The sequence below is a fragment of the Odocoileus virginianus genome, chromosome 1, assembly GCF_023699985.2.
Source record: "Odocoileus virginianus isolate 20LAN1187 ecotype Illinois chromosome 1, Ovbor_1.2, whole genome shotgun sequence".
NCBI lineage: Eukaryota > Metazoa > Chordata > Mammalia > Artiodactyla > Cervidae > Odocoileus > Odocoileus virginianus.
This window is the reverse complement of record NC_069674.1, coordinates 28,873,305-29,161,662: the sequence shown is the minus strand read 5'-3', so window position 1 is coordinate 29,161,662 and position 288,358 is coordinate 28,873,305.

The following is a 288,358-nucleotide window of genomic DNA, read 5'->3' as shown; positions in this document are numbered from 1 at the left end:
ACCTTTTGCAACCTCATGGACTGCCAGGCTCCTCTGTCCAAGAGATTTTCCAGGCAAGAATACTGAAGTGGGTAGCCACTTCCTTCTCCAGGCGATCTTCCCTACCCAGGGATCAAACCCAGGTTCTGTGCATTGCAGGCAGATTCTTTACCATCTGAACCACCAGGGAAGCTCCATAACTCAAGAGTGGTTGTCTAATTTAGTATTACCATTGATAAAACACAAATTAAGTGAACGTTTTGATTGTAACATTATAATCAGCAATTTTGCTGAAATGAGAGTAATAATTAATCTTGTGGAAAATATTATTTATAGCTTCCATATATCTTTATTTTATTAGTCATCCAAAATCTGCCTATCAGCAGAACACCTAGATATGTACAATGATAAATTTATTTATCTATGGTATTTTGCAATTTGGTATCTTGACTTATCCCTTTTAAATATTTAGTCATGTGGTAGGTAAGTAGCCACTGTACTCTTATGCCATGTACTACAGACATTGATGGTAGGTCTATTTCTGGGACCTGCTTTTACTTTTTTTCTGGTTGAAATTTCTGTCATTATTTCTGTGAGATCTCTATTGTATCCTTTTAACAATACCCCATTGACTTGAGCTAATTTGAGGGGATTTCACTTCTTTGCACTAAAGAATCTTACCTAAGCCAATCACAGAGGCAAATATCATTTGCTATGTAGAAGAGAAATAAATGGATTCTCATTTGAATTAAAATCATGTAAACCATAGTTTACCAAATTCTGATTTTCTATATTCTGAACCTTTTAGAAATCAGGACTTTGAAAAAAAGACCAATAATACTGCCAAGCATATTTTTGTTTCTCTGAATATTTAGGTGGATTTTGAGTGTACTGTAGGAGTGAAGCAGGCACAAAAAATAAAAATTTTACATTGAGTTCCATCTTTTTAAAAATATTAAAAAAATTGTTTTCTTTGTTTTTTTGGTCATACTGGGTCTTCGTTGCTGCTTCTGGGCTTTCTCTGGCTGCAGCAAGCAGGCGCTACTCTCTGTTGCAGTGCTCAGGCTTCTTATAGCAGTGGGCTCTCTCGTTGCAGATCACAGGCTCCAGGCACATGGGCTGCAGTAGTTTTGTCACATGGGGTCAGCAGTTACAGCTCATGGGCCCCAGAGCTTGGGCTCAGTAGTTGTGATGCTCAGGCTTAGCGGCTCCACAGGATGTGGAATCTTCCTGAACTAGGGATGGGATCAGTGTCTCCTATATTGGCTGGCAGATTCTTATCCACCGTGCACCAGGGAAGTTCAAGCTCAATCTTTTTAATAGATGAAAACACAGTTAGATTGATGCCTTAAGTATATTAAGAACCAAAGTGATGTTAATGGTATATGACTAGGACTTCAGACAGAAAACTGAACATTAGGAGAAAAGAACTTCATGTAAAATATTAATATTAGCCAAAAAAGGAGCCTCATCTCTGTTGTATGTGTGTGTGTGTATGTGTGTATGCACTAATTTCTTGGTGAAAATTCAAGAGAAATATTTCCTCTATTTATTTGCTTGGTTAAAATCAGATTATTCACTGTTTGGAAAATGTTCTCTGATTTAGAGCCAGAGAATTCTTAAACATGAAAAGATCTTTATATAATTCTCCACCCTCTCCTCCTATGGATGAGAAAACTGAGGCCTAATTTGCTATATTGATTTGATCATAAATAGCAGCTAAAAATACCCATGTGTTTGAATTACTAGTCCAGTATTCTTTCCTTTAAAGAATATTCTTTCTGTAGTTTCTTTAAATAAAAGAAAATCTAAGAAGGAAGTGATTATAATACAGAGGAAAGAGATTTAATGATCAATTTTAGAATCTATTCCTGACCTTGTTATTCATGAGGGCATTACTTTGAGATAAAGAGGAAATTTAAACAAAGATCTCCTGCACTAAATTCAGATATAAGCATGTTTTGATTCCACCTAATTCTATGCATTTATTCAGATATGACACAGATTTTCAGATCTCATTTGGTGCCTAAATGTGTGGAGAGTTGATCTTGATATGAAAAGGAGACAGAATTGTTGAAGTTCCATAAAGTTTCCTTTTTTTGTGGAGTTACTATTTCAACCTCTTTTTTCCCTTCCTTCCTCCTTAATCATTTTCCTGAACTGTTTTATTACTTTCTTCTCTCCAAGGTGAATTGTTGCACTTAAATGCTTTGGAAGCTATCCACCTGTATGGCTTCAGAGTATTTTATTTTTTTTAATACTTTCTACTTGTCTCTCTCTAGAAAGGTCTTTCCCATCACGATTTAAATGTGCTTAAGTTTCTCCTATTATTAAATGCAAGCAAGTGACCAACCTCTCTGATCCCCCCAAAAGGATATTGTCATCCATTTATCTTCATTCTCTCCTTCTCTCCAGGGCCAAGATATTTTAAAGATAAATGCCTAGAGCTCCCGTTGTGGTTCAGTGGTAAAGAATTCACTTGCTGATGCAGGGAATATGGGTTTGATTCCTGATTTGGGAAGATCCACATGCCACAGAGCAACTAAAACTAGTGCATCACAACTATTAAGCCTGTGTTCTAAAGCCAAGGAGCCACAATGACTGTAGCCCGTGTGCCTAGAAACTGTGGTCCGCAACAAGAGAAGCCACCACAATGAGAAGACTATACACCACAACTAGAGAGGAGCCCCCGCTAGCCTCAACTAGAGAAAAGCCCACGCAGCAACGAAGACCCAGCACAGACAAAAATAAATAAAACAATAAACTTTCTAAAAATGATAGAGGCTGTGTCTCTGTCTCCACCTGCTCAATGCATTTCATCTCAGCTTGACCCTCCCTTACTCATCTAACTCCAAGTCCTTGTCACAAATTCTGGCACAGAAATTGCTTCCTACTGTTACCACTGACTGCCTGCTTGCTAATATTTTTAAGTCTTTATCTTGCTTGTTCTATAGAACCACAGAATGTCCCACGTGGAAAAAATAATCTACATCACCTTCTCCAGCTGCCCCTCCCATTCCCCAGCCATGATGGACGTGAAAACTGAAGATGTGAAAACTCAAGGCATTCACTTTCCCAAGTACTTTCACCACTGTTTCCATAGTCAGGGGAAAGAAAGGAAATGTCATGTCACCGAAAGAATCTTCACTGTTCATCTGACCATCTCTCTACCAGGATGTTTTGCTGTGCTTAGCGGCAGTCATTTCCGACTCTTTGTGACCCCATGGACTGAAGACCACCAGGCTCCTCTGTCCAAGTCAATGCAAATCTGTGATGCTGAAAGTGAAATGGTTTCAATAAGAGGTCAGAGTAAAAATGACTTGTGTTTTGCATGTCTAATGAGTCTCCTTTGAGAACTTCATGATAGCCAGTCTTTTTAAAAAGCATCAGTAACTCTAGAATTTATTTTACAAAGGAGAATGAATATTAAGAGCCATGAAAATTTTGACAAGGGTACAGTCCTACTTTTACTACTAGTGACTTTTTGAAATGCACTAGCTGATACATCTACATGAGTGAATTTTAATTGTTACACAGGGAAGAAGTAAAAGTTATATCTTGTTGCAAATGTGATCTATCAAGCAGCTGGATAGGTTTCTGCTAGAAGAGGAAGAAGCTGTCTTCTCTGCTTCCTTCCTCCCTCATACAGAAGTGAGATGTTATGTTCAACCTTTTACTCTGGCCAGCCTGGATCTTTTCCTGTTCAAACTCGGGTACTTTTAAGTTTCACATCCATCTGCAGCTCCTCAGCTTCGAGAATTAGGTCAGCATTTAAATATAGAGCAACTCATTATTTAAAAACTTGAGAAGCTTTGGATCCATGTCAAGCCTCATCTCCATGAAGCATTCTGCCTAATTCTTACTAACACTATCTGAATATTATTACTACGTGAAATGTCCTTAGTGCTTATACACTCAGTTTGTGCCAGACCTCAGATGTCTGCCCATAGGTTGCCTAGGAGCAATTCTCTAGTTTTGTTTTTTTTTCTTTTCAGGTATGTTTCTTTGCCCATTCAGCTGGTCATTTGCATGAAGAATTTGGAGTCCATCCAACTAGGTGAATGAAAACTGGCAATTTACTTAGCTTACCTATCCTAAATCTTAATGGGGCTTTCCTGGTGGCTTAGTGGTAAAGAATCCGTCTGCCAATGCAGGAGACACGGGTTCAATCCCTGGGTCTGGAGGAGCCCCTGGAGTAGGGAATGGCAACCCACTCCAGTATTCTTGCCTGAGAAATCTCATGCACAGAGGAGCTTGATGAGCTACAGCCCATGGGGTCACAAAAGAGTTGGACACCTCTTAGCGACTAAATAGCAACAAACTACAAATCTTTATGTCCTCAGCTCTCCAGTGGGAATAGTATTTAGGTTTACAGGGTTGCCATGAGGATTGTATGTTCCCAGCATGCTTGGCACGTGGCAGGCGTCTAGCACAGATTAGTTTCCTTTCTATCATCCTCGTTTCCTCTCTTCCCTCCCTTTCTTTGTCATAGAACCAATAGCCAAGTCACTTTTGGTAGATTTTTTATACACTCTCATTAAATGAATGGGTACTACTACGACAGATTAGGGTAAAGGCTTATTTTGCAAAGGTAATATTGAAAATTGTGTGTGACTTGGGATGAGTGATTCTATTCTATATATCTAATATGTAGCTCAGCTGGCTAGATATATTTAGCAACTTTTTCAGAGAATGCAATGAATTGTTAATCCAAATTAGAGGGTGATAGCTGGGGCCCTGTTGAGAGAACAGCTCAGCTCCGCCACATTATAGGCATACGATCACTTGGTTGGGGCAATGACTTTTTGTACACATGCCAAATGAAACTGTACAATGTCCATTGACTTTCTGTCCTTTTGTTTTTCTGTTATTGAATGAATTTGCTGCTCTTGTGTGCGTGTGTGTGTTTTGTCCCAACTTATGTCCAGTAAACATTACTAAGAAAATGAACAAGATGAAGGAACAAGTGTGTCTTGTTAGATGGATTCATTGAGTGTTAAAGCTGAAACCCTTTCACACAAGGTTCACAGCCTTTTCATGAAGGCCCAGTTTTGCCTCAACTCATGTCTGTGTGTGCATGTGTTTAGAGAATATGAAATACCACCAAGGTGAATATATGAATATGTGCAATCTCAGGAAGACTCTAGCTATTCTCGCATACAATAAATACATGCCATCCAGCTGCCACAAGGCTGCTTTCCCACATATCTGGCTTGAGATTCCTGGTTCTAAAATCCTCAGTAGATTAATATTAATAAGTAACATATTTCTGGGGCTGCCTGACCTCAAGACATGGTTAGTGATCTAATTTCTGGATGAAAGATTAAAAAGCTGTATTAATCAGATGTGCCCTATGTGGGGCACTGATAATTTGTTGATGAAAATCAATGTTATTTTCTCAAAAATATTTTTCTATTTAGTAAAGCAGATCATAGGATCTAAATCATAAGAATATACATTTTGGTCACTGAAATCAATTCAATTATTTTCAGACTAAATGGAAAAATAAATAAATAAAAGGAGTCTCTAAAGGTTTTTTAGGATTTTCTCAAGTTGAACTTCATGCCAGTTGCTTGCCACAGGGCTCCATGATCACAGGCTGGGGATTCATCTATGACAGCCAGCACTGAAGTCATATGCATGCGGGAACTTAATTTTTCTTTCTGAACACACTGACCTGGTTAATGGATCACACTTGGTGTGACCCCTCTGAACTCCTTGGGAGATAGGTAAAGGACTGGTGATTGTATTTCTGCTTTGTAAATAAGACCATCTATACCAATGGATTCCACAGAGATGACAGACATAGAGAACAGATGTATGGATACATCAAGAGGAAAGTGGATATAAAATGAATTGGGAGATTGGGATTGACATATATACACTATTGATGCTATACATAAAATAGACAACTAACAAGAATCTTGGAGAGGGAAATGGCAACCGACTTCAGTATTCTTGCCTGGAGAATCCCATGGACAGAGGAACCTGGCAGGCTACAGTCCATAGGGTCGCACAGAGTCAGACACGACTGAAGTGACTTAGCACTCACAATGGGAACCTACTGTATACAGCACTGGGAACTCAACTCTGTGCTCTGTGGTGACCTAAATGGGAAGGAAATCCAAAAAAAGGTGGGATATATATGTCTTTATAACTCATTCATGAGGCTGTACAACAGAAACCAACACATTGTAAAGTAACTATACTCTAATGAAAATTTAAAGAAAAATAAAAGGATTAAAGAGCTTCAGTGAGGAAGGAGTGAGCAGGACCACAGCAGGGGAAAGCTTAGATAAGGGTCTGGGAGAGAAAGAAAGGACAAACAAGACTGATTTTGCTCAGGCACAGTTATACTAGGGCCGGGTCCCTTTGTCAGAGGAGTTCCAGCTGCTGGGAACTGGCATATAGGGCTGGACTAGAAGAATGGGAGAGGAACTTATCTGAGAGGCAGGAATTATGGCTTAATCCGGGCTCTGCCTTAACCAGCTGTGTGATTTCAAATAAGCCACTATTTTGGATAAGGCCTCCATTTCCTCAGTTATAAAATAATAGAGTCAGATCACTTAAACCATCTGTTCTACTATGTATCCTATGATTCTAAGATTAGCTAGTTCTGATATCATATTCTCTATGTAATGAGGACATTTCTCAAAATCCCTAGGTAGAGCTGAGGAAACAACAGTGGGTACACTGCTGTCTTCTGGAGATTAATCAAATTCACTTTCAACTTCTGATTTTGTTATTTCCAAATTGACTTGTACCTCTGTATTAGCTTGACTTGCATATACCTCTTCACTGATGGGGAGTGATCTGAGGACATTAAACATGATTTATAATTTTTTTTTTCAGAAACATACTACATAACTTTAAAACCTCTATGATAATTAGAAAACACATATCCATAGTACTATTAACAAATATAAATTCTATGTAAACCCAATATTCTTGTTTAAAAAAAGAACTTTGTTAAGCCATTTTTACCATGTATGATACTTTCCTTTAGCCTTACTTTACAACTCTCGTTTTCACAAGAAGTATTGATAGAATGATCAGTGGAACAATATATTTTTCTTATTGTTTGGTTATTAAGTTGTTTATTCTGTTTGGTTTTATTAAATAAATATTACTGATGTAAAGAACTTATATGCAATTCCATGGCTATTCATATGATATGATCCCACATTAAAAATTATCCCTGAATTGAAAAGGAAAAATCAGAAAAAAAAACGCTAAATATTACCTTAGAGTTGAAATAAGTCATTAATGTGTGAAATTGAATCAAAAGAGATCTGATAGACATAGAATTCTACATGAAGTGAACATATGGGCGATGCTAGAGGAAAATGCTGCAGTTTCCCAGACTAGAAGAAGCACCAGCAGCTGGTTATGCTACTGGCACAGATGGAAAGACATGACATATTTTTCTAATAGATTAAAATATTCAAAGACATAGAAAAGTTTAGTACAGTAGGAAACTTTATAACCTCATTATCTAAACCTGATTAGAAATTCTTACAGAGCTTTGATAGGGAAAATGCAGAAGGAACTATTTATAAGGAGTTATAGAATCATTTAACCAAGTTTCTTGGTTCTATATAAGATATTTCCTTTGACTATATTCCTGAATAGAGGGGATGTATGAGGATTGTAACTTAAATTGAGTTCTGCCAAGGGAGTGTGAGTGAGAGTAGGGCAGAGTTTTTAGGAGTTCAGTCCTCTTTTCTCTGTGGAATTAAGAAAAAGAAATGGCAAGTGACCTGAAATTCAATGAGGCAATGTGACCACTTCAGTGAAAAAGTTCATCTGACTCACAATGGAAAATAACTGAAATGGGGTTTTTATCTGAAACAAGCAACATTTATAGCCACCCAAGATATTTTATTCTGGCCTGGAAAATTCCATGGACAGAAGAACCAGATGGGCTACAGTCCATGGGGTCGCAAAGAATCAGATACCACTGAGAGACTGACACTAACTAATTAAGATACTTTAAAGGAGCAAAAACTATTCTCAATAGTTCTAAGAAAACAAGATATAGTCAGAAAAATCATAATAATTCTTTGCCTGCTCCCTAAGAACGTGGCCAGGAAGGACTGTTGGAAAGTGTGGAGGGGAAGAAGTGCTAAGGTACTGCTCCTTTCCTGATCCAGAATTTTGCAGCCTTCTCCTTTGGAGAAGGACAGGGAGCCAGTTAGTCCAGCTGACATCCATTTTTAGAGGTAAAAATGTTACAATTATTTTGATATACTTCTAGTTTAGACTCTCCCCAGGTCAGAGATTAGAGTTTTAGATGTCAAAAGTAGAAAGATGATACAGATGAAGCTATTTGCATGGGCAGAAATAGACACACAGACAAAGAAAACAGACTTGTGGACACAGAGGGGAAGGAGACGTTGGGAAATATTGAGACAGTAGTATGGAGAATATACACTACCTTGTGTAGAACAGCTAGCGAGTGGGCAGTTGCTGTATATAGCACAGGGAGCTCATTTCGGTGCTCCGGGATGACTTAGAGGGGTGGGATGGGGGTGTGTGGGGGAGGTTCTGGGGGGGGGATATACATATCCATATATATAGGGTTGACTCATGTTTTGGTACAGCAGAACGAGCATAACATTGTAAAGCAATTATATTCCAATAAAAATAATCCAAGTCTATTTAATACAATAAAGTCATACGCAAAACCAATTTTAAAGTATCTTTTTAGTGTAACTTAAATGCTACCTTTGATAAGTACAAGCGCTGGGATGCAAAGCAGGTAGCGTGGCTCCAAAAGCCATACTCATTACACTGCTTACCTTTACCTGACCATCCTTTAAATATCAGTATTGCCTAGGGTTCTCTGCTGGATCCTATTTTATTCTCCCTCTCCACACGTTTTCTGGGCCATGCAGCCCAGTGCTTCACTAACCACACGCTGACTACCTTCAAATGTATCTCATGAGCCTTAAACACCCCAGACACGTACTTGACAGCGCGTCATGGATGTCCAACAGGCAACTCGAAATTAGCACTTAATAAAATAAACCCATTTAACCCTTCCAAACTCTTAGCTAAAATGTGAAGTTCTTTGCGGGAACTCTGCTTATCGATATTTTACTTCTCCTTGTTCCATACCTTTCTTTCCAAGTCATATTTCTCCAATTCTCAGACTTTTAAATTTAGTTTTTACTTTTCTATTGTTTGTATGTTTTGGAAGCTACCTTAAGTCCAGTTGTTGCTGTTTATGAGTCGCTAAGTCATGTCTCTTTCTCTATCCCATGGACTGTAGCCTACCAGGCTCCTCTGTCCATGGGATTTCCCAGGTAAGAATACTGGAGTGGATTGCCATCTCCTTCTCCAGGGGATCTTCCACACCCAGGGATTGAACTCACGTCTCCTGCATTGGCTGGCGGATTCCTTACCACTGAGCCACTGGGGAAGCCCTCTTAAGTCTATTAATATTACCAAACACCAATAAATGAATGAACTAATAAAAAAAAAATTACTCCACGTGGCAGTGGGTGACGGCATGCCCATGAGTTGGCATGATCTGTCCAGGAGATGGCGCTCACAGTATATTTTTTGCTTTAAGGCTTTTATGTTGAGAAAAATCTCACAATTTCCTTATACAGATAATTAATTCAAAGTAATATTATATTTCATGTCTTATGTCTTGTCATCTTTATATAGTCCTCTGGGCTGACAAGACTTTATGTAATGATTTTGTGTTCTTATTTTACAGGTGAAGGTAGAGCTTGGGATGAAATTGTTAGAAGGAACAAAATGAAGAAGGAAATACCTTGACACTTGATTCTAAAATTCCAATAAACAGAAAGTCATAATCTTAGTATTATAGGGTGGGAAACATACAAGATGGAAAGTATTAGTAGAAGAGAAGATGAGAGATTTGGGGAGAGAGAACCAATAGCCACACATACATCTAGGGTTATCTGAAATCATAAGGAGGAAAAACTTTATTTCAAAGGCAATTACACAGTGGAGTCCTGGCACTCCACATGTAAGATGTGTGATCATGGGTAAGGTCTCTCTCTCTGGTCTTTAGATTACTTTTCTAAGGAAAGAAATTGAGCTAGATAATATCTATGAATACTGCAGTTCTAAAATTCTGTGGTTGCCAAACAAAACTAGAGTAAGGGGGGGAAATAATTGCAAGTTCAACTGGGGAAAGATATAGGCTACGAGAGCTTTCATAGCCTTATGAAAAATTAACCTACTGGTCCTTGCGTAGAACTAGTTTTGAAACCAAGCAGGACCCTGTGGTCCTTGTCTCCCACATCCTCAGCTTAGCTTTTGTCTGTAGAAAAACTTTAGCTAAATAATAAGTTTAATAAGAGAAGTGAGAAAATGCAGAAACAAAGGAAAACAGTCCAAGGAGACCAGATAATAATAGTTTAGTCATGAGCAAAGTCAAGGACCTTTATTTCCTCCTCATGGGCTATAGATAATATTCTGAGGCATATCCTTTAAGTTATCTTGTGTACGAAACCTCCACCAGGTGGGAGTTAACTACATGATGGCCAGACAGTCATGACATAAGCCTCCGCAGTTCTGAGAACTGAACTCAAGGAAATGGGAACACACCCACCCTGGAACTGAAGATTAACTGTGCTTAATACAATCAAGATGACCCTGAGCAAACTGCCACATGACCAATTTCAGAGTTGACTGTGCTGTTTCTGTTAATACACGTAGCTTCCTCCCTTTACCTATAAAAACTCTTGCCCACTGGTTGTTAATAGGGTAAGTTGGCCTTTGGATAAGAGTCCAACCCCCTCCCCCAGTTGTTGGCATTGAAAATAACGCAAGCTTTCCTTCCCATCAACTTGCCTCTTTATTGGCTTTTGAGCTGCAAGCAGTTGTAGCCTACATCAGGTTACAGTTTGTTGATGGATAGTAGCTCTGGGTCACTATCTTCAACCATGGTTGTGTACTAGGCTCACTGGGGAGTATTTTAAATTATGGCAATGGCTGGGGCCCATCCACTCAGACCAACTAAACAGAGTCTCTGAAGGTGGGACACAGCTCTCAGTATTTGATAAGAGTGCTCCAGGCAATTCTGTTGCACAGACAAGATTAAGAATCACTGATTTAGATCACCAAAAAGACTATTAAAATTAAAAACCTTTAATGAGGATAAACAATGTTCTTAATACTGATGAAAGGTGTAGGCATAATTTTGGAGGGGAAAAAGATGCAAATGGAAAAATGAGAACATAAAAGAAGAGGGCAGAATATATGAGGCAGAAATCTGGGGAAAAATACAGGAGAATAGAGGGTCAAGTGGCGGGAATATGGGCAAACTCAAGTTGTCTTGCTTTTGGAAAATTTAATCTAATTTTAAATGAAAAAATTGTTTAGAAAATTGTTTAGAAAAAAAAAACAACAACATTTTCCTTTGCCTTCCATTCTAAGCCTTCCATGCTGTTATTATTTTCAGGAAGGAAATTAAAGGGGAAAATGTTAGGAGCAAGAAATAACACAACCTATATCATGTTATCTGGAATCTCTTCTCTCTCTTTTCTAGATGGAAAAGACTAAGTGTAAGGCATTTCTATGCAGACAAGAGTGTTCTGATATCCTCGTGTCTCTTTGTTATTGAACTTTTTGTTGAATTAGATTGCATGTGACTTTTATGGTTATCTACCTGATTTTACTGTTTTGTTGCAAATAAATCTGTGAGTTTTTTGAGTAATAGAATAACTCTTATATGCCTTTCTATCAGATTACTTGGCTTAATTCTGGGTGGAGACAAACTATTTGCTGCTTGGTTCATTGGACTTGGAAGCATTAAAAAAAAAAAGAAGAGTCATGCTATGCATGTGCTTCTTTCTCCTAAACATACAGAATCCCTATTCCTGGAGAATCTCACACTCTAGAAACTTCTTACCTGAATGAGAGTGCAGAGGAAAATATACTGATCTCTCAGACAAAGCAAGATAAAATAAAAATCAAATTTATGTTATACACATGTTCATACACACATACCCACACAAGAAGTTTTGTATATAATTTCAGGGACTCATTATAGTCTTGAAACTCATCCATGGATTTCTTTTGGGCCCTGGATCTCATCAGGATACATTCATGAGGGAACTGGACTGAACTTGTGAATAAGAACTGTTGCTGCCTTTGAATTGTTAAATGAATATACACCTAAATGGCTTCGTATGTATGAATGAATTTCTCTTGAAAGACACAGAAGTTGACTTGGACAATTAAGAAAAAAAAAATTCCCTGTTCTCAGGCAGGATTAGTCAACATCATAAAGTTGTCAGTTCTCCCTAAGTTAATTTAAAATTTTAATGCAACTCAATAAAAATACCAGTAAACATTTTTAATGGAGACAAACTGATTAAAATTTCATATAAAAATTTAAGAATAGCCAGAAAAACACTGAAAAGGTAAAACTGTGAGATGAGCTAACCTTACTAGATATCAAAACACACCATGAAGTCACTATAATTAAATCAGTGTGATACTGGCTCATGAATAGGCAAACAGGCTAGAGCAATAGAACAGGGGGAAAAAAATCCAAAAATAGACACAGCACATATGGAAATTTGGTATAATATAAAAGAGTATTTCAAATCACTATAGGAAAAATGAACTTTATAGTAAGTGGTGCTGAGACAACTGGGTAACAATTTTGAGAAAAAATAAAATTAGATACCTATCTCGTACTATACACAAGAATAAACTCCTATAATAATATGAACAGATTATACATAAGAATAAATGGGGGAGGGATGAAGTGGGAGGTTGAGGTTAGCAGATGCAAGCTTTTATATATAGAATGGATAAACAAGGTCCTACTGTATAGTACAGAGACCTATATTCAGTATCCTGTGATAAAGCATAATAGAAAAGAATACATTAAAAAGAATATGTGTGTATATATATATGTGTATATATATATAGCTGAATGCCTTTGCCATACAGAGGTAATTAACACAACAATGTAAATCAACTATACTTCAATAAAAAAGAATAAAAGAATAAAATGGAACAGAGATATAAATGCAAAAACAAAACAAAAAAACCATACAAGTAATAGAGGAAAACATAGGTAGGTTCCTCTTTAACTTCATTGCAGGGAAAGGCTGTAAACTATATTCAAAATTTGGAGACAATAAGTAAATTGATAGATTTGACTACATAAAAATAAAGTTATTTCCATGCAAAGAAAACCACTAACAAATCAAAAGATAGTGGAGGGTTTTGCAAGTAAGGAACTTGGAAGTTGCCACTTTGTCCTAAGAGTAGAAAGCTAAACAGACTGAAAAATCAACAACTCTTTGAATCAACAACAAAAATCAACAACTCCTTAGATGTGAGGACACAAGGCAAAGCGCTGCTTCTAAAATTGGAGAGACAGTCTGAGGGTACAAGGACTTGCTGCTTCCTGAACAGAGGCTCACGAGAGAGATTTGATTTCTTTAATAAGGCCTGTCCTCAAGGGAGACTAGTTAACCAGAGCCTACTGCAGTGCTGTTGTTGTGTTGTGCTCAGTTGTTCAGCCACGTCTGGCTCTCTGTGGCCCCATGGACTGTAACCCACTAGGCTCCGTTGTCCATGGAATTTTGCAGGCAAGAATACTGGAGTGGGGTGCCATTTCCTACTCCAGGCGATAGAACCAGGGATCAAACCTGCATCTCTTGTGTCTCCTGCATTGGCAGGCAGATTCTTTCCCACTCGTGCCAGTGTGGTGTTATCAGAGTTGACAAGTGGATGATTGGAGAGCATCACTGACTCAATGGACATGAGTTTGATCAAACCCCAGGAGAGAGTGAAAGACAGGGAAGTTTGGCGAGCTGCCGTCCACGGGGTTGCAAGCAGTCGGACGTGACTGAGCCACTGAACAATAGCATACTCTGGTTGTCTGCTCCCACCTAAGGTAGGAGAAAGAAATCCTGAGAAACACTTATGAAGTTCACAGTCCAGAGGCACAGGCTTACAGAAAGACTGAGACCGAATGATAGGATGCCTCTCCTACCTGCACTCTTTACCATCTCATTCCTAGAAACTTATTTATGGCAGTTGTTTTTATCTGGTGTATCATGTTCATCTTCAAAAAAAATGACAAAGCATACCAAAAGGCAAAAAAATACAATTTGGAGTGACAGAGCAAGCATCAGAACCAGTCTTGGCAGGCATGTTGGAATTATTAGATGGAGAATTAAAACAACTATGACTAATAGGCTAAGGATTCCAGTGAATAAAGTAGACAGCATATAAGAAAAGATGGGCAATGTAAGCAGAGAAATAGAAATCTTAAGAAAGAACCAAAACAAGGGCTAAAATGTGAAAGAGATTTTTTAAAAATGTCTATGACAAGCTTATTAGTAGATTGGGCATGATTGAGTAAAGACTATCTGAACTTGAAGCTAACTCCACAGGAAAAAGTGAAAAAAAAAGTGAAAGTTGCTCAGCCATGTGTGACTCTTTGTGACCCCATACACTATACAGTCCATAGAATTCTCCAGGGCAGAATACTGGAGTGTATACCTTTTCCCTTCTCCAGGGGATCTTCCCAACTCAGGGATCGAACACAGGTCTCCAGCAATGCAGGCAGATTCTTTACTAGCTGTGGGACAACCACCCAAAATGCAATGTTCATGTAATGGGAATACAAGCAAGAAAAGACAGAAAAAGTAACAGAAAAAAAAAAAGAAACAAAATGAGAATTTCTCCGTATTAATGTCAGACATCAAACCAAAGATCCAGGAGCAGGAGGTTCAGAAAACACCAATCAAGATAAATGCAAAAAAACTACAGCTAGGGGCTTCCACAGTGGCTCAGTGGAAAAGAATTCACCTGCCAATACAGGAATCAAGATTGCTGGGAGAAATATCAATAACCTCAGATATGTAGATAACACCACCCTTATGGCAGAAAGCGAAGAAGAACTAAAGAGACTCTTGTTGAAAGTGAAAGAGGAGAGTGAAAAAGTTGGCTTAAAACTCAGCATTCAGAAGACTAAGATCATGGCATCTGGTCCCATCACTTCATGGCAAATAGATGGGGAAACAATAGAAATAGTGAGAGACTTTATTTTTCTGGGCTCCAAAATCACTGCAGATGGTGACTGCAGCCATGAAATTAAAAGATGCTTGCTCCTTTCAAGAAAAGTTACGACCAACCTAGACAGCTTATTAAGAAACAGAGATACTCCTTTGCCAACAAAGGTCCATCTAGTCAAGGCTATGGTTTTCTCAGTAGTCATGTATGGATGTGAGAGTTGGACTATAAAGAAAGCTGAGAGCCAAAGAACTGATGCTTTTGAACTGTGGTGTTGGAGAAGACTCTTGAGAGTCTCTTGGACTGCAAGGAGATCCAACCAGTCCATCCTAAAGGAGATCAGTCCTGGGTGTTCATTGGAAGGACTGATGTTGAAGCTGAAACTCCATTACTTTGGCCACCTCATGCAAAGAGTTGACTCATTGAAAAAGCCCCTGATGCTGGGAAAGATTGAAGGAAGGAGGAGAAGGGGATGGCAGAGGATGAGATGGTTGGATGGCATCACCGACTCGATGGACATGAGTTTGAGTAAACTCTGGGAGTTGGTGATGGACAGGGAAGCCTGGTGTGCTGCAGTCCATGGGGTCGCAAAGAGTCTGACAGGACTGAGTGACTGAACTGAACTGACTGAACTGAGTTCAATCCTTAATTTGGGAAGATCCCATTTGCCTTGGAGCAGCTAAGCCCATGTGCCACAACTACTGAGCCTGTGCTCTAGAGCCTGGGAATTGCAACTCTGAGTCCAAGTGCTGCAACTACTGAAGCCTGAACATCGTAGAGCCCATGCTCCGCAACAAGAGAAGTCACCGCAATGAGAAGCCTGAATACCGCAAAGAAGAATAGCCCCTGCTCGCTGCAACTAGAGAAATGCCTACGCAGCAAAGAAGACTCAACACAGGCAATATATATATATATATATATATAATCTGCATCTCTATATCTGCATCTGTATATGTATATATACATATACTATATATATATATAACTTTTTTAAAAGTACCACTAGGTTATCACATTCAAACTAGAGAAAATCAAATATAAAAAAAAATCTTTAGAGAAGTCAGAGGGAAAAACACCTTCTGTATAGAGAAACAAAGATAAGAGTAGTATCTGACTTCTTAGAATCTATGCACACAAGAAGAGGTTACAGTGAAATATTAGAGTATTTGTAGAAAAAAATTCACCAACATAAAATTCTTACATTGCAAAATTATCCTTCAAGAGTGAAGAAAAAGTAAAGACTTCTTGGACAAACAAAAATTGTGGGGGGTGGTTGTTGCTAATAAATATGCCTTGAAAGAAATTGTAAAAAAAAAAACCAAAAACTTAATAACTATAATTTTTGTTAAAAAGAAAAGAAGAAGATCTTTAAAGAGAAATAAAATGAAATAGGTAAAACATTTGGATCTATGTAAAGAAAAGAAGAATATCAAAGAAGGATAAATGAGGGTAAAGTATAAACTTTTATTTTTTTTATTCTTATTGATCCATCAAGTAAAAGTTTATTCAAAATAATAATAGCAATGCTGTATTCAATTGTGTACACACACTATATATATATATATATATATATATATATATATATATATATACACACACACACATATATATCTACTTATGTATATACATATATATCCACTTATGTGGGCTTCCCAGGTAGCCCAAGTGGTAAAGATCCTTCCTGCCAATTAAGGAGACATAAGAGATGCACGTTCCATCCCTGGGTCAGGGAGATAATCTAGGAAGAAATGTCAACCTACTTCAGTATTCTTGCTGGGAAGTCCCATGGGCAGAGTAGCTGGTAAGCTCCAGCCCAAGGGCTTGCAGAGTTGGATGCAACTGAAGAAACAAGAGCAATGTATTCACATATAAAAGTGAGACAAATGACAACAGTGATACAAGGGATGAAAGAGAAAAATTAGGATTACTTAATTGTTTAAGGCATTCACATTGCCCATGAAGTGGCATAATGTTATTCAAAGTGGACTTTGATTAATCATAAATGTATAACGTAAACTCTAGGAAAACTACTAAAGTAAAAAATAAAATATAACTGATATGAAAAAAAAGATGGGAAAATTGAATGATATAAAAGCTCAGTTAAACCACAAAAGGCAGAAAAAGAAGAAAAGACAAAAATGGGAGCAAAGAACAAGAGCAACAAACAGAATGGTAACAGATATAGTAGATGTTAATCTAACTATATCAATAATAACTTTAAACATTGTGGTCTGGATGCACCAATTAAAAGAGATTGTGGGAGGAAATAAAAAACAAGACCAACTATATGCTGTCTACAAGAAACTCACTTTAAATACAGTGACACCCACAGATTAAAAGTAAATGGAGAAAAGCATACTACTGATTTCAATCAAGGATGCTTGAGTGAAGAATCAAGAACGCTTCAAAAATGCCTACATAAGATGTTGCGTGCTATGAGTGTGTGCCTGCTCAGTCATATCTGGCTCTTTGCGGCCCCATGGACTGTAACTCACAAAGCTGCTCTGTCCATAATTTTCCAGGGAAGAATACTGGAGTGGGTTGCCATTTTCTACTTCAGGGAATCTTCCCAACCCTGGGACAGGACCTACATCTCTTAAGTATCCTGCATTGGCAGACAGATTCTTTACTAACTGTGCCACCTGGGAAGCCCCACATAAAAAGTTAACCTGAGAAACTGGATGAAATGCATATTGTAGATGTAGTATTTTTGCAACTATTTTTTGATAAGTATAAGATTATTTCAAATTGAAAAATTAGAAGTTAAAAATAATTAATAAAATATCAATTAAATGTGCTGTGTGACAAGAAAAATCTTCTTTTTTAAAATTTGCTAAATTGTGCTAAAATTTAAGAAGCTTCAATTTAAAAATATTCTCAATTCTAAATGATATAGAAAGTATAACACTGAAGTTTCAAGTACTTATCTTCAAATAAAAAACTAAAAAAGTGAATTTTTGAAACACATTCAGTTAACAAGTTAAGAACGTAAGATATATATGCGCTCAGAAAAAAAGTGACAGGCTCGGTAAATTTTGGGAAAAAAGGTTTTCATCTTCTAAAAGTATCCAGGTAAAGATCAGTGAGTTATATGATAGAACAATTGATTCTAAAGTGAGGGTTTTCTTTAAGACAGAACATAATGTTTTATAAAACATTTAAATTATGGTTTGAACAATTCTACTTAGGTTGTTTCCAAGACTGTTTTCAATTGAATATAGTTGTTCAAATGGTTCCAATACAAAAGAAAAATAAATTGCAGTTAAAATAAGCCAATTTAGCACTGACAAATATTGTTTTCAACCTTAGACAATTGTCAAAGTTGTTGATTTTAATAGTAGATTGCCAAATTGATGCAATTACTTGGTCACTATGAACCGATTAAAAAAAAGAAAACATAGGTACATTTGCTGAGAGAACATCTTTTAAAAAACCTATCAAACACAGGATTTTCATTTCCATTTGCCATGATATTTGGAAGCCATAATATGCAGCTATGTGGGAATTTTTTGGATTATCAGATATAAAGTTGCTCTGAATGGCTTTGCCTATAACTAGAATTTATAACCTCTGTCTTAACTTCTATAACACAGATTTCTTTGCAGATATAGTGCACTATAACTGATAACCAACTGTACCTTCTTTCTTCAGCTTCTTCCTGTAATTACAATTGACCTTGCGACAATGTGGGTTTGAATTGTGTGGGTCCACTTATAAACAGATATTTTTCAGTAAATATAGTACCTGTAAATAAATTTCTCACATTACCTTTTTATTTTGATGTCTAATGTTAATAATACATATAACATCTAGTGTTTTTGTATCATATAAGACAATATTGATATAGGTACAGACAGACAATTCATCTTGAAAACAGATGGCATCAACTTATGGCATTGAGCATGCAGGTTCAGTCACTCATCATTTCATGGCAAACAGATGGGGAAATGGAACCAGTGACAGCCTTTATTTTCTTGTGCTCCAAAATCACTGTGGACAGTGACTATAGCCATGAAATTAAGACAATTGCTCATTGGAAGAAAAACTATGATAAATCTAGACAGCATATTAAAAACCAGAGACATTACTTTGCCAACAAAGGTCCATATAGTCCAAATTATGGTTTTTCTAGTAGTCATGTACGAATGTGAGAGTTGGACCATAAAGAAGGCTGAGTGCCAAAAAGTTGGTGCTTTCAAATTGCGGTTCTGGAGAAGACTCTTGAGAGTCCTTTGTACTGCAAGGAATCAAACAAGTCAATCCCAAGGGAAATCAACTCTGAATAGTCATTGGAAGGACTGATGCTGAAGCTGAAGCTCCAATTCTTTGGCCACCTAATACAAAGAGCTGACTCATTAAAAGAAGACTCTGATCCTGGGAGATATTGAAATCAGGAGGCGAAGGGGGCAACAGAGGATGAGATGGTTGGATGGCATCACCAACTCAATGGACATGGGTTTGAGCAAACTCTGGGAGTTGGTGAAGGACAGGGAAGCGTGGCCCGCTGCAGTTCATGGGGTCGCAAAAAGTTGGACATGACTTAGTGACTGAACAACAACATTCCATTGTGAGCCTCTTCACTTGGACAGCCTCTAATTATATAACCAATTTAAAGGGAGAGCCTCACTACTGCTCTATCAGTCCACACAAAGCCACAGGCTCTAGAAAAGCTAAGGAATTGCAAGGCAGAAGGTAGAAGATCCCAGGTTCCAAATGTGAAATATCCCCAGCTGAACCTTTTGAGGTAGGTAGAGGTGATATAAGGTCAGTTACCAGCCACTTCAGACCTTTATTTCAAAACTGAGAACTGATGTCTCACTTAATGTTGTCTCTAGGTCAGCAAATCTATAATCCTGGGATTGTAAGGGCTGATGAAGGAGCCAGAAGCTAAGAGCCAAAATAGAGGTTCATTCATTCTGGCCTAAGAAACTGCAACCGAGATATTCACAGTATTAAAAAAAAAAAAAAAAAAAACCATTCAGTTCAGTTCAGTTCAGTCGCTCAGTCGTGTCTGACACTTTGCGACATTAGATGCTGTTAAAAATGGTGAGGAAGACTATTCAAAACTATTGCAGGGACTTCCCTGGTGGTCCAGTGGTTAAGACTTCATGCTTCCACTGCAGAAAGCATGAGTTAGATCCCTGATCTGGGAACTAAGATTCCACATGCCTCACAGTATAGCCAAAAACAAACAAATGAACAAACGACAATCCCCCACCCCAGGGTGGGGGAAACATGTTACAAATAGGGGTCAATTGAATCAACTCCCCTGAAACAAAAGGCAGGAGAGTTTTTAAGCTCTGGGGAAGGCAGAAGCTCTGGAGGATGTTAGGGAGATTGGTCACTGGGATTAGGACATTTTGAGAAGGAATTGATGTTTTAATTACATTTACCCAATTCTGAAGAGTCTGACCCAGAAGACTTCTCAATAGAAGGGGAGGTGCAAAATCATGTCAGGTTTGTGGATCACTTCTAAAATGATACCTATTATAGCCTCTTTCTTTCGAGTCCTCATCCCTGCCTCTCATTTATTTGTTTTTCAGGTTGAATCTCACCTCTTTGTTCTTTCAGCATCTTACTTGCTTTGGAAGTCATCCAGCATCTCTCCTTTCCCTTAGTCAATTCTGTTGAAAAGAGAAGGAGACACAATGAGAAGTTATTGTCTAGTAAGAATATAAATGCAGTGAAGACATAATTTAAAAATAAAGATAAAATATCACAATGCTAAGAACTCAAATTTCTGAGAAGTAAGATTGAGACTGGTGGCTTACAATCTAACATTACATACTAGAGCAAGAAAATGAAAAGCACTGTACACGTGTTAAAATAGCAAGAAAGATTTTATTCAAGACTATTGCAATAGGGGAGAGAGATTAAACTCAATTCTAAATACAATAATAATTACAATTCAGAAAGTATAGTCATTGGGTAAGCTGAAGAAGCTGGTGGAAAGTAACTTTATTAGGTGTCAAGGGTGAGAGAGGAGAGGAGCTTGACTAGATATCAACGGTGGGGATTCTTTATAAATTGGTTTAGTGGGATCCTTTGCTAAATCTGAGCTTAGCAGATCATCACTGGAGTCTGGGAAAGACTCAGAGGAGCCTGGCTAAATTTTGGTTAAAGAGAGATTCATTGTTAATGTACTAGTAAATTAAATTGCTGAAAACATTCAAGTTTAGAATGGGAAAATAAATACATAAAATGGTTGTTGAGGTTATTTTGGATAGAAATATAGAAATTTGGTTAATTTGTACATTCTGGTTTATGATGACAAGCTTTAGAAAACACTTGGACTTCATTTCCCAGTGGTCTTGTCCTGATTAAATTATTCATATTCACATGAAACTCTAGTGTATAAGTTCTGATATGCAGGAGGAAGGTAAAGAGAAATAATGTGGAAATGTTTCAAGATTTTTTATTGCATAACTTAATATTTATTTCTTTTAGGTAAGTACAACCCCATTATATGGATTTTGTCAATTTCTTCCACACTTTCCACCCTTCCTCCTTCTCACTGACCTCAATCCTTTTCTTTTTATGCTGTCTTCATTTCTAAAGTAGAGAAAAAAGGAAAGTTATTCTTTTTATATCTAGAGTCCTATTTTCAATTTATTTTATTTTTTCACATAATTTTTAAGTTCTTAAAATGTTAAGCTAGTTACTTTGCTTCCTTAAAATGTGCTATAGCAAGAGATAAACATACCCAACTATTTTAGGACATGAAACTTTAAATTATCTGTGAAAGCCAGATGAGTTCTGGAGACATTGGTATGCAAGAGCATTGTACTAGAGACTATTTAGTTTCCAAAGGTCCTTCACAGCATCCAGTCTTGAAACAACAAACATCCTTTGCTCTTGAAACTGGTTCAGAACAGAATAGAAAGAACAAGGCCTGCTGGTTGAAGCTTTGGAGGTAAGCCGACCATTTGCTTAACAAAGCAATGCCTCGCTCCACCTCACCAAGGCGCTTTCATCTGAAAACTGGGTTTAAAACCAAGTAGAAACAGGCTCTCTCCAGTGGGATTCATCTCTTCCTAGTTACAGAACAGCATAAAGAATAGTTTCTTTTATGTTTTCCTGCTATTCACATTTTTAAACAGATCCAAAACTAGACGTATGCTTAAATAATGATAGCTGGTACACATTTCCTTTTCTCCAATTGGGGATTCAGATTCTTATTTTCCCAGAGCAAGGTGAAATTGCTTTTCAACTCAGTGCACTAAAAGCTGATGCACAAGAATATGAAAGGAACAGTCCTTAATAATGAGGAAGATAATTGGAAACATACAATCTCTGCTGCCCCTTTTGAATGCCCTTTTTATTATTATTTTCTTAGCCTTTAAAATCCACAGGTTTCTTTTCTGAGGGCTGGAGGTAGGGAGGAGAGCTCTTTAGCTGTACAGATAGTGCTAAAATCATATAATTTAATTTAACATGCCTTTCAGAAAGCTATTTGTTTCCCATATTCACATTTCTGTGTAATTAATGAGAACTTTGCATCGATTTGTGTCTGTGCCTACTGGAGGTTTAAATACAGGGTTCATCACCACCATAGGCAACATTTCATCTCTGTTGCCTTTTAAGAATGGTCAATCTCTTCTGAAATGGAAGTGAAGAATACCAACTAAGACCAAAACTGCTCACAGGCAAGTGCTGTTTGTGCCTGCAAATGACCGTAACTATAACATTTGTTATTGATCTGACTCACCCTTTCAACAATTCCTGGATGCTACAAACACAAATGCATACTCTTGGTGTTCAGAAGTGGGTCAACTCTTCTTTCCTTAGCCACCTAAGTCCATGGGGAAGATGCTTTTGGATAAGAACCTAAGCATTGAATCACTAATATTTTAGGCTAGCTCCTGCCAGAACACTTTTAAAGACCATACAATTAAAATTTCCTTGAAATATAAGAGCACCTGGAAATGCTATTCTTCAATCTTTGAAAAGCTTCTTCTTAAAAGACAGTTGTTGAAGGAGTAGAGGACCAACATTGCAGATGATCATTCACTTCTTCCTGATGACAACCTATTAGAAATAAAATTCTGAAGATCAGTTCCTAAGCAGAAGACAACCAAAAATAAAGGAGTGAAAATGATGGACTGATTGACAGGTAGGTAGAAATCTAAATATTCAGTAATAAGCATTTTATTAAATGCTGTACAAGATAGTTGCTAAGGAAAAGGCACATTTTCTATCTTTGAAGAGCTCTTGCATTCTAGTCACTAGAACAGAACAGAGGAAGTAAAAGCATAGCCTCATTTGTTACTGTCAAACAACAAAAATGCAGCTAAAGTGCTAAAAAGAATTGGATGCCCTTTATTCAAGGAAAGCAATCCATGGATTGGGCGGGAGTACAGTTCCCCCACATGCAGAAAAGTATTCTTCCCGAGGGATTTTAGGCAAAATAGAGTTTTATAGAGAGTTAAAAGGGGCAATGCAAATGGAAATACAAATATAAAGAACAGACTTTTCGACCCAGTGGGGGAGGGAGAAGGTGGGGTGATTTGAGACAGTAATATTGAAACATATACATCATCATATGTAAAATAGATAGCCAATGGGAATTTGCTATATGACACAGGGAATCCAAAACCAGTGTTCTGTGACAAACTAGAGGGGTGGGATGGGGAATGAGGTGGGAAGGAGGTTTGAGAGGAAGGGGACACATGTATACTTACGGCTGATTCATGTTGAGGCATGGCAGAAACTATCACAATGTTGTAGAGTAATTATCCTCCAATTAAAAATAAAATAAAAATTTAAAAAGCCTAAGATAAAAAAGAGGCAATGAAGAAACAGGGCACAATGGTCAGGAGGTCAGGGGTTTTCTTCAAAGCTTAAGGGGTCCTGTTTTCTAGTGTAAGCTGAGTTAGGGAGCTGGAGGGTAGGGGTTGGTGTGGTTGGGTTTCATTGGCAGTGAGGTGCTTCCCATAAACCCAGGCTGAATTAAGTTTCAGTTTGTGACATGGGCCAGGCCACTGGGGTGTCTTCCATTTTATGGGTTCCAGTATATATTAATCACCTGGATCACAATCATTTCTCAGAAACGGGTGAGCAATAAACTAGAATCATTCAATCTCTCTCCCTCCGTCTCAACATCTAGCTCCCTGCTCATCCCGGTCTTTACAGCATGTCTCACATTTATAAGGATTTAGATGACCCAGAAACACTTGAAGACACAGAGATGGAGCCTTTTTTTAAAATAAATAAACCCAATAAGACCATGATAAAACTATTTTTTTCTAAGAAGGAAGAGCAAATATGCACATTTTATTTGACAAGTCCGTTTTTATGATGAGTCTGAACATGGCACTACTTTTTTTGAGGTTCTATCTTTTGTTCGGAGCATAGTCTTCAATTTCTTCATTTTGCATGACTCTGTTGGTGTCTGTGCTTTAGATTAACAGCCCCCTTCCCAGTCCTGAAGGAAGGAACTACTGTAGGAGATGACCTCTTCCTTGAACCCTGCCCTGGCTTTTAGTTATCTCTCAAACCTTTGTGATTGTCCAAGCAGCCCGTTTTATTTGTAGTGGTGCCTAGTAATTGAAGGTTTTCCAAGACATGGATGTCCCAAATTGAGGAATCTAGGCAGCATGGAGATTCAGGCAGACTGGAAGTCAGACCCCCCACCCACCACCCCCAGGCAGCAACTTTGGAAATACGCAAATATACACAGTCTTGTGGGGCCACCAGTTCAAACCCCAGAGCCAGAGATTCAGAGGTATCCCCTGGGTCTCTCCTGCAAAAACCAGGAAACCAGAGACCGGGCTTCTGTCTGGGAGAAGCCACAAGCTGCAGCAAGGCGGGGGGGGGTGGCAAAAAAATGGCCGCATGCAGTTTCCATCCCAGGGAGAATGTGGGCCGCCAAATGTTTTCCAGGTCATTCAGCTTGCCCATCAGGCTGAGGTGCCAAGACCAGTCAGTGAGCGTCTCCCACAAAGTACCCTTGACACTGGACTTGCTGCTTCCTCCCTGGACCCTGCAGTGGGTGAGTCCAAGCGCCCAAGCCCTTTCAGAATGTTTTCTCAGGTCTTTATAACCTGGTGGGTCTCGTGGCCGTTAACTCTGCTGGTTTTTAAAGCTAGATGTTTGGGGAGCTCATCTCTCAGGGACAGATCTTAGAATTTGGAGGTACCTGATGTGGAGTTCAAGTCCTTTAAGGAGACGTTCTGGGTTTCGCGTTCCCGCCCCAGTGTGGAGTATCTGGTGAGACGGTGGCCAGCTCTTCTGCCCACTTCCACGGGCTTCTCTCCTCTGCCAGATGTGTGGGAGTGACTTAGACAGTTTTTAGGTTTTTTTCAGGAGAATATGGTCCATATGCAGCTGTCAATATGATGAGTCTGTGAGAGGATTCATCATATTCATGATACTTGTATGTCACCATCTTGAACTGGGAACCCTGCTATTGATTTTTTGAGTGCTGAAAATGATAAATAATGACACATTCAAAACTATTTACAGTGAGCATGGGGTGAGGAAATTGGGTGAATAGTTTCATGATTTTCTATCAGATGTTTCATGTCCAAGAAATCTGTTATACCTAGAAGAGGTCTGAACTAATCATTTTAAAATACAGACCCCAAACAAAACAAAACAGAAACCCTGTTAATTCAAGCATGCACTGAATAGATTCCAGTTATTAAAGAAACCAAACCCAAGAAGTATCTTAGTTTTTGTATAAGGCTTTTCCATTAATAAGCATCATTAATGATAAATATTCTCAGAGTATACTGTTTGTTCAATCAATAAATCCTGAAGCTATTTGATTTTTTATTGCAAAATTATATATTTTCTTTGTGGATACTATAAACACAAATGTTTTTAGATAATTTTTAATTTTAATAATTATATGTGTATATGTGCTTGTGTGTTAAGTCACTTCAGTCGTGTCTGACTATTTGCGACCTCATGGACTGTATCCTGCCAGGCTACACTGTCCATGCGATTCTCCAGGCAGGAACACTGGAGTGGGCTGGCATGCCCTCATCCAGGGCATCTTCCCCACCCAGGTACCCTGTGTCTCATGCCTCCTGAATTGGCAGGCAGGTTCTTTACCACTAGCACCACTTGGGAAACCCCCATTTGTGTATATATGTGTGTGTAAATATTAACAGTATTACTTTAATTTTTTCTCCTTCATTTTATATCTTTTTCCTCACTACAGTTTGAAAACAAATGAGAAAAATATCCTTGTCTCATTTATTATGTTAGAAAGAATGCTATTAACATTTGCATTAAGTATGATATTTAAGTATGATATTTGCCACTTTTTTGGGGGGGGATGGGGGACGGTATTTTTTAAACAAGGAAATTCTCTTTTATTCTTAATTGCTATGAATTTCTTTTTTCATGGATTGATGTTGAATTTAATAAAATATTTTTCCTTCATTTACTGGAATGAACAAATGATTTTTCTTCTTCATCTTATGTGTTGAAAAGCTAGTGTCACTATAGAAAGTGAAAGTGAAAAGTGATCTAAAGTCGCTCAGTTGTGTCCGACTCTTTGTGACCCCATGAACTATACAGTCTGTGGAATTCTCCAGGTCAGAATACTGGAGTGGGTTGCCGTGCCCTCCTCCAAGGGATCTTCCCGACCCAGGGATTGAACTCGTGTCTCCTACGTTGGCAGGCGAATTCTTTACTGCTGAGCCACCAGGGAAGCCCCATGCAGAAACTATAAGCCCAACTTAAAAAAAAAAGTCAAAGGAAATCCCAATGGATGCTACTGAATTCCAAATGAGTTATATGAAATAGCACTGCGTTATTGCTAATGTTCAGAGATATTTCTTGGTACATTTTGGGGACTTTGATTTCATTATAAAAGTTCATGCACAGAGTTAAAAACTATTAGGATGGAAAGCCTTAAAGTAAAAGCAATAAGTTATCTCGTTTCATACACCCCCACACTCCCAATTTCCTCTCACCAGAAAGTCAACTTCTGTATTTTCTTGTATATCTTTAAAATGAAATGTCTTTTATTTACTGCATCATTTCCCATCTAGCCTTTTATTTTTCCGTTACAAAACCACCCCCCAATTCCATTACTCATTGAATCTACACATTCTGAGGTAATCAGACTAGAAATCACTTTTGGAACTCAACAGGGAAATATATTTTATTTATCAGAGAAAATATGTTCTTTTAGGAAAAGAATTGGAATTAACAAGACACTCTCTGAAGCGCTAAGTCATGTGACCATTATAATTTTAATAATAATGGTCAATGATGGTGTGTGAATGTGCATTTTGTAAGTATATCACTGTCATTTCACCACAAAATTATTCAATGTTAGTAACTCTAGCGGCTAAAAGATTTTGTAGACAGTGTTTCATCTTCAGTATCAAGTAATTTTTATGTTTTGTCTTCATATAAAAGGTATGAATGATATCTTTCCTTTGAGACGTATAGAACAAGATGTAAGATTTTTTTGAAAGCTAAATGTATCCTTGGATACATCTGCTGGAAGATTATAGGAGAGAAACGTGAGCTAGGCTAATGCATTTGAAGCTTGCTGTAAAGTACAATATACTTTAAAGTAAGGCTATTTTGGATTTCTTCCAAGCCATTTGTTTCTAAAGAACCATAAGAACCTTATTAAGAAGGGGTTATTCTGGGCGATGTTTTAACGTCCTTTTAAGTTTCTCAGACTACTTGTCCACACAATTTTCTCTTTCTCCTAGAGAATATTTTATACAGTCTTTCAGGAACTCTCATAATATTTCTCCCTCCCATGACTCCAAGGCATTATTATTCATTTACATCTTAAATCACTGTGTTAGGATCCCATCTCTAATTCTGAGTAGACAGATATGTTTTGCCTTAATTAAAGGAATATGCATCATTCTTAAATGGACTGGGAATTTCTGAGCCTCTTAAAGCTCACTCTGTTGGCTGAGAAGAAGGATGGTCTTTAATTTAGTACGATATTATTTTAAAGACCATGTCACAGATAACATTTTAGTGAGGTTCCTGACTAACTTACAGGAGGTTCCCCCAATTTTTGATTATAGTCAAGTAATTTGGTAAAGAATCCCAAAGAAAAATACTTAAATTTTTTAATGACAGGATAGACTTTGATTTTAAAGCTTCTCTCAATCCCTACTCTTTCTGTGGTTGACTGCTTAACTTTCTACTTTGATAAGATGACGTCTCCTCTGCCGTGATTTGAAACTCAGGTAGGTAAATGTGCTGTATTAGTGACTTGGTGATAAAGCTACATCAAAAAAAAAAAAAAAAAAAAAAGGCAAAGCATTAAATCAACTATATTTCAATAAGAAAAATAAATTACAAAAATTGCAAAACACAGCACTGTGATGGCTTTCAATCTGGACAGCCTCATCTGGTCTGTTTGCAATTATTTCAGAGTGTGAAATAATTTAAAATTTAATTCACAAATGAAGCAATGGAAGATACTATTGTGAAATTAGAGACACGATGAAAGGGTGTTCCTCCAAGGAGAGTGGTCACAGATGTCATGTATCTATTTTGGCCTTGAGATAATGGTAGGTATTTCTTCACAATCTGGAATTCCCGTAGTGACATTTGTGATTCTGTCAAGAATTCCTTAATGTACTTGAACTACCTGGTGAGCTGACTTAAGGGAATTTATTTTCTTATCTATATACCTAATGATCTTTTAATATGTACCTTTATGACTGTCTTTTATGAGAATACAAATTGCTATTTCATAACTTACTATTGTATGCAATCACTCAACTGACTGGAGAAGGAAATAGCAACCTGCTCCAGTATTCTTCTCTAGAAATTTCCATGGACAGAGGATCCTGGCAGGCTACAGTCTATGGGGTCACTGAGCACGCACATGCACATACAACTGAGTGTCAGAAAGGAATTAAAAGAAGGGCTGATGACCTAAAAAGGGAGTTAGCTGAGTAACCCCACTAACTTTCAACATTTTATTGAAGATAACATTCCAGTATTAAAGCATGCTTCAGTCAATGTTAATAGTTTTCCATATGAGAGAAGCTTACTACTCAATCCCATCTGTTTATCTGGTAAAGAGTACACTGTGATTTTTAACACAAGTAGTCTGGACTATACAATTTGTTTTTAAGTAATAAAAATGCCATTGAGAAATGTGTTTATATATTGGCCCTTTTTTTTACATCCCTTTAAGAAGCTTCCTTTATTTTTAGAATAATAACCAGTCATTTGTGAAACCAAATTCATTGCAGTTAAAGACAATTTCAGTGAGTTTTCCCATCCCCCAAATCTTTTCTTGTATATGGAGGTAATACAAGTGGTTAAAATAACCACTTACAAGGAAAAAAAGTAAAGAAGAAAGAAACTTCCAATGCAAAAATCTATAGTAGACATTTTATTTTTTTTTCAGTTTGCTTGCATGCTCAGTCACTTCACTTGTGTCAGACTCATTGTGACCCCACGGGCTGTAGCCTGCCAGGCTCCTCTGTCCATGGAATTTCTTCCGGCAAAAATACTAGAGTGGATTGCCATCTCCTCCTCCAGGGGATCTTCCTGACCCAGGGATCAATCCCAGGTCTCCTACATTGCAAGAGGATTTTTTATCATCTTAGCCACCAGAGAAGCCCTTTTTTTCATTTAGAATATAGTCAATGTTACCCACAAAATAACATTGCCATTTCCTTCTCCACAACTTGGCTTTAAACTGTAGCTAATCAATAATTTCCTTTCTTTTCTCCTGTACTTTCTCTTCCTAAGTCTCTCCCCTAAGCACTTCCAGGTTGGTGCTGCACATTTTGAATCAATTTTTTGCTCAATAATATGCCTCAGTTTATTTTTTAAACCCTGTTTTATGTCAAGAAGGATTTGATGGGGATGATTAAGAGTACAGAGGCCTTTATAAGATTCAATTTCAGTAAGTGCAGCTTGTCTTCACAGGAGTTGGAAAGAAAAAATAAGTTTCTTTCTGTCTCTGTCTCTTTCTCTCTCTTTGTCTCTGTCCCTGCTTATCTCTGTTACTGTGTTTCTATCTCTTATACATACATGTCCTTCATCTTGGATGTACATTGGCTTCATTCATTCTTTCTTTCTTTCTTTTTTTTTTTACAGATTGGCTATTTACGCATAATTTGCAAGTTCATCTGATCTTTTTGTTCAAGCTTTCATCCTGGTTCATGAAATCTCTGTGTCCCTACTTTTAGTTTTCAAGGAGAGAGACTGATTTTGGCCTTGCATCTGAAATCTGCATTGAGTCCAGGGTCCAAGAAAAAATGTTTTCATGGAAAAAAATCTATAGTGAAAACACAGTCTGAATTCTGGCACAGATGTGAACAGCTGTGTGTCCTTAAACATGCCATCCATCTCTCTGGGTTGCAGTTTGGAGATCAGGCATGGAGAAAGGCAGCACAATTAGGCATAAAAGCCTCAGCCAGGCAGGACAAGATGTAGGACCAGGCAGGGACAGACAAGATGGTGATTCTCTGTCTGGGTCCTTGCTTTGAACTTTGGAGCTTCATTTTTATAATTTTGGCATTAGTCACATTCTGAGACTATACCAGACATAGAAGGGAAATAATTTTACTTTCTCTCTGTGCACTCCCTCCCCACCCCTTGCCCTTTCCTATTTCACTCAATTTATTTCCTCTTTCTCTTTCCTTCATCTGCCCTTTAACAACAAACAAGAGTCTGAGGAGTGCCAAAGATAGATTCTGGTGTGTAGACTGTAAGGACAGGCTGAAGGGCAGAAGGAGGGTTAGGAGGGCCACTCAGCCTGGAAGTCTGAGTCACTTGTTCATTTCTTTGGTAACTATTATTAGACTTGAGGAAATAAGCAAATGTGTTTTGATCAACTCTGCTTTATTACTGCTGTGAATGATATATATAACTGCCTAATTAATGAACTACACAAATGGAGGTGTCAGAAAGAACTGATTTAAATCATTAGTCAAAATAAACAGAAAAATAAGCATCTCCTACTTATTTGAGAAATACGGTAATCCAAATTGGGACTTACCCAATGACTCAGTGGGTAAAGATTCTGCCTCTAGTGAAGTAGACGCAAGATCCCTGGGTTGAAAAGATCCCCTGGAGAAGGAAATGGCACCCCACTCCAGTATTCTTGCCTGGAAAATTCCATGGACAGAGGAGCCTGGTGGGCTTCAGTCTGTAGGGTCACAAAGAGTCAGCTTGTCAACTTCGAATGCAGTTGACAATATGGTTTATTTTGACTGAGTGCTGTTGGTCAGTTATAAAAATTCAAATCATAAAGAATTAACTAAAGATTATCTGCAGGTTGAAGGACTAAACCATCCATTTGTTCATATGTTCTCTGATACTCTTATTAAAAAAGTCTTCCCTCTTTCTTTTATAGTCACACTCTATGCTATTGGCCTGGGCTAGAATCAGACTCAAAAGTTCAAGCTTTGTGGGTAGAAGTGACTCCAAAAGAAGAACTTACTGGAGGGTCAGGGAATAACAGACACATCTACTTTTATGTCTTTGCTCTTAAATGTCCAAGTCCATGAATTTAAGACCCTTTAACCCTATGGCCTGTGTCTACCTTCTCAGAACTCTATCTCCACTTGTGTTCAACTCTTTCAAAATGCCCTTTCTGTTGTCTTGCTTTCTGTCCATGTTTACACGTCCAATCTGGGTGTAAAGAGAAATTAAAGAGGAAGGATTGCTTTAGGAGGTATGGAGTCCTTTTCAGCATCTCTCCCTGACACAGACAAGGCTGAATGAACCCAATAAAATTCTCTTTGCTTAAGCGCCAGAGTTCTCGACTTGGTTTTCTCTCCTTTTTATAGATTCTCTAGGTCTGTGTCATACCTGATTCTGTTTCTCTATCCAGTTTTTTCAGTTGGATCCTCCATGGCTCCAGCTGCGCTGTCACCAGCTTTCCTCTTAATACCTTCTAGCAATTTCTGAATTCCCCATCTGCTGCTTGATAGCCATGTACCTGGCTCACTCTCCAGGTGTATTCTCTTCTGGGGCCCTTGACTAGGTATGATGAGTGTGGGCCTGAGGCTGATAGAGGCTTTCTTTAAAAACAAACAAACAAACAAAAAACTACACATTCCTTTTATTTTTAAAAGTTCTTCAAATTTATTATTCTTCTTTTAAAGGTATGTGTGCTTGTGCGTGTTCATGATTCTTTGTGAACTCATGGACTGTTGCCCACCGGGCTTCTCTGTCCATGGAATTTTCCAAACAAGAATTACTAGAGTGGGTTGCCATTTCCTTTTCCATTATTTTTATGTTTTTTAATTTGTGCTTTGCCTTTTACTTGCCCATTAGCTAGTGTTCAATTTGTTTTTAACAGAAATGGCTTGTGATCCAATTTTGTCTGATTTTGGTTTTCATTTTTGAATACACAGGCTAACAGCTGCCTATGCAACAGAAAAAAATATGTGTTAAATGTCTTAAACATTCTGAAAATGTTTCTTCTAGAAAGTGTCCCTGTGGAATGACATCACATAAAAACCTGATTTGATTTCTCACCAGAGTAAAACATCAGTGGTGTCTTTCCCAGACTCATAGCTAGACAATTTATTACTCAGTAATGATATAAAGAGCCTCATGTACTACATTTTTGTTACATATTCTTATGGTATGCTAATATGGGTCAATGTCCTCTGTGTTCCATGCTGTGTTGACTTCTATGATAAGGAGATGGCCATATTTTATTCTATCAAGTGTTTACAAGACATTAATATTTACATGTTAGCACTATGCCACATGAATCTATATTCAGTGATAGTATTCAAAACGTAGGAGACAATAATGATTTTTTTGAGTATTTCATTTTTAAAATGGTATATCTTAATTAATAGATGGTACCATATGCTGCTTTGTAAGCAGAAATCAGAGAAAACTGGGTCATGCATCATTTTTGCTACTGCATTCATTCATGTAGGATGTGAAATCAGATTTAGTGGCTCATATTTATTCATTTACTTAAAAAGAACCTTGTGATCTTGCCAAAAAAAAAAAAAAAAAAAAAAAAAGCCACACTGAAACAAGTCTTTTCCTGGCAGGGGCGGGATTACAGTAAATAAAGCTTATTATGCTGTCCCGTCTGCCCATGGCAAATAATTCATAACACTGACTCTTCAGTAGTTACAATGATTTGGACTTTCTTATGGTCAGAATGCAAATTGTTCATTTGTAGCATTAGAAAGTGATATATGTAAAGTCACTTAGGACTTTTGGTAGGTGTTAACTTGAATTCATTCTGTGTTTAGATTATTTATTTAAATTATCTTTAAATAAGGACAGTGCAAATAAGTGTTTCAACTGACTGTAACACTATGGCCTACAAAGAGCAATGCAAGTGTGATTAGTCTAACTTTGAAAAAAGTGAATCTACCTGTATTAAGCTAATACTTTCTAATGGGTAGGAATAAACAACTTTATTTCAATAATTTACCACTTCATTTCAGTAATCAAAATAATATTCCAAATGGTCAAGAAAGATATTTACTGTGAATTCCTTACTGCTTCAATACACTAGAGGAGACCAAAGAAGGATTAGGAAACTCTGTATTTGTGCTTCATATTCCTTACATGTGAAAAGGAGTTGGACTAGTAGATGATCCTGAAGACCTTGCCAGATGTTACACCTAGTCAAGGGTTTGCAAAGACCTTAAGGGCATCTAAAGTAAGCTTCCATTCCTCCATCTGAGGCCTACTCAGAACTTGAGCAAAAGAAATCTAGCTTTGAAAGTGTTAGTTCAAAAAAATATTGCTTTTTGTTTTTCCTTTGGTTGGCTGGATGAAGCACAAGCTGGAATCAACGTTTCCGGGAGAAGTATCCATAATCTGAGATATGCAGATGACACCACCCTATGGCAGAAAGAGAAGAAAAACTAGACAGCCTCTTGATAAAACTGACAGAGAAGAGTGAAAAACCTGGCTTAAAACTCAACAATCAGAAAACTAAGACCATGGCATCTGATCCTGTCACTTCATGCCAAATACATGGGGAAATAGTGGAAACAGTGGCTGACTTTATTTTCTTGGACTCCAAAATCACTGCAGATGCTGACTGCAGCCATGAAATTAAAAGACACTTGCTCCTTGGAAGAAAAGCTATGACCAACCTAGAGAGCATATTAAAAAGCAGAGACATTACTTTGCCAACAAAGGTCCATCTAGTCAAAGCTATGGTTTTTCCAGCAGTCATGTATGGATATGAGAGTTGGACTATAAAGAAAACTGAGTGCTGAAGAAATGATACTTTTGAACTGTGGTGTTGGAGAAGACTCTTGAGAGTCCCTTGGACTGCAAGGAGATCCAGCCAGTCCATCCTGAAGGAAATCAGTCCTGAATATTCTTTGGAAGGACTGATACTGACTCTGAAACTGCAGTACTTTGGCTACCTAATACAAAGAGCTGACTCAGTGGAAAAGACCCTGATGCTGGGAAAGATTGAAGGCAGGAGGAGAAAGGGATGACAGAGGATGAGATGGTTGGACAGCATCACCAACTCAATGAACATGAGTTTGAATAAGCTCTGGGAGTTGGTGATGGACAGGTAGGCCTGGCGTGCTTTAGTCCATGGGGTTGCAAAGAGTTGGACACGACTGAGAGACTGAACTGAACTTCCTTGGCCATTTGATGTGATGAACTTTGACTTATAGCAAAGTAAGCTTATTTCTCACTAGTGCACTTTGTGGATACATCTACTTCAATTAGTGTTTCAGTACAGCAGCAGGAGTAGTTTCATCCAAATTATTAAATACATGAAGACAGCTTCCTAAGGGGGCTTCCGTCTACTTTGTCTATTTGTCCTAGAGGAATTAAGCATGTACATCATGTATTGGGGCTTTGCTGGTTGCTCAGATGGTAAAGAAGCTTCCTGCAATCAGGACACCCAGGTTCAATTATTGGGTCATGAAGATCCCCTGAAGAAGGGAATATCTACCCATTCCAGTATTCTTGCCTGGAGAATCCCATGGACAGAGGAGCCTGGTGGACTACAGTCCACAGGGTTGCAAAGAATCAGACATGACTGAACGACTAACATGTATTAACTAACATATTGAGTAACTAAAATTATTGAGTAACTAAATAACTAACATGTATTGACAATCATGTATTAAGTGACACCAGGGAAAATGAGTCAATAAACTGCCAGTCATAGAATCCAGACCATCAGTTTCACATTCAAAATACTGAAATATATTTAAAACTCTTTGACTTAAACCTTTAAAAATAATTTAAAAAGTATTGCCTAAACAAAACAGAGTTTTATTTTTAAACTAGACAAGGTATGGATTTCATATTTTGGGGGGCACAGAAAAAATAAAACCATTCTCTTCCCTGGCTTTTCTAAGTCTTCTTTAAGGCCAGACTTCTCATTCAATATTGTAGGTGCCCTTAGATTGCTGCCACTGAAAAGTACTAAATGACTACAAAGCACTTTGTGAATATGGATGCTCTCCAAAGGCTAAATGAAAATCTATAGCAGAAAACAATAATAAAAACCATACTCTGAGTGGTAGACACAGTGTTTTAATAATTTAATATGGTTGTAACACAGAAGCAAACATATTACTTCTCTAATTTATTGATGGCCATGTAATAGTTGCAATAGAAATGGATGATTTATGAATTCATGAATTATTCTTCAGCTAGTCTTTATTCTTGAAACTAAGTGTTTAAGTCTTGCTTTAGGCTTTCATTCTTGGTGCTATGTAAAAAGAACTTTTCTCTCAGGCCTGAAAATGTAAGCAGACTGTATTTGTATAATCCAAACACTTTTTTCATTATTAATTTCTATAACCGGCCTGTGATGAAAGTATAGCTTGCTAGTTCAATACACAATGAAATGTGCATAGTTTGTCATTTGGGTTAGAGAGCTATATGTTAATGAAAGGGAATTGCTATCAGATTCCACTTCAACCAATTGTATCTTTCTTGGAAATAATGTTTTTCTACATTTGTTTTATAGGATTGCTTTATAGAGTGATCATATCCAGTACACAGTGACTGTATATTGATTTAAAGTCATTTACTCACATGGCGTGTGTAAGTCATGGATCCTGTGATGTCCATTTAGCAGATATTTACTTGGCTGTCCTAATTGTTTCTAAATGAAATCTGAGCTGCTTGTTTGAACTCTGAGGCATAGCTCACGCCCTATGGGTGAGAGAAAACTCTTTCATTTGCTTCTGTCTTAGATGCACTGGAATTCTCTTGACATTCTATTTTAATCCCATCTTTTCTAAATCCACTGAGGGTTTATTAAAACCTGGACTCAGATTTGCTTACTGGATCATTGTGCTCCTTGATGGAATGGAATCAAGTTTCAAGGGACTCTTCCTAGACACATGATTGGAAACTGTTAGAAAATGATTACTAAAGTGTAGGTGTAGGCTAGTAGGCCCCCACTAAGTTAACACTAATCTTTCTGAGTAAAACAACTTTAATAATAAATAGAAAAATGACCTTCCTGGAAAATAATAAATATATAAATGACTCTGCTAGAAATAAAATCCTGGCTGACTACTTAATTTACTAAGTCACCTTGTAAAAATTATTTAACATGATGCCTGTACTTTTGGGCCCTAACTGAACAAATATATACAACAGTGGTATGTCCTTCATAAAGCTGTCTGAGGAACAATTAAGATTATCCTTGAAAAGAATTTAGCAGGGCACCAGGCTCATAGACACCCTTCAATATTGACTAGCAATAGCAAACATGTAGTTCTAAGTACAGTTCCTAGCATGGAGTGGGTTTTTGATAACTGTGTAAATGAGGCACTGAAAAGGTACAAGATTGGGCTGTAATCATAAAGAAAAGCTATTTTTGTCTCCAACTGCCTGTTTACAACGTACTCACCAATAAGAGATTTTCTCTGTCATGGATAAACACTGAGCAAATCCATGACCTTTATGTTTATTCTTAGCAAAGATACAAAAATGTAAGCACAAAATTATGGTTACTTTAAAACACTAGATACTCCCTCAAGTCACAAATCTAGAATTCTGTCTAAGATTTGCACTAATATTTCACTCTTCCATCAGAGTTCCTATTTCACTCCCTTTCTGCTTTTTGTGTAATCTACAGTTGCTTGACCAGATGCCTTAGGTGGGAAGGGGCTGGGAGATATCAAGCATTCTTTTTATTCATCTTCCCCCGCTTGTTGTGTTAGAGAATACCAGGGACAAATAAGGGGAAGGATGGGAGAAGAGAGGACGGACAGTCATGTACTTGCTTGACTGATGACTAAATCTGTCATGAATGAGCTTCCTCTCTGACTCTAGGAGATGTTTAGACCTGGTTCTTTTTTTAGTGGCCTTCCATTTGGAGGGTCACTGCTCCCTCAGCCAGTCTCTGGGGGCATATTCTGTGTGTCTTCTCCCTGTTGGAATCCCTGTCACTCCCCATCTCCAAGTTGTCATCTTAGAAGAGTTTGAAATGGCTCCAGGGACACTTTTTTCTCTCTTTGAGCCCACATCTAGTCCACAGGAAAAATCATTCATTTTTGGCCCCCACCATTGGTAGGAGTATAATTACGTCTCAAGCCCTCTTCTCTTCCTTTTCCTCTTCTGGTCCACACACCAGGTGTATTCTAGGCATCACAGACTCTCCCAATTTGGAGGCAACAGATTCCAAGCTTTCCAAGTGGTTCAGGGGAAGCCTCCCATCTTTAGGCTGAAGGGAAGGAGGAAGCACTGGTTCTTGCTTTGTTTTCTTACCTCTCATAGTGCAGTCTGTTGCTTCCTTGAAGAAGGGTGGAGACCCACTCAGGGGAGCTGCTTTCTTACAATCTCTTTCAACACTTTTATATTTTTAAAACAGATAAGGAAGGATTAAAGAAAAAGTGGGGGTAGTTTTATGTGATTTAACCTAAGAATTTCTGCTAGTGGTAGAATGACTCTATTATTATAGAAATAATAACAATGATAATAAATTACATTTATTGAATATTTATTAGTGCCAGATATTGTGTAAATGCTATTTTATTTGATCCATTAAAAAGAAAATCCTACTGGAAAGTGGGTCTTAATTTCTAATTTAAAAAAAAGATATTGAAACATGGGGCACTTTAGTTACATGTTCATGGTCACCTAGCTAGCTAAGGGCCTAGCATTTTAATTCAGAGGGACATGCTTAACCACACTACAAACTGCTTTTTCATTACTGTTATGTGAATCAGTGATTATTTTAGTTTCACTTTCCATTATCTTCTAGGATTTTACACAGTTCCTGACAGAAAATAGGCTTCAAATTTGTATCAGATGAGTGGGGAAAAAAAGACAAAAGTCTAAAGATACTGTAAAACAGATTATAGTCTCTTTTTTATAGGCAGAGGTTTTCTTCCATAATTGAGTCAACATATGAATTTGGGTGGGAAACACAAATCAGTCCATTATACGTGGTCTTAACTGTCACAATCTCATGATGTGGGTTGACAACTTCTCTTTAAGGTATCCTCCCAGATTTGTGTTGTCAACTAATTTGAGAAAATGGTGGTGGCAGTTTTCAGTGCAGGATTATTACCACAAACTCAGATTATCTGGGAAAAAGACAAGTTTAGAATTGTTCGGCTTCATTTTACAAACATTTTGTTTTTTGAGGTGATGCTCGTGGTAAAGAGCCCACCTGTCAGTGCAAGAGACAAATGAGAATTTGAAATGGCTCCCTTCCGTGGTGGCTCAGACAGTAAGGAGTCTGTCTGCAGTGCGGGAGACCGGGGTTCAATCCCTGGGTCAGGAAGATTCCCTGGAGAAAGACGTGGCAATGCACTCCAGTGTTCTTGTCTGACGGACTGTAGTCCGTAGGGTCGCAAAGATTTGGACAGGATGGAAGCAACTTAGCACAAAGAACTCCTTTTAACTTTCCTGTGACGAACAAAACTCCTGTAAGTAATGAGATCAGTCTTTACATATTCTAGTCCTCTAGAACAGATCATTCCCCAGGCACCTGAATGAGTAGCACTTTGTAGCCAGCTCATCAATGAAGGAAGCTCACCTCGGCACTGAGAAAGGAGGCTCATTAGTCTGTGACTCTGCAGATTCTTTGTTCACTTAAAGATAGATCAGTGTCTTAGCCCTTTTTTGGTTCTGCTAAAGCTTAGCAGAGTTCTTCTAAAACTTCTAAAACTCTGCAGAGTTCTTTGCAAAACTCTTCTTTGATTTCTAAGTTTTTAGAATTTTCCTGGCAGGGCTTGCTAACGCTGCTCTTAACAGCATTCTTCTCAAAAATCAGTTTTGAAATTTTCCGTGATAAATGCTTTACACAGTTGGTCATTGTAAACATCCTATGTTTTCTGTTTAATTCTTCTCTAGGTTTCAGCAAATCCACATTTTTACTTCCAAAAATGTTAGCACTTATAGGATTTACACTTGTTAAAGAGAGATGATGCTTTTGAGAGTCCAGGCTCTATAGCCAGACTTCCTGGTTTGAAATATGGCTCTCCAGTTTATAATCAGCATGTCTTGAAAAAGTTATTTAACTGCTCTGTTTTAGCTTCTTCATCTTTAAATTGGGATTAAAAAAGGATGCTGTTAAGATTCAAGAAAATGATTTACTTAAAAGGACTTAAAATACTACTTGATATAGAGAAACACCCCATGAAATTAGTTATCATTAGTCTTCTTATTTTTTTACTTTTATTTTATAGTTGTGGATGTCCCTGGGCAGTTTAAAAACTCAATATTGCCTCTTCCGATTATATGGAATCAGCTATCAGGGGAGCTCATGGCCAGGTTTGAGTAAGACCCAACTTGTGAAAGGCCGCACAGACTGGCCTCCCGATCTGCCCTTTGTCTAGTCCTTCCGAATTGGAACCATGACTTAGTAATGCAGGATCAGCTTTCAAATCCCTGCCTGCCAAACCCACTCCTCTGACCACTAGTTGGTAGTAGAGATTCTAGACTCATGGATATAGATTTCTCTTCGTGTTTGTGAACATAGGGTTCTTTGTATAGCACTGGGAAGCTATTAATTTAGTTAATTAAGGTACCTAGTATCCTTAGGTAATTTTGCCACAGTTCATCTACCAACAGGAGATCCATTAGTCTCCTCCTGCCCAGGCATCTTGTCCTTGAGGTGCTCAAAGTCATCCTGAGGATCTTCCCTGGGCTGGTCTCCTCAAAATGCATCATAAATTATAGCAGAATGACGTGTTTTGACATGATAAACCAAAAGAAGGAAAAATCAGGGGTTTGGTAAAGTAAGTCAGTATGCCTAGGAGATGCAGGCATCAGAGCTGGAGCTTTGGGAAGCACCTTACTTAAGTCTCAGACTTCAGGATATATTAAGATGATCTGATCCATTGGACAAATTGCTCAACTCTGCTAAACTTGAGTTTCTTGATCTGTGAAATGTCAATTATATTTCCTACTTTATAGGTTCATTGCTGCAAATATTTATTAAGTATCTATCAATTGTATATATTTTTTTCATCTATTACTTCTGTCTCTCTATTATGCCACTCTCTTGGGCTTCCCTGGTAGCTCAGATGATAAAGAATCTGCCTGCAATGTAGGAGACCCGGGTTCAATCCCTGGGTCAGGAAAATTCTCTGGAGAAAGGAATGGTAACCCACTCCAGTATTCTTGTTTGGGAAATCCCACGGACAGAGAGGAGCCTGGAGGGCTACAGTCCACGGGGTCGCATAGAGTCGAACATGACTGATCGACTAACACCTTCATCATGTATCTAGATATAGCTTCATCTGGGGTCATTCACTGTATAGCCTGTAAAAAAGAAAGAATCAAACAAGCAAAAAAAAAAAAAAAAGCATCTGTCTACTCAAAGCATCTAGGCTAACCTGTCTCTGCTCTCTCTTCACTTGTATTAGTCAGTAGCATCAGACATTGGTACGGAGGCACAAAATACTATGTATAAGATAAGTAAGCTACAAGTTATTTTTAATTTCTGTAAATGTCAACAACTATTATAGTCTTTTTTGCTAATAATGGTATTAGAAGTCATACTTCTCTGTTTTTGTTGACTCTCATGATAGTTTATTTCCTTGCATGTTGATAAATTTTGAAGGTGAGTACATATTTGGTTGATCTTTACATACAGAAAATCTATTTGACTGGATTGAGGATACTTACATACTGATGGTATTTGTATTGGCTTTTGCTAAAGCCAGGGGACACTTTTCCAAACCCTGAACCATCACTGGTTCAGTTACAGAACTTTAGATGTAGCATTTTCAAAACTAGTCAAACCTGTGTCAGCAATTGCCTTCAGGGCAACTCCACTCTTTGCATGTTCTTAATGCTCACCCCATTGGTTTCAGTTCATAGGTTGTTTATGGTTGTTTGTTTGACACTCAGGTGGTTTCCCTTACTTTTTATGAAAAATGGAAATCATGTTTTCTCCAGAATCCAGCTGTTTTATACTAAGAGGTTTTACAAAAGGACTCCTCCATATTACTAATACTTGAAAAAGTAACTTTGTGATTAAAAAATATTGGATCATATATCTTTGATCTGTCTTTAATATATGCAATTGGAAAGTTATGTTTTATTATAATGATCCAGTTTTCCATCCTTCTCCTCCTCTGTATGCTATTACTAACATTTCGCACTTCTTCCTATATTAGCATGTGCCATTTATAAATGTGTTATATACATGGATTCTGGAGAGTTACTGTGCATATTTTTGTTGTAGTTTCCTGACCAGTAGCTTGTATTGTACATATATATTCATTTGTAACACACTTGTAGGTGATTATCATAGCAGTAATGACTTTTGAAATGTATTATAAACTGACGGACATGTTTAATAAAACATTGTGGGTTCTATCAGTGAAACTGCTTTCTACATAAAGGCTTATTATATATATGTGTTTTTTAAATCCTGAAAATGCTCTAGAGTTCCAAGAATTATGGATGATATCTGATTTATATCTGACTAATTGAGACATCTTTGTGACTTCATGCACTGTACAGTCCGTGGGATTCTCCAGAGCAGAAAACTGGAGGAATCCAGAAAACAGGCCAGAATCCTTTCTCCAGGGGATCTTCCCAACACAGGGATTGAACCCAGGTCTCCAGCACTGCAGGTGGATTCTTTACCATCTGAGCCACGAGGGAAGCCCTTCAGAAACCTAATAAATGTCAAAGTTGGGTTTTGACACACATGGTATCAGATTTGTGAGAATATTTAAGGCCATTTTTGGAGTTCAGTTTGGTGCCAAGTAGAAATGCATAGAACATTATTTTGGGCATATTTTTTCTGTGTCATGTTAAGTTTACTAGGTGGCATTTGCCCGTTCTACATCATACTTGAGGGAAGACTTTTAATCTTTTATAGAAATATTTTGAAAAACTGTTTTAAATTTAACTTGTTAGGTTCATTGGAATTTGCTGGACAGATGTGTACTGTTGCTAGATGCAGTCTCCCAGGTGTTTTTTTTTTTTTTTTAAATCTCTGCTCGTTGTTTTTCTCCCTCTTCCTTTCCCACCTTCCCAGGCTTGGCCCACTGACTTCTCTTCCCACAGATTCAACCCACGTCCAGTTCCCAGGCCAATCCCAACTTGAGGCACTGATATTGAATGTCCTCCTTCAGATGATTTGGGACACAGTGCTCAACGCTGATCCCTGGGTCATCATTGTTTCCACCTTGGCTACTGCATGGTGTCCCGATGATGAAAGCTCAGAGCCTATTTTTTTTTATACAAGTAGCAGCCTGGGCTTCTTTTCTTGGATCCTGCAGGATTGCTGGTACGCCCTGATGGGCTCCTTTGTTGGCAAAGGCTTTAATTTCACCATCTAAGAAATTTGAAAACATGCATTTCTGTTAATGTGTTTATCTCATAGTTTCTGAATCATGGTTCACTAATAAGAGAGGCTTCCTAGAATACCTCCAAGGACTGGTCCCTACTTCTTGGAGACAGATTTCTCTAATGCTAGTACTACCTGATTTTCTGAGCATTGCTCAACACTATTCCTATTGCTAATCTCCCATTTCCTGCCCAGTGTACCTATGTTATTTATCTTGGCTCCATCATGCCAACTCTTTACTGGACATTTACTGAGCAAACTCTTTACTGTTTTTGCTGAACACCTTAGGCACTAGATCTTTGCAATTTTATTGAGTGAACCAATTACCAGGCTCTAGTCCTTCCCTCTCAGAGAAGGCAATGGCATCCCACTCTAGTACTCTTGCCTGGAAAATCCCGTGGACGGAGGAGCCTGGTAGGCTGCAGTCCATGGGGTCGCTAAGAGTCAGACACAACTGAGCGACTTCACTTTCACTTTTCACTTTCACGCATTGGAGAAGGAAATGGCAACCCACCCCAGTGTTCTTGCCTGGAGAATCCCAGGGATGGGAGCCTGGTGGGCTGCCGTCTGTCGGGTCGCACAGAGGCAGACACGACTGAAGCGATTTAGCAGCAGCAGCAGCAGCAGCACCAGTCCTTCCCTTTAACCACTTTATTTTTTTTCTCTACATCTTGGAAGAATATATTCTATAACTTAACTCTGGGCCTCCCTAGAGAAATTACAAGTTCAAAACTTGTAGAACATGAATTTCTTAAAATTCAGATCTAAAAAATTACAATTTTTACTTATCCTAGTGTAATATATTATATATATATATATGTAATATATTATTCCTGTTTGATATATTAAGTCATTTGACTCCTTTCTTTTTGAAAAAAAATCATAATTTGTTATATAAAAGGGAATTCAGAAATCATTTTGTAGAGTACTTTCAATTTACAGATAAGGAAATGTAGGCTTGACATGTTAAAGTTATTTGCTCAAGATTAAATTAGAGAAAAGCTATATTTCTTTATATCTTACTTAAGTAAGTTTAGAAAAACTGAACTCTATATACTTTAGACTTTATTTGCCAAAGAGTAGCAGCCTCTTTATTTTATTTTATTTTTATTTTTTTAGCCTCTTTATTTTAATGATAATTGATATCTGAAGGATTGCAATAGACTTTAAATTTCACAGAGTAGAGTGTTGAGTTAAATCAATGCTGTAACCAAGCTTTAGCAAAATTTTCAACTTCATAGAATTAACTGTTTCAAAAACCAAGAGACTCCATCAGCTTTTTAGACTCACATACTAGCAGTGACTAAGGCAATGTCAGTAGGGGGCAGCCAGCTACTAAAATTTAGAAACATGCCTCTTCTTGGCTTTTCTATTCTTATTAAAGTTTCCAAACCAGATTTTATAAAATACTTAGGTGTCTGACCCAGTGGTGATAATTTTTGATTAAAATAAGAATTTATTCTATTTCTATGTCAACTATTCCAGTGCTCACTGGAGTACTGAAAATCAGTTCTGACACCAACCAGAGTTAGTGTCAGACTACAGGTTTATTAAGGGGTAGGGTACCCGACAAGGCCACCTACACCTCAGATGCAAGCCACAAGTTCAGGGGGTTCCTCAGATCACTCACTCTTCTGATTGTCTGGGTCTAAAAGTGAGGGTTCCCATCTCACTCTTTGGTAACTCACTAGAATAACTCACAGAACTCAGGGAAGTGCTATAACTCTGATTAGTTTTTTTTTTTTTTTTTTTACAAGATTTTCTCTTTACCAGTCATTTTAATAATGGTCTATTTTGTTTTTATGTTTTATCTTCTTTGGCTGCTCTGTGTAGCTTGTGGGATGTTAGTTCCTTGAGCAGGGATTGAACCTGGGGCCACAGCAGTGAAAGTGCCAAGTCCTAACCACTGGGACACCAGGGAATTCCCTTGATTACAATTTTGTTACAAAGGATACAAATCAGGAGGACCAGTCAAATGGGGAGATGTGTAAGGCAAGTTCTTGGAGATGATGTAGATCTTCTGTAGTCTTTCTTATGGAATCAGGGCATATTTTTCTGGCAATCACTGTGTTCACCATCCAGAAAGCTCTACTGAACTTTGGGGTCCAGAGCTTTTTGGGAGATCAGGTTGACCTCACATGGCTCTCAGCTCCAACCCTTTAATAGGACCTTTCATAGGTCTGAGACCAGCTCCCATTCTGAAGCTCTCTAGAGAGAGCAGCAATTCATCTCATAGCATAACAAAGCTACTTCTAAAACTAGAGCTATCACAAGGATTTAGAGTCTCCCTTTCAGGAACCAGGAACAATAGTAACTCAAATTCTTTATTTTACAACAGAATCATATTACATAAATACACTCAATTTTGCCAAAGAATATTAGAGTTTAAGAGTAATCTCCCAATTACCATAATCTTTATCTGTTGCTGTTTGTTCCTAAAGTACTAAAGAATCATATATCAGTGATACATTATAGATTTTTCTTTTTTTCTTGAAAGATTGTACAGAGAGAAAAACTCAGGAAAAATGTTTTGCTATTAGAAAGTGTAGGGACACTTCATTCCTGCTTAAATATTTTCAAAGTCTGTAACTTAAAAACTAACGTCTAGGTTTATATTCAGCTCATAATGGACAATGGGGAAGAGTGAACAAATTTTAGATAAACCAACAGAGAATACAGGAAGAAAACTGCTGAATGAATGAGTAAGGTGGTGGTCTTAATTAGGCAAAGGGAAACCAGATTTGTGTCAACTGCCTCTGTCCATAGCTAGCTGTATTATCTTGAAGATCTGGATGCTGTCAACCTCTCTCTTCCATATTAAATATGTAGAAATTATATGCAATTATTTTAGTTATAGTTAAAACACATTTCATCATTTAAAAATATCTTTTATAAGAAATGATCAAGTCCACGGTATTGAAATAAGACTAAAGCCATTATTTGGACCTCCTAGGTAGCACTAGTGGTAAAGATATCACATATCAATGCAGGAGACGTAAACAAATGTGGGTTCCATCCTTGGGTTGGGAAGATCTCCTGGAGGAGGGCATGGCAATGCAATCCAGTGTTCTTGCCTGGAGAATCTCCATGGACAGAGGAGCCTGGCAGGCTACAATCCATAGGGTCACAAGAGTTGGACATGACTGAAGAGACTGAGTATGCGAAGCCATTGCTACACAGGGTGCTGTTACCTACAGCTGGCAGTGGGCTCCCAGATTTCAGTGCTTCTGGGAAAAGAGGGCTGAGTGTATCTTATGGGGATTGGAGACGAATTTCCACATCCATAAATGAAAGCTGTAAAACCTTTCTGTTGTCAAGTTTGCATCCGGATACAATAGTTGCGTGGATTGTGACAGGGAGAAAGCAAAGAATCCTGAATGATAGGAAGCTAGACAATTATTGGAATATTAGCTTCAGTTCTGAAAATGTGAAATCCTTGAAGACATATAACATATGCTACTGATTTGTGAAACCCTAGGAGCTGAGTTGAGGCTACTTAAATAGTGATTAAGAAGACAGGAGAAATGAGAGAGAGAAAGAAAAATAAATCTATGAAAAATAAACATACCAACAAAATTTACAAGAAGAAATCCAGTCCAAGATATGAATTGTCCCTCACTGCAAACAAACACATGAACCTGAAAACAATAACAAACAAAACTACAATCATAAAAATAGAGATGTCATTCAATTATCTAGAATGTACTTTAAATAACTATGTTTAGAAACCTTGAAGCAATATTTATAAAAGAAAAAGCAGGAGCTCTAAAACAAAGACTGGTTCTTGTGAACCATGAGCCAATTAGATTCTTTGTAAGGAAAGAAAAAATATTTAAAATGGGAACTGTAATAAAGATTATACTTGTGTCAATTGAAGAGAAAAATTTTAATAGAGAATTTTGAAGATTACCTAAAATATCACTTAAAAAGATAAATAAAAAATATAAAATGAAGTTTAAAGAAATAGAACATAAATATAGATGCTCTAGCAGAATCTAATAGAGGCCAACAATTTACAAAACTGAAGAATAATACAAATTCTTATACTGAAAGAGTACCTTCAGTATCATGTATAACAAATAAAAGATGAGATGACTCAGACTGGGTAGATTGGATTTGTGTTATTTTTTTTAAACATTGACATATTATTTTTGTTTTTATTTTTATACAGCATTTAAAAGTTATACTCTTTTTTACAGTTATTACAAAATATTGGTGCTATTCCCTGTGTTTTACAAGATTGGATTTGTCTTATTAAGATTTCAAAATTCTATACCCAACTAGGGCTTCCCTCATAGCTCAGTTGGCAAAGAATCTGCCTGCAATGCAGCAGACCCTGGTTTGACTTGCGTTGGGACGATCCTTTGGGGAAGGGAAAGGCTACCCACTCCAGTATTCTGGCCTGGAGAATTCCATAGGCTGAGTTGGACACTACTGAGCGACTTTCACTTTCACTCATACCCAACTAAACTGTTGTAAACAAAACAATCATGAAAGAAACATATTTTTGGACATTTAAACACTAAAATATATGATTTTTGCCACAAAATGTCACTGAGATTTCTCTAAAGGCTATATTTTAGCAAGAGGAAAAAATAAACCCAGAAGGAAAAAGTGTGATGCAGGAAAAAATGTTCAGCAAAAATTTATATTGGAAAATAAAAATAAGTGATGTCTGTAAACATAAACTCTTTGGCATATTTTAAAATAAAAAACTAACATTCAAAATAATAATCAGATGACAATATGTATGGGATAGCTCATGCCTCCTATGTCTTATCTGAGGGAAGGACAGAAAGACTAATTAACTTTTAGACTTTTTTTAATACAATCACTGTGTGTGTGTGTGTGTGTGTGTGTGTGTGTGTGTGCTCCGTCATGTCCAACTCTTTGTGACCCCATGGACTGTAGCCCACCAGGCTCCTCTGTCCATGGGATTTTCCAGGCAAGGATACTGGAGAGGGTTGCCATTGCCTCCTCAAGGGGATCTTCCTGACCCAGGGATCAAACCTGTGTCTCTTGCATCTCCTGTGTTGGTAGGTGGATTCTTTACCACCACACCACCTGGGAAGGCCTGGACAATCACAGTACTTGACAGATACTTGGTACTCAATAAATAGCTGTTGATGGCATGGAAGAAGGAATGTAAGTGAGACTTCAGTAAGTCAGTCTTTGGGGGCCTCAAGTCCCTTAGTAGATACATTACGAAATGTAGAACAATTGAACTCTACAGCATTTCCGGGGAGGGGGGGAAAGCCATATACTAAATACATTTTATGAATTCTGTCTCCTGGCATAGTTATTAAATGATTTCAGCACAATAGCAATTCAAAGAGAATTTTGTTTAATTAGACATTCTGAAATAGGTAATATTTTCAGTAGAACTATTTAAATTTTGTTAAGTCTACATTAAAGACCATGTAAGAGGTATACACTATATGTTTTATCAGCTCATAATGTCTTATGACTTGAAAGAAAAAGGTAGTAAAAAAAAACAGCAGAAAAATATTGAGTTGGCATTTCATAGAATGAACTTATTTTACTTAGTAGACTTTGGAATACTGTTGGTTAATGATGGTGGTATCAAGGAGAATAGAACAGGGAGTGCTTATAATTGCATTATTCAGATTCATGGTAGATTGAATAAATGATGGAGGACATGAAAACTGCTTCCTTCTTTTCTCTTTTGAAGTTCATCTGTTTCTCAGCTTAATGAGAGTATCTTCTAAACATTTGGGTTCCAGGATGTCAAAAGTCAGAATTTAAGAAAGGAAGACAAGATTTAAAGAGTGAAAGTGATGGATAGCAAGATGAGGAGTATCGAAGGACATTTATAAAAAAAAAAAGAGCATGAACGTGTTTATATCAAAAATAAGGAAAGAGTTTGGAAGTTGATTCTTATTGAAAAAAATGCAGAAGAGATGCTTCTACCATGGAATGAGGGTGGCATGAGAGGGCAACATGTAAAGAGAAAGACAGAGACTTAACAGTGGGAATATTTTGGTTCATATATTTATGCCATTAAGAATCTGGCTACACATAAATGAACTGTTACATATGCATGAGGATGAAGTATGGTATATATTAAAATATGAAGAGTTGGGACCAGAAAACACCTATTGTATCATAGAAAAAGTCTTTTTTTTTCTGCCCATCTTAGATAATCCAGCTGGGACCTTGTAAATCAGTCTAGCGAAAAAGACTGTTGAGAGAAAAAGAAACAGAAGTTTATTAACATGTGCATTGCACATATACATGGGAGCACCCAATGATGAGTAACCCAAAAAGGTGCTTAGAATTTAGGCTAGATACTTGGACTAAATAAATGAAAGGGATTGGGGGTTTCAGAGAAGGGATGGCAAGTTATGGAAAGGTCATCAGGAAAACTATGATCCCACAATCCCTCCTGGACATATATCCAGGAAAAAAAAATGTCCAAAAGGATGCATGCACCCCAGTGTTCATTGCAGCACTGTTTACAATAGCTAAGACATGAAAACAACCTAAATGTCCGTTGACAGAGGAATGGATAAAGAAGATGTGGTAGATATGTACAATAGAATATTGTTGTTGTTAGTTAGTCACTAAGTCATGTCAGTCTCTTTGCCAACCCATGGGCTGTAGCCCACCAGCTCCTCTGTCCATGGGGTTTCCTAGGCAAGAATACTGGAGTGGATAGCCATTTCCTTCTCCAGGGGCTCTTCCTGGCCCAAGGATTGAACTGATGTCTCCAACGTTGCAGGTGGATTCTTTACCACTGAGCCACCAAGGAAGGCCATTGGAATATTACTTAGCCATTAAAGAGTGTGAAATAATGTCATTTGCAGTATCATGGATGGACCTAGAGATTGTTATATTGAGTAAAGTAAGTCAGATAGAGAAAGGAAAATATTGTGTGATATCCCTTGTATGTGGAATCTAAAAAAAAAATGGTACAAATGAACTTATTTACAAAATAGAAATAGACACACAGGCCTAGAGAATGAACTTCTGGTTACCAGGGGGTGACAGTGGGGGGACAGGATTATTAGGGAGTTTTGGATGGACATGTACATTCTGCTATATATAAAATGGATGACCAACAAGGACCTACTGTATAGCATAGGGAATTCTTTGCAATGTTCTGTGGCAGCTTGGATTCGAAGTATGTTTGGGGGAGAATGGATACATGTATATGTATGGCTGAGTCACTTTACTGTCCACCTAAGACTATCACAACATTGTTAATCAGTTATACTCCAATATAAGTGAAAAGTTTTTTTTTTTCTCTTAAATATGGTAAATGAGATTGTTTAGTAAGGTTTTTTATGCAGATATAACTACTAGTTCTTGGTCTTTAGCTCAAAATAATCCATATGCCAAAGAGGCATATGTCAGGGTAGTGTATTCTGGTACTCTTAACTATCTACCTTTGATTGAAAATGTTTATTACATTTTCAAATTTTATTACAGATTTCCTGAAGATTTACCACTACCCACATTTTTTATATATATTTTTTGTTGCCTTAGACAAAAGAAGGCAATTTCTAAAACCTGAAAACAAACTGAAACAAAATTAGGGATCTTTATCACTTAACATTTGCATGGTAGTCTGCTTTTATAAAATTAAAATTTTAGGCCCATGACATTATTGGTTTTGAGTGCTATAAATTATTACTTTAAAAATTCTCCTTCAAGTACCAAATTATTAATCTACCTTTTAGTTTAATTGCCAAATTACCTTTTGGCAATTCAATGTTACATTAATAATTTGATTCTTAGATTATGCTGAACCTCAATTTGATAATTAAGCTAATATGTTGAATCTATTAGAATATTAGTTGTTTTCTAAAAGAAGTATTAACTGGTAGGAGTTTGGTACATTCTGTGGCTTGAAAGAAGTCTAATTTAAATTGACAAACTTTCTTGTCTTCTAGTTCGTAGCATTTTACATTTAGAATAAAACAGAATTAAGATTTGAAAGTTGAGTATCTAATTCCCAGAACTATACATCTTTCAGTGTCAGGTAGTGAAGAAGTTGATTATATGAGCCATTTGTTTTTTTCTTATGTCATAATATGTTCTTGCTACATTAATATCTTCAACATATTTACCTGAAACTTTATTTAAGTTGAGAAAAGTAGAGATTGTTATTTATGTTGATTTGTAACCTGAAAAACCCCAGGTCTGAGGTATAGATTATTTCCATTTGGCAAAGCATTCTTGTTTAGTTGAGGGGGCTCAGATGGTAAAGAATCTGCCTGCAATGCAGGAGACCCCGGTTTGATCCCTGGGTCAGGAGGATCCCCTGGAGAACGAAATGGCTACCCACTCCAGCATTCTTACCTGGAGAATTCTATGGAGAGAAGTGATTGGCAGACTACAGTCCGTGGAGTCACAAAGAGTCAGACATGACTGAGCAACTAACATTTTAACTTTGAGGTGGTTAAAGGACACAACTAGTCTGTGGAATCAGAATACTACTTAGATGGTATCTAGCAAATGTGTGGATAATCTTTTATTAAAATTCTTAGCATATAAATTCTACTTCAATGAAAACTAAAAATCTAGACAAATTAATAATGAGTTTCAGTGCTACGTAATCAAATGGACCACATTTCCATTATGTGAATTGGTTGCCAGACTCTCAGGGCTCTGAACAGAAACCCTCTGATATTCATATCCTGTTCCACTGAAAACTATCAAGACAACATTGTTCAACTCGTGTTGAGCTGTGGCATGAATTCTCAGATTGGGCATTGGCTGTGGCTTTCTTTGTGGTGCTTCTAGGTTTGAGGTGCTGATATCCTCATTGCTGTCAGCAATGGGAGAGTAGAAGCCCTCTGCTTTGTAGGTGCTCCTGTTTTATACAGCAGTCTGCTCTCTCTTTCTAATTAAGATGCCATCACCCAGGGCAATTTGAGATCAGGGAATTGTGTTCCTGTGAACTGTCTTGTGCAAAGATTGCAGTGTAAATAAAAGAGAAACAGTCTTTCATTACTTGCTTCAAGTGCAACAACTCTGTGGAATAAAACAGACAGTATTTGCCTTTGCCAAGGCACAGAGCAGCCTTTGCTCTGAAAATACATGGCACTGAGCTTGTGTCTTTGTTTTCAGATGCCAGGAAATCACATATAGAACAAATTATATGTAATATAGTATGTATTGTAAGCCCCAAATAATTAAAGCTCACTGGAAAATTCCTAAATTGTAGCAGACCTTAATGCTGTAGCATGAAAGACTTAAAGTAACACTTACATTGTGAGATAAGAAAATTAAAACAAATTTTAAGGATACTAATTTGGAGTGGGATGTGTAGGATAAATAAGGAAGTACAGCAACTTGAGTCAGGAAAGTAAGCTAGGAAATTGGAAGATTTTTTATTGTGGAGTGATGCCTATGGTTATAATATTCTAGGTTGAGAAAAGGATTTATTGGTAATCTGATAAGGCCCTCTAATATTTCAGTGACTTAGGACTGATAGTGAGAAAAAGAATTCTTTTCTGAAAAAGTTATTAGCTTTCTCCCAGGTTAGAAAAAAAAATGGAATAAAAAAGAAATTATGGATGAAGAGGCCACACGGGTTGAGTCTCAGTTCTTGCTGTATCTTGCCCATATTTGACAGATTTTAACCATGAATCACCATAAAGTTAGCAAAACTTAAAATTCAGGATTAAGTTCTGAATTAACTTAATTCAGAACTAAGTTGTCCCCAGACCATTTCAAGAGGACTCTTTGCAATGGGCTTCCCTCGTGGCTCAGGCGGTAAAGTGTCCGCCTGCACTGTGGGAGACCTGGGTTCAATCCCTGGGTCGGGAAGATCCCCTGGAAGAGGGCATGGCTTCCCACTACAGTATTTTGGCCTGGAGAATTCCATAGACTGTATTGTCCATGGAATTGCCAAGGGTCGGACACTGACTGAGCGGCTTTCACACATATTTGCCATGTAGTCACATATTTCATAAAATTTACAAAAGCAAAATATTTTTAAATTTAATTTTTTTGTTATAATACAGTGTAGTTGATTTACAATGTTGTGCTAGTTTCAGGGGTACAGCAGAGTGATTCAATTACACACATACATATATCCATTCTTTTTCAGATTATCTTCCCATGTAGGTTATTATAGAGTATTAAGTTTTTTGTCCTTGTTGATTATCTATTTTGTATATAGTAATGTGTATATGTTAATCCCAAACTACTAATTTATCCCTCCCCTGACCTTATGCCTTTGGTAATCATAACTTTGTTTTTGAAGTTTGTGAGTCTCTTTCTGTTTTGTAAATAAGTTTATTTGTATCATTTTTCCTTAGATTCCAATACAAGTGATATCATATGGTATTTATGTTTTTCTGTCTGACTTACTTTATTTTGGATGATAATCTCCAGGTCCACACACATTACTGCAAATGGCAATATTTCACTCTTTTATGGCTGAGTAACATTCCATTGTATATATGTGCCACATCTTCTTTATTCTTTCCGTTGATGATGAACATTTAGGTTGCTTCCATGTCTTGGCTATTGTAAATAGTGCTACAATGAACATTGAGGTCCATGTATTTTTTCTTATTATGGTTTTCCCTGGATATCTGCTCAAGAGTGGAATTACAAAAGCAAAATATTTGATCACAGTCAATACCAGTGTCTGTGTTAGGGATTCTTAACTCAGTTGTGCTTCCTTTTATATGGGTGGCACTAGAGAGGCCATGGGCATTTTTGACATCTGCCTAAGGAAAAGTTAGTGAAAGTGCAATCACTCAGTCAGGTCTGACTCTTTGCCCACCTCATGAACTATATAAAGAAAGTTGAACACCGAAGAATTGATGCTTTGGAACTGTGGTATTGGAGAAGACTCTTGAGAGTCCCTTGGACTGCAAGGAGATCCAACCAGTCCATCCTAAAGGAGATCAGTCCTGGGTGTTCATTGGCAGGACTGGTGCTAAAGCTGAAACTCCAATACTTTGGCCACCTGATGCGAAGAGCTGACTCATTTGAAAAGACCCTGATGCTGGGAAAGATTGAAGGCGGGAGGAGAAGGGGACGACAGAGGATGAGACTGTTGGATGGCATCACCGACTCGATGGACATGAGTTTGAGTAAACTCTGGGAGTTGGTGATGGACAGGGAGGCCTGACGTGCTGCAATTCATGGAGTTGCAAAGAGTCGGACACGACTGAGCGACTGAACTGAACTGAACTGAACTATACAGTCCATGGAATTCTCCAGGCCAGAATATTAGTCGGTAGCCTTTCCCTTCTCCAGGAGATCTTCTCAACCCAGGGATCGGACCCAGGTCTCCCACATTACAGGTGGATTCTTTACCAGCTGAGCCACAGGGGAAGCCCAAGAATACTGGAGTGGTACCCTAACCCTTCTTCAGCAGATCTTCCTGAGCCAGGAATCGAACTGGGGTCTCCTGCTTTGCAGGCAGATTCTTTACCAACTGAGCTATGAGGGAAGCCCAAAGGAAAAGTTAAGATGTTGATATATTGAAGTTTGGATTTAAAGGGATTGTATTTATGTAGTTGTATTTATGTATTGTATTAATGTAGTTGCAGTCACATTGTGCATCAGTGTTTTTTAGCTGCCAAGGTTAAGGAATGATCTCAAAGAATTCTTCTATACCCAACTGAGTCAATGGACACAATGTCATCAGTGAATGAGTACTGGTTGTGAGTGTTGTTAATTCACAGTACTTAAAAGTAGTCGCAGCAGAACAAAACTTGATATTCCCCCCAAGCACTACAGCTCATATAAGCTTTAAAATTTTATATTTCATATATGAATGAAACTTGATAGAAGATTTTCCAAATCTGACAACAATCTTAAAAATTTACATGACACGAGTTGTGAAGCTAATCAATAATAAATAAATTTCCATCAGCCATGCTAGAGGAAAAACTAAATTACCTTCCTATTCTCCCTATAGAAAATGATCTTACAAAATTGATGTCTATAAAGTGATAATCAAAGAGTAATTATCCACAAATATAACCTTGAAATAAAGTATATTATTTAATAATTTAATTATATTAATTTTCTAGATTTTTGACATTTATATTGCCTGTCCACTTTTCAATATTTGTAATTTTTATGATATCTTTTCTCCAATATGTGTACATTCATTCTAAAACCCAATTTTGTATTGAATTCCTTAAAAAAATGTATCTACAAATTGCATATGGTTAAGGTCATACAAAACATGAATTTCTCTCCATTAATCAAGTGCTTAAGAAGCTATATAAAGACAGTTTAAAAAAATGGGGGGAGTCAAGAAATACAGGACACTTCATCACTTTTGAATACTGTTCTTAGATAAGGGCATCCATGGTTAAACATGTTCAAGATCATATATTGGGATTTAGGAAGAAAATATTTCAGTTTCTGTATATAATTTTTTTTAAAGCTATGGTTTTTTTTTTGCATAGGCTTAATGTTATAATTTTTGGCAGTCATTGTTTTTTTTTTTTCCATTTATTTTTATTAGTTGGAGGCTAATTACTTTACAACATTGCAGTGGTTTTTGTCATACATTGAAATGAATTAGCCATGGATTTACATGTATTCCCCATCCCGGTCCCCTCCTCCCACCTCCCTCTCCACCCGATTCTCTGGGTCTTCCCAGTGCACTAGGCCCGAGCACTTGTCTCATGCATCCAACCTGGGCTGGTGATCTGTTTCACCCTAGATAATATACATGTTTCGATGCTCTTCTCTTGAAACATCCCACCCTCGCCTTCTCCCACAGAGTCCACAAGTCTGTTCTATACATCTGAGTCTCTTTTTCTGTTTTGCATATAGGGTTATCATTACCATCTTTCTAAATTCCATATATATATGTGTTAGTATACTGTAATGGTCTTTATCTTTCTGGCTTACTTCGCTCTGTATAATGGGCTCCAGTTTCATCCATCTCATTAGAACTGATTCAAATGAATTCTTTTTAATGGCTGAGTAATATTCCATGGTGTATATGTACCACAGCTTCCTCATCCATTTGTCTGCTGATGGGCATCTGGGTTGCTTCCATGTCCTGGCTATTATAAACAGTGCTGCGATGAACATTGGGGTGCACGTGTCTCTTTCAGATCTGGTTTCCTCAGTGTGTATGCCCAGAAGTGGGATTGCTGGGTCATATGGCAGTTCTATTTCCAGCTTTTTAAGAAATCTCCACACTGTTTTCCATAGTGGCTGTACTAGTTTGCATTCCCACCAACAGTGTAAGAGGATTCCCTTTTCTCCACACCCTCTCCAGCATTTATTGCTTGTAGACTTTTGGATAGCAGCCATCCTGACTGGCGTGTAATGGTACCTCATTGTGGTTTTGATTTGCATTTCTCTGATAATAAGTGATGTTGAGCATCTTTTCATGTGTTTTTTTGCCATCTGTGGCAGTCATTGTTTAATCTGTTTTTAATTTCTTCTTCCAGTTTCCTATTAATGGAATTTTATCAGAGTTTTAACAGGGCAACACAATGACCATAGTTAATATGGAAAAAGGGTCTTATTATAGGGATTACACCCAATACATTTGTTGAAGCTAGTGAAGAAGTCAAAGGAGAGTGGTTACCTATCCTTTGGTAACTACCAGTGGGGTTAAGTCAGAAGGGCTAATAGGGAGAAAAGATGGAAATCAGGTAGAGAAGAGTTAGGGAAAATGGCAACTGGGAGAACCAACTTGAATCTATGAAATCAAACTGGAACCCATATCTGCTTTTCAATGCCTTTGACCTTGGCTATGTGTTTGATTTAAAAAGGCTGGTGATCTTCACCAAGGAGTTGCACAGATTCTTGTCTCAAGGGTCAAGGTCACAGGACATTCCATGGGAACTGAGGTAGATGTGGGTCTGACAGGTGCCCCAAGCCTACAAGGTGAGCCAAAAGATCAGCTCCACCATGTGTAAGCTGTAATGGTAACTGACTGAACTGGTCACCTGTATCGACTTCAGAATATAATGACTACTGCTTCCCTTTAGGCTTCGTAATTCAGGCAAATTTGTCTGGTGGCCAAATCCTAATATACAACTATCTAGGGAACGGAATTTGGGGAAGTGACTTTCTAGCTTATGAAAATTGGTATGTTTCTTCATTGACTGGGGATTGTTGAGTATGTTTTCATGATTGTTGAACATTCAGATATACTCCAAAGGAATTAGAATATTTTTATTTTCATTTTCTTTACCTTTTTTGCACCTAAGAATAATGGATCAATTAACACCCTTAACATACGTCCTTATATAATGATAATTTTATTTCTATAGAATAGAGTCCTATAAATAATCTGGTCCAAATAGTAGGCATATTTTTAATTTTGATAGATGTTAAAAGATGCTTTTCCAGAAAAGTCTGTATAACTTAACATTTCCAACTACAGTTTTTTTTTTTTAGTATATTGATTCTCCCTGCCAACAAGAGAAATGACACTTTTTAAAATTTATAATAATCCAATGAGTGGATGTGTTATTTCATTTTAAATTTGAAATTCATCCTTTCCTAGATATTTTGAATAAATGTTCATAATTGATGGCCATTCAGATATGCCCTTTTGTTAACTGTTGATCCATTATTTTGCTCACTTTTCTATTTTTTGGAGGGGGAGTTCTTTCTGTCAATTTGTGCCATGTTATTTTATTATTTTGTTGGGACTTATAATTACAAGGTTGTTTGTAAAAAAATAATATAAGATCTGCTATGTGATGTTATCTCTCTTCAGAGAATATGTATGTTTTCTTCTTTCAGGTATCCAGTGGCTGTAACAATGCAGAACCATGTCAGTTCTATTTCAAGAATGGTATTGATTCAGATCTCAGCTGCAGTCTATGCAGGAGACCAACGATTTCTGATTTACACTTAATCCTAGGGTGCAGCCTTTTGGCCCCTTCCTTTTATTCTTTTAAATGATTTTAAATCTAATTTTGATATTTATCTCTTAAAGAAGCCCTTCAAAAGATACATTTCAGTCTGTTATCCTCTCTGACATTTCTCTTGGAATCTGCAAGGAAAAAACCGCCTCCAAACTTCCAGGCTCACCTTCCTGAACCTCTGCATAATGCTTCACTATTTTAACTATTCAAGTCCTTTAAAGAGATTTTTAAAAATACATGATAATGAACTTTTCTACTCAGAGGTCAGGCCAAAGTACTCAATTCATCATTACCAGAACCTGATATCTGAATCTGAAATTGTAATGGCACTCATGCTTAGAGTGAAAGTATTATTGGTAGCATTGGGGTTTCTGAGTGAGTCCTCAATAAATGGCATACCTGTCCTCCATTTGAGATTAATGACAACTTAAGAAATAAGAAAAAGAATCAAAGCAGTGTCCAAGAGAACTCCTTTCTTAATAACAGAGTTTAAGTTGCAGAAATAGTTCAGCATGGCAATCAGCTTGGCCTGTTTACTGAAACCAGATCCAGGCAGATGTACCTGAGCCGTTACGGGCCATGTTATACAAGGCAGGCACCTTGTGTAGCTCTTTTGACCACACAGCTGAACAGAGAATGATCTTAGCTGTCTACATGCAGGCCTGCCTTCTGCTCAGGTGTCTATCGCCTGCTGAAGAGTGAGCAAAGGAGTGACAGAGAGGTGATGGTACTTAGGGAAAATCCCTTGTCATGGATCCCAGAGACAGAGAAAAGAAAAAGTAATTGCAGCAATTTAAGTTTATTAATTGAGAAAGACCATCAAGAAGGCTAAAATTTCATGCTTATATATGGCTTAGCATCAAGACTTTTTGCTTTTGAAGGGTAAATATTAAATAATGAATACACCAGTGGTTGGTACTTGGGTTTTTTAAATTGTATGACTTTGGACAAACCACTTAACTTCCAGCCAATGTTTCTTCATTAGTACAAAGGAGATCATAACCTCTTTTTAGCTAATGTTTTTTGTTTTAATGCTCAAATGAGATGATATGTTTAAAATACTGTACACCATAAGGAAATTCTGTTAGCCTATTTCTTGTGTGTGTGTGTGTGTGTGTGTGTGTGTTTGCTATTTGCAACACTTTCCGAGCACAGCCTCCTGGGCACTTCTCCTTATTAGGATGTTTGTTTGTCTGCCCTCTGCCCTCCTGTCAGTCCCCAAGGGGGCCCCTTCTTCTTTCCTTAGTGGAGCTCCATCGTCATTTCCATGCAGCCCAGGCTTCACACTTTTATTGCCTAGCTTTGTACTTTTTTCCCCCGAGCACAAATGAATGGCAGGTGTTACAGATCTTTTCTAACTTAATATTATGTTTGTGGTGAAAATCACTTTTCCATTTGAAAATTTCTCCCAAACCCTGAAGGTTACTTCCTCTTATCAAAATATATTCCTTAGTTCTCTGACATGCTAGCTCATTAAACTGCATCTCAGCTCTGGGGGCTCTGATGGAGAAAAATCTACTGGCTGTTATTTTCTCTATTATTTGTCTCAGGTTTTAACCAAAATATAAGCAGGGAAGTGTCTGAATAGATAATTATAGTAATATGATATGATACAATGTAATGTAATGTAATATATGACATGATACAAATAATTTTGTGATAACCCCTACCCCAACCAAACCCCAAATTTCCTCTTCATGCTTCTATAAATGTCATATAGAACTTCAAAATGAGATTATTGCTGTGTTAAATGTAGTAGAGGTTTCATTTTTTCCCCTAGGAAATTATCTTGCTGTTACAGTCTAAGACTTTTAGTAGAAAGTTTTTTGTATGCTAGCTCTCTTTGCTTATAAATTATGGAGAGAAGAAATTAAAAATGCAACTATGAAAGTGAAAGTCACTTAGTCATGTCTGAGTCTTTGCGAGTTCATAGTCCATACAGTCCATGGAATTCTCCAGGCCAGAATACTGGTGTGGGGACCCTTTCCCTTCTCCAGGAGATCTTCCCAACCCAGGGATCGAACCCAGGTCTCCCTCCTTGCAGGTGGATTCTTTACCAGCTGAGCCATCAGTGAAGCCCAAGAATACTGGAGTGGGTAGCCTATCCCTTCTCCAGTGAATCTTCCCAACCCAGGAACTGAACCGGGATCTCTGGCATAGGACTTCCCTGTAGCTCAAATGGTAAAGAATCTGCCTGCAATGCAGGAGACCAGGGATTCTGGGTCGGGAAGATCCTCTGGAGAAGGGACTGGCAATCCACTCCAGTATTCTTGCCTGGGGAATTCCACGGACAGAGAAGCCTGGCGGGCTACAGTTCACGGTGTAGCAAAGAATCAGACACGACTGAGCGACTCACATACACACACACATACTCCTGCATTGCAGGCAGATTCTTTACCAACTGATATCGTGGAAGCCCAATGCTAGTAAAATGCAAGTATATCTTTTATCAATAAAAATTCCATTCTTTAAAGTTAAAATGCTTTCTTATAAAACCTTAATGCTAAGTTCAGTTCCATTATTCACCTGAGCTCATGAGATATTTTACAGAGCTGGCTTATGAAATGGATGTGCAAAATATTTGAGATTTCCTTTAAGTGTACTAATTATCATCTAAAGATCATCTCATTTTTAGAAAGCTCTGCTCATCAAAACCATCTTCTGGCCTTTCCTAGTTTTACATCCTCTTTCTTCCACTGCTGCCTGAGGTTTCAGGCCATTTTTTTTTTTTTTTTTTTTTACTGTGGAGATGTCTTCTGCCTCATCCTGGGATCTACCACTAGCATCTCTATCCACTCAGGAGCTGGGAATGCTTTCCTCTCACTAGTTGGAGTGCAGGGTACATTAGTTTCCCAGAATTCTTTGTCACTTAACAAAAGGAACTCCGACCTTGGGTTTTAGAAACATTCTCCATTTATAATTACCCTTCTGAAATGGATGAAATCTTTGTTTGAAATCTTTAAATTAAGATTTCCCAGGGTTTTCCTCTGCTGGCCAGCATTCATTTTCTCTGCTGAATATAAAAAATGTACTCTTAATTTTTATCCTTTGAACCATTTGTCTCTGTTAGACTGCGGCTGCATGGTACTGAAGTATCTTGGTTTTCTACAGGATAAATGATGTGCCAGTTTAGTTAAAAAACAAAAAACAACCAATACCTATACCTTCTGAGGTGTGCCATCAGGGAACATCAGTTTAATTTCTATATTTGTTTCTTGTTAGCATGGGGATGAATTTTTCACTTTTATGTTTGTGTTGCATGAGCAAGATCTGCACTCATGTCTGTGGTCATTCACTTGATAGCTAATACTTGATATGTCATGTGTGACTGTCCTATCATAGAAGAATAAAAGTGATAGAGAATTAAGTCGTAGAGAAGAGTCCCCATGTTAGCACCTGTTTTGTTACTCTAAAGAAAATATCTGAGAATGCTTTATAATTAGGGTCATCTTTCCCTGGGATTGATAAACCCTGTCCAGTAATGATCTCAATTTCCATATAGTCCTTTCAGTGGCTCTCAGGACTTCTAGATTTAAAGCTGGATAGTCTGGTGGGTTGTAGTCCATGGGGTCACAAAGAGTCAGACACGACTGAGTGACTGAGTACCATGCATTAGCATCCTGTCATAAGACATTATTTTCTGTATGCTGTTCTCCACATTTCTTAAGTGTTAATTCTCTTTGAGAACATTAGACTATAAGCACTGTTAAATGCCAGACCTCCTATGGAAATCATTGACGTTTAAGGCTAACTATTTCATTAATGTACAAGTTTGACATTTTATTTAGCAGCAAGAAATACGAGTGTCTCCAGAGCTCCAGGAAACAATAAGCCAAAGACAGAAAACAACCATAGGTCACTCTCATGTCTTCATTGTAATATGGGAAAGACTGAACATTTATCAGCCTGAAAATTTCATTTTCACAGTAAGTTAAAAAAAAAAAAAAGCCTGCTCACAACTAGTAAGATACTAGTCAGGAATATGCTGTAATTTTATTTTTAGACATGTGATCTGGCTCAGTTGTGATGGTGAAGAATAGAAGAAAAATAAATTCAGTAAGCATCAAGGTTGGGAAATTATAGAAGAAGGTAAATCAATGGCTTACTTCTTCATCTTGGCCAGAAGTGGAAGTCCCTCGAGTTTATCTTTTAAGCCTTTCTTTGTACAGTTTGCTTACTTTTACAAGAAAATATTTTCTTGCAAATTTCAATTATGTCCTACATCAGCCCTCCTTTGTAAGTGAATCCTCTGGTAACTGCCCTGACTAAATCAATAGTTTGAAAGACTCTTCTTGCTGTCCTTCCCTTTATTTCATCTTTTTTTTCTCCTTTCTCAGGAGAGAAAACATAACACACACATGCCACACATACACACACACAAAACTTATTTTAATTTGAGTTATGGCTACAGATCTTTAAAACTGAGAACAGGGATATATCTTACTTCATGTCTCCTTGTCCAAAATAGCTAAGAGGAGCTGTCTAATTGAACTTTCTGTGATGATGGAAATGTTCTGAATCAAGGTAGACTGTTGAACACTTGAAATGTGCCTAGGGCAACCAACAAGACTGAAATTTTTATTTTATTTAGTTTTGATTAATTTAAATTTAAATTTAGATAGCTACTTGTGGCTACTGTTTTGGTTGTTGTGGGTATAAAGCTTGTTTTTGTCAGAGGTGGGCTTCCCTTGTGGCTCAGCTGGTAAAGAATCCGCCTGCAATGCGGGAGACCTGGGTTTGATCCCTGGGTTGGGAAGATGCCCTGGAGAAGGGAAAGGCTACCCACACCAGTATTCTGGCCTGGAGAATTCCATGGACTGTGCAGTCCACGGGGTTGCAGCATGACTGAGCGACTTTCACACTTGTCAGAGGTAAATACTTTGTTAGAATATTGTAGTTCATGTCTCTCTTGTCCACCAATTTTTTTCCTAAGAAATTTATTCTATTGATAGGTTGAATTGCCATGGTATAGTGTTCAAAATATGAACTCCTCTATTTACTTCCAACTGCTAATACTACTTACTAACTATATACGCAATAAAATTTAGCTTCTTTGAATTTCAATTTTCTGAACAAGTGAAGCTAATGATACCTCATATTGGTTGGTATAAAGTTTATGTTAGAATGCATGGTACATAGTATTGCTCATTAGACAATTTTTTCTCTTCTTTTTTTCTCTTATATATCTCTTTTTAAAAAATAAGAATATTTCTGAAAGTGATGCTTAGTAAACTACCCACACTTTGGTATTATTATATTTAAAAAATACCTTTCCTCTGGTTTTATTTTTGCATAGGGAAAATAGTCTCAAGGAAGAAGAGAAGCAATAATTAGAGGAAATAGGATATGCTAAAGATAAGATTCATCAACTTGTAATGTCAGCAGAGTAAGACAGCAAAGAGAAAACCCAAAATAGTTCAGCCTTAACAAGATAGTGTCCTTTTTACTCTCAGGTTATACGGGCACCCCGTGGTTACTAAAAGTCAACAAAATTTCTCGCAACCTGTTGTTCCCTGAGAACTCTCCACTCGTAGCAGTCTTTAACCACCAAGCTTCACATTGAGCTCAGCGGGGCTGGATTAGTGAATTGGTGAAGCACCTTGCTGCCAGGAGCCCGAGATAACATTCAGATCAGCCATGATGACAACAACACAGTATATTTAGCTTGTCTTTAAAAACTAACACCACAGGCATGCTGGAGACTTAATTCCACTGGTCTCTATTGCTTTTCCCCTTTTCACTTCATCTGGAGTGGAATGTGGCTGAGAGCCCTACAATAACAAGAAGCTTCTCTATTTGCAAAATGAACACCATGTAAGACTGCTTCTCGAAGTGTAAGACCATAATCCACGTGTTCTGTTGGCAGTCATCAGTGTTTGTCACATGCACACCCTGGGCTACATGTGTGCAAAGTGCTGGGAGGATCTGGGGGCCTGATGTCAGGTGGCAGAGAAGCAGGTGTTAATGCGTCCTTTGCTCTGTTCTTCCGTGCTCTGGGAGTGACCCTGGAAAGGTTACACCATGTCTCTTAGCTTTAGATTACACAGCAGTCCCCAAGCTTTTTGGTGCTAGGGAGCAGTTTCGTGGAAGACAGTTTTTCTTGGAAGACATGGATGGATTGGGGAGGGCATGGGTGGAGAATGGTTTTGGAATTGTTCAAGCACATTTTATTTATTGTGCACTTTATTCCTATTAGTATTACATCAACTCCACCTCAGATCATAAGGCATTAGATCCAGGAGGTTGGGGACCCCTGACGCATTAGATTAAAAAAAAAAGAAAAAAAAATCCTAACACAGAAATTATACTACCGTTCAGGGCAGTTGTGTTGATAAATGAAATCCAAAAAGCAAACCTTTGTGATTTATGCAGTTCTTATTTTCTAGAACTATAGCACTCATTTAAGCTGAATTCCCAGATTTTATCCAACTTAATTATTTTAAAAATTTAGTTTTAAGCCATTTAAAAACTTTAAAGAAAATTGGCACTTTCTAAAATAGGTTGTGTACCCATTTTCACACTTTGGAAACCAAAAGTATGTTAGCTTGTACAGTTAGGCTAACTAGTTTTGGGGCATATCCAGAGAAAAAGAAGGCTTTTCTCTCCCTGCCAACACTGAATTATAAGACTATAGCTGTATTACAAGGCTTAAAAAGTCAAGCCTCCCTAGTTGCTGAGCTAAATTGCATTAGCAAGTACCCAGTAGAGTACATCCACACTGAACTTATTAAAATGTCAGACAGAGCTTAAAGGTCCCTGCTTCCCACCAGCTGATGTCCATCTTCATCTGATGCTGCTACACTGTGGATGGCAAGCAATGTGTGGAAACTCACACCAAGTCATTTGGAGTTTGTGAAGATACAGTGATGTTTATTTGTATGTGAAGATCAACTTTTATACCAAAAAAAAGAGCCAAATTCCTCAATGTATTTTATACAGTGAAATCATATAAAATATTTCTGTTATCCCTGCAAAGTTACAGGATCATGCTGAAATACAGCATAGCATATAAATAAAGCTCTCCATGTCTTTCCAAGATAAAATTCAGGGAATTAAATGGAAACCTGACAATAAAAATTTACTTTTAAAAAATACTTGTTTATTTTTTTGGCTGTACTAGGTCTTTGTTGAGCACTGGCTTTCTCTAGTTGTGGCAATCGAGAGGCTACTCCTCTCTAGTTGGGGCGTGCGAGCTTCTCATTGCTGTGGTTTCTCCTGTTGCAGAATATGGGATCTAGAGTACATGGGCTTAAAGAGTTGTGGCACGTGGGCTCTAGAGCACAAGCTCTGTAGTTGTGGTTCACAGACTTAGTTGCCACATGGCATGGGAAACTTCCTGGACCAGGGATTGAACTCATGTCCCTTACATTGGCAGGTGGATTCTTAACCACTGGACCACCAGGGAAGCTCTGAAATGTACTTTTAATCATTATTTTAAGTGATCATTCGGTAGGTGAGAAAACCGAACACATCATTGAGGAAAATCTCATGAAAGCATGTTAGTGATATTGCAGTAAGTATGCTATGTAAGATTTTATAGAACAACAATGACTATTGTCTCTTACCTAAGCACTGTTATGGCTTTTGATTATATTTGGTTTAAAAAATCCTAGTATATCTATCTATTCACTTGAAGGCAGAAATTATATACTTTTTTTTAAATAGTTCTAGTGACACTAAATCAAAAGTTTTAGATTGCTCCACTTGGCTTGATTTTTGTACCATATATTTTGGGGATGAATACAAGGAGGACTTGCTACTTTTAAAGCAAGTGACATATGCATTATAGGAGAAGAAGCACTTATTATCCTATAGAAGATAGAGGCACTTCTATCAAGTGCTTAAGGTCAATTTTTAATACAATGTCAAATAAAGTGACATGTAGTGACTTCTGTGCTAATAGAATAATTATAAGAGCAGAAAACTCTGCAGGTGAGATAGCTCCTATCATACAATATCCAAAATGTGGCAAAGAAATCCTTGTAAAGAAGAACTGTATTTTGCTCAAGAAGTAAGTTCTAAAGCTAGCATCTACAGCAAATGTCACAGATAGTATTACCTGTTAAGTTCCCTTAAAATTCTCATAAATGTATCATACTGCAGCATGCCAGGCTCCTTGGAATTCTCCAGGCAAGAATACTAGAATGGGTTGCCATGCCCTCCTCCAGGGGATCTTCCCGACCCAGAGATTGAACCCACATTTCTTGTGTCTTCTGCATTGGCAGGTGGGTTCTTTACCACTGGTGCCACCCTGTACTTACCTGTCACTTCAGTTCAGTCGCTCAGTCATGTCTGACTCTTTGTGACCCCATGGACTGTAGCATGCCAGGCCTCCCTGTCCATCACTAACTCCCAGAGTTCACGTAAACTCATGCCCATTGAGTCGGTGATGCCATCCAACCATCTCATCCTCTGTCGTCCCCTTCTCCTCCTGCCTTCAATCTTTCGTAGCATCAGGGTCTTTTCAAATGAGTCAGTTCTTCGCATCAGGTGGCCAAAGAATTGCAGTTTCAGCTTCAGCATCAGTCCTTCCAATGAACATTCAGGGTTGATATCCTTTAGGATGAACTGGTTGGATCTCCTTGCAGTCCAAGGGACTCTCAAGAGTCTTCTTCAACACCACAGTTCAAAAGCATCAATTCTTCTGTGTTCAGCTTTCTTTGTAATCCAACTCTCACATCCATACATGACTACTGGAAAAACCATAGCTTTGACTAGATGGACCTTTGTTGGCAAAGTAATGTCTCTGCTTTTTAATATGCTATCTAGGTTGGTCATAGCTTTTCTTCCAAGGAGCAACCGTCTTTTAATTTCATGGCTGCAGTCACCATCTGCAGTGATTTTGGAGCCCCCCAAAATAAAGTCTGCCACTGTTTTCATTGTTTCTGCATCCATTTGTCATAAAGTGATAGGACCAGATACCATGATCTTAGTTTTCTGAATGTTGAGTTTTAAGCCAACTTTTCCACTCTCCTCTTTCACTTTCATCAAGAGGCTCTTTAGTTCTTCTTCGCTTTTTGCTATAAGGGTGGTGTCATCTGTATGTCTGAGGTTGTTGATATTTCTCCCAGCGATCTTGATTCCAGCTTGTGCTTCATGCAGCCCACCATTTATCACGATGTACTCTGCATATAAGTTAAATAAGCAGGGTGACAATATAAAGACTTGACGTACTCGTTTCCCGATTTGGAACCAGTCTGTTGCTCCATATCCAGTTGTAACTGTTGCTCACTGACCTTCATACAGATTTTTTTAGGAGGCAGGTCAGGTGGTCTGGTGATCCCATCGCTTGAAGAATTTTCTACAGTTTGTGGTGACCACACAGTCAAAGGCTTTGGCATAGTCAATAAAGCAGAATTAGATGTTTTTCTGGAACTCTGTTGCTTTTTCAATGATCCAGCGAATGTTGGCAATTTGATCTCTGGTTCCTCTGCCTTTTCTAAATCTAACTTGTACATCTGGAAGTTCACAGTTCAGGTACTGTTGTTGAAGCCTATCTTGGAGAATTTTGAGCAATTACTTTGCTAGTTTGTGAGACAAGGGCAATTGTGCGGTAGTTTGAGCATTCTTTGCCATTGCCTTTCTTTGGGATTGAAATGAAAACTGACCTTTCCCAGTCCTGTGGCCACTGCTGAGTTTTCCAAATTTGCTGGCATATAGTATGTGTGCATGCTAAGTCATTTCAGTCGTGTCCAACTCTCTGCAACCCTATGGACCATGGCCTGCCAGGCTCCTCTGTCCATGGGATTCTCCAGGCAAGAATACTGGATAATTGAGAGTGAATTCTGATTTATATACCAAGCTTCCAAATCCCAATACACACTAACAAATTTGTTTGGATGAAGATTAAATAACCAGAGGAGCTATAGCTAGGTTTCAAAGTCAGCTCAGGATATGTCATGTGCTCAGGAAGTGTCAGTTGTGTGTGCTTCTTATACATCCTCCAGGTATTAAGCAGGTACCAACATCTCTGAAAACATCACTGGTTAATTTTCATACAGAATGTCAATTTTATGAAGGTGTTCTTTATGTTCTTTTATTGTAAACTTTTCAAAATTATTTGTAAGTGTGTGGGTACATAATGGATTCCAGAATTTTACTCTTTTATGTCCAAGTTCACTTCCACAGTATTGGTATAAATAGTTCACAGTATATATAACTGATAAATAAAATATATTAGTTAACTGTTTTTATTTTTATTTTTTTCAGTTTATTTATTTTTCATATATTTTTATTAGTTGGAGGATAATTACTTTACAATATTGTAGTGGTTTTTGCCATACATTGACATGAATCAGCCATGGATTTACATGTGTTCCCCATCCCGATCCCACCTCCTGCCTCCCTTCCCATCCGATCCCTCTGGGTCTAGTTAACTGTTTTTAAAAATTACAATAGGCTTGTGTTGGCTTTGCACCTTGCTGCCATTTTTAACCTACTGAAAAGATTTGTGGAGATAGGAATGTAGCTGTACTCTGGGGATAAACTTTCAGGGATAAAATAAAAGATTAAGTTTGGACATGAAAAATAAAGTAAATAATGATTCATTGATTGCTTTGAAAGTTTGACAGAAATGAACACTGAAGAATCTTTTAATTTTAATTAATTTTAATTTTTAACAAAATGTTACGGAAAAACCATTTTTAACTTTTAATACAATTTTTGGAGATTACTTTCCAGTTGCAGTTACCAAATACTCATCTTATTCCCCGTGTTGTACGCTACATCCTTGAGCCTGTATTACATCCAGTAGTTTGTCTCCCCTTCCTTCACCAGTATATTGTCCACACCTGCCCCCTACTGGTAACCACGAATTTGCTCTCTATATATGTGAGTCTGCTTATTTTTCTTATATTCACTAATTTATGTATCTTTTACATTCCACATGAAGTGATAATCATACAGTATTTGTCTTTCTTTGACTTTCTCTGCTTAGCATAAGCAGCTGTACTCTGGGGATAAAATCTCAGGGATAAAATAAAACTTTTTATCCATTATTTGTTTTTGTTTTTTTTCTACTTGAAGCTCTCAAATGGCTTTCTTTTATTTATTTATTTATTTATTTATTTTTTATAGGCTAATTACTTTACATCATTACAGTAGTTTTTGTCATACATTGAAATGAATCAGCCATGGATTTACATGTATTCCCCATCCCAGTCCCCCCTCCCACCATTATTTGTTTTTAACATTATTATAGCATAATGCCCTCCAAATCCACCCCTGTTGCGGCAAGTGGGAAAATTTCATTCTTTTTTTGTTTTGAGAGTTTATTCTAATTTACTCTAGAACTGGTCATTCCTGGAGCTGCCTGCCTTCAACTCTGGTTTCTCTGAGAAGGGGAGGAGTCAGGCAGACATAAATAATGGTGATGACATTCTATGGTTGGTTAAGAATGAAACTGAAAACAGATAGAGATCAACCTAGAGGTATTGTTGGAATGAGATTACTTTAAGACTTAATGACACAGATTCTCAGCTTGAGGAGAGACTTGGATGTTATCTAAGCCAAGACGAAGAGTGTGTGTCCTTTGAGAGATACTACCTAGATTGCTTTTTTCAGTCACCATATTCCAACTCTATGAGAAGGGAGAGGGCTGGTGTAGTTGAGTCCTGTTCAAAGATATTAACTTAGTTATGTTATTATGCTATGTAGTGGTAAAAGAAAGAGAGTAAATATCCTTTGCAAAAACTCTTTTTTTCTTCTTTGGAATATTTCCCCCTGTATTTATTTTTCTTTGGCACTGAGTTAGTTGTAAGGACAGCTATAAATATGAATTTGTGATTTTTTGAAATTTGGATGGAGATATAAGAAGTAACTTAGTATATAAATCTTTTTGCTCTATAGGGTTTAAATCTGCCCTTTAATAGTGTTCTATTTCCTCCTCTGATAAATGAATAAAAATACCTAACGCCTATTCTGCTAATTTTAGTCATCTTGACTGAGGTCAGCAGGTAAAATGAGGGGCTCTGTGTTCTGTATGTAACATTCTGACTGTGCAAGGATTTAGAGATGTAGAATTTTGAGAAGAAGGGAAGCCCAATCTGGGGAAAAAAAAAAAAGAGACTTTTTTGTTTGGAAATGATACTGATTCTAATCATCTTTGCTTTAATTCTCATGAGGGTAGAAATCTGTGAAGACCTACATGTGAGTTACTATTCTTTTAAGTTTTTGCCTTGAAGGCACATGAATCCATTTGTTAAAATTTATCCTGGAAGTAGGTTATCATGAAAAGACTTCAGTTACTTGTATATTGTCCCTCTGTGGTCTTTTCTTCCCAAACTTTTTTTTTTAAGATTTAATGTGACTTGGCTAAGAATCAGAGAGAACCAGATGCATGTCCTCAGGTAACATTCCCTGCTCGGAAGTGGCCACAATCAGGGCACTGTGTCCAGCAGGGACCTCAGATTCTGGTCTGCAAGCATCCTCACAGAGGCGCTGAATCGTCCTGGAAAGCCAGGGAGGCGCTTTGTGCCAGCAGCTTCCCTGAACTGTCTTTGAAACTGACCTTATTAAATTTCTGCTGGGGTAATTTGCTCTGGGGATCTCCTGAGTTACTTGAATGGATAAAAACAGGCTGTCAATCTTTGACCCGACTCTAGTTACTAGGACAGGGTTCATGAGGGGTTAGCAGGGCCTCTGCTTCAGGCTGAGAGAAAGCTCATGCAGGTTTATATGAAGCAAAAGTTCTTTCCTGCCTGAGCTACAGAGTCCTCACTTGCCCCCTCCTGTTATCTCCTGTTCCCATCTGGAAATACACAAGTTACAGTAACATACATAAGAACTACTACATAATTTTTTGACTTTGCACCGGATATGTTGTGTTGGAGACCTGGTTGGACAAAACTCCTTTCCAAAACTTAATGTGTGTGTGTGGGCTTCCTCCTTTGATTTTAACTGCAACATCCAGCTATGCATGAGCTTCGCTAGTGGCTCAGACTGTAAAGAATCTGTTTACAGTGCAGGAGACCTGGGTTTGATCCCTGGGTTGGGAAGATCCCCTGGGGAAGGGAATGGCTACCCACTCCCATGTTCTTGCCTGGAGCATTCTATGGATAGAGGAGCCTGGCAGGCTACAGTCCATGGAGTCACGAAGAGTTGTACAGGACTGAGCGACTTTCACTACTACTTCACTATTCAACTGTTCATATAGAATATTTCTGAACCTCAGTCACTGGTGGCATTATTCTGGCTATTCTCCCAGGATATTCTTCTTACCCTGTGCATGTCCATGGCTGTAATGGACACTACTTGATGGAGGCAGGTACTCTCTGGATTCTCACACAGAATCTTCAATTAAAGTTAACCAGGAAAAGAACTGATAAAAAGAAAGACAAAGATAAAGTTAAAGATAATGAAAGACACAGATAAAACAAGATCCTGAGTAAGAATAAAATGATACAACAATGTGTGAGGACACAGTCCTTGGAATGACCTTCCCATCAGGGTCAGGTGAGGGCCACTGGGTAGATATTATGGTGGTATGGTGGACGTACATGTTGATATCCTCTAAAGGCCAGACTTCCCTACTGAGCTCCCTGGAAGGGACACCTAGAAGAAAGACCTGGGGACACCTGGAACCTGGAAGTGGTAAGGACTCTTGGAAGCAAGACCAGGTGGAGAGGCCAAGGTCACTCCCATCTTTGAGAACATATACCACTGAAGCAAGGACTTGCAGGAGTTGCCCCAGAGTCACACTAAGATCAGTGTCTCTTCCTGTCCTGTTTTGCTTGCTGGTGGGTGTATAGTGTTAGGGGCTTAGTTGTCTGATTCTTTGTTACCCCATAGACTGTAGCCCGCCAGGCTCCTCTGGAATTCTCCAGACAAGAACACTGAAGTGTGTTGCAGTGTCCTTCTCCATGGGATCTTCCTGACCCAGGGATCGAACCCAGGTCTCCTGCATTGCAGACAGATTCTTTACTATCTGAACCTCCAGGGAAGCAAGTGGGATTTAAATGAGGTGAAAAGAAATTTGGAGAGCTATCCTCCTGCCCCAAATCCTAATGAACATTTCTTGAATTCGAGGAGAAAGGGGTAAGAGGAAAGGAAAAGAGAAGAGGAAAAGCAGGAAAGGACAAAGAATAAATAGAGTGGCACAAGTGAGGGTATGGAGGATGGTTCTAGAAGGTCTCCCAGGAGAGGATGCAGAGGACGGAAAGTACCACTTAACTCTGCCATTTGTCAGTTTTGTACTTGGGGAAGCAGTGTCATAAAAAGCAATCCAGTTAACAGGATAAGAGGGGATTTATTCTATGCCAGACACCATGTTTCATGCTGTGAGAAATAAGAAAATGAGAGAATGGTCCCTCCTTCTCAAGGTACTGAAGTATGGCCAGGAAGATGACACATTCACAAGAAACAATCATTTACATCCCACTGATGAAAGTGAAAGAGGAGAGTGAAAAACTTGCTTAAAGCTCCACATTCAGAAAACTAAGATCATGGCATCCGGTCCCATCACTTCATGGGAAATAGATGGGGAAACAGTGGAAACAGTGGATGACTTTATTTTCTTGGGCTCCAAAATCACTGCAGATGGTGATTGCAGCCATGAAATTAAAAGATGCTTACTCCTTGGAAGGAAAGTGATGACCAATCTAGACAGCATATTAAAAAGCAGAGACATTACTTTATCAACAAAGGTCCATCTAGTCAAGGCTATGGTTTTTCCAGTGGTCATGTATGGATGTGAGAGTTGGACTGTGAGGAAAACTGAGTGCTGAAGAATTGATGCTTTTGAACTGTGGTGTTGGAGAAGACTCTTGAGAGTCCCTTGGACTGCAAGGAGATCCAACCAGTCCATCCTAAAGGAGATCAGTCCTGGGTGTTCATTGGAAGGACTGATGCTGAAGCTGAAACTCCAGTACTTTGGCCACCTCATGCGAAGAGTTGATTCATTGGAAAAGACCTTGATGCTGGGAGGGATTGGAAGCAGGAGGAGAAGAGGACGACAGAGGATGAGATGGCTGGATGGCATCACTGACTTGATGAACGTGGGTTTGAGTGGACTGCGGGAGTTTGTGATGGACAGGGAGGCCTGGTGTGCTGCGATTCATGGGGTCACAAAGAGTCAGACACTACTGAGCCACTGAAGTGAACTGAACTGAAGTAAGATCTAATTAAAGATGGAAGCGAATAGCAGCCTGGGAGCAGAGGATGAAGCAATGAATGCTGTGTATGGAAAAGCCTCATGGAGCAGGTGTGGGTATAAAGAACAACCAAGCAGACAAAGCAGACGCAGAAGGGAGCAACTTTCAGACCGAGGAGAGAGCTTAACAGAAGAGGCATGGAGCTGGGTAGGGCTGCCTCTGTTTGGAGAAAGGTGAACTTTCTCCTGACCCTGGAGCGAAGGGTGAACAGTAGATATAGTAAGTCTGCAGGGGAAGGTGAGGCCTGGTTTCACAGATCCTGTAATATCAGGTTAGGGAGGTTTGACTTTGTTATGTTTGGAATGTGGATACACTGTGGTTAATCAAGAAGAGATTGACAAGGTCACAGTTGTCCTGAAGGAAGATGAATCTACAGGTGTTATGCAAGATCCACTAGAGAAAGCTGAGTCTGGAAACAAGGAATGTCAGCAAGCAATCTCCCAGGCATCTCTTGCATTTATGCATATCTTGCAAGCAGAAGTACAGATTGTTTTTGTTCTGAACTTTCTTTTCAAGGATGTTTTTTCATAGTGAACCGCCTTGGAAGATAGACGTAGTGTCTTCTTAGCAAAAACTAGGCAGACCTTCTTGTCCCTTAATAAAAACTTCATTTTCCCAATATCTATGCAGAAATTGATCTAGGTCCATCCTCAGTGCCCTGTAGAAATTGGAAGTAAAGGGAACTGATATATCGCTTGCTATGTTGTGCTTAACAAAATATTTGTCTCTGACCCAAAAGTCCACTGCCTTCAGCTATAGCCCATGAAACCAGGGTGGGCTAGCTTGTTGCTTTAAGTAGTGTAAAAATCTCAAATCCATCCTAATTTTTAATGAAGGATATACCTTTAAGAAACTATTTAAGGACTTCCTTGGTGGTCTAGTGGTTATGAATCTGTCTGCCACAAGTCTGTTCTCTGTTTCTCCATTGCTGCCTTGCAAATAAATTCATCAGTATCATTCTTCTAGATTCCATATGTATGTGTTAGTATATGATATTTATCTTTCAGGGAGAGGGGAGGAGAGGGTGAGATGTATGGAGAGAGTAACATGGAATCTTACATTATCATATGTAAAATAGACAGCCAATAGGAATTTGCTGTATGTCTCAGGGAGCTCAAACAGGGGCTCTGTGTCAACCTAGAGGGGTGAGAGGGGGAGAGGGGGAGGGAGATGGGAGGGAGGTTCAAGAGGATGGGGATATGTGTACACCTATGGCTGATTCATGTTGATATTTGACAGAAAACAAAAAAAATCTGTAAAGCAATTATTCTTCAGTTAAAAAATAAATAAAATTTAAAAAAATGAATCAAATATCATGAAAAAAAAAAAAAGAACTGACTGCCAATGCAAAGGATACGAGTTCAATCCCAGGTCCAGGAAGATTCCACATGCTACAAGGCAACTAAACTCGTGTGCCACAGCTGCTAAGCCAGTGCTCTAGAGCCTGTGAATTGCAAGTACTGAGCCCATGAGCTTCAACTGCTGGAGCGCGAGTGCCCTAGGCCCCATGCTCTGCAACAAGAGAAGCCACCACAATGAGAAACCCATGCCCCGCAACTAGAGTAGCCCCCACAGCAGCTAGAGAAAGCCTTTGTGCAGCAACGAAGACCCAGGACAGCCAAGAATTTTTAAAAAGCTACTACAGTAATGCTAATAGTAAAATCTAGGGCAGGTATATAATTTTATTTATTTCTGTATCCAGATATTTGACATCTGGGTTTCCCTGGTGGCTCAGTGGTAAAGAATCAGTTTCTGCCAAATGCAAGAGACATGGGTTTGATCCCTGGGTTGGGAAGAGCCCCCTGGAGAAGGAAATGGCAATCTACTCCTCCAGTATTCTCGTCTGGGAAATCCCCTGGATAGAAGAGCTTGGTGGGCTACAGTCCATGGGGTCACAAAAAGAGTCAGATGTGACTTAGTGACTAAACAACTTGACATCTACATAGACCAAACAGTATAGAAAATACTGTTTCTTTATTGCAAAGGTAATTAGGGCAAAAGAACACCCTGATCCAACTCCATGAATGAGCATCAACTATTTCTCATCTTTTTCCTGAGTCTCATTCACTAGAGTCTCAGAGGGAAAGTATGGCTCCAGGAGAGAGCAGGTGGGTATCAGGCATTCCTATCATGTATAGAATACTAGCTCTTTCAATATGTCTAGGTAAAACCAAAATAGCTGTGTCAAAGTGGCTTATTAAAACTATTCAGAGGTTTAGCCAGTAGCCTGGCACATAGTAATCAGTAAATATTTAGAGCCTGTGAAAGAAGAAGTGAAATAAGGTAATTGAGATTCCAAAACGGAACTGGTTGGGAAATTCTTGTCTTTTATCACCTACCTCAATTCCAAAGGTAGAATTGTGCTCAAAATTATTTAATCCATTGTCTGTGTACAATATGAACAATACCAGATAGATATTTTTAGGAGTGGTTCTGCCACGTAATATTTTTGTGACCTTTAACCTCAGCACTCTTACCATGAAGTGAGAGAGTTGAACTTGATTCTCTTTAGAGTCTCTGCCAGTATTGGATTCCAGAAGTATAGTTCATGGAGCTGAGATATACTGTTATCTCCACCTTCTTTCTACCTTGAAAAAATAGCCAGAAAAGTTATTTCAATAGGAAAAAGGAAAGGTGAACAATTTGAGTATGTGAGTATGTCAAATAACTCCTTAGTTTTTTTTTTTTTTTCTTTCTGGCCCTATTCTTCACTTTTGAAGCAAAACTTAAATGAAAAGGTAGCAATTCTTTGACTTATAAATTCATAGTCTTTAATCTCTTCCAAAGATGACAAAGAATGGGGTTTGGATAAGAATTCTTTCACATGGTCATAAAGGTGCTGATATTCTCACCAAAATATAGAAGCGCAATTTCAGTACTGAGACTTCAGCTGGCATCATGATTTGCAACTGGTAATTAGCTTTCATTGTTTGCTAGAAGTGTGAAGAAGCAGATAGGAAAAATTCTTCACCATTGGAAGAAATGGCCTATTAATTGTGATTGCATGAAAACAAAAACACCTCATGGTGCTGTTTCTCCTGCCAAGTGTAAAGATGGACATATGGCTGGGTGAACTCAATTGGTTGGACCATTGCGTTAACGAGGCCAAGGTCACAGGTTGAAGTCCAATATGTACCAGCCAGCTCTGCTCCCTTCTGCCCTGCCAAGCATCTTACCAACAGAAACTTTACTGGTAGTCAGACCCTATTGATGTTATGTCAGTTAAAACTTCATACTCAAAAAATAGTGAAAAGAAGGTCACCAAATCCACTCTGTTCTGTCTACTTTGAATTCATGATTTCCTTAAATCAAAAATATGAAACATACTAATACAGTTTCATTTAAAAAATATTCATTGCATTATTTTATGCTTTTAAACCATAAGCTTTAATATGCTTGTAACCAGGGGACTTGTCCAGCAGTCCTGTGGTTAGGGCTCCATGCTTCCAACACAGGGGGCTTAAGTTCAGTTCCTAGTCTGGGAACTAAGATCCTACGTGCTGTGAGAGGTGGACAAAAATAAAGAAATAAAAATTTTTAAAAAATGCTTATAATCAACAGTTTGCCCTGGGGGTATGATATAACACCTGTTTTGGAAAAGCTTATTGCCTTGAGTGTCTCCAGTGTCTGCGCGGCGCTGGAGCGGGTGAGAGGAGATACCCCATGTCTAAGGTCAGTAGTGGCAGCCGGAGTAGATGCCCCATGTCTAAGGCAAGGAGCAGTGGCTGCGCTTTACTGGAGCAGCTGTGAAGAGGTACTCCACATCCAAGGTGAGAGAAACCCCAATAAGACGGTGGGCGCTGAGAGAGGGCATCAGAGCACAGACAGACTGAAACCACAATCACAGAAAACTAACCAATCTAATCACATGGACCACAGCCTTGTCTAAGGGAGGCCTTAGTCTAGCTGTAGGCCTCTAGGGAGGCCTGGCGTGCTGCAGTCCATGGGGTCACAAAGAGTTGGACATGACTGAGCGACTGAACCAAACTGAACTGATTGTCCTGAGTGAAAAGAGAAATTCATGAAACATTTAACAAAAATAAAATAAACTAGAAATAATAGAGAACAGTGTGTGACTAAGACCCTGGAGCAAGAGTTAACATGCACGTTTCCTTGAAATAATTTTACAGAAACTATATTCATATATATGTTTGGTATCAGTGACAATTTTTAGAACTTCCTTTTCATCAGCTAATGTTGATCAAAACATCTTTGCTTCCAACTAAACTGTAATTAGCCTAAAAGTGAATCTGTGTATGACTCTGTTCCCAGAAATGTTATCCGGACTATGAGTACCCAGTCTAAGGCCACACCCCTTGAACGTGCCTAGTCTCATCTGAGTGTTGTTATTGTTGCTCAGTTGCTAAGTTGTATCTGACTTTTGTGACCCCATGGACTGCAGAATGCCAGTTCCTCTGTCCTCCACTATCTCCTGGAGTTTGTGCTAATTCCTGTCCATTCAGTCAGGGATGACATCCAACCATCTCATTCTCTGCCCGATTATATAACATTGGGACCTTAGGACAGGCTCGTTTCCTCTATGTGTGTATTTTTTAATCTTCCCATGCAATTACTTATCCAATTTCTTTATAATTTATCTCTCAAAAGCTAGTTTTCAATGATATTCTTGAAACTGTAAAATAATATCCTCAGGATAATATTATCTTTTCTTTCTTTCTACCATTTTCTTTCTTATTTCTACCTTTCTCTTTGACTAATAATAATATCCTTTTATCTCCTTTTAAAAAATTATTCTTTATATTTAACTGAGCTAACCTGACTTCTATAAAATTTTCACCAACTCTTTTACTTCTCCACACACATCTGGATTCTGTTTTCCTGATTTATGCCAAAGAATGTTCTAAGATCTAACTCAGACTTGTGCACTTATCCTTTGCTTAACAACTTTAATTTTTTCCAGAAAATTCTGCTCTTAAGTGAAAAGTTGTTAAATTATAAAAAAAAGACCCTTTAGAGAAAGATCATAATTAATTTCATCTCAACATGAGCTATCCAAACAATTCACAGATAGAAACATTTGGCAACAAAATGACAAAAGCACGCTTATATAAGCAAACAGTTTGCAAGTTACAAAATGTAGATTGCATATAAAATGAAATGTACTGAAAATTTATTGTGTGTACCAAATAAGACAGAGAAGCCATGATGGCAAGTTTTGGAGATGAATGAATATAAGCTAATCATCATTTGAACGTAGATTTTTTTCCCTGCAGTGTTTTCTTCATCAGTTTTTCAAACACAATGAGGCTTATGGTTATCTTGCCATGAACTGCACTGAGAAGCAAAGCTTGTAACTTAGAAAAATCAGTTCTAGGGCAACATAAAGACTTAACCTCAAGAGTGCTTTGAAGTCTGTGGAAAATATGCACATGCACATTTTCTATGAAAAGTCATAGAAAATTCATACTTGTCATCCCACTCACTTGACTTACACACACAAAGAAAAATGCTTTGAGTTCTTCTAAATGTGGCACATAATTCAGGTTTATTTCATGGATAATCTCTGAGTACTGACTTTTATGTTGAGTAAACATGTGTGTGTTAACCTGAAACTACAATTTTAAACTATTACTTAGTGGAGTTAAGTAATACAGAGCATATTTTGGGGGGCATGTTTCTGGATGAAAAAAATAATATTGTAAAGAAAACAAAGGAATCCTCTGAAAAATGATACAGCTTTGAGTTGTCATTATGAAAACTTACTGATGAGTAATTGTGTGGAATGAATCTTTATCCCTGGTCTCAGAGCCCATCTTTGGACACCCAGCAGGGTGAGGGTTCCTTCCCTTCACTGTCCTCTGTGTAGACTTTTCCATCCCTTCAACATTGCTTTTAATGATCTCTTTGTGTATTTCTACTACTGTATAATAAGATCTTTGTGTCTCTAACATTTAACCCTATCCCTGGCCTATAGTTCTCAAATAGATCAATGAATATATATGTCTCCAAATTCCCTTTAACCACTTGCCTCCAGATGCAGGTTACTTCTGGAAGTAGTATCTGTGTTACCTACTCAGTCACTTACTTACTGGAATTAGTTGTCTGTCTTCAATTTGTTGTTTAGTCACTGAGTCATGTCCAACTTTTTGCAACCCCATGGACTGTAGCCTGCCAGACTTCACTGTCCAAGGGGTTTCCCAGGCAAGAATCCTGGAGTGGGTTGCTATTTCCTTCTCCAGGGGATCTGCCTGACCCAGGGGTCAAACCCACGTCTTCTGCATTGGCAGGCAGATTCCTTTCCATCGAACCACCAGATAAACCCTTTCTGTGACGTGTCTTCAGCTACTTGAAATCAATAGAGCATTTCACATCTGGAAGAACATTTCCTCTATCAAAATTATATCTGATAATTTGAGTGGAAAATTACTATAGTGATCAAAAATTCACCTTTTTTTCCTTTGAATTTGCCTCAGTGTTGCTTGGAATAAAATACTGGATTTCTCATTTAGTGATCTGAGACTGTTTACTCTGGGCACCAGATGGTTGCCTCTTCCACTTGAAAATGAAAACATCTGACAGACTCTGTCAGGGCGTGTGTCAGCAATGCCGCTCATGGGGAAAGTCTTCCAAATGACATACTTGTCTTGGAAGGTGTTTATCTGGAGCATGTGTTATGTCTTCAGATGCCTCAAGTTCACACATTAAAGACATTAGTTCAGCAGTAAATTGTGGCAGGTCTATAGGCTCAATGCTTGGAAGAGATCCTGCTTTGGGAAAATGAACATTTTCACTCTTCTTTTTCTTGTTCAAATTCTAAAATATATTTATAAACTGAAAGGGGAAAAGAAATTCATATTTTCTTTTGGAAAAACTATCCACCTTGCACTGATTTTTGGTCAGCCAACCAAATTTTCTTGGAGACTAACATCTGCTAAGAAATTGTGCCTGGAAGAGCATCCAGATTACCTTCTGTCAGGCACTGCCCCACACTCAGTAGCAAACAACCCTCAAAACATCATTTCATAAAAAGCAACAAAATAGGGTCGTTTGTAGAGATGTGGGTAGACCTAGAGACTGTCATACAGAGTGCAGTAAATCAGAATGAGAAAATAAAAATACTGTATATTAACACACATATGTGGGATTTAGAAAAATAGTTCAGATGAACCTATTTTCAGGCCAGAAATAGAGACGCAGATGGAGGGAACAAGAGATCAAACATGTGGACACAGGGAAGGGTGGGATGAATTGGGGGATTAGGATTGACATATTAAATAGATAGCTAGTGGGAAGCTGCTCTATAATATAAAGAGCTTAGCCAAGTGCTCTGGAATGACCTACAGGGGTGGGATGGGGGTGTAGGAGGGAGGTGCAAGTGGGAAGGAATACATGTATACATATGGCTGATTCACTTTTTTGCACAGCAGAGACTAGCACAACATTGCTAAGCAATTATGCATGTGTGGTCAGTTGCTCAGTCCTGTCTGACTCTTTGCAACCCTGTGGACTGTAGCCCGCCAGGCTCCTCTGTCCATGGGGTTTTCCAGGCATGAATACTGGAGTGTGTTGCCATGTCCTCCTGCAGGGGATCTTCCCGACTCAGGGATCGAACCTATGTCTCTTATGTCTCCTGCACTGGCAGGTGGGTTCTTTACCAGTAGCACCACCTAGGGAGCCCCAGAGCAATGATACTCTGATTTTTTAAAAAAAGATAACAAACAAACAAAAAAATCAGGTTGTACTGTGACAATTGTAAATGTGTAGCCTACATGCATCACAACTGAGTGCCCAACAATATTTTAGTGCTAAAAATATGTGTGCTCAGTTGTTTAGTATTGTCCAACTGTTTGCGACCCCATGGACTGTAGCCCACCAGGCTTCTTTGTCCATGGAGTTTTCCCAGCAAGAATAGTGGAGTGGGTTGCCATTCCCTTCTTCAGGGGATCTTCCTGACCCAGGGATCAAACCCACATCTCTTGATTCTCCTCCATTGGCAGGCAGATTCTTTACCACTGCACCACCTGGGAAGTCTCAATAATGAAAATATGTTTTAATTGTCACCCCTCCTTTCCACCCCGTGGACAGCTAACAGCCATTAGGATGACAAGTTATAGAGACTGTGATCCTGGAACAATTTATCTCTTTACAATACTGATAACACAATCTTGGCCTCATTAACACTGTGTCCATCTCTCAGGAAAATTATGATTTGATAGATTATCATTTCCCGATGGCTCAGGGAGTAAAGAATCCGCCTGCAATGCAGAAGACACATGAGAAGCAGGTTTGATCCATGGGTCAGGAAGATTCCCCGGAGAAGGAAATGGCAACCCACTCCAGTATTCTTGCCTGGAAAATTCAGAGGACAGAGGAGCCTGGTGGGCTGCGATCCATCGGATTGCGAAGAGTCAGACAAGAGGGAGCAAAGAAGCATGGATTATCGTTTCACTGTGTAACTTCAAGAAGATAAAGAAAGAGGAGAAGGAGGAAGAGGTGGAAGACAAGAGGAAGGATTTCCAGTAGATAAAGTGATTTGTTGTAACTACTGTAGTAATTATGAAAAGTAGTGAAGGGTCAAGAAACAGTCCAGTTTTAAAGAAACACAATCACAGTATGACTTAGTATGACTTAATTGTTGCTTTGACAAAACTGAGGTAAAGATAAAGAAGAGGAAATTGTGTAATATTGCAAGGCCATTTGTCACCGCTATAGATTATACCCTCAGTAACTTTTTAGAATGAAACTTACACCAAAGCAGTTCTGAAATTGTAAGCTTGACAAGGCTTCTTTCACTTTTGAATTGCTCATCTCTCTTAGAATTCTGTCCTTGAGGTGAAGAAGAGTATATCTATGATTCTGTATCATTAGTGAACCGTCTGTCAGCACTGTATAAATAATTAATTATTATTAAAACTATCATCACTGTCTCCTCTTTGTCTCTTGCCCCTGAACTTGGCCAGCACTTCTCTGATAAACTGCAGGGAACCGGTTTATTATTTGGCTGCTGTGATGAATAGGACATGCCAAGTATGGGACACAGAAAAATTCCAATAATAATAATTGGGCAAAATAACTTCTGTGTCACATCAAAACAGGATTATTTGCAACTTAACTATTTTTCACTGACTTGAAAAGCATAATTAGAATATTGTGAGTTTTAGTCTTTACGAAGAAGCAGGAATTAATATTTCGAGCTTTAATCAATCAGCAGATATTTGTTGAGTTTTTCCTACTTGTGAAGTGCCTCAACAACTCATTCAAAAGGAGTACCCTCTCTCACTTTCTGGGTCTGGAACTAATCTCATGTCAAAGAATGGTTTCCTCCCTTCTGTAAAGTCTCCTGTACTAACTGTGATAATTATTTCATCTTTATATTTGATAAAAATGAAAAAAATCTGGCACTTCTAGCTATAAAACAATTCTATTATATTAATATTTTCCTTCTATTGTATCCAAATAATTCTCAAAATATATAATTATTTGATGAAAAAATAATTAAATATAAATGTATATATCAGTCAGTCAGTCATCTCAGTCACTCAGTTGTGTCCGACTCTTTGCTACCCCATGGTCTGCTATCCCATGCCAGGCTTCCCTGTCCATCACCAACTCCTGGAGTTTACTCAAGCTCATGTTCATTGAGTTGGTGATGCCATCCAACCATCTCATCCTCTGTCATCTCCTTCTCCTCCTTCTTTAATCTTTCCCAGCATCAGGGTCTTTTCAAATGAGTCAGCTCTTCGCATCAGGTGGCCAAAGTACTGGAGTTTCAGCTTCAACATCAGTTCTTCCAATGAATATTCAAGACTGATTTCCTTTAGGATTGACTGGTTGGATCTCCTAGCAGTCCAAGGGACTCTCAAGAGTCTTCTCCAACACCACAGTTCAAAAGCATCCATTCTTCAGCACTCAGCTTTCTTTGTAGTCTGACTCTCACATCCATACATGACTACTGGAAAAACCATAGCCTTGACTAGATGGAACTTTCTTGACAAAGTAATGTCTCTGCTTTTTAATACGCTGTCTAGGTTGGTCATAACTTTCTTTCCAAGGAGTAAGGGTCTTTTAATTTCATGGCTGAAGTAACCATCTGCAGTGATTCTGGAGCCCCCCAAAAATAAAGTTTGCCACTGTTTCCACTGTCTCCCCATCTATTTGCCAAGATGAGATGGGACCAGATGCCATGATCTTAGTTTTCTGAATGTTGAGCTTTAAGCCAACTTTTTCACTCTCCTCTTTCACTTTCATCAAGAGGCTCTTTAGTTCTTCTTCACTTTCTGCCATAAGGGTGGTGTCATCTGCATATCTGAGGTTATTGATATTTATCTTGGCAAACCTGATTCCAGCTTGTGCTTCATCCAGCCCAGTGTTTCTCATGATGTACTCTGCATATAAGTTAAATAAGCAGGGTGACAATATACAGCCTTAACGCACTCATTTTCCTATTTGGAATCGGTCTGTTGTTCCATGTCCAGTTGTAACTGTTCCTTCCTGACCTGAATACAGATTTCTCAGGAGGCAGGTCAGGTGGTCTGTTATTCCCATTTCTTGAAGAATTTTCCACAATTTGTGGTGATCCACACAGTCAAAGGCTTTAACATATTCAATAAAGCAAAAATAGATGTTTTTCTGGAACTCTTTTACTTTTTCGATGATCCAGCGGATGTTGGCAATTTGATCTCTGGTTCCTCTGCCTTTTCTAAATCCAGCTTGAACATCTGGAAGTTCATGGTTCACGTATTGTTGAAGCCTGGCTTGTATAACTTTGAGCATTACTTTACTAGCATGTGTCCGTTCAGTTCAGTTCCGTTGCTCAGTTGTGTCCGACTCTTTGTGACCCCATGAATTGCAGCACGCCAGGCCTCCCTGCTCATCACCAACTCCCAGAGTTTACTCAAACTCATGCCCATCAAGTCGGTGATGCCATCCAGCCATCTCATCCTCTGTCGTCCCCTTCTCCTGCTGCCTCCAATCCCTCCCAGCATCAGGGTCTTTTCCAATGAGTCAACTCTTCACATGAGGTAGCCAAAGTATTGGAGTTTCAGCTTCAGCATCAGTCCTTCCAGTGAATACCCAGGACTGATCTCCTTTAGGATGGACTGGTTGGATCTCCTTGCGGTCCAAGGGACTCTCAAGAGTCTTCTCCAACACGATAGTTCAAAAGCATCAATTTTTCGGCGCTCAGCTTTCCTCACAGTCCAACTCTCACATCCATACATGACCACTGGGAAAACCATAACCTTGACCAGATGGACCTTTGTTGGCAAAGTAATGTCTCTGCTTTTTAATATGCTCTCTGGGTTGGTCATCACTTTCCTTGCAAGGAGTAAGGGTCTTTTAATTTCATGGCTGCAATCACCATCTGCAGTGATTTTGGAGCCCCCCCAAAAGAAAGTCTGACACTGTTTCCACTGTCTCCCCATCTATTTTCTATGAAGTGATGGGACCAGATGCCATGTGAGAGGAGTGCAATTGTGCAGTACTTTGAACATCTTTGGCGTTGCCTTTCTTAGGGATTGGAATGAAAATGGACCTTTTCCAGTTCTGTGGCCACTGCTGAGTTTTCCAAATTTGCTGGCATATTGAGTGCAGCACTTTCACAGCATCATTGTTTAGAATTTTATATAGCTCAACTGGAACTCCATCACATCCACTAGCTTTTATTCATAGTGATGCTTCTTAAGGCCCACTTGACTTCACATTCCAGGATGTCTGGCTCTAGGTGAGTGATCACACCATCGTGATCATCTGGGTCATGAAGATCTTTTTTGTAAAATTCTTCTGTGTATTCCTGCCACCTCTTCTTAATATCTTCTGCTTCTGTTAGGTCCTTGCCATTTCTGTCCTTTGTTGAGCCAATCTTTCATGAAATGTTCCCTTGGTATCTCTAATTTTCTTGAAGATATTTCTAGTCTTTCCCATTGTATTGGTTTCCTCTATTTCTTTGCATTGATCACTGAGGAAGGCTTTCTTATCTCTCTTTGCTATTCTTTGGAACTCTGCATTCAAATGGGTGTATCTTTCCTTTTCTCCTTTGCTTTTGGCTTCTCTTCTTTTCACTGCAATTTGTAAAGCCTCCTCAGGGAGTCAATTTGATTTTTTGCCTTTCTTTTTCTTGGGAATGGTCTTGATCCCTGACTCCTGTACAATGTCATGAACCTCCATCCATAGTTCATCAGGCACTCTGTCTTTCAGATCTGGTCACTTAAATCTATCTCTCACTTCCACTGTATAATCATTAGGGATTTGATTGATGTCCTACCTGAGTGGTCTAGTGGTTTTCCCTACTTTCTTCAATTTAAGTCTGAATTTGGCAATAAGGAGTTCATGATCTGAGCCACAGTCAGCTCCCGGTCTTATTTTTGCTGACTGTATAGAGCTTCTCCTTCTTGGCTGCAAAGAATAAAATCAATCTGATTTCGGTGTTGACCATCTGGTGATGTCCATGTGTAGAGTCTTCTCTTGTGTTTTTTGGAAGAGGTGTTTGGTATGACTGTTGCGTTCTCTTGGCAAAACTCTATTAGCCTTTGCCCTGCTTCATTCTGTACTCCAAGGCCAGATTTGCCTGTTAATCCAGGTGTTTCTTGACTTCCTACTTTTGCATTCTATTCCCCTATAATGAAAAGGATATCTTTTTTTGGGTGTTAGGTCTAGAAGGTCTTGTAGTTCTTCATTGAACTGTTCAACTTCAGCTTCTTCAGCATTACTGGTCAGGGCATAGACTTGAATTACTGTGGTATTGAATGGTTCGCCTTGGAAATGAACAGAGATCATTCACACACACACATACATACACACACACACACACATTCTGACAGTTACTTTAAGTGTGATGGAGAATAGGCAATGGATTTTTATTAACCATTATTTCATATTCATGTTTAAAATCTTTTTTCTTAAAAAGTACATATATACATGTATATGTAGACACATATACATGTATGTATATACATATACATGTATGTACATACATATACATGTATGTACATATACATGTATGTACATACATATGTGTGTATACATATACATGTATGTACATATACACATACAAATATATGTGTTATATATATAATTACAATATCTAATGAAATGAAAAACACTTGAAAATAGTGAAAATGAGTAGAAAATTTGCCAGCAATGATGAAACACTGAAAGGTTCTTATCTTAAACCTCAAGAGATGGTCATGGGAACAGAGTCCACATATTCAGGGGAGCATCCTAGCTCCACTTCCATTACCATCTGTTAGAAGCACTGTGGGTGAGTTGACGGCATTCTGAAAATTCTCATGAATAGTGCAAAATTTGAAGAAAAGTGACAGTGGTGATTTTTCTCATTGGTTTCCCATTTCAGATGAGGGAGGGCAGAAATAGCTTGTGGGGAGATGGGGATGAAGCAATCAGGTCTAAAGATCTCTCACAAAAACTCTATAGTTATTTGGGGGGAAGATTTGAGCTTCAAGAGTACCCTGGACATTTCACGCATGCTGGAGAGGAGAGATGGGCTTCCCAGGTGGTGCTAGTGATAAAGAACCCACCTGCCAAAGCAGGAAATATAAGAGATGAGGATTCAATCCTGGGTTGGGAAGATCCGCTAGAGGAGGTTATGGCGACCCACTCCAGCATTCATGCCTGGAGAATCCCATGGGCAGAGGAGCCTGGTGGTCTGTGGTCCAGAGTCAAACACGCCTGAAGAGACTTGGCATGCAGACAGAGGGGAGAGATGCAAGTTCTATTAACAAAAGATTCACAAAGCTTCAGAACTGCCTTTTCTTCCTCCACATCCCTACTCTCGGTTCGTGGAACTTTAGAATACAATACTTCAGGGGTGTTACAGCCTCGGGGGCTATCAGAGAGAATCTATCTATATATCAGAGCACACAGGAATTTTGAGAAAGAATTCTATATTAAGTCTGGCCAAGATGAAAACAAATGGTTTGTTAATTGTGGAGATAAATGATAGCACAGAAGCACATTCTATATGCAAAAGAAAAGCGTAGAACTTTCTAAATGAAAGGCGACATGAAGAATGTATTTTTATTTGTTTTTACTTTTTTTTTCAGTTTTATTGATATAATTGACATATACCATTTTATAAGTATAAGGGTTGGGCTTCACTGGTGACTCAGTGATAATGAACTTCTCTGCCAAAGCAGGAGACATGGTTTCGATCCCTGGATCAGGAAGATCCCGGAGAAGGAAATGGCAACCCACTCGAGTATTCTTGTCTGAAAAATCTCATGGACAGAGGAGTCTGGTGGGCTACAGTCCATGGGTTTGTAAAAAGAGTCAGACAAGACTTCACGACTGAACAACAACAAAATACAAGGCGTGCAGCATGATAAGTTGACACTACATATTATTAAATGATTACAACAATAAATTGACTTATGATCTCATCCCCTCCCAGAATTATCTTTTTCTCTTTTGTGTGTGTGATAAGACATTTAAGGGGGGGTCGGGATGGGGAACACATGTAAATCCATGTCTGATTCCTGTCAATATATGACAAAACCCACTACAATATTGTAAAGTAATTAGCCTCCAACTAATAAAAAAAAAAAAAAAGACATTTGAGAGCTACTCTGTTAGCAAATTTCCAGTATACAGTACAGTACTGTTAACAATAGTCACCATGCTATAGATTAGAGTCAGAATTTATTCATTTTATACTTGGAAGTTTTTGTTTTTGTTCTAAAAAAAACTTCATAGCACCATAAATTATTTTAATGCAACATAAATTTTATGATCAATTTAAATATAATAAATCTTAAGATCAGAGATTAGATGATAAAACAACTCCTGGGGGTAAAAGGGAGATGGTAGAGTCAAGGAAACACCCTGAGACCCGGAACTGTGCCAGTGTAGAACTCACAATTAGACCCAGGACACAGGGCACCTGGCAGATCGCTGCTCTCCACACTGTGTGCTTCCCAGCTGGCTGTCCTTGTGCTGTGTCCCCAGGGGCCAACCAGAATAAGCTACGTGCATCAAAGTGACGCCTTGTTCTGAGGATTCCAGTTGTGTGAAGCCACTGGAAAGCAACAGCACAGACTGGAGGAAAGGTAGAAGGAGGTTTGAGGATGTCACTCCTGGACGACTCCTTACAGGACCAGGGTGGGCTAGTTGCCTCCTTGTTCCAAACCATAGACCCTCTCCAAAGTGAATATTCTCTCTCTCTCTGAGTTTCTCTAACCATTTTCCTCTCCCAATTTCAGGCCCAGGGTAGGTAATTGTTCTCCCCACCTCCACCACCCTATTACCAAGTTCCCTATTACAGCATTATCCCTTGTGGTTTTCTTACAATCTGCCCCTGCATTTATGAACTGTTTCTTTATTATTAGACTCTTCTCACATTACCTAATTGGATAGTTCCATTTCCTGACTGGTAATACTGACACAGAACAAAACTTAAGACAAAATAAATGAAAGATAATGATATTAATGTAATAGAGATACTAATAGATTAAAATGTAATATTATTAAGAAATTACTATGAGCCAGGTGCTTTTAATGTGCCTTACATATTTCTTCACCAGATATCAACACAACAAAGGGAGTTATTTTTGTCATCCTTTGTCTGCATTTCTCAGAGGAAGAGGTCTGAAGATCACTTGGCGAAGTCAAACAAGAAGGAAGTCGAGAAGCTAGAATTTTAATGTAGTAATTCTGAATGTCTTCACTCTCCACTGCATTCTGTTACCTTCTATGAAAAATGTGGAGGACAGAGACAGTCTAATGAAGGCTAAATGGCATCTCAGAAGTTAAGAATCTAGTGGATGAGGCAGAAAAATGATTAGTCAAAAATATAGCAAAGCAATGTTCTTTAAAATTAAAAGATGAAATTGCAGCCTGTTCTAGAAAAATGTACTCAGACCTACAGATGCCAAAACTATTAAGCCTTAAGCATAAAAATACTCTTCCTTATAGATTTTTTTCCTCTTAGAGTGCCTTTTAGGAAATAACATCTCCTGTAGTAAAACAGAAAGCATTTATGTAACATTCAGGATTCTTTCAGTTTGATTTTGCTTTCTTTGTGCTTTTCTTCCCCTACTATTCGCTTCAGCATTAAAATAGTTGCTTTTAATTACCAATCTGTATTTATATTATGATCACAGTTTTATAACATTATTTCTATCTTTCTCTGTTTTCTACATATATATGTGTAGGAAAATTATGATTATCCAATGTTAATGGAGATTATTACTGAGTGGTAGATTTGAATAATTCACTTTTTTCCCTATAAAGAGCATATATCATTTTTATAAGAATAATGACATTATCCTTTCTAACATGAAAAATATACATGATTTTTGCATTTAAAAATAATTTTAACTACAAAGAACATTTATTCTTTGCTATATATATAAAGTACGATATAGCAAGAAGGTAAAGAAATGGGATATATATATATGTATACACACACACACACACACACACACACACACACACTATTCTTGGTATCTTAGAGCAATTAAAGCAAGTATCTTTATGTTCCTGAAATATTAATTTTTCAATCTTTGTAGCTCTAATCAACTGAGTTTCACTTAATTTTCTCTTTCAAGTCTGAGTGTCTCGTAGCAGTTAAAGTGTTCTCATGAGTTCAAATTCTCAATGATAATATGCTTGATGTAAAATTGTTAAGTATTGATCTAACTTTATCCTGCTTCCAGAACATTTTTTGGATGTGATGAAAAGCAAAATGTCCTTACTTTTTCTAGATAGATAGATAGATAGATAGATATTTTCTTTGTTAAGCTAAATTCTTTTTTTTTTTTAAAGAAATAGCAAGTTCTTTATTGGTGATGACTTGGTACTTGTAAAATAGATAAGTGATAATACTTTCTCCCCTGTCAAATCACTTAGACTTGTTGTGAATTGGGCTTGGATTCACTTTTTAAAATACAAATACCTGGCCCACCCCAGAGATTCTGATTCAATTGGTCTAGGTATATCCTGAGCATAAGAATTTTTTTTAAAGAACTGTGCATTTTCTGTATAGCATATCTCATTTTAAAAAATTAGCTAAATTCTTAAAAAGAAAAAATCTAGGATATTAGTAAGATGAATTCCATTTCATTATTTTTCGGTAATACATTTATTTTTTGGCTTGTGTTAGAAAATTATACATTAACCCAGTGACTTGTTATGAATCTATTAAAAATAACAAAGAATAATTTTTTAAATATTATAATTCTACTGAGCATCAAAGCTAATCTTGTGCTCGATGGAAAAAAAAATGTAGGATGGAAATTACTGCTTTGTCTTCATATGCTTAACTTGATGCTCATTTATTTATGAGCTTGTATGTATGTTTGTGATAAAGATTTTAGGTTAAAATACTAAAAATCATTTATTAAAAAACTTGAATGAGTAAAGTCAATTCTATATTCTTGCTTTTCATAAGAGACTATTGAGATTGCAGTTCAGCCAACAAGTCATTCATTTAACAGATGTTTATCGAGCCCTTCCTCCTCAGACAGTGCACCTGGGTGCAGCCTTGATGAATAGGAGAATGCCCCTGTTGCATGGAGCTTACATTTCAGCGGGAGAGAAAGCCAACCAATTAATTGTGTTGTTTGAGGTAGCTGGAAGCACAAATTATTGATGTTGTTTAAATGCAACCAAAGATTATGTGGCAATCTAGGGAAAAGCAGATTTAAAATCAAACACCACCACCACTACTTTTTGGGGGGATGATGTCATGTGTTAAAGTGTTTTCTTTTATGAGCTATTTCTTTGAAAGGTCCAGTTACAGTTGTATTAAAGATGGTGTCATTACAGGGACTTTCATATTTATTTACAAAACAGAAGCACTCACAGACATAGAAAACAAACTCACGACTACCAAAGAGCAAGGGGATGTGTTAGCCATTCATTCATGTCCAACTCTTTGCGAGCCCATGACTGTAGGGGTCCTCTGTCTGTGAAGATTCTCCAGGCAAGAATAGTGGAGTAGGTAGCCTTTCCCTTCTCCAGGGGGTCTTCCCAACCCAGGGATCAAACCTGGGTCTCCTGCATTGTGGGTGGATTCTTTGCCATCTGAGCCACTGGGGAAGCCACCAGAGAAGGGAGTATTAGGAGCTTGGGATCAGCAGATACAAACTGCTGGGTATAAAAGATATAAACAACAAAGTCTAACTGTATGGTACAGAGAACTATATCCAATATCCTGTAATAAACCATAATGGTAAAGAATATGAAAAAGAGTATATATGTGTACACACACACATATATATATATACATATCTGAATCACTTTGTTGTACACCAGAAATAAACACAACACTGTAAATCAACTATACTTCAAAAACAAATAAACCAGAACAAACAACCACAATAATTAGTTCTTAAACCATTCCAGCCCTAGAAATTTGGATGTCTCTTTTGGAGCAACTGAAGATTCTAACTTGATGATCACTTAAACTTGTGATTATTTAAGGACAAAAATGTATTAAGAAAGGAAAGCTTTCTATTAGCCATAACAGAAAGTTCCCTTTTATTTTCCATAGATAGTGTCAGGAAAGGTTGTTAGATTTAGACATGGGCAAAGAGACTCCTGGGTATCCTTTCTGAGGACTGCTGGATATCATCAGTGGATGTCTGGGGAAATATCTGATTCTTCAGGGATATGCCCTTCTGACTGTCTTTCTCCTCAGTAGAGTGATTCATAGCTCTGTAGGGATAAAGTGGCAACCCACTCCAGTATTATTGCCTGGAAAATTCCCTGGACAGGGAGCCTAGCAGTCTACAGTCGGTGAGGTTGCAAAGAGTAGGACACTCCTAAGCACACACACAGGAGTAAAATATTAAGTTGTCGGAAACTGAGAGTAATGCAAATTATCCTTGTCAAGGGTGATTTATACTCTTAGAAAAGATGACTCAAAGCTTTACATTTGATTACTCTATGGGATATTAAACTGCTTTGCATTTATTAGGAAATGTATTTCAGTGTTTCCAGTTGCCTGTACTATACACATATGTCTGATCTTCAAATTCTCTTTAAACAGGTTCCAATATCTTACTCATTTCCTCACTAATTAATGAATTAAATAAAATCTTTGACATATGCTCATTTTATATTTGTATCAGAGTCATGATGTACCATTTGAAAATTGTACTTAAGCAGTATGAGTGCTGACCTAAACAATCTGAATTTGGGGAACATTAGTTTATCTTTGTTTTTAATAAGAAACAAAACATGAAAGCCTATTTCAGAAAAGTTTGTTTTAATGTACTAAATATAAAATTTACCTTGATTTAAAGGATTTTTTCTTGTGTATTTACATTTAAATTTGTTTAAATCACTCAATTTTTTTTCTCTATTTGAAAGACAAATCAGTAAAATATTTTATCAATGATATGGAGCACATAGAAAAAAATAGAAATTATCAAGAGACCCTTGATAATATGAAATGTACCTTCTTTATGATTCCACCTAAAGTTGACATAACTGAATAAAAGTGTGGAAGCTGAAATCAAATTTACAGTTCCTTATCATTGTTATGCAATTTTAAAAGCACTTTCGACTTACTATTGTATTTATCACCTTGACAGCATCAGAGGCAGATGGATAATGTATCAAATTCTGTATGTTAAAAAGCACCAAGAGGTTAAATGACTTTTAATCCGATAATGGAACAATGAAGAGCTAGCAATATGATGAACAGGTCTCAGGTCTTCTGTTACATGATTGAGTTGTGCTCATCTCTTTTTACTATAATATATGGTGAAATTATGGATGAAATATCACTCGCCACCTTTTTTGATTTTGCTCAATGAGTGCCCGTTGCTTGGCTTAAGTTGGTGAGAGGATTCTTTTTCACTAAATAATGCAAGAGTTCCCAGTGACACAGAAAAGAACAAGGAGCTTTTGTTTCACCAGCAAAGCTTATGCAGAATTTGGTTATTTTGTAATTTAAACAAATTGCTAAATAGCAGCTTTGGTTTTAATGTGTTTCTCTCTTTGTGCACTTGAAAGCTTTTGGGATCATGTTCAATTTCTAATGTTTTTGAAGAGTGAAATAAAAAGCAGGGAGTTCCCAAAAGTTTAGAGAAGAGATTTTTTTTTTTTTTTTAATTCCACAAATCCTTGAGATTTTAGGGTGGAGAAAAGTAAAGGTTAATAATAAACTCCAATAGTTTTTTTTCCTTTTGATAATTTCAGCAAATTTCCGAGAAAAGGACATTTATTATTTTATCAATTCAGTATATTTTCTAAATACTTCTGTGCCAACCATTTTGTTAAGTGCTGATGGCAGGAAGTACAACATAGAATAAGATTTATTTCTTGAATGTAAGGGAATTCGAGAAAGGAAAACAGAACAAAGAGCAAACAAGAAAGAGGAGACAGTAGCTTGAAAAGTGCTGCAGCTGGGATATGTACAGAGCATACTAGGCTTCCCTGGTGGCTCAGTGATAAAGAACTCGCCTGCCAGTGCAGGAGATGCAGGTTCAGTCCCTGAGTTGGGAAGATCCCCTGAAGGAGGGCATGGCAACGCATTCCAATATTCTTGCCTGGAGAATTCCATGGACAGAGGAAGCTGGCAAGTTACAGTCCATAGGGTTGCAAAAAGTCAGATATGATTTAGTGACTAAAAAACAACAGCAGCAATAAAAATAGAGCATATCAGAGCACAAAAGCAAAGAAACAATTCAGGTCCTGCTAGCCAGAATATGGTTTTTTCCATCATCATGTATGGGTCTGAGAGTTGGACTATAAAGAAGGTTGAGCACCAAAGAATTGATGCTTTGGAACTGTAGTGTTGGAGAAGATTCTTGAGAGTCCCTTGGACTGCAAGGGTCAAATCAGTCAATCCTAAAGGAAATCAATCCTGTATATTCATTGGAAGGACTGATGCTGAAGTTCCAATACTTTAGCATTGAAGTATTGGATGTGAAGAATCGACTCATTAGAAAAGACCCTGATGCTGGGAAAGATTGAAGGCGGGAGGAGAAGGGGATGACAGAGGATTAGATGTCTGGATGGCATCACGAACTCAATGGACATGAGCTTGAGCAAGCTCCAGGAGATGGTGAAGGACAGGGAAGCCTGGTGTGCTGCAGTCCACAGGGTCGCAAACAGTCCGACACCACTGAGAAACTGAACAAAAAGAGGCAAGGGATTTTAATCCTTGAACCCAACATATCCAAATCCAGAACCCAACATGTCCAAACCTGAACTTACTAAATCCCCCTAAAATCACTTCCTCCTCCTATATTTCTTTTTCCTTTTCTTTTCCTGCCTCCCAAGGTCAGTGAAGGATTTTTCGTTGGTGTCCTGGTCAATGGTTGAAACTTAGAGGAGAAAGCAAGGTTGGAAATATAGATATGACAGTTGTCACTGTATCTTTGTCTCTCTAAAAAATGTCTATGTGCATGCTTAGTTGCTCAGTCGTGTCCGACTCTTTGTGACCCCCATGGACTGTAGCCCACCAGGCTCCTCCATCCACGGAATTCTTCAGGTAAGAATGCTGGAATGGATAGACATTCCCTTCTCTAGAGGATCTTCCTAACCCAGGGGTGAACCCGGAGCTCCTGGATTTCAGGCAGATTCTCTTACCATCTGCGCTACCTGGGAAGCCATAGGTCCATGGACCATGTCACATATTCCTGGAAACGTCTCATTTGTAGAAATGTAATCCAAACAGGAACTCCAATTTGTACTTGTGTCCTTTATCCTCTCTTTTATTTAACCAGAAAAATTCATTTGTTGCAAGCCTTGATCACTTTAAACCTTGAGCAATTAATAAACCACTTCAAAATAATTAGTTTTTAAGCAAAATTGAGGATTAACCTTTTTAGGTAACATTCTCATTTTCAATTAAGGATACAAACTTTTAATACTTTTTAGTTTTTAGAATTTTTTCCGACTCAAGTAGTGTCTCCAGATCTCTCATAATGTTTTTCATTGGTGATACAAATGAAAATTATATCACCTGAGACACCAATTGACTGACAGAGTAGTCAGAATTGTCAGGGACTGAACAATCACATGTCCACTTTTATTGCATTGTACATTATACTTCTAGTCACCAAACTGAGTGATACAGTCTATTAATTAGATCAAGTTAAGTAAGAATTTGATAATCTGTAATGAAAAAAAATTCAAGGAAGAAAAATAATCACCAAAAAAGGAAAAAGATATTGGGACTCTATTTCTCCTAAGCACTTGTGTTGGAAAAAGAATGAGAAGTTATCTGTACAAGAAAGGAAGAGAAATTAAATGACCTCTGCATATATTCTTAACACATCTGCTGCTAAGTGAAGAAGAGGGTGTCAGTGGTGTTCCTTTCTTTTGGTTAAGATCAGTTTGTATACTGGTAATCCTAGGTGGATAAGAAGCATAGGACAAGACCTTGAAAATATCAGGATTTTATCCTGAAAATGTCATTTTCTCTGTAGGAGGTATTCTTTGGGAAACCCAGAGAGATTCATATTTCTCCCAGATAGCAATGAGGCTTCCTATAAATTTCTGCCTTTTAATTTGTCTTGTTCTGTATGATAACCACTACTTAGCTTCTGGAAATTGGAAAAAAGATTGCTCAGTTAATAAATAAAAGTAATATTTTTTCCTGCTCTATTCAGTTGAGTATCTTTTCTGGCAGCTTGCTGGAATAAAAAATAATCATCCTGTCAATATATGGTCTGTGATCTTAAATCAGGGCCAAAGCAAGATAGAACAAGTGGAATGTTAATTTATATTTTATTTTATGAAACTCTGTGACCCACATCCTTGTGTATGAGATATGCTAAATATATATTTTCAGAAGATGAAATGTGTACAGGGACTCTTCTCACTGTGCCTTCAGAGGCTAAAAAATACCCTTCCTGATGTGATTAAGTAAAGTCCATTAAAACATTCCACACATGGTTTTCTCTGAAATTAAAATTCCATAAAAAGAGATTCTGTGGTTTAATCTCTCACTGGTAGGAAAACTGACTAAATTGATTTCATTTTATATGAAATTTCTCTCAGGGTGGCAAATACATGATGGAAGTGAGGCCATAGGATCTTTAATCTTAACAGATGATTTTCAACTTTTTGATTAGTTTTGATACAATCACTGATAAGTACTTGATTAACTCATCTCCCTTTATACATTCAAACAAAGTCCTCACCAAGCTAAGAAACTTGGAACTATTTTTAGGAATCAAAGTCTCCAGAATTTTCTTGTGCTCCTTCCTTCCAGCTCTGTGGTCTTTCCAAATTAAAAAAATACCTAAAAATGGCATGCAATTCAAGTTAAATATGGCTGATTTCTAGTCATCCATTAATAAGTATTGTTCATCTTACCACCTAAATATTGAAAGTATGATTAAAGACCAGGAGTGATAAATTTTGCAGAAAGTTGATTTTCATCTTCTAGTACCCATAAAGTGGGGGAGGGAAACACAAAAATTACATGAAGTACAATAACTATAACATTAATAGCCCAGATGTTCTGGGAAAGCACATCTACATTAAGAACAGAGATAAATTTTTTCATGAGGGATAAAAGGAACCATACTAAATGATAACTTCATTAACACTTTAGAGTAAATAAAATAATGACCTGCATAGAGCTTTCTTATCAGATCCTATGATGTGGCATCATTCAAAACTGCATTGAGTAAAAGCTTTTTGCTGTTTGGAAGGACAGGATAGACGATGCTGTAGGGGTAATCTCTGGCACTATGATCTTTCAAGGGTGGATGTTGGCCTGTGGGAGAGTCAGGCTCAAGGGTCCTATTTCTCTTAATGATGTTTCTGATAAGACCTGAGCCAGAGAAGCTCTAAGATCACACCCCCTAATTAATGAATATCCTGCGTTCAGTGACTCAGTGTTGCCAGTTAAGGGAAAGCTATAAGATTTCACAGTCTTTTGGATTTTTTCTCCATGGGGTAAGCCTTCCTAGAAAGCTGCACCCTTCTGTGTAGGCTCACGCTGAGAGTTACTTATCTACACCACCAAAATACTTCTTAAGAGATTATTTTGGATATATTCCAATAATGTATTTTCTTGTTTTGTTTTTCTAACTTTTTATTTTTATGTTGGAGTACAGTCGATTAACAAAGTTGTTAGTTTCAAGTATACAGCAAAGTGATTCAGTTATACTAATACATGTATCTATTTTTTTTTTTTCAAATTCTTTTCCCATTTAGGTTGTTACATAATATTGAGCAGAGTTCCCTGTGCTATGCAGTAGGTCTTTGTTGGTTATCCACTTTAAATAGAGCATTGTATACATATCAATCCCAAATTCCCAAACTATTCCTTTCCCTGCAACCTCTCCCCTGGTAACCATAATGTAATAATGTATTTTCAGTGACGTGCTCATGGTTTCACATTTTTTATGCTACAATCTAGCTATAATTATTTTAGCTTGGAATATTTTTAAATGCATATAATTTAGTGGACATATTAATTATGATTTTCTGTTTAGCAAAAATATTCTTAGCATATTTGATGCTGAAGTATCCTTTAATTTCCTAGATAAATAGGTTATGATATATAAATTTCTGCAGTTTCTAAATGTAGTTTATTTTAGACTTATTAGTCATAGAACAAATACTTAAAAATGAAGATAGCAGTTGGGAAGGAATCCTACAGAATTTTTTTCCTGAAAATTTATCTTTTTAATTTTTCTTTTTAAATTTAGTATTGAAATCACTCATATTCTTGGTAGATAACCATATGAGTAAAAGCAAAATATTTTTATTTTATTTATATCAACCATAGGAAATCACTTATATTTTTGTCTGCTCCCTTCTAGGCATTTTGTATATATTTAATTTATACTTCACAGCTTATTTCTGTTTACAGAATCAAATGCTGGGAAGAAGAAAAAAAATGTGTCAACTAGTTTTTTGTGTTGTAGATTTTCCATGATTGTTAAAAATACAGCATATTTTAATAGAAACATACAGTACTTGTAATTTTCCAGGTCCCAGGGTAGACCATTTATTGGAGAAGCTTTAGCTTTTCAATTTTTCAAGGAGAGAACAGCATATTTTGAATATGCTAATGTGTTTACAATTATGAGAGATTAATCCACTTTGAAAACATAAACTATACTCTTTGTTTGCATAGACTGGAGATACCTGTAGAAATAATTGTAAACAAGTTAGCAGTGTTGAGGACCCTTATTCACTGGTCTTTGAATAATTCTGGGGTCGGAAATATTTCCCATGTATAAACAGATGGGTATTTCTCCCAATTTTACCTGAATAATGATTGAATTTTTATATTCCAGGAATTTTAAATTATGGATACAAAAGGCATTCATTGTGTAAGATGATGTGTATAAAATATGTATGGCTGCCTTCACTTCCTAAGTCCCATAGGTTCTTAAGTTCTATCATGAGTAAGAGGAAAGGAAATAAGAAAATTATGAGCCCCACTGGAAATGACTTGACTCTTTCATATACCTCTGAGATGTTTTTGGCTATGTCAAGATAGCAGCCCTATGGAAGGAAGATATTTTGCTGAATCATAATACCTTCAGTTCAGTTCAGTCGCTCGGTCATGTCCAACTCTTTGCGACCCCTTGGAATGCTGCACACCAGGCCATAATACCTTAGTATCAGGAAAATTGGATTCATGCAGAATCAGCAAACCTATGTTTCATAAATTTTTCCATAATGAAGCTGTGATGAAAGTCTTTGCTACAAAGAACTCAGATACCACATGTACTTTTGTCTCTCTTAATGTTTCATCAACAACTTTCTAAAACAAAAAAAAAGCACAAAACTTGCGATTGACTCAAATCTTAATTTGCTGAAGGAAATTTGAAATTCCGTGTTGCCTGATGCTTCCTGAATTAAGAACCATTTAAACATCAAATTCTGAGGACTTCGAATTTGTTTCATGAAATGGGCACTTAGAATCACTGAATGTGGCTGGTAAATGCATTAAGACATGTATTTTCCTTTCCAGTTGTTTATAATTCCTCAGGAGAGACATGTGTATAAGAAGTTTGAAAGAAAAAAAAGTGTTAGTCACTCAGTAGTGTCTGGCTTTTTGTGACCCCATGGACTGTAGCTCACCAGCCTCCTCTGTCCATGGAATTCTCCAGGCAAGAATACTAGAGTGGGTTGCCATTTCCTTCTCCAGGGGATCTTCCCAACTCAGGGATCAAACCCAGGTCTCCTGCACTGCAGGCAGACTCTATTGACAGGCCACCAGGGCAGACCTTGTAAGAAGTGTATGTAATAGTAATGAAAGAAAGTAAGGTGGGAGATGCCGATAATGGTCAGTTATAAGAAATAATCACCTTGGGACTTCCCGCGCGGTCCAGTGATTAAAGACTGTGCTTCCAGTGCAGGGGTGGGTTCCATTCCTGGTTGAGGAACAAGGATCCCATGTTTTAAGCTGTGGCTTAAAAATAAACAAATAAAATAAAACAATTTGGAGATTTTTTCATACTTTCAAAAATAAAAAATTCAGAGTTTCGACTGAGAAGCTATGTGGACCATTTTTAACTTTTATTCCAGCTGCAAGTTTGATGGTGGAATTCCACCTGAGTCTAGAGGCAGGGGACAGGTAAACTGGAGGAAAGAGAAAGTGGGAGACAACATTAGAGACCCTCTCCTGAGAAGATTTTGCCTTCTTAGAAGAGGTAGAAGCAAAATTACACAGAGACACACACACACACTGAATACATGCATTTTAAATCTTTTTATTCCTATTTGAAATGTTGCATTGATTATTATTTCAGAATCCTGTCCCCAAATCTTAGTCCCATTACTATTTTTCTGGCATTGATAGAGTGGCAGTGGGAGAGTTTTCTACTTTGGCTTAAATGATATAAAATGCGTTTGCTCCTCATATCATCATATAATGACAGATGAGACCAGGATATTTGGATATTTGGAACAGAATTTTCAGCTTTCCCAGCTTGGGTTGAATTTGGAACTAGCTCTACCTGAATATGTCTGAATGTGAGGAAATTTAGTCTATGGGAAGCCTAATTTTCATGAGGACCAAGGTTCCAAGAACATCTTTTTTTTTTTTTTTGAATGAGTCACTCTAAGCAGAATGCATGTGCTATATCCGTGTGAGGTGCTACAGAATGATATCTAAGTAGATATGATAACTAAATAGCTTGAATATTTCATATTTCAGAACTGCCTAATTTGTACTGGAGTTCTAGCCACACATACTATTTAGTTTTACTCAGTCATGTCTGACTCTTTGAGACTCGATTGCACTATAGCCCACCAGGCTCTTCTGTCCATGGGATTCTCCAGACAAGAATACTGGAGTGGGTAGCCATTCCCTTCTCCTGGAGATCTTTCTGACCTGGGGATCGAACCCAGGTCTCCTACATTGCATTCAGACTCTTCACTGTCTGAACCATGAGGGAAGCCCCTTTTTTTTTTTTATATACTCCAGACCTATATACTAATTACTTATTCTTTCTGCCTATGCATATCAATTCTTTGCTTATACTGTTTATCTATGCTTTTTACCTGTAATATTCCAACTTCCCCACCTCATTCACCTACTGCCTAATATTTCCACTGCTTATTCTTTAAGAAACAGGTCAAGTGTCACCTCCGCCAGCAATCTTTTACAACCTCATTAGTCTGGACAAGACACTTTATGGCATTCTGCAAATCTCTTTCATGTTCTTTACTAAGTCTGATGATGGGTTCTATACCAGACTATCTCTGAACTCCTTGAGAGCAAGGGCCATGATTTTACGTCTGTATGTTCAATGTCTGATTCAGCTTTCTGAATAAATAAATGACCGAGTGCTACACTTAGAGACAAGTGGAAGGGAATCTTCAGGGCAGGCAAAGTTAGAGGTAATTCAGTGCATCTGTATTAAGTTCCTATTGCTGTTATAACAACTTACTATAAATTTAGTGGCTCAAAACCACACAAATTGATTACCTTGTAGCTCTGAAGTTAGAAGTCCTAAAATCAAGTGTTGGCAGGGCTGCATTTCTTACAGAAGCTCAAGGAAAGAATGTTTCCTTGCCTCTTCCACATCCTTAGAGCCTACCTACATTCCTTGGCTTGTGGCCCATTTTTCATCTTCAAAGTCATCAATGTAGCATCATCAAATCTCTCAGGTTCTGGACTCCTTCTGCCACATTTAAGGGTCTTTGTGATTATATTGGAGCCACCTAGATAATCCAAGATAATTTCCCATTTCAAGATCCTTAATCACACCTGCAAATTCCTTTTATTATTTGAAGAAACATAGCCATAGGATTTGGGGATTAGGAACTGGGAATCTTGGTGGGGAGTATTATTCTGACTACCAGGCTTACCACGTGGCGCTAGTGGTAAAGAACCCACCTGCCAATGCAGGTGAAATGAGAGAAGCAGGTTTGATTTTGGGGTTAGGAAGATCCCCTGGAGGAGGGCATGGCAACCCTCTCCAGTATTTTTGCCTAGAAAATCCCATGGGCAGAGGAGCCTGGTGGGTTACAATCCATGGGATGGCAAAAATTCAGCTACGACTAAAGCGACTTTGCACATATGCACCCATTCTGCCTACCACAGTGTCTGTTTATGATGCCCGTTAGCAAATCTGGTCTAGTGCACAGTGCCTGTTTAAGTTTGGAAGGGGGAGGCTCATGACCAAACAATATAAAACTGCATCTTGTAAATCTACTCTTAGAAGTTTGCCTTCTTGATTTTACATAGGGAAAACCATAGTTATTTATAGATATGTTGGAAGAATTTATAACATAAATGATCCCTCACATTGAGGAATCTTTCTTCTAATGTACTAAGTATGATTTTCTAACCAAATGAGAAGAGTGAGAACAATATACATTACTACTTCCCTCCTTAAAACTAAGAATCATTGCTGCACCAATAACCTTATATATCCTAGAACAGTGGTTCTCAACTGCACATTTATGTCCCCAGGTATGCTTTCTAACAGTGCTAATACTTTGCTTTACTCTGCCCTCCAAAGATTCTGATATAATTGACCTGGGATGGAGTCCCGACATTACTCTTTTAAAATCTATTAGGTGATTTTAATATTCCGGAGGTTTCTACTCTCATTCACAAATCATAAATGATGCATTATAAGTTATTAACATGGTAGTTATTCTGGTGTCAAATTGAAAAGGCTAAACTGTACAAACTCTGCAAGTTCAGCAGAACTAAACGACATTAAACTCTCCTAGACAATTTCTTATATTTCAAAAAGTAGCCACAGTTAGATATTTGAGATGCGATGCATTTACCTGTAAATTAATAATCTCACTTCACTTGTGATATAGACACCAGAGATATATTTCAGGAAAGTGAAAGTGTAGTTGCTCAGTTGTGTCTGACTCTTTGCGACCCCATTGACTGTAGCCCACCAGGCTCCCGTGACCATGGAATTCTCTAGGCAAGAATACTGGAGTGGATTGCCATTTCCTTTTTCAAGGGATCTTCCTGACCCAGGGATCGAATCCATGTCTCCTATGTCACCTGCATTGGCACCTGGGAAACCCCAAAGCAGTCATAGTCCAATTTTTAAAAATAAGATAAAAAGAAACAAAAAGCATCAGCTTGTGCTGATGTCTAGCATATAGGCATCAGAGCTGGCAGCGCCCGGCAATATCTTAATGCTGAAAATGTGTGCTCACTTGCTCAGTCATGTCAAACTTTTTCCAACCCCATGGACTGTAGCCCACCAGGCTCCTTTGCCCATGGAATTTTCCTGGCAAGAATACTGGAGTGGGCTTCCATTTTCTATTCCAGGAGATCTTCTGACCCAGGGATTAAGCCCACATCTCTTGATTCTCCTGCATTGCAGGCAGATTCTTTACTGTCTGAGCCACAAAGGAGGAATCATTTAAAGGTACTGAGATGTGATGGGGCCTGAGGACACATAAAGTGGGAAGAAATTTATACTGATCTTAGTCTGTTCTGAATGCGGATAAAAGGGGGGAAAGCCTCATTAATTGCTTCACAATTATTTTGTTGAAAAAGCAATGTAAGGCAACAAGGACTCGTGGGGTTTTGTGCATCTGAGCAAACCCAGATGATTATAAATAGAAGAAAGCTTCAGACTATTCTATGTAAGGAAAATGACAAGCCTTCCCAATGCATCACTGCTTTGGCAATGCACGTGTAATTACACTGTTCTTTAAAAGTGCACTGCAAGCTGCATTCCTGTCAGAATGGTGGCCACTTCCTAAACCACTATCTCTCGCAATTTTATTACACAGGGAGATACCGTCTTCTAAACTCGTAGTTGTCAGGTTAATATATAAGTTGCAAGATGTGTTTTCTCCCCACCCTATGAATCTAAAACACTAGATTCTAAATAGAACACCTACAGGTTTGATTATACATCAGCGTGACATAACTTTTTAATTTTGATAATGATGTTTTAAATTCTTTATCCTTGATTAGAGAGTTGGGCTCAGAGGGAGAATTCAAGAAATATTCTCACTCTTATTACTTATCTTCTGGCTCAATGTGACTGCTTTAGGAGTTTGGATTCCTTTTTTGTCTGAGTTTAATGTTTCAGCTAGTAACTACTGGGTCTCTTTTAAAAAAGGCAGGATACTCCCCAGAAATTCAGAGTAGTGTGGCATAGTAATCTTTCGCAGGTTATAATTTTTAATATGTTTCAACCTATCCCTCTGAACTTTTCACTTAGGTACTTGTTATAGGGCTCATGGCTCAGGAATAAAAGAAGACTCATAGCAGCATTTTGAGACAACAGAACTTTAACAAATATTATGTCCTTGATTCATTAGAAATGGAATGGTCTGTATTAGAAAAACCATCTTATTTCAAGTTCAGTACTTTTTGAAAAAGCATCTGATTAGGTTTTTGCCTGTTTGGCTAATTCCCTTAGTTTAAGGGAAAAGTATTAATATCTTTGCTAAGCTACATTTTGACATTTAATATAAACAGTACCTCTGTGGGTTTTTCTATAAATTAATGAACAGATATTAGACAAATGCTATTTTCCATATCTAGTTCTGCAGACACATTCAAGAAAATTTTTTTCTTAAAAATCTGATATATTTTAAATGATTCTCTACTTTTTCACTCTCTTTATTCAAAAACATTTTATTTCTCCCATGGCTCTCCAGGCAACAAAGCAGCAGTGGGCATAATTATTATCCTACATATAGTTAAGTGAAAAATACAACATGTGTCAGACACAAAAGGCCCACCCTGCAGATAAGATCTGTCATGCACATTCTCCCTCTATTTCTAGTTCAACAGACTGTGGTCTCCATTAAATTGAAAGAAATGCTTTCATTTTCCCACAATATAGCCACAATAAAGGGCTGAAGATGAAAATAGAATTTGTCTTGAAGCTGCTTTTATCCCTTTGCTTAATTGTGAGCCATAGAAAAGGTGAAGGCACATGGCGGGGGGCGAGGGACCCTTTCCATTTCTCTAATGCACAGCAATTTCGAGACACTCACATTTGCCACTGCAGTCTCAGTGGTTTTATTGGTAAGAAGGGAAAAAAACTGTTCTAATGGTGTCTCCTGGGCTCGACGGTAAAGCTTGTCGAAAAGACAATGCCCTGTCCTCCAAATGAGGAATGAGGCTTTTTATTCTGCTTATGAAGGGCATTTATGCTTCGTTATGAATACATGGTTATTTATGTGTGCCCTTTTACTGTAAAAGGTTTAAAGCTTTGCCACCCATAGCAAACACAATTAAAGGCAAGAGGACACCTCTTTAAACAAACAAAGGCAGGCAAACAGAAAAATAGGGCTTGCCTAGATTGAGGGGAAAATGAAATGGATGGAGGTAATTTCTAGAGCACTACCCCCTCAACCCCCACTATATGAATTACATTGTCTTAGATCTTCAAAATTTGTTAGAGTTTTAAATTTTCTACCTCAGTTTTTGTCCCTGGGATCCTTGTCACATATTCTGATGTTGGAAAATGAATGAATGAAGGTATACTTCTTAAAGTGAGCAGCTATACATCTGTGCCTACTGAGACAACTCCGACTATGTACTTAAATGCCAAGTTGTGATGGCCTGTGTGTTTACAGAACCATGTTATTTTAGAATTGCAGCAGACTTTGGAGATATTCCAGTTCTATTCCATTGTTTTCTTCCTGAAAAGTAAGAAAAATAAAAAAATGGAGATCCTCTAGTGAGAATTTTTTAGTTATGTTTTTAACTTCTGAGTGTATTTTTGGCAACATAGACTGAGCTAGGTGATGGCCTTAAGTGGCTCCCAGGAGCTATTTTGGCAGAACTGGCCTTTTCTATAAGCAGAAGTGCACATATATACTAAAAAAGCCCTTGGTCTAAAGTACAATGATGGGAACATGCATTGATTGAATTAATTGATTGAATTAGTAAAATAAAACATGATTCCTGATGGATTGTGTGACATAGCTACTGGAGGAAAGATTCTATTGTGAACTGACATTCTATTTCCAAGCACTCCTCTCTAAGAGGTTAATATATAAAATCAACAGATAATGTGGGAAAGCATTATTCTACGCTTGCTGCTATCTGAATCCACATGACTTAGAGTAGTGCTTGTCTAAAACTGTCTAAAGAGTTGTGTTCATTCACAGCTGAGTTTTTTTTTTTAATCCGTCCAAGGATAAATGAAATCTTAATAAAATAGAAAAAAAAATGAATACTTTAAATTTTTTCAGTTTGAAATATAGTCCTTTCTCCTGACATGAGCTCCTTTCTCTTTTTCTTATATTAAAATATCTAGTTTTAGGAAATAATCATCCTGTTGTATGGTAGGTTTTTTCTTCTGTCATCTTTATTTGGAAAAAAAAATTGATAGTGCTATATTTAATTGGTCCTATGAAGGCAAAAGCTTACTACTTCTTGACTTCTACATGCTGGGTGGGTTTTGACATATTAAGCGCAGGAGCTCGTGGTGAGTAGGAGGCCGTGTAGCCTGACAATGAGAGTGCTCACTGTAGGGAAAATAGTGTAGCACTGTGAACTGCCAGCCTTTGACTGTCCAGAGCACACAAAATGCCCAGATCATTCCTTTTCAGCTGTGTCTTATGAAACATCGTCTCTTCCATCCTTTTTGTTCCATTCTGTGCTGTGCAGGTTAATGTCCCCAGGGGCCCTTAATACATGACTTTATGCTGCCCGCCTGACCCAGATGTCCTATGTCTGGATTTCTAATTCCAACTTCAGGACTCAGTACCAGTTGTGAAATTGTATGAAACTCACTCAGCTTCTTTAAATCTGTTGCCTCTAATGTAAGTGGAAATAACATTAATAGCCAATTTATAGGGTTATGCAAATTATTGAACAACATTATGTGTTAATGCCTAGAACATAGAAACCCCTTAACAAATGGTAACTGTCTCCTACAAAAAAACTGTCTCCTTAACAAAAACTGTCTCCTAAGACACTGTATATGTGGTATATACATATCGTATATAATATCATGTATTTATACATACATGACACCGTATATGTTTTTTATATTTGTGCATATGCGAGTCACATATATAAAGGTGATATATACACAGTATATACATATTATATATATTACATAGTATATACTACATACTATGTGTAATACATACTATATCTACACACACTACAAGTATATATATATATATCTTCTATGTATAGGTGTGTATGTATATGTACATACACATAAGTGCATTTATGTGTGCAATGTATATACACATATATGACATGCAGATGCTGCTGCTGCTGCTAAGTCGCTTCAGTCGTGTCCGACTCTGTGAGACCCCATAGACGACAGCCCACTGGGTTCCCCCGTCCCTGGGATTCTCCAGGCAAGAACACTGCCGTGGGTTGCCATTTCCTTCTCCAATACATGAAAGGGAAACGGGAAAGTGAAGTCCCTCAGTCATGTCCGACTCTTCGTGCAACCCCATGGACTGCAGCCCACCAGGCTCCTCATTCCATGGGATTCTCCAGGCAAGAGTATTGGAGTGGGGTGCCAGTGCCTTCTTTGCATATATGACATATTAAATAATTGTACAGTAGTATTAAATAGTAAGTTCTACAGGTTTAAAGAAAGGAGAGATAATGCCACACAAGTATAATATATACTTATTTAGGAACCGGTGGAGATTCTTCCCAAACCTTGAAGGGTAGAAATCTGGAGAGAGAAAATGAAGCAAATGTTCAGAGAGACAGGATAGTGCAGAATGACCATGGGATCCAAAGTTGGAGGACTTACACTTGATAAAATAAATGACTGGCATTTATTCTTATTCTAAAAAGTTGGCACAACTTGAATAATGAACCATCTTTTCAAAACTAAGCCTTTCTGAATTATTTTAGTTAAAAGTTTAAAAGGATAAGTTGCCTTTATGCCATAGAGATTTTTGTTCTGTTCCTAACATTAAAGTTCATAGATATTAGAATGAATCCAAAAGGCATGCTTTAAGCTTGTTTTATTAAAAGAACAAAAGTCACATTCTTTGAAGACTTGTAGTTAGTAATACACAAATGCATCTGTTTTACATTTCATTAATGGCATCAAAGGTACTTTTTCAGGATTTTTTGATTTTTGCCTTCAGCTTTTGAGGTATGAAAAAGCATTTGAAAATGAGCTTTTATTTTTAGAATGTTTTAGGCTGCTAAAGGGGTAGGACACATTTAAGGTGAAGGTTTGGGGTTTGATTAGATTTTGTTTGGATGTTGCTAAGTCAAGCTCTTTTCTAAGGTCATCAGACTCTAACTCCATTGTACAGTGGGATTTTTCTTAAATGCTTTCTTACTACTTGCATTTCCATCTGATGTGTGGGTTCACCTCTTCCATAATATTGCTAAAGAGATAAAAATTAGAAAGTGCACCCCTTAACTCTGGACACTCTTGTGTCTGCTTTAATACGTGCCACTTTTAGAGTATACTAGTTTGCACAAGACTATCTAACTATGGTACTTTTAGGACAGGAACCAACCACAGGGTTAGTTTGCAGAAATTGATGTTTTCATTGTTTTATTTCAGAATAAACTGCAACTGTCATACCTCTTGTTCACTTTTATGGAGTTAATGATAGCTTCTCAGCCATCTACTCTAAGTTTCCAAACATGAATCTCCAGATATGACATAGTATGTCGACTCTCAATTGTATTTCTTACTACTGTTTTCTGGGTTTCTCTACTCACTATTGTATAACTATTCCAATGTTTATCTGTCTAAAATGGAATCTTCATATTTCTCTTTCTAAAGAAAACAACAACAGCAACCTAAAAAACCAATTCTGACTCTTCATCTTAATTATTCACTTTGTCAAAAGAATCATTGTTTTCACAGGCCAGAAAATTCGAATTCCTCTTTGCTACTTCCCTTTTCCTGGTTCTTGGAAGTGTCTTTCAGATTTAACCCATTCTTCCAATGACTTTAAGCCTTCCCTACCTCCAATCCATTAGACAATAGTAAGGTAGATCCTTTGAAAACACATTTTCAGCCTGCTGTACTTGAGCATTTAGTAATTCTGTTACTTAATTCCATGGACTCAGATTCCTTTGTCTGATTTTCAGGGTTGTCTATTCTTGTTTCCACTCAATCTATCAAGTCAATTTACTCCCAGCCCCAGGCCACCATGCTCACACACATGAATGCTCACCTATCCAAGTCAAACCATCCTACTCCCTTCTTTTATACAAGCCACCCTCAGCTTTCTCTCCCTCTGTGTATTGATTCACACTGCTGGTGGTCTGGAAGTAGCCTCTTTTCCCCTTCTCCTATACAAACATCATGACTTAGTTTGGGGCCAGATCAATTGTCAGGTCAGTTGCTTGTCTTTGATGCAGTTTCCCTGACTACTCAAGTTCATCTCAGTTTCTTCCTCCTTTAAAATTGGTTTGACAGTAAAGTCAGAAACTCACAAACTATTACTTAGTTGTTCCCTGATTGTTTCTTGTACATTGAATTCGGGGACCTCTTTCCTATCAGAGAAAATTAAGTACCTGTTTTTGCACACAGCTAAGTACTGATGTTGGGGGGCAATTAATTGATTGTGGTTCTCTTTCAGGACTTAAATATCATTTTAAGGTTCTTGGAAACTATAGTCTTACTCAATCTAAAATAATTTGTACAAAAAAATATTTCTTTAAGAAGATTTCAAAGTTAAGTCAGTCCTTTAAGAAGAAGTGGCTTTCAGTCTGGGTCTAAAATAATCACATTCTTTAGAAAGCTATCCATGAGAAATTCTGGAGAGTGCTTTAGAGGATATATAGTAAAAATCTACATTTATGGTTTTGTCTTTATCCAAACACCTCAGCGTTGAAGCAACAAAACCATAAATAAAAAAGATCCTGAAGGCAGCAAAGTGAATAAGGAGCAATGTGAAAACAATGTAAGAAAGTGACTGTGGGCCACATGCCAATCATTTGAATCATCTTTTCAGTTACAGGAGAGTAATTCATGCCACAAATACTTATCAACACTTATGTGAAGAGAACCACTGTCCAGGTTTTACAAATTGGAGAAAAGAACTCACTGTCCAGGTACTGTGGATGGGAGAAAATAAAAGACTGAGATAGAATGTGTTGACTTAAAAAGTAGTCCCAACCTAGAAGTTGAGAGTTATACTTTATTTGGTGGGAATTTTTAGGACTTCAAGCCAAGGAGATAGTATCTCAAGTGACCCAGAGAGAACTGTCCCAGGAGCTTGGGGGAGGAGTCAGGTTATACAGAAGCTTGCAACAAGGGGTGGGTTGTATGAACATCAAAAGATTATTGTTAATTAAGGAAAACCAGATATTTCCGGGCTTCTGTGGTGGCTCAGATGGTAAAGCATCTGCCTGTAATGCAGGAGACCCTGGTTTGATTTCTGGATCAGGAAGATCCCCTGGAGAAGGGAATGGCTACCCACTCCAGTATCCTTGCTTGGAGAATCCATGGACAGAGGAGCCTGGAGGGTTACAGTCCATGGAGTCGCAAAGAGACAGACAGGATTGAGTGACTAACACTTTCACTTTCAGATATCTCAAGTTAAGGAATTTAGCACTTGTAAGGGAAGATGCAAGAGTCTGGGCTTACTGAAATCATTGCTTTCTCATGCATCTCAGCTATCTGGGGCTACCATCCTGCAATTTGATTATTCACATCTTTAGTTCCTTACTCACTGTAGGGTGGCAGCTTGATGGCTGCTGGATAGCAGGTATTCTTCTTCGTGGGCTCAGAAATTCATATTTGAAGGGCTGCAACTCCTGATGGCTGCGATATCCTTGTTTACTGATATGGCAGGAAATACTTTATTTTGGGGGGCTCCAAAATCACTGCAGACAGTGATTGCAGCCATGAAATTAAAAGACCCTTACTCCTTGGAAGGAAAGTTATGACCAACCTAGACAGCATATTAAAAAGCAGAGACATTGCTTTGTCAACAAAGGTCCATCTAGTCAAGGCTATGGTTTTTCCAGTAGTCAGATATGGATGTGAGAGTTGGGCTATAAAGAAAGCTGAGCACAGAAGAGTTGATCATTTTGAACTGTGGTGTTGGAGAAGACTCTTGAGAGTCCCCTGGACTGCTAGGAGATCCAACCAGGCCATCCTAAAGGAGATCAGTCCTGGGTGTTCATTGGCAGGACTGTAGTTGAAGCTGAAACTCCAATACTTCGGCCACCTCTATGCGAAGAGCTGACTCGTTGGAAAAGACCCTGATGCTGGGAAAGATTGAGGGCAGGAGGAGAAGGGGACGACAGAGGATGAGATGGTTGGATGGCATCACTGACTCAGTGGACATGAATTTGGGTGAACTCTGGGAGTTGGTGATGGACAGGGAGGCCTGGCGTGCTGCTATTCATGGGGTCGCAAAGAGTCGGACACGACTGAACTGAACTGAACTGAACTGACTCTTATTTCACAAATGCAATAGAGATGTGTGTGTGTGTGTGTGTGTGTGTGTGTGTGTACTTGCAATCATACTTGATTGAAATAATTCAATCAATTAATACAGTGGTTACTATTTCTTAGGGACCCACTATGTGCCATGCACTATGCTAGGTGTTTAATATACTACCTCATTTAAAGATCACAGAAATCCTAAGAAGTCCATATTTTTTCCCTAGTTAACAGATGGTAAGTAGATTTTGTTTTCTTACCCCAAATTGCACAATGATGAAAACCTGATTGAAGTCATGTCCTGCCTGACTTCAAACATGATCTTATCTTGTCTCTTGAAGTAACAGTGAGAAAGCAAATGCTGACTCTGAGAAACGAGGAAGGCTTCTGAGGGAAGGAGTCCTTCCCATGTGTTTAGAAGGAACAGTGACCTTTTGGGCAATGGAAGCAGGTGTAGTGGAATATTGGCGTTGTTTTAGGCAGGGGTATCTGCATAAGACAGAGAAGGCAATGGCACCCCACTCCAGTACTCTTGCCTGGAAAATCCCATGGACGGAGGAGCCTGGTAGGCTACAGTCCACGGGGTCCCTAGGAGTCGGACATGACTGAGCGACTTCATTTTCCCATTTCCCTTTCAAGCATTGGAGAAGGAAATGGCAACCCACTCCAGTGTTCTTGCCTGGAGAATGCCAGGGATGAGGGAGCCTGGTGGGCTGCCGTCTATGGGGTCGCACAGAGTCGGACACGACTGAAGCGACTTAGCAGCAGCAGCAGCATCTGCATGAGAGATAAAGCAAAAAGGCAGGGATTGATAGAGTATGTTAATGTAACTATGGATTGTTCAGGATTGTTGAGGTTAGGGGATAGATGAGAGAAGCAAGGGTGTAGGCTGGTGAAAGTCATACTATGAAACAACTTCACCCAGAGTTTGGACTTTATCCTGTAGATAATAATGCCTCACTGCAGCTACTAAGCATTGCGGGTGGATTCTTAACCTTCTGAGCCACCAGAGAAGCCCAGAATCTACAGAGCTTAATGCATATTCATAGGAGCTCACCCTTCCCCTTCCAAACTCTGTTGAGTACCTGAGACCACAGATTCCATGTCCAAGCCATTCCAGTGCTACTGCATGAACAGGCTGTCACCAGGATCCATCCTACAAGGGTGAACCAGACCGCTGTGTGTATCCTGAGATCTTAGAGGTGGACAAGGGTCTGCTGTTTGGGGGTGGGGAAACCTAGATTGAGCTTGAGGGGTGGGGTCTTAAGGCGCATGGGCACATGACCCATTATAATGAGTGGGGGAGGGAGTTGGAAGAGTGAGGGGTGAGCCTCAGGGCTGGAGCTTTCTTTTGTGACTTTCTCCAGGACCCCACAGACATCAGGAGTGAGCCTACCTTTGGGTTACTGGCTTAGGTGACAGGAGGACCGTTAAAGCACTCTGAATATAGATGGAGAAGCCTGTCTAAGGGGAAAGAACCCAATAACTTGGTTTGATGTAACTGCGATATACCCAATGAATGATGCCTCTTTTGCAGCTGGGAAAAAATTATCATATTTCTGCTTTCATCTGTTTTTGTTTGTATGTGCAATAAAGAATCTGACTCCATTTTGGATGTCTGACTACTAACATCTTTTAAACCCCACCCCTCCCCATTCTCCTTCTGCCCCGACAGCAGGGCAAGCTTAAACAACAAGTTTGGTGTTTCAGCCTTTGTCACCGGAAGGAAATTCAAACCTCCCAACCCCCCTAGCCCAGACTCCCCTCCATCCACGTGAAGAATTCAAGACAGTTGCCTCTCCCTGCTCTTTCTCAAACCTTTTTAGGTTTGCTTCGGATCTGGCACTATTACCTCAGCACAACTTCATTATGTGAGTCAGAAATCTCTTCATATCCTCTTGGTGAATATGTGATGTCACAAAACCAGATTTGGGGGGAAAAGGTCAGGCTGGCTCTGTGTGGTGGCAATAGCACTGTCTTCAAATATTCTACACTGAAAAGTTTTCTATCATTTCTCTGATGGAGGCTCTACTGATCTCCTAGAAAAACCCTTGCCTTTCTAAGAGTGTGTTTATGCTCAGGGCATTGTTCTGTCTGCAGTGTATTTTCTTTCTGTGAGGAGGACAATTCTGGAAAGATTGGAACTATAAATTACTCAAGGGCCTTCAATATTCTGCACAACTGTTCTGAATGATGTGCCAGATGAAAATCTGAAGACTGAAATTAAGATATTGAAAATTAATTTCAGATAAAATGGTGATGGAACAAATAGATATCCCCAAAGTTAGTTTCCTAAGTGCACAGGAGTTAAATAATATATCTTGATATTTGATATTTGATGAAGTACTCTACTTCTTCTGGTGAAATATTTAGTTGAATTATTACCTCGATTCCTTCCCTGAACTTCTAATCTTTCTAATGAGTGTTCTTTATGAGTATCCTTGTTCCTAGTTTTTGCTTTCTTTTTTTCCCTACATCTGGGGCCAATATCTTACTTTAAAGGTCTTTAATATAGTTTTTAATTTGATGTTAATCTCTTGGTGTAAGCTTTGTCAATGCAGAAATATTTGGAATTAGTTTCAGCCTGTAAGAACCAGTTAAGAAATGAGGGGAGAGGGAAATGGGGAGATGTTGGCTAAGGGTACACATTTTTTTTTCAGTTAACAAGACAAACAAGCTCTGGAGACCTAATGTACAGCATGATGATTATAGTCAACAATACTGTATTGTGTACTTGAAACTTGCTAGAGGGTAGATCTTAAGTGTTTTCACCATTAAAAAAAAAAGAAAGAAAATATTAACTGTATAAGTTGATGGATATGTTAATTAATTTGATTGTGGTGATCTTTTCATAGAGTATACATATATAAAAACACCAAGTTGTGCATCTCAAATACATACAATTCCTATTCGCCAGTGGACACCCCAATAAAGCTGGAAAAAGGAATCTCATATAGAAACTTCTATTTTTTCTATGTAAATGTTCCAGTCAATGTAATAAGATGGCTTTTATTTTCAGCACAGCAATTTTTAGTTTTACTCGTTTACTTTTGTTGTTTCTAACATGGGCTTCTTTCCTATAATAGTTGTTCTTTTAAATTTGTTTAACTCTGTTTAATTCTCATTATGTTGTCTACAGTTTCCTTTAAACTGAAAATAAATATTTAAATAAATGACTTCCAGAATAACTTTGTTAAGGTATAATTGACATAATAAAATGCACATATTTAAAATGTGGAGTTTGGTAAGATTTGGCTCTATGTACAGTTATGAAACTGTCATCACAATCAAGATAATGCATCTATCCATCATTCCTCAAAGTTTCTCCTTACTCTTTTGCAATTCCCCCCTTCTGCCACTTCCTGCTCCCCTCCTCCACCACCAGCAACCACTGATTTCCTTTCTGTCTTTATATATTAGTTTGTATTTCTTTGAGTGTTAAATAAATGCAGTCGTACCATGTGGACTAGTTTCTGTTTGACTTTGTTTACTCCACGTAATAATTTTGAGCTTTATCCATGATATAATGGGTGTCTATAGTCCATTCCTTTAACAAACCATTTTTATTTTGTAGTAATTTTAGATTTATAGAGAAGTTGAAAAGAATGTGCAAGCTCCTGTATACCCATTATTCAGCTTCCCTAAATGTTAACATCTTATATAACTGTGGTACCTTAGCCAAAAGTAAGATATTAATATTCTTATACCAATAATGATTAAACTATAAACTTTATTTGGAATTGACCATTTTCCACTTTTTGTGTGTGTGTGTTGGAATGCAGTCAAGTAACTATATTGCATTTAGTCTTAATGACTCCTTTGTTTCCTCTGATAATCTATCAATTCCTAGCTTTAAAAAAAATGATTTTTATAGTTTTTGAGAATACTGATCACTACAAGGCAATACATGATTTGGCCCCTAAGGAAAAACAAAAAAGAGTACTGGTCAGATATTTTGTTGAAAGTTCATTTCTTTTTATTTCTGAGTTGTGTTTCATTGTAAGGACATCTCATACTTTGTTTATGCATTCACCTTTGGTGGAATTTTGTGCTGTCTCCAGTTTTGGGCTGTTACAAATAAAATTAACATGAACATTCATGAGCATATGAAACGAACTGACATCAGTTCAGTTCAGCCTCTCAGTCATGTCCATCTCTTTGCAACACCATTGACTGCACCATGCCTGGCTTCCCTGTCCATCAACAACTCCTGAAGCTTGCTCAAACTCATGTCCATCGAGCTGGTGATGTCATCCATAGGCTTTCATTTCTCTTGGGTAAGTAGGAGTTGAATGGATAAATTATATGGGACATGTAACTTTAGCTTTTAAAAAATTGCCAAACTATTTTCTAAAGTGATTATCCTAGTTAACATTTCTACCAGCAGTGTATGAACCTCTAGTTTCTTCACACCCTTGATATACCTTGCTATGGTCAGACTTTAATTTTTGCCATTTCTGTAGAGGCGTATTGTGGTTTTATTTCCTTTTTCTTAACTACTAATAATGTTATGCATCTTTTTATGTACTTATTTACCATCTCTTTATATTCTTTGGTGAAATATTCAGTCACATCCCCCTACTCTTATTTTGTTGTTATCATGGGGTTGCTTGTTTCTGAGTCCTGCTTTATATATTCTGTATATTAGTCCTTTATCAGATATATGCTTTTCAAATATTTTCTCCCGGAGTCTGTGTTTTGCCTTTTCGTTTGCATAACTCTCTTTCCAACTTCATCTTTATCTGTATATTTATGTTTCAGTATCACTTTGCTTTGGGTAAATTTTTCCCATTTTGATTGCTGATGAGTCTGGTCCCCCACAACATTATGTAGTCTCAGAGTTTTTTTGACTCCTCCTTATAGCTTTATTGCTCACATTAACATTAGCATTCACTTACATGTAGTTTAAAAATCTTACTCATATTTTTAATGGAAGTATACTACACTTTTATTTTTTTTGAGAAACCAGCATCTTTGTGATTTTGAGTCTTTTCCAATAACGTGATGTGTTAGATTTGTTCAGATCTTCTTTTTGTGTTCTTATGCAGCATTTTAAAGTTTTATTCATATTGATCTTATGCATTTTTTATTATGCATATTCCTAGATAATTCATCTTTTTCAATGATATTGTAATGGTATCTTTTCTTCCAGTATATTTGCTAACATTTTGTTGTTTCCACATATGAAAGGTATTGATTTTTTGCATGTTAATTTCTAACCTAACCACCCCACTGAATTCTCTTATCATTTCTAATAACATTTCAGTTGATTCTTTTGAGTTTTCCAGGAGGACAACTTTACTTTCTTCTTTTCAATTTCTATATCTCTAAATCTTTTATATTGTCTAATTGTGTTATTACTTTCAAGAAGTCACTGAAGAACAGTAGAGATAATGATCACAGTTTTGGTTTTCTGGGTTTTGTTTGTTTGTTTTGATCACACCATGGAACACATAGGATCTTAGTTCCTAGACCAGGGATCAAACCCGCACCCCCTGTGGTAGAAGCAAAGAAGCTTAACCACGGAACCATCAGAGAAGTCCTGGTTTTCTGTTTTTAACAGCCTTGCTTCAAGTGTTTGACTGTTAAGCATGACACCAGCTTTGAAGCAGAGTTAGACTTATTTTTACTATAATAAATATATTTCTCATCTTTAGTGCCTGCTGGCTGCTACCATGTGGTCTTGGGGTGGGGGAGAAAGAGTCACCAGGACATTGCACAGCTTCTTCTTAGAACACACATGAAAGCAGTTATGTCTTTTGTGGAGTAGATAACCTTTTCTTCTTTCAAGTCTTTGACAAGAGTCGTAGCTTATACCAAAACTCTTCAAAGTCAACATATCTCCTCTCACTCCTTCTTCACTGTGCTTCTTACTCAGCAGGCCCTTCATCAAGGGAGTGAGTTTTAGACAATACAAATAACATGTGGACATGAGTTTTGCTTCAATCTCACCTTCCCTGATGCTCTATGAGATCACATTGGGCTTTCAGTGGTGTTTCTTGTTACACTTATGCTGGCTCATGATTTTGCATCCTAGCACTGTACCTAGTGGATAGCTAGGGGTTCATCTTTTGAACTTTCTTAAAGTCTAAGTAGCAAATGTTGGTTTTCAGATTTGGGGTTCACCTTCTCAGCTAGACATGCTTTTCTGCCTGAGGTTTGAACGTGAAAGTGTTAGTCACTCAGTCATGTACAACTCTTTGTGACCCCATGAGCACATGGGCTCTGCCCATGGAATGCTTCAGGCAAGAATACTGTATTGCGTTGCCATTTCCTTCTCCAGGGGATCTTTCCAACCCAGAGATCAAACCCGGGTCTTCTGCAATGCAAGCAAATTCTTTACTGTCTGAGCTACTATGTTTGGGTAGTAGCAAATGACACATCACTTCATGGCAAATAGATGGGGAAACAATAGAAACAGTGAGAGACTTTCATTTCTTGGGCTCCAAAAATCACTGCAGATGGTGACTTCAGCCATGAAATTAAGACACTTGCTCCTTGGAAGAAAAGCTATGACCAACCTAGATAGCATATTAAAAAGCAGAGACATTACTTTGCCAAGAAAGGTCCATCTAGTCAAAGCTATGGTTTTTCCAGTAGTCATGTATGGATGTGAGAGTTGGACTATAACGAAATCTGAGTGCTGAAGAATTGATAATTTTGAACTGTGGTGTTGGAGAAGGCTCTTGAGTGTCCCTGGGACTGCAAGGAATCAAACTAGTCAATTCTAAAGAAAATCCATCGTGAATATTCATTGGAAGGATTGATGCTGAAGCTGAAGCTTCATTACTTTGGCCACCTGATGCAAAGAACTGACTCATTGGAAAGACCCTGATGCTGGGAAAGATTGAAGGCGGGAGGAGAAGGGGACGAGAGAGGATGAGATCGTTCAATGGAATCACTGGCTCGATGGAGAAGAGTTTGAGCAAGCTTTGAGAGTTGGTGATGGACAGGGAAGCCTGGCATGCAACAGTCCATGGCATCACAAAGAGTTGGACACGACTGAGTGACTGAACTGAACTGAGATGAGACATGAACCTTATCTGTAGTATTTTTTTCTTCATTTTCTTATACTCCATGTTTTATCTTAGGTTGAGAAGAATAGGTTAGTCTACATTTATTGTCTTCTTTTGATTCTGAAATCTCCCGGGTTCATTTCAGATGAGCAAAATGTACATATTGCCTTTCAAAATCAATACTTTAAGAGAGAATATGTTAATACTAATGATGCTGATATTTTGCAAAGGCTTTTTGGAAAAAAAATCTCTCCTTTGCAAATAGTTCAAGGTTAACTTTTGTGATGTATAAAATCTACCTAATTATTTCATAGTTACATTACATTTTTTGATGTCAAATAACCCCCACTTAATCACCCAACTTACTTTTCAGTCACTGAATAATTCTGGATCATATTTGAATGTTCAATTAATTACCAAACACTGAAAACTTAACGCTATTAAGGATTTCCAAATAAATGTCTCAAGTAATTTCTTCTTTGTTTTTCCCATACACAGTTCTAAAGGTATATTGTTTTTTTTTAATTGTCCCTAAGGGTACAATGGTTTCCCTTGGAATTTAACATTAGACATAATTATCCATTCATTTTTATGAGCTATTTCACTTCATGAATATTTTATGAGTTAGAAACTTGTCACTCACCTTTAAAAATCTTTTAATATTTTCAGTATTTCAGAACTGTATTTTAGCTGATACATGAAAAAGAGCCCTAATGGTAAATAATTTTGAGAACTATGGATAAGCAAAGTTAAACAAATTTCTTTGTGTCAGTACTTCTGAGAGTCTTTTATATGCTAATATGCACTGTGAATATCCAAGACCAACATAATACATAACATTTCTTAGATCAGGCTAACAATCTAGATCCCCTCCCTTTTTTTTACAGTTATATTCCATCCTTCATAAAGTGTATAATATTCAAGTAACAGCATTAGTATATAATGCAGCAAAGATATCTTTTGTCTCTCTTTATTCTTCTTTATTCTTTTCCTTCTCTTTTATTAAATCATCATCTGATTCATCAGTGGAAGTCAATACAGAGATAGAGAAACACAAATAAATACTAAAGTATCCTGAAAATTCAGGATTTTCAGGCTTTGTTGGCTTTTAAAAAAATCATTGCTCTATAATGTATATTTGCTCTTATTTCTCTTCTGCTTAAAACTCCTCAGTAACAATTCATTGCTTAAAAAAGTTCTATGTCTATTTCTTACCTTCCTGAGTCCATCTCCCACCATGACTCTCATGTCCCGAATGCTCCAGCGGCGCCAGACAGCTTGCGCATCGCCTGATTGGCCAAACGTGCCAGACTGTGCTGGCAAGACAGTGTAAGGAGCTTTGTAGACTAACTGCCCTGTGAAACTGTTTCTTTAAAAATCGCTTCTTTAAAAAAAGCATTTTAAAGCTTCTAAAAACAACACTGAAGGTACACAGCAAATGAAGAAACATTTATTCGTGAAATTTCAATAAGAAAAGCATGAATATGTGGTATTCGAGCCAAGATGGCTCCTTTCTTCTTCCATTCAACTCAGTGGGACACTATTCTGCCCCACTGGGGGCAGACTTATACTATTCTGGGGCAGACTTACACAGCCAAGGACAAAGATCTCTCTCTTGCTCCAGCCCCCAGAAAAGGGATTTCTTTTTGAGAGCAATAGGACATCATCGTTTCTTATTCTATCCCCAGCTACCTATTGCTGAGATTATGTTTCAGATGAATCTGGTTGTGAGGTGGGAGTTCCCTTTTGCCAAACCATTGCTCATGGATTGAAGACTCTATTTAGGGCAAAGAACTGCTGATAATATTGGGGTCTTTACTACTCTTTCTCTGGCTCATGAGGAAAGGCAGGCTGAGAAGTCCTCAGGATGCTGCACCTCTCCATTAAGTGCTCAGGTCCTAAAGTGGGGATGCCATTCAGAGAAAGAAAGAAAGGCAGAAAAATTATTCTAAGAAATAATGGCTGGTAACATCCCTAATTTTTTTTGAAAAACACTAACCTACACACTCAAGGGGGCTTCCCTGGTGGCTCAGATGGTAAAGAATCTGCCTGAAATGCAGGAGATCCAGGTTTTACCCCTGGGTCGGGAAGATCCCCTGGACAAGGAAATGTCTACCACTCCAGTATTCTCCCCTGGAGAATTCCATGGATCAGAGGAACCTGGCAGGCTACAGTCCATGTTGTCACAGTTGGACACAACTGAGTGACTAACACTTTCACTATCACACATCCAAGAAACTCAACAAACTCCAAGTAAGATCTATAAACAGACTCAGTACATTAAATCACTGAAAGTCAAGAATGGAGAATATCTTGAAAGCAGAAAAAGAAAAATGACTCATCACTTACAAGTTGTTGATGTTTAGCTGCTAAGTTGTGTCCAACTCTTTGTAACCACGTGGATTGTAGCCTGCCAGGCTCCTCTGTCCGTGGGCTTTCCCGGGCAGGAATACTGGAGTGGATTGCTATTTCCTTCTCCAGGGGATCTTCCTGACCCAGGGATTGAACTTGCATCACCTGCATTGGCAGGCAGATTCTTTACCAGTGAGTCACCTGGGAAGCCCATCACTTGCCAAGGAAGTCAATAAAATTAACAGTCAATTTTCCAGCATAGATACTGGATGACTGAAGGCAGTGGAATTACATACTCAAAGTGCTCAAAAACCCCCACCCAAGAGTCCTACATCCAACAAGGCTATCTTTTAAAGCTGAAGGCTAAACAAAGACAGTCTCAGAAAAACAAAACAGAATTTTTGACAGGCAGACTTGCCTTATGAGGCATATTAAAGGAAGTTCTTTAGGATAAAAGTGGGTAATTCCAGATGGTAATTTGAATCCACTGACAAAAATCCAAAATATGGAGAAAGGTAACTATAATTATAAAAGACAGCATAAATTGATTGCTTTTTCCTTTCTTCTCTCAACTGATTTTAAAAACAATTATATAAAATAATATGTATATAGTATATTTTTGAGTGTTTACTGTATAGAAATGTAATATATTTGCCAGTAATAGCAGGAGGTGTGTAGAAGCAAAGCTGCAATAGGCTACAAAAATGTCAACAGATGAACTGTGCAGATCCACTTGCTTGCAGATTTATTTTGCTAAATTCTTACAACAGTACTACACCATCCAAGTTTGGTTGAATTCACAGATTCAGAACCATGGATATGAAGGGTCAACTGTGAAGTTTTATGTGGATTTTTGACTGCATGGATGGTTAATTCACGGGTTGACTGTCATTAGAACAATGTATTACTAGGCTTATACATTAATTGATGTATTAATAATAATACCACAAAAGGAAAAAATAGAAACATATAGGAAAAATGTTTCTATGTGTCATTGTAATTTCATGAGTATAAATATAAAGCTGAGTCTATGTTAAGATGTATGTGGCAAACCTTATAGTAATAACTAAAAAAAAAAAGAAATACTAGAAATTAAAAACTTCAGAAATATATAGTGTAAAAAAATTTTAAATGACACATTAGAAAATATTTACTTAATGCAAAGAAGGTGGTAAAGGAGGAATAGAAGCTCAAAGAAAAGAGAGATACATAGAAAACACAAAATAAAATGGCAGATATAAATCCTAATATATCTATAATAGCATTAAATACAAATAGATTAATTAATCCATCAAAAGGCAGAAATTGTAAGGCTAGACAAATATGCTAGCCTGTTTTACAGCTCTATGTAGGTAAAATTCTCCCTCAAATGTCTTTTCCATCTTGTTCACCTCTCTCACACCATTTGAAACATAATAATACAAAAGTCTAACCTTAGCATTTGTAGGCCCTAGGGAAGAAGTGAAATGGATGTCTAATGTCATATTGTTCTTTTTGTTTAGTCTCTTAGTTGTATGCCACTCTTTTATGACCCCACGGACTGTAGCCCTCCAGGCTCCTCTGTCCATGGGATGTTCCAGGCAAGAACACTGGAGTGAGTTGTCATTTCCTTCTCCAGGGGATCTTCCTGACCCAGGGATCATACCCTCATCTCCTGTATTTCAGGTGGATTCTTTACTGCTGAGCTACTGCATTAAATAGTTATTAAATTTTTTTTTTAATTTTTAAAAGATAAACACAACATCCCTTAACATCACTTTGCTTGTTCCAACTGCTAATCAAGTTGCTTACATGCCACAGCTGCACCCAAAACTTTCTGTTGTCATGCCTCACTCCCAGCTCACAATCAAGAACTCCTCCTTTTATTTCCACTCTTATTCTTTCCTCATGATTTTTCTCTCTCCTCATTGACCTTCTCCCCTCTTTGGTACTCTCTTTAAAGAGTACTGACATGATCACAACAAAATCTAAGAGATGTTAAGGGTTGGGAGTGGGGCAAATCTGAGCAAGCACTCCAGAAATATCCTTGGGATGCAGATTGAAGATGCAGTAACCTGGTTATTAAAACTGATTTAGGAACCATCTTTGGCCCTCATTTCCTCTTATCTTCAGTATCCAATGAACTACACCATCTTGATGATTTGGCATTCTAATCATGTGTTAGGGTCTCAGGAAGAAATACTGTCATATAAAATCATAGTTAACCTTAGCAAGAGCAATTTCAGTTGAGGGGTATAAGAGGATGACATAGTACAGAGAATTGTGTAATGAATGGAAGGGTGAGCAAGTGGAGAAGAGTAGATGAATGTAGACAACATTTTTGAAAAGTTGTGTGTGCAGTAGAGAACAGATGAAAGTATAAATGAATGAATGAATGGATGTACTATGTTGTACCTTCTTACAGTTACAGAATAGTTTACTTCCATGGGCACTGATTTTACAATTACAATAAGCTTATCTAATTCTTACTGAGGATGTGTGTACTAAAATTCTGGATTTCCAGGGAAGATATCCTCAGTCCAAGTTGTGAACTTATTCTTTAAGCCTCCAGTTTGGTATCACACTTTTGCAGAACAGACTAACCACATGATAAGAGCTTATAAGGAGGTTAAGGTATTGGGTGTGTATCTTAAGTAATGATCACCTTTATGATCTTTTTCAATTCTGAGAATCTATTATTTTATGGCTTAAATGGTCATTCAGGCATAGAATCGGTTTTGTTCCCTAAATTTATTGTCATGCTAATCACATTCTCAAACTGTAAAGTGGTAATACTGTTGCCTGATTTATAGACTCTCTAGTTTTATAGTACCTGACTGAGAATATTATATTTTATAAAGTGCAACTTCAGAGTTCTAGGTTAAAAACTTTAGATTTGAATACCTGAAAGAAAATTCCAGGCTGCCTAAAAGTATTTAATTGTTCCTTGTTCCTGGTTTTTAAAAAGCTTATATTGTATTAAGTTCAGTGGTAGATAAGACATAATACATGAAATATTTGTTAGGAATTTTAGAACTTTAAATGATAACATCCTCACTCCCCCATTAAACTTATATACTGATATATTTAGAAGATAAAAGAGGAAGTGTTCTAGTTAAGTCAGGGGAAATGGGCCTAGAATCCAGCTCACTTAACTTTATCCTTTAGACTTTCCTCTTAAACACAAAACCACACTACACACACACAAACACATGCATATTTAAACATACATACCCCGGTGGCTCAGGCAGTAAAGCGTCTGCCTACAATGCGGGAGACCCAGGTTCAATCCTTGGGTCGGGAAGATGTCCTGGAGAAGGAAATGGTAACCCACTTCAGTACTCTTGCCTGGAAAATCCCATGGACGGAGAAGCCTGGTAGGCTACAGTCCATGGGGTCGCAAAGAGCCGGACACGACTGAGCGACTTCACTTTCACTTTTCACCCATTAGGGCTCTGCAGAACAGCATTTAAAAGTGGCCAGTTGGCTCAGCAGTCAAAAGAGCCCACCTGCCAATGCAGGAGACAAGGGGTTAGGAAGATCCCCTGCAGAAGGAAATGGCAACCCATGCCAGTGTTCTTGCCTGGGAAATCCCATGGACAGAGCAGCATAGCAGGCTACAGTACATGGGATTGCAAAGAATCGGACTTTACTGAGCAGCTGAGCATGCATGCATACAATGCAAAATAATTTGTGATGAAATTCCAAAATGATGGTATCATTCAGCCATGAAGGAGATTAATATCCACTAGGAGCATTTTATGAAGTGTGTATAAATTATCTATCTACTCCAAGACTTAGAGGCCTAAAACAACCCTTACTATCTTATGGTTTCTGTGGGTCAAGAATTTAAGCATAATTTAGTTGGGTCCTTCAGTTCAAGTCAAAGTCACTTACAAAGTTCCCAGGCAGGCATAGGCTATGACCATAGTCATCTCAAGGTTCTGTTGTTGCAGGATATGTTTACAAATTCTCTCTGTGGTTTTTGGTAGAGTTCAGTTCATTACAGGCTCTTTGACTCAGGAGTTTAGTCCTTTTCTGGCTGTGGACTGAAAGTCACAGTCTCAATGAAAATAAGAAGATCTATATACATTTACACTCAGTATTATTTAAGTTGTCAAACTTGAGAAATCTTTCGCTAGTTATATGAAATCACATGTTTCATGTTCTTACAATTTTTTAGAACTTTTCTTAATCTTATTTCTCCCCCAGAAACTTGATGAACATCAGCATTTATTTTTTAAATGCTACATTGCCTATATCGAAGTTTTATGGAGTATGTTAAGTATGTGTCTTGGGGAGGAGGAACAGGGAGTAAACGAGATGTACTGAGGCCTCCAGACACAACATCTTGCTGTGCTTCAGAAGAATATGTTTCTGTGTTTGAGGGGTAGTTGCATGTTGCCTTCGTTCCTGCCACAACTTTGAACCCCACAATCATAAACTGAAGAAGAGCCACACCTCCTGTCCGAGGTACCTGTCACTTCAGAATGAATTATCCAAAAGAGAAAAACCAGAGAGCAAGTTGCTAAGCATTGCATCTTGATATGGCATTTAGATAATGTGGAATGAACATCTGTGGCTAATAGGATAACTGGTGCTAAATGAGAATCATTAAAAAAAAAAACAAAAAACAAGGCACATTTTGAAAAGTGAGCTTTCACCTGCGTACATCTTACTAAATTCCACCCAAAGGAATTCTACATGCAAGATGATGCAATTCTTCCAGAAGCACGTCAGTAATCATGCCTCATTTTCTCAAGGAGAGATGGGGAGCAGCAACGAGAGAAACCTGTTTTTTCCTAAAATTAAAGAAAGAAAATCCTGGGTATATGAAGATTTTGCTGTCATCAAATAATACACTAGAAACATCTGAAATCACACAGCTGGAAAGCAGCACTAGGATTTAAAAGAGTTCTATCTCAAAAAAAGGACTTTTTCTAAAAAACGGAAAAACTGAAGATGACTCCCTGGACTGCCTCAGCTTCCCAAGAGCTCTTAGAATGTTGTATGGGGCCAGTCTTTAACTTGACCAACTCTATTCCACTCCTACTTTTGTCTGTTTTCATCATGTGCAGGGCAATCTGCTTTATGTTTTACACCAAGTCCCCTAGTTTAAATGCTGTATGCGCATCATTTTCTGTGCTCACTCAGTCGTGTCTGACTCTTTCCGGCCCATGAACTGTAGCCCGCCAGGCTCTGCGGTCCATAGAATTTCCCAAGCAAGAATATTGGCATGGGTTGCCATTTCCTACTGCAAGAGATTCATCCAAATACGTCCTTACAGAAGCACTCAGAAGAACGTTTATCCACATATCTGGGTAAGGTGGCTCAACCAACTTGACAGATAAAATTAACCATCTCTGATACTCAGGGTTTTTTTTTCCCTATAATCCTAGTGACAGTGGATAAGTCACTCCCTCATTCTTTGCAGTCCTCAGTCTTCCTTTTTGTAAAATGAGAAGAGATGATTTCTAAATTCCCTCTATTCCAATCTCAGTATATCCCTTTCCCTAATGTAATGTCTTTCTCATTTTTCTAGCCTTCTTCTGTACAAATATACTTTTATAGATATGTAAGTATACAAGCAGAAGCAATGATGATCAATTGATCCAATTATAAGAGATTGTCACATCAAACACTGCTTATTTTTTCCCTACAAGAAGATAGCATTTCCATACATTGTTAGAAGAATGAGCTGAGTTGCTTTTTGTACTCCACTGCATAGAGGTTTGAGCTCTGTCATCCTCATTTTCTCATCTGGTTTACCTTGAGGCTAAAGGTACGCATGATAAGAAAACTGGCTATTATTTTCAGTGTAGACTGTGCCCTAAGGACAAAGGTAACTGGGTTCTGGGGGATTTAATGACCTTATTTGCATTAGAAATGTGTTCTCTAATCAACTGAACCAACTAAGCTAATGATCTGAGGGTTTTGTGTACAGAGCTAACACACTAGGATTCACGAGAAAAGGTCTTGTTAGTTAAAATACCAAACTCAAATGGCAAAGCGATGTTAAGCAGACTGTATCGAAAGCTCTAATTTAAGGCATGATTAATATGTTCAAAGTTACTGGAAATGCTTGTCTTCCCTGAATTGAGAGTAGAAAAGTAGAGTGTTAAAAAGCATAAGTTTTTAAAAGTTCACCTTTATGACGCAGAGTTCTACCTTTCTAGTGTGCAAATAAGTTTTCACTGTCACAGAAATGTTCATAATCAGAATTTTAGAAGACACTATGAAGCCAACAGGTGTAATGTCAGTTATAGAACTGATAAGTTAAATAAATACTCAAATATACATATATCTAAATTTTGATTTGTTTCCCTGGAAAATTATGTTTATAAGATCACAAAATATTGTCTTTAAATCCAATCTAATGAGCATTTTTCAGTTTTTTCCTCCATTAACAACAAAAAAGTGCATATATTGACTGCAGCACTATTGACAGTTCTCTTCAGTGTATCACTGTTGTCTTGAAGGTCAGTCTTCACCCTAGCACCCAGTGATACCCTCATTTCTGTGATTGCATTTGTACCTCTCTCCATCCTTGTTTCCTCTTTCCTGAGTGAGCAATAAGAGGTTTCTTTTCCCCTAGGTTAGGTGGCCTCTGCATCCCCTCCCTTAGAAACCTCATGTCTTACTTGGATTTCGTTATATAGAAATGATTCCTTTATCTAGATCTATCATCTTGATGAGCTACACTCTCTTATGAACCATAAATTCTGCACATATATGACTTTTTCTGAGCCACAAAGGAAGGGTGCTTACAACTTTGGCTGTAGTTCGAAAAGTCATACTGACAATATGTAATAAGATTCCAATAAAAGAAAATCTAAACTTACAGCAAATCATTGATTAATATTTCTTGTATTTCAAAAATCTGCTACAGGCTTCTTTGTGGAATTTCTATGGCAGTTTAAGTTATCATTTCTATTATTTCATAAATAAACTTTGCATGTTAATTAGGAAGTTACTTATCACCAGCTTTCTATATAGAATCATATATATATAAGGTTCTAAGAATTTGTGAAAATTAAAGATAAATAATAATGATGCAAAAATAGCAAAAATTTGCTAATTAAGAAGTACTATCCTACATCACAGTGACACTCAATTTCCTCTGTGCAGTGCACAAAATGAGCATAATAAACAAAGTGAAGTTTTTTTTCTAATGTCAGAAGGTAGCTCATGTTTTGAAGTTATTATTGGAAATTGATAGAAAGGACTTACGGTAAAGACTGGGCTTCCCTGGTGTCTCATTGATAGAGAATACACCTGCCAGTGCAGGACATGTGGATTAGATCCCTGGGTTGGGAAGATTCCTTGGAGAAGGAAATGGTAACCACTCCAGTATTCTTGGCTGGGAAATCCCACGGACTGAGGAGCCTGACAGACTATAGTCTATGAGATCAAAAAAGAGTTAGACTTGTACAGCCACTGTGGAGAATAGTGTGGAGATTCCATAAAAAACTGGAAACAGAACTGCCATATGACCCAGCAATCCCACTGCTGGGCATACACACCAAGGAAACCAGAATTGAAAGAGACACGTGTACGCTAATGTTCATCACAGCATTGTTTCTAATAGCCAGGACATGGAAGCAACCTAGATGTCCATCAGCTGACGAATGGATAAGAAAGCTGTGGTACATATACACAATCGAACACTACTCAGCTCTTAAAAAGAACACATTTGAATCAGTTCTAATGAGGTGGATGAAACTCGAGCCTATTATACAGAGTGAAGTAAGTCGGAAAGAAAAACGCCAATATAGTACATTAATGCATATATATGGAATTTGGAAAGATGGTAATGATGACCCTATATGTGAGAAAGTAAGAGACGCAGACATAAAGAACAGACTTTTGGACTCTGTGGGAGAAGGCGAGGGTGGGATGATTTGAGAGAACAGCACTGAAACATGTATATTACCATATGTGAAATAGATCCAGGCCAAGTTTGATTCATGAAATAGGGCACTCAAAGCCAGTGCACTGGGACACCCCTGAGGGATGGGTTTGGGAGGGAGGTGGGAGGGGGCTTCAGGATGGGGACATATGTACACTCACGGCTGATTCATGTCAATGTGTGGTACAGACCACCACAATATTGTAAAGTGATTAGCCTCCAATTAAAATAAATTAAAAAAAAGAGTTGGGCAGACTTACCAACTAAACAAAAACAATAACATGATAAAGATTGATTCAATATAATGAAGACTAAGAAATCACAAGCTGATTCCTCTGAATGTAATACATCTCATTTAATGAGAAGAGGAGGGCTGTATCTGATCTCACCTTCTTCATCTTGGGACACTCTTGCTCTGAAGCTCTCTGCTCCAGCAATTCCTTCCCACACATCCTCAGAGGATCCAAGTTCTTTCTTGCCTCAGGGTGTTTGCACATTCTGTTCCCTCTGACCGAAACCCTCTTCCTCCACACACTCCACCTGGAAAATTCTCATTCACACTTCAGAAAGCCTGTTTATTCACCATTCCAACTAAGTGAAGTCCTTCTTACTGTTTTCTTTCAATGTTTTCTTCTCCAATTTAGCTTTTTAGAAAGTCTATCATGTATTTCCTTATGTGTTTATCTTCCTCTAAGTTGCAGATTCCATGAAGCCAGAGGAAATATCTCACCCTTATAACTGTAGTGCCTAATATACTGTAATTGCTTAGTAAGTATTTATTGAGTGAATGAAAAAGTTAATAGTCTTGGAAATTTCAGCTCTCTAGTTCTTGTAAAGTGGTTAAGATGGATCAAAGAATAAAACCTTGACTCACTTTTTTGACGACCTCATCCCTCAAGGAGTAGATGAAACAGCATAGGTATCTGCCTTTTTAAATTTAGATGTTACAAGTAATTACATTTTTAGTGATAAAGATCTTGGAGAATATAGTAATAGAAAAAGAAGAGATTATCAAACATAGGTATGAAAGTGTGATCACAGAATCCTCTGCAGAATGGGAACAAAACCTGTCTACATATATTATGGGAGTGCTTTTGAAGGTCAAATAAGCTAAAATAGGGATGAAAGCTTGGAAAATTGCAAAGCCTTATACAACTTGTTTTTGTTCAGTTGCTAAGTCCTGTCTGACTCTTCGAATCCATAGACTGCAGCACGCCAGGTTCCCCTGTCCTTCATTATCTCCTGGAGTTTGCTTATACAACTATAAGACTATGCCAGTTTCGGGAGAGGATATTTCACATATTAAGTAAGTATTATCATTGCAGGTGGATTCTTTACCAGCTGAGCCATCAGGGAAACCCGAGTAATAGATAGGAACCAAAAAGGAAAAGGGTTTCTTAAAAAAAACCATATAAACCAGCCAGATTGAGGCATTTTACTTTAATTTTGAAGTAATAAATGTTAACTGTAGAAACATATATGGAATTAAGATTTAAAAATAAGATAAAATTCCCTTTAATCTTATCCCTTGGAAATAATCATTTTTAACATTTTGCAGATATTTTGACAGCTAATTTTTGTTTTTATTAACAAAAATGGTGCAGTTTTCTAAAATGACTTTGTAATCTTTTTACTAAAAGATATACTTAGGGGATGAATAGCTTTTCCCTTATTCAGTCTTACATCTGTTCACTGATTCAACATTATCTTTTGCATACCTGCTGTATGCAAACAACCATGTTTGGTGCTGGGAAGACAGTGGAGGTCAGGACAGAAGACAACCAAAAATTATTCCATTACACATTTGGTTCTAATACTGATAAACGCTAAGAGGAAAGTACCTGTATTTAATGGGCTGTTTGACCTAGTTGGAGACCAGGAAGCCAGGGAAGGCATATTTCGAGGATGGCTTTGAAAGGAGAGAAGAAATTAACTAAGCAAACAACCAAAAGGCTGGCATATTGCAGAAAACTTACTGTAAAAAGATACATGCAAATATGATTTTTATGTGGGAACAGAGATTGGAACATCATTAAAAAGTGAAATTCTGAAAATACTTTTAAACAATTCCAGCTAAGAAAAACAACAACAATAACAACAAAATAAGGGAGACATTTAAAGAAACCAAAGAATAGGAAGTATTTGTACAATCAAATTTTAGAATACCTAAAAACTATGAAAGAAGGGACAGAGAATAAAAAGCTGTTACTATTCAAGGATCAATTTAAATGTCCTGCAATTTGGGGCACCTTCTCTGATCTCCTTAAATAATCCAATTGGGATGTCAAATTGAGCTTAATACAGTACAGTCATTCCCTAAGAGTTAGAAATAGACCCTGATGGAGTAATTGTATAGACCCCGTGAACTCTAAAGCATGTATACTATTGTCTTCATAGATGCGTCTCTGAATAATTTTTCACATGTACATATGTGGATGCCATGCTTAATGATATACCAGTAGTTTTAGAAGCGCTATTTCTCCCTAACAACTATACCACCCACTTCTGAGTTGTATCACAGACCTGTAGGCCATTCCTCTCTTATACCTCATTCCAGTTTCACTGGCATGCTTTCCAGTTTCATCATTTTTTTGCCATAATTATGAAATTAAATGTTAACTTACAGAATCCTTTAACATCCAGACCTCTTTGTTGCTTGACCTAGGTTTCCCCAGCCCTCGTGTCCTTCATTCTAACATGGCTATTCATTCTTTATCTTTTTGTTGTTGTTCAGTCACTCAGTGGTGTCCAACTTTTTGCAGCCCTGTGGACTGCAGCACGCCAGGCTTCCCTGTCATTCACCATCTCCCAGAGATTGCTCAAACTCATGTCCGTTGAGTCGGTGATGCCATCCAACCATCTTGTCCTCTGTCATCCCCTTCTTCTGCCATCAATCTTTCCCAGCATCAGGACCTTTTCTAATGAGTCAGCTCTTTGCATCAGGTGGCCAAAGTATTGGATCTTCAGCTTCAGCATCAGTCCTTTCAATGAATATTCAGAATTGATTTCCCTTAGGATTGACTGATTTGATCTTCTTGCAGTCCAAGGGACTAACCAAATCTCATTAATTTCAACCTCTCAGATCCTTCCATGTGAAAAGGATCTCCATATCCTCTCTTGGAATATTTCTAAGAATTAAGAAATATATCATTAGTTTAAATAGTGATTTGTGACTTACAAAACATCCTCTCCTTCATTCCCTTCTGGTCTCCCACTAGACATTGCATCTAGTCCCTTTTGCAATCTTAATAATTGATGAAGTTAAGGTTTTAGTTCATTTTCCTGGAATATAGTGATATTAGATGAACTATAAATCACAAGAACCTTATTATGTGTCAATATTTAGGAAAAATTTCTCTGTATTCTATTTGACCACAAAAACCAACTTTTTGCAAGAAAATCATGCAAAACTAGACTTCTGCCTATTTAAGCATTGAGGTCAACCAAAGGAAATAAAGGAGAGAAGAGGGGTTTCAAAAGGTGAGAAGACTGTTGATATTTTGTTGCCAAACTTCTTAACACTGTTTTGTAAACTTTAAGACATCACTAGGAATGCTCAACTCTTCACCCTCACCAGCTTAGAGCCAGAAAACCTTTAATTCACAGAGTTAAGCATTTAATAGAATCTCCATAAATGTGGATTAGTTGGCTGATATTTTTCAGGATCCAACTATTTCAATAGTGAATGTCAGAATTGGACACTATTTACATAAATTAGTTCCTACATAGGAATAAATCTTAATTTCTAATGGCAGAGAGATGTCTTGAAACTGTCAAGAAAATATTGACGTGAGTGTGTATGTGTATGTTTTCTTTCTAAGGCACAGATTGATTTTTTTTTAAATGCCATTCTGCTAGCAATTCATTTATTCACTCACTGATTCACTCATTCGTTCATGTACGACATATTTACTGGAACCTCATTTTTTTGCCAGGCAGTAGGATATATATATATATATATATATATATATATATATATATATTCTTAGGATATAAAGATGGAGAGAGAACTTTTCAAGGCTTCCAGTCTAGCACAGATAAGAGGCAGACAATTCAAACAGAAATGGCAGCATGGAGCTCCTACTATTATATTAGAAGCATTAGAAGAGAGAAAGCAGGAAAAACAGCTAGTCTAATATAAAGAAATGCAAAGAGAAACTTTATCAAGAAAAGAAATAACCTGAGATCCAAAGGAGGAGCATCTGATAGCAGGTCCAAAATGGGCGTGGGAGTAGGGTGAGGAGAGTGGGTGTAGCATAGCTTAAGATGGAGTTAGCCTGGAGAACAAGGGACATTGGACCCCAAATTTAACTTCACTCCAGCACAGCGTTTATGGAGTGGCAAAAGGTGAGATGGGAGACCCAGAAAGATACTGACGAGTCTTATAATGTATTAAGGAGGCTCATAGGATATAGTCATGGAGTTTCAAGCAAGAATTTTGGCAAGATCATTATTAGATGCATTTAATAAAGTACTGCTGGCTTAATTGGGCTTTCCTGGTGGCTCAGTGCTAAAGAATCCATCTGCCAATGCAGGATGTGGGTTCAATCTCTGGGTCAGGAAGATTCCCTGGAGAAGGAAATGGCAACCCACTCCAGTATTCTTGACTGGGAAATCCCATGGACAGACAGAGGAGCCTGGCAGGCTACTGTCCATGGGGTCGCAAAAGAGTCAGACATGACTTAGCAACTAAACAACAACCAGTTTAATTGTTTTTCTTACATGCTTGTCACTATTTTGATCATCAGCCCTGGTTCAGCTAATCTTGCTGACTTCTGGTACCTCTCTCCTCACTCTGTGCATTTATCATAGGTTTTTAAAAGTACTTGGTAGACATTTCTTAATGAATTCTCCTAGGAATTTTGTATTTATAATTTAAATATTAATGCTAGAGCAAGACAATAAACTTCAAAGTAAAATGACTCCAGGGGAGGAGGCCAGGAAAGAAAGGTACCAACTCATTTTGCCTAATTATAATGGCCCTAGGAGGCTGATTAGTGTAATATGTGAAACCACCTAGGCAGGAAAACATGATGGTTCTCTAAGGCCTCAGAAATTGCAAATCAAGCATGTTTTAGAATTTATATAATGTAGACTTTGAGTCGAAGTCTATTAACTAATTTTTTAAAATGAGAACACATGCTCAGGTGCTTTGCTTTTCTGCTCTGCTGAGGGACTTGTGGTTTCTTGTCCCAAGAGACTGGTAATTTTGTCATACACCATGGCTTCCAAAAAACCATGGAGTCTGGCTTTAGAACAGCACAGGGCATGATTCGAATCACACAAGAAACAGCAGTTCAGATATATTGAGTACAACACATACCCAGTGGCTATGCAACCTGCAGAAGAATAATTTCTGCTTCAAGAATAATTCCACCTCTTAATCAGTTCCATCATGGGAAGAATACGTTTCATGGGATACTCTGTACATTCTCCTAAAACAGAGGATTTTCCATCATGCTATCTTGCTTCCAAGTTTATATATCTAAGTACACACACACACACACACACACACACACACACACACACACGTACGTATATATTTGCTCACTCACAATTGAAACTCTCCTCTGGGGTTATCTTTACCCTCCTTCACCTCCCCAACCCAGAAGGGAACACAAATTGTTCATTCTTTCTGAGGGCTCGTTTCTTCTTCCCAGGAGGCACTTTGGTGCACAACCTTGTTAACGCAGCTCTGAACTACTATTGCATTTCCAGACTGAGGGAAACGTAAGAGCGATATTTAAATATCTGAAGAACTGTGGTGTAGGAGTTGCAGACCGTGTTGCTTCAGAAGGCAGTGAGAGGGCTGGTAGTGCAAGCTGCTCAGTAGAGCACTGGTTCAAAATCAGGAAGCCTCACGAAAGCGTGAGTCCCTATTTCCTCCTTCCAAGCAGAACCCCGATGATTTTGTCGGCAAAACAGCAGAGAATTCTGCATTGGAAATGCGGTTGCATTTGAATATGAAGTTCTATGATTATTTGATTAAAGAGTTAAAGACATGTCTATTGCGAGCATTTATCAAATTTTTCAACAGATTGGTAGGAAATTCAAGGTAGAATTAAGTACATAACGGGAAAATATGTAAACATGTTCAATGATATTTTAGGATAACATTTGACTCTAAGCATCTTATTAGGTACTATCTTTAGGACAATTAAAATTAAGCGCATATGTTCACCCATCTGCTTTATAATATTCTGATAATGATATGTTTATATCAATTTTGATTTAGTTAATCCCCATGTTCCCATTTTACAGAGGAAAGCAAAGCAATGCCATAGGAATGATGACAGTTACTCTATGACATTTTGCAGATATGTTTTTGTTGAGACTTTATGAAAGTCAGTAGAAGCCTTAAATATCAAGATTATCTAAGAATTCTTACATTACACTGAATCGTTATGCAATTGCGCATGTCAGGTGAGATATTATAGGCAGGGATGCCAAAGTGGATGAAGAAGGGGGTTGCATTTGTAATTTAATATTACTCTGCATAGAGGTTGTATAAAAGGAACACAAATAAACACAACAGAGTTTTGGACTCCCTCTTTACCAAAGAATTAACTCTTATCACCTTTTAGAGTTTTAAATTGTTTAAATTATATAAATGCAGCTCATACATCCTTATTGTGGGTGAACTTCATGTTCCTCTTCTCTTATTTGACTAAAATATAGTTATGGAATGCCTCCAATATACCAGGGTATACACAATAGATATGGAATGTATTAATTTTTTTATGTGAATTTCTCCAAAAATCTTCTGGGCTCTTTCCTTGCCTCCAGCAAATGCTCCTTCCAGTCCACCCTGCACACCACTACCAGAGCTGTTATTTCAAAACACAAGTCAGATAGCATCACTGCCCTAGCTAAACCTTTTTATGGATCCCATTGGCAACTGAATGAAACCTAAGCACCATTTCCATCATCCGCTTGCATTTCCAGGCTTGTGTCCTAACACCCTTCTCTGTTTTATTCCAGCCATCATGAACTGCTTCTTAGAGACTTTAGCACAATTCTTCTTCCATGTCTTCACACATGCTACTTCCTTGATCTTGAAAGCACTTTCCTCCTTTTTCTTTTTTGCTCTAGGCTGCAGAATATGTAGCAAAGACAATTCCCACTGTTTTATTTTTATTTCTCTTGAAAATATTTTCTTAAGAATAAATGATTTGCTCTGTAATATCTTGCTTCTGATAAACCAGTTTGTGTTCATGCTACCAATACCCTTCCCTACTTAGAGATACTCTGAGGAGAGTGGAGGGGTAAGAAGAGATGATCAATGGGTTTAAGAAGTAGAAGGAGGAGGAAGGGAATCTTTATGAAGAGGATTCAATCAAGGAGGCTGACAGAACACCAGGGAAGTCCTAAAGGAGGCTTCCAACTTTCATTGCCAGCATTGACTGATTGCATCACTCAAGAGGTCAGACAGATCACTCTTCTCTAGCTTGAGACCTTGTACGCATTTCTACCTCTTTTAATCTTCTTTAGCAGCTTTCTATCATAGCGAGTCATGAATAATTGTCATCTAGTATTATGCTTAGTGTCTCATATTTCTGCCTTCCCTTCCAGCCTGATGTTTCCTGAGGATAACTGACTTAAGAATAGGCTCTTGATGTGCTTCATAGAATGAATAGTGGACTCTGCTTCCACAGACACTTATGAAAGAAAATAGTATGGCTTCGTTTGTGGCAGACATTGTGATAGAGTTGGGCTATGAAGGAGAACAAGACAGATAAGATCTTTTCCCTTACAGAGTTTAGAGTCAAGTATACGTTGGAGGTCAGGCAGACAATTTTAATAATGGAGGACCATGATAGTGGTTTAGTTGCTAGGCCATGTCCAGCTCTTGCGACCCCATGGACTATAGCTCACCAGGTTTCTCCTCTGTCCATGGGATTTCTCAGACAAGAATACTAGAGTGGGTGCCATTTCCTTCTCCAGGGGATCTTCTCGACCCAGGGATCGAACCCATATCTCCTGCATTCCATAGACACATGTTATTGTAATTAAAATATAATATGGTGATGGCAATAATAATATTATATACAAATGCAGTGTATATGGGCTTCCCAGGTGGCACTAGTAGTAAAGAACCTACCTGCCAATGCAGGTGATGTAAGAGACATGGTTTCAATTCCTAGGTCAAGATCCCATGGAGTAGGGCATAGCAACCCATTCCAGTATTCTTGCCTGGAGAATCCCATGGACAAAGGAGCAGGGCAGGCTACAGTCCATAGGTTTGCAAAGAGTCAAAACTTATCACATGCATGTGGTTAAGTAACCTTAAGAAATAACCAGGTGGATAAAAAGAGATAAAGGCAATATAATTTATGGGAAAACATTAAATGACATAGAGTTGCAAGTGTATCAATACACGTCTTCAGACCATGATTCAGATTCACTGTGGCTACAGTGAGGTTGGCATAGGAGGCATGGTATTTATTTAATGATCTTTCTGATACAGCATCATGGTGTTAGGGAAAAATAACCCCAGATAGGGTAGACTTTGGAAACCTGATGAAGCTCTGCAAGACTGTAAGCTCCATGACAGCAGGGACTGTGCATTGACTTTGATGCTTAATGTCTCACAGCACGCTTAAACATCCTGTACTTGACTTATGTTTCTGTTCTCTCTTACCTGGCCTGTAAAGGCTTCCTCTGTAGCTCAGTTGCTAAAGAATCTGCCTGCAATGCTGGAGACCTGGGTTCAATCCCTGGGTTGGGAAGATCCCTTGGAGAAGGAAATGGCAACCTGCTCAGTATCCTTGCCTGGAAAATCTCATGAACAGAGGAGCCTGGTGGGCTGCAGTCCATGGGGTCACAAAGAGTCAGGTACGACTGAGTGACTTACACTTACTTACACTTACCTGGCCTGTGAGAGCCCTGCTGTGATGGGCAAGGGCACTCCGCAGGTACTGTTCTGTAATTAACCATGTCCTGTATGTTTAAGAGCACTCTTAATGTATATTTACTACTGGGAGATTTGGAGGAAGAATGGGAGTTTTTTCTTTCACCTTCATCTGGCATTGATTACTCTGGGCATTATGAATAAAATGAGTCTGATATCTATTCTCAAATATTAAAGATGCTTATTTTCTGGAAAGTTGGATGTTGGATAACGCCAAAAGTTCAATGCTAGAGAAACTTTTTCCTACAACATATATAAAATTCAAACAACAGACTTTTTTGTATGACAAAAAAGATTGTCTTATTTAAGTAAAGTAAATAAGATCTGTTTAAGAATTTGAAAGTGTTTCTATTTTATTATCTTTGATTTAGCAATATAATGCTTGGAAAGTGCTTCCCAGTATAAATATACTCAAATCAACTTGAGTCAGTTTGAATACTAGTTTAAACACTGAGTCACAAATGTGCTTTTTGGAATTCCAGCATTTTGCAAATAAGCAGTATGATTTTCTTTTCCCAGATATTCATATCAGTTAAGAGAAAATAGTTGTTAAAAGTATAATAGAATATCAAGTAATCATGCAAACAAGTTACATGAAAATACTAGTGAAAAATCATAAAAAACTTGAGTATTTGAGAGAATCTATTATAGTAGTGGGGTTCTTGGTTCTCATTTATCTTTTTATAAGCCCTGTGACCAGTATGTACTCTTAGGTCCTCAAGACTTAAGTAATCTTTTTCTTATAAAGCATGAGACAATTAATTTATATTTCAAGTTGACATTTGTTCTCTATGGGAACACACTTTTTCATTCAGTCCATACATTTTGAGCCTGGATTGCTATATTCCCCTTATTTAGAGCCAAGGTATATGAAGACTATCCTGAGGGAAGCCTTATGAAGCTTCTTAAATGTTATGTGCTTACCCCAAAGACAAGGGAGCCACCCTGGGGTTAAAACAAATTTTCAATACAAATGGGCATGATTGGGACAAGTGATCAGTGTATTATTAACATTAAAGGAACATGGATGGCATTGCCCTTCCAAAATGAGTCCCTTTAATTCATTTTTAAAAACAAGGCCCACTTATAATGAACTTAAAAGAAGTAAGCAAGTTTTCATGTGGGGTTTGCTGCACAGATTTGGGCATAATCAGAAATTCTAATCATAAAAGGCTGAGAGCATAATAATCGCAGTAGAAGGAGGGCCACCAAGTTTCAAACCCTCTGGAGGAAATGGAGATTTATCATCTCAGTGGTGAGGCAGTCAAAGATGGATAGGGTGGTTTAGTGTCACTCCAGTGAATTTAGTGAGGAAGTGAAGGACTGTCTTTGGGGGATATTTCAAGAAGGAGCTGGGATTTATGAACTGAAATATGTGTTATAATAGAATGGATTTCAGGAAGCTTACTCATTCTTCAGTCACAGTTGCAACATTATGGATGAGCCCCAGACAGTATTTTAATGAAACCTTTCAGATCAATTGAATGTTTATTATCACGAGCAACCTCCACATGGAGAGCATCTGTAGGTTTTCCAAATCTCAACTCTAGGCATTCCAGGAAGGTAAAGATCTAATTATGCATTGAGGTTTTCTTTCTGCTTAATAGAGATATTTGCTAAATAACAGGTAAGGTAGATGTGTTTTCTTCTTCCTGAGGTTGTGTACCTCTATCTATCATTAACTTTTTACTATGAATGTTTAGAGGCAGTATAAGTGCCTCTAACAGATGGAGAGAAAAAAAAGTCCTATGGATGAGACTAATAATAAGGAGCCTCCTGGTTTTGCCGCCACCTCATCCTGGATATTTCAAAACATCACGTTTGTAAGGTGAGCAAGTTGGATTACCAACCGATGAACTTCTAAGATCCTTCATGTTCCAGAATTCCATGAAATAGGAAGGGAACTGTGACTTTATTTCATACTATAGCTAGACAGACTCCAGATATCTTCAGTGAAAAGGGAAACCAAATATATAAAATAACAATAGCAACCCAGTACCAAATCATGAATCTATCAAAATATTGTCACTAAAATATATAGAAAATATCAATAGCAATATAGTTTTACTGGTTTTTGTTATATTTATGTGTCACTTTATACAAATATATTTTGAGGCACATATTACACTGTGTCTCTCCCTATATGAAAAAAATTTGATTATTCACCCAGGCGGATGCCTAGTTTCAAAAAAAAAAAGAGAGAGAGAAAATAGCAAGTGTTGGTGAGGGTGTTGGAGTAATTGGAACCCTGTGTACTGTTGATGGTAATGTGAAATGGTGCAGCTACTGTAGAAAATGCTATGGCTCTTTTCAAAAGAGGAAACACAGGGTTACCATTGTTGTTGCTGTTGTTCTGTCAGTGTGTCATGTCTTTCTCTTTACGACCACACAGACTGTAGCTCACCAGTCCCCTCTGTTCGTGGAATTCTGCAGGCAAGAATACTGGAGAGGATAGACATTCCCTTCTCAAGGCAATCTTCCCAACCCAGGGACTGAACCCAAGTTTTCTACATTGCAGGCAGATTCTTTACCAGTTGAGTCAACAGGGAAGCCCATGACATAGCAATTCCACATTGGAATATACAATCCCCCCCAAATGAAGGTTGAGACTAAAATAGGTATTTGTACAGCCATGTTCATAGCAGCATTACTTATAGTAACTAAAACATGGACAAAGTCCAGGGGTCCATTAACAGATGAGCAGGTAAACAAATTGTGTTACAGGCATACAGTGGAATATTTTTCGGTCTTAAAATGGATGGGAATTTGACACATGCTATGACATGGACAAACCTTGAAGACGTTATTCTAAGTGAAATAAGCCAGACGCAAAAGGACAAACATTGTTTGTCCCTTGTATGAGACATCTACAGTAATCAAACTTGTAGAGACAGAAGGCAGAATGGTGGTTGCTGGTGGGAGCCAGGGGTGGGGAGTAGTGTTCAGTGAGTTCAGAGATTCAGTTGGGGAAGATGAAAAAGTCTGGAGGTGATGGGTGATGAGTTGGACACGACTGAGTGACTTTGACTTCCACGCAGTGACTATTGGTGAGATCATGAGATCCTTATTAGTGGTCACAGATGATCACAGAGCTTTTTTTTGAAGGAATGAACATTTTAGTTGTTTCCAGTAGTGAAATAATCTAAGCATTGTCAAGGAACATCTGCAAGCCTGAAGCTTTTTATGGAGTGTAATGTGAATAGATATCTTTTAAAAATAAAAATGACAGACCTATTCCTGTAAAAGAGAAGCTAAAATAGGTTTTAAGGGAAAGATAAAGTTTAAAAGAGATACTTAAGAGTATCTCTCTTCTAATAAAACAAAATTGGTTTAACCATTTTAAATGCGTTATTTTAGTTATTAATGTCAAAGAATGAAGTATGCCTGAGTTCCCAGTTTGAATGATTTTTCAAAAATATCTCTTCTTATAAAGCATGGCTCTATGGTGTGTTTTTGTGATCTAAGTCCAGGTTTATATGTGGATTTTTAGTGTATCAGACATATATACATGATGTGTATAATACTGCTGATTAGATGTACTGCTGCTAAGTCACTTCAGTCGTGTCTGACTCTGTGCAACCCCATAGACGGCAGCCCACCAGGCTCCCCCATCCCTGGGATTCTCCAGGCAAGAACACTGGAGTGGGTTGCCATTTCCTTCTCCAATGCATGAAAGTGAAAAGTGAAAGTGAAGTTGCTCAGTCGTGTCCGACTCTTAGCGACCCCATGGGCTGCAGCCTACCAGGCTCCTTCATCCATGGGATTTTCCAGGCAAGAGTACTGGAGTGGGCTGCCACTGCCTTCTCCAGATTGGATGTAGGCTGAATGGTAATTCTTAGACAGCCTATTTTACTCTTTGATTTTATAGTACCATTATGGCTTCCCAGGTGAAGCTAGTGGTTAAGAACACATCTGCCAATGAAGGAGACCTAAGAGACGTGGGTTCAGTTCCAGGTTGGGAAGATGCCCTGGAGGAGAGCATGGCAATCCACTCCAGCATTCTTGTCTGGAGAATTCCACGGACAGAGGAGCCTAGGAGGCTACAGTTCATTGGGTTGCAAGAAGCTGGACGTGGCTTAGCACAAATAGTACCCTTAAGACCTAGCCTAAAGCATCATTTCTCCAAAGGCCACTTAGTGGCCTTCTTATAAGCTTCTTATAAGCTACATGGAGCTGAGTTTTATTGTTGCATTGGTCTGCCAGACATTTTCTTCTCTTTGGAGTATCTCATACATTTACACTTAATATAGGCACTGATTTTTGTTATATAAATCTATAACCTACAATTTGCTTAATTATGATAAGAAAGATGGAGGTGCAGCTCTTCCTCTAGCTTATGTCTTCAGATGCTGAGTTCTGCCTCTTTGCTTTTCAACTTCTGTTTCTAGTTTAATCAGGGTCACTGGGGAAAAAATGAAATCCCAATGATAATTTTTGTAAATACTTGACTATAGCATCTGGTCCCATCACTTCATGGGAAATAGATGGGAAAACAGTGGCAACAGTGGCTGCCTTTATTTTTTGGGGGGCTCCAAAATCACTGCAAGTGGTGATTGCAGCCATGAAATTAAAAGATGCTTGCTCCTTAGAAGGAAAGTTATGACCAACCTAGACAGCATATTAAAAAGCAGAGAAATTACTTTGCCAACAAAGGTCCGTCTAGTCAAGGCTATGGTTTTTCCAGTGGTCATGTATGGATGTGTGAGCTGGACTGTGAGGAAAGCTGACCACTGAAGAATTGATGCTTTTGAATTGTGGTGTTGGAGAAGACTTGAGAGTCACTTGGACTGCAAGGAGATCCAACCAGTCCATCCTAAAGGAGATCAGTCCTGGGTGTTCATTGGAAGGACTGATGCTGAAGCTGAAACTCCAGTACTTTGGCCACCTCATGCGAAGAGTTGACTCACTGGAAAAGACCCTGATGCTGGGAGGGACTGGGAGCAGGAGGAGAAGGGGACGACAGAGGATGAGATGGCTGTGTGGCATCACCGACTCGATGGACATGAGTTTGAGTCAACTCCGGGAGTTGGTGATGGACAGGGAGGCCTGGCATGCTGCAATTCATGGGGTCACAAAGAGTTGGACACGACTGAGTGACTGAAGTGAATTGACTGATACATATTTATATATTTAGTGCCTTTTATGTGTTAGGCATTTTATATACCTTATCTTATTCTCTCTTCTTTTTCTCATATAAAATTTTTATATGAGAGAGGGAGAGAAAGGGGATAGAGGACAGGAGGAGACTGGGGATGATAAAGAGGTTAAGTGTTGTAACCAAGGTCTGACCTGTATATTTAGGGGCTGGAGAGAGCTTAGGTTCACCATTGTTCAATCTCAACATCTACTATTTTCAGAGCATCACAAATGCCTTTTTAGCAGCAGACTTCTCACTTCCACCTGTTAAATATAAAAAGTAATCATAAAACTAATAGATTTTATATTCTCCATAAAAATGGTTATTTCTTTCTCTAAGAGTTTTTAACTATAATTTTCAAATTCTTTCAATCAGGGAATCTCTGTGTCTGTACACTAAACACACATATGTGGCTATACCTACAATGCATATATATATATATACATGTAATTTGGAATATATTCTTTCCCCTTTCATTATATATATACATAATAATAATATAACATTTAAATTGTATTTTCTTTCCCTTCCTCTCCTTTAAAAAAGATTATAATCAGAGTCAAGTAGTCATAAATATCTGTTTAAAATTTTTTCTTAGATAAAAGATTTCTATAAGACCCAAGGATTTTTAATATAAAATTAAGATGATTTCAGGAAATCCAAAATATTTTCAATAGTAATACTGGCTTTATTTCTTAAAATATGTTTCTTTTACCATGGCAGATGTTAACCAGAATTAAATAATTTATGTGACTTTGGATATATGATGTTGCTAAAGTCCAATACCTGAAAACTGTCAACATTAGCCAAAATAATCTGAAGTCACTTTCAACTTCAAAATAGCAAAATAGCCAGTTAATATTGCTACTTCCATTTTGAATGTTACTATTATACTTTTCACATCCTCCATTTTCTTATCATTACAAATCATCTTAGAAACAATCAATTCTATTTCTACTATTTGTTTCCTACATTGAAAACCTTTGTATTGCACAAATTTAATATTATACTTGACAGTTAAATAGTTGACTATGACTATGAACTCGATGTGAAATATTTCAGTTTTTTTTTTCTTGTTGAGTGTAGGCAAACATAGGGTATTAGAAGTCAAGCAGGATATTCTAAGAGGATCATATCTGTTTAAGGTCCAGGAAGGTAAATATAGGACAAGGAGATGTATCAACATCCATATCAGAATAGCAAAGGGTGGGAGTTCCCTGGTGGTCCAGTGGTTAAAACTCCACGCTGCCAGTGCAAGGGACACAGGTTCCATCCCTGGTTGGGGAACTAAGATCCCACAAGCTGCATGGACAAAATAAAAAGCTGGTTTTGAGGCTCTATGGGAAACCTTAAAAAAATAATTAAGCTAAAAAAATAAAAGGAAAGAAATTCTCGGAGTAGAGTGTGTTCTTGCTGGTCTGGTTTGGAGCCAGAATTCTTGGAGGGCTACACTGAGAGGCTTCTTTTCTCTCCTTCCTCTTCCCTTGTGCTCCACCTGGCACATCACCTTGCTCTCAAATTCCTGTGCTCAGGTTGTTTCCCTCAGGTTCCCTTTGCCAGAACTGTTATTATTGTTTGCAATAAACATCCAGAAGAGTTGAGCTGTGCATCGCCACTTTAAAGGATTTTCAGGTCAGTGCTTTTCCTGTGATTTTTAAAAATGCAATTTTAATTTTACTCTGGTGTTTAGTGAACATGTGATAAATATTTTAAAAATTCTATCTCTGAACTTAAGATAGAACCTGGATTATCACATTAAGGATGACTAAGACATTAATTCAACTTTCCCATAGAAAGGAAGTTATGTATAGCTGAAAACATAGACAAGGAAAAATAATTATTTTTTGCCTATTTCGTAGTTGTTACATACTATGTATGTATAACTATACATACATTACCTTACATAACACTTACTAAAACTTCAAAGTAGTTACCATCATCTCTGTTTAATGGACCAGTAAGTGGCTATTAAAGAAAGCAAGTATCATGTTCTATAGCAAATGGCTAGAGATGAGGATTCAGAGGAGCCTGCTTCTAAAGTCCCTGTCTTCTTCACAAAACAGTCACCTTCCCAGACTTGTAACTAACGTTGATGTCTATTAATATACAGACAAAAATAGAATAAATCTATGCAAGCATCTTTTTTCTAATCTGTTTGTTTCCATGCACAGAAACCATGACGGTTCAATGGTAGATAAGAGCACAATTTTTGTTACTAAGGGAGCCTAGATTCTAATCTTGACTCTGGTGGTGGTGATTTAGTCATTCAGTCCTGTCTGACTCGTTGCGACTTCATGGGCTGTAGCCCTCAAGGCTCCTCTGTCCATGGGATTCCCCAGGCAAGAATACTACAGTAAGTTGCCATTTCCTTATTCAGGGTATCTTCCTGATCCGGGGATTGAACCTATATCTTATGCATTGCAGGAGGATTCACCTCTGAGCCACCAAGGGAGCTTAATCTTGACTCTAATACCTAATAATTACTTTCCCCAAATAGCAACCCACTCCAATATTCTTCTTTCCTGGAAAATCCCATGGACAGAGGAGCCTGGCAGGCTACAGTTTATGGGGTCGCAAAGAGTTGGACATGACTGAGCACACATGTACCTGTTAAAGAGTTAATTAAACTAAACCGGACTCTGTGAAGTTCTGTTTTCTAATTTATAAAATGGGAATAATAGCATCACCTCCACTGTAAGGTTTTTAAGTTATAAATGAGGTAGTGAAAATGAAGTGTATGACATAGCTTATAGTAAGAAGGCAAAAACATTAGCTATAATTATTAGTATATGTTGTGAACTTTGAATACATTTAAAAACTGCTTAAAACAACCTGCCTCTTAGTAGGGGGAAAAAGTAAGTCATGATTCACTACTGTGCTGGATCTAAAAAGCATAATTGATGTGCTGACAATCACTAAGAAATGTGTTTATCACCACTTAAAAAATAAATAGTCTTTATTTTGGGAATAGAAGTGTCAGTACAAGTTTAATTGCATTTGCTTATCAGTTGGAGAAGACTTTTGAGAGTACCTTGGACTGCAAGGAGATCAAACCAGTCAATCCTAAAGGAAATCAATCCTGAATATTCATTGGAAGGACTGATGCTGAAGTTCCAATACTTTGGCCACCTGATGGGAAGAGCTGATTCATTAGAAAAGACTCTGATGCTGGGAAAGATTGAAGGCAGGAGGAGAAGGGGATGACAGAGGATGAGATGGTTGGATGGCATCACCGACTCAATGGACATGAGTTTGAGCAGGCTCCAGGAGATGATGAAGGACAGGGAAGCCTGGTGTGCTGCAGTCCATCGGGTCACAAAGAGTCGGACATGACTGAGTGACTGAACAACAATCAGCAATGAACTTTAGACTGAAAAAGAAACTAGAGATTTAAAATGTCCATTTGTTTAAATCTATGCTTTCATATTCTCCTTCATCTACTAAGGGTTACAAACCATGAACATCAGTTGTGAACTCATCCTTAATGAAATCCAGGCACTTGCATAAGACTTTGAACCACTTGTAATTGTTTGGTCTGGAGTCTTCTGCAAACAAGTGATGGAGGAGTCACCCTACAACATAACAGCCATAGCAATGAATTATTGATAAATAACTAGATTTGAGAAACAAAGGAACTCATCAAGTTTAGCATTTGATTTCAGCTCAGCAGCGATGCAATTTCAAACTGGTGTCATGGACTAAGATTGAGTTCATAGATTGTCGTGACCACAATTCCAGGCACATGGTGTTGTTTTCGGCCCATTCATGCTAATACAAAAGGGGTAATTTTCTTATCATTAATTTTAATTCTTCTCTCTGTTTTTTTCTTTGGCCTCCCTTGCATAGGAACCGACAGAACATGTCACCTTCTTAATCTTACCTAGGTCATATTGTGTTTAGACAGTAGAAAATAAAGATTTCCAAATCTTTTGCAGGGTTGGGAAGCCTGGTGGATCCAATATGGTTCCACAATAAAAATCTATCATTTTACCATCAAGATTAACCACTTAAGTACAACATATGTAAATGCTTACTCCCCCACCCCCACTATGTGAACACAAGTCTTGTGGACTTTTTTTTACAGTGTAACAAAGTATTTTGGATTTTATCAGAGATTGTTACATAATAATATTATGCTTAGTTTACATTTGTCATTATCCACAGAAGAACCTTGCAATTTAGGGAAGCTATTACCATGTGTTACATTGTTCCCATGAGGTATAATGTTTTACATATAAGTGGACTTTTGTTGCAATAAAACTTTATTTATGGGCACTGAAATTTTAATATCCTATCATTTTCACATGTTGTGAAATATTCTTCCAACCATTTAAAATTGAAAAAATTCTTAACTCATCTACCATACAAAATCTGGAGAGCTGGGTTTAGCTCCTGGGTTGACTGCAATGTGCTGACTTCTGTACCAGATGATCAAATTGAAAGAACAGACACACCGTGCTCTTAATTTCTAAAAACAAAGTGCATGTCTGTGAATATTTATCTTACTTGTGCTGAAGAATTGATGCTTTCAAATTGTGGTGCTGGAGAAGACTCTTGAGAGTCCCTTGGGCTGCAAGGAGATCAAACCAGTCAATCCTAAAGAAAATCAACCCTGAATAGTCATTGGAAGGACTGATGCTGAAGCTGAGGCTCCAATACTTTGGCCACCTGATGCAAAGAGCTGACTCATTGGAAAAGACCCTGATGCTGGGAAAGACTGAAGGGGAAAGGAGAAGGGAGCAGCAGAGGAAGAGATGGTTGGATAGCATCACTGACACAATGGACATGAATTTAAGCAAACTCTGGGAGACAGTGAAGGACAGAGGAGCCTAGTGTGCTGTAGTCCATGGGGTCACAAAGAATCAGACATGACTTAGTGACGGAACAACAAAATCCTAATAATTCCTTAGAAAAAACATTCCCAAACTCTTCCACTAAAACTAATAGTGCAGTATGCAAACACCTGCTTGAAAAAGTAATTCCTTGACACAATATATTTAAATCATTTTAAGTTACATACATGTAATCTGATAAGAAGATATAATTATGGTGTGTATACTCAAATTACCAATGCATAATTTATTTTTACAAGGACAAATTCATATTGCCATTAACAATATTGAATAATTCATTTATTAGTCTAAATGATCCTATTATGCCCATGTATCAAATAACTATAATAGCAGATTTGCATAACAACAGAAAATTAATATGTTGCAGGATGTTTGTATGTTCATTAAAGGAAGTGAATACCTTCTTTGAAGTGTCAAAGAAGTATACTTTTGAAACAAACCTGGTGACAATGTTTTATAAAGTAAATAATAGTGGCGATAAAGTATGATGAGAATCATAACTTCATTTCTTAATCTTTTTGAGCCTCAGTATCTTCAATAATTAAAAAATAAAAAAAATGCCTTTTCATGGTTTTATGTAAGTTCTTTGTAAAAGGTGACTGGCTAGAAACATGTAAAGGATTATTACTTAAATAAGGTAACTATTTCAAAATTCAAAAATTGTGAGTTCAAGCATATATGTTTATATATGTATACATTTAAGTGAAATATACATAGGAGGTTATCAAATTTATTAAAAATTGGAAATTATTTATTGCAAATAGGGATTTCTTTGCATGTGTGTTTCTTTGAGTATATGACACTGGATAGACATGTGTATATTTGCTAAAAGTTTAAATTTATACTTTGAATATATAATTTCAATGAATTTGCCTAAAAATCTTTTAAACCTAGGGTTTCCCTAGTGGCTCAGATGGTAAAGAATTTGCCTGCAACACGGGAGACCTGGGTTTGATCACTGGGTAAGGAAGATCCCCTGGAGGAGGGCATGACAACCCACTCCAGTATCCTTGCCTGGAGAATCCCCATGGACAGAGGTGCCTGGTGGGCTACAGTCCATGGGGTCACAAAGAGTCGGACACAACTGAGTGACTAAGCACACTTTTAAAACTAAGTCTTTGGATAAGAAAATATATATACACTTGTGCTAGGAAATATGACCCAGTTTTTCAAATTAGCATTCATGAAAGTGGAGGCTGAGTCTTAGCAGAACATATTGAAAATGTAGCTCTAATTGTTTACAACCCTTTCTACTCCTACATTTTGTAATATCAGCATTTAGAAAGCCCCTACGGATGTATTTCTCTGAATTAAAAGGACCTAAAATCACACAGTTAGGTGACTGCCTTTTCTTTGCTCTGAATAGTTATTGTTACAAAAACAAGTTTATGTTTTGTTGCTGATTAAATTAAAAATTAATGCATGTTCACTTTTTATTATTTATTTATTTTTCATGTTCACTTTTTAAAAAGTGGTAACAATGAAAGATAAAAAGAAAACAAAAATTTACACTTTATCCCACTCATTCAAATAAAATCACAGTTACTATTTTGGTGAATTTTGGATCCATTTACATTGAAACTACTGAAATTTAAATTTGCATAACATTTGCATACTGATGGTTTTAACTTAATATTATGCCCAAGTCCTTTTTTCAGCGTTATCATACAGGCTGTTAAAACATCGTAGCAGTCAGGGCTTGATCAGAGGATAGAATAGGAAGGCATTTATTATCAGGATATGATCATATGCAACTGAGAAAAATTAAACATCCTAGGTAAAGTTATTCTTTGTCTGGTGCAAGAACTTGAAGACAGTTGGGCAAGCAACCTAGAAGGAAGGATAGCCATGAAATAAAGGAGTAAGCTGTGAGGATGGGCTGGGACTGATATAGCTAACCTGGAATGAGTGTGCCAAGTGCCGATACCTCTTTGAAATGAGATGTTCTATTCCTTTAGTGGGAATTATTACAAGTGGGATTACTAAAGATCTAAATGTAGGTCATGGCAGCTGTAGTCAATAATACTCTACAGTAGGGACTTCCCTGGTGGTGCATTGGTTAAGAATCTGCCTTGCAATGCAGGGGACATGGGTTCGATCCTTGGTCTGGGAACTAAGATCTCACATGTTGCAAAGCAACTAAGCCTGCTAGTCATAACTACTGAGTCCAGGAGCTCCAGAGCACATGCAACGAGAGAGTCCGTACACCACAAAGAAAGATCCCACATGAAGGAGCAAAGATCTCAGGAGCCACAACTGAGAGCCAAAGAAACCAAATAAATAAATCAATTAATAGCACTCTAATATATACTTGGAGTTTGCTGAGAGTTGATCTTAAGTGTTCTCAACCACACATGCACACACATACAATCATAATGCTGTGAGATAATGGATGTGGTAATTAGACTGATTGTGGTAATCATTTCACAGAGTATACATATATCAAAACATTACACTGTATACCTTAAATATGTACAATATTTATTTGTTGTGTACCTCAATAAAGCTGGAAAAAGTTTAAAAATATTATCTGAAAGTGAAAATTGCTCAGCGTGTCCTACTTTTTGTGACTCCATGGAGTTTACAGTCTATGTAATTCTCCAGGTCAGAATACTGGAGTGGATAGCCTTTCCCTTCTCCAGGGAATCTTCCCAACCCAGGGATCAAACCCAGGTCTCCCACATTGCAGGTGAATTCTTCACCAGCTGAGCCACAAGGAAGACCCAAGAGTATTGGAGTGGGTAGGGGATCTTCCCGACCCAGGAATTGAATTGGGGTCTCCTGCATTGCAGGCAGATTAGGTTTTAATTACAATTTTTCTTTCATTACAAGGAAACAGAGGTGAATCTCAGAGTAAGCTAGAATACTTAAATAGCACTGGTAAAATTTTGATACATCAATTAAAAGCAAATGCATAAAATGATTCATTGCCTCCCTTTCTCACTGGATAATTTTATATTTGGTGGGCTCTAAAGGTTTGTCTAGTCAAGGCTATAGTTTTTCCAGTGGTCACGTATGGATGTGAGAGTTGGACTGCGAAGAAAGCTGAGCGCCGAAAAACTGATGCTTTTGAACTGTGGTGTTGGAGAAGACTCTTGAGAGCCCCTTGGACTGCAAGAAGATCCAACTAGTCCATCCTAAAGAAGATCAGTCCTGGGTGTTCATTGGAAGGACTGATGCTGAATCTGAAACTCCATTACTTTGACCACCTCATGTGAAGAGTTGACTCATTGGAAAAGACCCTGATGCTGGGAGGGACTGGGTGCAGGAGGAGAAGGGGACAACAGAGGGTGAGATGGTTGTGTGGCATCACCAACTCGATGGACATGAGTTTGAGTCAACTCCGGGAGTTGGTGATGGACAGGGAGTCCTGGCGTGCTGTGATTCATGGGGTCGCAAAGAGTTGGACACGACTGAGCAACTGAACTGAAGGTTTAAGATAAACGGCTGTGATTCCAAGTGCTCGTCTGTTTTAGATTTGCTCCTGCAGTTGAACTTCACCGTGCTCTCCATCTCTGACAGTTAGATTCCAAGATCCCTTATATCTGTCAGAGCAGCTGCCTGGAGCCACAGCTGGGAGATGGATTTACCCTGGTGGTGGCAAGGTGAGAGACAGTGGGAAGTATAGGTGTGCCCGAAGGTACCCACCTGGAGACATCATAGCTCACTCTTCCTCAAATTTGGGATCTTTGTTTCTTAAGGAAAAATCCCCAGTGAGTGTGTCGGCCATTAAACTAGAATAAACAACTCAGCTTACCCAACTATGGAATAATACAGTGAGATTTTTATTTTTATTGGAGTATAGTTGATTTATAATGTTGTGTTAGTTTCTGCTATATAGTACTCGTACATACTGTATTATTCTGCTGATTGAAATTAAGTGAAAAGTAACATGAGAATTTGCTAAGATGGTTGATCTTAAACTATAGAGCTTTGAAATATTATCATTGTCACGTATTTTCCAGCACATTTGTGCAAGATGGCAGAATAGAGGATGTGTTTAATTTTATTTAGAATTGCTTTTCCTCTAGGAGAAGAAGGATTATAATTTAGCAGAATAATTTCATTCTTCCTGTGTGGTTTCACTTGCACTGAGGGATAACTTCACTTTGGATTCACTTCATTTCATTGTATGGAACACCTTTCTGCTGTCTGGTACCTCAGAAGAGTGATATTTGGTTCTCAAAAGCTAGAGACTGATTTGCGGTATATAAAAGACTAGGGAGAAAAGAGTCAGGACAGCTGATGATTATTCCTGCTTCAGAGTCCAGCACTTTCATCTCCAGATCCATATCTTATTTCTTTTTTATTCCCAACACATAGAGCATAGAAAACAATCAATAACTTTTCAAACAAAAGAAAGGGCAATAGAGCCTCGTAGAAAATTGACATTACATTGAAAAGAAGCTTACTGCTGGTATTTCCGGGAATATGGATAGTATGATATTTATTCTTGAATGTTGGTGTTTTATATGGGCCAAGAGACAGGAGATAGAGCAAGATGTCACTTACTACATGCTGCATCACCCTGCCTGCCAGGCAAAAGTTGAAAACAGCAGGATGCTGTGAAAACTCCCGGTCCTTCGAGAGGTGTGTGCATGGTCCACAGCTCTTGTTTCTCTTCCACTTCCTCCCCTTACAGAATGTAGCATAGCTACATTCCCTCATCATTCCCATCTACCTCCTTACTTATTTAAGAGGCTTGATTTGCATATTCAGAGACTTGATTTAGAGTTATGGTATAAGAACAGAGGTCCAAACCACTTTCCCTTTATCGTTATTTTTTGATAGGTAAATGGTAGATTCTTTTTTTTAGATTTATTTATTTTTAATTCATTAATTTTTGGCTGTGCTGGGTCTTCGTTGTCCTGCGTGGGCTTCACTCTAGTCGCAGTGAGCGGGAACCACTCTCTAGTTGTGGTGCATGGGCTTCTCATTTTCGTGGCTTCTCTTGTTGTGGAACGTAGGTCCTGAGGGCTGGCAGGCTTCAGTAGTTGTGGCATGTGAGCTCAGTAGTGGTGGCGCACAGAACCAGTAGCTTTGCGGCATGTGGAATCTTCCTGGATCAGGGATCAAACCCATGTCCCCTGCATTGGCAGGCAGATTCTTAACTGCTGGACCCCCAGGAAATCCCCCCTTTTCCTTTAAAATGCTGCTCATCTACATACACTATAAACTGTAAGAGAGGAGATACCATGGTCCACTTGTGACAGAAAGAAAGTGGGTAATTGGACATGAATCCACACATGTAATAGAACTACTAGGCCCTGGCTCTTCCTGTTAATTCTCAGGAGAGCATGGGAAAATGATAGGGGCTCTCACCTATTCATCTGATAAATTAAAACTAATTCAAATGCTGTTATTCTCAATTGTAAAACCTATTTCTAAAGAATTGGAAATTGCTCTATTTAGATTCTGAATCACTCCAAAAAGAGGTTTGATTTGGATTGCACATATAAGTATAATACAACCAGTTATACATAATGAGTGGTACATTAAGAGAAAATTGGCAGTAGAGTTTGAAAAACAAGATGTAGGAGTAAGGATAGTCTACATGCAGAGGATAGGGCCTCGTGATAAGATTTTTTAAATGGAATTGTTAGAATTGATCAGTAAATTAGTCTCTTGTCTTCCCAATGGTCAGGATGTATAGCTTCATAAAATGAATTCCTATGGATTACCAAGGAAATAGACACATTACTGTTTCTAGGTTTGAAACGTGTTAGACATTTTCTTATAAAGAAGAGATAGGTTAATGCATTTAACATTTCCATAATAAATGTAGTGATGAATTTCAAATAACTGGTCCTCAATGATGGCCCAGGTCACAATACCAAAGCATGGTTTAGTGAAGGCAATTCCATGAGAGGCCAAAGAATTTTGGCCCCCCCAAACACCATTTTCCATATCTAGATTGATCCAAGGATAAATTTAGTCTATAATATAATGGTTAGTATTATATTCCCTTAAAGGTAGACAAATATCAGTGGAATATTAGAGTTCAAACATAAACTTACGCTTAAATAGACCATTGATTTTCAACAAAAGCGCTAATGAGAAATAAAAGCTTTTTCAACAAATGGATATTCACATGGAAAAAAAAAACTTTACCATTACCTCAACACTATATACAAAAATTAATTTGTGATGGTCATATACCTAAAGTTAAAGCTAAAACAATAAAGCTTCTAAAAGAAAATCCAAGAAGTTATCTTCATAATATAGGAATTGATCTAGGTTTGCTTTTTTAGTCATTTAAAGTAATTACTGATGGAGAAGGGCTTACTATTGCCATTTTGATCATTGTTTTCTCTCTATCTTGTAGCTTTTTTGTCTCTCTCTTCCTTTGTGATTCACTGAATTTTTTTTTTTTTTTGTATTGACAAGCTTTGATTCTATTCTCATTTTCTTTTTTGCATCTTCTATAGGTATTTAATTTGCATTTACTATGGGGCTGTATAAAACTATATATAGCCATGAGGCTATGTAGCCATAGTGTTAGAAGCTCAGTCATGTCTGACTCATTGCGACCCTATTGACTGTATGTATCCCTCCAGGCTCTTCTCTCCATGGGATTCTCCAGGCAAGAACACTGGAGTGGGTTGCCATTCTCTTCTCCAGGGGACCTTCCTGACCTAGAGATCGAAACCAGGTCTTCCACATTGCAGGCAGATAGCCATGGGGCTATATTAAACATCTTATAGTTATAATAATCTATTTTAAACTGATAGCAACCTTCAGTTCAGTTCAGTCGCTCAGTCGTGTCCGACTCTTTGTGACCCCGTGAACCGCAGCACACCAGGCCTCCCTGTCCATCACCAACTCCCGGAGTCCACCCAAACCCATGTCCATTGAGTCAGTGATGCCATCCAATCATCTCATCCTCTGTCATCCCCTTCTCCTCCTGACCTCAATCTTTCCCAGCATCAGGGTCTTTTCAAATGAGTCAGCTCTTCACATCAGGTGGCCAAAGTATTGGAGTTTCAGCTTCAGCAACAGTCCTTCTAATGAACACCCAGGGCTGATCTCCTTTAGGATGGACTGGTTGGATCTCCTTGCAGTTCAAGGGACTCTCGAGAGTCTTCTCCAACACCACAGTTCAAAAGCATCAATTCTTTGACGCTCAGCTTTCTTTATAGTCCAACTCTCACATCCATACATGACCACTGGAGAAACCAGAGCCTTGACTAGATAGAACTTTGCTGACAAAGTAAGGTCTCTGCTTTTTAATATGCTGTCTAGGTTGGCAACCTTAAATGAGCACAAAACTCTACACTTTTACTCTTCCTGTATGAACTTATTGTCACACATTATATCTTTTGTCTTGTGTATCCGTTAACATATTGTTATTGCTATATTTTTAAAGACTCAAATTTTCTAAAGCAGTTTTAGGTTTACAGCAGAACCAAGAAGGCACTGAGAGTTCCCGGGTACTCCCATCTCCCACACGTGCATTGCTTCCCTCACTATCAACACCCCCCAGAAGAGTGTTGCACTGTTACCACAACTGATGAACATGCATTGACACATCATAATCACCAAAGTCCACAGTTTTCATTAGGGTTCACTCCGGGTTTTATGCATTCTGTGAGTTTGCACAAATATATAATGACATGTATCCTTCATTATAGTATCATACAGATATTTTCACTGCCTTAAACATTCTCTGTGCTCCACCTATTCATGCCTTCATCTATTCCGTGCACCTCCCAATTCCTGGAAACCACTGATCTTTTCACTGCCTTTATAGTTTTATCTTTTAGAGAATGTCATAGAGTTGGAATCATTACAGAGACACAAGAGACATGATCCCTATGTCTGGAAGATCCCCTGGGATAGGAAATGGCAACCCACTCCAGTATTCTTGCCTGGAAGATTGCATGGACAATGGAGCCTGGTGGGCTATAGTCCACAGGGTAATAAGTCAAACATGACAGCATGCACACACACACACATGCTTTCCTTCACTTAGCATTAAGTTTTTAAGCTTCCTCTATGTCTTCTCAAGGCTTGATCTCTCATTTCTCTTTAGTAGTGAATAATATTCCACTTTCTAAATGTACTGTGATATATTTATCTATTCACCTACTGACAGACATCTTGGTTGCTTCCAAGTTTTGTCAATTATGATAAAAGGCGCTGTAAACCTCCTTGCCCAAGTTTTTGTGTAGACATAAATTCTCAGTTCCTTTGGATAAATACCAATGAGCAAGATATCTGGATCATATGGTAAGAGTATGTTTAGTTTTATTAGAAACCACCAAACTCTCTTCACAGTGGCATTACCATTTTATGTACTCAGCAGCAGTTAATGAAAGTTTCTATTGCTTTATATCCTCATCAGCATTTAATGTTTCAGTTCTAAATTTTGGCCATTATGGTAGGTGTGTAATGATATCTCATTGCTGTTTTAATTTTCATTCCCTGAGATTCCAGGGGTTTCTCAAACCTTTTACGTGGATGTATTTATTGAGATACCATCCACTGTTGTTGCTGTTATTTTTAGTCCCTAAATTGTGTCCAACTCTTTGCAAGCACATGGAATGTAGACCACCAGGTTTCTCTGTCCATGAAATTTTCCAGGCAAGAATACTGGACTGGGTAACCATTCTCTTTTCCAGGAGATATTCCTGACCCAGGGATTGAACCCATGTCTCTGTCTCCTGCATTGCCAGGAGGTTTCTTTACCACTGAGCCACCAGGGAAGCCCATTATTTCTATTACTCGCATCCTAATTCAAAATTAGAGGTGTTTGCTGGATTCCGTTTTCAGAAGATTTTAATCCTTGTTCCCTCTGGTGTCTATCTGCATTACTGTAGGTTCTCTGGAACTACCAAGCCACCTACCTCTCTTTTATTTTCAGTGTCCCCAGGCTTCCAGAATATGCTGGGTACCTTCAGAGGTCTGAGTTGAGTGAGACAGAAACCAGTCCCTTAGAGTGCCCCCTGAGGTCTAAACATTGGTCGTATAGTCAAGTCTTCTCTCTCTCTCCTCAGGGAGAATCTGGGAGCTGGAAATTTTCTCCTAGCAATGTGGTCCTGAGCTGGGGGATGAGACTAATGTGGATGAATGCCATGAATTTTCCTGTTGATTTTGATAAGGCTGGTGTCAAGGTCCCTGGGGTGCAGGAACCTCTAAACGGGCTTTTGGATTTCCCACAAAGAGCATCAGTCCATGCATCATTGTTGAGTCCATGTCCTTCTGAGGGGAAGGATGATCCTCCTCTATCAGAAGTATTGAGTGCTCCTTGGGCACCCAGCACTGTAGTCCTGTGAAGAATGGACTGGCTTTCTGGCTGTGTTATCACTGTGAAAAGTTAGCAGATTCAGCTTCATACTGTATACTTATTTCACCCAGATCCTTACTCATGTCTGTGAATGAGGCTAGAGAAACTGGAAAAGCAGAAGTATGGATTAACCATTATGGCTTTTTCTCGAACTGGATAGATAGGTTTTGGAAGTGAGAACCAATAGATCTCCTTTGGGAAATCAATTCCTATTTCTCATACTCACTAGATGTGATTAGTACCTAATGAGGCCAAAGTGAATAGCTTTTCTTTATACTTTCTTTAGTTTCCTTTTTAAAGTGCCTTTAGAGGTCATGAAGTTTTTTTTTCCCCACTAAGAAAGCAAAGGATCTATATAGGCTAATTTAAAGGGATAATATGTACTCTAAACTCTAACCTTTAAAAGTAAAACTTATTATTAAGTGCCTGCTTCTCTCTCTTCAGTTGCTAGATCTATTAGAAACTCAATAAGTAAATGATTTTGTGACTAGCAGAAATTGGGGAAATAACATTTCTAGTGAGACCTTGAAGGACACAGCAGATTGGCAAATGAATGTATGTCAGAGTAATATTTGTTTTCTGGAAAATTTTATATTTAATACATCTGCCCGCATTAGTAACATGCAAGTTTCAGCAAGATTTGCAACACATCAGGCAAAAAATTAGAAAGCCAAAAATAATTCTAATAGCTTTAGTTATTTAAGAAAAACATGGCCACAGTTTGAAAGTTAAGCTTAGAAAAACACTTTGCCAAATTGCTTAAGAAATGTAACTTGAATGTCATTGATTTAGAATTCATCTACTAGCATAATTATTTATAAACATTCCTCCAATACTGTGTTTTTATTTAACCTCTTTTGAGGCTGTAAAAGCAATTTGAGAAATAATTCTATGATTCATATACAAATAACTATAATAAAATTTCTAATGGCATTAATACCATGGGGAAAATATAATGTGTTACAGAAATTCAGAGGATGGAGTAACCATTCTACTGTAGTGAATAGGCTGTTAGCTCCAGAGGGAAGAAACCATGTTTATGTTATATTGTATCACTGGTGCGTATCAGAGAGTCCAGGAATGGTTGAACAGCATGAATAACAAGGTTCTTCTTTGATAAGATGGTTCAATTTAAACTGTGTTGTGAATTTAAGAGAAAGAGGAGGCACTTTAGGCAGAGTAAGTAGTATACTATGAGCCACATTAGAGGAAACCATAGAACATACTCTGAAAGCAATTAATTCAGTTTAAGGGCACATTGGATGTGATAAGGCTGGCAAGGTAGATGAGAGCCACTTTGTAGATGTTTTAAACTGTTGCTCACTAGGAAACTGGGGACTAGGGAGGTTTTTTTAACATGAGAGTAACAGGACTAGATATTCTTTGGAAAAGTTAATCTAATAGAAACTTATGGGATAGATTGGAGGTAAGAGAAACCCATTAGATAATTGCTTTGTTAGCAGCAAGAGTTAATGAGGGCCGAAATTCAAGTGGTGCCTGGTGAATCCCAGGGACGGGGGAGCCTGGTGGGCTGCCGTCTCTGGGGTCGCACAGAGTTGGACACAACTGAAGTGACTTAGCAGCAGCGGCAGCAGCAAGTAGAAGAGAAAGATATGTATGAAAGTATATAATGGAAGAGGAATTGTTAAGATTTACTAACCAAAAGGATGTAGAATAGTGAGGATTGTAAAGTATCATGTATATCCTTATATATACATACATGTATATTTCTAAATACTATTAAGTATAATATTTTATTAAAAACAATTTCTGTGTCATTTGTTTCTTGCTTAAATTACATGCCAATTTTAAAAGCAAAATATTAACTCACAATTGATATTTGATATCATCCAAAAGTTTATCTACAGTTGTCTGTAAATGATTAATTGTATTTTAATAGTTTTTAATCTAATAAAACAATAATAATGTGTGTTTAATAATATCCTAAACACACCCAATTGTTACGAAAAGTTCATCAAAAAGAGGTCATTAGAGTTACTTTTTCATTTAATATTCACATATCTGATTATTTATAATAAGTATTTTAACTTTAGATACAGCAATAACCAGTAAAAAAATAATGAAGAGTGTGAATAGTCAGTGGGTACTCAAAAACACTGGCCTGGAAAAGTTTCTGTAATTAAAACCAAAATTTTCCTCTGAATCTTGTATTAGTCTAAAGAGATGTAACATTGAGTTATAATAATCCCATTAGATGAGAAATGAAAGCATGACAATTCACTAAGGGAACTAATTCTGGTGTCTAAGAGAGATGTCATCATCTTCATATAAATTACTTTCAATCATAATTTTACAGAAGTATAAAGGCCATTCAAATGACCATTTTCATAGAGCCATTCTTAATACTGATCCTTATTGAAAGTGAAGAAAAATGGGTTTATTACAAAATTACAATTGTGCCAAGGCAGTTGCATCTTCAGTAAATTAGCAGTCCTATGTATGTAGCTGTCTAGTATTCTGACCTTATGTTGGGGTGAGACTCAGAACTCCATTCTAAAGGAAAGTGTCTTAACACTTTTCCTAACCTATTCTTAGTTTGTTCTTATACTAGTTGAAACAATAGGATGTTTTCTCACATCCTACTTTTCAATGTATGTATTTTTTCCCTAACTATAAGGTAACTATGACCAGATATGCAACTATCAAGAATTTACAGACATTAATGAATCTTGCATTCATTGGCCATATTTATCCACTAACATAGGGGATGACTATAAAATGCAACAAAAGCAATTCCAGTTGGATTGAGACACACTTCTTTGTTTTAAGAGTTAGCAAATAATGCAATGAGCAACTAAATGGGGGAGGGGAGAGAAATTTGCAGTTTTTTTAAATGGAAAAAGAAAAATGTTCAGTTAAGTGTGTTTTGGTGTGGAATTGTGTGCCTGTGGCACAAGCAAGTCTTCTCCCTGGGAAGAAGACTTATTTATTTATTCATTAATATTTCTTAGAATGTCATAAGATAATCATAAGATTTAGCTCCTAAACTGAGACTTTGGGGAGTTTATGTTGTTGTTCAGTTGCTAGTGAAGGTGCTCAGTCGTGTCTGACTCTTTGCAACCCCATGGACTGCAGCCTACCACGCTCCTCCATCCATGGGATTTTCCAGGCAAGAGTACTGGAGTGGGGTGCCACTGCCTTCTCCAGAGAATCTTCCCGATCCAGGGATCAAACCCGGGCCTCCTGCACTGTAGGCAGATGCTTTAAGTTGTGTCTGACTCTGCGACCCCATGGATTGTAGCATGCCATGCTCCTCTGTCCTTCACCGTCTCCCAGAGTTTGCTCAAATACATGTGCATTGAGTTGGTGATGCTATCTAACCATCTCATTCTCTACTGCCCCCTTCTGCTTTTCTCCTTTTTCCTCAATCTTTCCAAGGGACTTTATTAATTATGATGCCAAGAAAATAAACATCAATTGGGATTGTCGTGGGCACATTAGACTCACACTGTGATCCAGAAAAAATGGTTTACTTTCAATTAATTAGCTATTTAAATAAAGCTTTTTGATTTCTATAACTTCTCTCTGATGTGATTAATTTATAGATGATTTAATTAGAGCTCTGTGGCAAGACTGGGCAGAAAAGAATATTCACACTTTCAGTTCCCTATGCCTGGACTGCTCTTTCTGCATTATTTTCATCCTTTGTTCACAGTGAATTATCATCTTCCGTAAATCTCTCTTTCTCCTTCAGTGTAACAGAGCCCCGGCAATTTGAGCTCCAAAGTAAATACAAAGAGGAACACTCTCCTTTTCAGTAGAATGTAAACACACACATGTAGAAGCGGTGGTATAGTTAGGATAAAGATCTCTGGAACCATATCTAGAAATATATATGTGTGTGTGTCTGTGTGTGTATGTCTGTGTGTGTGTTTGGGTGTGTATGTGTAGACAGAGAAGGAGGAAGAGAAGAGGGAGGAGAAGGGAAGGGGAAGTAGGGGGAGAGGAAGAACAAAGAAGGGGAGGGCAGGGGAGTAGAGACAAAGAGAGAGAATAATGTGGCAAAATATTAACAACACAAGAACACAGGTGGAAGTGCCTATGGCTGTTTATTGTAATGGTTTTGCAAGTTTCCTGAATGGCTAAAGCTGAATTTTCTTTTAATAAACATTTTAATAAAAAATTGAGCAGTTGCCTCTCATCTTATTATTGTCCCTTGCAGTGCCATATTGTCTTCCTGTAGCACTTACTACTCTTTGCAAATTATTTACTAGCTTATTTATCATTTATGGGCTATATTTGGTAGAAATTTTAAGACTCTTGTATGACTTTTTTGTATTTCTTCTTTTGTGCTAGTTGAATGCCAGAAAAATTAAATGTATTTAGTAGTATTTACCAATCATACAAGAAAGTTTTGGATCCATAATTCTGCGATGGAAGTGACAGAGTCATAGTCACTTGACTTTACAAAAGACAAAAAGAAATTCAACTTTTTCCAAGCAGGATAGTCTCCATTAATTTATTTTTCTATGTTGCGGTACAGACTACAGTGATAAATACTATGATTGTCTTTCTGTCCAGTTTGTGTAATTTCCTGTGTTAACAGTGTATCTCAGTAATATGTTTCATTCTTTAACTCTTTAATACACTCCCTGTGGAGACATTAAGTGAGGTCACCACCAGTGTTGGGAAGATCACTGAGTTATGGATTTGTAAATTACTTCATAATGTCTGAGACAGCTTTAATTTTTCAACATTAAAGTTGATATTAAAGATTGTGTGTGTGTATATGTGTGTTCCACTCTGTATCTTAAGGGTCATTTGCTTTAGTGGTTTCTAATCAGAGACCTCTGAACTGTAGTGAATTGTGGAATTAGTGCAGATTTTCCAAACTCCATCTGTGTTTGGCACATTGCCCAAGCACCAAATTAATACCTTTGTCACATAGGTTTTAAATGCTAGAGAGATGCCATTAGGACTACTAAAACCCATTTATAAAAGTGCTATGTAATTCAAGGCACCAGTTTACTGTGAATAAATACTTAATTTCAACTATGATCCTATAGGAGTCTAAAAAATTGAAATTTTTAAAAGAAGTTCTTTCATTTTTGCCTTTGAGGAGGGACAAAATGATGTGGTTTTTCAGTGGGGATATTTGTTTTAATATGAAGGAAATATGACAAGCTGTTGATACTTGTTACAACTGTTGTATGGAGTGCTTAAAAATTAAACACGGTTTAAAATGTTAATCTTTAAAACTATACCCTTATTCTTGAAAACATGAGCACACGTATCCTTTTATCCCCAAAGTTTTCAGTGTGTTGTCCTGGAATACTTGGGATCCCTGAGCAAATTTAATGGGGTCTACAAGGTCAAAACTCTCTTCATAGTAACACAAGACTGTATTTCATGGTAATACAAGGCTTTATTTGCCTTTCATTCTCTTCTCTCAAGGGTTTGCAGAGATTGTATGGTATGTGATATTATAGCAAATGAAATGCAAAAGCACATATAAAGATCCACCTGTCCCTTATAAAATAAGAAATAGAGAGGTTTGTGAAAATAAAAACCAATGCCACTACTTCACTATTTTTTATTTTAGAAACTGCAGTTATTTTAATAAATACATTGTTACATCAGCATATAATAGGTTTATCATTATTTTAAATAAATGGATAAACAAATGTTTTACATTTTCTCAGTTTTGATTTCTAATATAGTAAATAGAGATAGGTACAACAACATAAAGAACGCTCTTTTGGGTTGTCAGTGTTTTTAAAGGTGTGAAGGGGACCTGAGACCAAAATGCTCTAGGACCACTTAAAACAGCTTATATAAATTTATTGTCTGTCACACTTTCAGAGAGAGGTTGACCCTGGTCCTTATTTGGTAATTTCAGCTTCAAGAACTTAGTTTTCAACATTTTAAAAATAAATAATTCTATAGTGTTCTTGATTTTTGCATCTCAAAGTCCTGTATAATAATTTATTTGGTAGCATGAGAAAGCAGTAGCTTATAAGCTTCTTTTTATTTCCAAAGTGACTCAGTAAGCAATCAAAATAGGATTCTCTACTAAAAATTCAACGGTCCTTTCATTCCACCAAGTATACCTGTCTGCAAGAAGGAGGTATTATATAGCTAGTGATTTCCTTTATTTCAACTTCATAGAGACTTGAGCATAGCTTTGTTATCTGGCTAATAATAACTTAATACTAGATTTCATGGTCATACAGCTTATTACTGATTAGATGTCCTTTTGACATCAATTTACATGTACTCTGATGTTTATTGATGTCTTATATGATTCCAGTTCAACCTAATGGCTAAGGATAGACCGGATCAAATGGATTAGGCCTGTCATTAGTATATGTGAGATGATGCTTTCAGTTCAAAATGACTTACTTTCATGAGAGAATAAATGTGCTACTTTCCAGGAAAATGCAAGTGGAGTGAATTCTGCCTTTCAGGAATTCCTCTGTTCTTGGTCTGCTGAGCAAAGAGATGATATATCTCCTTGTGTGATATCTTAGTACAACTCATCCAGACCATGGGCAGGAAAGCAAAGAAAATATTACATTTCAGGTACAAACAAGAATGCTGCTGAAGATACCCAGGTGGTAGTTACTCATGTGGGTAAGCAGCTCTGTTGAAAAACCATATTAAAGCCATTATAGAACACAGCTTGCAAAAGAGTCAAGGCAGAGAAACAAAAGATCAAAGGCAGACTGTATATAACACTTAAGGCATGGCGGGTGGAAGAATTGTATACTTACCACATGCTTGTAAACTCCTTTTGGGCAAGGGCTTGCATCATTTCTGGCATATCTTGAAGGTAAAAATGAGTGAATGAATGAATGAACTAAACCATTAGATAAATGCAAAGCAAGGGAAATAAACTTATACAGGTCCCATGGAGAGAGGAACCTGGTAGGCTACAGTCCATGGGATAACAAAGAGTCAAACATGACCTAGTGACTAAACCACAGTCACTGATGGAAGAGTTGGAAAAGCTAAGGGTGAGAATTGAGTAAGGGTAATCAACATTATTCACTATTCCTGAGAAGTGGAGCAAAATGAGCACTGTTAAAGATATTTTGGGATGGGGTTCTAAAGAGTTTATTTGTGTCTGGAGCAAACAGTATTCGATAGAATGGTGTGGAGTTTGAAGAGAAGCAAAAGAGTAGTAAGGAAAAAATGACTGTAAGGAAAGTGAATGATTATATCGTGACTAAAGATAGTTCTCTCAAGAATCTTGGTGGAACAGTGTAGCGAGATCATAGCAATTTCATATGCAGCAGGTACAAGGTAATTTATTACAAAATGCTTTAAAATTTTTAGAGTGAAAGATATAAGAAATTTTTCTGTTAAAGTTTAAAAATTAGGAACCTTGCAGAAAATAGAAGGATAATGTATATGCAGTATTTTTAAACCTTTATAATTATAGCGATATGAAACTCTGCTTATCTAGAATGGGAGTTCAGGTAAGCATGCTTAGGGAAGAAAAACAGGATGAAGAGAAGTTTGGACACTGTCTTATTAGAACTGCATACACTAGAGAAGGCTGAGAGTGTCATGGTAGTTGGTTTCTATTAATGATAAACAGAATATGGAAATATTAGAAATTTAGATAACAACTTTAAATTTAGACATCCCAGTGGACAAATGAGAGGCTTCCACTCTTCAATTTCCAATTTTATGAAGAGGATTTGAAAGAATATGAAGGAACCATGTTAACTATGGTTGACATTCAACAATTTTCTTGGAGGGAAAACCCAAAGAATAATAAAATAAAAAATCCATTAGAGAAGTTTGGGAATTCTCTCCTGGCTGAAAGATGGTCCCAGTTTTCCGACTTCAATCTGCACATCAATTATTTCCCATGCAATCAGGTCACTCACTCTTCTCTGAGTCACTGGTGTCCAATAAATAAAACTGAACTTTAAAGTTTTTCATAATTTTCGGACTACATAAGGGATTTTTGGGCTCCCCTGATAGCTTAGTGGTAAAGAATCTGCCTGCCAATAGAGGAAAAAGATATGGGTTTGATCCCTGAGTCAGGAAGATCCCCAGGAGAAGAAGGAAAACACAACCCACTCTAGTATTCTTCCCTGGAAAATTCCATGGACAGAGTCTGGTGGGCTACAGTCCATGGGATCACAAAGAGTCAGACACAACTTAGAGACTAAACAAGAGCAACAGAAAGGATTCTTTGGAGTATTAAGAGTTGCTGCATTGTTACTCCAATAAAATTGCACAGTGATTTGGCATTTGGAATAATTAGGTTTAGCTTGTTATTGTAGTCTTGCAGATCTTGGGTTTCTCAAACTAAAATATGTCAAATTAGGAAACTATAGTCACCCAAGAGCTTCAATCAGAGTTTTATGCTTTAACAAATTTATTATGCCAATATTTAGATTTACAACTTGAAGCCCTAATTACTGTAAATACCTATGTGGTTAAAGTGTCTCATCTTTGATGACTGCAAAGACCCTTAACTGAGCCAAAGGGACTTTTTCTCCCATGGCAGATGTTTCTACTGCTGTGCACAATACAACAGGTGCAATAAATTATTGTGGCCTAAGAAAAGGTATTGAAATCTTAATTCCAACTTGATCTGATGACCTTCCATAATTTGCAAGACCATACTTAACTGCCATTGCTATTGTAGGTACTCCTTCATGTACATAATATAAATATTATTTAAAGTTAAAATTAATAGCTAAAAAGTAATAGTCATCAAAATTTAGGACTATTTGAGTTTTTTATTAGCTTTCATTCAAATAAAACAATGATGCTTTCTTATAGACAGAAGTAGGCTTAAAATCTATATCTAATCATTTTACAGATAAGTAAACATATCTAATTTTAAAAAGTTATTAAGTAACTATTATTTCTAGTATTATTAAGATAATATTATTATTAAGTTAAAGTTAAAAAATAAATTAATAATAAAAGCAGACCTTAAATTCTTATTCCTGAACTTTTTACTGATGGTCTTTCCATTACCATATACTGATTACTTTTAGTTAAATGGAAATATTTTTCATCCTCAGGTCCCCTATTATTATTGACTTAGGAACAAAGGCTTAATTTAATCATCAAAGTCTATGAAATTTTAGCAAAGCATTTTGATAGTATTTCAGTTTTACTAGTTAAAAATATAATCTGTTATGAAGATGATAAAGCACAGTTATTATAAATGATCCCTTATGTTTGTGACTAAACTAGCAATTCCACACATACAAATATATGTATGCATGCATGTGTTTATCTTTCAGGAGTATCATCCTTGCATAAAGACAGAATTTTAAAATTAATATAATTAAAAAGTATCAGGCATGGTGCTTGTTGAAAGAAATCCTATACTTAGAATGTTGAATATTTAAGTAGGCTGATGAAACAGCTGGAAAAGCTGGGAAGGAGGTTTGTTCCGTTTTGTTTTTTTTCAAGGACAGGATGGAAAGTGAGGTGTGAAGTTCAGAGCTACATTTCTTGGATCTGTATTGAAAGATCTTGGGATCACAAGTTGATGTAATTTGAAGAATGTGTATCATTTCCATCATTTAGAGTATTTTTGGGAGGTGTTTCCTCTCATCTTCGTCTGTTAACATGTTCACACAGCCTGTCATGCGAGAAGGAATTTTCCCTGGCGGCCATGACCTATTTTCAAGGTTCTGGCAGACAAATGCAGGCAACTGACAGCCCAGGTTTTCCTATTTAGCATATTGATCGCCTACATTTTTAGCATGCAGCCATGATAAAAGGAAGTGTGTGAAGACTATGCCAACCTTTTTGAAAACAAGCTAATGGTACCACTCTAGACTTCAGACTTTCTGTGCATAATTTCTTTTTGGTAAACATCTCTGAGCTTCCAAAGTTTCTGTCTGGTATTTGACTTAAACATATGCTGTGTGTAAAGGAAAGTGATTAGATTCTAGATGATGACAGAGTTTACTAGCATGTTGCCTATACAAGATTCTGTTGATGACCTTTATTATTTATTTCCGTCATACTTATTCCTGTAATCCAAGGAAAAGCATGTCTTTCTTCTAAGAGCAGAAGTAAATGCTTATGCAGAGGTGAATGAACCACTATGCTATTCTATTTTCTGACCATATGCTTTCTTAGTAACAGAATAGGAGAAATTTTATTGAATCAGCATTCAAAAACATATTACTTACGTTGGGTAAAAAGTCAATATTCAAAAATGTTATGGAGTCTTATTGTATGGGAAAACCATTGGGCTTTTTGGAATATTTTTCCTATTTGATTTCTTGATAAATACTGTTAAATGTTTGCTTTTTTGCATTTACTGGTGATAGAAAATTAAACAGAGCATTGTTTCCACAAGAAACTATTGTTTTTGGACTCATTTTATTACTTTTGACTTGCTTTGTTTGACGTATAATCTTTAGTTAAAAAGATTTTTCCTCTTTCAAGTAGTCTTGGGCCATTAGTTCTCTTCAACAGGAAGTTTAGTAATAAACATATCAGCATTTTAAACTACCAAGTTGAAGATTTTATTTCTGTTTGGGAGTTTAGCTAAAGGTCAGTGATAAAACTGATGAAAATGCAAAGGACAGCTCAGAGAAGTTGTGTTCATCTTTGGCTTTGCTCCTAGAGGCATTTACAGAGGGAAATAAGGAGAAGGACTCACCACAGGGCCAATTTGAAGAGAGGGGTAGTTGATTAGAAAGAAGGCAGAAGAATTATCTGCAGGTAGTCCAGATACTAGAAGTTTTCTAGACATAAGAATAAAAGATTGGGTATGTGCAAGAATAGATTTCTTAAAGATCACCAGCTAAAGTTTGTGATTTTTCACTCTCCTGTTCCCTAGGACTGTCATATGTTACCATTTTATACATAAATAAAAATGACTACCAGGCTTACTTGATTGCAGACTGAATTACTGTATCACAGGATGACAAGCCATGGCAAATAGATTCCCTGTAATGAAATGTCTGGCAGACCCTGGAATCTCAGTAAGACATGGTAAGAGGAAGCAAGGCAGATTTTCCTTTCATTCACACTGTTTAACATGTGGGCTAGAGTACTGTCAATCTCCATTATATCATTAGGTCACCTGGAAAGTCTTAAGCTTGACAGGGCAATGTGAAGTCCCAGGGTAATTTTTCTGACTAGCAACCCAAGGCTAATGTGGCAAAATTTGAAAGATCAATTAAATTACAGGAAAGGCTTGCATAACATAAATGTGTTTTGCCCACTTGTCAACATGGGTAGAGACATTCATATTCTAATAAGAGCATTCATATTCTAATAAGAGTAATGACAGAATTCCATTTTCAGATTCTAGATGTTTTAACAGATGCCGTAAAAGTCATTCAAATGATGAGTTTTGTTTCTTTATTAGTTTTTTATAAAACTTGGCAGTCTTTCCATACACTGCAAATATTCCAACACCATATTGACTCTATGCATTACCTAAATTGCCTAGGCACTCCCTCTAAATACAACTTACTCCTGGAAGTAAAAAGACAGTGTGAGGATTGCAAGAATGGAATGTAGTTCTTGGAGGTAAAGGACTATCTCATTTCATGTTTGTGGTTTCCTCTTTGCCACATAAAAGTGAATTAGTGAATATATAAATTTGTGAATTAATAAAGACATTTCTCTAGAGAGGAGGATAAGAGACCTGAATTCTTGTACACTTCAAGTGACAGTCACCGTTAAGTAGGTGAACTTGAGAAGCTTGAAAGTAACGGTACTGAGGATGAAGAAAGGGTATTTTTACTGTTCTTAAATAGGAGATGCTGTTATGTAATATTTTCCATTTAGACTCAAAAAAGAAAAAGACTTTTTCTGCAAAAAAAGGAAAATGTAAATCTGTTTCCTTCTTCACCATATGCCACCAAAAAAAAAAAAAAAAAAAATCACAGATGTCAAGGAGAAAACAGGCTGGAGGGAGCAAGCTAGCTAGTTTTAAGGACCAGGGTTCTTCCCAGTTACAGCTCAACAATAAATCAAAATTCAACATTTGTAAGTGTATTAGAGAGGAGGAAAGTTTTTGGAAGATATGTGTTTAAAGTTTACCTGTAACATGTAGATGCATCTCCAGAGACATTACTCGGCCGACTAAGGTCTGTATAATCAAGGCTATGGTCTACCTTGTGGTCACGTAAGGTTGTGACAATCGGACCATAAAGGAGCCAGAGCCCCAAATAATTGATGCCTTCAAACTGTGGTGATGAAGACAACTCTGGAGAGTCCCTTGGATAGCAAGGATATCAAACTAGTCAATCTTAAGGGAAATCAACTCTGAATACTCGTTGGAAGGACTGATGCTGAAGCTCCGGGATTTTGGTTACCTGATCAGAACAGCCAACTCATTGGAAAAGTCCCTGATGCTGGGAAAGATTGAGGGCAGAAGGAGGAGAGGGTGACAGAGGATGAGATGGACTGGATGACATCACCAATGCAATGGACATGAACTGGGGCTAACTTCGGGAGATGGTGAAAGACAGGGAGGCCTGGCATGCTGCAGTCCATGGGGTCGCAAAGAAATGACAAGACTGGGCGACTGAAGTACAACATGCATCTCTAGACCTTAGATTTACCCTTACCCCTTGTACTTTCAACACTTTTCATTTGTCTGGAAGTCAAGTTCTCTATCCTCCTACTGCTCTAACGTATCCTTTGGAACTCATGTCCTCATCACTTCCTGAATCCTTCCCTGCTTTCCTGGAGCTCCGTTTCCACATCCTCTAGCAGCATATTACATATGCCTTTCTCCCTTCTTCCATGTTCTTTTACTCCATCTTTCTTATGCTTTTACTCCAACTACAATTTGGGCATCTTGAGGCATGAAAGTGAATGAAAGTTAGTCATGTCTGACTCTTTGTGACTCCATGGATTATATATTCCATGTAATTCTCGAGGCAGAATACTGGAGTGGGTAGCTGGTCCCTTCTCTAGGGGATCTCCCCAACCGAGGGATCGAACCCAGGTCTCTCGCATTACAGGTGGATTCTTTACTGTCTGAGCCACGAGGGAAGGCCATCTTGAGGCATCGATTATGTCTTATTTGTAACAGTTCCTCCAGCTTCTAGCATGCCACCTGACACATCTAGATAACATATAAATGTTTATTAAATAGTTCTGTTTATTGAAGTAAAATCCAAAACTCAGAAACAAGAACACATAATCAAGGAAATGAAGATCCTAATCTGGCAACGGGGACACAGCAACCATTGGATACAAGTCTAGGAAAAGAAATCAGAACAGAAAAAATATCTTTTTTTGTTCAATATAAAAATATTTTGATTCAAGTTAAAAATATTTTGATTCAATTTAAAAATTTCCCACATTTCATATACAATTTTTTATTTGTGAGTATTTAGATGTGTATTTTAAATTCTAAACCATTGGCAACTTTCTAGCTATGTTGTATTGATGCTGAACTTAATTCCATCCCAGTCAGAGAACATACAATTTTTATTTCATTCTGGAAACTTACTGATATATGCTCTTTTCTTAGCAAATGTCAGTTTTCTTCTTAAGTTTCTTGAAAAGATTTTGTAATAGGTTATTCTAATTGACTTTTTTGGTCTGCTTGTTCTTTTAGTGAGAAAAGTGAGAAATTCCCATATTGTTTTTTAAAGTATTTATTTATTTTTATGTTTTGGACACGAGGCATGTGGGGTCCTAGTTCCCTAACCAGGGATTGAACCCGTGACCCCTGCATTGGAAGCATGGAGTCTTAACCACTAGACTGCCAGGGAAGCCCCCCATCCTGTATTCTAATATCCTGCTGTAATGTGGGGTATTCAAGCTCCACAAAGGCTGAGATCCTTACCTGTTTATCTACTGATGAGTCCTAAGAGCTTGAAGACTATCTGATACAAAGTAGTTTTCAATAAACATTTGTAAAATGGATTAGTGAAATACATTGACTGTAAATATCACTTGCTCCTTATAAAAAACAGCTAAAAGTTAATATCAAAATGCTCAGGCCAGCATAACTTAGTTTTTGGGGGGGTTTGTTAAGAGATATTTTTTAAATTCTAGAAAGTAGGCTCACTTATTTTCAAGAAATCATTTATTCCTTTTCATCAAATTCTGAAATAAAAAATTCAGAAGGGTTACAAGGATACCACTTATAGATATTTTTCTGATCATTATTTGAAGATTTTGGTACTCAGCGAGCAAAAATCAGGAGTCCAACTAGATAAGACTTGTTTTTGCCAGGATGAATTAGACATTGTATTTGTAGCCCTGGCATCAATTGTCTGTGTAATTAACGTAGGGAATATTCATTGAGTAACTTCTGTCAACCAGGCCTCACATCCTTTTACTTAAATGATTTTTTTATCAATAACTCCTTGAGATGTGATTACTATTCCTGCATATAGATGAGAAATTCTGATTCAGTAGTACTTAACTGTGCCATCTGACATTTCCACATTTCTTTTTTTTCTTATTCTGCTAATGAGGGTTGTTCTTTGAACTCTCAGATTCTGAGTTTAAAAATGTAAACTTTAGCCTGGTTTGTCAAGAATGTAACTTGCCAAGAATGTAACTTTAGCCTGGTTACTTAGTCTTCTCAGGCCATAGTTTTTCTTTACCTGTAAACAGTGAGGATTAAAACAGCTGCAATTTTTGTACAAAGATCATCCTGATTCCACCAGATCAGAACAGATGAAAAGAGTTCAAAGCCTGCCTCTATGTTTCATCTAAGTTTATTTTTCTTTTTTTCTAACTTTCTCTGGTTGCCATCAACTTTTCCATTTCCCCTAAAGGCTGGAGAAAAAGCTGGTGGGGGGTGGGCAAGAAATGATTCATTCATAGTTCTCAATACACATATAATTCATCTTTTTATTCAAAGGTAATTATTTTATTGAATCCCAGACTGTCAGGACTTTAATTATGGTAAACAAATTCCAGCATTTTTAATCATTTAAAAATGGCTTTCTTTTTCTCCCACAATATTTTGTTTCAGCCTTTAAGCAGTCCTGTGAGGTAGCAGTTATTACAGTTGTATTATAGATGAGGAAACAGGCACAGTAAAATATTTTATCTGCCCAAGACTTCACTATTGCAGAACAACTCCAAATATATCACTTTTTTGATACCACATGACTACAAATGGAAAATAAGAAATTGCTATTGGTGTGTCTGATTATGCTTGACATAGAAAGGAGGAAAATAAGGTAAGGAGCAGTTTTCTTAGAGAATATACAGTGATTTGATTGAGCTTTCCCAATTTTACTACCCAATAGTCCTCCCTTTGTTTGATATGAATTTTAGAGCAGAGAAGGAAATAACTGATTCATTTTTGCTTTAGAAGTTATCATGAATGGCAAGCTGAAAATGCTCTTTTGATAACTTTGTAACCACTTTCTTTATCCAATTTCATTTCTGATGTAAAAACCAGAACACTTTGCCTTACTAATGACTAATAGTTTGCTGATTTTGTTTTTAAACTAGAGAATTTCTCCAATAGGGTATACTATTTTATATAATGTCTAAACTCATATTTAAGAGAATTTGGGGAAGTAATCTTGAAAATGATACTCATATGCTTTTCAGCATATCTATTCTTACATCAATAATCTTACATCAATGATCATAATACAGTTTGTGAAATTTGAGAAAAAAGATAAGTTTTGTCCTTATTCTCAAGCAATATTTCCTGTAAAAATTTTTTAAAACATATGTGAACAAAATTAGAAAATATGATGCCAATATTCATTTACATTAGGGAAAATAATATCTTGATGAATAATTATATACACCATTATGAAGATGGAATCCTTCTCTGCATACTGCTTTTTGATTTTCTTTTTTGCCTAAAGTGTATTTCTAACTTCTTTCTAAGTAATTACATATTTTTCTAAGATTTTTTTTTTCTAAATTTGCATCTCCCAGTATTTTTCTTCTATGGTATTACTGTCTTGCTATCTGAGGTAACTGCTATGCTAGATTTTGTATTTTATACTCTTTCTACTTAAAAAAAAAAAGACATTTGCATAGTAACACATCTAGAAAAATACATAATATGTAATGAAAAGCTTAATGTGGTCTTTAAAAGTAATCTTACATGGAAACACCATATGTAAATACCACCTTGAGGTCTCTCGGTTTAACTTCTAGGGCTCTGCTTAACACAGATTAAAGTGACTTGTTTATGGTAACTGGACACATCAGCATAGAAAGGGTGTTTACAGAAAATAACCCTAGTTAAGGAACCTGAAAATCAATAGTCAGGATAGGAAGAGAAGTTACAGGTGAGAATAGTGTCATGCTAGATGACAAAAATGGCCAAAAACATAAGCACAGTAGCACAAAGCCTTCTTCCTGACCCAGGAATCAAACCCACATCTCTTAGGTCTCCTGCGTTGGCAAGCGGGCTCTCTACCACTGGTGCCATCTGGGAAGCTGTTGTTGTTCAGTTGTTCAGCTGTGTCCGGCTCTTTGTGACCCCATGGGCTGCAGCACACCAGGCTTCCCTGTCTCTCACCATCTCCCGGAGCTTGCTCAAACCTGGGAAGCCTGAAATCCTCAAAGGAGTCAAGAAAGATGAAGGCTGAGACTTTCCCACTGGATTTAGAATTTAGCAGGACACTGATGACATTTTTGCCAAATAGCTTTGCTGGAGTAAATGAAGAGAGGCCATCAGATGGAAATAGAGTGAGTGGAAGGCATAAAGTTTTAAGAAGCTTAATAAAGAAGAAGAAGAGAAAAGAAAGAAGAAGAAGCAGTATTTAAGCAGGACAATTTAATCACAGAAGTTTGTTAGTTTGCTTGCTTGTCTGTTTTTTATGAGAAAAGAGATTTAAGTGTTTCTGTAGTCTGAAGGGGAAAGCCAACAAGTAGGAATGGTGCAGATGGAAAAAAAAGCGCAGGGCTGGAGGGGACAAGAACCAGGTAGTCAGGGCAGGAGCTGCAACTGGAGGGTGCGCCACTGGTCTGAGAGTGAAAGGGAAAAAGAACAGGGGATATGTGTGATCAAGCTCCATTTGAAGCTGAGGGCATTTTCTACTGCATCCTGTTTGCTTGGTGAAATAACTTCCTAATATTGATAAGGGTAACCTCAATAATTTGGAATATTTTAGGAGAATGGGAGATGGTACAATAGAAATAATGTAAAAGAAGGAAAGACACATGTTAAAAGAACATAGCTGGAAAACATGAATTGGTATTTGTACCAACCACTTTTTCTCCTGCAGCGCTTAAGCCAAGCAGGGCAGTGAAATGTGGATTTTTTTTTTTTTTCATGTTGGGGGTATATAGGCTAAGTGGGTAAGGAGACAGGAAATCTTACTTTACATGATTAGTCATGGAGTCTCAACTGGCTGGGGAAGGATGTGAGGCCAGAAGTGTATTGACAGGGGGAAGGATCAAGAGATTTGAGATCTGTGTAACCAAAAATCAGACTCCTGAGTGAAGTGGTGAGAGAGCTGGATGCAGATAAGCAAGCATCATGGTTAGAGTTTAGAATACATGCATTCAGGCTTCCACACATTTTAAGGTAAAGCTGGTGCTATAAACACAGAAGAAAAAAAATTGCAGTCTTTCTCAAATATTGTTTTAAAAGAAATCAGGCTGAAATTGTTTTATAAATTGATAAGGCACTTGATTGATACCTATAGGTTAGTAATATATTTATTGCAATAGTATTAATTTCCTGGGAGATCAGAAACTTGCTAATAAGTTTGACAAATTGTGGTGCTATAAACAAAGAATTCTTGGCTTTAGAATACTAAAATAATAAAAATGCTTAGGGGAATAAATAAAAGAAGGGTAGAGATCAGTTTTATTAACTTTACAATGTACTTTCTAGGCTGACTTTCTAAAATTCTCTGAAGTTGTCTCCTGGGAAGCTGTGTGTTGCTACTATATATTTGTAACATGCATAGGACAGAAGGAAATGCAGTTTTTGAAATTGCTAATTCAAGTTGAGCATAAAAATATTCACTGACCTGGCACCATTCTGTCAATTTTCCTCTCACTTGCTGTGATGCTGGAGATGTAAATACCCTAAAAGGACAGGTGGAAGCTATTAGTAATCTGTCATGAAAAGAAATTGATCTTTTTTTTTTTTGAAATTTTAAAAATGCATCTCACCCAAGAGCTCCTTGGTACTTTACAGAAATGGCAAAGCTCAATAATTTATTTACAGTGAGTTCAGAGCTAGGTAAGCTCAAAGAAATTTCTTACATGGGCCCAGGATGATTTAAAAATAGGAAACTAAGAAAATGTTAGAAATAATTATTCCATGCAAATATTCTTATTCACTTAATATGACTATATCTTTTAACTAACTTCACAGGGTTTGATTATCTGGATACTTGATTCAGTCACTTTAGAAAACCACCGAACATAGCAAGTGTAAAATGTCACTACAAATATTTATCATTATAAACTACATAGTAGTGGATTCAGTATCTAGATCAAATACATATTATTAAGCAATGCCCTTTTGAGGTTCTCTATGCTCTAGCATTTTGACTGTTTAATCTAGAAACAGTCTAGATTTTTTTAGTCTTAGTAATATAATTTCTTAAATACAGTCTTGACATTTTAATTTTTGAATTTGGAATCCACAGTAAAAGTATGTTGACTGTGCTTCTGCTTGCTTGTCTTCTCTCTCTTTTTCTTTTTTCCATTTTCCTCCTTGTTTTTTCATTTCTGAATAATTTAGATTAAAAGCCAGAGAATGAGGCTAAGGTTTTCAGGCAGAGCTGTGGGTGTTCCTCCTGACAGAATTTAGACCCTGAGCAAGAAAGGTGACCAAAGGTCAAAGCCCAAGTGGGAAAAGTAATTATTTGGGACAGTGGCCTTGTGGGGTCAAGAGATTGGTTACATAGGGAATATTGATTAAATAGGTAAATATGTTCAGAACAGTAGCAGCTAGGTTTCTCACTGCCAGAGAAGAAGTTATAAATATGGAAAGATGGAAAGTAGTGCCATAGAATAAGTGTGTTGTAGCATACTGGAATTGAAGGTGTTGGGAGAATATATAATTTTCAATATGCACAAGTAAATATAGAAAAAAAAAGATGTTTCTGTGTATTTATTTTGCCCAGTTTGGTCCACAAATAGGGCCTCAAAACAGTGACACCCTGTAGGGGCAGAAATTTTTTCCTTCTTCCCTTCTAGGTTCTTTGGCTGGTCTAATAATTCAATAACATACGACAGATTAGTAGAAGGAAAACTAATTTTCTACATTCAGGATCCCCAGAGATATACTCAAAACAAGTACAGTAATTGTGACTTATAGACTGTCCTTAGCTAAGGAATGGGGTAGGAGCCTGGAACATGAAAGGGGAGGGGGGCAACTTACAGGAAGATAAGAAGAGAAGATGTTTGTTCCCTTGTGTAGGCAAATCTTTCAAATAAAAAATTTTTGTTTTGTAACTGTTGTCTTTCTGATCCAGGCACCCCCAACAGCTATACCAGGTAAATAATCACCTGTGAAAAGATCTTAAACTCTATTCATTAAAACCAAATAATGCTAAGCCAACCCTATAGGTCAAGTAAGGGTTGAGATTGATATTTGGTTGATATTTATGTAACATGCACTGGGTGTAACTTTGACCCAAAGCTCTAGTATTAAGTTGTTTAATCTACCTAACAAACCTATGAGTTAGATACAATCATTTTTCTCTTTCCACAGATGAGGAATTGCGGCATGGAAAAGTTAAGTAGATTAAGTAACTTCTCCAAGGTCACACCACTGGTATGGCAAAGAGCCTGGATGCCCATGCAGGGAGCCCAGCTTATGTTGCTGAGTATTATTATTCCATTGTTAGGCATCTCTTCACTTAAACTGTTGAATAACAGAAACATTTCAGGCTCCATATGACAGACAAATCAATTCTCTCTAAGGCTTGTTTCTTCCCACAGGAACAATAGACTTAAAGAACAAAGTCCTTCTGCTGTTCAGCTGTTTGAATGAATTTAACTGTAGACTGAAGGGAATGGCAACCCATTCCAGTTCTCTTGCCTGGAGAATTCCAGGGACAGAGTAGCCTGGCTGGCTACAGTTCATGGGGTCGCAAAGAGTTGGACATGACTAAGCAGCTAACACACACAAGTGTAGACTGAGCCTTCTTTGTAAGTTCTTTCTGTTTCTATAAAAGCCTCTTCTCTGTAAACTTTTATCCTATTATCCCCCTCCTTCAAAGACAGATTTCTTCCAAGTACATTTAACAGTCATGACCTCACTTTTCATCCTCTCATCAATTCACTGCTGTACGGATTCTGTGTCCATGACTCCCTTTAAACTCATCTCTGAAACATACCGAGATTTCTAAAGGGTCAGATCTCTTGGGCTCATCCTGTTAACCTCTCTTTAGCTTTCAACTTTGTTGAAAATATGTTCTTTCCAGAGTTCCCTTTTCTACTTATTCTTGCTTCTTTTTCCCAATGATTTCTGAGGAGTTAAAAGATTTGTATTTCCCAGGCTTTTGTCCCTAACCTTATAGCTTGAACTGTCACATATATACTAAGACTTCTGATGCCATAACTCCAATGTCAGCATCACTTCCAGTGCAGTTCTACAGCTCAAAGTGTCTAATAAACACTTTTTCCTGGTGTCTCATAGACCTTGAAGTTTGCGTGTGAAAATATAAATTTTGCCTGCCATCTTCATGGTGAAAGATGTGCGGCTACGGCCCACATCCAGGCCCTCAGAATTTCCAGCATGTTACTACCATATCCTCTTCTCTTTGCCTTCAAAAGCACATCTTTTCTACAAAGACATAGAAAATGCAAATTCCCTACACTGAAAACTGAGTGACATTAAAGTTATCATCAGAAGGTGGTAGGATTTTTTTTTTAAACTAATCACAACCCGATTAAATAGGAATGAAAATCCACACACTCTTCCATTCCTATTTTATATCCAGAAAGAGAAAACTTGGCCAGATAAACACACTCTTTACCATCCCTTTGCAATGTCTGGCTCTTAAATAAGAAAAGGGACTATTCTAAACAGGAAACTTGGCAGCCATTCTTCTATGGCCGGATGGAGGTTTTTGTGGGCAGTTGAGAGCTGTTCATCATTTGTACATCAATCTTTCTCTTTCCAGAAAAGAGCTGGGCAGGAATCATGTGGTAATTGAAGTGGCGCACTGCTGCGCAAGGGGCTGCTCTGTAAGTGGTATACCGAGGGTGAGATTTTCAGGTCTGTGCCCTCATGGTATCACGGCACCAGGACATATATATCAGGAATGGTCTCAAGGAGTAAAAGGAAACCTTGCAAACACCGGGAATTGAAATAGAAACTGCTTACTTCTATGAGTTTGTTTATTTAAATAAAATACACTGAATCCAACGCAGATGAGAAAAATTAAAAGATACAACAGAGAAATAAAAAGGCCAAAAGAAATTACCCCCAAATGAGGAAATGAAAACAAAATCAAATATTAGAGAAAGAACAGTCCCCAGGAAATAATTATTCCAAAGTTTGAAATAAAATTTAGAAAATGTATTGATTCTCGCTAATGAAGAATCAAAGAAGTGTTTATGAAGCAAGAATAGAAGTCTGCAAGGGGAAGGCTGAGCTACATGGATAAGAAAATGAGTTATAAAGGTATGTAAGAAACATAAAGAAGAATTACAAGGTAAATAAAAGAACAATAGAAGGATTTCAAAGCCTATATCAGAGGCATTATAGGTTAGAACTGACAGTGTACAGTAAAAGAATAGATCTGAAGAGCTCTCCTAGAATGCAGAGGGTAAAGATAAAATTAATGAAAGAAGACATGTTAATAATAAAAGCATATACATAATAATAAAAACAGAAAATGAAAGTGTAACTGAAGCATTATTGGTAAGTCTATAAAGAAGACATTTTGAACAATAGGAAAGGAATAGGAAAATATAACTTAAACAGATTTTTCTGAAGTTAAAAATTTGAATATCATAAAGGCTAAGTACATTCTAGACAATTTTACCAAAAGGCATCCCGGCACATCTGATACAAAAATATTTAAGGTCAAAAAAAAAATTAGAATCAAACATTAAGTGGGAAAATATCCATTCTCTTTTCCCCAAACATAAATACACATCTTAAGTCAAAGGAGATGCATCTATATACAATTTCAAGGTTTGCATCTTGAGAATGTGTTTGTATCCAAGTTGTCTTTCCTAAGTAAAAGAACAGATAGTCTTCTGTATGAGTGCTGTGAAAGTACACGACCCACATGCTCTTTGAAAAGGTTTTTGAAGGTTTATTCCAGTCATATAACACCAAAATGCACCAAAATGTAAACTACGTAACTAGAAAAAGATTTTGCATTGAGACTATTGCTGGCAAAAATAATAGCATAACTATTCAGGCAGCTAAATGGATAATACACAGAGAGCAATAAACAGACAGTAATAGGAAATCATAGAGAATATAAAGCATTGACAGAATGACAGAAGAGGCATCAGATATCACTTTTATGGTCCTTTCATTCTATTTCTTACTGCCCTCAAAAGGTCTGCATAGGAAACCTAGACAATACATTGTTATTCCTATCAATATATCCCTTCTCAATACTACCAGGCTCACCACTGCAAACTCACTGAAAGACCAACCCTGTAAGTCTCTAATTTATATTTATATCTGTGTGCCCCATAGATACTACCAGGATTAACTATATCATGTCTTATTTTCCTATACACTTTAGCTACCACATGAAACCCAAGCTTCCCAGATTATCATATTATTAGAAAAGAAATACATGAGCAGACAAAACACTGACCTTAGAAGCTCCAAGGGAAGTTCAACCCTGCCATTCCATCCTACCTAGTGGTTCTCAGCCCCATCAGATCCAAAGTCCTGCTTCTGTAACAAATATTTTATAGTGCTTGCTTTACTCCCCGACATGAAATTTATAGGCAATATAACCTACATGCACATGTAATTAAAAGCAAGCATCCTGGGGTGATATAAAGGGAAAAAACAAGGCTAAGTATTTGTAAAATAGTATATGTGTGCTGTTAGTGTTCAGGCACAGCAACGCTAGAGGACGCGATGAAGGATTAGAAGCTCACCATAATGAATAGAGTCATCAGAATGTGATCACTGCAAGGGAAGACAGACCGGAGTGTCTTATTGCAGCTCATAAATGGAGCAGTAGTGTGGTTAGTGATGTGATTTTTCTAAAATGTTGAATAATGGCTGGTAAATTTCCAAACAAAAGATACTACAATCTTCCTTCAGCTTAAATGATAGTTCCCATTCCTAGAAAATTTACCATTAATTAAATTTCTACATTAAATGCCAAGGTAGAAAGAAAACCTCTATTTATTTGCAAAATAGAGATAATGGATACATGTATATGTATGGCTGAGTCTCTGCATTGTTCACCTGAAATTATCGAAACATTATTAATCGGCTCTACTCCAATACAAAATAAAAACTTTTTAAAAACCGGAGATAGGCTAGGTGGACACAGTTAAGAGCAGATTTTTCATCTATATTAAAGTTCGGTAGGATATTCCAGGTTTGTATGTTGGTGTGTGATAAAGAAGTTTTTTGGGGCACTGTACCATTCATTGCAGGATACCAAGCAATTTTAGCACCTTTCCATTAATTGGCTTCCCTTGTGGCTCAGCTGGTAAAGAAACTGCCTGCAATATGGGAGGCCTAGATTCGATTCCTGGGTTGGGAAGATCCCCTGGAGAAGGAAAAGGCTACCCGCTCCAGTATTCTGGCCTGGAGAATTCTATGGACTATGTATAGTCCAGGGGGTCGCAAAGTGTCGGGCACGACTGAGCAACTTTCACTTTCACATTAATTGTAAGTGGTAGTGCTCCAATCATGGTGACAATTAAAAATAATACCCACAAATTTCCAAAATATCCCCTAGGGGGCGGTACTGCCCTTGTTGAGAAACTGTTCAACTAAGATTAGTCTGAGTACTGAGCGACTAATATAAATACCTAGGAAAGACTATTGGAAGCTTTTGTTGCTCTTGTTTAGGGCTTCCCTTTTTGTTTAATGTAAGCTCTAACTCTGGCTTTATCTGCAAGTACATGCAAACGTATCAATACGAGTGGAAAGCAGTTTGAGATATTCCCAGAAAAAAAACAAAAAAATAAAAAAACAAAAATCTGAATTATTTTTGCTCCAAATTTTATTATGTTTTAACTCAATTTTCAGAATTAGTTCTTTGTTTTGAAGTTTAAAAAGTACTTCTACATTAAAAATGATTACTCTTAAATTCACTAAAAGCTGAATATCATCAAAAATTTTAACTTAGAATTTGTTTTTAACATTTTTAAGGGAAAGAAACATTATTTTGCTGGTAAATATGGTATCTTTAGTTTATAATACTAAATCATTATAAGTATATGAGTTTTAAATTATATAAAATAATAGAACAATTCTTTGATAATCCAAAAGATGCCCTAACTCTAAAAGCAGGTTAAAAAAAAAATAGTGTTTGTAACATAATATGGAAAGTAAGTCCTAAATGAAGTGGGTAATCAGAATGGGGTAAAATTCATTGGAGACACTTTTTTTGTGTAAAACATTCTAAAACTAAACTGGTAAGTATAAATGTTAGAAAAGGTAGGGTTGTATTTGAAGATAGCTCATGGAATGTGAAAAGACATAAAAGTAGAAAATCGCTAATGACGTAACAAGTTGTAGAATGAAACACTTCTTTGATTACTAAAAATCTAAAAGGTGAAATTCAATTATATGTTCCTTTAAAAAGATTGATTTTTCCTTTACTTGATATTTTTTATTTATTTTACCTGGGCATCAAAAAAGTAGTCTTGGCCATATTAACTAGACATTTTTTTTTAGCAATTTGACTGCTCAACTGAAGGCATTTACCATCATTTCATGACAAATAGATGGGGAAACAATGGAAACTGAGAGACTTTATTTTCTGGGCTCTAAAATCACTGCAGATAGTGACTGCAGCCATGAAATTAAAAGATGCTTGCTCCTTGGAAGAAAAGCTATGACCAACCTAGACAGCATATTATAAAGCAGAGACATTATTACTTTGCCAACAAAGATCTGTTTATTTGAAGCTATGGTTTTTCCAGTAGTCATGTATGGATGTAAGAGGTGGACTATAAAGAAAGCTGAGTGCTGAAGAATTGACCCTTTTGAACTGTGGTGTTAGAGAAGACTCTTGAGAGTCCCTTAGATTGCAAGGAGATCAAACCAGTTAATCCTAAAGGAAATCGGTCCTGAATATTCATTGGAAGGACTGATGCTAAAGCTGAAACTCCAGCACTTTGGCCACTTGATGGGAAGAACTAACTCATTGGAAAAGACCCTGATGCTAGGAAAGACTGAAGACAGGAGGAGACGGGGAAGACAGAGGATGAGATGGTTGGATGGCATCACCGACTTGATGGACATGAGTTTGAGCAAGCTCCAAGAATTGGTGATGGACAGGGAAGCCTGGTGTGCTGCAGTCCGTGGGTTCGCAAAGTCGGACAGGACTGAGCGACTGAACTGAACTGACTGGACTGTAGCCTGCCAGTCTCCTCTGTCCATGGGGATTCTCTAGGCAAGAATACTGGAATGGGTTGCCGTGCCCTCCTCCAGGGGATCTTCTGAACCCAGGCTTTGAACCCAGGTCTTCCTCATTGCATTGAATTCCTGGCTGAGCCCCCGGGGAAGCCCAAGAATACTGGATTGCAGAGCCTCTCACTTTTCCAGGGAATTTCCCTGCCCAGGAATTGAACCAGCATCCCCTGTACTGTCGGTGGATTCTTTACCACCTGAGCTACCAGGAAAGCCCGCGGCAACATTTGGGACACATTTATCCCTCTAGGGATTTTTTGAGAAATAACAGAGATTATCTGATTGCTGAAGCACAATTTAGGACACTATTCTGGACCACAGTAAAACTGTGTTTGCTTCCAGAAACATCAATGATTCATTTTTGAAGTCTTGAATAAATAACAAACACTTTAACAATTATAATTACTGGAATTCTGATTATGGGCTTTGCATATTTGTGTTCTACTAATTTAATTTTACTGTCCAGTTATTCACTCTCTGTATTTCAGTTCTCAAATAAAGCAAATGTTTGGTTATACTAAAACATATATAAATATATGTATATATGTGTGTATGTTATATGTACGTATCCATATGTATACATACATGTGTATGACACACATATATACACATTATATATGTATGTGTATCACATACAGTGGGTATGAATCAAATTTAGTACAAAAATAATTGTACCTATATATTGGGTTAATAAAACATCTGCTTCTTAAATTGTAAACTTTCTTTTAAAATACTTCTAATTGCTCTCTAGTGTGGAATAGTGTAAATCAAAGGAATACAAAAGAAGAAGCTACTTTATCAAAACACTATTAATGCTCCAAATAAATTATACCAATTCATGGAACTCATGGAAAAGCTTTCTAGAATTACAAGCAAAATAAAAAAGGTGGCAAAATGTCAAATTTAAAATAACCTTGTCAATTCAAGGACAAAATGAATTGTCTCAATTATCCCAGCATGTTTGGTGGTCTGGTCTTTGTCTGGGACCCCTGCTTTCCCTATCCTTGTCACCTGGGCTTCTCACATTGATACCCATAACCGTGTCATTGACCATGTTATTGTTTAAGAGCACTGTGATTTCTAAAAGGATGTGTGTGGAGGTCATGTTTAAACCTTTGTCAGTTGCTATTATAATTACAGTGATTGTTATCTAGTGAAAGCTTTTTTGGCAGATTTCCACCAGAAGGCTAAAACTTGTATCCAAGTTTATTTTCATTAAGCTATTGGGGTTTTCCATTCTTTTTAAAAAGAGATTTAAATCCAGTTTAAAAAACTAATGTTAGCATTATTTAATTCCAACAGTATAAAAAAGGACTTCTGAATTCATTTGAAAATCAGTTAACCGATTATTTTAAAATTGTCACAAACCAGGACATTAAAGTCATGTCCAACTCTTTGCCACCGTGTGGACTGCAGCATGCCAGGCTTCCCTGTCCTTCACCATCTCTAGGAGTTTGCTCAAACTCATGTCCATTGAGTCAGTGATGCCATCCAACCACCTCATCCTCTCTTGTCCCCTTCTCTTCCTGCCTTCAATCTTTCTGAGCATCAAGGTCTTTTCCAATGAGTCAACTCTTCGCATCAAGTGGCCAAAGTATTGGAACTTCAGCTTCAGCATCAGTCCTTCCAGTGAACATTCAGGATTGATTTCCTTTAGAATTGACTGGTTTGATCTCCTTGCAGTCCAAGGGACACTCAAGAGTCTTCTCCAACACCATAGTTTGAAGGCATCAATTGTTTGACCCTCCACCTTTTTTTGTTGTCCAGCTCTCACATTCATACATGACTACTGGAAAAACCATAGCTTTGACTATATGGACTTTGGTAGGCAAAGTAATGTCTCTGCTTTTTAATATGCTGTCTAGGTTTCTCATTGCTTTTCTTCTAAGGAGCAAGCACCTTTTAATTTCATGGCTGCGGTAACTGTCCACAATGATTTTGGAGCCCAAGAAAATAAAACCTGTCACTCCATTCATAGGTAGCTCCAGTAGGAGAATAATTCCTTTGATAAATTTTACTTTTGTTTACTATTAATTACATATAAGGAGAAGTTAATGGATTTATAAGGCAGCTATTTAGTAATCAGAATTTTAAATGGTATGCTATCATATTTTGAAAATATAGAAAAGTAGCCCATTATCTGAGAATTTTGGTTACTCCATTTTATTCTGTATTTGCTTATATACACTGAAAAGAGAGAGAAAGGAGATTAAAACACACCACCATTATGAAAATTAAAGTCCTGCCCACTCTTATTCTTCATGGGTTTCCCAGGTGGCTCAGTGGTAAAGAGCCTGCCTGCCAATGCAGGAGCCGCAAGTTCAATTCCTTGGTCCTGAAGATCGCCTTGGAGGAGGAAATGGCAACCCACTCTAGTATTCTTGCCTGAAAAATCCCATGGACAGGAGCCTGGCAGGTGATAGTCCACAAGATCAAAAAGTTGGACAAGACCGAGCGTGCACGCACAAGATCATTCATTATATAAACTCTTTTATCAGAATATCCTTTAAGTAAAAGCTCAACACTTAACTTCTTTTAGATAAAGAAATGCATGAAAGTAAAACACAGGTAAAGATCCCAGACTGAAGGCTACCCCATGGCAAGATAATACTTGGAAAAGTTCTTTTTGCATTTCTAGAGTTCATATATGCTTTCCAAATTGTTTGTTTGTGTGACTTTTAGCCTTTTAAAGTATAGCTATCCCTTGGTATCCTGTGGGGATTATCTCTAGGAAAACTAAGAATACCAAAGTTTGCAGATACACAAGTCCCTGATATTAGAAGGGATAGTATAGCCCATCCTCTCTGTCTGCAGGTTCTGATTCCCCAACCAACCAAGGACCAAAATGCAGAACCCACAAATATAGACAGCCAATTTTAGAAAAAATATTACGTGTTCGCTAGCACTTGACAAGTTATGATGCATATTCACAAACATTTCCATTCAAATACAGGACAATCTTTATATCATGCATTTCTTAAAATGTTACTAATTTAAATTCAACCCAATGACATCAACTGAAAAAAAAAAAGAGAAGATGTTTGTTTTTCCTTCATATCTTTTCATCATTGAACAGGAACTAGCTCTTTACTACTGAGCAAATATTTCAGGTTCACTGAAGTGGGAACAACTGAACATGAAGATATTAATCATCTATGAATGTATCTGCTAATGCCATTTATATATCTATTAAAAGATGAATTGCAGCATAATAAATATTGTAAGAATTCATTTGAGCAAAAAATCCATTCCAAAAGGACAATATAAAATAAAAAATTGATAGGGGCACACTTTGCCCACAGGAGCCAGGGGAAAGTTACATGGCCCCCCTCAATATCCCATGGGCATTGATTCCAGGATCTCCATGGAAACAAGAATCCAGGGATGATCATGTCCCTCAAATGAGGTGACCATCAGTATATGTGGTTGCTGCATCCATGGATATGAAGAGATGACTTTATATTAATTTTTAAGTCATGGTCTTAAGATAAAGATCCTTTGAAGCAATGCATTTGGGGGAAGAATTTTAATCATCCTTTAAACTATCTCTTCTAAAAGTATTTATAGCAACTTCTTCATGATTTTTTAAAAACTCTACTAAGTGCAATTTTTTTCATGGATAAATATTGTTTGGAATAGTCTAAAACACAGATTGCATATTGCTTCATTTAGTTTTTAATGTTAGTTTTTTCTACTTCCTTTTCCTAGTGTCAGACAGTTTGACCTAATTTACACTTATTTGGCCATTAAAAAGAGGATTTGATATGAATTTGATAAACTAGTTAATCATTTTGACATGATTCTCATCACATCCTAGAATCTTTATACTTTAAATGTACACTGATAAATATATTGGCAAATAGAAAATAGCACTGGAAGAATCATAAGTTAATTCTTTGCTTGTAATACTGTAAGTGAAGATGAAGGAAAGAAGAAATGCTAATACTATAGGTCAAAGAAGCAGAGAGAATGGAAAGGAAAGGGGAGAAAAATCTACTGTGTTTCAGTATGCCATTGTTTCTTAAACGAGAACGATGAAAAATTGACCTCAAATGGCTTAATTAATCTCCAGTAATAGCTTCTACTATTGCCCTGGGTTAAAGCTGACATTTGATGACAATGTAGGGTATTCGTCTCCTGGTAAACTGTTATTTGGGTTGGCCTTACATTTGTCGTTATAGTTACAAACCTTAGGGAATGCAGGCTCTCAGAGAATCTCAAATTGGAGTAAACATGGAACGATATGCTCTAGAGCAGAGAGCATTTCTATATATATGTAATCCTAATATAACGTTAATAATCCTTATATAAGTTTTTTATGTAGGAAAGACACCTCATTTCAGACCAAGATGATCATATCATCAATAGTAAATAGCAAAAGAAAAACAGCCATAGTTTTTAAAATACAATTTATGTAACAGATGGATGGTTCTAACTCCAAGCTAATGGGTGTATATATATATATATATTTTTAATGCACTAGTACCTATTATGGTGGCTTAGATGGTAAAGAATCTGTCTGCAATGCAGGAGACCTGGGTTTGATCCCTGGGTTGGGAAAATCCTCCAGAGAAAGGAATGGTTATCCACTCCAGTATTCTTGCCTGGATAATTCCATGGACAGAGGAGTCTAGTGAGCTACAGTTCATGGGGTTGCAAAGACTCAGACAAGGCTGAGCAACTTACACTTTTCCACCTATTTTCAGTTTGTATTTTGCTCTAAAACTTTAGGTATAATATCTAAATGCTTGCTCTTGCTGAACGATTATGGTTCAATAAAATCGACCAGTTGCTAGTGATAGAGATGGAAAAGAAATTTCAGTTTAGCCAATTAAAGAAAAAGAAAAGAATTCGAACTAAAATAGGATCCTATAAATAGTAAACTTGGCATGTTTTGTGCTTCTATAACATGGAATGACCCTAAAGTTAAATGCCTTGAAAACTTGAACTGAGAACAGTAGCATTTACATTTTTTCACAGAAGGGGCATAAAAAATTGCCAACATGGTATATATGCATGTATAAATCTCAGTGCAAAAACACATCTTCCACTGATATTAAAATGAGATGAAGACAAGTCAAAATAATTTGTCAATTAGGAATGTTTCTTAAGTGCTTAACAATTTTCCTTTCTAACTATAAATCATGTCATTGAATACAAGCTATGCCAACTACGTTGTGGACAAAGGATATTAAAAGATATTTCTATTCATATAGTCAGCACCTGTTGGTACCTAGAAAATGATAGACATGTAGTTAATACCTAAAATTGTTTATTGATAGATGAATATGAATTTATAAGGAAACTGCACAATAATAAATGACCTGAAATTTAAAAAAAAATTATTTTCACTAGAGATATTCTTACAAATATACAACTTTAAGATAAAATTGAATAATATACAACGTTAAGAGATAATAATGAAATTATAAGTGCAGGCTTGTAAGGGGAACAGAATAAATATTTGCCTTTTTAATTTCACCTAATCATTATTTATTAATGTACATACAAATGTATCAATTCCTAGACAAGTGAGTCAGTAGGAATTGTGAGCTTAAGGGTAGAAGGGGATAATGGTGCCATGCCAACCTAGGAAGTATAATTCTAACAAAAATTGCTGAAGAAAAAGAAGCATGCATTTCCAAGTGAAGAATGGAGGGCTGAACTGGAAATTGTGCACATCAGCTCCTAAGTAAAGAATGTGATCAAGACCTAATGAAAAGAGACACACACTATAGACAGCCCACAATTTTGTCTGTTGAAAGATATTCTTCTGTCAACATGAGGTGTAAGGAATTGCATTCCGTTGAACAAGGAAAAAAAAATGAACTCTCAGAGAGTCAGAGGTTTTACATTGGAGCCCACGACACTGATGAAAGAGAGTGTGAGTGTCAGACAGCTGGGTGGGGGGCTTCCCTAGCAGTGTGGTGAGGGTATCTAGACCACCATAACTTCTTGGGAGAGTGGCAGCTTCTCTGACAAGAGGGTGGTTGGCTCAAGAGAAGGACAAGCCTCCCCAGTGCTGGCTATAACTTCATTTGTAATCTCGAATTCTTGGTCTCTCTGAGGAGATAAGAAAAATAGCAAAAATATGAACTTTTTCTTAAAGAGACAATTTAAGGATTTTCTTATAAGCAAAAAGGGAGAAAAAGAAATGAAAAACCTCACTTTATGGTTTCATTCATGTTGTGGACTGGATGGTGTCCCCTCCCTCCCAAATTCATGTGTTAAAACCCTAAGCTGCAGTACCTCAGAATGTGACTGTTTCGGAGCTGGGTTCTCTCAGAGGCGATTAAGTAAAATGAGGACCTAAGAGTGGATCCTAATCCAATTTGACTGGTGTTCTTTATAAGAAAAGGAAATTTGGACTCAGAGAGACATGAAGCACACTCATACACAGAAGAAAGATCATGTGAGGACACGGAAGGTGCCATCTGCACACCAAGGAGAGAGGCCTGTGAAGAAAGCAAAGCTGCTGACACCTTGATCTTGAACTTCCATCCTCCAGAATTGTGAGAAAATGAATTTCTGTTATTTAAGCCAGTTGATGTGTGGCCTTTTCTTACCACAGAAAATTGATCAAACTAATCACATGGACCGCAGCTGTGTCTAACTCAATGAAACTATGAGCCATGCCATGTAGGGCCACCCAAGGTGGACAGGTCATGGTGGAGAGTTCTGACAAAATGTGGTCCACTGGAGAAGGGAATGGCAAGCCACTTTAGTATTCTTGTCTGGAGAACCCAATGAGCAGTATGAAAAGGCAAAAAGAGAGGACACTGAAAGATGAACTCCCCAGGTTGGTAGGTGACCAATATGCTACTGGAGATCAGTGGAGAAATAACTCCAGAAAGAATGAAGAGACTGAGCCAAAGAGAAAACAACACCCAGCTGTGGATGTGACTGGTGATGGAAGTAAAGTCCAATGTTGTAAAGAACAATATTGCATAGGAACCTGGAATGTTAGGTCCACAAATCAAGGAAAATTGAAAGTGGTGAAACAGGAGATGGCAAGAGTGAAGATCGACATTTTAGGAATCAGTGAACTGAAATAGACTGGAATGGGCGAATTTAACTCAGATGACCATTATGTCTACTACTGTGGGCAAGAATGCCTTAGAAGAAATGGGGTTGCCCTCACAGTCAACAAAAGAGTCCGAAATGCAGTACTTGGATGCAATCTCAAAAACGACAGAATGATCTCTGTTTGTTTCCAAGGCAAACCATTCAATATCACAGAAATCCAAGTCTATGCCCAGACCAATAATGCTGAAGAAGCTGAAGTTGAACAGTTCTATGAAGGTCTACAAGACCTTCTAGAACTAATAGCCAAAAGAGATGTCCTTTTCATTATAGGCAACTAGAATGCAAAAGCAGGAAGTCAAAAGATACCTGGAGTAACAGGCAAATTTGTCCTTGGAGTACAAAATGAATCAGGACAAAGGCTAACAGAATTTTCCCAAGAGATCCCACTGGTCATAGTAAATAGCCCCTTCCAACAACACAAGAGAAGATGCTACACATGAACATCACCAGATCATCAATACCTACATCAGATTGATTATATTCTTTGCAGCCAAGGTGGAGAAACTCTATACAGTCAGCAAAAACAAGACCAGGAGCTGACTGTGGCTCAGAACATGAACTCCTTATTGCCAAATTCAGACTTAAATTGAAGAAAGTAGGGAAAACCACTAGACCATTCAGATATGACCTAAATCAAATCCCTTATGATTATACAGAGGAAGTGACCAATATATTCAAGGGATTAGATCTGATAAACAGTGCCTGAAGAACTATGGATGGAGGTTCGTGACATTGTAGAGGAGGCAGGGATCGAGACCATCCCCAAGAAAAAGAAAAGCAGAAAGGGAAAATGGTTGTTGAGGATGCCTTACATGTATCTGAGAAAAGAAGAGAAGTGAAAAGCAAAGGAGAAAAGGAAGAATATACCCATTTGAATGCAGAGTTCCAAAGAATAGCAAGGAGAGATAAGAAAGCCTTCCTCAGTGATCAGTGCAAAGAAATAGAGGAAAACAATAGAATGGAAAAGACTAGAGATCTTTTCAAGAAATTTAGAGATACCAAGGGAACATTTCATGCAAAGGTGGGTACAATAAAGGACAAAAATGGTATGGACTTAACAGAAGCAGAATAAGAAGAGGTGGCAAGAATACACAGAAGAACTGTACAAAAATGATCTTCATGACCCAGATGATCACTGTGGTGTGATCACTCACCTAGAGTCAGACATCCTGGTCAAGTAGGCCTTAGGAAGCATCACTATTAACAAAGGTAGAGAAGGTAATGGAATTCCAGTTGAGCTATTTCAAATCCTAAAAGACGATGCTGTGAAGGCGCTGCACTCAATATGCCAGCAAATTTGGAAAACTCAGCAGTGGCCACAGGACTGGAAAAGGTCAGTTTTCATGCTAGTCCCAGACAAAGGCAATGCCAAAGAGTGTTTAAACTACTGCACAATTGCACTCATCTCACATGCTAGTAAAGTAATGCTCAAAATTCTCCAAGCCAGGCTTCAACTGTGTATGAACCATGAACTGCCAGATGTTCAAACTGGATTTAGAAAAAGCAGAGAAACCAGAGATGAAATTACCAACATGTGTTGGATCATCGAAAAAGCAAAAGAATTCCAGAAAAAAATCTACCTCTGCTTCATTGACTATGCTAAAGCTTTTAACTATGTGGAACATATAACTATAAGGAACTATGTGGAACAACAAACTGTGGAAAATTCTTAAGGAGATGGGAATACCACACCACCTTACCTGCCTCCTGAGAAATCTGTATGCAGGTCAAGAAGCAACAGGTAAAACTAGACATGGAACAACAGACTGGTTCCAAATAGGAAAAGCAGTACGTCAAGGCTGAATATTGTCACCCTGCTTATTTAACTTCTATGCAGAATACATCATGCCAAATGCTGGGCTGGATGAAGCACAAGCTTGAATTAAGACTGCTGGGAGAAATACCAAAAACCTTGGATACACAGATGATACCACCCTTATGGCAGAAAGTGAAGAGGAACTAAAAAGCCTCTTGATGAAAGTGAAAGAGGAGAGTGAAAAAGTTGGCTTAAAGCTCAACATTCAGAAAACTAAGATCATGGCATCCAGTCCCATCACTTCATGGCAAATAGATGGAGAAAGAATGGAAACAGTGACAGACTTTATTTTCAGAGGCTCCAAAATCATTGCAGGTGGTGACTGCAGCCATAAAATTAAAAGACACTTGCTCCTTGGAAGAACAGCTATGACCAACCTAGACAGCATATTAAAAAAGCAGAGGCATTACTTTGCCAACAAACGTCCATCTAGTCAAAGCTATGGTTTTCTTAGTAGTCATGTATGGATGTGAGATTTGGGCTATAAACAAAGCTGAGTTCCAAACAACTGATGTTTTTGAACTGTGATGTTGAAGAAGACTCTTAAGGGCCCCTTGGACTCCAAGGAACTCAGACAAGTCCATCCTAAAGGAAATCAGTCCTGAATATTCATTGGAAGGACTGATGCTGAAGCTGAAACTCCAATAGTTTGGCCACCTGATGGGAAGAACTGAATCTTCAGTTGGAAAAGACCCTGATGCTGGGAAAGATTGAAGGCAGGAGGAGAAGGGAATGACAGAGGATGAGATGGTTGGACGGCATCACTGACTCGATGGACATGAGTTTGAGCAAGCTCTGAGAATTGGTGATGGACAGGGAAGCCTGGTGTGCTGCAGTCCATGGGGTCAGAAAGAGTCTGACATGACTGAGCAGCTGAACTGAACTGAACTGATTTTCTTATGGAAGCCTGAGCAAACTATATAGTTAGTAACCAAATGCATAAAAAGTCTCCGTAAATATAACAGGTTGCTTAAAAAAAAAAAACTAAACCAAACTATTTTGAACCACTAATCTGTTCTCTTTTCCAAAAACTGACTCATTGGAAAAGATCCTGTTGTGGGAAAGATTAAAGGCAGGAGGAGAAGGGGACGATAGAGGATGAGATGGTTGGAGGGCATCACCAACTTGATGGACATGAGTTGAGCAAGCTCCTAGATGGTGATGGACAGGGAAGCCTGGCATGCTGCAATCCTTGGGGTTGCAAAGAGTCAGACACAACTGGGTGAATGAACTGAACTGAACTGAATCTGTTCTCCAACTCCACAATAGTAGTGTTTTAAGAATGGCATATAAATATAATAGAATGAAATATCATCTAAACTTTCAGATCAGCTCTTCATCCAAGCTAATTCTATTGAAATCCATCCAAGTTCTAATGTGTAGTAATAGACCATTCCCTTTTATTGTTGAGTAATATGCCACAATATGGATGCATCACACTTTATTTAACCCTTCACTATTGAAGGGCACTTGAGCTGTTTCCAGTTTGGAGCTATTATGAATAAACTGCTACTAATGTTAATGTATATATTTCCATGCAGATATGTAAGTTTTCATTTCTCTGGGAAAAATGCCCAAGGGTGTGATTGCTGAATCATATTGTAAATATTTTAACATTCTTAAGTGCTATACTGTTTTCCAGAGTGACTGTACCACTTTACATGCCCACCAGCAATATGTGAGAAGTCCAGTTTATCTACAATAGGAAACAGCTAATGCATGTGTCATATGAAAATTTGCAGAACACCAAAATATAGTTATCTGCTTTTATTTTATGAGGTTCACATACCTTGTACACCCAAACCCAATAGAGTGATGGTAAGCTAGTTCTTTGGAATTTAAGAGAAAAGAAAGTTCTCAACTTATGGCAATTTCCTCTTTGCAAATGATCTATTCCTGGCTGCTTTTAAACAACATGTGACTTCATTGAGAGCAAAGTCGGGAAGACCTGCATACAAGTGGTCCTCACAAGTTGGCACAACCTGTTCCAGCATAGTGCTGCTCAGAAGCACATGAGCTCACATAGACACACAGACACACACATACACACACACACACACACACACCAGATTTACTTCTTCATGAATATAGATAGAAAATTAAATAAAATGGTGGTATGAGTTTAATAACATGATGACATAATCAAATGCAAAGACAGATATAAAATTAAAAGTATGTTAGAGTACAATTTTAGGAAAAAAGCATATATAAATTTATAAATATATTTATAGAATCAAAGGAGTTGAAAACTCCAAAATGTTAATAGTTTTATTTCTGGGTAGTTGAATAATAAATGATTTTAGAGATTTCATGATTGTGTTTTCTCGGCATTCCAAATTTTCTTAATAAATTTGTTTTCTTAATCAGAAATAAATAATGTATTTTATTATATTTAAAATTCTATAATCTGAGGGGTCAAAATTATCAATGAACATAGAACAAAACAAAACATAGATAAGTGACAATGTCACATATTAGAGTACAAAATGAGCTCAGAAATGGTGAAGGTGATTTTAAATTGAAACTAAACAAGATCATGGAGTGAATCAGATGCTTCCAGGAGAAAATAAATTTGAGCATGACTTTCCCTTTCATCCTATCTGAGGAAAATTTTCAAAGAGATTCCTCATGTGCCTATGTTTTTGTCTATGTCAGAGAAGGGAAGAGAGATGTGTTTTGGGAGACAGCTGTTATAAAAGAAAACTAAGCCAGATAATCCTGAATTTGAATACTCTTCTTTACTATCTATGCTCTTTGGGGAAAATCACCCTCTTGAAGCCTCTACCATCTTCTTCCTCTACCATCAGGTTAATATTCCTGCTTCATTAAAAAGTCCAATGAAAAAATTATTTTTCAAAGAAGACTTTCCTTCTGTTATCTTATTTTATTTGAAATTATAAGCCACCAAAATTCCAACAGAAGGTTTTATATTGAAAATTATTGGGCTAGGAAATGCTTCACTTTAAAGAGATAGATGGGATTTCAATTTTATGACTTACATTGTAGGAAGAGAGATTATATAATGTTTAAAAGATGTGTATTATACTTTTAAAACCAGTAACAGAAGGTAAATTTTTACTTTGTATGTAATCTGCTCATTTGTTCACTCACTCAACAGGTATCTATAAAGTACAGGCTCAGTGAAAATCAGCCATTAGAAAGCCACTAGAAAATATAAGATTAATGACACCTGGGGACAAGAAGTTTTCAGTAACTTCAATAGATGGCATCGTGCACAGTTCAGAGCAGTGCAGGTGGCAATGGCTGGTCCTGCTGTCTCTGCGTCCATTCCTTCTGTGATAATATGCTACCTGCAGGCCCATACCAGAAAATGCCTGAAGTTAAGACAAATGCCTATTCAGTCTGATAATAAAACAGACTGTGTAAAGTGTACAATGAATATCCAAATTTATACTTGTCTATTTCAGAACTACTCAATATCTGAGTTATCATGATAAGGGTAATACTCATCATGTCTTCCTTCCTGACAATCTTTCCTCTAAAAGAGATAAGTGGTACTTTGTTTTCTGACAACACTTTCCCCACCAGTTACCCATGACCATTGTATGAGTCAGCTCAGGCTGCTGTAACAAAATACTATAGATCAGGTGCTTCAAACCAGACATTTATTAATATGTTGCCCAGTTCTGGATCCATAGAAGTCCAAGAGTTGAAATCTCCAGGGAATGAAGAGGAATTGCCCACTGGCATCTAAACAGTTACAGTGAGGAGGGTAAGGATAATAAAGTAGGAAGCATGAGTTTTAAATATGCTGGCATTTCCAGGAAGAGGGAGTCACTCTCTAGAGATGGAAATGAAAAGCAAGAACGCACAGTAGAATGTGCGAGAGAGATAGACAGTCATGATTGGAAAAGTCTCTAGAGGAATGCATATCATCAGGGGAGGGCCAGATTCCAATTCAGGAAAGAGGATGAAAGCTAACTTGTGAAGAGTTGATAGGGGTTATAAAGAAATTTTCTGATGATTGATTTTGGCTTCTAGAGACTACCCTCCAGAATGGATTTCAAGAGTTGGAATGGAATGGGCGATGGGTTCAGAATAAAGGCTATCCTGGGCTGAATGAACATGGGTTTCTGGGTCTTAGAGACAAGTCAGAAAGTCAGCCTTCTCTCTTAGCGTTGTAAAGGTAACACAAGTAAGCAGGGATAAGCAATGTCATGAGATCCTCTTTATGATCAAGGAGCTATATAGGAATATAAAGGCTGCCAATGCAGGGGAAGGATAAGGATCTTGCCATGAGTGTGTGGACCTTCAAAAAAGATGAGTAGATTGGAAGTGTGGCAAAATTACTAGGAATTTTTAGAAATCAGAGGAAATGCATTTCAACTGGAAATTATTGGCATTGACTTAAAACATGATCAGTAAAGGGATAGCTCTGCTGTAACCTTTTAAAAACAGTGATGTGATACCAACACTAATACTGCTAAAAATATATGTGATTATAATTGTAAGTGTAAAGAATAAAGTGCTCAGTCACTTCAGTTGTATCCAACTGTTTGCGACTCTATGGACTGAAGCCTACCAGGCTCCTCTGTCCGTGGGATTATCCAGGTAAGAATACTGGAGTGGAGTGGGTTGCCATGTTATCCTCCAGAGAATCTTCCAGCCCAGGGCTTGAACCCATCTTCTGCCTCTCCTGCATTGCAGGCAGATTCTTTACCCACTGACTCTGAAATTAATACATGTAGTAAAATCACCTAACTATAATTTCCCTATTGTAAAATATATAGAGAAATATGATAAACTTACATATACTACCACTGAAGTTAATAAATGTTAACAATATGCATCATTTATTTAAGATCATTTTTAAGAAAGAAAACTCAATTATACTCCTGTGTATATTTTGACAGATTCACTCCTCTTCCTGCTTATCTAAGGCAAACGCCATCATGAATTTTATTTATTCTTTATACATATGTTTTGTTTACATTTCAACATAGATATATGCCCATGACAGCATGTAATATATTGTGAGTCCTAAAAGTTAACATAAATTTTATTGTATAATTAGCAAATCACATTATCTTTACCTGCCAATTTGGAACTAGCTCCCTATCATTTAGTATTAATATTATACTGTTCTATTCCCTCACATAAATATACCACAATTTATTTATCCATTCATCTGTTGATAACATGTTGGTTGCTCTAGTTTTTAAAATTTCAACAGTGTCACAATGAATATTTGTGAATATTTCTCCTTGAATACATGTGGGAAAATTTCTCAAGGGTGTATGCTTCCTTAGTGGCTCAGTGGTAAAGAATCTGCCTGCCAATGCAGGGGACATGGATTTGATCCCTGGGTTGGGAAGATCTCCTGGAGAAGGAAATGGCAACCCATTCCAGTATTCTTGTCTGGGAAATCCCAAGGACAGAGGAGACTTGGGGAGCTATAATCCATGAGGTCACAAAGAGCTGGACATGACTTAGGGACTGAATAACAACAACATGCTTAGAAAAGGAATTGCTGAGTTGAGCCTATGGGTATTTTCAACCTTTCTACCAATTACAAAATTATTCTTCAAAAAGGTTATACCAATTTCCACTCCAACCAGCAAGGCTGAAGAATATCCATTTACCTATATCTTTGCTTACATTTGGAATTGTTAGACTAACAAATTTCTTAATTTTATAGGTGACATAATATATCTCACTTTTATAATCTGCATTTCCTGGTCAATCAGTGAAGTTGGACCTCTTATCATCTTCTTTTTGACCATTCTTGTGTCCTCCTTTGTCAATTTCTTGTCACACCCAATATATTAATAAATAAACAATATAAATAAGTAAATGTGTCTGTCAAGTTTTTAGTGTCTAATTTTATCTTTTATGGTGTCATTTAGGTTTTCAATGTGATATAATTGAATTGATCAAAGTTTTGACTTAAAATCTTTGCTTTTCTGATTTTCTTAAAGTCACTAGTCAAATATCTTAATCTTTAATATCATCTTAATCTTTAATATCATCCATGGAAATAGCTCACACTATAATTTCATGAGTAGAGCTTGCTCAGCAAGGAACACAGAGTCATCAAAGTTGTATGAGCAGACTCGGTATGATCATTTTCTAGATACAATACTATAAACCCTATGAAAAATATCTTACTGCTTCCAAAATCCTGCAAAGCAGACAGGACTGTAAATGCTGAAAAGAATGAGTATTTCCTATTGCTTTGCCTTGTACATGTTTTATGTATAGGATAAGTTGGATTTATGAGCTTTAAAGTCATTAAAGGAAATGTTTGGAGCAGAAACAGACAACAAAATCAATAGCACCTAAATAGACTGAGATCATATGAACAGATTTATTTTCTTGACCTTTCACTCCAAATGCCCTTTCTTATTTTGTTGTAATAAAAGTTAAACACATAGATAAAACAACAGAGAATGGATAATTCTGATGTGACAACATTACTGAAATCTCAGGGTTTGTATATAATCTGTGATCTCAGTACTATTTTTAGCTTTTTAAAAAATAGTTCTGTTCCTAGATTAAGGTCATTTCATGATTTCCACTGCCCCACTGACTTGAGGACTCAGTATGACCATCTGCTCTATTTTTACAGTATCAGTGAAATTATTTTTTAATTTAGGAGCAGGTTAAGTTAAATTTGGGTTTCTTAGAATTAGTTGAACTTGTCTGAGGTCTATGTATGGAGGGATTTGTTAAAAGGCAGGACAATGCTAAAAAAAGTTTTCCAATGCCTATGATTTGTTTTCAATGAACACACACAACTCTGTTTATGTATGTACTTACACACATTCTGTTTTTTAACTTTTCTATTTGTCTTTTCTCCTTTGGTGGTTTCATTAGCCTCATGACTTAAAGATATCTGTTTGGTGTGATTGCTCAAAATTACTTCTTTACTCTTTCCAAAATTATATCTATTAAATACACAATATATCAATGGCTTACCAACATCTCCACTTGCATTTTGAATAAGATTCTCAAAGTGCATGTTTCTAAAACTGAGTCCTGACTCTTCTTTCCACACCCAAACGCCTGAAACTCCCAGAATATTTCCCATTGCAGGTGTAATAACTCCATCCTCTTCGTTGCCCAGGCCAAATGTGGCATTGTTCTTTGCCTTACTTCTTTCTTATGCCATTCCATTTACAAGAAAATTTCCATCAAGTCCACCATTCAATATTTAAAACCAAGCACTTTTCACACCTTTGCTGGTACCATCCCAGTCCAAGAAACCATCAGATAACCCATGACTTCCTGCTGTCACCTCCTAACTACACTTGGAGTCAGCAATGTTTTTGGAGTTGAGAACTTGGATGAATACTGAACAGGGTTGCTACAGTGTTGGGATGCCATGTCTGTTTCACAGTCAGAAGAGTTCACTGATCAAGGAAGCAACCTAAGTGTGATGGTTAGTTTCATGTGTCAGCCAGATGGAGGTTTTTGGTTAAACAGTATTCTGGATGTGTTTATGAGAGTTTTTTGGATGAGATTTTTGAATCAGTAGACTGAATTAAGCAGATTGCTCTCTCTAAGGTGGGTGGCCCTTGCCCAATCAGTTGAAGGCCTGAATAAAGCAAAAAGTTGAAACAGGGAGAATTTGCTTTCTCTGCCTGACTGGAACATTGATTTTCTCCTTCCTTTGGACTTGGATTCAGTGTAGAACTTTTATCATTGACTCTCCAGTTTCCCAGTCCTTTAGACTTGGGCTGGAATTATACCATTGGCTCTTTTACATCTCCAGACTGCTGACTGCAGCTCTTGGGTCTTCTCAGCCTCCATAACTACATGATCCAATTCATAATAAATCACTCCCTGTCTCGTTCTCTCTCTCATATTTCTGTTCAATGGTTCAACATAAAAAAATTCCTTAGAATTAAAATATTTCCAAAAGGGGGGGGGGATATTTAATGAGGTCATGAACAACTTGTAACTAAAAGTTTTCAACTTAAAACAGGCTTCACCTCTGTTTGAGAGGGATATGGTATGGCATCACCAACTAGATGGACATGAGTTTGAGTAATTCTGGGAGTTGTTGATGGACAGGGAAGTCTGGCATGCTGCAGTCCATGGGATTGCAAAGAGTTGGACATGACTGAGCAACTGAACTGAACTGAACTGAACTGGTATGGTAAATGGGAGCATATACATATCTAATGGGTAGGTGAAAAGAGGAGATACTAAATTATATCCTTTCTTCTGAAAAAGTACTGAAAGTAAAACACCCAAATAAGAAAAAGAGATAGCATAGTATCATGCACATAGCAGATGACCAATAAATCTATGTAAAATTAATAAATTAGCAATTGTAATATGTTATAATGCTCAAAGGATCATGGAGACATTGTTTTTTCCAACATCCATGAAGGATTTAGTTATTCAGGGTTACACGATTCTTTACTTGGAGATTACAAATTCTTCCCATACATTTTGGGAACTAAATTATTTTAACTTTTTGCTATACTTCATGCAAATAATAGCCTGATAAGACCCAAAATTCTAGCACTGTATTGACCATGTAATTGTGTGATCTATAAAGTAGACAGTAACATACTTAAACAAAATACACTAGAATAGCAATATCTTTTTGCTCAATAAAATACCCCATGGAATTCACTACTTGGTTTTTGATGTTTTGTAGAGAATTTCACATAACAGCTGATGGAATCCAATAAGCTAGATACATTAGGGATTTTCCATAGTTCCTTGAAAATAGATGTATATAAATAATCATTTTGTTTTCGTATGCCTCTGTCTATATAGTGTTTTAAAGTCTTAAAATAATACAGTTGAAACTTATTCTCTGAACACTTTTTATTAAAAAGGGTTAAAAAAATCCCTTAAGATTATATATTATCTAATATTTTCAGGAACTTCCCTATAGCTCAGATGGTAAAGAATCTGCCTGCAATGCAGGAGACCCTGGTTTGATCCCAGGGTCAGGAAGATCCCTTGGAGAAGGAAATGGCAATCCACTCCAGCATTCTTGCCTGGGGAATTCCATGGACAGAGTAGCTTAACAGGCTACAGTCCACAGGATCTCAAACAGTGGGACACGACTAAGGGACTAACACACAATAATAAGTTTCAGTATAGGAGTGGGTGGGACAGAGGTCCAAGAGGGAGGGGGCATGTATTTACATTTAGCTGATTACTTCTTTGTAAAACAGAAACTAGCACATTGTAAAGCAACTCTAACCTCATAAACATGATAAAAATCAGTTTCTGTTTTGTATTAGTCTTTATAAGTAGGTTGAATGATCGTTTGGAATACAAAAATGGGTTCAAACTATCTGCTATAAACTACCTCTATGCATAAGATCATGGCATCTGGTCCCATCACTTCATGGGAAATAGATGGGGAGACAGTGGAAACAGTGTCAGATTTTATTTTTTTGGGCCATGAAATTAAAAGGCGCTTACTCCTTGGAAGGAAAGTTATGAACAACCTAGATAGCATATTAAAAAGCAGAGACATTACTTTGCCAACAAAGGTCCGTCTAGTCAAGGCTATGGTTTTTCCAGTGGTCATGTATGGATGTGAGAGTTGGACTGTGAGGAAAGCTGAGCGCCGAAAAATTGATGCTTTTGAACTATGGCATTGGAGAAGATTCTTGAGAGTCCCTTGGACTGCAAGGAGATCCAACCAGTCCATCCTAAAAGAGATCAGTCCTGGGTGTTCATTGGAAGGACTGATGCTAAGCTGAAACTCCAATACTTTGGCCACCTCATGCGAAGAGTTGACTCATTGGAAAAGACCCTGATGCTGGGAGGGACTGGGGGCAGGAGAAGGGGACGACAGAGGATGAGATGGCTGGATGGCATCACCGACTGGATGAGAATGAGTTTGAGTAAACTCCAGGAGTTGGTGATGAACAGGGAGACCTGGTGTGCTGCGATTCATGGGGTCGCAGAGAGTCAGACATGACTGAGCGACTGAACTGAACTGAACTGATGCTATAAACTACCTTGACAACCAAATGTTTGATCCTTTCCAAGCCCTGTTTAACTTAATGCTATAGAGACAGTCTAATAATTGATTTTACCCAAAGTACTGCTGATGCCTTTCTATTACTGTTCTCTTGTAATGAACAAGTGATGTTGCATCTTTTTTGAACTGAAGCTAGCTTTACCTGTTTTTACATCTTTACTTTCCATGAACTTCAGAATACCATTATAGCTTTTCACTTGAAACAAATTAAAATCAACCTTATTTGAAGAATTTTACAATTGATGAAAGAATTATAGTGGTATGCAGTATTGTTAATAATTAGCAGTGATTCCTATCAACTGGCAATTTTGTTTTATGGTTAGATAGCACTCTCACATCCATCCATGCTTTTCAAATTTATCCAATTCAACAAGCCCCTTGAATGAATTTGTTACTGAGTTTCTCCCAAGAGAATATATAAGACTGAGAGTATTAGAAAGTTTGTTAGACATTAAAAGACTGTCAAGGATCATCTTTACTTTTAGACTTTGACAATCTTAATCAAGTCTAAAGAAACATATTGAAGATGTACAGTGTCTTAAGGCTAGCTCATCTCACCTGAAATTTTATTGATAAAAAAATTAAGGGCAGTCTTAAGTCATTCCAGTTACCATTAATCTTTTTCAGAGAAGCATCCCAGTTAGTAACTGAGCTACCAAGAATTAAAAAAAATAAAAAACAGAAACACCTTCCTGCTATCTTTTCCTTTGCTATCCTGTACTGTGTTTCTAGGGAAATAAGAAAAAAATCCAAAAATTAGTCAAGTGGAACAGACATACAATAATGTCATGTCAACATTTATTTATGGCCTGCCAGTCACGATGGATAAAATAAAAAGTCTAGAAGATTTTAAAAGCAGTACTTGCAAGGAATTCCAGGGCAGCTGGTACATCTCACTTGTCACACTGGAAATGGAGAAAGTGCAATCTATATCTGTAATTATTTGCTTGGGTTCACCATCCATTTTCCCAGATCCTACATTAATCATTTTATTTCTACTCGTCTGACATAGCATTCCAACTCCAGTACAGAAAACTCTCTATTTTTATTAATCTCTTGTATTTCATGATTTCCACAACCTCATTTGTTTTAAGAGATGCTGTTCATTTTAAGTCTAACAAGCTCTACCTAATGACTGACATATGCTGTAAAGGTCTGTGGTATTATTCAGCTGTTTGGAATTTGGAATGAATTTACCCATAAGGCTGTGCTATGAATGCATGTTAAATGTTTATGGCTAGTGGTGAAATTGCATCTATTCTTTATGCACCAAAACTGTAGTTCCAGAGGTAACATTTCTTTGTGTAAATCATCACTTATAATTTTGCTTCTGTAGAGAGAGGACATTCCCAGGCAGCTATCCAACCATCTATTCATTGATTCATTTAAAAAATATCGTACCAGTGATGATAAGTATCAGATGTTGGAGATTTAATAGTGTAAGAAATACTACTTCTGTTCTTCAAAAGCACAGGTGACACAGAATACTAGGCAAAAGAGTACATTGTGTTAACACCCCCTTCACTGCAGTTTGCTGCAAGTCAACAGGCAGAAAGATCAGTGCAGGGGATATTCCAATAACTCAGGAGAAATATGATGTTGACAGAGGAGGTAAAAATCAGTGGAAATAGTTTCAAGAGATATTAAGGATGGGAAAGAGTCCAAGATGAAACCCAAGATGTTGCAACTCTTAGACAGTGAATTAGAGAGAGTTTATAGTCCAGTTACATTTTCACAAGAGAAATTACCCTTTTACAAGAGTAAGTACCTGAGTCCGAGACAGTCAATTCTCTTGTCAGTGACGATTGAAAGTAAATTTTTCCTTGGTGCTACCAAATTTTTACTAAAGATTTACTAATCCCTTAATTACCAGTTCTATTCATGTATGTAACCAAATAGTAAAATGCTGATGAGATTTATCCCTGATGGAACTGAGTTATCAGGTTGAGATTACTGAATTAATTATAATGTATTAGCTTTTCCTTGATGTAAGATAAACTATATTTTTCATTTGCCCAAGGTGTTCAAAATCGTCTGTAGTTATTAACTGTTCATACAATGGGGTAGCTCAGCTCAGCCAATGTTGCAATCAGCATCTTCCCCAACCCCACCCAAACTTAGAATACCAAATTTTTCAGTATTTTGTGCAATGAAGGAACTTGATACTTAGGAAGATCTCACTGCCATGTGTTTTTATACACTGTTGCCTCCTAACAGTTTACTGCAAGAAACTAAATTGTACATGTGATGTTTCATACTAAATTATATTAGCCTATTTAGTTAATAAGTTTTCAAATAAATGGTTCATGACTGTCCTGGTTACAAACTTCACTTATCTTTTCAAAATTTTTGGCAGACTAGGGTAGCTTGGGAAATAGATACCTATCCTTTTTATTGTATTCACATTTACAAAGATTTACTAGCAAAAGCAAACTTTCATATAAGATTGATTTTAATTGCTTTTTTTAACTATTGCTTTACTTTCATGTAAGATGGGGCGTGTGCTATATGTTGGGCATTTATCCAACCTTCTTTCCAGTAAAGCTGAATCTCAGGGAAAATTCCTTAGCTTCATGGAATGGAATGGGATTTTTATTTAATATTCCAAATACCTCAATCAGTTTCAGTCTAAGTGTTACTCTTTTGGCAATATATTTCTATCTTTATTTTCAGAATCTGAATGATTTTCAGTCTCCTGCATATTTGACACATAATTTGATCAAACACACAATTCCTTTACTTCCTAGAACATTTCATCTCTCCAATGTCAATCCAATCTTAGTAGCTCTTTGGACGATGTTTTTGTTTATTTTCACACTTTTCCTTTGGTTAAGTGCTTTGTCAGTCAGAAAATGATTCACTGAAATTGTTTATCCAATGCAGAGCAATTTGACATAATACTGTATGTTTCTGAAACTTACCTTTTTATTAATATTGTTCCCTTGTTACTTTATCATTCACATTTTCTTGACAGTTCTCTAAAAGAAAACCACTTTTCCTGCATTTAGTATCACTTTTTTCAATCATTGTCAATTTTAATTAGTGCATGAGAGTCTGAGGGAGAAACTTATCTTTGTTAAGAATAATAAAAACCAAATGAACTGATTTTCTTGAATTCTAGGGATAAAAAAGGAGTTCAGAAAAATTACTGTTCATCTTTTCTTTTAAAGAAAAGATGTATTTTGAATAACGAAACTTTTTATGTAGTGGGTCCATTAAAAGCACTTATAGCTATTGCTTTTTAACAGCAATACAATAACAATAACAGCAACAAACATTTTAATTGTCTGAAATTTCTGAGTTTAGAAGGAGGGATGGTTTAAATCTGGTTAGGAACTTATATGACAGTTAGGAAGTGAGCCATCAATGTTAACAGAGCTTTGCCCTGACCCCTGGTGCTGTTTACTGCCTAAATTTAAATAAACATGCCTGTCTATTGTGATCTCATATAATACAGAGAAAAAATCACGAAGTCTAAATAAAGATTTAATTTATGTACAATCGCATCTGTCAATCCATGTTTACCATATCTCACATCAAGGATATTATCTCGCTACTACGAAAGGTAACTTGATCAGGGAGTGCATCATGGTCATTATTAGGTTAAGAAGCACACTTTTTTTTTTTACTTTTTAACTTTTATTTTTTAAATTTTAATGTTATATTGAACTCTAGTTGGTTTACAATATTGTATTGGTTTCCAGTGTGCAGCAAAGTGATTCAGTTATACATCTCTCTATTCTTTTTCAAATTGTTTACCCATTTACATTATTAGAGAATTTTGTTCAGAGCTCCCTGTGCTATATATTTAGTAGGTTTTTATTGGGGTACAGTTTATTTGCAATGTTGTGTTAGTCTCTGACATACAACAAAGTGAATCAGCTGTGTGTGTACATATATCCCTTCCCTCTGGGACCTCTTTCCCACCCCCTTCCCACCCATCTAGGCCACCACAGAGACTCCAGCTGAAGGGAATGCAATTTTTATTATCTGTATAGCTTGTGAGCATGTTGTCCCTTCAGTTGTGTCTGACTCTTTGTGGCCCCACAGACTTTAGTTCATCAGGCTCTTCTCTCCCTGGGATTCTCCAGGCGAGAATACTGGAGTGGGTCACCATACTCTCCTCCAGGGAATCTTCCCAACCTAGGGAACGTATCGGCGGCGGCTGAGCCCCCGCATTGCAGGCAAATTCTTTACCGCTGAGCCAGCAGAAAAGCACCTTCTATAGCGTGCATAACTACCTAAAGCCAGTAAGAAGCCCATTTTATATTAAAGGCTGTTTTCCTCTTTTTAAAGGAAAGCAAGCAACAATTCAATTACAGAGATCAATCAGTGAGATCTTCTTCTGCACCTAGGATGGTATGAAAGTATAATGATGACATGAAGCTAGCACTAAACTTAGAATAAGAGGTTTTGAATTTGAATCTCTGCTTCACCATGTAGTAACTATATGACGTGAGACAATATAACTAACTTTTTGAAATCATTGTTTTTCATCAATCAAGAAAAATGATAGCCCTTTTGATTACAAAGAGCGTGAAAAATATAAGAAAATGTTTATGAAAAGTCTATACAATTCCACAATAATATTATATTTATTCTACTAACCTCCCTCAAGATCGTCCCTCAAGCAGGTTTTTCTTACTTCATATAATTCAAGCACTAGTCTTGGTTTCCCTGGTCTCTTTGAAACTGGAGAATTGTTGTTCACCAATATTAATAAGTTGGAACTATCAAAGATCTGCCTTGATATCTTCTACATACTTACAAACTGTATGAATTTACTACATATTCATAGGCAATTCCATTCCAACCACCCCATTCCCACCTTGTTCTTATGGAGACTAAATACTTCAGGCTGACAATGTAGTGGAATCTACCACTGTGTTTAGAGACAGGTATTCCTTTTCAATGACATAAACATGATATCCCCATTACATATATTTTAAACAGCAGCTGTTTCTGAAGTGTTCAACCCTTATGATAAATCAAAATCTCTGCTATTTGGAGAAAACAGTCTGCTACTGGAATAGTGAACTTGATTTTGACCAGATGAGATTTCCCTCAAGGGACTGATGTGAGCTCTAATCTGAAATCTAATTTTTAACTTTTATCACTGCTTCACATCCTTCTTCTTACTTTTTCTTATTGCCCATTGCATCAGCATATCTACAAGTATAAAAAAGTTTATTAAATTTATTTATCATATGTCCATAGCAGCAGTGATTATATGAAACTATTTAGCAACTGCTTTAGCGTGAGCATTGTCCAATCAAACAGGTCACTGACAGCCAACTCCTGTATATAGAAATAGCACAGCTGAATGGCAGCAGTGCTTACCAGTAACCCTAACAAGAGTTTGGCAGTGGAAGAAGTTGTAAGAAATACATACAACTATAAAAACAATTACAGCAATTACGTTTTTTAAGTATAGGCATAAGCCACTTAAAAACCGCTACTGGTCTTATCTCAGATTATATGAACAGGAATTCTCAGAGTTGTATGTTTTAGACAAGATTTTCATATATTTTCAAACAGAATTTTACATTATGTAAAACAGATAAAAGTGCAGCCTCTCTGGTTAAAGCAGAAGTAGGAACTTCTGCTACTTTCTCAGAGATAGCTCCAGGGAATACCAAGATTGTACCTAATATAACAATTTGAAAGTCCCCAAACCTGGGGACACTTTCAACCCTTAAAATCTCAAATCTGTATTTATTTCTTTCAATAGAAAAATAAACAACAATATTTGTGAAAAATGTTTTTTGATACTTTAAACAGAAATTTTAACATGTAAATATTTGATTGAATTGGCCTTTCTGGTACAATTCTTCAAAATCCAAAAATCATGAAATTTTAATACATTACAATTTGCTAAGTATATAGAAGTGAAATGAAATGTTAGTGGCTCAGTCATGTCCAACTTGTTGAGACCCTATGGACTATAGCCCACCAGGCTCCGCAGCCCATGGGATTCTCCAAGCAAGAATACTGGAATGAAGTGCCATTCCCTTCTCCAGGGGATTTTCCCGACCCAGGGATCAAACCTGGGTCTCCCACATTGCAGGCAGGTTCTTTGCCATCTGAGCCACCAGGGAAGCTCAGATATATACATATATATAGGACACAATCAAATAAAGCATTCTATTTTGGTCTCCAGAAGATCCAAAGTTAAAGAAACATAAGCCTTGAACTCAAGGAACTTAATTATTCCAGTAGATTAAAGGAAATCAATAACAGTAATCAAGGAATACTACCTTCCTTGATTTCTTAATTAGAGTATCCCATTATTGTTGTCTTCTGCCAATATTAATATGAATTTTGTTCTTCATTGAAATAATTATGCCAAGGAAAAGGCTATACAAGCCTCTATAACTTCAGGGAAAAAAAATCTTTCTGAAGGTGCCCATCCATTCATAAGCCTCCCTTATAGCAGGTACCACTTGAGTTGTTTGTGCCTGAGCTCCTATCACATATTCTATACAGAAAGAAAACCCACTCATCAGCACAGGAGAGAGAATAAGAGATCTTAGCACATCATCCACAGACGTCAGCTCTTAGGAACCTTCCTGAAATTTTTATGCTTTATGTTAAATTTATAATCACACTAAAAAGCAAAGTTTCTATCAGATTTGTTGGCAAGATGGTTCTTAGAAAGCCATTTTTTTACTTTTTATTGTTGTTGTTAAATTCTATCTTACAGATGCTTGTCTTTGAGGAGACTGTAGCAATGTTAGTGTATGAAATCTCTGTTTTCTTTCTTTTTGCTTCAGTCTATATGGATCTAGTCACAGCACACAAGCATTTAACTGGGAACATTTTCCACACAATTTAACCATAGGCTTTTACTGTTTAGTTTTTTAGCATATTAATATGGGTTTGCTGTCAGACTATATAAGAAATAGTTTTTTTTTTTTTTTTGCATATGTCCATAGGTAATGGAGTGAGGTGGGCTTATACTTGGCAAAGACTGAAATAGGACAGGATGATAAATCTCTCTGCAGCTGGCCCATCTTTTATAGCAAGGTGTCACAGTTCAGTCTACCCTCTAATTCCCCTGGCTATGGGTAATTTGCAAGTATTAAATGGTCCTTATCATTTCCTATAATTAGGGTGTTGCCACATGATTGAGGAAATATTTTTTGAAGTAACATATGGCTAATTAATGCCTTATTGGTAAGTTTCACCCAGATAATAAAGAACTGAAAGGTTTGAATTATGTGCCATTGGTTGATTTACTCCATTTTGACTATACTTTGTAAGTTTAAGCTCTTGCATGTCTTAATTTTTCAGCTTATTATGTCCATACTACATATAAGTATGATCTAAATTGAATGAATGTCCAAACATATATCTGAATATAGAAATTCCAGAGGGATAATAATCCTACAACATTATTCAAAGAAGTAGAATAACCTTCCCTAGATATCAAACAAAAGCTATAAAATATTAAGAATCAATATGTACATTGGCTTATTAAAATGAACATAAATCTTAGAAAGGCAATTTTGTATTTTTTACATGAAATTGGTAACATGTCAATGTGAATGCTGGAGAAAATAAGTAACACCATAACTAATATGATAAATGTGCACAAGATCTCATTTTTTCCAAACAGATACCATGAGTTGTCCTACAAGTCTTCCAGAGTATTAATGAAGCAAATTGTAGACCTGGGCAATAGACTTTGCTCAGTGAATGGAATATGGTCTCCGGGTGACTACTGATGATCACGCAAAGCAGAACTCAAACCCATTGTGCCATCATGGAAAGAGGAAAACAGTTTATTTCTGAATGTGGTGTGCTGAAGACTTTTGAGAATGCTTTTGCATGACTACCGCTACATGCAGATATAGCAACATTCATCAAACCCAAAATTTGCTAAGTTGGACAAAAAAGTTCATTTCAGTTTTTGTCATCATTTTACAAAAAATAATGTCAGCAGATCACACTATAGTCAATTCCTATGTATGTACCTACTATACTTATAATTATTCAAATAGTTGCCTGTGTCTATATAATGCAATGAAATAATAGATACGAAAACTTTTCAGTCACTCACTAAGAGTCAATTCAACCAGCAAAGCCAAACCCCTTTAAAACAACAATTTATCTTATCACAAAACAGAAAATTCATCTTAAAGATTTATAGTTTTTACTAAAAGGTTTTTTTTTTTTTTGACTAGTATCACTTTCATCTGTGTGGAAAGTACAGTTTATTCATTCAAAGACATTACTTACTATGCAGGGAGTATTTTCTATAACATGGGAACACAATAGCCTTTATAAAAAACACAGAGAAGCAAGGCTTTAAGAATAATACTCCTAGAGCTTTGATAAATATGCTTCTCATAACAAATACTCTACCTGTAACATCCCATGGACGGAGGAGCCTGGTAGGCTGCAGTCCACGGGGTCGCGAAGAGTCGGACACGACTGAGCGACTTCACTTTCACTTTTCACTTCTATGCATTGGAGAAGGAAATGGCAACCCACTCCAGTGTTCTTGCCTGGAGAATCCCAGGGATGGGGTCGCACAGAGTTGGACACGACTGAAGTGACTTAGCAGTAGCAGTAGCAATATAAAAAAGGAAAATTTTGAGGGTTATATATATATAGTTTTTTTAAGAGTGAGACTTGGCTTAAAGTCTCGCTTGCTTTCATTTCTACACACACACACACACACACACACACACACACACACACACAAATCTCTAAAATGAAGTAAAGCGGGGCTCTGGGATCAGGCAGGCTGCCCCATGAAAACCCTGGTGCTACAACCTTGACCTCAGCCCTGCCAGTGTCTTCTTCCCTTCCTGCCTCGTAGGTTCAGTGATCTCAACAGCTGTCTCAGACTCTTTTGGAAACCGTCCATCTGGCCTCTGTCACTCTAGAGCAGCTGATATACTACACATATCCAGTAGATCTGCTATATAAGGAAATCAAGTGCACCAGGATCAAGAGTTCCAACATCAGCAAAACTCAACTCTCAGCAAAACTCCAGATGAACAACTCTTAGACATTTCCTGAATTGTTTCCTTTATTTCACTCCTCCATTGTGGACCTTCAATTCCTACCTTTACACTTGGGCAATTTTAATATCAGTTTTTCAGGTCAACTTAGAATTCTACACAAGTCTTCCACTGTGAGATTTTAAATATCTGTATACATAATTCAAATACTCAAATCAGTTCATCACTTCTCTTCTCTCTTCCATCTTAAGACTGAAACTAAGAATTCATCAAACACATGCCCTTGGGACATTGTCCATTGTTGATGCCTGTTCATTCCTCTCTACTCATCCTATGTTACATCTAACAACCTTAGCAACAAAAATATTTTAGAAACTGTAAGGGTAGAATTCTAATCCTTTCATTCTGGGCACTTAGACTCCTAATAAGCTTTTCTTTCACAAAGAAAGCAGTTCTTGCTTATATATATGTGTGTGTGTGTGTGTGTGTGTGTGTGTGTGTGTGTATATATATATATATTTTTTTTTTTTTTCCCCCTAGAGTCACTCTTTTTTTCTTTTCAGCGTTCTCAGGATTCCTAGGTCTGAGGAATCTGTAACTCGGTGCGCCTTGTTCCTCTCATTATTTGGATCTCTTTTTTAAAAACAGTTTTGTTTTTAAAATTTTTAATGGATCCTCTTCAGTACAAGCATCTCTCTGCTTTTCAGTTAACCCACAGCCCTCATAATCCTAACAGCTTCTCATGCCTTACACACTCTAGACTGCTGTACATTACTCAGCAAACTTTGGATCTAAGTTATTGTCTATTTTCACTTGTTTTAATTTTATTAATCCCTTTTAAATTTGGTTAATTAAATTTCTTCTTATTAGGCCACTTTTCAGAACTGGGGAAGGACTCGGGATTAAAATGGATGCCAGAGTTGGATGTAGAACTGGGGAGTGCTACTAGGGGCAAGGATGATTGCCTTCTGCACCAACCAGGTATTGAATTAGTGAGACTGAAGTATCTCTTAATTAAAATTAGGCTCATTTCCACATCTGGGAGCTTCCCTTGTGTCTCAGTGGTAAAGAATCTGCCTGTAATGCAGGAGACACAAGAGATGTGGGTTTGATCCCTGGGTTGAGAAGATACCCTGGAAAAGGAAATGGCAACCCATTCCAGTATCCTTGCCTAGGAAATCCCATGGATGGAGGAGCCTGGTGGGATACAGTCCATGAGGTTGCAAGAGTTGGACACGACTTAGCAACTAAACCACCCCCACCACGTCTTAGAACAGTCTCACACACACATGGAATTCAAATGGCCCTACCTGGAAACAAAAGAAAGGGAAAGAGTCAGGAAATGGAGAGAAGCCTCGTTTATATAATACTAAATATGTCAAGGGTTTGGGTAAATATGACTTATTATACCAAAAATATTATCAAGTGACTATACAAAAAAATCTTGATAAATCAAAGAAATATTCTTAAACCAAAGCAATCTTAAATCTGTTTTGAAAAAAATCTTTGTCATTCTTTGTTTCCAAAATGGAAAGGAGAAAACAGGCCTCATTTGGAATAATGAGTCTTACCCTCCTTCTCGAAGGAGGACATAGGGAAGAGAGCTTGCTTTCAAATCACTGTTCTAGAGTGTGGATTTTATATTTACTTACTTTTGGTGATGCAAACAGATTAGAATACAATTGCCATTGAAAAGGTAGTTTGTTATATTCACAGATCCCAACAGAAGGGGATGCTGACCTGAAACAAATAGACCGTCAGGTCTCCCCCCGGAAAAAAATGGGTTTAGTTGGGATCAGCAGAGAAATGCAATTCAAGGTCTGCAACTATGGCAAGCCATGTGTGAGTCTCCACACAGCAAGGAGAGAATGCTTTATAGGGAGGAGAAGGGAGTTGGGAGGGCTCTAGTAAACAGAGTCCACGGTATTTCTTTGCTTTTTTAAAAATTGGGGTACGGTTGCTTTACAATGTTGTGTTAGTTTCTGTTGTACAAAAATGTGAATCAGCCCCACATATGTGCATGTATCCCCTCCTTGGACCTCCCCTGCCCCATCCCACCCCTCTAGGCCACCGCAGAGCACTGAGCTGAGTTCCCTGCGCTATGCAGCAGGTTCCCACTAGCTATGTTTCACATCACACATTGCAGTGTACATGTGTCAGTACCAATCTCTCAGTTCATCCTCCTCGCTTCCCCACCCCAGTGTTCACAAGTCCATTCTCTGCATCTGTGTCTCTATTCCTGCCCTACAAATACGTTCATCTGTACCAGTTTTCTATGTTCCACACATATGTGTTAATATATTTTGTTTTCATTGGCTGAGTCATTTCCAGAAAAGCAGTCTTTGTTCTTGTTGGTCCCTGCTGTCTTTGTAGGGTATGAAGGCTCCCCCTTCTTGTCTCCCAACTCCACTTAATTGAGTTTTCTGTCTATTAATGTTGTACAGAGTCATGGTGCTCCATGGAGGTCGGGGAGAGGGATACATGAGGAAACAGCAAGGTTAATCAAGAAGCAGAGGAAGTGAGCAGAAAATGTGGACAAGAGCCTTCATTGTGTTTTTGTGGGAAAGTGGGGGCAAGGCAAGGTGATAAGGTTTAGGATTGGCTAACTTGAAGCATTTCGATAGGTTTGGGGACACAGAGCTATTCCTAGTGGTCTGGAACCTGGTCAAGAATCAATCGGGAAGGGGGACAGTGGCGCAAAGTGTAAGAAGTAAATGAAGGTGGTGGTTTGGGGCATTTGCACTGGATTGGTTGGTTTGCATCTTAACCACACACTTGCAGGCAAGTCTTTTTCTGTCTGTAGGAATAGCTAGTCCTTGCAGGGGCCATCTCTCCAGAGTCAGCAAGGCCTCAAGATGATAAAGCATCAAAAATACAGAATGAAAAGACATGATGAATACAATCAGCCAAGGATCCCACTCACCTATATTTCCTAAAATCACTTCTGAGCCAGGAGCTTGCTCTGTCTGTACAATCTTGAGTAGAAGATCTCCTCCTGTTTCTTCTTGTTTTGATTAAAATTTCTTCAAACTGGACCTTGAGCTTGTGGTGTTGGAGGGTTTAGCATTTTTTGCATCCTTCTCCATTCTCTAAGCAAGCAAACAGACAGATTTTCTATTATAAAATGTTTTTATTTTTTGAATAGTAGGAATAGAAGGAAACAAAATAATAAATAAAGGCAAGTTACAAGTTCACCAGAAACCTTTGCAACATTTTTTATAATCATCATTGCTGGACTTTATTGGGTTAAAGCAAAAAATAGACTTGGCCTTTCTAAGCAGCTTTTCCTGAGAAACATTTCTTGATGTTTTTTCCATGTATCAGCCCTGTTTAATTCTCTAAATTCCATTTTATCCCAGGGTGATCACTCCAGATTTTCTCCTTCACATCCACCTTGTTGGGTCTATCGAAGTCTCTTTAAGAAGTGAGATAAGGGCAAGCTTTCACTACTTGGGGATAGAATTGCCTTCATAAACAACTCACAGATGTGTATTTGTAGTCCAGAAGTATCAGTGAATTCATCTCCGACCTCAGCGTCTTACATGCCACAGGGAAATTCTTAGAACTTGGGAACCCACGCCTTGTCTTTCAATGTAGATGAATATGACTTATTTCCAAGTCAGGGCACTTTTTGTGAACCATTTCTGGCAAGAGCTGTGGCTTCAAAGGACCAACCAGAGCTCCTAAAATGATTCGAAATGATTCTATGAACTGTAGGTAGAGGCTGGAGATGTTCCTGAGGGTAATTCAAGAACATGGTCACCCTGGAAGGGAAACATAAAAGCCTTCTTGGGGCTAACATATGTATTAGAATTCAGGGGTGTTTTTAGTAGGTAATGGAAGTTAACCAACTGCCCAATAGACTGGCAGCTCTTAAGTTCTGAGGAATGGTCAAAAGGACATTGTCTGAAAGCTTAAGTTCAAGAAGACATTAATTCAGCAGACATTAATTAAACATGTCTTACTTATCTTCATATCCTTAGTATTCAGACAATGGCTGATGCATCCTGACATGGCCAGGTTGAATGAAAATACTTCAGAATCACAGGGAAGAGTGCTGAGCAAAGTGAAGTGTTTCAAAAACATTAAATCCTAGCCAGGCTCATTTTTTATATATCTTGCTTGTAATTTTTCTGACTGTACTTATATGGAGCTTCAAAATCTTAGTGAATGACCAAAACAGAAGGGTCATGACTAGGGATCTGGGACTGGAGTTAGGTATTGAATAACCTGAAGAAATAACTCAACAGAATATTTCTCCTGAAGAGGGCAAGGCCATTGCTAGGGACAGGACTGTTGTCCCCACAGAATACCTTTTCCTAAAGTTTTCTTGATCAGACATTTCAAAATATACCACTTGTATAATTAATAGGTGCCTAAGAATGGAGAAGGAAATGTCAACCCACTCCAGTATTCTTGCCTGGAAAATTCCATGGGCAGAGGAGCCGGGTGGGCTACAGTCCATAGAGTCACAAAGAGTCGAACACCACTTAGTCACTAAATGCTTCCCTGATAGCTCAGCTGGTAAAGAATCTGTCTTCAATGCAGCAGACCCGGTTCAATTTCCAGGTTGGGAAATTCCCCTGGAGAAGGGATAGGCTACCCACTCCAATATTCTTGGGCTTCCATGCTGGGTCAGCTGGTAAAGAATCTGCCTGCAATGCAGGAGACCTGGGTTTGATCCCTGGGTTGGGAAGATCCCCAGGAGAAGAGAACGGCTATGCACACCCGGAGAATTCTCTGGCCTGGAGAATTCCATGGACTGTACAGTCCCTGGGGTCTCAAAGAGTCAGACATGACTGAGCGATTTTCACCTAGTGATTAAGCAAGAGTCACTAAAGGAACCATAAGTGGTTGACTGTTTTAAGTAAACCATCATCTCCGTGTGTTAGAGAATCATGGATATTTTTCCATTCTACTGTGTCATTTGTTGTGTAGATGTTTGGAAAAGGAGGAATGAGAGAGCTGTGAAAATGTTGGGACAGCGTTTAGAAATACAGAACTCAACAGAACAATAATAATCCTTCAAACTTCAGCTCAAACCCTATAGTTTCTAGGAAATCTTCTATTTCTTAAATTCTTAGGACTCTCTGTATGCTCTGAAATACAAGAGAATATGTTCTACTTGCAAAACATTGTTCATTTTGTAATTATCTATTTGGGTCCGTGACAGAGTTCTGTTCTGTTTGGCACAAGGGTGTCCTCTTCCCACATCCACTCCCCACACAAGCTCGTGTACCGTCCCCCCATCACAAAACATGCTGCTGCTCTGCGATCATCTGCTCCCCTCCCTGCCCCAACACACCCCACATTCTTCCCACAACTCCCTGAATTGTAGGCAATCACCTAGTGGAGAAAGCAATGCTGACTGATTGTTACGATTGCCTAAACTTTCTATGAAAGATGCAATTTTCTGTCACTTTTTGTTACAGAATTAATCATTTGGCTAACTCAAGTGATTTTTCTTATAAACAACAATTAAGTAGGCATATCCTGCACTGCCCTGCTGGAATCAACTCTGTCTCATTCTTATTTTGTATTCTCTTAGTGAAAAAGGAAAGAAAAACTTGTGTTGCCTTTATGTAGTGTTTTTCTAATTAATTTTTATCGGAGTATAGTTGATTTGCAATGTTGTGTTAATTTCTACTGTACGAAAAGTGAATCAGTTATGCACATACATATATCCGCTCTTTTTTAGTTTCTATTCTCATAGAGGTCATTATAGAGTACTGAATAGGGTTCCCTGTGCTCTATCTAGAGCTTGCTTTTTAGTTTTAAGGTTAGAATTCAAATTGCTAACACTAATAGGGCGAGGCAGAAATAAACTCCTGACTTTTACTAACTGCACGTAGAAAGCAAAACCAAGGTAAGATTCCACAGCAAGGTGACTCTAGGCAGTCAGAGGTCAGTATCTGTGAACATGTACGTAAGGGAGAGACAGTGGAGACAGTATTAATTCTTCTCTGGAGTGTTTGTCTGATTAGACATATGGACTCTGAAACCAGCTTGACTGGATTTAAATAGCAGTTCAGTCATTTCCTATGGGACTTTGCGTTAAACAAGGACAAAATGGTAACTGCCTCCTAAGGCTGGTTAAGACTAAATGAGTTAGGACCTGGAAAGAACTTAGAGCAGTGCCTGACAAATGGCAAGCTTTCAATAAATGGTAAACATTGTCACAAGTACACCCATCAGAGGAATGCTGCATTGAACTGAAACTGCATCTTTTTCAAAGGTAGTTACTGGTGGGTGCTCAATCGCTCAGTCGTGTCTGACTCTTAGCAACTCCTTGGACTGTTGCCCACCAGGCACTTCATGGGGATTATCCATGAATACTGGAGTGGGTTGCCATTTCCTCCTCCAGTTTTCAAGGGTAAGTTGACATTCCCCTGAAGTTTGCAGTGTGAATTATAAAGAATGAAGAAACTGAGATTAAAACTAAGAGTTACTAAAACGAGTGTTTTTCTAAACTATTGGAAAGGGCTGGCAATGAGAGGGTAGGGTTTTTAGATGGGCTCTGCAAATTCCTCAACTTCACCCAAACTTCAGCTTATCTGAGTTTACACATCACTAGATGGCAGTGTAAAATGTCTAATAATCTCTAAATAAATTAATTCTATCAGGCATCCAAATATCTTAAGAATCACATGAAAAATGCTGAAACATTTTATCATTAATGTCTCTAAGTGATTAATAGTAAATCCATTTAGAGAGAGAGAAGTAGTAACTATTTAAAGACAAAGTATATCTACAAGTTTTATATATATATATATGTATGCACATTAGAAAGTACAAATGTGATTAAAAAATGATTTTAGTGTTTAAATTCAGTCTGTGGTTTACTATATTTGGATAATAAAATTCCACTAGCATTATACATGACTTATGAATTCAAAAATAACTTTTTAGTTGCAACCCTTGAAATGTATGGGTGGGGTGGGACTGATGAAAGGAGTCTATGAGAAGACTAACGATAAGTCTCACTTTTCATAAGGGATATCACAGATTAATCATATAAAGTAGGCTCCTGCAAACATGACAATAATCCAGGAGGAGGAAGAATACAAGCTTTATTCTCAGCAACATGCAGCATTAAAATAGAAATAGAAAGCATTCAGACTTAGTAGAACATATACACTGTAACCAAGTTGATATTGATCAAGTCTTGAGGGAGAATGACTTCTGAGGTTTTACTATGATATTTCCACGCTCAAATATAGCCATGTAACTAGGGTAATTTGGCACCATGTGCTCAGCTGTAAGGCTCCAGACTTAAATAGAAAATGATTATTTTTATATTGATAAACTTCCTTTGGGGGTTTGGATCTCTTTTGCTGGCTGATGGTCAACTCTCCTCTCACTTTATCCCAAACTGGAAAGTATGGTTACAGCAGGAGCTGGAAACTCTTATTGCCTGTCTCCACCACCACCAGAAATGTTTATAACAGGGAATGCAACATCATGAGATGACGTGACATGTATCCTTCACGTTTTAATTACCAAAGAGAGACAAGGATTGGGTTTTAGCATTACTTTCTTCTCTGAGTTTCTAGGTGCTGATGGGGAAAACAGAGCTGTGAAAGTTGTATATGGTGGAAGAGGATCTGTAGTAGAATGTCCCTCCTCTGGGATTTCTCTGATGTCTTCTCTTAATCAGACTGGGCCATGGGTTGGGGGGGGGAAGCCACAAAATAAGGTATCATATTCATCATGTCATATCAAATGCATAAACTGCCAACATACTTTATCATTGTTGAATCAACAAACCTTGATTTGTTGTTCAGTCTCAGTCGTGTCCGACTCTTTGTGACCCCATGCACTATAGCATGCCATGCTTTCCTGTCCTTCACCATCTCCTGGAGTTTGCTTAAATTCATGCCCATTGAGTTGATGATGTCATCTAGCCATCTCAACCTCTGTCACCCCTTTCTTCTCCTGCCCTCAATATTTCCCAGTATCAGGGTCTTTTCCAATGAGTCAACTCTTCCCATCAGGTGGCCAAATTATTAGAGCTTCAGCTTCAGTATCAGTCCTTCCAATGAATATTCGGGGTTGATTTCCTTTAGGATTGACTGATTTGATTTCCTTGTAGTCCAAGGGACTCTCAAGAGTCTTCTCCAACACCACAGTTCAAAAGCATCAATTCTTTGGTACTCAGCCTTCTTTATGGTCCAACTCTCACATCTCTACATGACTATGGGAAAAACCACAGCTTTGACTATACAGACATTTGTTGGCAAAGTGATGTCTATGCTTTTTAATACGTGGTCAAGGTTTGTCATAGCTTTTCTTCTAAGGTGCAAGTGTCTTTTACTTTCAAGGCTGCAGTCACTGTCTGGAGTGATTTCGGAGCCCAAGAAAATAAAATCTGCCACGGCTTCCACTGTTTCCCCTTCTATTTGCCATGAAATGATGGGAGCAGATGCTATGATCTCAGTTTTTGAATGCTGAATTTTAACTCAGTTTTTTCACTCTCCTCTTTCACTTTCATTAAGAAGATCTTTATTGCTTTTTCACTATCTACCATTAGGGTGGTGCCATCTGCATATCTGAAGTTGTTGATATTTCTCTTGGCAATCTTGATTCCAGTTTGTGATTCACTCAGCCTGGCATTTCACTTGATGTACTCTGCATGTAAGTTAAATAAGCAGGGTGACAATATACAGCCTTGACATGTTCCTTTCCCACGTTTGAACCAGTCTGTTATTCCATGTCCATTGGGGATGTTGGGACATTCTAATTCCAAGGTCAGATGTGCTCTGACAGTGCCTGGAAAGCTTGCCAACACCACACAAGGTAGATCTGAGTGGAGGAAAGCCTGTGGAGTTTTCTGCAGTAATTCCCCATGTGTAGCGTTACCGCCTTTGTGGTAGGCTCAGTGGTCAAGACTCCACCTGCCAATGCAGGAGACCTGGGTTCATCTCCTGCGTCAGGAAGATCCCCTCGAGAAGGCAACCCACTCCAGTATTCTTGCCTGGGAAATCCCACGGACAGAGGAGACTTGTGGGCTACAGTCCATGAAACCGCAAAAGAGTCAGACATGACTTCGTGACTAAATAACAACACAAGCTCACTTGTAGCCCATAAACGTATATTTAAACACACACGCACACACAATGTGTATATCTTCAATACAAATAAAACAATAATGCAAACTGAATTACCGAGCCACAGTTTACTGGATAACACTCACCTGACAAGCTCATGGCTAATCTAAAACCCTAAAGCCAACTATTAATAATTCAATCAATTGTTTGTAATTATGCTCTTTATTTCAATTTAAAAAATTCTGATTGTCAGCTAGGAAGCACTTTCACAGATAAGCCCCTTAGAATGTTAAGACTTCTAAGCAACTATTTCAGATCTCAAATTCTGTACTTGGAAACAAGATACTCTTAGCTTCTCAATCTGCAAACAATGCATAGCTCTATTCATCAGCTAATGCTCATGTCTCCACTTTCTTAGGCCTAATCAGTCACAGTACTATGTGTCTATGGCCTAGCACTGTTTTTCAAATTGTGTTTTTAGCTTTGCCATCATAACTTTGGGACTATATAAGCGCTTTTCAAGAAGTCATTAGCCTCTTTTCCAGATCCGACTGTTTATAACACCTGACTATGGTTGATGTAGCGAACATTCCATTAGCTTGTGTGCTACTTGAAAGGGGGATCAGATCTTATTCATCTTTGAATATTTTACAACAATATATCAGTTCTTTGCAGATAATAGTTTATTTAGTGACTGCTATTATTGAATAGATAGTTTGATAAAGCATGGAAACATTGCTTTTATTGCAGGTCTATCCATTGCCTTAAACCCCAAATAAGCATAAGAAGCAACAATTCTGATCTTTGCCAACAGGAGAGAGACTAAAATATTTAACTGAATTAGGGTTTTTTAAAGACTTTTAAACTATTAACCATCCCTTACATCTTTCTTCTTACTTTATTTGGATCAGTGGTTCTTAAAATTAGTTGCACATTAGAATTATTTGGGGGAACTTTGAGGGGTTTTAATGCCCAGGTCATTCAAATTAATTAAATAAGAATTTGGGGGAATGGTACTAGATCATCAGTAATTTTTAAAACTCTTTAAGTGATTCTAATACCTACATACAATACTCAATTGATGTCAAGGTCGCTGGTTTAGAGGAAAGTGAAGAGTAACTTGATAGTCATTCTTCTCCCATCTTTCTTCCTTATATCTTGAAACAAACATCAACCCTTCCATAACTTGAGAGAATTAGAATAGTATTCGTTTTGATTGACCCTGAACATAAAGCTCTAAGTTTCCTAAAATTAAAATGTGATCTGGGCCACTGGTGGCCATTGTCCAAATATGGAGGACACTTAGTACCATAACTTAAAACAAAAACTTAAAAATTTTTCAGCAGATTGTGTTTCAAATTAATTAAACCTCTATCAGCATATGGAAGTTACAAGTTACAGATTCCTTTTCCTTTTGGCTCCTTTTTTTATTCATTCTGTTCACACATATTCTTGATGTGAGAGGTATTAATTTACAATGGTTCTTCATAATTCATCATTATTCAGTTATCTTGAGCTTTAATTACAGCATTCAAATGTTTATTTGAATTTAACAATGTAATACAACATAGTTCTTTCAAACAGGATAAAGGATGTTGCTAGAAATGATAACAGTATCTCCTCTAGGTCAAATGAATTCCCTTGCTGCTGGTACATGTTTAAAACAAGAAATCAGTGTACCTTAGAGATACAAATTATTCATCCGGTGGTTGTTTTTACTCTGTTTTCATCTTTCCTCTGAATCAGCACATTTATGAGACGCTTCTTTACTGGAAGCCTCGACATTAGTCAGAATGTTGCAAATCATTTTTTTTTTTAAGAAGCTAAAATGCTTCTGACTCCATGACAAAGCAATTTTTAAAAAATTATAGGCTGACTTGTAGTACATGTCAGAAACTCTCCCCTAGTTTCTCTTGGGCGCTACTTTTGTATCTCTTGGAAGTGAGAATTGATTAAAGACAAAAAGTGATTTTGCTTGGCTGTGATCTGATTGAGTGAGTCAATATAGTATCACCTGAAAATACAACTAAGAGTAATTGTTTTTAATTTCAGGATAAATACTTTAATGGCATTCTTCTAATAGAGGCATTGCTTGTAACTTGTAATAGGCTATTAATTTTAGAGCAAATGTGCTTAATACAGACAGATAGCAGACAGTACACTTAGATATTTATTCACTGATTTATTTCATGAGTATTTGTTAAGTATCTACATTATTTTAGGTAATTTCTCCTAAAGTTACAAGCTTGAAAATTATATAGTCTCTGTTCCAAGTTTATGAAACAGTACAAGATACCATGTCCTGGTGAAAGCTCACAAAACTGAGATGTGGGAAAGGGTTTCTTTGGTAAAATTGTCTGTATACAATCATTTTTGCTACTTTGTTCTTATGCATATACAATGCTTGGAAGCAGAGTAGAGCTTTCATATATCATTGCTTTACATGTATAGGGAAATGTTATCATCAGATTGTATTGAATGTGATAAAGATATTGCTTTAAAAAAAACATAAAAAAGGCTTTTGCATGACTCTGATGATAGAGTCTTCATATAGTTCCTTTCTGGAATTTCATCAGTGTCAACAACATTGTTTTAATATAAGAAAAAATGTGTTCTTCTATATAGCACATCAGTGGTTATAGCGAAAATATAGAATATTACTTTCTAAAGTAGTCTGGGAACATAATTTAGAGCAATGATTCAGAAGAAACTTCAAAGCATACTGTAGACACAGTTTATAGAGATAACAAACACTGATGTAGATGCTTCATGGAGAAAGTCATGCTTGTTATCACAGAGAAGAAACGAACATCTGGGGGATATGGAGACAGAGTCAATAAATGTTTACTGATAATACAGTTTTACTTGATTCTGCGTAACTCAGGAGAGCTCATCTTCCAAACTAGAAGCCAAATTGGGATGTTACTCACTTGGAAGAGTTAAGTCACGTGGGCTCTATGTCTGCTCCCCAACAAGAAACAATGAGACCTGCCATTTTCCTGTGATTGAAGGAGCCCCTGCAGGCTTTAGTGACACCTTGTACATCATATAATGTTAAGGAGCCCCTGCAGGCTTTAGTGACACCTTGTACATCATATAATATTGGCCTGCTATGTCCAGATGCAAAATCAACAAGGGGTCTTCAGATGAGCCAAGATCACATACATGCCATTGGTTGCCAAAGAATCTATGTGTCAAGTTGGCAAACTTTTCTGGGTTAGAATCTGGTAGAACATCATTCTGTGAATGACTTGAAGATGCAAGTTGACCATAAGCAACACTGAACTTCTGATCCACTCGTAACTATTTAGCGAGGTGATGGACCAGGGGAATAAAAACAATCATAACTAACACTTACACAGTGAAGAACATATGCCAGGCCATGCTCCAAGCACTTTCTGTATCTTAACTCATTTAATCTTTAACACAATCCTGTGATGTTGGTACTATTATTATGTTTATTTTATCGATTAGGACACTGAAACAAAGAAAGGCCTCACTTATGCAAGACTTGCCTACGTTTCCCAGCTAATAAGTGGGGAAACAGGGAAGTAAACCTAGGCAGTCTGCGTCCAGAGCATGTATGGTTAACCACGACACAACAAAAATACTGCTAACAGCAATCTGCTTCAAATGTAAAAATAAACTGTTTACAATTGTGGTTTCAGAGAGTAAGGAACAAACTTAACAGTTGAACAAAAGTATTGGGAAGAGGTAAGGAAAAGAGAGAAAAAGACAACAAATTAACAAATAAATTCTCAAGCCTAGGGCCTGGAAATAATTTAAGCTCTAAAGATGATAGAATCCTAGTAAAAAGATGATACATAATTTCTTTTAAAAAGTTCATTGATCTTTTTTTTTTTTAATTTATTTATTTTTAATAGGCTAATTACTTTACATCATTACAGTAGTTTTTGTCATACACTGAAATGAATCAGCCATGGATTTACATGTATTAAGAACTTTAAGAAGATACAGAGTATCACAAAAATCAATGCTATGGCATTATATCTTCATAAATTTAGGAATTACTTTATATTTGTGAAATACGTATTAATTTCCTCAATATTTCTTTAAAAGTCAGTACATCTTAAAGTGGATGAGGAGACAAGTTTGGAGAAAAGAATAAGAGCTTGACTCATGGAACTTCGCTCAGGATTTGTCTGCCCATCAGTTCAGTTCAGTTCAGTTCAGTCACTCAGTCGTGTCTGACTCTTTGTGATCCCATGAATCGCAGCACGCCAGGCCTCCCTGTCCATCACCAACTCCCGTTTGTGGAAATTTCCTGCTCTTTTTACTACTGCCTGAACTTTATAATCCAGAGGAAGAAGTCAGACCCACAAATTGTCTTTCTTCATTTGGTGACCTTTTGCTGTGGCCAGATAAAATAGTATTTAACTTCTTTATAATTCAGACTCTCCCTATGTTAAATAAGGTCAAAGGATCGTTTTGCACTTTCTTACACACACACACACACACACACACACACAAAACTGATGTTCTGAAATATATAATTTAGATTTTTAAAAGAAAGAAGATAAGAAACCCATGAGAACATCATGATTACTGAGAGATCTTAGAATAATTTAGATGTGGGGAATTATTTAAATAATTTTAAGCTTTTGATTATGCTACATGTTGACATTACTCAATGTATGGCATAATAGAAACTGACATTCCAACCCTTCTGCATGAATTAACCTTTGGGGACTGTTACCACTCTTGGTGATCTGGTTCTGATTCTCCAGGGCATTTGTCCCCTATTGATACAGCAGAACCTTTCAACAGAAACACAAGTCATTTCCTTCAAAGGAGACCTATTTCTAATACCTTGCTTACTCCAGATGTGCTAGTGAGGACTTTTAAGAAAACCATGATGTGACTTTTAATCCATCCTCCTCAAAGGGAAAGCTCCAAAACTCTTGCTACATATTGTACACCAGGCCTGAGTGAAGGAAAATGAACTTCACACAACTCGCATCCTTTCCGGTGATAAATGGAGGTGAAAGGCATGGCTAGGTAGGAAGACAGTCTTCTCCCCAGATGGGGATCACAGTCCTGCAAGTCCTGTCAGGGCAACTGAGACTTTACTCCTTAAGTAAAATGAGAGGGAACCAAGATCAGAATATTCTAGGATGGAAGCTATTGATTTAGGAGATATTATGAGGTATGGGGAGAATGGATTCATTCAGAACATTCAGACTTGGATAAAGTCAGTAAGCAAAAGGCAAGTCTTCTAGGAACTTTCCTGGGGTCCTGTGAATATGACTCTGTGCTTACCCTGCATGGGGCACAGGTTTGATCCCTGGTCAGGGAACTAAGATCTCCATATGCAGTCAAAAAAAAAAAAAAAAAAGTCTTGTAATGATTTTATTTACTCTGCATTCTTCTTTGTAAATCTTTCTGTTTAACCTCCCACCTTGCCCAGTATATTTTCACTGAACACTTACACTATTTTGCTATTTTATGCAGTCATTTAACCAGCTCATGAAGTTCATGCTTTTTTAGTAGATCTCTTCCTCTCCCTCCTTCTCTTCTTTTCCCTTTTCTCCTTCCTCCCTTCCCACCCTCCCTCTCTTCCTTCCACCTCCTTCTCCTCTTCTTCTTCCTTTGTTTTCTGAATCAAATGCCCTTTTGAACAAGTGAATTAAACTAAATATCCTTATCTGTCTGAATGCTTTTGTAAAACTTTTGCATCATACACATCACACAAGTTATAACTTTAACATAAAAAACAAAGAGGGTTTCTAAGACATTAAGACTCAATACCTTTTTTGTGGACCATATAAGTCACTATAATTTCATAGCCTTATCTAAATAACATTCTTGAAAAGGACAGCTTTGATTATTTTTAATTTTGTGTATTCTTTTAAAACACTGCTTGACTAGAGTTGGAGAAGACACAATCAGGGCTGAGATAACATACCACAGGGATTGAAAGCAAGGGTTTTGAAGTCAGAAAGCCCTAGTGTGGATCCCTACTTCTTCATGGAGACCTTATGTGATCTTTGGTGGATTACATAACTTCTCTAATCACCTGGTTCCTCATCTGCAAGCTGAGGATAACAGTTTCTACTCGATGGGATTATTATGCTGGTTAAATAATGTGGGTAATTTTTTTTTGCAAAGTGTCCAGCATGCAGTAATAAATTTTAATTCCTGTTTGTTGCATTCCCTTTTTTCTATTTTCTTCTGTTTTAGTTACCAAAAACAACAAAAATTAAGATAGTTCTTGTGTTCCCATATATTGGAATAGAGATGGTAGGAATAAACTACAAAGCTGATTGAAAGATTTAAAATTTGATGGGTCCCTTGATATTTAAACACTGGATGAAGACAGAAGAGGTACTAGTGGTAAAGAACAGGCCTGCCAAAGAGACATAAGAGACTCGGGTTGGATCCCTGGGTCAGGAATATCTCCTAGCGGAGGGCATGGCAACCCACTCCAGTATTCTTACCTGGAGAATCCCCTGGAAGAGGAGTCTGGCGGGCTATAGTCCATAGGATCACAAAAATCGACACAGCTGGAGACTGAAGCAACTTAGCAGGCACACAGGAGGATAGACTGGCTTCCCTGGTGGCTCAGATGGAAAAGAATCTTCATACCAATGCAGGAGACCAGCTTTCGATCCCTGGGTCAGGAAGAACCCTTGGAGAAGGTAATGGTTACCCACTCCAGTATTCTTGCCATGGAGAATTCCATGGACAGAGGAGCCTGGCGGGCTACAGTCCCTTGGGTCCCAAAGAGTCAGACTCGACTGAGTGACAAACACTTTCACTTTCACAAATACAGAAAAGACATGTAAAGACAAACTCTACAGGGGTCTAGAAATCATTAACTATTATAAGAATAGATGCATAAAAAAAAGAATAGGGAGTAAAATGCACAATAGTTTTATAAGAAATATTATAATGAAGGCAAATGAAAAATATAAAAGATTGAAAAAATATGACCATGTAAGAGTGTGTATAAACATATAATTGTAAGGAAGAGGGAAAATGATATAAGTAGAGAGCGAGAGGATTAAGAAAATGAAGCAATGACTATTTAACAATGCTATGTGAACTATTTGTTTTTCATTTATAAGTACAGCCCAGATAAACTTAGACACTGAAAAATAGTGAATTTTTTCATGTGGATTTCCCTTTCAAAAGTTTATCACACCTTCATATCATGTGTTAGTTTATATCTAAGTCATCTTCATCTTGCAGGCTTATCCTGATGTTTTCATCACTACAGCTGAGTAACTAGCGCTGCCACAGACCCTCACTTTTGCTCTTTCAGCATCCTTGCGATTCTGTGAATCTATCATACTTGACAGAACATGTATGCCTTTGCTAAAGGTACTTTCACACAGAAATCCTTCCTTCCATTTAATATTCATATCTAGGTCAACTATATCTTCTCTGGGATGTCCTTTTAGAAAAAGTATAATTGTGTACTTTACTGGTTAGAATCTGTTATATACTTGATTTCTATTTTTATGCTTATCTATTTCCTTTAATTGAATTTTAGGCTTTTAAGGAAAGGATCTTATTTGCTGCTTCAGTTGTATCTTCTACAGTAATTAAAAGAGAAACGGTTCAATAAATTATTGCTTGACCAGTATTTCCCGGTTCCTAGCATCTCCAATTCAGCACTAGCTTTTTCATCATGTACACAGTTAATTCTACTCATATAGCATTTACAAACACAAAATATAACTAATACTATGAAATATAACCAATGTTATTCAGACTGGCGTGCTGCAGTCCATGGGGTCACAAAGAGTCAGACACGACTGAGTGACTGAACTGAACTGAATTCATATGTACCATATTTTTGTTTGCATTAAAAAAAATCATTCCTTTTAGAAAGCTTTTCTTTCAATTTTGGCATTCTCCCTCATATGTCTTATGTTAATGCGAAAGATAATATTTCCTTTCAACCATAAAGATATCCTTTTGCTCAGCTAATTAGGTCCTCTTAATAATCCTTTGAGACCTATGATCCATGTCAAGAGTTAAAGAATATTTTGTTCTCATTTATTCTACCAGGATCTCCTTCATTAGTTTAATTTTGGATGCATTCTTGTAGTGAAGCTCTTTGATCTTTGGTCATGATTCATTACACAGTTCTTCTGAAATGCATCCCACTTCATCTTATGAGGGCTATCCCAAACCTTACATATTTTCAAGATTCATTTCAAATGCTACTTACTTCATGACACCATAAACAATTCATTTCTCTCTCTTAAATTCTTCATCACTCTGATTTCACCTGTACCATTGGGCATCACTGGAGAAGGAAATGGCAGCCCACTCTAGTACTCTTGCCTGGAAAATTCCGTGGATGGAGGAGCCTGTAGGCTACAGTCCATGGGGTCGCAAAGACTCGGATATGACTGAGAGACTTCACTTTCTTTCTTTCTATAGTTCCTTTTGGAGATGGAAATGGCAACCCACTCCAGTGTTCTTGCCTGGAGAATCCCATGGATGGAGGGGCCTGGTGGGCTACAGTCTATGGGGTTGCAAAGAGTCGGACATGACTAAACAACTAACACACACACACATTGGGCATCACATATTGCTTTTTATTCATTCAAAGTCATTTAGCACCTTTCATTTCCTGGGAACTCAGTTCTGCCAGAGAGACACAAAGGAGAATAAGACAGGACCTCTGGCCTCCAGAATGTTACGAATGAGTAGGGGAAACAAAAAAGCATGTGGAAGGTTTGGTAAGGATGCATGTGTGTGTGCTCAGTTGCCAAGTCTAGAATGGATTGCCATTTCCTTTTCCAGGAAATCTTGCCAACCCAGGGATTGAACCTGTGTCTCATGTATTGGCAGGTAGGTTCTTTACTGTTGAGCCACCAGGGAAGAACTTGGCAATGATACCAACTGCAAAACAGTAAAGGAAACCAATAGAGGGAAACTTTTTCAGCACCTGGGCCTCAGAAAAGTCTACTCAACAAGTTGACATCTAAGCCATCTTTAAAAATGATTGTGGAGTTGGAGAAGGTGAGTACCAGTACTTCAGAAAACATGGAATGCTGAGTGTTAATTGGATAGAACATAGAGTACAGAGAATTGCATACACTTTGAAAGGTTTTTTTTTTTTTTTTTTCCAATTTTAGAGTGTGTGCTGATAATAGAAAGAAATATGACTGAAACAGACAGGACCAGTTTCAGAGGGTTTTGTGTGCCAGCAACAGAGTTGAACACTCTCTGTGGGTGTGTGTGCGCTGTCACTTCAGTTGTGTCCAACTCTTTGGGATCCCATAGGCCACCGGGCTCCTCTGTCGATGGGATTTTCCTGACAAGAATAGTGGAGTGGGTTGCCATGCTCTCCTCCAGGGGATCTTCCTGACCCAAGGATCGAACCCATACCTCCTGAATTTCCTGCATTGCAGGATTCTTTACCACTGAACCATCTAGGAAGCCCCACTCTCTGTGGGTAGTGAGGATTACTGAGTTTTTGTTTTTTTTTCCAGCAGAGAAATGATCTGGTCAGAATTGAACTCTGAATAAATTACTACTGATATTTTGCAAAGAGTGGTCCGAAGACACAACACTGTAGACAGAAGGACTGATGAGGAGGTGGTTGCAGGAGCCCTGTGAGGGAGCAGTGCTGTCCAGATTATGGCATTGGTAGCTGTAAGGGAGGGAACGAGGCAAGAGACACGGAGAACTTAGAATCTGAAGGACGTGTTGATTTAGCATACTAGAGGCAGAAAGCGAGGAGGAAATCAAGGATGACTTCCAGGTTTTAAGACTTATAGTAGGTCTTCAATTTACTAGACAAACACACATGATGGCAGGGAGTGAGGAAGAATGGCAGGAGAGAGAGAGAGGATGAAACAGAGACTGTTACCCATGGGATGGTCAGGAGCGTGAATGACAGAAGTGCAGAAGAAATATTGCAGAGGTCAATTCACCAATGAGAGGCTTCCTGTTCCCAGACTTTGGAGAAAGGCCCTTAATGTGATCACATGGTCAAAAGTTTGTTTTGCAAAGGTGAAATATTCTAACTGTAGTGGATTTAAATTATTGCTACTTTCAACTCTCACTTTCCTTCCATCATACGTCTGCTTTTGTTGCGTGGTGTTGGAGTAATAGGCACAGAATGTGAAGTTCATGTAGGAATACATTTAATGTGAGTTTACTGGAATGTATTTGTACAGGTTTTAGTAATTGCTGTGGATAATGGAGTTATAGGCCTCCTGGTGCAGTGATGGGTTCCAGGAACACTCCTGTCACATACAGTAGACCCATGTAGCCTCCTGACATAGTGACATTGGCAACAAATTACCTTGCTAAGTAAGGGTCTTCAGTTTACAATGTATTTCAGATGAGTCTTGTGCAAGAAGACTAACAGCCTATGCACAAAAGAAAATTGACAGACGTTTGCCCAAAATGGAAAACAAGTCTGCATTATGCATGTATTAACAACATGAATTATGAAGCTGCAAGAAACTTTCCTAAATTATCAGAATTAAAGAAAACAAATTTGCACTGAATTTGTTACAGGAAACACTATTCTATTATATTTACAGAAAACGCAGTTACAAAGTCACTGGATTAGGAACAGGTAATTAGAATATGCAGCTGTAAATGTAGAAAAGATAAATATAAAAAGTTTATTAAGCATTTAGTTATTAAAAGTTTCTTTAATGTATTTTGTGATGTAGTTTTAGATAGCCTTTTAAACCTGGTAACTTGTGATTTCTCATCTAAAGAATACTAAATCTGGATCTTCTTTTAAGGTTATTAAAATTGATCAAGGGTCTCTGAAATGAAGGTGATAGACTAGCGTCAACAAGAAATTGAAGAAGCTCAGAGGTTTGGTTACATTTATGGTAAAGAGGAAGTCGACATCCAGACTTTCAAATTTTAATTGGACATTGGCCATCAGAAAAAGGTATTTTATAGAAATTATGAGAAGATAGAATGGAATTCCTGAAGCCCTGGGCTACAGAGAATTACATATCTGTTTGCTTGTGCATGTTTTCATGGCTGGTCTGTATATTTCCAAGAAGAGGATATTATCCCTTTTGTCTGTTCACTGTACCTCAGTTCAGTTGCTCAGCCATGTCTGACTCTTTGCAATCTCATGGACTGCAGCACGCCAGGCTTCCCTGTCAATCACCAACCAATCTTATCCTCTGTTGTCCCCTTCTCCTCCTGCCTTCAACCTTTCCCAGCATCAGGGTCTTTTCCAATGAGTCAGCTCTTCATATCAAGTGGCCAAAGTATTGGAGCTTTAGCTTCAGCATCAGTACTTCCAATGCATATTAGGGATTGATTTCCTTTAGGATTGACTGGTTTGATCTTTCAATCCAAGGGATGCCCAAGAGTCTTCTCCAACACCACAGTTCAAAAGCATCAATTCATCGATGTTCAGCTTTCTTTATGGCCCAACTCTCACATCCATACTTGACTACGGAAAAACCGTAAGTTTGATTAGACAGACCTTTGTTGGCAAAGTAATGTCTCTGCTTTTTAATATGCTGTCCAGGTTGGTCATAGCTTTTCTTCCAAGGAACAAACATCTTTTGATTTCATGGCTTCAGTCACTGTTCACTGTACCTAACCCAGAGGAATATGCAAAGTAACGTATGTTTCTGACTTCAAAGACATTTTATTTCGTAGTTAGAATTTCATTGCCTCCATGTAAACATTTCATTGTGCCATTTTTCTTTGTATATCATTTAGCAATTGACACATTTTCCTTCTGAGCACAAAATTCATGTTTGATCTTTCTTCCCGCTTTTTTATTTACTGCTTTTAATTGCTATTTTATAACGTTACTTTTATTTTTAATAGTTGCTTTGTTTTCCTGAATTTGACCTCATACTGTGTTTAACCTGGCAGCACTACACATGGAGTTTCTTATTTTAGTTTTTTTGAGCCATAACTGAGAACTTAGCACAGAAGGAACTAGAGAGAGAGGTCTAGTTCCTGTCCTTGGAGCTTTAGCCTTCGTCATACAGTGTTCAATGTGCTGAAGTGTGGTCTGGGCCTCTTGCCAGGAATTGTCACCTGTGCCGCCTAATGCCAGGACAGGTATGGTTTCTTTCATCCCCAAGAGCAGATGGAGCTCTGTCTATCTTGTAACCTCACTGCAAATAACACTTTCCTCTTTCTTCAACTTTTATTTTCAAACTAACAGTTCGTTATGGGAGGGTCCATATAGTTATATAGGTGAAAGTCAGAAAAAAAAAATCACACTGAACTAGAAGGGATTAGAGAGGCAGTTCTGAATGATAACAGGCCTGAGATGTTTTCTGGAGTAATTACAGGAAAGGTTATTTGGATTTTGGTCTAAGAATGGTGAAATCTGCTTACTCAGAATGATAGCAAGGCTTAAGGTAGAAAAGTACCCCATTACAGTGTACAATTAGCTTGAAATTTAATTTTTGTGTTTAAATGAAGAACTTCTAAGATTTGGGGGAGGACTTACATTCATTTATATAGTATAATATAACATGCTTAGAATTACTATATGATAGAACGAAGCTTAGGGAGCATTTAATAATAATTTAGTAAAAGCCAGATCTCTGTTATTATGCCGTGTTTACACATACTGCTTAATTGAATTGATTAATCACTATTTGGGGTGGAGCCAATAAAAGATTAATTGCCCCTTTCCCTCATTTTTTAAACTGCTGGTAAGTATTTAATTGGCTCAATGGGTAAAGAATCTGTCTTAAATGCTGGAGACACAGGAGATGTGGGTTCAGTCCTTGGGCCGGGAAGATGCTTTGAAGGAGGAAATGACAACAAACTCCAGTATTTTTGCCTGGAAAATGCCATGAACAGAGGAGTCTGGTGGGCTACAGTCCAAAGGGTCGCTAAGAGTTGGACATGACTGAGCAGGAGCACAGAAGGATTTAGTTGCATCAGATGCTTTGCAAATAGTAAAACTGCGAGAAACACTCTCAAATACCCTGATGCTTTATCTTATCGGTAAGTGTGCTTTCATAAATTGAGAGGGATGAATTCTTTCTCTTATTACACTTGTCTGTGAGGATCGTATATCATCAAGTTTCTAATGGAAATAATTTATCTAAGGAAGAAGCATAAATACCACAGTCTGAAAAGTAAATAACATTAGACTATCTTTGAAAGCCCAAGTTCACTCAAATAGCCATTGCTAGTTGTTTAGTAAATTCTGCATTTTCCTCTTTGTATAGAAAATTCTTCCTCAAAAACAAAAATTGAGTAGGGAGAAAAACTGTGAAATTTGTATGATGTCAGTTAAGTCCATGGGCTGAAATATTAATAGGATTATAAGATTTTAAAAACTGCAATAAGTAAAATCTTAACATAAAATGGTCATTATTATCTGACTTACATACTCAAATTTTGTAAATGACACTATTTCCTAACAAACCTCTGAGTCTAGCCCATTGATCCACTCAATTATTTTGATTTGAACTACTATTGAGTAAGTACACATTTTAAAATTTATTATTTCATGTGTCCTACTGAGTCTTTTGTAAAGTAAACTATGTACAAGAAAAACTGGCAAATGTATCTCAGTATAAGAATATTTTGTAGTCCATCTGTCTTCAGATTTTGATCTAGAGGAATACTCAAAATTTTTAACTTCAAGCCCTTTGTATAGCTCAGTAGTTATCAGATCAACTTCAATATTTTGCTTAATACATTGTGAAAATTATTTATTAATATGAGTATCGCACCTATGTCTGAATAAGTCTTAAGGGAATAAATATTATAGTAGATGAAAACAAATAAAGAAGATGATATTTAAGATAACTATGGACGCCTAAGTCAGGGTTAAAAATATCATACTCAAATATTGGACTTAGGGAAGATCTACTCTGATAGAAGTGATTGTAAAGAAGACTTTAGTTATCTGTAAGTGCAGCATGAACATAAAATTGTGATTGGATGCTGAAACAAGGTATGTTAGTCATTCACTCTCGTCCGACTCTGTGACTCCATGGACTATAGCCTGACAAGCTTCTCTGTCCATGGAATTCTCCAGGCAAGAATACTGGAGTTGGAAACCCTTCCTTTCTCCAGAGGATCTTCTCTGACCCAGGGATTGAACCCAGGGCTTCTGCATCGCAGGTAGCATCCTTAGTGTCTAAGTCACCAGGGAAGCCCCCACTAAAACAATGTAATAAACATCAACTTGTTATTAAGCCACAATGGTAGGAGAGCAATATTTGGAGCAAAGAAGATAATAGTCACATTTTCCCATCATTCACTGCCATTGTGAACTTATGGACTATTATACTCAGATGGAGAAGGCTCATCTTCCTTTTAAAAAATGGTTTAAAAAAAAAAAAGAAAACTAGAATTATGAAACATAAGGAATGTTTGAGGGAATTTGGAATTTTCAACCTGGAAAAATTTAATAGAAACATGATAGAAATTTTTAAAGAGGAATCATTTGTATTACTTGTTATTTAGAGACATTTGAAGGACAAATAAACAAGGATCATACATTTCAGTTTCAGGGATAGGTTTTTCTAAAATTAGAGTAAGGAGTGTGTCTTATAGAGATCTCAGTTCTCAATCACTACAAAGTTTTAAAGACTCTAGATGAAGGCCTAATAAAGATTTCTTTGTGATGGGATTGGACTAGATGACCAGTAACTTTGCCATCAGTATTCAGGTTTGGAGACTGACACTTCTGTGAAGCATATAAGATGTATTCCTTATCATCTAATGTAGATTTTCTGAGATTGTGCCCCTGGATTGGTACTCACCTCAAAGTCTGAGTAATACAATACAATATCAGAGGCAGTGAAAGGTGACAGACTTTGTAATAAGAACATTAATTACATTGAACTCATATTTTAACGTTACTACTACTATTAAATATTTATGATATGCCCAAAGAAATGTGCCATACACCTTCTTAGTATTATAATTAATCCAAACACAATCTCCACAAGGTCCAAATTATTAGCTTCACCCAGGATAAGGGAAAATTGCCTTAAAGAAGTCTAGGTAACTTGCCTAAAATCACATAGCTAGTTAGTAACACAGAGATGGTATTCCGTACAAATCAGTAAAAGAATCAGCTTGTAAGTGGTATAGAGTTATGATACAAGGTTAGTGTGGCTGGGGTTCTTCGCTGCTTTGAAGACTCCAAAGACTTCCACTTTTAGAACTCAGAGGTGACCTCGTCAGATTTGCATTTCCTTGAGGCTAACTCCAGAAAGCCAAATTAGTAAACAATTATTAGTAAATAATTAGTAGTAAACAATCAGGTGTATGATTGTATACACATTTTGAAAATACTCACAATAATACTCCCTTCTCTTAAGCCCTTTGGGAAAAGTTCATTGGTAGCCGTTTTGTATACTTACCGAGAAAAATCAGTCCCAAAATGTGGAAATCCAGGAGAATCAATATATTCTCTCTTGCTAGGTTGTTAGTTCTATATGTGGAATGAAAAGATTAAGAACTGACAGATAAATGTGGAAATCATGGATGTGCTTGGAGATCATGGAATCTGAAGAGGAAGCAGTAGATGAATCAAAGTTTTAATGGTATTATTGCAATATAGCTGTGCTTCCACTCTGATTAACAAACTATCTTATATGTATTAACATACTTAGCTTACTTATCAGAAACTTTTGTGTTCAGGTCTCCAGTCTTTTTCATTTTCAGTTATTGACAACCTATATTCTAACCCATAGTGTTGATACTACATTTTAAAGCTCAGAGGACAAATGTATAACCTTAATTTTCTAATTAGAAACTCTTCCATATACTTATAACAGAATCAAAGTGTGTCTGGCTTCAAAGTCCAATGAAAGCCATGTAAGTTAGGAATAATGTCATTGTAAACTATTTGTAATGATTTAAAGAATATTTGCCTCGGGTACAACTATCAGTTATCACACTGAAAATTTCAAGGGGAAAATAAGAAACCTCTAAATCGCTAATGTGGCAGTAAGAATAAACTTGGATGATCAGTCCAGGGATTAAAAAAAAAGCAAGTCTTTTGGAAGCACCATAAATTATGCTGTTAAATTGTGGCTGGATTCTAATGCAAATCCAGGTTACCCAGGCATAAAAGACAGTAGCAGTTGGCAAACACTGTGTTATTTATATTCTGGATAAGCCATCTATCAAACTCTTCCCTCCTCCCTGAAATGCACTCACACACCATGGAGAAAAAGAAGCTGGTAGTGATGGAGTGTAACCCTGGGAATTTCTTTTCTGAACTTTAGTAGAATCAAGCAAAAATCAAAGTCCTCTGTAAATTAACAGTTTGCTGCTTGTCTAAACCAAACAAGAGGGAGATATTCATCCAGTTGCTAAGCTGAGCAAGTGGTTACTGAAATATTTCTGGCCCTGTTTGATGAGCCGGTCAGGTGGCCTCTCTGAATCCATGCCATAAAGCACACCAGCTTGAACCTTGACGTTACAGAAACGCAAACTCATCATGAAAATGACCAATTCTTCCAAATTTCAAAAAGAAAAAAAGGTGGATGGAGGAACAATATTTTACAGGTATACGAGCCAAATAGTCAGTAAGTAGGGATTTTTCTAAGAGCTGGAACAGAGGGATTTAGAAATATTATCACTTGTTCTTTGCATTTTACTCCAAAAAGAAAAAGTAGGTATTTCTTCATTATGGTTTTGTTAAATAATTAACAGAAGTTTTAGGAGAAGTAGTGAATATAAATCGTAATCCACAATCTTGAAGATGCAAGAAATATCCTATTATTTTCTTTAAATAAAATTAAACTGGATTCAAACTTTTGTCCAGTCATTTGATGGGGATTTAAGTGAATTGGGGGTTATTTCCCTCTCCTTATCCACCTCATAACATAGGGATCCAGAATTATCTGGTACCAGGAGAATAAGCAAATTCCTGTCACAGATGTTTTCTACCAGTTTGGTAATCGCCCAAGTCCATGGGGTCACCAGGAGGTTATAACTGCTCAAGGTCTTTATCGCATTGCCAAGCCTGAACTCAAGGATCTTAGTTGGAGCTGACAATTCCAGTGTTGAGCGTTCGCCTTGAGAAAAGGGTACAGAGTCAGTCCTTGTAAAGAATACAGATACTGAAGAGAAACACCATTTGATAGGTTAAAAAACAGCAAAAAACAAATACATGTATCAGTACGTTTTTCTTACAACAGAAGCCTTGCCTAAAATGTTTGCTTGAGGCCAGAATTTTTAAAACGTTTTCAGCTTTCATTTTGAAATAATTTTAGATATCAGAAAAGATGCCAAATAGTAATTTCCATGCATCCTTCACCTAGCACCCCCAAATGTTAACATCTGGCATAACCACAGTAAAAAGATCAAACCGGGAAATTAACAGTGGTGTTTGTGTGTGCATGTGCGTGCTCAGTCACATCCGACTCTTCATGACCTCATGGATTGTGGCCTGCCAGGCTCCTCTGTCCATGGAATTTTCCAGGTAAGAATCCTGGAGTTTGTTGCCATACATTACTATTAGCTAAATACAGACCTTATTCGAATATCACCAGGTTTTTCTACTAATGACCTTTTTCTTTTCCAGATCTGATCCAAGATTCTACATTACATTAGTTGTCTTCCTATCTCCTTAGTCTCCTCCAATCTATGACCATTCTCAGTCTTTGTTTTTCAGGACCTTGCCGTTTTGGAGAATATCGGTCATTAATTTCCAGAGTATCTCTCATTTGTTTTTCTCTGATGTTATTTTATGGGGTTATACATTTAGAAAGATCACAGAAGTGGTTTTGTGCCCTTCAGAAGACAATAATGTCAGTGCCTTATTACTAGTGACACGACTAGTGATTTTCTTGAATAAGAAATCTGTAGGTTTTGAGTCTTTCCCTGTAAGTAAGTTACTCTTTGCTCACTTGTAATTAATAAATATCTTGGGAAAAATATTTGAGGCTACTCAAATATTCAGTTCTCCTTCATAATTTCATGCATAATATATCCATTGGTGGATCATGCCTGCAACAACTATTATTATTTTGCTGTTTACCTAATGGAAATTTTATTTCTCTTTTATTCTTTCAACATTTATTAATTGGAATTTTCCAGTACAGAAAAGGATGTCCCTTCTCACTGACTTGTTTATTCAGTTTATGTCAGTATGGTCTTGCAGATATTTACATTATTCTATGGATTATAATACAATGACATTAGAGGTTCAGAATTTTAAACCGTAATAATACTCTATTTCTCTTTTTTGTTTGTTCACAGATTTTCTTTTCTACCAAGACTATTTGTCTCCAGTTCATTGTAACATGTCTGTTTATTCCATTCTTTTACTGTTTCTGTTGATTTTTCTTCTCAGTCTTTCCATAATTCCTTCATTTAAAAATTCCGTCTCTAATATGGTGTAACCTTTTATTAAAAATGTGTTATCTCTTCTCTCTTCCCCTCCTCCAATGTTATCATTTTCCCCCCCATTCTCCACCCTTATTTCTATTTACTTTATGTATAGCCGCTGATGGGCAAAGATATTTTGTCCAGTGTGAACAAAGATAAATTGCCTCTTTCCATCTTTTGAAAATAGTCCATTCGTTCTTTTGACTTTCAAGATGAATGTGAGCAAATTAAAGGAGTCATTCTCTATTTTGCCATCAATTCTCAGCTGGCACTGAGTAAGATGACTCCTAATGACACAGTAATGGGTTATGCTTCTTTTTGTTGTGTGATTGTGTTTGACTTTGGAGAAGGATTGACTATTTTTTGAACAATTATTGATTCCATCAGGCTTTGAACTAAAAATAATTTTTAAAATACATATCTTTTCACAAGAAAATAAAGGCAAAATTTTGTCTTTTGTTATTTCTGTATGACAGTTGCTTAATTTGCCCTTATATTCTTATCATTAGATCCACACCAAATATATACATTTTCACTATTCTAACCAGAGGCTATAAATCTCACTTTCCTTTTCAGGTACATCAAAATATATGCCCATGACACATATTTTATTGTGGTTGTATAAGAGGAATCTTTTAAGATAAAGTAGATAACCATAAAATCTTTCTATATTCCTTAGAATTTTCTAATGGAATCTTATTCAGAAGACTTACTTTGAATTGCTGAAAATATCTTTATAAGGATGGACAAAGGAAATTATATTTCAGTGAGATAGTAATGAGCCACATACCTAATTGTATCTATATACTTTATTTAGAGAATGGACTTAGATCTTTGAAATTCTGAGTGGGTCATTATAACCAATAATGACAAGTAGAAAGCAGAGACCTTTCAAACTAAAGATTTTGCAAATTCAGGAATGGAAAACTTTAGAAGTTTGAATGTCATTTAAAAGTACCTAAATTATTAAATAAAGATAAAATTTATATATGCATCTCAAAAGTATAAATTAATATTTACTTTATTAAACATTAATTAAAATTCCCTAAACAGAAAAATCCTGAGGCCATCCATTTCAACTAATAACCCAGAAAATATGTGTTCTGGGATTCTTTCCTATTAAAAAAGGAGAATCAGTAATTATAATTAAAAATAATTTTCATTCCCATGAGTGAAAATAAGAATATCAAATAATAACCTAAGAAAAAAATGTGAAGATGACAAGTTTTAGTTTATGAATATTAATGACTTTTTAATAAATAAGCATGCAGATGTCATAATCCTGTGTAGGAAAGCAATATGGCAAAGTTGTGATAACTACTTCAAGGTAATCTATGCATTTATTTGTTAATGGTTGGACTATAAAGAAAGCTGAGCATCAAAGAATTGATGCTTTTGAACTGTGGTGTTGGAAAAGACTCTTGAGGGTCCCTTGGACTGCAAGGAGATCAAACCAGTCCATCATAAAGGAAAATCAGTCCTGAGTATTCATTGGAAGGACTGATGCTGAAGCTGAAACCCCAATACTTTGGCCACCTGATGCAAAGAGCTGACTCATCTGAAAAGACCCCGATGCTGGGAAAGATTGAAGGTGGGAGGAGAAGGGGATGACAGAGGATGAGATGGTTGGATGGCATCATCAACTCAATGGACATGAGTTTGAGTAAACTCCAGGAGTTGGTGATGGACAGGGAGGCCTCGTGTGCTGCAGTCCATGGAGTCGCAAAGAGTCAGACACGACTGAGTGACTGAACTGAACTCTTGCATTTAAACCCATTACAAGCCAAGTCTTGAAAGATATTGCTTGAACTTGACAAAATTATTCCAAACTCATCAAAAAAGCACAAAGAATTAATTTGAGTAAATAAATATAAAATATAAGAGGTGGAGACAGGCCTGATAACTTTTAAACCACATTTTAAAGTTGTAGTACACCCAGTCTATTCTGACCTTACATGTGTTTCTGTAAGAAATGGGTTATTTTCAGCCAAGTTGTAATGTTTGAAATTCAGATATATGATAGACTGAAGATAATTATTTAAGAAGTTGTTTCTTATTCTCCTACCAGTTTCAAAGGATGCATCACCACTGAGAAAGAAAGTGAGAAGAGCAAAGTGGCCATCAGTAAGAAATAAGAACAAAATCAGCAAGTATTCAGATGTAAGCAATTCTTTTTCCCACTCTTCTTAAATATCAACCCTAAGACATGTTATCTAGTTGGAAAGAAAATAACTTTTGGATAGTCTAAGTAGTATAGATGAGTGATGTTTAGTCTCTCAGCTGTAGCTGGAAGGCTTTTTTTTTTTTTCATATCACCCAACTTTTTCAGTGTATCTTGGTCAAAATCCAGAGGTAAAATTTCAACATAACATTTCAAATTTTGTACACCTTACTCAGTAAGATATCTTACTCAATAAGATATCCTCAATAAGTAGGAATTTATACCAATTAATGATGATACTAATTTTATTTTATGTTATAAAAAGAAAACTACATACCAGTCACCCAATTGATTAGATTTTAGCAGTATAGGATTTCCTCTTTTTCCTTTTTTCAACATACAGGAAATGTTAGATCATGGTAGCTAATGAAGACAGTTGAATTATGTCTGGTATTTATATTTGATTCACATTTAATTATTTTCAAAAGCTGAAGTCTGAAGTTCATTACTCAGGCAGTGGTAGACTGAATTGGACTGAATGGCGTCCATTCCCAATCCTGCCTGTATCTGTGTCCTTAACCACACAGCTACATCATGGTTTCTCCAGAGGATCCAGCATGATTTTCCATTCCAAGGTTTGGCCTTGTGATCTGCTGTGGCCAATAAAGTGAGAAATAATATGGCAATTTTTAGCCTAAGCCATAAGTGGCTCACATGTTTGGAAATACTTGTCCTTTTTGTTTCTGCCATTGCTTTGTGAAAAACATGCCCAGGTTAACCTGCTCATCTTAGAAAAACACCAAGAGAACTGTGCAAAAAAGCTGACCCACCATCACTCTGAGCCCAGTCTAGATCGGCTAGCTCCCAGGTGAATTAGGGAATCTAGTCCAGGCTAACCTAGATCAGGTGACACTAGAAATAAATGTGAGAACTACTTATAAGTGTTTATTATCCTAGGACACTGATACTATGTGCATGGTTGCTTTGCAGTGGTAGTATATCATTAGCTAACTGATCAACCCTTACATGTATTGAAGGATCACCAAGTCTTATATCATCCCTCCTGCTTTATAAAGAACTTATAGTTTATAACTGAACATTTCACTAAACTGTGACAAATTAAGTAAGAAGAAATAGCTTCAGTTCAGTTAATTTGCTCAGTCGTGTCCGACTCTTTGCGACGCCAGGCCTCCCTGTCCATCACAAACTCCTGGAGTTTACTCAGATTCATGCCCATCGAGTCGGTGATGTCATCCAACCATATCATCCTCTGTCATCCTCTTCTCCTCCTGCCCCCAATCCCTCCCAGCATCAGAGTCTTTTCCAATGAGTCAACTCTTCGCATGAGGTTGCCAAAGTATTGGAGTTTCAGCTTCAGCATCGTCCTTCCAATGAACACTCAGGACTTATCTCCTTCAGAAATAGCTTATTGGTTTATTATTTTTATAACATATTAATTATTTGTGATTGACATCACTTTAAATCCTAAAAACTGCTTTTGGCAATCTCTTTATATATAATTTATTTCCTCAAATCTTTTATAATAATGCTTGAAAAGCCTATTAATACATTTGTCTGAATTGAAACATGAAGGCAAAATTTTTCTGACAAAATGTAAGTCTGATTAGCTTGGGGACGCTTTGCTGATTAAGTTGAAGGGCAGACATTCTCCATAAATTTAATAAATTAATTCTGCAATCCAAAGTATTGATAAAACTAAATTTAAAGCACATAATAAGATAAAAAAGAATTTAACACAAAAATATTTTGTTAGAAAGAGACTAATGAAATAACATTTTGATTTTTCCTAACCCTTTTGGACTTATTGGGTTAAATAATACACCTCTAAATAAGAGAATAGTAGGTATAATTTATAGCCATTTGGTATATGTTTGTAAAGTGTTTTGGTTTAATTCCCAGATATTGAAAAAGCTTGGACAATAATGCCCGGGCAATAAATCATTTTTCAAATCAAGCACTTTTTAGTTCTTTGCTATTGCCAATTTGAAATGGAACTTAATTTAAAATGGTTAAAAATAGATTTTGGTGGCATATTACTGGGATTTTGTCCTTCAAATATGTGTCAACCAGATTATAATTAAAAATTATTTTTGATGATAGATCACTGTGACTTTTGGTGTTTAAGGAATTGAATTACACACCTATGAAAAAGAAATAAAACTCCCTCCCATTCCCCTCTACTGATTTCTTTGAAAATAATTTCTCTGTGTCCATATCTATAAAATCGAAACAAATCAAAATACAATTTGTGTAGGACTCTTTCTCACTCTAACAATTTCTTACACATTCACAGAGATAAGAACTAATTGAGAAAATCTCAATAAGAAATGCATTTCTAATAAAATTCTACTTTTGATATGCAATAATTATATAACAATATCATACTATACATATGATGTACAGTAATAATATTAATAACTCAAGCCAGGAAAAATATTTAATATTTATAACACTTTAAGTAATTTTCCACTTTTCCTTGGTATTTTTTCTTTGCAATGAGTAAAGGGAAGATTATCAATAGATATCTTTCAAGAATGAGAAATAAATTATATTAAGTATTATGGTTAAAAATGGAATGGAAATATGAATTCAAGGGGCAAAACAACAAAAGATGTAAAATTCCTAAATGTCAAAGAACAAAGAAATCGTTGAATTATTTTTTTGAATTGTGATATTTAAATTTCACTAGATATTTAGATTACTGTAACCCTATTTTTAAATAAAATACTATTAATCATATCTATTTAAACTCATTATGGAAAATCTTAGATGTCTAAATCTTAGAAGTAAAAAATGTACAAGAGGATACAAAATAAATAGCACTTATTTTGGGAAGTACTAGATGACCACGTGTCTAGGTTCTGGGAGGTTATGCCACTCGGTAAGCAAACAGGAGTATGGATAACACATATAAGCTGAACAAGCCAATACTTAAAACACTGACACATTACATTTATGGATAGTGGCTAATTCTTCCTGATCATTTATCATGTTGTAAGTTATATTCCATCTACAGTCAACAACTCATTTAATCTTCACATTGCATCATGAGGTAGACACAACTCATGTGTTTGTTTACCCACGTAAATTAGATGTTCATACAACAAAGAAGAGCTGGAAGTCACTTCCTAAAGCACTCACTTTCTGTACTCCACCTCTATGTAGCCTTGCCATACCCCACATGGAGAAAGCTGGCAGTTTATTCTGTCTGCACTTAAAATAGCCCTGGATTGTCGGGAGAAACCCTGTTAGCCCATTTTACAAAGTAAAACTGGGACTCAGAGGCACAAAAACAGAGACAGGCTGATTTAATATCCCACTAAGTTTGGAAACTGTCCTCCTTTTCCCTTTCCTGGTAACCCTGCCCCTCTTCCCATGAAACTTTCATTAATGCCTTCCACCACTCACTCTATGCTGTACTTGTAAGTAAAAGAGGAAGGATATATTCTACAGATGAACACTGATGATCTTTTAATGATGGGTTGTATCCAGTGATTTTTATTTTATTTCTTTTTTAATTAATGACTTTTTCTCAATTATGAGGAAAGCAAATCTTGTCAGATTAGCACATCTTTCAGCAAATAGTCATTTTCTTTTCCCCCAACTCCATGGAGAAGAAAACATCCTTATCCCATCAGAAGTGGGGTTGGCCAGAGAACTTGCTTAGACCCAGAGGAAGGTGGGAAAAAGTGACTGAGTGCCAGTTCTAACCCAAGAAGCATCTCTCATGTGTACTCATCCATCAAGGGGCTTCTGACCTCTGCCAGGAAAAGATGGCTAAGGGACCTGTACCCTCCAGCTTGGGTCCACCCACAGACTACAGCCAGAAGCAGAGCTATCCTGGTCTACCTGTAAAAGTGACAGAAAGAAAGACACGCCAGCTGAATTTGGAAGCTGGATTTTGCACCACAAAACTGACAAATATGTGCCTACTGCATTCAGAATCTCTAATTATCATACATCATATATATTGCTTTTCCTCCAAAAATAACAAACTTATAAACTGCCCCCTATAACATTAATACTTTGGAGTTCTCAATCATTGGCATTTTGCTCCTGAGTCTCCAGTTTTTGTTCTGTGAGCATCTAATTCATTTGGAGGTGTTTGTTTACCCATGTAAATTAGATGTTCATACAACAAAGAAGAACCAAAGCTAGAAGTCACTTCCTAAAGCACTCACTTTCTGTACTCCTCCTCTATGTCGCCTTTTGCCATACCCCACGTGGAAAAGCTGGCTGTTTGTCTATTCTGTCTGCACTTAAAATAGCCCTGGATTTTCAGGAGAAATCATGCTGGCAGCAGTGAGGTGTGGTTCAACTTTCTGGCAATTACATGCATTTGGCTAATGACTCTGCACATTAGGGTTCTGTTTTTTAGTGTACCTTCAGTAGGGGGAAAATCCAGGCGTTTCTTTTTTTTTTTTTTAATTTTGATTTATGATTATAAAACTTTGTAGATTTATCACTTCTCTAATTAGCACCGAGTGGTCATTTTCATAAGTGAGGCACAATCAGCTGTTTCTTTTGAAAGATCAGCCTGTCTTTTGAAAGAATAAGACATGGCTGTGCATATGGAAATGAGAATCACCTGTAACAGGAGGTTGGTTGGTTGTGGACTTACTCACTGTCCTGGTCTGTTTATACAAGGAGTTTCATCAGGACGCAATTGGTTGAGACCAAGGGTGGGGATGATGTAAGGTTGCTTAAATATGCCTTCCTAACAGAGAACTGGCAGGTGGGGCTCTGTTCAAGCTTAAGCTCCTATTCTGTTAGTCTTGGGATGTGTTTGCTTGGTGAAATACTATTGGAGACTGCCAGTAACTGAGACAATCTAGGATAAAGCTTCTAGGAAGTTTCCGTCTGCTCTTCAAAGAGAAGACACTTACCACTGATTATTGATTAGAAGGCAACTCAATGGAAAATACTCCTTCTTCAAAGGAAGTCTATACCTCTAATTTTCTCACTTAGTAGGCAGTCTTTACAGTTAAACATACTGCAGTCTTTAGAGTTAAAAAGTATATATATTATATATACATGGCTTCCCGAGCATTGCAGTGGTAAAGAATCTGCCTACCAAAACAGCAGATGCAAGAGACCCGGGTTCGATCCCTGGGTCAGGAAGATCCCCTGGAGTAAGAAATGGCAACCCACTCCAGTATTCTTGCCTGGAAAATTCCATGGACAGAGGAGGCTGGCAGGCTACAGTCAGACACAACTTAGCAACTAAACAACAACTATATACATATATACATATATATTTATCATTAGTAGGGCAAAAGTCTAAAGAGATTAAAAACAATGAATACAGATTAAAGGAGTAATGATCATTTTTTACTTCTGTGACTATTTTTGATAGAAACAACTTCTTTGGAAGGAAATAACATTAATAAAGCCTTTCATAGTTGACCTTTTAATGGCAGTAAAATTGAGTTATATAAATTCTATTTGTGGTAATGGATGGTTTCCAGCTAAATTGCTCTCTGGTATTATGGAAAACTGCTCATTTCCAGAATCATTTTCTGTAAAGGAATTGTTGAAAATGGTTTAGCTCAGTGAAGTCAGTTAACTGAGATTATCTGTTTTTTATCTACAGCAAATAAGTAGAAAAATTGTGATACCAGTCCTATATTTTATGATATAAAAGAACTTTTGATCAAGGTAGTTAATTTCCAAAGGCAAAGGTATTTTTTTTCTTTTGCAATTCATGTACCACAGTGCCTGACAAAATAGGCATTGGACAAAGTTTTCTTAAACTAAGTTAACTAGACTTCATTAATTTTTCTATTTTTAGAGAAGTTATTAATTTGATATCTGATCTCATCCTATTCTTTGTTCTATATTTTTTTCTCGAATTTCTAATTTAGGCAGGGAAGAGTATCAATTTAAAAAAGAATTTCTAATGTTTAGTGAGGAGCAATCTAACGTAAATATCAGACAGAATTCAATTGAGTTCACTAGTTACCATGATCTAACATTCCCTATTATGCTGAAAAAAAAAGACAAAAGAAAAAAATTATCTACTGCTAAAATCTAGTCAGCCTGGCAACTGGCAAATTGTTTTATTTTTTGCTAGTAGCAGATTGTTGTTGTTGTTTAGTTGCTAAATTGAGTCTGACTCTTTGTGACCCCATGAAGAACAGCACACCAGGGTCCTCTGTCCTCCACTGTCTCCCAGAATTTGCTCAAATTCATGTCCATTGAGTTGCTGATGCCCTCCAACCAGCTCACCCTCTGTCACCTCCTTCTCCTCTTGCCCTCAATCTTTCATCAGAATATTTTCCAATGAGTCGGCTCACTGGAGATAGAAAAGAGTAAATGTTTTTTAACATGAAATAACATTAGGATCACCATTAACTGGTATAAATATCTCCTTTTACTTTACAAAATGGTTCTGAATATCTTACAAAATAAGACGCATCAAAGTTGAAATAAATTATGTTGAAATTTTGCCTCTCAGATGTGAGTCCTCAGCCTCTGATGCACTCATCCTCTGGGGGATGACAGTTTTGAATCTAGAAGGTGAACAGGTACACCCCAGAGGTGATAAGGCAACAGGAGGCCCATTTCGATATGAGACAAAGGCTTAGACTTGGCTTATGAAGGCAAACCTTGCAATGGCCTTGGAATCCAAGTAACTAGAATGTCAAGTTCTGAATCTTTTTCCATTTATGAAGCTGCTGCTCTCAGAACTATTTCTAAAATGTAGGAGAGAAAGCATTAAATTAACCTTTGCAGCTAAAGAAGATAAACTAGAAGTGTCAAACGACTTGTAATTTAGTCTTCTGACAGAAATAAACATTGGCTTGATAGAGAAGAAAATTCGAGAGACAGCTGTGAGGCTGAGAGGAATGGCATTCAACTGCTAAAGGATTTTGTAACACACAAATAAATTTTAAGAGGTAAAGTCTCTGGGGCCATGAGTTAAATGTGAGTCTATTTTTTCCCCTTGCCTACAATCCATTTGAATCTTTGCCTTTCTTTCATGACATCAAGATCATTTCACAGGAAAAAGGTGATGACTTCTACCAGTTTCCAGAGCCTTCTGTTAAAAACAAAACCTTTTTACAGTTCAGAGCAAAATTTGATCCAAAAATTATTTTCAATTTTTTTTTTGTAATTGAAACTGAGCTTTTCACAGATGGCAATAAAATAATCCATTAAAAATTTCTTCCTCTAAAAAGGAATACTGCAACACTGTTACCAGTGAAATGGTTTCTGTTTATTTTATCCTGGTTTCAGCTCCTTCTGCTTCTCAACTGTCAATCTGGCCTTTGGACAGAGAATAGAAGATGCATAATATAATTCCAGAAGAACAAAGAGTGTTAACTTTTCATTATGATTAAAACAGAAAACTAAATCAAGCAGTTAAGTTTCTTTTAATTGAAAGATAATTTTCAATAGACTTCAACAGATTGCATAATAGATTTATTTGTTCAAAATTATTATACTGATTTAAACACCAGCAGTATGTCACAGAAACTACGTGTCTTACAAGACTTGTTTAAATCCTAGCTTTGTTACTTAGTAATTTTGTGATTTTTGGCAAATACTTAATAATCTTTCTTGAAGTTTTCATCTATAAAAGAGAAAATGATTGTTTTTAACATGTTGCAGGAATAAATTTGGTACTATATATAGAAATAAAGTGTAAACTACCGAGAACTATTTACGTATAAAGGACCCTGGAAGGAGTCTTATTCTCTTTGTTGTTCAATGAGTAAGTCATGTCCAACTCTTTGTGACTCCATGAACTGCAGCATGCTAGGCTCCCCTGTCATTCACTATCTCCTGGAGTTTGCTCAAACTCATGTCGATAAGTCAGTGATGAAATCCAACCATCTCATCCCCTGTCAACCCCTTCTCCTCCTGCCTTCAATCTTTTCCAGCATCAGGGTCTTTTCCAATGAGTCAGCTCCTTGCATCAGATGGCCAAAGTATTCTCTAGATCAGTTACAATCACTCATATCATTAAAAAAAAATGTTACAGTATATTTTGTGTGCATGCATACACGCTAAGTCACTTCAGTCATGACCAACTCTTTGCAACCTGACAAACTATAGCCTGCCAGTCTCCCTGTCCATGGGGTTCTCCAAGAAGAATAATGGAGTGGATTGGCATGCCCTCCTCCAAGGGATCTTCCCGACCCAGGTATCAAATCTATGTCTCTTACATCTTCTATATTGGCAGGAGGGATCTTTACCACTAGCACCACCTGGGAAGCCCATAATTTGCATACTTAAAGTTATAAGTCCAATTAAAGTATTATAGATCAATAACATATAAAAATTATGCTTTTCCAAGTACTGGCAAGGACACACCCATTAAAAAGGTTTGTTACACAGTGTGATTACCCTCGGACCTAGCAATAAAGTGTTAACATGGGCTCTATGAATAGACCCTCAATGTTATTTAATCAAATGTGTGTTTGTGAGGGGTACAGTGTAATTGCTATTCAGGAGTTCTTAACCAGAAGAAGGTATTAAAATCATCTCTTGGGCTATGTAAGCATATATAAACCTAGGTCTCCACACCAAGATGCTGTTCAGTGGTTTTTCTGGGTCGTATAAATTTGTCTCCTTAAAAATTTGCCAGTTTTTTTTTTCCCCTTATGATGGCCATTCTGACCAGTGTGAGACGATATCTCATTGTAGTTTTGATTTGCATTTCTCTAATAATTGGTGATATTGAGCATCTTTTCATGTGTCTTCTGCATATCTGTATATGTTTTTTGGAGAAATGACTATTTAGGTATTCTGTTCTTTTTTTTTTGATTAGGTTGTTTGTTGTTTTGATCTTGAGTTGCATGAGACATTTATGTGTTTTGGAGATTATTTCCTTATCAGTTTCTTCATTTGCAAATATTTTCTCCCATTCTGAGGGCTGTTTTTAATGAACCGGGAGAGTAGCATTGACATATATGTATCACCATGTGTAAAATACATAGCTAGTGGGGCAACCTGTTATATAAGACAGGGACCTCAGCTGCATGCTCTAGATAGGTGAGGTTTGTCTGGGTAGAGGGCGAGAGGTAGATCTAAGAAGGAGGGGATATATGTATACATAGAGCTGATTCACTGCCTTGTACAGCAGAAATTAACACAACATTGTAAAGTGATTCTTTCCAATAAATGAAACTTCCACCACCTATTCAGATGAGAAATCCTTTGAGGAAGCATGTGTATTAAATTGCTTCAGCTGTGTCCAACTCTTTGTGACCCTATGGACTGCATCCCACCAGGCTCCTCTGTCCATGGGATTCTCCAGGCAAGAACACTGGAGTGGGTTGCCATGCCCTTCTCCAGAGGATCTTCCAAACCCAGGGATTGAACCTGTGTCTTTTACATCTCTTGCATTGGCAGGTGTGTTCTTTACTGCTATTGCCACCTGGGAAGCCCCTATGTAGGAAGATCACAAGGAAACCATACCTCTTTTTTGCTTTTTACTTCAACTGAGATATTTGTCAAAACCCAGAATGCCAGGTGGCCACGGGACTCAGGAGAAGTTGGCTTCTCCCAAGTCTATGTGGTGGGTTCTCTTTGAATAGCAACTGGGACTCCCTCTTTGAAGGATTCCTTCTAATTTCCCCCACACCCCCCATTTGGTTAATGTAGTCTACAGCATTTTCCTCACTTGACCTTATATCTTCATGCTCTGGTTGAGGGTCATTGGCATCAACTGTGTGCTTGTTGGAAATGCAGAATTTCAGCCCCACTCGAGAGAGAACTCAAATCGATATCTGCATTTTAATAAGAGCCTCAGTTGATCTGTGTGCACATTAAAGCTTGAGAAAGCACTGTGATACAATGCCAAGTAGAACGCAGGGGAAAGTCATGGTGTGTATGTTAGAGTTCTTTTGATTCTTTTCCTTGAGTTCTCCCCTACCCCAAGGTTTGTTTGTTTAATTGGTTGGTTTATTGATTTGGCATCAACTGAAACTAGAAGAAAGGGGTGAGGCCTTAGGCCAGAGGAGGTAAAGAACCATGGTCTTGAAGGAGAGTAGTTTGAATTGGACACCACTTAGTGATCCACAGTGGGCCATTGACTTTGTCCTCTGTACACACACCTCTGGGAGCCCTGGTGGGGAGGTTCCAGCTGGTGGATGACCTGGCAAATCACAGCTCCAGCCATCAGAGGCAGTTGCTGTTCAGTTGCTAAGTCAGATTTAACTCATTGCGACCCCATGGGCTGCACGCAGCATGACAGATTTCCCTGTCCTTCACAATCTCCCAGAATTTGCTCAAATTTTTTTATTAAGAATACATTAAATAATGAGCTTGTTGCTGTTTTTAATGACAAGCATTATCACTATTATGATTAATAAAACATGCTCTGATATTGGGGTATTTCATGGTTCTTCCTATAATAGCAGGGGGATAGAAGAAAAAAAGAGTGTGTCACAGAATCCTGGTTGTTTCTAAACTCTCTTTTCATTTCATTATTTTTAATTCTCATTTCCTTTGCTGTTTAAGGAAATGGAGCAATCCAGTGCAACCCTCCTACAGCATCATGATTTGGGTGGAATTGTATATATTTTATCATGGATAAGTTCCCAACTTGCCTAAATAAAACCAGATTCTGAAGAGAGAACAAGATGAATCCAACTTGGGTCAGGTGTCTAGTTCCTAACTAATCAACTACAGGCTGAAGGTATGGGACATACAGTACAAATAAAGATGAGAAGGGTAGTTCCAAAGAAGAGGGGCTGGAAGGTAATCAATGGGTATCACATACCATTCATCCGTCAATATAGATCATTCTAATTAGACTTGGCATCAACAACCATACCAAGTAAGGGAAGGATAAAGATGAGCTCATACTGTGAATCCTGTAACAAGCATGATGGACCCCATCAAAGTTAGATTCTATTCACATCCTTTATATGGCTTCTATGAAGGCATTTCTGCTTTGTGACTATTTCTGCTTTGTAGCAAAGCAAGCAAAGATGCTTTATTGTTTGTAAGTAATCATCACACCTTTTGGCCATCTCACATTCTTCTGTAGCTTACTAGTTGCTATGTGAACCTTTCTGCTGCTTAAGAATTGCAGTTGCAAAGAATTCCAATAGTATCCTGCTATGATGGCTCAGGGTTGCATCAGATCCTTTTAAATGTTTGCATCTGTTCCTTTTCCAAGTGACTACTTTGGAAAAAAAAAATACCACATTTGTCCCATATTGGGACATTTTAACAGAATAGACTGTCTTTTTAGAAAGCCTTTTTTACCAGATTGCTGACATTCTTACATAAAATGATCATTTTTCTAAATACTTTAGAAATTGACATGCCTACTTTTTAATGCCTTTAACCCTGTTCTCCATGATCATTCCTACAAAATAGGTGCTACCCTGTGTGCAATAAAATGGCTCTTTGAGAAGGGCACGTACTTTAAGTTTTGCTCCATCCATCTAATATTGGAGAAAGGGTTTATACCAGTGATCCACATCTTTCATCCTCACTTTCTGACTAGTAGCAAAGATTGGCTAAAAATCTGGCTGGATTTAGGAGCTGGGAATTTCAGCTGTGGAGCCAGTAAAATGATTGACATCAGCAGGAATTAGAGATGCAACTTTCTTGGGCAGTAATGTCAGGTAGTTATGACAAGGGTCTCTTTGGGTCTTGCAGAGTCAACAGCTCACTTGCAAATTTTGCCAATACAGCTGCAACAATGCTAAAGCCATCTTCTCATCTGAATCCAGAGTTTCTAAGGCTCAGAGTAATTCATAAAGGCACTCAAATCTAGCCTCTTTTCAATATCCCTGCTCCTACTGAGAGAGCAGCATCATTATTCATCCATTCATTTATTTATTTACCATATTGGGAAAAACATGTAGAAAGACATCAGTGATCGTAACAGATGAGGAAGTAGGGAGAGAAAATAACCCCAAATAACCCCCAGTGTAGATGCTTCTCACTCCCATGCTTACCCCACATGCTTCAGAGCTAGTTCTCTGAAATTATACCACTGTTTCATAGGCTTACTTATATTAGAAGGATTGATCAAATAATCTCTGTTAAATCATCAAGGCAATCACAGCAACAGATCTCGAGGAAGCTACCAAAATCTCTATTATCTTTGTTGAAATGCAGAGTCCTGAGTCAGGAGCTCCTGAATCTGAAGTATCAGGAATGAACCCAAGAATCTGTATTTATTGGAAAGTTTCCAAGATGATTCTAATGCAGCCAGACCTACAAATGTCCTTTGATTGAAGTTTGGGAATGAGACTATCTATTGAATAAAATTTATCTGGTTGATTCAGGGTAGCAGAGGGGAAATCAATCAAACCAGTAGTTCAACTGAAGTTTGTCCTTCAGGAGATACACAGATGGAGTGAATTTCACTTTTTAAAAAATGATTATTTTTTTTTGTGTGGCACCATGTAAACAAAAAGGAAGACTTTGTTTTTTAAATCACCTTAAATAAAAATGAGTGAAATGGCAAATTTGATCAATTGAATTACAAATGTCAGTAACATTTGAAGAAACCCAAAGAAGTATGTCAGGCAAAAACAGTGACTCTTGCTGTGTTTTTTTTTTTTTTTTTCCCTTCTCTTTTACCCATTATCTCTAAATAGAAATAAGATTTACTTTATGTCTACCTTGCTGGAACATAGTGATTACCTTCCTGGATAAGCAGTAGAATATACAATCAGTGGCCCAGTGAGATTAATCTTTACAGCAAGCTGTCTTCCCCACCAAGCTCGAAGGATGTTGAGAGAGCCATGTCCGCAATTTGCAGACTCCAGGGCTTTAGTCATCAGGGGGTGAGTGGGTGATTGAGGCAGCCTCTGGAGCACTCCTTCGATCTTTCAGTCTTACCTTCCAAATTTAAAATGCTTAGGTTTTCTCCAGGGAGACAGTATTCCCCAGGAAATCAAGAAACATGGGGGTAAAGAAGGCAAACATGAGAGATAGACTTCTTCCTTCTTGTCACCCCTTGGGGTTTCTAAGTGCATGATGCCCTCCCCACCTATGAGAGCTCACCCCCTAGGACTGCAATGGAAGGGATCCTTAAAGAAAGTCACAATGACAGTTATGAGTCTTTTGGAGCCATATATGGGTTGCTTAGGATAGATGAGGTGTCAGGAAATAAATTTGGTTTCAGTAGAGCTTCTAAGGAAGATCTTACTCTATTTTTTATCTGGAATAGGAGCTAAAATTCTGTATGTGCCTGCTAAGTCACTTCAATTGTGTCCAGTTCTTAGTGACCCTGTAGACTGCCAGGTTCCTCTATTCATGGGATTCTCCAGGCAATAATACCAGAGTGGGATGCCATGCTCTCCTCCAGAAGATCTTCCTGATCCAGTGATCGAACCTGAGTCTTTTATGTCTCCTCTATTGGTAAACAGGTTCTTTACCACTAGTGCCACCTGGGAAGCCCCCAAAATACCATATAAAGAAAATAAATTATAAAAATGTTATCAAATAATGATCTTCACTGGTTTACTCTGAGTACTGCTTCTTCTTCCATCACTACTACTATGAAATACCACTTACTGAGTGACAGCCATCTGCCAAGCTCGGCGGAGGGGTCAAGAATTTCCCCTTACTCTCTGGCACCATCAAAATCAGGAAATTAAATCTCTTTCAGGATAAACCCATCAATGGTTATTCATATAGCCAGTGGAGGAGTCTGAATCTGAACCCAGATCCATCTTAAATCTAAAGGTTGAACTCTTTGCCTGTCACATACTACTATTTTCCCAAATATAATTATGTGGATGCATGCTCAGCCACTCACTGGTGTCTGGCTCTTTTTCACCCCATGGACTGTAGCCCACTAGGCTCCTCTCTCCATGGGATTATCCCAGCAAGAATACTGGAATGGTTGCCATTTCCTCCTCCAGGGCATCTTCCCAACCCAAAGATTGAACCTGGGTCTCCTGCATCTTCTGTTTGGCAGGCAGATTCTTTACCACTGAGGCACCTGTAAAGCCCCTCTAAATATAATGATTTAGTATGTGTTATCGTTTCCTGAATTTCCACCAAGGGCCACATACTTTGCATATATTATTTTATCCTCATCACAAGGAGGAAATTAAAACATAAATAACTGGCTCAAGGTCACACACATTGCTATTTGCAGAGATGGAATTTCAATATCCATCTATCTGCCTATTTTTCTTTTGTCTTTGTGTGTCTGAATTGCTTGCATTGGAAAACATGCTTTAGTAAACTGTTTCTTAAAAGAAAAAAGAAAAGCACTGGTCTTTCTATCCTTTCCTTTGCATCCCTTCTATGATCATATCAAAAAATATTCTTCTTCTTTCCAATTAACTCTTCTATTTATGTTAGGATATAAAGGCAAGCTAGTAATGGAAGAGAAATATAAGAGATTTTTTGTTTAACTACAGAAAGGCCAATTTTGTCTTAGAGACATTTAAGTCACCGAACCCCTCCCTTCATGAGCTGAAAATATTACTTTGGATTCTTGCAGAGAAAAAATGAATAGTTTTTGCATACGGGGAGAATATGGTGTTTCTTGGACTATGTCAGCCCTTTCATTAATTTAATGGAAACCCAAAGTGAGGGAAACATCTGGAAGATACATTCTATGGTAGTTATTATAAATCTGAGAAAAACCAAAGCCTAAATTGGATACCAGCGCAAGTTAAAGTTCTAAGAGTAGAGTCATTATTATCAAGAAAGTGTGAATTTTGCCTTTTGTTTTGTAGAGCGAATTCCAAACTCTGCCTCCTTTAACAAACCAGCACAGCATGGGTCCATCAAAAGTGTGAAAGTGGAAGTGTTAGTCACTCAATCATGTCCAACCCTTTGTGATCCCATGGACTGTAGACCACCAGGCTCCTCTGTCCATGGAATTCTCCAGGCAAGAATACTGGAGTGGGTAGCCATTCCCTTCTCCAAGTGGGTTGCAAATTGGTATGTAAATTAACTATATGCTCTTTCTACGTCCAGTGGATTAAAGAAGAAATCTGTGGGAAAAATTTTAAAACTTGTTCAGAAAGTTAAGTGTTGGTTAATTCCAACAGCTCAGAGATTTCTGCTATTGGAAAAGCAAGACAACCATCTGCAGCTTAGTGTATGTGTGGTGGGTGAATTCCGGAGTGATTCTGGGTGAGATTGGCAGGCTGTTCTGTACAGATCACCAGTCACAGCTGTAATAGTATTTTTTTTCTGTTGTAACAATTCCTTTTTTTTTTTTTTTTTTTTTTTTTATACTCACAGGGTTTATGTCAAGAGAGAAAATGTTCTTTCTTCCTATGGCTTCGATTAACCTATCTTCTCAGCACATCTTGCTTTCCTGAGATTAAAAAAAAAAAAGTAATCTAGCAAATTTTTAAAATGCTAATTTTTGTTTTCCATCCCAGTGAAAGAAGAGGAATACAAATTCTAGCTTTGCTAGGTTTTGTTGCCCTGATTCTCAAACCACACTTCACACTCCTGTTAACAAAATGACAAACTTGGTAAGGGGAGCACCTAGCAGCTTCTATTTTGTCCTTGAAATGTATAAACTCCTAGAAAAGAAAAAAACCTGTAGCTCCAAATTCAGTTAGGGTTGGCTTGGCTTTACATTCAGTAAATAATTCCATTTCTACATTTGTGTTCTCTCCTCTCTCTTCCTCTCTATCCACCCACCCCTTTACCATCTATCTGCAGATGTGTGTGCTTATATGTAGATGTGCATGTGTGTGGAGGAAGAGACCATTAATTAAAAAAAAAAAGGCTCAAATAAACTCCAATAAACATTCAAGAAGCAATAGTTCATTTTATCATTTGGTAAAAATATATCAGTATATCATATAGAGCACTATATTGAAATATAGTAGAATTTCCCATTTTAAAATATGGAGCACATAGTCATTACTCCTATCATGTCCCCTGAAACATGTCACATACACATAACACCCACATATTTGCAGTTGCCATCTTCCTCTCTGTAAAACAAGGAGGTCAGATTACTGTCTACAACTTGAATAGAATCACTTATTGTTCAGCTGGAGTCACTCCCCCATCCACTTCTGTAGGAGGAACATGTTTCTTCTCTGTGACCTGCTCCAGCCAATGGAACATGAGAGAAATAACCACGTGCAGGTTCCGGCAGGAGAGCCTGCACATGAAGAAACCTTAAAGGCTCTTTCTCATGTATCTGGGATCTTCCAAAGCATCATTGGAAGACCATCTCGAGGTAGTCTCTGGCCCAGAATGAGACTCATAAAATAGATCTGGATGGACCCACAGCATGGGGCAGTGACTTAGAAGGCCCACTGCCAGCAAACTGAAACAAAGCCATGCCAAGTGACCTGTCCACAGGAGAACAAATGATTGTCATTTTATGCCACCGAATTTTGGGGTGTTTTGTTACACAGCATTTAAAGTGGCAGTATAGGAATAATGTACCAGCATAGCTTATAGCATTAATATACTGTGATTCTAATGCTATGCTTTATTCTGGAGTATGCCTATCAACTACCTGTGTGCACGTATGCTAAGTTGCTTCAGCCCTGTCCAACTCTTTGTGACCCCATGGACTGTAGCCCACCAGGCTCCACTGTCCATGGGATTCTCCAGGCAAGAAGACTGGAGTGGGTTGCCATGTCCTCCTTCAGGGGATCTTCCCGACCCAGGGATTGAACCTGGGTCTCTTATGTCTCCTGCATTGGCAAGCAGATTCTTGACCAGTAGCACAACCTATCAACTACTTACTCATTCTTTAAAAGGTATATGGTTTGCATATGAATAATACTATGATTTCTTGGTAGCTTTCAGAGGTTTTGTTTTCCATGTAATTTTCTGTGTATGCTTATGTTGTCTAGGCTTAATTCAGTGATCTGATATGAATAAACCATCTTCTCTGACAAGTACGTATTAGGGAGTCAGATGAGAAGTTATTTTCAGGAGTGGTATCCTCAATTCAAAAACTTTCTGTCATGTCCTGACGAAACTACTTCACTTCTTTAAAAAACTGGAACAAAACCTATTTAAGTATCTCCTTTTATCCTCCTCTGACCCAGCAGAGGCATGAAGGACTTGGAAATTTTAACAAAAACACTAAGAGCCTCTGAAAAGTCATGGTGGTGATTAGAATGGATGGATCAACATTGCATCTTTTGCCAGTTTGTTCTGTGCATTCAGATGGTTGATGCAGCACATGATTTTGATGTGAGTGGCTGTCTAGATGACACTCTTGGGGGTGTCAAGAGTGACTGACACCCTGATTTATGTGGCTGGAAGAGGACCTGTGTGTATGCTTGTGGTCAGTCATGTCCGACTCTTTGTGACCCCATGAGCCCCAGGCAGTGGATCTGCAAGGTAGCAAATTCCATATTAGCACAAGCTAGACTAATTGAGTGGTAATCCCTCAATAATGCTGAGAAACTCTTAAAGTCTTGCCTTCCAGGGTTAACCCCTCCTGTTTACAGGTCAGTTCTTGCACTGCACCAAAAAGTGGCTGATAGAGGCATATATTCGTACCTGCCTTAAGGAATTAACTTAGCTACTCCCTTTATTAGCATACTTTGTACACTTCATTACTTCAGAGACCTTGCTGAAAATATGACCCTTGTGTAGTTGTTGTTGCCTTCTTTGTGAATTGAAAGCTAACCAAGCTTAGAGCTAGATTAAGTGGCATGGAAATTTAAGAAGACAGCTGGTGCCCCGCTCACAAATGGAAATAGCACACTTAGATCTAATGTTTCATTCTCATGCAGTAGAGATATATTAGGGCCCAAGGGGAACAAAACAACAGAATTCTTTCAGGCATCAATAATCTCTTTCTCTTACACTTTTAGTCACTGGAAACCTGGCCATAGATTGCTAGTTGGCCATTATGATAGGTAGGACAAGAAGGAAAATTATCTTATTATCTATATCTATCTGTCTGTCTGTCTATCTATCTATCTATCTTCTATCTATCATGTACCTATCTACCTCTTTCCTTCTCTTCTGATCTTCCTATCTAGAAATGGAGAGAGGGTAGCTTGTTAATTTTCTGAGATTAGGAAACCCTAATTTAAAAATCAGTCTGGGCTATTATGAATTGAAGATCAGATTTTTCTCCTATTAGTGCTGCTTAGTACCAAAATGCTTTATAGGTTTTTTTCATTTCAAACTGATTATGTTGTGCAGGAAAATAAATTCTTTAAAATTCATCCTCAATGAGCCAAAACCACAGATGACTTTTAAAATAACAAAAATTAGCACAAATGGAAGTGGGCTTTCATACTGGCTATTTTAAATATTCATGAAGAAGGCTGCTAATTTACTTTTGACTACTCTCCACATTTTCTGATATGAATATTTTCTGTCTGAATGCATATTTTACCTCTCAAGAAAGAGAATGCACAGTGGAAATAAAACTGTCAACTACTCATATCAAGAATTTTTCTATGAAAATGGTGTAAAATGTTTTCATTTAATAATTTTAAAAATTAACATTGTTATCAATCAGGATGATAATTACATGTTACCATTATCATACAACCTTCAAATAGAGAATTTGGGTATCTTTTAATCATCTTCATTATATCACTAATAGACTCAAATGGTGTCATTATTTATTATTTCAAGGAAGAACATATAGAATTTTATGTATTGTATCCAAGTGGCACAGTGGTAAAGAATCTGCCTGCCAATGCAGGAGACACCAGAGATGCCAGAGACATGGGTTTGATCCCTGGGTTGGTAAGATTCCTGGAGTATGAAATGGCAACCTGTTCCAGTATTCTTGCCCAGAAAATTCGATGGACCTAGGAGATTGGAGGGCTGCTGTCTATGATGTCACAAACAGTTGGACGTGACTAAGGGCACATTCACTCTCTCTCTAATGCATTATATCCAAAGCCATATAATATTCAGTGTTGAGATGGGCTTAATATGGTGAGAGATGTCCAAAAACATGCTTAGTACAGGTATCCAAAGAGCTGACTTACTTCCCTACATTGCTGTTGTTGTTCAGTCACTAAGTTGTTGTCTGACTCTTTGCGATTCCATGGACTGCAGCATGCCAGGCCTCCCTGTTCCTGATTATCTCCTGGAGTTTGCCGAAGTTCATGTTCATTGAATCAGTGATGTTATCCAACCATCTCATCCTCTGCCACCCTCTTCTCCTTTCGCCTTCGATCTTTCCCAGCATCAGGGTTTTTTTCCAATGAGTCAGCTGTTTGCATCAGGTGGCCAAAGTATTAGAGCTTCAGCTTCAGTATCAGTTCTTCCAATGAGTATTTAGGGTTGATTTCCTTTAGAATTGACTGCTTTGATCTCCTAGCAGTCCAAGGGACTCTCAAGAGTCTTCTCCAGCACCACATTTCAAAAGCATCAATTCTTCAGCACTCAGCCTTATTTATGATCCAACACTCACATTAAAATGTGACTACTGGAAAGACCATTGCTTTGACTATATGAACTTTTGTTGGCAAAGTGATATCTTTGCCTTTTAATATGCTGTCTAGTTTTTTCATAGATTTCCTTCCAAGCAGCAAAAATCTAATTTTATGGCTGCAGTCACCATCCGCAGTGATTTTGGAGCCCAAGAAGAGAGAATCTGTCACTGCTTCCACTTGTTTCCCTTCTATTTGCCTTGAAGTGATAGGACCAGATGCCATGATCTTAGTTTTCTGAATGTTGAGTTTTAAGCCAGCTTTTTCACTTTCTTCTTTCACCCTCATCAACAGGCTCTTCAGTTCCTCTTTGTTTTCTGCCATTAGACTGGCATCATCTGCATATCTTAGGTTGTTGATATTTCTCCTGGCAATCTTGAGATTCATCCAGCTTGTGATTCATCCAGGCTGGTATTTTGCATGATGTACTCTGCATGTAAGTTAAATAAGTAAGGTGACAACATACAGCCATGTTGTACTCCTTTCCCAATTTTCAACCAATTAGTTGTTCTAAGTAAGGTTCTATTTACCTATATAGGAAGATACTTAATTTTCTGACAACTTTCACTTATCATAGATTTGAGCAGCAATCAGAGTTAAAACTCCATTATTTCTTGTAATAAAACTAATTGCTGGGAACTTCCTTGGTGGTCCAATGGCTAAGACTCTTGGCTCCCAATGCAGGAGGCTCAAGTTTAATCCCTGGACTGGGAACTAGATCCCACATGCTGCAACTAAGATCAAAGACCCAGTACAGCCAAATAATTATTCAGCCAAATATATAAATATTAAAAAAACTAATGATCATCTCCTTTCCCGTGTAACAAAAGTTCTTAGAGTAAAAACAATAACAATAATTTAGGTCAGCTTTATTCTTCAGGCAAGTTTAAATTTGATTGCCAAAAAATATTTCCTTCAGCTTCACTGAAACCATTAACTAGGTCACCCTTATTCTTATGTTTTGTAACACATGCGTTACTTTTTCATGACTTTATGTTTGTATATCTAATCAATGTTTCTCTTCTCTACTGGAAATACAATGAGATCAGGTATTGTCCATCTTAAATAATAATAAATCCAATGCATAGCAAAATTTTGTATATATAAAATGTCTTTAATAAATCTCATTTTTCACTAATCTTGGGCCTCTTATTATTTGTATATTAGCTTAACAAAACCAGCTGGCCATGTAGCAAAGTTCACACTGCCAACAAATATAACCCAAACTGAAATGATGAAAGCCCTTGTGTTTGATGTATATTTTCTGTAAATTCTAACAGAGCTGGTGTTTAACTCCATTTATGTAGTATTGAATGACCATTAAGCCTCCACTACATCTATATGGGGAAATGTATCATATAGCCATTTTTACATTTTCCTTCTTGCTTTTGCAAACTTATGACACTTACATTCACTTGGTTTTCTAGGGAAAGACCAAGTTCAAGTCACCACTGCCTTATCTCATGCATCTGTAAAAGTGTACTTGTATATGCAATAGAAATAGCTCTTGACCAAGCCTAGAAAAATGCTTCCGATGACTGAGATTCACCTAGATAACCCCCAAGACCTTAATTTACTCTATCTGTAAAATAGTCTCTTTTGCCAATCAAACAGCAATTTCCTGATGGAATCATTGATACTGACACAAACTAACTTGCGCAACATTAGACATTTAGGAAGTTAATAAGTGATGATCAAGTTAGGTTTATCTTATTCCACAGACTTAGCACTGGCTCATTATTTATATGGCAAATGTAATAATGGTGCTTGATTCAGAGTATGGCCATGAGGATTATACTCATACAGATCAAGCTCTGAGTACAATGCCTTGCTAACTGTACATTAAATAAAATAGATTCTAGCTATACACAACTTTACTAGTCATGTGCAGTGACTGAACTTTAAATAGGATAGCAACAGAGGGGGGAAGAAAAGGAGGTTCACTCTATTTTGTAGGCAAAGAAAGACTTACTCTAGAAAATACAATATACTTGTCTCCTGGCACATGATTGTCCTCACTGACTGCAAAAGATAACTCTGTAGGTAGTTTTACTGTAGCTTAGAGAAAGCTTTGAAAATTTTATTTCTAGAGAATATTGTAGTTATACCACCTCCAAATAGTCAAAGCAATCTTATCTCTAGTCCTCATTTTATTCTCATAATAATTCTGAGATAAATGAGGAAGATTTTATCATTTGTCCTTTGTTAAATTTTTTTAAGATAAAGTTTGCTAAATGTTAACTGACCCATCAATTATTTAGAAGTCTCTTGTTTAATTTCTAGATTTATGGGAGGTTTTCCTAGACATCTGATTTTGATTAATTCCTAATTTTATTCTGTTATGTTCAGAGAATACACATCATGTGATTTTGATTATTTTAAATTTATTGAGATGTGTTATGATCTAACTTGTGAATGTATCAGGTGAAACCAGAAATAATATGTATTCTTTAGTTATGACTCTAATGTTCTACACAAATTAATTAGATTTAAGCAATGTACTGATTTATGCCTAGTTGTTCTACAACTGTCAACAAACAACTATGAAAATCTCTTACTGTTAATCTTAAAATTCCCTAGTTTTTTAATTCTATACATTTTTGTGTCATGTATTTCAAAACTCTATAAATAGGGCGATATATACTTACAGGGTTTCCCAGGTGGTGCTCAGTCAGTTCAGTCGCTCAGTTGTGTCTGACTCTTTGAGACCCCATGAATTGCAGCATGCCAGGCCTCCCTGTCCATCACCAACTCCCAGAGTTTACCCAAACTCATGCCCATCGAGTCAGTGATGCCATCCAGCCATCTCATCCTCTGTCGTCCCCTTCTCCTCCTAGTGGTAAAGAATTTGCCTGCCTATCAATGCAGGAGATGCAAGAGACACAGGCTTGATCCCTGGGTGGGGAAGATTCCCTAGAGGAGGAAATGACAACCCCCTCCAGTATTCTTGCCTGAAAAATTCCATGGGCAAGAAGAGCTTGGTGGGCTACAGTCCATGGGGTCGCAAAGAGTCATGACTGGGCGACTGAGCACACATACACTTAAAATTGTCACCTTCCTGATACATTGCTCCTTTTATCATTATGAAAGGCCCCTCTTTATCTCTAATAATACCATTTGTCTTGAAAACCATTTTATCACGTGTTAAAAAATCTACTTCAGTCTTCTTGTATTTTGTGTTTGCGTGGCGTATCTTTTCCCATCTATTATATGTTCATCCTCTCTGTCTTCAGATTTAAAGTGTATCTTTCTAGTCAGTATATAGTCTTACTTTTCTTTTGAAATCAATCAATCATGGCTTTTTTTTTCCATTTATTTTTATTAGTTGAAGGCTAATTACTTTACAATATTGTAGTGGTTTTTGTCATACATTGACATGAATCAGCCATGGATTTACATGTGTTCCCCATCCCGGTCCCCCCCCCCCACCTCCCTCTCCACCCGATCCCTCTGGGTCTTCCCAGTGCACTAGGTCCGAGCACTTGTCTCATGCATCCAACCTGGGCTGGTGATCTGTTTCACCCTAGATAATATACATGTTTCGATGCTGTTCTCTTGAAACATCCCACCCTCACCTTCTCCCACAGAGTCCACAAGTCTGTTCTGTACATCTGTGTCTCTTTTTCATGTTTTGCATATAGGATTATCGTTACCATCTTTCTAAATTCCATATATATGTGTTAGTATACTGTATTGGTCTTTATTTTTCTGGCTTACTCCACTCTGTATAATGGGCTCCAGTTTCATCCATCTCATTAGAACTGATTCAAATGAATTCTTTTTAATGGCTGAGTAATATTTCATGGTGTATATGTACCACAGTTTCCTCATCCATTTGTCTGCTGATGGGCATCTAGGTTGCTTCCATGCTATTATAAACAGTGCTGTGATGAACATTGGGGTGCACGTGTCTCTTTCAGATCTGGTTTCCTCGGTGTGTATGCCCAGAAGTGGGATTGCTGGGTCATATGGCAGGACACAAACAGATGGAGAAATATACTGTGTTCATGGGTTGGAAGAATCAATATTGTCAAAATGACTATAATACCCAAAGCAACCTATAGATTCAATGCAATCCCTATCAAGCTACCAACGGTATTCTTCACAGAACTAGAACGAATAATTTCACAATTTGTATGGAAATACAAAAAACCTCGAATAGCCAAAGTAATCTTGAGAAAGAAGAATGGAACTGGAGGAATCAACCTGCCTGACTTCAGACTATACTACAAAGCCACAGTCATCAAGACAGTATGGTACTGGCACAAAGACAGAAATAATAGATCAATGGAAGAGAATTGAAAGCCCAGAGATAAATCCAGGAACCTATGGACACCTTATCTTCGACAAAGGAGGCAAGAATATACAATGGAAAAAAGACAACCTTTTTAACAAGTGGTGCTAGGAAAACTGGTCAACCACCTTGTAAAAGAATGAAACTAGAACACTTTCTAACACCATACACAAAAATAAACTCAAAATGGATTAAAGATCTAAATGTAAGACCAGAAACTATAAAACTCCTAGAGGAGAACATAGGCAAAACACTCTCTGACATAAATCACAGCAGGATCTTCTATCACCCACTTCCCAGAATATTGGAAGTAAAAGCAAAAATAAACAAATGGGACCTAATGAAACTTAAAAGCTTTTGCACAACAAAAGAAACTATGAGCAAGATGAAAAGACAGCCCTCAGATTGGGAGAAAATAATAGCAAATGAAGCAACAGACAAAGGATTGATCTCAAAAATATACAAGCAACTCCTGCGGCTCAATTCCAGAAAAATAAATGACCCAACCAAAAAATGGGCCAAAGAACTAAACAGACATTTCTCCAAAGAAGACATACAGATGGCTAACAAACACATGAAAAGATGCTCAACATCACTCATTATCAGAGAAATGCAAATCAAAACCACAATGAGGTACCATTACACACCAGTCAGGATGGCTGCTATCCAAAAGTCTACAAGCAATAAATGCTGGAGAGGGTGTGGAGAAAAGGGAACCCTCTTACACTGTTGGTGGGAATGCAAACTAGTACAGCCGTTATGGAGAACAGTGTGGAGATTTCTTAAAAAACTGGAAATAGAACTGCCATATGACCCAGCAATCATGGCTTTTTAATTACAATATTTAAGTGAGTGCTATCCAATTTTATCAAAATTTTATACTTTCAAAAGGTACCATTAAAGAAATCAAAAGGCAACCCCCAGTCTGGGAGGAAAGCTTTGCAATGCATGTATCGCACAAAGGAATTATTCTGAGGATGTGTGAATATCTCAATGATATTACAGGAGAATGAGAACGATATTCCCATTCCAATCAGGAAAGAGGCAAACAATTTTAATAAACATTTATCAGAGAAGATATATGGGATGGCAAGGAACTACACCAAAAGTTGCTCAACATCATTTATCATTAGAGAAATGCAAGTTAAAACCATAACAAGGTTATCACTATACACCCACTAAAATGCCTATAATTAGAAAGATTGACAATACCTGGTGTTGGTAAATATGTGGAACAATTGGAACCCTCATACTGCTGATGGGAATGTAAAATATGACAACCACTTTCGAAAATACTTTTAAAGTTATTTATATAGTTAAATATACATTTGCCTACCATATGAGCCTGTCATTCTACTCTTAGGCAAGAGAAATGAAATTTTATGCCCATACAAGTACTTGTACATAAATGTTCATAGCAGTATTATTTATAATTGTTTAAAACTGGAAATAATGCAAATTTCCATGACATGTGATTAGGAAAAATCACTTTTGACATATATATAAAATGGAACACTACACATAAAACAGAATGTAATAGTGAGATCTATCTATCTTTATAAAATTATGTAACAACATGAAGGAATCTCAAAAATGTTATGCTCATCAGAAGCCTGACTCAAAAACATAGAAATACTAAAATATTATTCTTATGATGTTGCAGAAAAGCCAGAGCTAATATACCTGTGACACAAGGTACATTAGTGATCTCAGAGGTGAGGGTGGGGCCTGGGGTTAAAAGAAAGAAATTGAAAGCAAGAGTGCAGGATAATACTTTTGAGATGATGGAAATAGACTCTCTCTCTCTCTTTTTTTTTTTTAACATTTATTTATTTATTTGTCTGTGCCTGGTCTTAGTTGCAGCACTCAGGATATTTAGTTGTGGAATACAGGATGTAGTTCCCTTACCAGGGATCCAACCTGGGCCCTCTGTTTTGGGAGCTTGGGAGTCTAAGCCACTGGGTCACAGGGAAGTCCTGGAAATAGTCTATATCTTGACTGTGGTGATAGTTGCACAGTGTGTACAATATTCTAAATGCATTTAACTGTACATTTGAAATTGATACATTTCATATAAGTTCTGTTCAGTTCAGTCACTCAGTTGTGTCCGACTCTTTGAGACCCCATGGAGTGAAGCACACCCAGGCTTCCCTGTCCATCACCAACACCCAGAGTTTACTCAAACTCATGTCCATTGAGTCAGTGATGCCATCCAACCATCTCATCCTCAGTCGTCCCCTTCTCCTCCTGCCTTCAATCTTTCCCAGCATCAGGGTCTTTTCAAGTGAGTCAGTTCTTCACATCAGGTGGCCAAAGTATTGGAGCTTCAGTTTCAGCATCAGTCTTTCCAATGAATATTCAGGACTGATTTCCTTTAGGATGGACTCGTTGGATCTCCTTGCAGTCCAAGGGACTCTCAAGAGTCTTCTCCAACACCACAGTTCAAAAAGCATCAATACTTCGGCACTCAGCTTTCTTTATAGTCCAACTCTCACAGTAAAACTGATCTTTAAAAATAGTGCTACAACAGGAGAAACAAGGACAAATGACCCCACCCATTATCTACATGAATCAGAGAGATCTTTGAAAAAACATAAGAATTGTTTTATGCTTAAAATCCATCAAAATACTCTTCATTGTCCTCAAGATAGATTCCAAACATTTTAACATGGAATACAAGGCCCTTGTTATCTGGCTTCCCCAAATCTGCTGATTTCACCCTAATACTCCAGATCAATTTCAGCTCCCTAGGCACGTGTGTGCATGCTGAGTCACTTCAATTTGTGTCCAATTCTGTGTGACTCCATGGACTGTATCCTGCCAGGCTCCTCTGTCCATGGGATTCTCCAGGCAAGAATACTGGAGTGAGTTGCCATACCCTCCTCCAGGGGATCTTCCTGACCCAGGGACTGAACCCACATCTCTTATGTCTCCTGCACTAGCAGGAATGTTCTTTACCAGTAGCATCACCTGTTAAGGACTGCTAGAAAACTAAACTCTAATTTACACCCATGTCATTGCACATGCTATTCCATCCACTCAGAGCTCCTTTCCGCTTCTCAGGCAGAGGCTGAATAGTCCTTTCTTCCTTTTCTGATCATCGAGCTATGAGGTACCTCAGTGCCTGACCCATAGTAGCTCCTCAAAAAAGCTGAATAAATGAAAACCCAGATACAGGAGTTTGGAGGTCATTGAATACAAACAGGTTGATTTTATATTTTCCCAGAAAATTTTACCAGAATCATTATAATTCCCGGCATGATTTTTAGCATTTCAACTTCGGGTTCAACCAAAAATATAGTATTCTGAAAAGTAAAACCAGTAATACTATAATCTCTTGTTTTATCCAAGGTTTAGTTACATTTACAAGTATAATCCTATTTAGCAAGAATAAAAGTCAGAGTCCCAGTTTTTATGAATTTCCTTTATTTAGACAGCAAGCAATGCCCTTAGAAACAGACTTTAAATTCTTCTACCCGGGTTGCAGGACAGAAGAGCAAGAAGTATCTGGGTAATTTTCAAGGCAATTTAAGGCTTATGAAGGACTTCCATGGAGTTATCTAAATCAATAGTTACAAAACCATCATGATGTAGGTAGCCAAGTACTAACCCATTTTTGTGAGAACTCAAAGACCCAAGGAGATTCAGTAATTTTCCTATACACATACTGAAAGACATAGCAATGGAACTATGGTTTTCTGACTTTCCATAATTCCATTTTGCTAACAATCACAGGAAAGCTAGTAATTTAGTAATATTAGTAATTTAGGGAGAACTCATGGGCAGTTTATGAACCTTTGAACCATTTAGCAAATGGTTTCTTTGGTGGGTATCACCCAACCTCCTTCTGGAAGACAGGAAGTTTGCAGCAATGTGTTCCACAGTAACTTCTGAGTTGCCTTAGGTAAGTTGCTTACACTCGCTGAACATCAGCTTCCTAATAAGCAAAATAGGGACTGTAAAAGCAGAGATGCCATAGAATCATTGTGAGAATCCCCATAGACAGTGCACATAAATATACTATTAAAATACACATCACAGAGTAGCTTCTCAATTAAAGTGAGTTATAATTGCCTGGAGAGGGAGTCAGCTACAGTGACCTCTGTAGAATGTTGGGCAGGATAAGAAACTGTAGAAAATCAGGATCTTTTTTTTTTTTCATGTAAAAGCATTAAGGAGTCACTAGATGGACGTTAAATGCGATCAGTAGATCTACAAGTGATGAAATCTTCGTCAGATCAGGGAGCTGTAATGGAATAAGATTCATGGCAGGGCGATTTACCCTAAATACAAAAATGGAGCTCAAAGAGCTTTTGTAAAGAACTAATTATGATCCCAAACAATCAGAGCTTTTGACAATTGGCTTTTGCAGTCTCTTCGCATATGGCTCCTGTTCTCACTACCTAAATGTCACCAAAGACTGTTGACATTTCACTGTTGTTTTCTTTGTTACTCAGAATTACTAGGTCATTATAGAAAAAATATACAGAACAAGAGTCTGGTAATCTCTCTGTCTGTGTGAAAAATTAATATTTTTGGATCTATTCTTTCTCACTTTTGCTTATATATTTCAAAAATAGAAATTGACCAGTGACTTCTTAGTCATTAAATTCAAGGACCTTTCTTTGTTTCTTTGATCTCTCTAAACCATTGACCTTCTGTTCATTCTTCATAATTACTCTTCCTTTGATTCAGTACCTAATAGTAAATGGACCTACTTCTCCAGACCTACAATTCAGTATGTCTTGAAATAGCTTCTGTTCCAAACGCTCATCTCATCTCCTGTGTCTTTTTCTTACGTTAGCAGTCTCACCTAGTCCTTTTCCCCTTCCCATTGCCTGCATCCGGTTACTGTAGAAAGTTCTCCACATCCCTCTCCTACCCTGCCCCTCGTCTTTATTTCAGTGGCATTATCTTAGTTGAGCCCCTTGTTAACAAATCTCCTGACATTTGTAAGAAGATTCCCTTTTCACTCTTTCTAGTTTCTCCTCATTTCAATCTGGCCTGAGCATCTCAGTCAGATTCACTCTGTATAACACAATTCTGATCATTTAATCTCTGCCTAAAACCTGCAGTGACCAAGAAAAGCCCGAGCTTTTCTAGCCTAGCTCGCTGGCATGGGCACCCCAGGCTCCTTATCTCGTATCAGCTTCCTGCTTCACTGCTTTCCATATGTCTGCTTCACTTACTTTATTCCCCATAAAGGCCAGATTCCTCGATATTTCCTGCATAGTCTCTACATGGTCCCATTCCAGGCTTTCTTCCCACAGTTTTTCTTTTCACATTCAAACTTGGTTTACCTTATACCGACATGTTGAAATACTACCCACTTTTCATGGCTCAGACTACATGACATCTCTACAAAGGAGTTTATGGTGTTTTTATTTGGAAAATATTCTCATGTTTCCATGTCTTCCCATGGTGTGTTCTTGCTAACCTTCTATAGAACTTGTTTCTTTCTATTTTTCACCACAAATAATTAAGTGCATAACTTATCCACCTAGATACACTGAGGAAAGTTGTTTCTTTATATGCGAATTCTCTATAATGTACAGTAACTTGTTCATGGTCAGGATTCATTAAATACTCACTGAATGAATGAATGAATGAATGAATACCTGACTTGAGCTGATGTGGAATTCATAATTAGACTATGTCTATGATTTTCATAATCAGAACATCTTAATATGCTTTATAATAAAGAAAAAAGAGAAGCATGTATTTCATGTTGATGTTGCCTGCTTTATTGTAATAGATCTGATAAGGAAATGCATAAAAGATAATTGGATGTCTATTAATACCAAGAGTCTTTGGAGGAGAGTTCTCTGTTTTATTTCACTGGGGATGTCAGTGAGAAGTTAGGCAATGGATAGATTGATGAGAATTCATCTCCACAGGGTTATCCCAGAAGCACTTTACATCACAATACTACAGAGACTGTATACAGAGTGTATCAGTTATATAACAAGAAATGAGTCTGTTAAAGAAACCACTCTCCATAAAGCATAACCTGCCATATATTACCAGGGCATTAGATGAAAACTTCACTCAGAAGGATTTTGTGGCCCATGCATTTTCAGTTGTGAAAGCTCTGTATTCCTAACATATTTTACCCTATTTCTAGGCAAGGTTTTGACTCAATAGATAGATGAGCCCCCAAAAACATAAAGTGAACTTTGGAGTATAGAAGCATTTACTATAATGATTATGCAAACAATAATTAATAACCTGGTTTAATACTGAAAAATACAAAAAACGTGAAGTCTTCCAGTTTTTTCAAATTCCCAAGCAGTGAGCTGAGAATATAGGGCAGCAAAGGGTTCTAATATCTGGCACTTCCGCTACCATTCCTGTTCCTTCGTTACAAGAGATTGATGAAATGACACATGCTCTGACTCTTTCTTCTCTCTTATCTCTCCACATAGCTACAGGCTTTCTATACTGATGAAGGTTGCTATGGAATCAGCAGGAGTTCTCTGGGCTTCGAGTCTATATCTGGGATAGAAGACGGAGAACTGTCTGAATATATATCACACGAAATAAAAATTTTTTTACTGGCAAACTCTTCTAGGAACCCAATAGAAAAAAATTATCATAGGCTAAAGATAATTTTAACAGGAAGTGACTTCTCAGTCCTTTAGTTTATTTTTCCCATAAAAATTACCCTAGGATTACATGGGCTTTGATTTTTTTCCTTAATAAATACCCCCTTGGCTATATTGGCTGACATTTTCTAAATCTTCATGAACTGGCATTTTATTCTAACAAGGATATAATAAACACTTAAATTTCTTTAAGGTCACAGAAAAGAATTTAGGCATTTGGATTAAAATTATGCTGCTAAAATCTTGCATGTCACGAAAAATTTTAAAAGCCAAAGCAGTGCTCTAAAGTAATCCAATGTTGAATAATTCTGTGTCAATTTAGTTTCACTTCTAGCAGCTTTAGAGATTTTATTTTAATCAAGATGATGTTTATGAATATTTGGAAAAGAAATACAATGACAACATTATGATATAATCATGATCATTTATATATCCCAAATAGCCCATCTGGCCAGAGAGAAAATAATAGAATCTGTAAGGCCAGTGTGTACGGCTGCTTCATGCTAAGCTTAGCACTGGTTGAATCTATCACAGGTCATAAGCCAAATAAATACAAAAGCTGATTGAAGCCTCTTTTGTTTAAAACTGGGCAGGATTAATCTTGTTAATATGCCAGCTTCTGAATGAATATCAAATAAAAGTTTGAAGGTCCAATATTCACTTGTAATCAGGGAAATTTAATGTAAAATAATGTTTTATTCACCAAAAGATGAAAATTAATGAGAAAAGAATGAAGATATCAGATTTTGGCAAGAGTACAGAAAAATTATATTCCCAGGAATCTTTGGTGGTAGACTTAACTTAAATGGCCTATTTGCAATTTTTAAAAAATGTATCAAAATTGAAAATGTATTCCCTGTAATCAATAAATTCCATATCTGTAATTTTACCCTGTTGAAATGTATGTTAAAACAGTAGGATTAATAACATTGATTGAGTGCTGCATATACTAGCATTACTCTAAATATTTTGCAAACACTAGATCATTTTATCATCACCATAATTCCATGGGGTAGGTACTATTAATATCAAGAAACTGATGCCCAGAACAATGAACTGTTGTGTTCAAGGGCACAGAGTAGTGGAGCCAAGACCCCAATACTGGACCCAGCATTCTTGATTGTTACATCTCATTGCTTCTCTCAGTAGAGCTGTGTGTGTTGCACATGGCATAGAACACTACTCGTTGCAGCACTATTTCTAACAGAAGAAACAAACTGAGCTAACAGCTATCAACATGCAAATTATTAAATGAATTACAGGTACTTCCAACACTTAAACTAAAACTTGTGCCAAACTTCCATCTGCAGCAAACCTGTAGAAATACTTGAAATATGTATATAGATTTCTTAGGTGCCAACAGTTAGTTTTATCTTATTTTGTCAGTACTTGGTGTATAATAATTAGTGGTCTCCACAAGGCATGGGTCTTGTTGTGTTCATTTGTTTTCTTTTGTTCCTTCCTGTTGCCTCTGTTTCCTCTTCCCTCTCAATGCATTTGCTGTATAGACTGCAGTCAGTGTGTTCTTACAGAAGATGAATTGCAGTTTGTATGCATATTTTAATATATACAAAAGAATCGTTATATATCTTGATGTGATTTCTACTCTGTTCATCTGGCAATACATTTTTAAGATCTATGCAAGTTGCTGTGTATATCAGTAGTCTGTTACTTGTCCTGATGTTTGTACTATGAGGTGAGCAATGACACACCTTACCATCTACTTCTCTCATGGTTAACACCTGCATTGGTGCAATTTCCTACCAGCAAAAATAGCACTATGCTGGGCTTTCTCCTTCATATCTTCTTGCAGATCCACTGAACATGTCTTTGGAATATATATTAATATATAGGAACAAAATTGCTGGGTCTCATAGAGTAAGTGAAAACTTACTGTCACTACGTACTGCCAGACTGTTCTGCAGACAACTTCCACCAATATTCACCTTTAGCAGTAACACATGAATATTCCCAAGGCCCCCCTACCCTACCCACTCAATGATTATCCAATGTTCTCATTTCTATCAGTATAATAGAAATGACCTGATACTTAATTGTTTGAGTTTCATTCTGAAAATGAAATTAAACACCCAAACTTTAAAAAGTAGAAAGAGTGCAAAAAATAAAAAAGGAACCCAAAGTCAATGTTGACTTTCTGTTGCTCCATCATAAATTAGATGTCTAGATAGGCCCACTCCCATATGGAGATATGACTTTGAGTTTCAAGAGCTGGAACAGAGTTTCTTGCATCCAGAGGAGATCCTAATTTGAGCTCTTCCAGAAGCAAGATGTGAGACAAAAATTTTAGGATAAGTGAAGTGAAAGTCACTGTCGTGTCCGACTCTTTGTGACCCCATGGACTATACAGTCCTTGGAATTCTCCAGGCCAGAATACTGGAGTGGGTAGCCAGTGTTTCTCCAGGGGATCTTCCCAACCCAGGGATCGAACCCAGGTCTCCGGCATTTCAGGTGGATTCTTTACCAGCTAAGCCACAGGCAAGTAGTGTACATAATCTAGAAGTAGCAGGTAGTCATTATAGAACACATGAATTAGCCAGCCATTACGGTGGACAGCTGGGGATGAAATCTTCAGGGAAACACCTTCATTAGAATAACACCACCCAAAGAGCCAGGGAACTGGGAGATACATACAAAAATGCCAGAGAATTACTGGTTGAGAGCTGCTCCTTCTGCGTGTGTTAATTCTGTACTTCAGGGCTGCCTGTGTAAGAGGCCTGATGCAGATACAGTCATTGAAGTCAGCAAGAATTAGATGCACAGGACACTGATATAATCTCCTTGCATCTCTCTGATTCATTTGACTCAGCATTAAGCTTGCTCGATTCTCTCATTTCTTCTTCCAAGAGCCATCCAGTTACAATTTCTCAAAAGAAATTTACTGCAGGTTAGGTGAAAAGAGTTACAGTTGGTCCGAAGACCATGACTGATATACATCATCTGCCTTTTGTTTCATTAATTCAAAATCTCCCTCCCCCTTCGCTAGAACGTGAGCTGATGAACATTACCAGCCCCATGGAGTAACCCAGGTCTTCTTGCCTGAGTGGGTGAGGACCCAGTTACTTGCTCTTGTCAAGCTAGAGTTGCTGCAAATATCCCTTTAGGATTGTTACTGGAAAGGGAAGCACCAGAGAGAATCTTCTGAGTACCGGATCCACTTATGACTTTCTGTCCCTACTATATTATAAGTAGCAATCCTATCTCCTCATGATAATCTGAATGGATTACCTTTGCCAGGAGAGCAGTCCCTCTCTTTTTTGTGTGTGTCTGCTGTGTTGAAGGGCTCAGGCAGAAGTTATGGATAGGTTTAATGAAACCTTTACTATGTTTTCTGGTAGAATCATTCCTCCTCTGGGAACACAGACCCCAGTAGAGTCTGAACTTATTAGGGAGGGGATAGGAAACAAAAGTTCCCCAGGGGATCAGGGCCACTGCTATGCCCATCTCTGGGGCCTAGATCTATGTATCAGTATGTCAAATACTATATAATTACCTTTGGTTAAAGGTGTAAATTGTATCTTGATAAATTAAAGCTGTATATACCCTATGACCAGTAATTCTGGATGACAAGGTATTATAAACCCTGGGATATGTGTACAAGGAGACACAAGATCTTCATTGCAGTGTGGCTTATGTTAGTGAAAGACTGGAAATAATGTGAAAGAAAGGTGACAGCAGAAGTATCATCAAAGTCCTTATTTCTAATCTTGGTTTTTAACTTCTGTTATTACCAATTTCTGACATAAAAGATCTATATTAAGAATATGATTCTTTGATTGTAAAATGTCTAGCATATAGGGCTTGGAGAATAGCAAGCACTCAATAAATAGCAGTCTTGGGGGGATTAGTTATTACCTAGAATAAGAGTACACTCTGAGACTAAAATGAACAAAACAAAAAACAGAAGTGAATTTAAAATGAAAGAAACAGAGGTCTTACGTTTCTAGTGAGAATCTCTGTCTTCCTCCAAGGACTCTCTTTCATTTTTCATACATTCAGCTTCAAGATTTAGATATAGGGAAAGACTTAGATGGGACTTCCCAAGTGGCACTAGTGGTAAGGAACCTGCCTGCCATGCCGGAAATGTACGAGGCCAGGGTTCAGTTCCTGAGTTGGGAAGATCCCCTGGAGGAGGGCATGGCAACCCACCCCAGCATTCTCGTCTGGAGACTCCCATGGACAGAGAAGCCTGGCAGGCAACAGTCCATATGGTCGCAAAGAGTCAGATGTGTCTGATGTGACTTAGCACGCCTGCACACAAAGCCTCAGGTGATTAGATGTCCCCAACTTATTAGGACTCAGTGTAGTTTTAACTTGTATAGCCTGTGAAATTTGCAGAGTTGAAGCTTCTGTTATTGGGTGTGAACTTGATGGATTAGAGGGATGATGGAAGATGCTTTCTTTTAATACAAAGCAGAGAGGCTCCAGGGTTTCTTGTGCCTGGGGAGGCTTGGGTCTTGGCAGGAAGAGCAGTACAATACAAATGAGGTTTCCAGCTGGTGCCTGAAAAGCCATCCCTCAAGCAGCTTTCTGGGGGAGGCTTCGCTGACAACTGAGTAGGGTGTACCTGAGACAGAGGAACAACACTTGGGAAGCAGAAATTTGGGAAGCCTCACTATAATCGACTGAAGCTGTAACTTCCATCCACAAAACTCTGAAAGCCTCTGATCACAGACACAACCTTCCTGGGGTGACTGAAACTGCCTTTTAAAGACCACTGATGATATCTTTTTTTTTTTAATTTATCTTTAATTGGAGGATAATTGCTTTACAATGTTGTGTTGGTTTGTGCCAACGCAATGTGGATCAGCCATAATTATACATATATCCCCTCCCTCTTGAAATCCCCAAACAATTCCTTTCGCTTCCCTAATGTCCACCCCAATATTGCATTTGTAATGCCCAGCTCCCTAACATTGCTTTTCCGAGGACCCCCACCCTCATTTATATTTTACATCAGACTATATTCAGAATTATTACTAGGCAGTTACTGGTTTTAGTTGCCTGATGGACTTCACAGTAAATCTGTGGCTAAAAATAGCTCTCCCCTGGAATGCTGGAGGAAGCAAAATGTGAATCTTTCTTCATGGTGACTAGTCTTATAGAGACATTTATTTTTATTATCTCAAAATTGGTCTGTCCTTTTCTGCTTTCTCATGACAGTTTTTTAACCACCGACAATGGCAAGATATAGAAGATGCTTCTCAGGAAGACAGACAAAGTGCTCATGCTATTAAACCAAAAGGCCAGGATTGTAGGATAGGAAGAAATACTTTTCCTTGTTTGCTTATCTGTATTTCATCAGTTATTTCACAATGCGTGCACAAATATTACAAAAAGAAAAAAATAGCATTTTGAAAATATTTAAAAGATAAATTTCTTGTTTCCTTCATAATTCAGTTTTTCGTACAATAAAGAGCAATCTCATATTTTAAAATTGCTCTGCTGTTTCCAGCTCTTGATTGGTTATATTTCAAAACAACCAAAGATGGAATTTCCTTCTTCAGACATAACTTCCAAATAATTCAGTTATCCTGACTTCTGGCTGTTTTGATATGATGTTGATAAACATCAACCACATATTAATATTTCAGCATTGTCCACAATACAACAAAAACCTGAGGTTACAAAGTTTTTGCATTAAAAAAAAATCAAATCATCTCTGCACAATTACTAAAAAAAAAAAACTTCAATGGTTGCTAAGATTTTTACTACTTAGTAATGATTTTGATATTGTAAAGAGAGATCTCTTTCTCTGCTTTAGGGGAAGAAGTGGCATATGGTAATCCAAATACTGAAAAATGAATTACAAGTATTTTAATTTTTGGAAGTACCAACTAATACTGTAGTTTTTGTCAAAAGAATGTGATAAAGTCATTTATATACAATAAAAATAATTTATGGTATTTTTCTCATAAATGAGCATTTCTATATCTTACTGTGATTATTATCTAAGGCTATATTTAAATACCTAATAATTAAAATAAAAAGTATTAAGATGGTAATTTATACTTTTCTCTATGTATTTTTATAATTCATAATAGTGTAAATTACTATTTTTTTCTAATAGTGTAAATTACTGTAGTAATTTATAATGGTATAAATTACTATTAAGATAGTGCTTTATACTTTTCTCTACTTTTTTTTTACTTCTTGTTTATTTCCAAATAACCCTATTATTATGAAAGAAAAAAAAGAAGGTATTTATTTTGCTTCAAGGTCCTCAGAAGAGAAAAGCCTTCAGATGAAGCCAGAGAATTCATAGCAAATATACTGTAAATTACAAGAGAAGGTACACCTAACACAGAGGGCTGCAAGCGCTCAGAGATCTTGAGTCTCCTTGAGGGCCCATCTCCTTGTCTCGAAAGAATTAAGATCTTAGCCAATTTCGCCGGCTGCACAACAGAACCTAGTCATGCACTTTAAATTGGGAGCCTTTAAATCCACTGAGCCTGTAAAGCATTCACCACAGTGCTGTGTGTACAGACATTCCTTTAAAAAATACATTTTGATGGTGACAGTTAACATTATTTTTAGCTTTGCATAACAGCTGCAGACTATAATTAAGACAACTAAAATTTGTAGATGACATTAGCCTTCGATAATATAATATTTTGTCAGTCACACAAACTGTTTTTCAGAGTCCAGAGCCTGTACCCAGGACTCTTCATGTATTAGTGGGATTTGGGTTAAGACTATTTCTAGGAATTATTCCTAGCAGCGCATGAAAGCTGCAATATCCAGGAATCAACGTCTACAGCTTTAGAGGTCCCTCTGCAGAGATTCCCTCTCTGGCTACTTCCTGCCTTACTTTATTTCCCACATGATTAATTTCACACTCCTCCAAGAGCTGCTGTTGCTATAATTGCTTCAGATCTATTTTTGATCATCACTTCATTGACTTTAACTGGGATGTTTTAAATCCCCATGACAGGTACCATAACATCTTTTACTTAATCCTGCCAATTTCTCATACAATTTTAAAAATCTGCTACTGGTGGATATGTCAGAATCATTGAAAATGGAAAGAGGATAGAATACAGTTGACTAAAAAGAAAGTACAGAAAGTACAGTTTTTCGTGAAACGATGTGAATTGTTGGAATTGGAGTTCTGTTAAAAAATAATAATCAGAAAATGGATAGAGAGGGGAGAAAGAAAGACAAAAATCAAAGGAAAAATGGAGGGGAAAAGCCTAAAAGTGGCTTTGAGAAACGCTTAAAAGAGAAAAAACAAAGGCTTGTTTAGACTCAGAGTAAGCGTTCCTAGTTCCAGGTGCTTTGTATAATCTCAATCAATGGGTCTAAATCCAGGGGCATCAATTCACCTCTCCCAGTGCTCAGGCTCTTCTAATCTAATGTAAATAGAGCCTGCTGGGGAAAATAATCTTCAAGGATTTTTCCCAACTTCAATGTTTTTGTGGAAAAGGTAAATGATTAAACACCAAAACAGACCATATCTTGCAGACAAGACTTGCCTCCTTGGTAACAGCACAAAATTCATCTTTGCCTTCTATACAGGCAGGTCACAAAACATTGCATGTCAAATGCAAATCCATCTAATGCCCTAGGGACATTTTCTCTCCATTCTCAGTTTATTGATCTGACCGTTGGAATTAGGAGTCTTTTTTTCCTTTTAATCCACTTTTCTTTGAACTCAGACTCTAAATTTGATGTTTTTGCTGTTTGCCAGAATAACAGAACTGCAGGGAAGTTCATGTTGAGAAACAGAAAGAATCTAAAGCTTTAGAGGCCCCCCTGCAGAACACTATCCCTAATACTTCTTGCTTCACTTTAATTTTTTCTGGAAGACTAAGACCTCAAAGTCTATTCACCATTGACTATTCTTTCTAAAAACTAGGCTCATGCTGAAGACATGACACCTCAGTTACAGTTTTTAACTGCAAGTACTTGATTCTGCAAAAGCTTCTTCTTGCAGGTAATTTTCTCTATCACTTTTGTGAACCTTTCCTTCACACTCAAATGAGCATTCTCAATAAAACATCTTGTTCTTCCAATTTTCTACTAAATCCTTTGCTTTGTCTGATTGCTGTGGATTTTTGACAAGTTTGCCACTATAAAGTGATACAGCAATAAAAAAAGAAGAAGAAGAAGAATATAAAAATCATCATTTCCCAACACCTATGAATAACTTAACTTCCTGCTACTAGGCAGTCTTCTGAGATGGATAAACTTTGAGAAGTATACCAATATAGTCTTCATCCCTGCTTACAGGGCCTTGTAGAAGTCTTTATTTTCGATGGTATGGCTGGTTTTGTATAGTATGTACAGGATGGATTCCTTGGGTTTGTCTGTGTTATTCAGTCACTGAGTCATGTCTGACTCTGCAATCCCATGGAATGCAGCCTGCCAGGCTCTCCTGTCCTTCACCATCTCCAAGAGTTTGCTCAAAGTCATGTCCATTGAGCCAGCGATGCTATCTAACCTCCCCATCCTCTGCTACCCCCTTCTCCTTCTGCCCTCAATCCTTCCCAGCATCAGGGGCTTTTCCAGTGAGTCAGCTTTTCATATCAGGTGGCCAAAGTACAGGAGCGTCAGCATCAGTCCTTCCAAGGGCCTTGTCTAAGCATCTCCAATGTGCCACTGCATGCAGCACTTAGATAAACAGTTTAGACAGACAGTTTAGCACTTTAGATAGACAGTTTTGCCAAGAGAATCCACTGGTCAAAGCAAACGGTCTCTTCCAACAACACAAGAGAAGATTCTACACATGGACATCACCAGATGGTCAATACCGAAATCAGATTAATTATTATCTTTACAGCCAAAGATGGAGAAACTCTATTCTGTCAGCAAAAGCAAGACTGGGAGCTGACTATGGTTCAGATCATGAACTCCTTATTGCCAAATTCAGACTTAAATTGAAGAAAGTAGGGAAACCCACTAGATCATTCAGGTATGACCTAAATCAAGTCCCTTATGACTGTACAATGGAAGTGACAAGTATATTAGATCTAATCAAGGGATTAGATCTGATAGACTGAGTGCCTGAAGAACTATGGACAGAAGTTTGTGACATTATACAGGAGGCAATGATCAAGACTATCCCAAAGAAAAAGGAATGCAAAAAGGCAAAATGGTTGTCCAAGGAGAACTTACAAACAGCTATGAAAAGAAGACAGGAGAAAGCCAAAGGAGAAAAGGAAAGATATACCCATTTAAATGCAAAGTTCCAAAGGATAGCAAGGAGAGATAAGAAAGCCTTCCTCAGTGATCAGTGCAAATAGGGGAAAACAATAGAATGGAACAGACTAAAGAATTCTTCAAGAAAATTAGAGATACAAGGGAATTTTCATGCAAAGATGGGCACAATCAAGGACAGAATTGGTATGGACCTAACAGAAACAGAAGGTATTAAGAAGAGGTGGCAAGAATACACAGAAGAACTATACAAGAAAGATCTTCATGACCCAGATAATCACGATGGTGTGATCACTCATCTAGAGCCAGACATCCTGGAATGTGAAGTCAAGTGGGCCGTAGGAAGCATCACTATAAACAAAACCAGTGGAGGTGATGGAATTCCAGTTGAGCTATTCCAGATCCTAAAAGATGATGCTGTGAAAGTGCGGCACTCAATATGCCAGAAAATTTGGAAAACTCAGCAGTGGCCACAGGACTGGAAAAGGTCAGTTTTCATTTCAGTCCCAAAGAATGCTCAAACTACCGCACAATTGCACTCATCTCACACACTAGCAAAGTAACGCTCAAAATTCTCCAAGCCAGGCTTTAACAGTATGTGAACTGTGAACTTCCAGATGTTCAAGCTGGATTTAGAAAAGGCAGAGGAACCAGAGATCAAATTGGCAACATCCTGTGGAACATCGAAAACGCAAGAGAGTTCCAGAAAAATATCTACTTCTGCTTTATTACTATGCCAAAGCCTTTGAGTGGATCACAACAAACTGTGGAAAATTCTTAAAGAGATGGGAATACCAGACCACCTGACCTGTCTCCAGAGAAATCTGTATGCAGGTCAAGAAGGAACAGTTAGAACCGGACATGGACCAATAGACTGGTTCTAAATCAGGAAAGGATTACATCAAGGCTGTATATTGTCACCCGGCTTGTTTAACTTATATGCAGAGTACATCATGAGAAATGCTGGGCTGGATGAAGCACAAGATGGAGTCAAGATTGCTGGGAGAAATATCAATAACCTCAGATATGCTGATGACACCACCCTTATGGCAGAAAGCGAAGAAGAACTAAAGAGCCTCTTGATGAAAGTGAAAGAGGAGAGTGAAAAAGTTGGCTTAAAACTCAACATTCAAAAAACTGAGATCATGGCATCTGATCACATGATTTCATGGCAATAAGATGGGGAAAATTGAAAACAGTGGCAGATTTTATTTTGGGGGGCTCCAAAATCACTGCAGATTGTGACTGCAGCCATGAACTTAAAAGGCACTTGCTCCTTGGAAGAAAAGTTATGACCAACCTAGACAACATATTAAAAAGCAGAGATATTACTTTGCCAACAAAGGTCCATCTAGTCCAAGCTATGATTTTTCCAATAGTCATGTATGGATGTGAGAGTTTGACTACAAAGAAGACTGAACACCAAAGAATTGATGCTTTTGAACTGTGGTGTTGAAGACTCTCGAGTGTACCTTGGACAGCAAGGATATTCAACCAGTCCATCCTAAATGAAATCAGTCCTGAATATTCATTGGAAAGACTGATGTTGAAGCTGAAATGCCAATACTTTGGTCACCTGATGTGAAGAACTGACTCATTTGAAAAGGTCCTCATGCTGGGGAAGATTGAAGGTGGGAGGAGAAAGAGACGACAGAAGATGAAATTGTTGGATGGCATCACCGACCCAGTGGACCTAAGTTTGAGTAAATTCCAGGCTTTGGTGATGGACAGGGAGGCCTGGCATGCTACAGTCCATGGGGCTGCAAAGAGTCGGACACAACTGAGTGACTGAACTGAACTGAACTGAGATAGACAGTAGTGCAGGGGTGCCTGTGCTCCCACCCAGATCTGCTCCCTTCAAGTCTCTGGAAATTGTAAGCTCCACCTTGAGTCAGTTTTCCACTCGGAATCTTCTGCATGCTTCTCTTGGTTTGATTCTCCCATCACATCTGACTCTGCCCTTGAGCCTGCATCCTGAAATACTTCTGCTGTTTGATGGCTTTGATCCCTAGTTTAAATATAGAAAACTTAAAATTGAATAAAAAGGAGAGGCTACAAAATCATAAAACATTAGAACTGAAAAGGACCCCAGGGAGCATCAGGTTAATATAATTCTATTTTAGAAATGAGAAACTAGCTTCCAAGAGAGTAATTAACTATCCTCCTGGTAAGCAAAGCTGGTAAATGGCCAAGATGAGACTTTATACCTGTGGCTTCTGATTCCAAACTCAGGGCCATTGCCACTTCACTGTGGTGAAGTGGATAGGCATTTCTGAACCTTTACATAGGCAATGAATAAGACATCTGGGACTGAAAAGGCTCCTAAAATGCCCTTGTGTGCATATGTGTGCATATATACCAGTGGTATCTGCCTCTCCCAGATGCAATATGTGAAAGTGGCTTATAAACAACAAAATCCATACAAATTCAAGATAAGAGTTTTCAACACCACCGTCCTTCATAGGAGACTGGAGCCCCAGGAGGCAGAGTTATTTTTCTCCAACTTTGATAAGCAGTGACTTGGTTTTTCCTCTTTTGGAAGATGAGTTCCAGATTTCTGCTACATGTATCATGAAAATCCCCTGGAATAGAAAAGTTAAACAGGAACTTACTCTTTGTGGACTGGGGTGCACATGAGTAGAGTTAAGATAACATAAAATGGCAAAAATCAGTGCAGCTTTGAGGGTAAATCTCACACAGTAAAGAATCTGCCCACAATGCAGGAGAACTGGGTTCGATCCGTGAGTTGGGAAGATACCCTGGAGAAGGGAATGGCTACCCACTCCAGTATTCTTGCCTGGAGAATTCCATAGACAGAGGAGCATGATGTGCTACAGTCCATGGGGTCATAAAGAGCTGGACAGAACTGAACAACTAACACTCACTTTTCACTGATAGTAATAGAGCCCCTTGTCTTCTGAACTGGCATTTGGTCTGATCTGTCTACACTTCTACTCCTGAGCACATGATTGACAAATTAATATTTTAAGTCAAGAAGATAGACTGACTTAGAAATATTGGAAACAGAAATACTGAAAGTGCTTTTTTTTTTTTCCTCCTTCTTTGAAAGCATGGCAGTTCATAGTTTTGGCGGGTTGATTGTCTCATTCTGGTATACACAGCACTCTATTTGTTTCCTTATCCTGGGAAGTTACTGCTATTATAAATGATTCCTTTTTTGTTCTGACAGCTTGAACGCTACTGTACCCATTTAAAGAGTTATGAGTCTTTCAAAACTGAATTCCAGGGTGATTATGATGCTGCAGCTGTCATTGCCCAATGTAAATCATGTGGTCATAAATGAAAGCCTACCCTGGCCTTCATCTGGGCAGCATTGCCTCTGCCTTTGGGAACTGCTACCACTTGAGACAGTTTGCAAGGAGGTTTATATGATGTAATACAGATGCTTTCCAAAAGCAGAGATCGTGCTGTTATGAAATGCTGTTGTCCTCTGGCACCTATTGATATGTACCTTGAACACCAGGCAAGTCTCACAGGCCTGGGAAGAAATCAGCATCCATCTTTATTTAAGGATAAATGGAGAATAATAGGAAAATTATCTGCAGCTGCCCTATGCTTAGGCCTACAGTAGATGGCCATATGCAAGCACATCTGAAGTCAGAAAAAATGTTTCCCAGAAATCTCACACCCCTATTTTTTTTAACTGGAGGATTATTACTTTACAATATTGTGATGGATTTTGTCATACATCAATATGACTCGGCCATAGGTATACATTGTCCCTCCATCCTGAACCCTCCTCCCACAACCCTCCCCACCCCATCCCTCTAGGGACAGAGTTCAGGAGTCACAACAAGAGAGCCATCACAATGAGAAGGTCGAGGACCACAACGAGGCGGTAGCCCCTGCTTGCAGCGACGAAGACCTGGCATGGCCAAAAATAAACAAATCAATACTTTGAAAAACAAGACAGATAGGCTGTTTGGCCCCAGGCGGTCTGAATTTTGAGTTTCAGACATTTACGAGTATGGTCTGGGATCACCAACCTCCTGATATGCATTGCAGAGCCCTGCTTGGGAAGAAATCTTCAATTTCTTAGGAAGCTGACATAGGGCACTGCCACTCTGCTTGGGAAAAGGGGAATCACCCCGTACACAGCTAGTGTGAGGTCCAGGCAACCCAGAGTGAGCACCTGGAGTGGTTTCCAAATGATCCTAGCCCAAACATGCTACCTGAAATATGGGCAGTTATCAAATGTCCTCTCCTCTGCAAAGCTCAGACTCCATGATGAGTTAAGATACCTAACTGCTGCATTGCTTTTGAAAGCTGTTTGCTGATCATTTATTATCATGGCGCTAATGACAAAAAGTCATCAAAGAGTTGAATGTGGGTATCTGTAAAATTTCTATTCTCTTTTAAGGGATTAAATTGCCTTAAAAATGGTGGCTTTTGCTCCTCTTCTCTCTCTTACCACCCAGGCAAGGGAAGCGAGGTGGCAGCACGGTGCATCCTTGCCCTGGGGCTTCTGTATCCAGTCAGTAGGTGATGCCAAGCTGAGAACTAGACTAGGCTTCTCTCATTTTCCATCCTGGTGCTTATCCTCCTGCCAGGAATGTGACTGCAGTGTTAAATTTAGAAGCACTAACTTAGGGAGGAATTTAAACAGAAGTTCAAACATATCTGTGGCAGTTCTAATTTACAGTTTGTTGTTGGCAGTATGCGGATTTGGGGAATTAAGGGATTTGGCAAGATATTCACTTTGCCTGCTTATGCCTCTTCTCACTATACTTCAACTCAGTGCAACAAATATTTCTTAAGCACCTACAAACAGGGCACTGTGCTGAGTACACTGGGAAATAGATGAGTATGACAATTCTCACCATCCCAAAATTGTATACCTGGATGCATACATCTTATTGTGTACCTTGGTCAGTATTGACTGCAAAAGTACCCAACCAGATGTGTGCTGTCATTTGTAAGCTGCACAGAAAAGGGTTCTGAGCAATTGATAATGAATGCATGCTTCTTTTTTCATGGTGGTGATGGTTTAGACAGTGAAGACATTAAACAGGAAAGCGAATTACTATGCCTTCTTTAGTCAGCAAGTGTGAGCATTGCATCTTCTCAAGAAGAGACTCTCTGGAGTTGCCTGGAAGGCCATGGGAACTTGGAGGTCAATGTCTCAAGTCTACTGATGCTTCAGTATTCTTGTCATGAAATCTTCCAGAAAGATTCCCCTGGAGAAACGAGAACTTCCTTATTCAGAAGTTTTTCTGGTGCAAATCTACCTGATTTCCTTCTTTTCTTTCTTTTTTTAACTGAAGTACAGATGATTCACAATATTGTGTTCATTTCCGTACATGGAGTTTTCCAGGCAAGCATACGGGCATGGGTAGCCATTCCTTTCTCCAGGGTATCGTCCTGACCCAGAGATTAAACCTGGGTCTCCGGCATTGCAGGCAGATTCTTTACCATCTGAGCTACCAGAGAAGCCCTGGTTATAGGTATACAGCAAAGTGATCCAGTTATACATACTTTTTTAAAGGTTATTTTCCATTATAGGTTATTGAAGCATATTGAATAAAGTTCCCTATGTTATATAGTGAATCCTTATTGCATATATATATATATATATATATATATATATTAGTTTATATCTGCTAATTCCATATTCATAATTTACCTCTTTCTTGCCCATTTTCCTTTGGTAGCCATAAGTTTGTTTTCTTTTTCTGTGAGTCTGTTTCTGTTTTGTATATAGATTTATTTGTATTGCTTTTAGATTCCACATATATGTGATATCATATGATATTTGTCTTTCTCTGTAAATCTACCCTGACTTTCTGAACCAAGTACTAACTCATACATACTTGGAGAAAAAGTACATTTTGGAAAAAAAAAAGAAGCAATTATTTTTTCATCATAATAATTGTACATATCTGCTCCTAAGTCTCAAATGCATATTTTAAGGGCATTTTTAATCATACTTTAACTATGACTTTGATTTCCAATCACTTGCAAAACAGAAAGTGTCAGAGTTATTTTGAGTCTTCAGCATTTTAAAGCAGTAAATTACTTATTTCTTCTCAACACAAATTAAGGATTTTAAAAAAGAAAACTGAATGTAGAAAGGGAAAAGCTATAAATCCAGAACAAAAAGGGACCAGAAATAGAGCTCAATGCATAGAGGCACAAATCAGAAGTAAGACATTTAGTGAGACAGGAAAAAAAAAAATCTTGTTAATCTTCAATGCTTAAAAAAAAAAAAGAACCGGAAGGGTGAGCTGGGCAGCCTAATTGACTATCACTGAAGGATGTGACATCGCTATCAAAAGGGTCAGTGCAATTTGGGACTGGCTATGCAGAGTCATCACTTCCCAAGGAAGAAAGATAATGCTCTGTGTCTATGGACTGGGCTTCACCCAGAAAATATTTAAGTGGCTATCAAGGTGAATCTGAGAATAGATGCTAAGCCACTTTTGGACTTGAGCACAGGTAATTAGCGATACACAAGGCGACACTACCCTTGGCTTTCAGAACGGGGCAGCCATCCCTTGGTTAAGTGGCATTAGATCTCCTGAGACTGCATGCACACCCAGGGGTGCTAATTTCACTTGTCAGGTGCCTGTCTGCAGATGACAAGTTTCAGGTCATGGTTACTGAGTTAACTTGGTAATAAGCACAAAGAGTTCCTCTGAGAGGCTTGAAAATCAATTTAGAAGAGAAGATCTTGAATATTTCAGATTATGGTGAGGACCAAGCAGCTCTTTATGTCTCTGCACAGGCAGAAGTACTGCTCAATCATACTTTCTTGACTCCTTTAAAATTCTGCTAGATGGAAGCTAAAAGCATTGTAGTTTCCTCTTTACTTCATGTTGAGTTGGCCAAAAAGTTCATTTGGGTTTCTCCAGAATATCTTGTGGAAAAATCCAAATGAATTTTGTGGCCAACCCAATATTTGAGTATAGATTTAAATTTGCAAAATAACTTGCAAAGAATCCCCATAGATTCCACAGCCAGTATCTCTATTACTTGGGAAGACACATTACAAGACACTTGTTTTATTTAGTATATAATTTTCTCAGTATGTGTAAAAGTAAATATTGTAATTATATTAAGCAACCAGTAAGAATTATAACAATGTAGATCCTACTGTAACCTAGTTCTTCATAACCACTGTGATAATAGCTACACATTCTTGAGAAAACCTATGGCATACACAAAAATTGAAACCTGGCTGCTGAAATACTGGCATTGTGACTTTACTATAGGCAGCTATTTTATGTTTCTACATGTATTTTTTAAAAAACAATTTTACTTTAAAAAAATGTTTCTTTTTCATTCATTCTGTCTAGAGAGAGAACAGGAGGTCCTGTATTTTGACATTTGGTAGGATCTCAATGAAAAATAGAGGCATATTCTCAAATAGCATGTAGGTTAGTTGTATTTTCCATCAGAAATAAAAAATCATAACTTCTCAATTGAATTATTCAGTAAGTTAATGAAAGTCATACTGAACAATAGTCACCATGCCTGGAAGTGAAAATAATAACTGCCGTTATGAAATAGAATGTCTGGGATGTTGTTTTTCTTTTCTCTTCAGGAACTTTATATTGATCTTTGATGTTATTCTTTTTCCATAATATAAAATAGAGAGAAAGGGCAATAGAGGAAGAGAAACAAAAGTCACTGGCTCTTTCCAGTTATGCTTTCTGAATTAGTCTAGCTAAAGGTTTTTCAGTTTTGTTTACCTTTTCAAAGCCCCATATCTTAGTTTTATTAATCCTTCCTATTTTTCTCTTTTGGGCTTCCCAGGTGGCACAGTGATAAAGAATCCAGCTGTCAACACAGGAGATGTAGCTTTGATCCTTGGGTCGGGAAGATCCCCTGGAGAAAGAAATGGCAACTCACTCCAGTATCCTTGCCTGGAAAAGTCCATGGGCAGAGGAGCCTGGTAGGGTATCGTCCATGGGGTGGCAAAGAGTCAGACACTATTGAGCACAGCATGGTAGCATTTTTCTCTTTTAGTCTCTACTTCATTTATTTCCATTCTGATCTTTGTTATTACCTTTCTTCTAGGATAATCTATATTTTTAGTGAAATTTTAATTACATAAATTTTTCAAAGCAAAATCTTGTAATTTTTTGTCTTGGAAATGTTATAACATTTTTAATAGCAAAACATAGGAATGAAACATATTCAGTCATTTACATTACAAATAAGAAATCTGTAGTTTGTTGTTGTAGCCTGACAAAAGAAAATTACCCATTACTAATCTATGTGCAATGTAACTACAAATATGTACAGTGCTTTAAAAAGGCCTACAAAGGGGACTTTACCGAAGGACAGTTGGCTAGATTCTTTATTAGACTAGTCAGGCGATCAAAATATTAAAATTCTTTGGACTAGTAATAAAGTATTAGTCACTCAGTAGTGTCTGACTCTTTTTTTCCCCTTTGTTTCTTGTCTATTTTTTCTTAATATAAACATTTCATTGAAGTAAAGTTGACTTACAATGTTTCAGGTGCATGGCAAGATGATTTAGTTATACAAATACACATGTATTATTTTCCAGATTGTTTCCCATTATAGGTTATTACAAGACATTGACTATAGTTCCCTGTGCTATACAGTAAACATTAGTTGCTTGTTACATGTCTAATTTTTAAATTAGAAATCTATCATTCTATTCAAACTAAATCAAACAAGTAGAATCAAAATGTCATAAATTTTTTAGTTAGGCAAAAATTCATAAGTTTCCTAAAATATATGTATCATACATATTATTTATATATGAAGAAGTGAAGTGAAGTGAAGTTGCTCAGTCGCATCCGACTCTTTTGACGCCATGGACTGTAGCCTACCAGGCTCCTCCCTCCATGGGATTCTCCAGGCAAGAGTACTGGAGTGGGTTGCCATTTCCTTCTCCAGGGGATCTTCCCAACTCAGGGATCAAACCCAGGTCTCCTGCACTGCAGGCAGATGCTTTAACCTCTGAGCCACCAGGAAAGCCCTTATTTATATATATATGTATACAAAAGCTTTTCTACTACACTTGATAAAGGTTTGAGGAAGAACATAAGATAATTGATTTTTTGCTTACCTCAAACTCAACTGATTTAGGACCTTAATTATATTTTCAAACAGTTTTCACCTTTATCAACCCAATCATGGAGTAACTCTTCCATCATATTCATGGCTATTCGCCACATCCAGGGGAATAGATTATAGTGGGGTATATAGTATGTGACATGATAAAGAACCTTGGAGATCATTTTAGAGTGCCATCTACCACATAGATGCATACTACATAGATCGGGCTTCCGTGGTGACTCAGCTGGTAAAGAATCTGCCTGCAGTGCGGGACACCTGGATTCAATCCCTGGGTTGGGAAGATCCCCTGAAGAAGGGAAAGGCTATTGACTCCAGTGTTCTGGCCTGGAGAATTCCATGGGCTGTATAGTCCATGGGGTTGAAAAGAGTAGGACATGACTGAGTGACTTTCACTTCACTACCACACAGACATTCTGCATTTATTAATGGGCTGATTTTTACCTCTATAATGTGTTCCTTCTCCAAAGATTAATTTAAAATATTCACTTTTTTTTTCTCCTCAATCCTTTTCCACACTTTTTTGTTTTTGGCCACTCCATGTGGCTCTAGGGATTTTAGTTCCCTGATCAGGGATCAAATCTATGTACCCTGCAATGGAAGCATAGAATCTTAACCACTGGATTGCCAGAGAAATCCCTCCACACATTTGTATTATATCAAATATCAGAAGATGATTGCTTCTTGGCAGGAAAGCTATGACAAACCTAGAGCGTGTGTTGAAAAACTGACAATAGTCAGCCAACAAAGGCCCATATAGTCAAGGCTATGGCCTTCCCAGTGGTCGCATACGGTTGTGAGAGCTGAACAGTAAAGAAAGTGGAGCGCCGAAGAATTGATGCCTTTTGAACTGTGGTGCTGGAGAAGACTACTGAGAGTCCCCTGGACAGTGAGGAGATCAAGCCAGTCAATCTTAAGGGAAATCAACCCTGAATACATATTGAAAGGACTGATGCTGAAGCTCCAGTATTTTGGTCACCTGATGGGAACAGTCGACTCATTGGAAAAATCCCTGATGCTGGGAAAGATTGAGGGCAGCAGGAGAAGAGGGCAGCAGAGGATGAGCTGGCCAGATGGCATCACTGATGCAATGGACACGACCATGGGCAAACTTCAGGAGACGGTGAGGGACAGAAAGACCTGGTGTGCTACTGTCCA